Source organism: Mobula birostris, chromosome 16, assembly GCF_030028105.1.
Source record: "Mobula birostris isolate sMobBir1 chromosome 16, sMobBir1.hap1, whole genome shotgun sequence".
Classification (NCBI taxonomy): Eukaryota; Metazoa; Chordata; class Chondrichthyes; order Myliobatiformes; family Myliobatidae; genus Mobula; species Mobula birostris.
In genome coordinates this window covers 14,604,789-14,893,146 of record NC_092385.1, presented here as the reverse complement: position 1 = coordinate 14,893,146, position 288,358 = coordinate 14,604,789, and the positions used below count along the sequence as shown (strand labels likewise).

Genomic DNA, 288,358 nt, shown 5'->3' with positions numbered 1-288,358 from the left:
CACGGATGGGTTATGCTCAAACAGCCAAGGATCAGGGGTGTGAGTGGAGAGTCAATAATGTAGAAACTCATGCCTTCCACATGATCCCCTGCGACACCACAATCTGTTGCCGAATCTGCCAGAACCTGGTGGGTGCCCGTCCAAGACAGTTGCGGGCAAGGACTGACTCAACTCACGCAATGGTACGTCGAACCGACGGGTGGTTCCCCTAACCAGAAAATTACCCAATACCCCAGAGTCCACAAAAGCCTTCACCTGCCTCAGGGTCTTACCCAAGGTAAACTCAGCTTTCAGCACAAAACCAGAATCTGTGGGGTTGGGCACAGTGGCTGCTACCGTTACAGTCCTCCCGATGTTAGACATTTCCAGCAGTTCCTCAGGTGGCTGCAGCTTCGGACATTCGGCCCGCAGGTGACCTGCTTTCCCGCAGTAAAAGTAGCAACCTTGACTCCGGTGCCACAACCTCTCATCGGCAGGGAGCCTCAACACTCCAAGAGTTAGAGTGTCTAAATCTCGGAAGCTGGCGTTGATGGGTTTGTGTTTCAAGAGACCACAGGCTCAGCGGGCTAGCCTTCTACAACAGCGCAGGAAATGAGCTTAAAGTAAGTCAAATAAGTAAAATAAAGCACAATACAGGATCTGCCTGTATTCTGACCATTCGATTCTAGAAGAAATATACACACAAGCTCAGGTGTTTCTTTCAGAAAGACTGCCGTTGGCATTTTAACCTCAGGGGTGGCAAATATTTCTCACTCAGCGAAGTCGTCATGTTGTGTAGGTTTCCTTCCTCAGCATCCTCAAAAACCTCAGATCCTCCTCAAAAACCTCAGACCTCCTCACCATCAGATTCTACTGGGAACAAGAGAAAATCTGCAGGTTCTGGAAATCTGAGCAACGCACACAAAATGCTGGAAGAGCTCAGCAGGCCAGGTAGCAGCTATGGAAAAAAAATGCAGTTGACGTTTTGGGCCAAAATGCTTTGGCAGGACTGGAAGTGACTGAGGTTCACACACTCATGCCTGCTTCCAATAGGAAATCTCAGGCAGTGAGGAAACAGTAATCCGAAGAACTGTGTGGCTCAGCATGTCAGTAGCAGGTCTGTAAAATGCTCGTTGAGATTGTAGCTAGTGCCACTGTGACACCTTCCTACCAGGTCTGCAGACTCAATCTCATTAGCTCTCCACTCAGTTTTGGAGTACCTGGACAACAGCAATACTAGAATGATTCCGGGAATGAGAGGGTTAACACATGAGGAATGTTTGTCCGCTCTTGGTCTGTATTCCTTGGAGTTTAGAAGAATGAGGGGAGATCTCATAGAAACATTTTGAATGTTGAAAGGCATGGACAGAGTGGATGTGGCAAAGTTGTTTCCCATGATGGGGGAGTCTAGTACGAGAGGGCATGACTTAAGGATTGAAGGGCGCCCATTCAGAACAGAAATGCGAAGAAATTTTTTTAGTCAGAGGGTGGTGAATCTATGGAATTTGTTGCTACGGGCAGCAGTGGAGGCCAAGTCATTGAGTGTATTTAAGGCAGAGATTGATAGGTATCTGAGTAGCCAGGGCATCAAAGGTTATGGTGAGAAGGCGGGGGAGTGGGACTAAATGGGAGAATGGATCAGCTCATGATAAAATGGTGGAGCAGACTCGATGGGCCGAATGGCTGACTTCTGCTCCTTTGTCTTATGGTCTAAGTTCACACACTCATGCCTACTTCTAATAGAAAATCTCAAGCAGTGAGGAAACAGTAATCCAAAGAACTGTGTGGCTCAGCATGCCAGTAGCAGGTCTGTATAATGCTCGTTGAGATTATAGTCAGTGCCATTATGACACCTACCTACCAGGTCTGCAGACTCAATCTCAATGGCTCTCCACTCAGCTTTGGAGTACCTGGACAACAGCAATACCAACATCAGGCTGATGGTTATCTATTACAGTGTGGCATTCCATATCAGCTCCCTCAGTACTAATCAAATTGCTTCAAATCCTGAGCCTCTACACCTGGATCCTTGACTTCCTCATCAGAGACTACAGTCAGTGCGGATTGGTAATAATATCTCCTCCTCACTGACGACCAACATCAGCACATCTGAGGGATGCATTCTAAGCCCATTTCTCTGCTCCCACCACACTCATGACTGTGTGGGTTGGCACAGCTCAAACGTCACCTATAAATCTGATGATTACACCACTGTTGTTTGTGGAATTTCACATAGTGGCAAGGGGGCATAAGGAAGTGGGATGAGTATGCATTATGTTCAGAGATTAAGGGAGCTAGGGCTTTACTCTCTGGAGAGAAGGAGGATGAGGGGAGACATGATAGAGGTGTACAAGATATTAAGAGGAATAGATAGAGTAGACAGTCAGCGCCCCTTTCCCAGGGCACCACTGCTCATTACAAGAGGACATGGTTTTAAGGTAAGGGGTGGGGAGTTCAAGGGGGATATTAGAGGAAGGTTTTTTACTCAGAGAGTGGTTGGTGCGTGGAATGCACTGCCTGAGTCAGTGGTGGAGGCAGATACACTAGTGAAGTTTAAGAGACTACTAGACAGGTATATGGAGGAATTTAAGGTGGGGGGTTATATGGGAGGCAGGGTTTAAGGGTCTGCACAACATTGTGGGCCGAAGGGCCTGTACTGTGCTGTGCTGTTCTATGTTCTATGAATCAGCTGGTTGAGTGCTGTCGCAACAACAACCTTGCACTCTCAACGCCAGCAAGACCAAGGAATTGATTGTGGACTTTCTGGATGTCAACATCTCGGAGGAGCAATCCTGGGCTCATCACTATGATGTAGTTATGAAGAAGACAAGCCAGTGGCTATGCTTCATTCGGAGTTTGAGGAGATCTGGCGAGTCACCACAGACTCTAGCAAACTTCTACAGATGGACTGTGGAGGGCATTCTGAGTGGTTGCATGAGGCTTCAATCCACAGGATCGGAAGAGGCTGCAGGGGGCTGTAGTCTCAGCCAGCTCCATCATGAGCTCAACTCTCCCCACCATGGAGGGTATCTTCAAAAAGCAGCGTCTCGAGAAGGCGGCATCCTTGGTTCCGGCCTGAAACGTTGACTGATCATTTCCACGGATGCTGCCCGACCTGCTGAGTTCCTCCAGCATGTTGTGAGTGTTGCTTTGACCCCAGAATCTGCAGAGTACTTTGTGTTATCCTTTATTAAGGACTCTCATAATTTTGGACATGTCTTCTCATTGCTAATACCTGGGAGAAGGTACAAGGGCCTAAAGACACACAATCAACATCTTAGTTATGGCTTCCTCCTCTCTTCCCCTCTTGCACCCATGGAAAAACTTCACTATTTTTCTTTTGTACTAATTACTTATTTTATTTTTTATTGTAACTTATAGTCACATTTATGTCTTGTAGTAATTTTGTTATGTTTTGCATAGTACTGAACATAGAACTAACCTTCAAGACATATGACCAGGCTGTCCCTGATGTTCAAGCTCAAAGCTAATCCCTGGAGGTCTGGCCTGGTCCAGAACCTGGGATCAAGCAGACCTTGAAGTCCTGAACATGGGGTGTCTCTTGGGTACAGTACTTGATTCTAGCCTTTAGTGGGTCTCAGAAAACTGGGTCTGGCATTAGGTGGATACTGAGGACAGGAGCCCGGTCTCATGTGAGTATTTGGTACCTGGATGGGTCCTGAGGATAGAACTGTGCCCCTGAGTGGATGTCAGGGACCCAAGACTGCTGCTGGGTAGATCCTGACCACCTGAGCTTGGCATCAGTTCATCTCAAGAATATGGTCCTGACATTGGGTAGGATCAGGGTTTTCCCTTGAGTCCCGGAGCATCCTGAACTCATCCAAACTTAAAGGCTCAGGCCACTGAGCTCACAAGGCAAAGTTCATGCCCACCATTTTGTCTACTCCTGCCGTCACTGTGAGCTTCAACTGCTGACCACTGGGATGGCAAGGAACAGGCAAACCATCTTTCTGCGGTTACGTGAGGTCCCGGTGAGAGAGCTGTGGAACACAAGTCACGGAAGCCAGTCCAATTCACTGATGACAATATGAAGAAATGATTGTGTGCTCTGGTACCAGCAAAGATTCTGGGAACTAAAGGCAACACAGCTGCAGTGCTGAAGGCATCAGTTCCAGACAGTTAACACCTCTAGTGAACCTGTTCCAGAAATGTTTTACAGGGGTCTGGTGATACCACATCTGAAATATTATATTCAGGTCCAGGTCTCCCTGCTGAAGGAAGGATATCATTTGATAGAAGAGATGCACCTGAAATTGATTCTTGGGAAAAAGAATTGTCGTATGAGTAGAGGTGATGAATGGTGGTCCTAGATTATCTAAAGGTAAGAGTAATGAGGGGTGACCTCATTGAAACAAAGTTCTACAATATTTTATACCCCTTTATATTAAGAGACTGTGTGGTGGGGAGGATATACGTCTCCACAAAGGAGGTGTAAGGCACATCTCTACCAAAGGAGGTGCAGGTCACCCTTGGGCAAGGTGTAGCACCTGCTTAGACCCCCCAATCAGGGTCACGTGAAGCCATGGGAGCAGGTGGTTGATGCTCGAGTGAGCAGTTGGTGCAAATCACAGGTCCTGGTTGCGTGACCGCTGACGCCAAGCAGACAGTCTCTGAAGAGTATTGATAGTGGCTGGGGTAGAAGAAGGCAATGGCAATCTACTTCTGTAAATAAATTTTCCAAGAACAATCATGGCCAAAGACCACGATCGCCCGCGTCACATGACATGGCACATATAGAAGATAATGATATTAGGAGTCAGGGGATAAGGAGTTGGTGGAAGAAAATGATATGAGGTAATAGATCAACCAGCCTTGTTTTGCTGTTATTCTTTTGTCACTTGCAGTGTTCTGTTTTGTCATCCTCTGTGTTGTCCAGCTGAGCATCATGGGAGTGCTATATTGGCACTGGAATGTTTGGCGACACTTGTGGGCTGCCCCCAACACATCCTCGGGTGAGTTGATTGCTAACACAAATGACACATTTCGCTGTATGTTTCAATGTACGTGGTAAATAAGTCAACCTGAAGCTAGGAAAATTGGCAGCTCTTAATTATGCCATACAGGTTAGCTATCAGTTCACAGGGATCCTTACACAACCAGGGGCACTAGCACCCAATATCAATAAAAGATTTTTATAGGCCGTTGATAGCCATGGTGTGCGTTAATAAGGGTGGTGAATGAAACTCACTGGAATTCAGAAGAATGAGGGAGCAAACCCATTGAAACCTATCAAATGTTGAAAGGCATAGGTAGAGAGGATGTTTCCTATAGTTGGGGATTCTAGGGCCAGAGGTCACAGCCTCAGAAAATAGGGACGTCCATTTAGAACAGAGATGAGAAGGAGTTTCTTTAGCCAGAGGGTGGTGAGTCTTTGTGGACGCCAAGTCAGTGAGTGTACTTAAGGTGGGAGTTGATAGGTTCTTGATTAGTCAAGGTGTGAAAGGTTAGGGGGAGAAGGTAAGAGAATGGGGTTGAAAGGAAAAATAGATCAGCCATGAAGAAATGGTGGAGCAGTCTTGATGGACTGAATGGCCTAATTCTGCTCCTATCTCTTATGATCTTATGTCTGTAGCCCAGCTTCAGGTATCAAGAAAGCAGAACCAACAAGAAACAACTCGATCTGTGTAATGCAAAAGTAACATTCTTATAGTAGAATGTGTCACAAAATGGTCCCACAAGACAGTTAATGAACAATGTGTTTAACAGTTCAACGACCAGTTATGGTGAGTTTCATGAGACAGAGGGGTTTAATAGAGGGACACTGGAGCTCAGAGCTCAAAACCAGAGAAAGGGCAGAACAAAAAGAACAAAGCTGAATATGAGATTTCCAGATAGCTAAGATTTCTCACAGTTTCTGGCCTTGCAAGACATTGAACAATAGTTCTCGTTTCATGTTACAGCTCAGCTTTGAAATTCGTGGAAATGAGAAAAAGCATGTCCTTGTTAGTGCCTGCAGATGTCAGGCTGACTCCCATAACCTTTTGCCTCAATCACACATGTTGATAATTTTTGAAAGTCATTGCGTGTGAGCAATTCTGCTTGGCAGAAAGCCACTCTAAACATTCCAGATGAAACAAAGTGACTACTGATAAAATCGAAGAGCAGGCATGCAACTCCAGTGAACGACATGAAATCTTTGAAACAGATAAAAGTTAGTTTGATTTCATACTGAAGACCCGGTGTTTCTAGCTTCCTGCGATAGAGGAAAAGAAAGTATTCAAAACCTTGAAACGGGATCAAATAGAGTTGTTTCCTAATGCACAATTCATTTACCTGGGTCAGATTACATTTGCAATATTTTTGGGTGTAACTGTGTCAGTCAGGAAATTGACCTCCACCTACAAAGACCCCTTTTCCATGAAGTCTTCCAAGAAAGCACATCCTTCATGTGCAGAGTCACAGAGTCATAGAAAAGTACAGCTCTGAAACAGGCCCTTCAGCCCATCTAGTCTGTGCCAGATCATTTAAACTGCCTACTCCCATCAGCCTGCACCCGGACCATAGTCCTCCATACACCTCCCAACTATATACCTCTCCAAACTTCTCTGAAACATTGAAATCAAGCTTGCATGCTCCACTTGCGCTGGCAGCTCAGTCCACACTCTCACTACCCTCTGAGTGAAGAAGTTTCCCTTCATGTTCCCCTTCATGACCTCTAATTGTAGTCCCACCCAACCTTGCACTCACTCTATCTATACCCCTCATAATTTTGTATACCTCTATCAAATCTCCCTCAATCTTCTACATGCCAAGGTATAAATTCCTAACCTACTCCATGTTTCCTTATAACTCACATCCTGCAAGGTTTTTCTGTTAAGAAATGCATTTATAGATTCACATTCTCCAAGTCTGTTGATGCCCAATTTTAGTTTTGCCAGGATCATTCAGTTCCAAACCAAAGAGCTGAAGTCCAGTGGTGAAGCTTCCAGTGAGAGTTGAAAATGATCAACCTTAACATAAACACAGCATTTAAACAAATTCAACTCTGCTAACACTGAAATCATTTGGCGTCACAGGAGAACGAGTGAGGCCAGATACAGAGTGTTGTGTGCAGTCTACCATCATGGTAGAGTAGCAGTTAAAGCAACACTATTACAGTTGGATTTCAGAGCTTAATCCCAGCATCTTCTGTACGTCCTCCCTGTGGATTTTGTGGGTTGTCTCCGGGTGCTGCGGTTTCCTCCCACAGTCGAGATGCATACCAGTTAGTAGGTCTTCACTGGGGAAGACACTGGCAGAATGCCAGAAAGGTGAGAGCGCCTGGGGGCAGAAGTGAGTGTTGTTGCTATTACTAAGAAGAAGAATTCTGGGAATCTGAACAAGTCTGAAGGCAGATAGTCACCTAGACCAGATGGAGTTCACCCCAGGGCTCTGAAAGAGGTAGCTGAGAAGATTGTGGAGGCGTTAGTAATTACCTTTCAAGAATCACTAAATTCTGGAATGATTCCTGAGGAGTGGAAAATTGCCAATGTCACTCCACTCTTTAAGAAGGGAGAGAGGGAGATGGAAAGAAATTATAAGCCAGTTAACCTGACTTCAGTGGTTGGGAAGGTGTTGGAGTCTATCATTAAGGATGAGATTTCAGAGTACTTGGAGGCACACAATAAAATAGGCCAAATTCAGCATGGGAAATGAGAAATCTAACAAATCTGTTGGAATCCTTTGAGGAAATAACAGGCAAGATAGACAAAGGAGGTTTGGTGGATGTTGTATATTTGGATTTTCAAAAAGCCTTTGACAAGATTCCACACATGAGGTTGTTCAACAAATTAAGAGCCCATAGTATTACGAGAAAGGTTTCAGAATGGATAGAAGATTGGATAACTGCCAGGAGGCAAAGTGACTGGTAGTGTGCTGCAGGGGTTGGTGTTGGGACCAGGCCTTTTCATGTTGTTTATTAATGATTTGGATAAAGGAATTGATAGCTTTGTGGCCATATTCGCAAACAATACAAAGGTAAGTGGAAGGGCAGGTTATGTTGAGGAAGCAGGGTGACTAGGACAGATTGGGGGAATGGGCAAAGAAGTGGCAGGTGCAATATAATGTAAGGAATTACATGGTCATGCACTTTCGCAGAAATAATAGAGGTGTGTACTGTTTTGTAAATGAGGAGAAAATTAAAAAATCAGAGGTGCAGAGGGACTTAGAATTCCTTGTGCAGGATTCCCTAAAAGTTAACTTGCAGAGTTAGTGGTATGGAAGGCAAATGCAATGTTAGCATTTATTTTGAGAGCACTTGAATATAGAAAGGAAGGATGTAATACTGAGACATTATAAGGCATTAGTCAGACCCCACTTGAATGACTGTGAGCAGTTTGGGCCCCTTATCTAAGAAAGGATATGCCGGCATTGGAGAGAGTCCAGGGGAGGTTCATGAGAATTATCCCTGGAATGAAAGGGTTAACATGAGGAGTATTCAAAGGCTTCAGGCCTGTACACACTGGAGCTTAGAGGACTGAGGGGGGATCTCACTGAAACCTACTGAATATTGAAAGGCCTAGATAGTGTGGATGTGGAGAGGATGTTTCCGATAGGGCACATCCTCAGAATTGAGGGACGTCCAGTTAGAACAGAGATGAAGAACAATTTCTTTAGCCAGAGTGTGGTGAATCTGTGGAATTCTTTGCCACTGACAGCTGTGTTGGCCAAGTCATTGGGTATATTTAAAGTAGAGGCTGATATGCTCTTAATTAGTAAGAGCATCAAAAGTTATGGGGAGAAGAGTAATGTTGAGAAGGATGATGGAATGCTGGAAAAAACTTGAAGGGCCAAATGGCTTAATTTTACTCCTGGGTCTTATGGGTGAGTCTGGCCCTAACAGCTCTATGAAGCTTAGCACCACCCAGAAAACATAGTTTGTTTGATTGGTACTGCAACTATCCTCCCTAAGTTTTCATTCCCTCCACTTCCACTACATAGTGGCCACGGTGTATACCATCTACAAAATGCACTGGAGTTCTTCACTCAGGGTATACCTACAGCATTTCCCAAACCTCTGCTGTCCACCTCCAAAATGGACAAGGGCAGTAGGTGCCTGAGAACACCACCAAGTGCAGGTTCCCCTCCACGTGACTATGATTGTATAGAAGAGTGAGATAAGTGCATTGAGGACACTCACTGTATAAAATGGATAAATAGATAGATACCATTTGTAGATAAACGTACTTTATTGATCCTGAGGGAAACTGGGTTTTGTTACAGTTGCACCAACCAAGAATAGAGTATAAATATAGCAATATAAAACCATAAATAATTAAATAATAATATTTAAATTATGCCAGATGGAAATAAGTCCAGGACCAGCCTATTGGCTCAGAGTGTCTGACCCTCCAAGGGAGGAGTTGTAAAGTTTGATGGCCACAGGCAGGAATGACTTCCTATGACGCTCAGTGTTGCATCTCGGCGGAATGAGTCTCTGGCTGAATGTACTCCTGTGCCCAACCAGTACAATATGTAGTGGATGGGAGACATTGTCCAAGATGGCATGCAACTTAGACAGCATCCTCTTTTCAGCCACCACCGACAGAGAGTCCAGTTCCTTCCCTACAACATCACTGGCCTTACAAATGAGGTTGTTGATTCTGTTGGTGTCTGCTACCCTCAGCCTGCTGCCCCAGCACACAACAGCAAACATGATAGCACTGGCCACCGCAGGCTCGTAGAAGATGCTCAGCATCATCCGACAAATGTTAAAGGACCTCAGTCTCCTCAGGAAATAAAGACGGTTCTGACCCTTCTTATAGACAGCCTCAGTGTTCTTTGACCAGTCCAGTTTACTGTCAATTCGTATCTCCAGGTATTTGTAATCCTCCACCATGTCCACACCGACCCCCTGGATGGAAACAGGGGTCACCGGTGCCTGGGGTCACCGGTGCCTTAGCTCTCCTCAGGTCTACCACCAACTCCTTAGTCTTTTTCACATTAAGCTGCAGATAATTCTGCTCGCACCATGTGACAAAGTTTCCCACCGTAGCGCTGTACTCAGCCTCATCTCCCTTGCTGATGCATCCAACTATGGCAAAAATGGATAAAGGATTCCATGAGCTGTTAAATTCAGATTTTAACCTAATACATTTTGTACTTAATTATTTACTGCCCATTATGCCACTGACATTTAAGGCAAAAATGAAGGTCCTTCATCTCCTTCTGTCCTTGGACACTCAGTTGTAGAAGGATTCTTCATTGCTGTTTCCATAACAGCTTTGTTTTACCAGTAAGGATTGTTAGCCCTGAGTTGAACCCCCAAACCTTGAGGACCAGTGGACCACGCTTAGTCTGGCCTCTACCCTTGGACCTGACAGGAGCCAAAGCACAGGGTCCTGACTCCAGCCAACATAGCTCTCCAGGTCAGTGAGGCATGCAAGCCTCCAAACCATAACAAGGTCGTGGTCCTCTTGGAGGAATAAAATTTAAGGAGTGCCCAAATGGGTTGTGTTTGTTGAATTTACATGCATTAGCCAAAAAATTGGCATAGCATGGCATTGTTTTCATAGCACTACACAATTCAAAGTTGATTTTGCCCAGATAGCATCGAAGCTCAACTCTGTGTGAAATTGCTTGCTCTCGTGCCAATGCTCCTCATATTCCCTCAGCCTCAGTTGTGCAGCAAATGACATTGTTCGCTAGGCAACACAGGTCTCAACCCATTGACCTCAGTGGAGCTGAAAGCGCCAGAGAACAATAATGGTCTCAAGATCCCTTTTGCTGTTGTTGCTTTACTCAAGATATAAGGGGATACTCTGCCAGCGAGTACTTATTTCTACGGGTGTAGGGGGAATATAAATAACATTACTTTTATTTACACTGCCTCTCTGCTTGTCTGTCTCTATCCCTCTTTCATTCTCTCTCTCTCTCACATACACACGTTCTTGAAGTTCACTGACAACATCTCATGTTAATGTCACTTAACGTCATTTAATGAAGGGCAGTGTTGCATGATGGGATTGACCCTTCTATTATTAGACTCCTGTTAGCAGTGAGTGTTGTGCCATCATTAGATTAAACCCTTGCATTACTGGTACTAAACAGTGGCACTCGACATCTGTTGGCAACTTAAACGGATTCTGAATGTCTGGTTTTATTATTGGTGGAGTTTTCAGAGGCCATTTACAGCTGATTGGTCAGTATCGGAAAATGAGCCCTTTCGAATGCCTTTGCCTAGTGTGGTAAGGATGTAAGGAGGCCCTGTATTTAATGGTGACATTGAAGATTAAACAGCAAAGTCATCAGAATTGAAGTATAATGTAATACTGTATACCAATATAACATGGCTCTTGATGCAAGTGTAACTTGTTTAATGCTTATCGATTACTTACTTACTGCCCGTTATGCCACTGGTGGTTAGGGCAGCAATGAAAGTGCTCCATGTCTGGCAGTGTTCAGGGCTTCCTTCATCATGTCAGTAGCTTCCCCTCGGTTTTCACTACTGTCAGTCATGCAGGTCCCGGGTGGAGACTCAGGAATACCGTCGCACTCAGATGTAGAAGGATTCTTCGTTGCTGCTTCCGTAACAATTTTGTTTTACCAGTCTGGGTTGTTAGTCCTGAGCTAAACCCCCGAACTGGAGGCCCAGTGGAAAACTCTTAGTCTGGCATCTACTCTTTGACCTGTTTGGCATAGGTGACTGTACCAAGAGCCAAAGCATAAAGCCCTGACTGCAGCCGGCATAGCTCTCTGGGTCAGTGAGGCACGTCTTTAAACCCAACGACAAGATTGTGGTTCTCTTAGATGTTAATGCTCCTTCCAATAATAAAGGTCCATTTCCTGAAATTTTGAGTTTGAAAATATATTATTGCTGTTTTGTCCTTATTTGAGGGAAAAGATACTAAAGCATTAATAATGAGTCACAGACTCACAGCACTATACAGCATAGAAACAGGCCCTTCAGTCCAACTCATCCGTGCTGACCAATATATCAATTTAATCTAGTCACACTTGCTGAGGGAAGTATTTAGGAGGGCCTTAAAGGATCAAAGCTGCAGAAATTATAGGATTTAGATACTGAATTCCAGAGCTGGGGGCCTAAGTGCCTGCAGGTATGAATACCATACCATCATAAGATATAGGAACAGAAATGGGCCATTTTTCTCATCGAGTCTGCTCCACCATTTCACCATAGGTGATCCATTTTCCCTCTCAGCCCCAATCTTCTGCCTCCTCCCCGTATCCCTTCATGCCCTGACAAATCAAGAATCTATCAACCCCTGCCTTAAATGTACCTAATGACTCGGCCTCCACAGCTACCTACGGCAATGAATTTCACAGATTCGCCACCCTTTGGCTAAAGAAGTTCCTCTTCAGTGCTGTACCGAAAGGACACCTCTCTATTCTAAGGTGGTATCCTCTGGTCTTAGACTCCCCCCACCATAAGAAACATCCTCTCCACATCCACTCTATCAAGGCCTTTCACAATTCAACAGGTTTCAATGAAGTCAGCCCTCATTCTTCTAAATTAAAGGGAGTAGAGGCCCAGAGCCACCAAGCGCATCTCATAAGACAAGCCTTTCAATCCCAGAATCAATTTTGTGAACCTTCTTGGAACCTTCTCCAATGTCAGCACATCCTTTCTTAGATAAAGGGCCCAAAACTGCTCACAGAACTCCAAGTGAGACCTCAACAGTGCTTTTTAAAGCCTCAACATTACACCTTTGCTAATTGCTGAGTGAACAAGAAGTGAATGGCAGCGAGAATTAGAGAAGAATAGATCGCTGGGAGAGTTGTAAGACTGGAGGAGGTTACAGAGAAGTGGAGTGGTTAGGCATTGTAAGCAGAACAGAACAGAATAGGAATGGACCTTACCTAATGTCCCATGAATTAGTAAAAAAGCTAGGACAATTTTTATTCTCTTTTACATGCACCAAGAGGTTATAGCTCATCTCCTTGTGAATTTAATGCAAGTCTTCAACATGCAGAGAAAGGTTGAACAACTTAGGTCTTTATTCTTTGGAGTGTAGAAGGTTGAGGGGGGACTTGATAGAGGTATTTAAAATTATGAGGGGGATAGATAGAGTTGACGTGGATAGGCCTTTTTCATTGAGAGTGGGGGAGATTCAAACAAGAGGACATGAGTTGAGAGTTAAAGAGCAAAAGTTTAGGGGTAACATGAGGGGGAACTTCTTTACTCAGAGAGTGGTAGCTGTGTGGAATGAGCTTCCAGCAGAAGTGGTTGAGGCAGGTTCGATGTTGTCATTTAAAGTTAAATTGGATAGATATATGGACAGGAAAGGAATGGAGGGTTATGGGCTGAGTGCAGGTGAGTGGGACTAGGTGAGAGTAAGAGTTCGGCACAGACTAGAAGGGCCGAGATGGCCTGTTTTTGCTGTAATTGTTATATGGTTATATGCTTAAGTCTTCTACAAAATTAGGACCACAAATTTACATCTAGCTTAACCTGACCTGACAGTAGATAGTTTGCATTTATGTACCATGCACATTGCATCTCTCAGCATACAACAAATTAATCTGAGACAACGTCATGCTGTTGTGCAGAGAAATCCTGCTTCCATTTTGTGACCATCAAAACCCCACATTACCAACACACACAAAATGCTGGAGGAAATGGGCAGGCCAGGCCTCAGACATCGAAATGAACTAACAGTCAACGATTCAGGATAAGACCCCTCACCTCTAGTATGCAGGTTTAATAGAGGATTTAAACTAATTTGGCAGGGGGATGGGAACCAGAGTGATAGGGCTGAGGAAGGGGAAAACAGAAATAAATCAAAGATAGCATGCAACAGAGGTGATAGGAAGGACAGGCAGGAGATGAGGCATAATTACAGCCAGTGGGATGATTTACAACAGAAAGCAACAAATACTGGACTGAAAGTGTTATATCTGAATGCACGCAGCATAAGAACGATCTTGCAATTCAGCTACAGATTGGCAAGTATGACATTATGGCCATCTCTGAAACTTGGCTAAAGGATGGCTGGCATTTGGAGCTGAACGTCCAAGGATATACGGTGTATCGGAAAGATAGGTTAGTAGGCAGAGGGGGTGGTGTGGCCCTGTGTATAAGAAATAATATTAAATCATTAGAAAGGGATGACGTGGGATCGGAAGGTGTAGAGTCTCTGTGGGTTGAGTTAAAAAATGGGAAGGGTAAGAGGACCCTAATGGCAGTTGTATACAGGCCTCCAAAAAACAGCTAGGATGTGGATTACAAATTACAGCAGGAGATAGAAAAAACATGTCAGAAAGGAAATGTCATGATAATCGTTGGGGATTTTAACATGAAAGTGGATTGGAAAAACCAGGCCAGTACTGGACCTCAAGAGAGAGAATTTGTCTAAGGGATGGCTTTTTAGAACAGCTTGTTGTTGAGCCCACTAGGAGTCGGATGTGCTGAATTGGGTGTTATACAATGATCTAGAGGTGATAACAGATCTTAAGGTTAAGGAACCCTTAGGGAACAGTGATCACCAACAGTGATCGAGTTCACTTTGAAGTTTGAGAAGGAGAAACTAAATCCCAATGTGTTGGTATTTCAGTGGAATAAAGGGAATTACAATGGCATGAGAGGGGAAACTGGCCAAAGTTGACTGCAAGGGGGCACTATCAGGAAGGACAGCAGAGCAGCAATGTCTGGAGTTTCTGTGAAAAATGAGGGAAGTGCAAGACAGATATATTCCAAATAAGAAGAAATTTTTGAATGGAAGAAGGACGCTACTTTGGCTTACAAGTGAAGTCAGAGCCAAAGTAAAAGCAAAAGAGAGGGCTTACAAAGAAACCAAAGCTGGTGGGAAGATAGAGGATTGGGGAGCTTTTAAAAACTTGCAGAAGGAAACTAAGAAGGTCATTATGAAAGGAAGCTGGCGACTAATATCAAAGAAGATACTAAAAGCTTTTTTAAGTATATAAAGGGTAAAAGAGAATTGAGGATAGATATAGGACCAATAGAAAATGACGCTGGAGATATTTAAATGAGAGATGCACAGATGGCAGAGGAACTGAATGCATATTTTGCATCAGTCTTCACAGTGGAAGACATCTGCAGTATGCTGGACATTCAAGAGTGTCAGGGAAGTGAAGTATGTGCAGTGAAAATTACAACTGATAAGGTGCTCAGGAAGCTTAATGGTCTGAGGGTGGATAAATCTCCTGGACCTGATGAAATGCACCTTTGGGTTCTGAAGGAAGTAGCTGGAGAGATTGCAGAGGCATTAACAATGATCTTTCAAGAATCGATAGATTCTGGCATTGTACCAGGTGACTGGAAAATTGCAAATATTACTCTGCAATTTAAGAAGGATGGGAGGCAGCAGAAAGGAAACTATAGACCTGTTAGCCTGACATCAGTAGTTGGGAAGTTGTTGGAATTGATTGTTAGGGATAAGATTATGGAGTACCTGGAGGCACATGACAAGATAGGCCGAAGCCAGCATGGTTTCCTGAAAGGAAAATCCTGTCTGACTGCAACTTTTTGAGGAAATTACAAGCAGAATAGACAAAGGAGATGCAGTAGATATGGAGTACTTGGACCACAATTGGAGTATTGTGTGCAGTTTTGGGCTCCTTATTTTAGAAAGGATATACTGACATTGGAGAGGGCTCAGAGAAGATTCACGAGAATGATTCCAGGAATGAAAGCATTACCATTTGAGGAACATCTGGCAGCTCTTGGGCTGTATTCCCTGGAGTTCAGGAGAATGAGGGGGGATCTCATAGAAACATTCTGAATGTTAAAAGGCCTGAACAGATTAGATATGGCAAAGTTATTTCCCATGGTAGGGGAATCTAGGACAAGAAGGCATGACTTCAGGATTGAAGGACGTCTATTTAGAACAGAGATGTGGAGAAATTACTTTAGTCAGAGGGTGATAAATCTGTGGAATTTGTTGCCATGTGCGGCTGTGGAGGCCAAGTCATTGTGTGCATTTAAGGCAGAGATAGATAGGTTCTTAATTAGCCAGGGCATCAAAGGATATGGGGAGAAGGCAGGGCAGTGGGATGACTGGGAAGACGTGGATCAACCCATGATTGAATGGTGGAGCAGACTCAATGGGCTGAATGGTCTACTTATGTTCCTATATCCTATGGTCTTCTCGTCTTATCTTAGAAAGAAAGGGGGAAGAAGCCAGAATAAGAAGGTGGGAGGTGGGGAGGTGAACAAGCTTGAAGGTGATGGGTGAAGCCAGGTGGGTGGGGTAAGGGGGATGAAGTAAGAAGCTAGGAGGTGATAGGTGGAAAAGATAAAGGGCTGGAGAAGAAGGAATCTGATAGGAGCCGAGAGTGAACTATAGGAGAAAGGGAAGATGGAGGGGCATCAGGGAGAGGTAATAGGTATGTGAGGAGAAGAGAAGAGGTAAGAAGGGGCCAGAGAGGGAATTGAAGAAGGGGGAGGAGCAAGAGGGAAAAATTACTGGAAGTTGGAGAAATCAATGTTCATGCAATCAAGTAGGAGGCTTGATGTGTGAGGTTTTACTCCTCCAACCTGAGAGTGGCCTCATTGTGGCAGAAGAGGAGGCCATGGACCAACATGTTGGAATGAGAATGGGGATTGGAATTAAAATGGTTGGCCACCGGGAACTCCTGCTTTCTGTAGATGGAGCAAAGATACTCGACAAAGACCGCATGGGAGCACATGATAGATGGTTGTATAGCAGCTGGTGCATATCACGTCCTGACTAGGCAAACACTGACACTAGACAGACAATCTCTGAAGAGCATAGATAATGACTAGAGTCACCTGTCTGGTAAAGACATTGTCCAGAAGAAGGCAAAGGTAGACCACTTCTGTAGAAAAACTTGTCAAGAACAATCATGGTCAAGACCATGATCGTCCACATCATATGACACAGCAGACAATCAATGAATGAATGCTTTCTGCATACAACATTGAAATTCCAATTATTGCAGATGGAGTGTGCACAGATATTGACAGTATAATGTTGCGTACAGGAGTGTGTTGAACAGATTATGCAATCAAACAGCTTACAGTCATTTAGCTGCTTTGAAAATTCTTGTCAGTAGTATCAGTTTCAGTATCAATTTTTGTCCTGGAGACATATTGCAAACATCATGTCAGCATTGGATATTCTCTTGGGTATAACATCATTGCTCTCTCATGCAAAGAGACCTTGTGCTCAGGAGTTTATCTTTGCTAATTAATGGTTAACATTGTAGCATGACTGAATGAAAGGCATGGCTAAATTATTCTGTAGAACTCCTGTTATACTCCCTTACTTGTGCTCCACAGCCTTTGCAATTGAAACCCTCTGTTAGTCAGGGTCGACCATGGGTGTTCCATCCAGCTCTCTGTGTGATGTACATGAGCCAGGACAGTATAATACGGAAAGCAGTTGTTCCCCGTGTAGTGGGCTCTCCACACAGCAGATGCCAAATGGCAGAGACTGATACAGTTTGGCACCAACAGCGTCACAAGAGTTGCCAGTCAGCGTTGAACTCAACAAGTGACTGCCTTAGGGACTCCAGCACCAGATTTTTCCTCAAGGTTTGCTCCCAAAGTCTTCTCCGTGTGTGGGTATTGCCACATGGCAGTGGTAGTTTGAGATCAGAGTTTTCCTTCTCCTTGATGAGCTGCCAACTACAGCTGATGAGCTCCATCGTCCCACAGTGACTGGTTTTAAGGCACCAGTAACCCTTCTTTTCCCCTTCTCCTGTCAATAGAAACAGGTTCACTGGGCTTAGAAGCTAAGCCACACGTGAAGGCAAGGAGCTGGAATTGCTTGTTAGAGGTTATTTGAGACACACAACATTGGAAGCACTTAACAGATAGTGGGAGCTTATCCCCTCTACCACCCCTGGCTATATCGGCCTTAAGGAACATAATAGCCCTTTGTAAAAAAGTTCAAGATATCATTTATTTCCAATTGCTTGTCAGACCTGAACGTTTACACCAATTCCAGTCTGTACTGGAACATTTGTTCCAGTTTCTCTATTTTTCTATTGTTTCGGCTCAACTGCACCGTGTTCAATTAGGAGTGTCGACTAGATCATCTATCTCAGTTCTTCCCGAGTTCCCCATTGTCACCAAAGCCAGTCCTCAACCAGTTCAATTCCCTCCAGCTGACAGCAAGAGCACTGGGCCAGTAGACCAGAAGTCATCAATATCCTGGGGCTGCCACTGTGCCGAAACTCAAGTGACCACCCAAATGAATACTGTGGCTGAGTCGGTTAGAGTCCGAATAACCTGCAGTGAGTGATTCAACCTCTGATGCCCCAAGGCATTTTTATCGTCCGGAAGGCACAAGCCAAAGTGCAATAGAAGACTATTTGCCTTAATGAGCTCTGGTTATTCAAACAAAAAGCAGAAAAATAGGAACATAGAAAAGCCTGCTCTCCGGGACTGTCTGAGCCAATCCGTTCCCGTACAGTTGCAACACTGGCATCAATTTTCAACGTAGATCATAGTCACAAAAAGTAAGTAAAATCCACCCCACCTAATCATTGTCCAATCTCTCCCCTCTAAATCATTTGCAAAGTGATGAAAGCTGTCGTCAAGGGTGCTATCAAGTGGTGCTTACTTATTAATAACTTGCTCTTCTGTGACCAGTTTGGATTTTTCCAAAGCCACTCAACTCCAAACCTCATCACGGTCCTGATCCAAAAATACTGTGGAGCAGTTGGCTGAATTCCAAAGGAGTGGTGGGAGTGACTGCCATTGAGAGAATGGCAGTGTTTTACTGTGTGTGGCATCAGCAAGCCCTGGGCTAACTCAAGTCAATGATGGTGGCAATTGTTGAAGGTCAATCATTCCTACTCAGGATGTTACTGCAGTAGTTCCTCAGGGCAGAGTCCAAGATCAAACCATCTTTTGCTGCGTCAGTGAACTTCCTTCCTTTTGAAGATGTCCAATTCCTGTTATAACTCATCAACAAATGAAGAAGTCCATACCTGCACAGATACAACATTCGGGCTTGGTGTATGAGGTGGCAGTTACCACCGACTGATCGAGACTGCCAGTTAATGACCAACAAGAGAGAGTCTAGACACCAAACATTGAAGATCAGTGACATGACCACCTCCTTCATCGTTAACTGGGGCCACCAGTATCCAGAACCTCAAGTGAGCAGCCATATCAATATTGTGGCTGTAAGTAGGTCAGAGTCTGGGAAACCTACAATGAGTGACTCAACTGCTGATGGCCCAGAGCTTTTTTTTTAAATCTTCCAGAAGTTACAAGTCACAAGTGTGATAGAACACTATTTGATTGGGCAAGCTTTAATTAATCAAAACAAAAACAGGAAAATGAAAACAGAAAAGCAGGGCAAGGTTAGGCACTTGGTCTTTCTCCTTACCTACTCATGGCTGATAATCCTCTTCACTATCCTGCCCTTGCCTTCTCCCCAATATTGTTTGTTATGCTTTTTAAATTCAGAACATTAAACTAATTCAAAGGAAGACACTGGAGTCTGAAATGTGGGTCTGACTTTGAGTTTACTTTAAGTGAGGCGCGTTCGTATCATGTGATGGCATGATGACGTATGCAATTAAAGTATTTTTACATGCAAGCCATCATTAAATGAAAAGGAATGCTTAATCAACCAATAGATGTGCAAGATTGCTCAAGTATTACCTAAGTATTCAATACACAACGTGCTTCGCTCCCTTTAGCATAACAAGACATACTTGCATTCTTCTTGAATATATTTCATGTTGAACATGGGGTGCACAGTGCCACAGCTGTTTGGTTGGTTAATTAGCTGCTTTGGATGGCATGGTAGCATAGTACTTAGTGCAATGCTTCACAGCACCAGTGATTAGTATTCAATTCCCACCATTGTCAAAGAGAGTTTGTACGGTCTGCCCGTGACCGCATGGATTTCCCATGGGTGCTCTGGTCTCCTCCCACGTTCCAAGGGTGTACGGGTTAGGGTCAGTGAGTTGTGGGCATGCAATGTTGGTGCCGGATGTATAGTGATACTTGTGGGCTGCCTCTTACATGTCCAGACATCCCACCCTGCAAAAACTCATTTCAGGGAGGTAGCACCATCAATTTGCGGGAGACTCCCGGAACTTCCAGGAGAAGTGGGATCTCTCCAATAGAGTAGCTCCTTAGCAGCTAGCCAGCTAGTTTAAATAATGTTAGCTACGCTAATGAATGAATGAATGACACCTGTTAAACTCACCTCAACATGCCTTTTACAGTCTTAACCCACCATGGGCAATAGAAAAGTCGTTGTTTCAAACAGTGCAGTGAGCAACACTGTCATTATTTTGACCCCTATTAGGCAGGGGTACACTTTAGTGTAGTCTGGGGTGATGTACGTTTTATATTTTCTGTTTTTGGAACAAGGTCTGCCGTGGCGCGCTCTCGCTCTCTCTCTCTCACGTGGTCACTCGCGCGCTCTCTCGCTTGTTTTCTCTCTCGCTCTCTTGTTCACGCGCTCTCGCTCTCTCTCTCGTGGTCACTCGTGCTCTCTCTCATGCTCTTGCTTGCTTGCTCTTGCTCTCCCTCGCACGCATTCTCTCTCTCGTGGTCGCTCGCTCACTCACTCTCAAAAAAATTGATTTCCATGATATTGTATATAACTTGCGGGCATCAGGGAGCCACTATTAATATGCGGGAGACTCCCGAAACTTCCGGGAGAGGTGAGATGTCTGCATGTCCTCGGACTGCATTAGTCATTGATGCATAATGATGCAGTTCATTGCATGTTTCAATGCTTTGATGTACGTGTGACAATTAATTCTAAGCTTTAAATTGCCCCCTGTATGTAGCTGAGAACATGGAGAGAATAAAACACGGTTAATATTGGAATAGTGTAAATAGGTGTTTGTTGAGCAGTATCGACACAGGAGGCCAAAACGCCTGAACCCATGTGTGTGCCTCAACTGCCTTCTGTGTGACAGAATTTCACCAGTTCACCATGCTCTGGGTGAAGACATTTCTTCCAGTCTCAGTTCCAAATGGCATATCTTTATCCTTGAGGCTGTGACCCCTGGTTCTGAACCTTTCAATGCTGGCCAGTATTTAGTCTATTAGCTCCTGTTAGAAGCTTACAGATAGATGTGAGATCTCTTTTGAAATTTCCATACGTCATTGAATACAGGCCTAAACCTTCACTGTACCTCCTCCATAGCAAGATCGTCCTTCCTCAGATAAGGAGATCAAAACTACGGCGCGAAGTCCCAGCCAGCTGCAACAAGCTATCCTTGTTCCTGTACGTAAATCATTGAGTAGTGAAGGTCAACATACGATTTGTTTTCTCAACTGCTTGCAGCACCTGTACTACAAGTTCATTTTGTTCTCAGGGTATTTAGTGATTATGTGGCTTCCGCTACATTATTGAGACCCGTTGTAAATTGAGATCTCTTCATCAAGCACCTCGGCACCATCTGCCACAGGCGAGACTTCCAGGTGGCCAAGCATTTTAATTCCTGTTCCAATTCCCATTCTCCTTCTGACATGTTGATCCCTGGTCTCCTCTTGTGACAAGATGAGGACACCCTCAGGGTGGAGCAGCAACACCTTATATACCATCTGAGAAGCCTCCAACCTGATGGCATGAATATCAATTTTCACCTTCTGGTGAACAAAATTGTCCCCCCCTCGTCTATTTCCCACTCTGACCTTTTACCTCTTCTGACCTGCCAATCACTTCCCCATGGGTCCCCTGCCCCTTCCTTTTCTCCTATGGTCCACCCTTCTCTCCGCTCAAGTCCTTGACCTTCCCCACACACCTGGTTTCAAGTGTCATCTTCCAGCCAGCCTCTTTTCCTGCCCCCCCACCTTTTAATTCAGGCATATACACCCCCACCCCCATTCCCCAGTACTGAAGAAGGGCCTCGGCCTGAAATGTCAACTGTTGCCTCTTTTTCATAGATGCTGCCTAACCTGCTGAGTTCCACCAGCATGTTGTATGTGTGGTTAGGGATTATGATGCCCAGGTGCTGGAAAATTAATAAGTAAAACAAAATAAACAACATAACTTCACATTTCTATAATTACACTCTGCCTTCTTTCTGCCCAATTACTCGTGCATATCATTTTACAGTCTCCTCATAGCTCGACTACCTTTGTGTCATTTGATGTCCTGTGCAGAGCATTCTAACTATCTGCATCACCGTCCAGTATAGGGGTGGGTTACTGCACAGGATTGAAATAAGCTGCAGAAATTTGTGAACTCAGTCAGTTCAATCATGAGCACTAACCTCCCCAGTATCTAGGACATCGTCAAGCAGTGATGCCTCAAAAAGGCGGCATCCATCTATAAGGCCCTCCATCACCCAGGACATTCCTTGTTCTCATCGCTAACATCAGGAAGGAGATACAGGAGCCTGAAGACACACACTCAACAATTCCAGAACAGCTTCTTCCCTTCTGCCGTCCAATTTCTGACATTGAACCCATGAGCACTATCTCACTACTTTTTTATTTCTATTTTTAGCACTGCCTTATTTAATGTAACCATTTTATATATATATATCAGAATCAGAATCAGGTTTATTATCACCAGCATGTGTCGTAAAATTTGTTAACATAGAAGCAGCAGTTCAATGCAATACATAATATAGAAGATTAAAAATAATAACAATAAATAAATAAATTGCAGTATACATATAAGAAGCTTATGAGAGGGAAAAGACCAAGTACTCTGAACTGGCAACTGAAGCTGCCCAGAATGGTTGGAAGACCAAGATTTTCCCTGTAGAAGTGGGATGCAGGGGAATTGTTGCTCCATCTACGACCAGCCTATTGAAGAAGATGGGGGTGAGGGGTCACTCCCTCCAACAAGCAATCAAGTCCTTGTCAAATGCAGCAGAAGAAAGCAGCAACTGGATTTGGATTAAAAGGAAAGACAACAACTGGCCTGCAAGATGAAGACAGGAGGGTATGGAACTGAGGATGGTGTATCTGGGACGCCAGGTAGCACCGTTGAGCCCTCTGGAGACGTCGTAGGCTTATCACTGAAACGTTAAAGAAGGCAGGTGCCCACCTGACGACCCCAAAGGCGTACCTACCCTCCCTCCTTGTCGCCACTCCAAACCCACTGCCAACATCGAGAGTGCTAACTTACCATAGGGATTGAAACATCAAGTCCTAGTAGCTCTACTATTGAGTAGATTAAAATCATGCAAAAAACAGAAATAATATATGTTAAAAAAGTGAAGCAGTATTTAAGGGTTCAATGTCCATTTAGCAATACTGAGGATGGTGTACCTGGGACGCCAGGTAGCACCGTTGAGCCCTCTGGAGACGTCGTAGGCTTATCACTGAAATGTTAAAGAAGGAGGGTGCCCACCTGATGACCCCGATGACGTACCTACCCTCCCTCCTTGTCGCCACTCCAAACCCACTGCCAACATCGAGAGTGCCAATTTACCATAGGGATTGAAACATCAAGTCCTAGTAGCTCTACTATTGAGTAGATTAAAATCATGCAAAAAACAGAAATAATATATATTAAAAAAGTGAAGCAGTATTTAAGGGTTCAATGTCCATTTAGCAATTGGATGGCAGAGGGGAAGAAGCTGTTCCTGAATTGCTGAGTGTGTGCCTTCAGGTTTCTGTACCACCTACCTGATGTTAGCGATGAGAACAAGGAATGTTCTGGGTGCTGGAGGTCCTTAATAATGGATGCTACCTTCCTGAGACACCACTCCTTGAAGATGTCTTGGGTACTTTGTAGGCTAGTACCCAAGATGGAGCCAACTAAATTTACAACCCTCTGCAACTTATTTCAGTTTTGTGCAGTAGACCCTACCCCATACCAGAGAGTGATGCAGCCTGTCAGAATGCTCTCCATGGTACATCTACAGAAGTTTTTGTGTGTTTTTGTTGACATACCAAATCTCTTAAAACTCCTACTGAAGTATAGTCGCTGTCTTGCCTTCTTTATAACTGCATCGATATGTTGGGACCAGGTTAGACCCTCAGAGATCTTGACACTGAGAAACTTGAAACTGCTGTATTTGTACTGTAATTCACAGTTATTATTATATATTGGAAAGTACTGCTGCCACATAACAACAAATTTCACAAAATGTGGCGATGATATTAAACCTGATTCTGATTTCACTTTGCATCACCAGCAGATTTCATTCTACATTCTTACTTAATTCATGAGCAGAATGTGTGATTTGCTCTGAGTATATTACTGACCTCTATTGAAGCAGCCTGCCAACCTGAAAAAGACGTAATTCCTCTTCAGTCTACCTTAATGTTATCCCCTAGCAAGCAAGATTGCACTTTATGTAATGATTTTTTATGTGGTAGCCGTTCAAATGCCTTTGGAAATCCAGATACACCTCTTGGTCTGCCATCTTTATACTCGTGACATCCTGAAAAAAAATGCCTGCACATTTGGTCGAACACTATTCTTCATAAAACCACATCAGTTTTAAGTGGACATTGAATGCATTCATGTAGATCCCACTTGTGTCATGTTTTGAGATAACCTAATGCATGGAGATATCTTGGTATCCAGGATGCAGTGCATTTCTGGACAGCTTCCAATGGCATGCACTGCACGTTTGGACATTCAGCTGCATATGTTCGTTACCCTAGTGGCACAGGTCACTCAGGGTGGATAAAGCACTGCTTACACAATGAGCATGCCACAGCCAATAGCGCGGCCCTCTGACTGCGGCCTCCCTCAGGGCACCAATCCCTCTGCTCTACCAGGAGAACCATCACGGTACCACCAGCCCTGATGCCCCTACTCAAACCTTAAGTTCCTGAATGGTTTCCCCCAACAACCACAATGGCAAAAGCATGAACAAAAATCCTTGTAACCTATTCAGCATCCATGGTAGGTTCTGATGTGCATCGATAATTTGCCATTCTTGTAGATTCTGAAATTCCTTAGAAATCCTACATCAAGCTATTTAAATCTAACAAAGTAGTTTGATTGAATAAAGAGAGGCTGGTTTTACACCGGGGTCCTTGGAAAAAAAGTGTATCTTGTTTTCACAAAGAGAATTGGCAGACTGACAGCTCTATGAATAATGGAAAGAAGGGTCAAAATTGTTCTCTTTCTCTCCCCTGCACATAGTCCTCACATTTCACCCATTTGGTCTTTAGAGAATCAAGGTCCCACTGTGAATTAGTTGAAACAGATAGAACATAGAACAGTACAGCACAGTACAGCCAATGACATTGTGCCAACCCTTCAACTTACTCCAAGATTCATTTAACCCTTGCCTCCCACATAGCCCTTCATTTTCTTTCATGTATGTGCCTGTCTAAGAGTCTCTAAAGTTTCTTAATGTACCTGCCTCTACCACCACCCCTGACAGGGAGTTGCACTTGTTCTGCATTGAACATGCACTTCCTGCTCTCTGAGTAAGAAATTTTCCTCTGATATCCCTCCTTTCCTTTCACCTGATCAAATTAAATGTATGTCCTCTCATATTAACCATTGTTGCCTTGGGGAAAAAAGGTGCTGGCTGTCCACGTGGAAATGTTTATGTGAATCAAGATGTAACTTGCTAACAATAAATGGTGGACGAATACTTAAACACAGATTCATTTTACCTTTCACAAACATGAGAAAATCTGCAGATGCTGGAGATCCAAAGCAACACACACCAGAATGCTGAAGGATCTCAGCAGACCGGGCAGCATCTTTGGAAAAGAGTGAACAGTCGGCGTCTCAGGCCGGGACCCTTCATCGGGACTGGAAAGTAAGACGGTGGGGGGAGGGGAGGAAGAAGTGCAAGGTAGTAGGTGATAGGTGAAACTGGGAGAGGGGCAGGGGGTGAAGTAAAGAGCTGGGAAGTTGACTGGTGAAAGGGATCGTGGGCTAGAGGAGGAGGAATCTGATAGGAGAGGGTAGAAGGGAAGGAGGAGGAGCCTCCAGAGGGAGGTGATGGGCGGGTAAGGAGATCAAGTGAGAGAGAGAAACAGGAATGGGGAATGGTGAAAGGGGATGGGGTGCAATTACTAGAAGTTTGGGAAATCAGTGTTCCTGCTATCAGGTTGGAGACTACCCAGATGGAATATAAGGTATTGCTCCTCCAACTGGAGACTGGCCTCATCGCGGCAGTAGAGGAAGGCATGGACTGACATGTCAGAGTGGGAATGGGAAGCGGAATTGAAATAGGTGGCCACTGGGAGATCCCACTTTTTCTGGCAGACGGAGCATAGGTGCTCAGCGAAGCGGTCTCCCAGACTACATCAGGTCTCACGGGTATGCAGGAGGCCACACCAGAAGCAGTGGATAGAGTAGATGACCCCAACAGACTCGCAGGTGAAGTGTCACCTCACCTGGAAGGACTGTTTGAGATTCTGAACAGTAGTGAGGGAGGAGGTGTAGGGGCAAGTATCAGTTGTTCCAAGGTTCAAACCTGACCTCAGGTGCTGACTATGTGGAGTTTGCATGCTCTCTTTGTAATCAAGTTTTTGTCTGGGAGTTCCAGTTTCAAAGTTCAAAGTTCAAGTACATTTATTATCAAAGTATGAATTTATTATACAACCTTGAGATTCATCTCCTTACAGGCAGCCATGAAACAAAGAAACCCAAGAGGACCCATAAAAGAAAGAAGACCGTGGAACAGCCAATATGCAGAAAAAAAATCATGCAAACAATAAATAAAAACAAATTGTGTTCTGAATTGAAGTCCACAGACCCTTTTCCCAAAAAAAAAGTGCAGAGGTCGGTATACAGGTCACTGTAAATTGTCCGTTTTGGAGGGAATTTAGGATTAATATAGGATTTATGTAAATGAGGGGGTGGGGTCTCATGGTTGGCTCAGACTCTTAATTGAAAGGATTTTATTGCTCCATGACCCTTTGACCATAACGGTGACAGTATACGTTGGATAAGGATCTTCTAAAATTTCCCAGATTCCGTAATAGTTGACAGGAGGTTGGTAAATACTGCTTGATATAAAATAATTCAGAGAACTTCGAATTAGATGGCCTAGAATACGTTGCCGGCAAACTCCTAGAATTTGTATTCTGGGAGTTAGACAAAGGTCTTGAGAAATCATCATACGATCGGCAAGAATTGCTGCCAAGCGTGGTGTCTAGGGAGCGAGGCCACAGTGAGGGGTTCATGATTTGGTGACGGATGTGCCTTACTCATTATTGGAAGCCGCTCTGAATATCTATCTGCCTCTGTGTACTGCACCATCACTGGCCATTTCACAGCTGGAAACTACACCAACCCGTTCAGTGTGTGTTTAGAAATTCAAGAATGACTGAATCCTTAAGCGCTTTAAAAGCAGAATCCTACTTTTAACTCTCATTTCTTTACCAATAACTTCCGGTGGTCTTTGGGAGCAAAATACCCTTTCCAGTAAATCTAAAGGTCCCTAACCACCCGAGACATGCCCTTTTCTCATTACTATCATCGGGGAGCAGGTATAGGAACCTGTAAACCCACACTCTATATTTCAGGAAGAGCTTTTTTATTTATTTATTGAGGTACAGCGAGGAATAGGCCCTTCGAGCTGTGCTGCCTAGCAATCCTAATTCTTAATTCTAGCCTAATCACAGGACAATTTACTATGGCCGATTAACCCACTAACTGGTACGTCATTGGACTGTGGGAGGAAACCGGAGCATTCGGAGCAAACCCACAAGGTCACGGGGAGGACATACAAATTCCTTACAGACAATGATGGGAACTGAACCTGGGTCACTGATGCAGTAGAGCACTGTGCTACCAAACCGTCCTTCCGTCGTCAGATTTCCAAAAGGTCCGTGAACACCGCCTCATTATCCCTTGTTTTCGCGATTTATTTCGTAATTTGTCACTTTATGTCTTTGCACAGTACTGCTGGCAGAAAAAAAACAACAAATTTCACATTATATAAGATTGATTTGGGTTCTCTTGCAAATGAAAGGTAAATGAGGACTAAGATTTTTTTTTAAAGAACTGTCTCCATTCACCAGTTTCTACCTGTGTCCCTGGCTAATGGACTAGCTACAACTAACAAATCTTCATCACATTCTCCCAGAAAGACCACTAATTTGGTTTGGACACACTTGGCGTTCTGGTTGCCCCATTCCAGAAAGGATGTGGAGGCTTTGGAAAGCGTGCAGAAGAGGTTCACCAGAATGTTGCTTGGATGAAGAGGTGTTAACTACAAGGAGAGGTTTGACAAACTTAGATAGTTTTCTCTGGAGCAGTGCATTCTGAAGGGAGACCTGACAGAAGTTCATAACACTACGGGAGGCAAAGATAGGGTTGACAGAGAGAATGTTTTACCCCAGAATAGAAATTCTAGTAGTATAAGGTTCATTGAAACCCATCGAATGTTGGAAGGCCAAGATAGAGTGGATGTGGAGAGGATGTTTCCTATAGTGAAGGATTCTACAACCAGAGGACACAGCCTCAAAGTAGAGGGGCATCCATTTAGAACAGAGATGAAGAGGAATTTCTTTAGCCAGAGGGTGGTGCATCTGTGTAGTTCTTGTCATGGGCAGATGTGAAGGCCATGTCATTGGGTATGTTTAAAGTGGGGGTTGATAGGCTCTTGATTCGTCTGTGCATCAAAGGTTTTGGGGAGAAGGCAGGAGAATGAGGTTGAGAGAAATTATAAATCAGCCATGATGGAATGGCAGCGCAGACTTGATGGGCCAATTGGCCTAATTCTGCTCCTGTGTCTTATGGTCTATTATCTTACAAGATATAGCTTTAAGTTGAAAGGAGGAAATTCTAAAGGAGATGTGGGGGCAAGTTTTCTACATGGAAAGTGTTAAACACCTCAGACTGTGGCTGCCAAGGGTGATGCACTGCAGGTAGTGGTAAATACAATAGACACATTTAAGAGGCTCTTAGATTGCCACAATAATGGGCAGAGTTTGGGGGAACATGGACATTTTGTTGGCAGAAGGGATTAGTTTACTGGGATTTTTAATTACTAGTTTGATTAGTTCAAAGATTCAAAAGTACACTTATCAAAGTATGTCTGCAGTATACAACCCTGAGATTTGTCTTCCCACAGACAGCCATGAAAACAAAGAAACACCATGGAACCCATTCAAAGAAAGAGTCAAACACCCAGTGCACAAATAAAGGACCAATTGAGCAAATGGCAGAAAACAAGTAAGTAACACACAGAATAACCACAGAGCCTGTGAAATGGTCTAGGAGTGTTCAGTTTAGTTTGGTTCAGTACAATTTAGCACTGCACTGGCCAGCTGGTGGCGCAGTGAGATCAGCGCCGGACTCCGGAGCGAAGGTTCCCGAGTTCGAATCCGGGTCGGGCCACCCCCGAGCACGCTTTCCATCCATGCCGGGTTGAGTGTCGAGCTAGCCACTCGGCCTCGTGAAAAATACAAGGGTCGAGTCGGGAACGTTCATAACGTGAACCCGGTCAATCCTGACAGCACGTGCCAGACAAGAATGGTTGGATGTCTGGTACGACACGCTTAAAAAAAAAAAGCACATGAGCGTATGCTCATTGGCTGCAGGCCGCAAACCCAATCTGTATCAAGAGCACCCCAATCAAAATCATTAAAAAAAGCAGTGAGGAAAAGAGTAACCAGTCACTGCTGGTCGCATTGGTCACTGGCACAATATTGTGGGCTGAGGGGGCTGTTCCTAAGCTTGCTCATTCTCTGTTCTATGTTTTGTGGCCTACGTTCAATGTTCTGTGAGTTTGGCCTGTGCGCTTTGAAATGTTTTGGAAACTTTTGCCTGTTAATTAACCTTCAGGGAAGTCAGATTTCAGAATCATGGAAGGGAAGGGAATTAATAACAAAATCCCTTGTTAAATCATTACCTGCTACTGCACCTGGACTGCGGAAACTAGTTGAAAGAAATAAACAAAAACTTTACTCCCTACCAGTAATAACATCCATAAGTATCATTGGCACACTGGGATTTATAATGCTGGGAGTGACAAAACACTTCAGAATCTTGACCAGTATTTCCCAACCTGAAGTTCATGGCCCTTGCTTAATGGTATTGGTCCATGGCATAAAAAAGGATCTAAACCGAAACTATTCCATCTGTCAACTGTGGACCTTGTTCAATTCTTGCAGTGCTGCAAATACTGCCTACTGTAAACATTGTACTTCTCAATACACTTTGCGGTGTACAAAGTTCAAAATAATCGCATGACCTCTCCGTAAGTTGCAGAAGATCTTATTTCCTGTTGCGTAACAATGTTACCGACAATAAGCTAGAACTAAAAACAGCGTCAGATCTCACAACAGGATACGTGACCCCACCAGCAGAGAGGCAGGAAATACCATTATTCTTTAATGTTTGTAAATGTCTCTGATTTTACACAGATTAGTTTTACCAGGGTTCATGCACCGTATGGGTTGGATCTGAGAATCAGGTCTGTTAGGTTTGTTACCGTTGATATATGTTGTGAAATTTGTCCATTTTGTAGCAGCAGTCAAGAGCAAGATATAGAAAACTACTATAATAATAAAAAATAAATACTGAAGAAGTGGAATAGTGAGTTCATGGACTGTTCAGAAATCTGCTGACAGAGGGGAAGAAGTTATTTCAACAAGGTTGGCTGTGGGTCTTCAGGCTCCTCTACCCCATCTCCAATGGTAATAAGGAGGAGAGGGCGCTGTGAGGGGTCCTCAGTCATGGATGCTGCCTTCTTGAGGCACTGCCCTTTGGTGACTTTGATGTGCATTGGTTGTGCCCGTGACGGCTGAGTCTGCAGTCCTCTGTAGCTTCTTCCATTCCTGTGCATTGGAGCCCCCATACCAGCTGGTGGTGAGACCAGCCAAGATTCAAGATGGTTTAACGTTATTTCCAGCTAAGGAGAACAAAATAATTGTTACTCCGGATCCGATGCAGCTCAAAAAGAAACACAATATGATAAAGAACACAATAATAATAAAAAAAATATATAACTTCATAAGGGAGCTTATAGACATAGGTTGATTGTCTGTCCATAATGTAATGCTAGGCTCTGTCAGGCATGACTTGGTTCTACGCGGACAGAATCTCCCTATTGGAGGTGGAATCTGGGATTACATTAACAAAGGTTGGTGCACAGACTCATCTGTAGCTAGCAGTCACTGTTCTGAGGCAATTGGACATCTTACAATTAAATGCTGGCCACATTATCTGCTCATCACAACTGATCAGAATGCTCTCCACCACATATTTGAAGAAATTTGCTTGAGTCTTTGGTAACATACCAAATCTCCTTAAGCTCCTGTTGATGTCTAGCTGCTGACATGCCTACTTCATGATTACATCAATGTTTTGGGCCTAGGATAGGTCCTCTCAAACATTACCACTCAGGAGCTTGAAGCTGCTTACCTTTTCCACCTTTGGCACCAACCCACACCCCCCCCCCCCCCCGCCACCCCCAATGAGGACAGGTTTGTGTTCTTACAACTTCCCCTTCCTGAAGTCCGCAATCAGTTTTTCGGTCTTGCTGGCATTGAGTGCAAGGTTGCTATTGTGACATCACTCAACCAACTGCTCTGTCTCGATCCTGTACGCCTCCTCGTCACCGTCTGAGACTCTGACAACAACAGTGGTGCCACCTGCACATTTATAGATGGCATTTGAGCTGTGCTTAGTCATGAAAGTAGAGAGAGCAGAGTAGTCAGCTGAGTGGTCGTGACATGTATGAAATGATGTTCTGTTATTTGTCCATCTCCAAGGCATTAGGGTCCTTCAAAGGAAAATCAAAATCAGAGAAAATGGGATGGGCAATGTTTTTGAATGCTTGCTGATAATAAATCAATGTTCTGATTCTGATGTCTGATAAATATATTTACATGGATTGTTTCCTCCCCTTTATGTGACAGAATTATAAGGAAATGGCATTTTTTGAGAAACGTTTTCCTATAAGTAGACCTTTATTTATTGTGGCACAATGCAGGAAAGGATATTTCCTCAGAGAAGAAAGTTTCTTGTAACTGCTGAAATAAAAGATGTAAATATTAGTCAAGGTTCTATAAGATGTAGTAACGGCTTCCCAGTGTGTTCTGAGAAAAAGATGTGTTATCACTCAGATTGGTTTTAAATTCCCGTCCCTCTTAACTTACTTTTTACCATCAGCTGAGTTGCAGATTTGCTCCAGCTGCATCTTCTCTGAGATCCCGGCCTCTGGCAAAAGCCAGAGCTCGGAACAGAAGTGGAGCTGGGATAATAAGGGCTAGCTGCAGACACGGTGTTCTTTCCCAGGTTGTTGGTTAAAACATGTGAGAGGTCAACCCAGTGCATTCTGGAAAGAATGTTTAGCTTTCACCCAAATGAACAGACTGCCGTGTATACATTGCGTCTGCATAAGATGTCTGGAACATTTGGTATGATAACGTGCAAGCTGTACAGTAACAAACATAAACAGAATGAAAATCTAGGACATATTGTGTAAATTTTAAAAAACTACTTGGAGGAGGTTATCCAATTTACTGCTAATGAATAAAATGCCAAACATGCAACAGAAAACTGTATTTCCCCGAAGTCTAATCCTTAAGAGATGTGGGCAATAAACTGCACGCAAACACTCCTAGTGAAATCTAACATGCGGATTCTGAGAAGTTTTTGCTGGTAGGGGATTGGGTGTAACATGCCTTAATTTTATGTAAAGGCAATTGCTGTCTGAAGGGGATATCAGGTTTAATATCGCTAGCATTTGTCGTGAAATCTGTTAACTTAGCGGCAGTAGTAATACAGGATAATAAAGAAAAAAAAAATAAATCAGCCAATTACAGTATGTATATGTGTGTGTGTGTGTGTGTGTGTGTGTGTGTGTGTGTGTGTGTATCTATATGTATACACATATACATATGTATATTAAATAGTTAAATTACAAATAGTGCAAAAACAGAAAAAAAAAGTGGGTTCAATGTCCATTTAGGAATCGGATGGCAGAGGGGAAGAAGTTGTTCCTGAGTCGCTGAGTCTGTGCCTTCAGGCTTCTGTACCTCCTGCTTGATGTTAACAATGAGAAGAGGGCATCATCATCATCATCATTATGCGCTGTGCTATATGACATCATCATTATGCGCCATGCCATATGACGTGGGTGATTATGGTCTCCATGAGCATGATAGTTCTTAGCAAATTTTTCTACAGAAGTGGGCAGTGTCTTTACAAGACAGATGCCCCAGCCATTATCAATACTCTTCCAAGATTGCCTGTTTGGCATCAGTGGTCACATAACCAGGGCTTGTGGTTTGTACCAGCTGCTCATATGACCATCCACCACCTGCTCCCTTGGCTTCATGCGACCTTGATCGGGGAGGAAGGGCTAAGTATGTGCTATACCTTGCCCAATGATGACCCGCAGGCTAGTAGAAGGAAGGACTACCTTACACCTCCTTTAGTAGTGACATAACTCCACCCCATCACCAACAAAGGAAATTTAACTCCCTAAAAATAGCATTTGGTAAAGGAGCAGTGTGAAGGGAACAGCATCTTGGAAACCCAGAAATACACTTAGTGGACACTTTATTAGGTACACCTGTACACCTACCAGTCGATGCAAATATCTATCAGCCAATCATGTATGGCAGCAAATGAATGCATGAAAGCATACGGACATGGTCAAGGGAATCTATTCTTTTTCAGACCAACATCAGAATGAGGAAGAAATGTGATCTAAGTGACTTTGACTGTGGAATGATGGTTGGTGCTTTGAGTATTTCAGAAACTGCTGATCTCCTGGGATTTTCATGCACAACAGTCTAGAGTTTTCAGAGAATGGTACAAAAACACAAAACATCCAGTGAGTGGCAGTTCTGTGGATGAAAACACCTTGTTAATGAGAGAGGTCGGAGGAAAATGGCCAGACTGGTTCAAGCTGACAGGAAGGTGACCATAACTCCCGAATGCACTACACGTTGAGATTTGAAATGAATGGGCTACAGTAGTAGAAGACTATGGACATACGCTCAGTGGCCACTTTATTAGGTACAGGAGGAGTATGCCAAACATTGACATTAGTAACATCCAAGGACCAACCCTCCGAGGTAGTGACACTCTGGAGCTTGAAGCTGCTCACACCTTCCTCCGCGGACCCTTCAGTGAGGAGTGGTGTGCGTTCTCCCCATTTTCCCCTTCCTGAGGTCTACAATCAATTCCATGGTCTTCCTGACACTGAGTACAAGGTTGCTGTTGCGATACCACTCAACCTACTGTATATCATTCCTGTTCACCTCCTCGTCTCCACCTGAGATTTTATCCACAACAGTAGTGTCATCTGCAAAGTTGTACATTGATGGTTCCTGGTGATTAGTACTGCACCTTTGATAGTATTGAACCACCACTAGTATTGGTGTAAGAAGCTTGACCTATGTTTTGCTGTTGTCCAGCTGCTCCAAAGCAGAGTGGAGAGCCAGTGAGACAGCGCGTTGTGGCAGTAGGTGAATTACCACAGGTCCAGGCCCTTGCTCAGGCAGGAGTTAGTTCAAGCCTTGACCAACCTCACTGCAGATGTGAGTGCGACCCAGGTGAGAGTCATTGAGGCAGCTGACCCTGCTCTTCTTGAGTAACTGTATGATTGACGCCCTTTTGAAGCAGACGGGACCCTCCGACTGCAGCAGTGGGAGACTGAGGATGTCCTTGAACGCGCCAGCCAGTTGGACTGTGTGGGTTTTCAGTACCCTGCCAAGTGCACTGCTGGAACCTAATGTCACCCTCTTGAAGGATGGTCGGACATCCAGGAGTAAGGTCACAGGCTTGCTGGATGCTGAGGTATTTTCACAGATGTAGTTTTATTCTCCCTTTCGAAGACATTGATCTCACTGGGGAGTGAATCACACAGCTATTTATGCTGCTAAGATTTGCCTTGTAGGAAGTAATATCATGCAAACCCTGCCACAACTCTTGTACATCTGATTGTGTCCCTAATTTCACATGGAATTGTCTTTCCACTCTCACAATGGCCTTCTGTACCTGGACTTCTTAGAGGATTCTAGATCACCAGCCTTGATCACCACAGACTGCGAATCTCCTGGTTCACCCTGGGCTTCTGGTTTGGGAAAACGCAATATTTTTATTTATTGAGTGACAGCACGGAACAGGACCTGCGGCCCTTCAAGACACACCATCCAGCAACCCTCTGATTTAACCCTAGACAATGTACAAAGACCAATTGGCCTGCCAACCGATATGTCTTTGGACCAGGAGGAAACCCACACGGTCACGGGGAGAACGTACAAACTCCTTACAGGCAGCAGCGGGAATTGAACCCAGGTCACCACTACTGTAAAGTGTTGTGCTAACCACTGCACTACCGTGCCGCCTCCCGAAGACACACACTCATCCACACAGGGGTGTTGACGGAAATCGGTGACTTTAGATCTAAAGGTGAATCTCTGAATATGGTCCAGTCCACTGTTTCAAAGCAACCTGCAAAGCACTTCTTCACCTCCCTTGGTCATAACTTCATGGCTCACACTTCCTGGTCTCTGCCTATATGCCAGGAATAGAAGTACTGCCAGTTAATTGGACTTGCCAAAGTACAGGCACAGAGAATGGGGCGGGGCAAGGTGTGGAGAAACTTACTAACAAGGACAAGAACTTTTCATCATCAGGGCTTCTGCACTTCAAAACAATAATCTGTGGGTGAAACCTAGTGACTCATATCCTGCATTTCCAGTTCCCTCTGTGTCTAAGAATTACTTCTCAAAGGATGGCTTTCTTTTGAAAACGGAAGCAATAGCAATAATGAAACCCTCTTTGAATCTTCCCTATGCTGTTGTAAGGAGCTGTCTTTGATGGGACATTATGGTGTTTTTTTTTTTGAGACCTTTCAGCTTTGACTGGCGTCTTTTCTAGTCAAGAGTCCCACTTCGGTCCTGATCACTTATTACACGTGCATCAACATAAACAGTAAATTCCTAATATATGTAAATATATAGGCAAATACAGTTGATTCTGGATCCCTGATCCTTGAACAGACACACGCAATGCAGAAGGAAATCAGCATTTCAGGCAGCTTCTATGGAGGGGAGTACACTGTCGACATTTCAGGCCAAGACCCTTCACCAGGATTGGAATCATTATCCATTGATGTCTATTTCTTGCTAAAACACAACCATTTGTTAATGCCCCACACCACCTTGTCACGAACCCTCACTTAATACCCGATCGTTGTTTTCTCTGCTGCCTGGCCTGCTGCGTTCACCAGCAACTTTGATGTGTGTTGCTCGAATTTCCAGCATCTGCAGAATTCCTGTTGTTTGCGTTGTTTTCTCTGTTGGTTCTGTGCTGAGGTAGGATGTGTGGCCACCGAAGAGTGCAATAGCCATCGCAGGAATGCCCACTGGCATCATTAGAGATGAAGGAGAGACAGATTAGCCTGCGTGAGAGTAACACAGTGGTGGGCCATTGCCACACGGCCCCAGAAGCTCAGGTTAAATCCTAACCTGATCTCCAAGGCTGTGTATGTGGAGTTGGTACCATTCACCCTGTGGTTTCCTCCGGGTGCTCCTGATTTCTCTCACATCCCCAAAGGCATGCAGGTCAATAGGCCGAAAAACAAAATGTGCTGAAAATCTGAAACAAAAACAGAAAATTCCGGAAACTCTCGGGGCCCTGCACCTGAAATGCTAGCTGTTTCTCCTTCCACAGGTGCTTCCTGATCTACTGAGTATTTCAAGCAATTTTTATGTCTCCACAAGTTAGTTGGCCACTGTAACTTGCCCCTGACGTGTGTGTATGGACGAGTGGTAGAAGCTGTGTTGAGGGAAATCATCGTCATTGTGCGCAGTGTCGTATGACATAGGCCAGTGGTCCCCAACCACAGGGCTGCGGACCGGTACTGGCCCGCAAAGCATATGCTACCGGGCTGCGTGGAAACAATATGAGTCAGCTGCACCTTTCCTCATTCCCTGTCACGCCCACTGTTGAACTTGAACATAGGGTTGCCAACTGTCCGGTATTTGCCCGGACATCCCGTATATTGGACTAAATTAGTCTGTCCCATATGGGACCGCCCTTGTCTCGTATTTCCCCCACTAAGGTAGAGCGTTCCTATGAAACCTTTCGTGCCGAAATGGTGTAAAGCAAAGAAACAATTACCATTAATTTATATGGGAAAAATTTTTGAGTGTTCCCAGACCCAAAAAATAACCTACCAAATCATACCAAATAGCACATAAAACCTAAAGTAACCCTAACATATGGTAAAAGCAGGAATGATATGATAAATACACAGCCTATATAAAGTAGAAATAGTCTATGTACAGTGTATTCAGGAAGATTAAGCCAAAACTGATCTGTGGAAAAAAAATGGCACGTACACGCATGCGCACGTCCATATGCACACATCACGCATGCGCACACAGGTGCCCGCGCAAGGCTTCATGGTCATGGTAGTCTTTCTCGGAATAAACACAAGTGTCCCGGGATTTGACTGCTACTTTTGTCCCTTATTTGGGAGTGAGAAAGTTGGCAACCCTAACTGTAAAAGACATGTTGAGGTGAGTTTAACCCTACTTGAACACCCCTCCCCCACCGGTCGGCCAGTCCGCAAGAATATTGTCAATATTAAACCAGTCTGCGGTGCAAAAAAGGTTGGGGGCCCCTGACATAGGCAATCATGGTCCCATGGCCATGGTTGTTCTTGGGAAATTTTTCTGCAGAAGTGATTTGCTATTGCCTTCTTCTGAGCAGTGCCTTTACAAGACGGGTGACCCCAGCCATTATCAGAGATTGTCTGCCTGGCACGAGTGGTTGACCATGACAAAAGGAATTCAATTCAGGGAGTGTCACAAAGTCCACAGTTCGCAGATGCCTGTAGGGCTGGATATGGGGAAAGTCATCAAGTTATAGAATCGCGGAGTTGTTCAACGCAGAAATAGGATCTTTGGACCACCACATCCACGCTAACGTTATTTATCTACAAAAGTCCCATTTGCCCACTTCAGCATCTTAGTTTATCTATTTAAGTGTCTGTATAAATGTCTCTTAAGTGTAATGATTGTATCTGATTTCATCACTTAGAGGATGCAGTGCATTTCAGATATTAATCTCTCTATGATGAAAACTTTCCCCTCAGATCCCCTTCAAACCTTATTTTTCTAGTTCATGATATCCCAATGACAGGAAAGAAATTTTGGCTAAATTTTTCAGGCCACCCTTGGGCAAGGTGTAACATCTGTTTAGACTTCCCCCTGCCCCCCCCATCCCAATGATCAGGGTAACATGAAGCCAAGGGAGCAGGTGGTGGATGGTCATATGAGCTGCTGGCACGCATCACAAGTCCTGGTTGTGTGACCACTGACGCCAGGCAGGCAATCTCTGAAGAGTATTGAGAATGACTGGGGTCACCCATCTTGTAACGGCACTGCCCAGAAGAAGGCAATGGCAAACTACTGTGTAAAAAAAATTTGCCAAGAACAATCATGGTCAAGGATAGAGAAAAGGATTAACGGCAGATGGGAGATCATGCGATCATGATCACCTATGTCATACAACATGGCAGATAATGATGATGTTGATAATCCTATCCATACCTCTCGTAATCTCGTATACTTCTATCTGTTCATGCCTCTCTCTCCTTCACTACAGGGAAAATAAGCCCAGTTAATCCAGTCTCTCCCCATAGCTAAAGTGCTGCAGTTCACCCGAATGAACCTGCCCTGCACTCATTCCAGAGCAACCACTCTAGGTTACAGCAAAGAAGAAATTGAAAATGCCACAGAAGAGCTTGAATTGCAGAAATGCAGCTCAGCAAACCGACAGAGGTGAGTGAATAGGCCATGGATAATGTTAGAGCAGAGGCAATTCCAGAATGTCCCATCTTTAGCGTTTGGTCCTGCACACACCACAGTATCAGACCACACTGTTGATTATACTTCATTATCCCCATTCATCAGATTCTGTCAAACTCTTCGTTCATTGGTTATTAACATACTTATACAAATCTTAAAAATATCTGCTGATGCTGAAAACCTGAGATTAAAAGCAGAAAGTGCTGGAAACACTCAGAAGGTCAGGCAGCATCTGTGGAGAGAAAAGCAGTTTATGATGAACGATCTGGCAAGCGGTCTTCAGCCTGAAAAGTTAACTACATTCTTCATTCCAAGAGGTTGCCTGACCTGCTGAGTACTTTTCCCCAGCATTCTGTTTTCCTTTCTCAATCTTCTTAAATCTATCTAAGCCTTAGTTGTTGCCTGTGGAATTTATTCTATAATGTTGTCCCTTAGGAAAAGTTCAGTCAGGTAGGATCCCATCCTGTCTTTCCCGAAGCCCAGATTGATCCCCCACTGGCAGATACACTGCAGTGCAGAGGAGAGCAGGGCTTGAAAGAGCACAGCTAGTGTTAGCTCTAGTCATACATACAAACAGATTCGTCTCCTTGTCAGTCACTGCGGTACCTGTAGCATTTATATCGTGGACAAAGAGAACCAAAGCACAGTCATGGGGTAGTTAGCATATCACTTCACAGAGTCAGTGACCACAGATCGGAGTCCAATTCCTTCACCTGTCTGTAAGGAGTTTGTACCTTCTCCCCATGGTGGTGTGGGATTCCTCAAGGTGCTCCTTCTCCTTCTTCCAGTTAAGCTTTTTCCCCTTCCCCCACCTTTTTATTCTGGCACCTTCCCTCTGGTTTCTGAGTCCTGAAGGAGTGCCCCAGCCCGAAACGTCGGCTGTTTATTCGTTTCCATCGATGCTCTCTGATCTGCTGGGTTCCTCCACCATTTTGTGCGTGTTGCTTTGGAATTCCAGCATCTGCTGACTTCCTTGTGTTTATGATTGGCTGCTCCTGCTTCCTCCCACATTCCAAAGAAGTATGGTTAGGACGAGTGAGTTGGCACCAGAAACGCGGTGACGCTTACAGGCTGGCTGACACAACCCATGCTGATTTGATCTGATGCCAATGATGCACTTCACTGTTCACTTTGATGCTTCAATGCACAGGTGACAAATAAAGCTAATCTCTCTCTCTGGTCAAAAGCAGAACGGTAGTGCAGCCAATGACACAGCAAGAAGCTGCAGGTACAGGTAGCAACCAAACAGTAGCTGAGCAAATGAGTCTGAAATGGAACCACACCTGATAGGGTTCTGTTCAATAGGGAGCAGCCACAGCAGATATTTACAAAGAATCTGGTGACGCATTTATCTTACTAGAGAAAGCAGTGACCTGCCAGAGAGCAAGCACTTATGTGATCAGTAGAGCGCTAACAAAAGGATTGGGCGTCAGCTTTAAACAGTAAGGACGCAGTGGTGGGCAGCTGTGTGTTAAGCTGTGCAAGGCACTTGCAACTGTTCTCAAACCATCCATGACAATGTTTTAAAAGTGTATTCACCTAATGGTAAGAAAGAGAAAATCTGACATTCAGGCTTTTAATTCAAGTTCAGCAACACTCTGCCATTTTGTTTCTGGCTTTAGCTAAGGAGAAGGATAAATGGATTCTGCAGGTAACAGGCTGCCCAGTACATTTTTCTGTCCCTCCAACCAGGTGCAAGTGAGCTAGGCTCTGAGTTTGTCCTTCCTGGCTGAGATTGAGGACTTAGGTGGGAGAGAAACAGAGAAAACCTGATCTCCATTCGAATCTAGTCCAGTCAAGTCTCCAAAGCATGAGATCACAAGAGGCTGCAAAGGGCCAAAGATTCAGTTGGCTCTATCATGGGCACAAACCCTTCCATCATGGGCAGAACCCTTCCCTCCACTGAGAATGTCTTCAAGTGACGATCCCTCAAGAAGGCAGTACCGTCATTAATGATCCTCAACATCTGGGGCATGCATTTTTCACTTACTACCATTGGGGAGGAGATTTAGCAGCTTGAAGACTCACATTCACTGATTCAGAAACTGCTTCCTCACCTCTACTATCAAATTTCTGAAGGGTCCATGAACCCATGAACATGATATTGCTAAAACTCTTTTTAACTCTTCGTTTGTCTTGTAGCTTACAGGAATTTCTATGTCTTGCTCCGTACTGCTTTTGCAAGTCCACAACCATCATGGCATACGTCAGTGACAATAAACCTGATTCTGATTCTGACCACAGTTAAAGTTCAGAGGTGCCCATTGACTCTGACAGCCGACTCCTCCAAATAAGCCAAATGAGTTGCCTGGGGCTGTACTCACTGCAATTCAGAAGGGTGAGAGGAGATCTTATAGAAACATATAAAATTATGAGAGGGATAGATAAGATAGAGGCAGGAAAGTTGTTTCCATGGATAGCTGAGACTAGAACTAGGGGGCATAGCCTCAAGATTCAGGGGAATAGATTTAGGATGGAGATGAGGAGGAACTGGTTTTCCTAGAGAGTGGTGAATCTGTGGAATTCTCTACCCAATGAAGTAGTGGAGGCTACCTCAGTGAATATACTTGAGACAAGGTTGATTAGATTTTTGCATAGTAGGGGAATTAAGGGTTATGGGGAAAAGGCAAGTAGGTAGAGATGAGTCCATGGTCAGATCAGCCATGATCTTATTGAATGGTGGAGCTGGCTCATTGGGCCAGACGGCCTACTCCTGCTCCTCTTTCTTATGTTCTTATGATGGGGATCAGACAGATATCCCCGGCTTGTGCCACAGGTACAGAGGGTCATGATCCATGTCCTAATGAAAGTTGCCCATTTAGTACCCTAACCCTGTTGACATTGAAATGGGTGGGGCAAATGAGAGCAATTCATTGCCAGCACTGTTATCACCACACCCTAACAAAACATTGGTGGTGTTTTGACGCAAACAACAGGAATTCTGCAGATGCTGGAAATTCAAGCAACACTCATCAAAGTTGCTGGTGAACGCAGCAGGCCAGGCAGCATCTCTAGGAAGAGGTGCAGTCGACGTTTCAGGCCAAGACCCTTCGTCAGGACATTATGTTGTTTTGACATCAGATTATTAGTTTCATTATTTCTGAAATGTTGCCATTATATTGAACAGCAAAAAACTGCAAACTCCAGAACTACTGAGACGTCCTCCTTCTTCAAAGAAAGAGGCTTCCCTTCGTCCACCATCAATGCTTCCCTCACCCGCATCTCTTCCATTTCACACATGTCAACCCTCTCCCCATCCTCCCACCATCACACTAAGGATAAGATCCCTCTTGTCCTCACTTATCACCCACTAGCCTCCGAGTCCAGGCATAATTGTCCTTCCAGTTGAGGAGACACTTCACCTGTGAGTCTGCTCGAGTCACTGTATCCAGTGCTCCCAGTGTGGCCTTCTTTTTCAGAGAGATCCGAAACAGAGTGGGAGAATGCTTCATCAAACACCTACACTCCATCCACCAGGAAAACCAAGATCTCCTGGTAGCCACCAATTTCAATTCTACTTTCCGTTTGTTCCCATTGCAACATGTCAGTTCGTGGCCTCCTCTTCTGCTGGGGATGAGACCATACTCAGCTTGGAGGGGCAACACCTCATATTCCATCTGGGTAGCATCCAACCTGATGGCATGAACATCAGTTTCTCTAACTTCCCCCACTCTCCTTCACCATTCCGGGAGGGAGAGAGGGAGGAGAGGATGGCGGTGCGACGTAGCGTGCGCAGCCGTTCCGAATGAATATTGATATGTGTAACTGGGGTGCCGTGCACAATCTGGATTTGATGGGGGCAGCTGTGAGAAGCGCAGAGGAACATATGGAGTGACTTCTGAAATGCCTGCTTCGCTGCCGCTGCTACTGTGCAATCGAGAATCTCCGGAGACGAAGGCCCCAAATCCTTGGCTTTGCGTATCACCTGTTGCCGGGGCCGGGGTCGAAACACTCAACAGAGATGGTGCTCGGTGCTCGGAGGCTTGGAGTTTTTCGGACGGACTCGGAGTCGGACTGTGGTCGGATGCTTCCGGGATGCTGGATCGGCAAATTGGCAGCTCTAGAGGTTTACCATCTGCGTGAGATGATGGGACTTTTGAGAACCTCTGAGACTTTTACTGTGCCATGGTCTGTTCTTATCAAATTACGGTATTGCTTTGCACTGTTGTAACTATATGTTATAATTATGTGGGTTTCATTAGTTTTTAAGTCGGTTTGTCATGTGTTTTTGTGTTATCATCCTGGGAAAAAATTTATTAATCCTGCATGCATTAATAAATGACAATAAAAGGGGACTGCATGTCCTCATAATCATAATCAGTCCCCATTCCTGCTTCCCTCTCTCACCTTATCACCTTACTTGTCCATCATCCCCCTCTGGAGCTCCTCCCTTCTCCCTTTCTTCCATGGCCTTTTGTTCTCTCCTACCAGTTTCCCCCTTCTCCAGCCCTTTATCTCTTTCACCAATCAACTTCCCAGCTCTTTACTTCACCCTTCCCCCTCTCTCGGTTTCACCTTTTACCAACCACTTTGTACTTCTTCCTCTGTCCCCTTACCTCCTTACTGTGACTTCTGCTCTCTTTCCAGTCCTGATGAAGGGTCTCAGCCCAAAACATTGACTGTTTACTCTCTTCTACAGATACCGCCTGACCTGCTGAGTTCCTCCAGCATTTAAATTTGAATTTGAATTTATTTAAATCTTACATCCATCCCACAACGTGAGGGAGTAAAAATCTTAGTGTTATGACTCAGTTGCAATGTACAGACAAGTGAATTTATCAGACTAATGACTTGGAGAAAGAAGCTGTCCTGTAGCCTGTTGGTTCTGGCTTTAATGCTGCCGTAGCGTTTGCCAGACAGAAGCAGCTGAAACAGTTTGTGGTTGGGGTGACTGGTGTCCCTGATGATCTTCCTGGCCTTCTTTATGCACCTGCTGCTGTAAATGTCCTCAGTGGAGGGAAGTTCACGTCCACAGATACGCTGAGCTGTCCATACAATTCTCTGCAGTGCCTGGCGATCAAGGTTGGGGTAGTTCCCATACCAGGTGGTGATTCAGCTGTCAGTATGCTCTTAATGCTGCCCCTGTAGAAGGTCTTGAGGATTTGGGGGCTCTGGCCGAACTTCTTCATTTGCCTGAGGTGGAAGAGACGCTGTTGTGTTTTTTTTTGCCACACAGCCGGTGTGTACGGTCCAGGTGAGATCTTCGGTGATGTTGCTTTGGATTTTCAGCATCTGCAGATTATAAGACCATAAGACTTTAAGACATAGGTGCAGAATTAGGCTATTTGGCCCATCGAGTCTGCTCTGCCTATCAATCATGGCTGATCCTTTCTTCCCATTTCAGCCCCGCTCCCCAGCCTTCTCCCAGGAACTTTTGATGTCATGTCCAATCAAGAACCTGTCAAGCTCTGCCTTAAATACATCCAAAGACCTGGCCTCCACAGCTGCCTGTGGTAATAAATTCCACAAATTCACCAGCCTCTGGCTAAAGGAATTTTTCCACATCTCTGTTTTAAATTGACACCCCTCTATACTGAGGCTATGCCCTTTTGTCCTTGACTCCCCCACCATGGGAAACATCCTTTCCACAGCTACTCTGTCTAGGCTTTTCAACATTCAAAAGGTATCAAGAAGATCCCCCTTCATCCTTCTAAATTCCAGTGAGTAATGACCCAGAGACATCAAATATTCCTCAGATGATAACCCTTTCATTCCTGGAATCATCCTTATGAACCTCCTCTGAACCCTCTCCAATGCCAGCACATCTTTTCTTAGATGAGGAACCCAAATCTGTTCACAATACACAAGGTGAAGCCTCACCAGTGCCTTATAAAGCCTCAGCATCACATCCTTGCTCTTATACTCTAGACCTCTTGAAATGAATGCTAACATTGCATTTGCCTTCCTCACCATTGACTCTACCTCCAAGTTAACCTTTAGGGTGTCCTGCACGAGGGCTCCTAAGTCCCTTTGCATCTCATATTTTTGGATTTTTTCCAGTTTAGAAAATAGTCTATACATTTATTTCTACTACCAAGGTGTATGACCATGCATTTCCCAACATTGTACAAACGTTTGTGTTTCATTTGCCATTTTCTTGCCCGTTCTTCTAATCTGTCTAAGTCCTTCTGCAGCCTACCTGTTTCCTCAACACTACCTGTTCTTCCATCAATCTTTGTATCATTTGCAAACCTGGCAACAAAGCCATCTATTCCATCATATAAATCATTGATATACAGCATAAAAAGAAGTGGTCCCAACACCGACCCCTGCGGAACACCACTAGTCACTGGCAGCCAACCAGAAAAGGATCCTTTTATCCCCACTCACTGCATTCTACTGATCAGACAATGCTCTAACCATGCCAGTAACTTTCCTGTAATGTAATGTAATGTAATGGCTGTTAACTTGATAAGCAGCCTCATGTGTCGCACCTTGTCTAAGGCCTTCTGAAAGTCCAAGTATACAACATCTACTGCAACCTCTTTATCTATCCTATGTGTAATCTCCTCAAAAAATTTCTACAGGTTTGTCAGGCAAGATCTTCCCTGGAGGAAACCATGCTGACTTTGTCCTATCTTGTCCTGTGTCACCAAGTACTCCATAACCTCACCCTTAACAATTGACTCCAATATCTTCCCAACCACTGAGGTCAGGCTGGCTGGTCTAGAATTTCCTTACTGCTGCCTTCCTCCTTTCTTAAAGTGTGGAGTGACATTTTCAATTTTCCAGTCCTCTAGCACTCATGCCAGAGTCCAATGATTTTTGAACGAACATTACTAATGCTTCCACGACCTCTACCACTACCTCTTTCAGAAAGCTAGGGTGCAGTTTATCTGGCTTATGTACCCTTAGGTCTTTCAGCTTTTTGATCTCCTTCTCCCATGTAATGGTAACTGCACTCAGTTCACTTCCTTCAAACCCTTCAACATCTGGTACACTACGAGTGTCTTCCACAAGGAAGGAAGACGGATGCAAAATACTTATTTAGTTATCTGCCATCTCCTTGGCCCCCGTTATTATTTTTCTGGCCTCATTTTCTAGCGGTCCTATATCCACTGTCATCCCTCTTTCATTTTTTACATACTCGAGAAAGCTTTTACTCTCCACTTTGATATTGTTTGCTTGTTTGCTTTCATATTTCATCTTTTCTCTCCTAATGATTCTTTTAGTTGTTCTCTGTAGGGTTTTAAATGCTTCCCAATCCCCTGTCTTTTCACTAATTTCTGCTTTGTTGTATGCCCTCTCTTTTGCTTTCACGTTAGCTTTGACTTCCCTTGTCAGCCACAGTTGTACTATATTGTTATTTGAGTATTCCTTTGTTTTTGGAATACATCTATCCTGCATCTTCCTTATTTTTTCTAGACACTCACACCTTTGTTGTTCTGCTGTCATCCCTGTGAGCATCTTCTTCCAATTTACTTTGGCTAACACCTCTCTCATACCACTGTAATGTCTTTTAATCCACTGAAACACTGCGACATCAGACTTTGCTTTCTCCCTATCAAATTTCAAGTTGAACTCAATCATATCAGAAACAAGAGAAAATCTGCAGATGCTGGAAATTCAAGCAACACACACAAAATGCTGGAGGAACTCAGCAAGTTAGGCAGCATCTACGGAAAAGAGTAAACAGTCGACGTTTCAGGCCGAGACCCTTCATCAGGATTTCTTCAAAACATTTCAGGCCAATGCCTTTCATTTCATGAAATGTCATTACCCTCAGGCAAAAGGACTTGAGCATTCAGTTTCCTCTACCCCCCACAGATATTTCTTGTTGTAATGTGAGCATTATTAAAAGTAAGTTAATATTAATTAGGATAGTGGAAGGGGTGTTCTACTTCCGTTCTTTTACTTCTGGTGTGCTTTGTATATAGTGTTCCTGCCATGCCGTACAGGTTGTGAAAGCCCCTGTATATACATAACGGTTTTGACGTTCGAGATAAAGTTGTTTATGACGTTGTCGAGTGTGTTTTTTTCAAGGTAGAAGTTATCACATTTCTCACCTGTTGAGTTCCCCACATTTTTAATTTTATTTTCACTCTTCCTCCTGAAACACCTTTGTATTTTCAAAAGTCCGTTTCTCCTGTCTCTCATTAATTTACACCTTTCAGGGTAGTCTTTTAATTCCATGTAGCAGTTGTCAGAAACGTGCTCCTGCCTCATTTTATGATGATGAATCACAGGCCTTTTTTCTTCCTTGTTAAATATAATTGATTGATCTTCGGTTGACAAATCCTTGGCAGGAAGTGCACAGCCAGGGGCCAGGGGCGTTCCAAACTCATTTCTCTCCTGCTTCACCATTACATCAAAGTCTGTTTCAACCTTTTTTATGCCATGGTCCCCTCATATTAACCAAGGGGTCTATGGGCCCCAGGTTGGGAATCTTCATTCCAATTACTTATACACACCCCCTCATGTTGGCCTTTATATATACTTTATACTTTATTGCTGCCAAACAATTGCTACTAGAACATACAATCATCACAGCAACATTTGATTCTGTGCTTCACGCTCCCCGGAATACAAATCGATGGTAAATATTAAAAATTTAAATTATAAATCATAAATAGAAAAGGGAAAGTAAGGTAGTGCAAAAAAACCGAGAGGCAGGTCAGGGTATTTGGAGGGTACGGCCCAGATCCAGGTCAGGATCCGTTCAGCGGTCTTATCACAGTTGGAAAGAAGCTGTTCCCAAATCTGGCCGTACGAGTCTTCAAGCTCCTGAGCCTTCTCCCGGAGGGAAGAAGGACAAAAAGTGTGTTGGCTGGGTGGGTCGCATCCATGATTATCCTGGCAGCACTGCCCCGACAGCGTGCGGTGTAAAGTGAGTCCAAGGACGGAAGATTGATTTGTGTGATGTGCTTCACTGTGTTCACGATCTTCTGCAGCTTCTTCCGGTATTGGACAGGACAGCTTCCATACCAGGTTGTGATGCACCCTAGAAGAATGCTTTCTACGGTGCTTATCTAAGGCTTCGGAAATATTATCTTACCTATTATGACGTTTTAATTAAATAGAATTGTATTTTACTTTCTTTAAGCCGCCAAACTATTTTCATACACGGACCTATCATTAACAACAAAGGTCTTTATAAAAACAGGTGTTGGCCTCGGGTGTCTTTCCAACAGTTAAGTCAAAGTCAAAGTCCAAGTTGATTCTCATACACAGATGTACACGTATGCACAGGTCAATAAAAAATACTTACCGCAGCAGCATGACGAGCACACTGCACCAGACAAACAGCTTTCACAAGAAAAACATAAACTGTTCATAAATCAGACACAATTTACTTTTGTTCTGTGTGTCCATCATCAAATAGCCTCTAACAACCAGTTCCAGCTCCTGGCTTCATGTGTGGCTTAGCTACTAAGCCCAGCGGACCGTTTCTACTGACAGGAGACGGGGGCAAGGAAGGGCTATTAGTGCCTTAAAACCAGTTGCTTTGGGCAGGTGAGGCTCGTCAGCCATGGTTGGGAGTTCATCTAGAAGAAGGAGAACCCTGACCTCAAACCACCACTGCCTTGCGGCTACACCCTTTAATGGGAAAAGATGTGGGAGTAAACCCCGAGAGAAAGATCCGGGGTGAGGGTCCATAAAGCAGGCCTGTGTTGAGATTAACGCTGACTGACAACTCCTGCGACACTGTTGGTGCCAAACTGTATCAGTCTCTGCCTTTCCTTTGGGTTCATCAAATGCGTGGAAAGGTGGGGGGTGGCTTACTACATGGGCAAGAGCTTGCTCTCTATATCATACCGCCCAGCAAATCCACCCCACCCTGCGCAAAAAAAGAACGCCAACACGGCCATCAAACTCCAAACTCCTTCCCCTGTAGAAAACGTAACAAGAGCATTGACCAACCCAAAGCACACTCCCCACACAAAAATACTAACAACGCACAACTGGAACATTGACCCCAAAACCCCTTGATCCCTTCACAAAAAAACTCAATGAGAAAGAGCGAGCAGAAACACAGAATAAGAGAAAACAAGAATCCATAGTCCATTGTCCAAATCCATAAATGCAGAACCCCAGTAATATCCTCCAGCATCGTCAAAAGAGAGAGATGCCACTTGAACACAGAAGCCTATCCTCAGGGCACCGCGAACCACCACACAGTCAGTTCTTTCATCACGTCAGTAGCTTCCTCTTGGTTTTCATTACCTTCAATCATGCAAGTCCTGAGCAGAGACTCAGAAATATAGTCACACTAAGATAATGAAGGATTTTCAGAAGGCCTTTGACAAGGTGCCACACATGAGGCTACTTAACAAGATAAGAGCCCATGGAATTACGGGAAAGTTATATACGTGGATCGAGCGTTGGCTGATTGGCAAGAAACAGAGAGTGGAAATAAAGGGATCCTATTCTGGTTGGCTGCCGGTTACCAGTGATGTTCCACAGGGATCAGTGTTGGGGCCGCTTCTTTTTACATTGTACATCAACGATTTGGATTATGGAATAGATGGCTTTGTGGCTAAGTTTGCTGACGATACGAAGATAGGTGGAGGGGCCGGTAGTGCTGAGGAAACGGAGAGTCTGCAGAGAGACTTGGATAGATTGGAAGAATGGGCAGAGAAGTGACAAATGAAGTACAATGTTGGAAAGTGTATGGTTATGCACTTTGGCAGAAAAAATAAACGGGCAGACTATTATTTAAATGGGGAAAGAATTCAAAGTTCTGAGATGCAACAGGACTTGGGAGTCCTCGTACAGGATACCCTTAAAGTTAACCTCCAGGTTGAGTCAGTAGTGAAGAAGGCGAATGCAATGTTGGTATTCATTTCTAGAGGAATAGAGTATAGGAGCAGGGATGTGATGTTGAAGCTCTATAAGGCGCTGGTGAGACCTCACTTGGAGTACTATGGCAGTTTTTGGTCTCCTTATTTAAGAAAGGATGTGCTGACGTTGGAGAGGGTACAGAGAAGATTCACTAGAATGATTCCGGGAATGAGAGGGTTAACATATGAGGAACATTTGTCTGCTCTTGGACTGTATTCCTTGGAGTTTAGAAGAATGAGGGGAGACCTCATAGAAACATTTCGAATGTTAAAAGGCATGGACAGATTGGATGTGGCAAGGTTGTTTCCCATGATGGGGGAGTCTAGTACGAGAGGGCGTGACTTAAGGATTGAAGGGCGCCCATTCAGAACAGAAATGTGAAGAAATTTTTTTAGCCAGAGGGTAGTGAATCTATGGAATTTGTTGCCACGGGCAGCAGTGGAGGCCAAGTCATTGGGTGTATTTAAGGCAGAGATTGATAGGTATCTGAGTCGCCAGGGCATCAAAGGTTATGGTGAGAAGGCGGGGGAGTGGGACTAAATAGGAGAATGGATCAGCTCATGATAAAATGGCGGAGCAGACTCGATGGGCCGAATGGCCTACTTCTGCTCCTTTGTCTTATGGTCTTATGATTCTTCATTCTTGTTTCCATTACAATTTTGTTTTTCAGTCAGCATTGATAGCCCTGAGCTGAGCCCCCAAACCTGGAGGACCAGTGGACCACTCTTAGTCTGGCCTCTACCGTTTGACCTGCTTGGCATGGGTGACCCTACCAAGAGCCAAAGCATAAAGCCCTGACTCTACCGAACATAGCTCTCTGAGTCATTGAGGCACACAAGCCTCCGAACCCTACAACAAGATTGTGGTCCTCCAAGATCATTCAATTCAACAATTAAGGCACACTGGTTTTTATTTGCCATGCTCGGATGGGAAACATGTTATCGATGGTACATGGAAGAGCCTGCTTTGGAGCATCATACACTTGCCCTTGCTGATGTAGACTTGTTGGCTACAATCGTTGACTCTGCTTTTCTCTCTATGGCTGCTGCCTGACCTGCTGCTAACTGATGAAACTTGGTTATTTGCTCCTATTTAATTAATAGAATGGAAGCTCATGCAGGCTCCCTAGCCTGAAAAAATATCTGATTTATGTGAAGGAACAAACAGTTGATATCTTAGGCCAAGACCCTTCATCAGGACTGGAAAGGAATGGGGGAAACAGACAGAATAAGAAGTTGGGGGATTGGGAAGTGGAAAGTGGTGGGTCAAACCAGGTAAGGAGGAAGGTGTGTGGGTGGGGGAGGGGTGATGAAGTGAGAAAATGGGAACTGATAGATGGAAGAGGCAAAAGCTGAAGAAGAAGGAATCTGACAGGAGAGGCCAGTGGACCATGGAAGAAAGGGAAGGAGAATGGGCATTGGTAGGATGAATGTTGAGAAACATTTTAGGGATGATGGAAGAATGGAGGATTATGTATGAAGGAAAAGTTCAATTGATCTTAGTAGGTTAAAAGGTTGGCACAACATTATGGGCCTTAAGGGCCTGTACTGTGCTGTTCAAAGTTCTAAATCCTATGATTGATACATCCCACTCCCCCGGCCAGTTCAGACACCTACCCCCACCATCACAACTGATCCACACAATCAAGTGGCACACACTCGGTCCAAAAGATGCAGAAAAATTTCACTCATGAAAGGACCAGCAGGTTTTCATGATAGACCTTCCTATGAGTTAGCAATCTCTTTGCCATGCTCTCTTCAGGTCATCATTACTGAGAGCTCTTATTTCTGAGAATCTGAGAGATCTTCAAAGTGTTAAGTACAGATAACGAACTCTTGGAACAGTTAGTGTTGAGCCGGATGCCATTAATGCCCAGAAATAGCTGAGAAATCTCTGTTGACATCTACCTCCCATCAGCTGCAAAGTCTGGAGTGTGATGGAATTCACTTCATTTGCCTGGATAGGTGAAGCATCAATCTGGACTAGAATAATCAGGAAGTCGCCAGTCAGTCACACAAAGCTGCTCTTTCCCCATATCTGTAATTATTTTTTTGTTCCATATGTTCCCAGCACGTAAGGGCAATTATGGAGAAAGCACCACAGCACGTCTACTTCCTTAGGAGTTTGCCAAGATTCGGCATGACATCTAAAACTTAGACAAATATCTATAGATGAGTAGTGAATATATAGACTGGCTGTGTCGTAGCCTGATATGGAAACTCCAATGCCCTTGAATGGAAAATTCTACAAAATGAAGCAGGTAAGGCCCTCCCCCACCATTGAGAACATCTACACGAAATCAGCTTCAATCATCAGGGACCTCTGCCACCCAGGTCATGCTCGCTTCTCGCTGCTGCCATTGGGAAAAGATATAGGAGCCTGGGAATTTACAGCACCTGGTACAGGAACAGACATTACCCTTCAGTCATCAGGCTCTTGAAGCAAAGGTGATAACCTTACTCAACTTCACTTGCCCCATCATTGAAATGTTCCCAGAACCTATGGACTCATTTCCAAGATCTCTTCAACTCATGTTCTCAATATTTATTGTTTATTTATTTATTATTTATTATAATTTTTTTTCTTTTTGTATTTGCACTGATGTTGCCTTTTGTACACTAGTGGAATCCCCAAGTTGGTGTGGTCTTTCATTGATTCTATTATCGTTATTATTCTATTATGGATTTATTTGAGTGTGCCCGCAAGAAAATGAATCTCTTGGGGGCGGTATATGGTATCATATATGTACTTTGGGTAATAAATTTACTTTGAATTTTGAACTTTGAACATATCGAATTCCCTTTTGAGGCCTACCATTGTATCTGTTCCTATCGTTAAATAATCAGCATCAGCTGCCTGAAGCACTCAAAAACTTCCACAGATGTACTGTGGAGAGCACTCTGACAGGCTGCATCACTGTCCAGTATGGGGAGGGGAGGACTACTGCAAAAGATTGAAAGAAGCTTCAGGAAGTTGTAAAATGTGTCAGCTCCATCGTGGGTACTAACCTTAGTAGTACCCAAGACATCTTCAAGGAGCAGTGCCTCAGAAAGGCAGCATAAGGACCCCATCGCCTGGGACATGCCCTCTTCTCATTGTTACCATCAGGAAGGACATAAAGGAGCCTGAAGCCACACTCAGTGATTCAGGAACAGCTTCTCCCCCTCTGTCATCCGATTTCTGAACGGGCATTGAACTCATGCACACTACCTCACTACTTTTTCATTATTTCTTTTTCTGCACAATTAGTTTTAATTTAACTGCTTAGTATACGTATAAGTACTTACTGTAGTTTATTTATTTACTTTTCTCTATATTTATCATGTTTTGCACTGTCCTAGGGTCGCAAAGTTAACAAATTTCACGCCATATGCCGGTGGTATTAAACCTGATTCTGGGTCTGATAAATTGACTCCAACTGCTCTCTGGAAACATTATACCATCAAGGGCAAATAAATTTGCCTGAGTGGCTCCCATTCATCACCAAGTATGTTTATTTGCTCCACCACTGTCCGCCCTGTATTTCATCTATAAAATGCTTCCTGGTTAACCTTCCAGATACCAGACGTTCAATAAACTTCAATCAATACTTGATAGCAATGTAGACCTAGGTTTAATGAATAAATAGACAGCCTCGAACATCTTGCCATGGAGAAACAAGTTGTGCTCCCCAGCTGACAGGATTTAGGAGCCTAAACTCCTCTCAGTTCCCCTCAACCAGGGCAGGGAAATCATCCAGTCATCCGCGTAGATGTAAGGGCATATCAGGATCGGGATTGCTTGTGATATATTTGCTGTTAAGTCGTTTTCCAAGGACTGAAACTCACTCAGGAAGTGAACCAGGTACAACTGGTACAGTAGATCTATGAGACTTCAAACCCATAACTTCAGGTGAAGTGCGTAACAACAGATAGGGAAAATCTATTGCTTAGTCATTTGGTTCATTCTTGCAAAAGAGTCTTAGAGTAGAACTATAGTTGACATAACCATCATTTTGTCCTTTCTTGCATCATTCACTGTCACTTTATGAAAACATGAACACACGTGATTTTCTCTTTGTGCCAATACATCATTACAGTTACATTACAGAGGTGTGAAGCAATATCTTCTGAAGCAATATTTCTTTCAGTAATATTTCCTTATGGGGAATTACAATTGTGTGTACATCTGGATCTTGTGTTGTCTTGGTCAAAGTTCAGGGTAACAATTCTTTCTCAGCAACGCCATTGCAGACAGATCAATGAATCATCAATCTCAGCTGTTGCTCATGCAACCTTGCTGCCTACCAGTTGACTGCCATCTCCATCTAAGTAACCTTGGTCATATTTCAAAAACACAAGAGATTCTGCAGTTGCTGGAAATCCAGAGCAACACACACAAAATGATGGAGTAACTCAGCAGGTCAGACAGCAACCATGGAGAGGAATAATGAAAGGTTGTGATGATGGGTCTTGGCTCAGAACACCGACTATTGATTCCCTTCCATAGATGCTGCCTGACCTGCTGAGTTCCTCCAGTGCTTTGTGTGTGTTGGTCCTATTTCAAAACCAGCTCATTGTCTGTAAACTTGTGAAAGGCTCTTGGATATCCTAAGTAAGTGATAAAATGAAGGATGTAATATTCACTAGCTAACTAGATCTTGTGAATAACTGCAGGCTGATTGTGTATGATTTTTGCAGTGGCTGATAAGCTTCAGTAAGCTTCCTCGGTGGAATTAACTAAATGATATGATTAACCTTTGCTTCTTTGGATTATATTGGATACAGCTACTTGCTGCATTCCTGCCCGAGTTAATGGGTGCAGCCTTCAGAACCTTTAATTGTTTCTCCTGCTTCCATGGCTGCCCAGAAAAATGCAAGAAATTCTCTCTCTCTCTCTCTCCTCTCACACACACACGCACACGCACGCACGCACACACACACACACACACACACACACACACACACACACTTTTCTTCTCTCTGTGCTTTTTGGGAGACCTCGGGTTATAGAGTCACCAGAGCAGGTTTCTTCCATGGGATGCAGTCCCCTTCCCAATAACAGCTAGTCCCACTTGATGCTTGATGCTCACTCCTCTCTTCTCTTACTCCTGTCTCTGCACTCTGTTTTACCAAAGCCTGCTCACTCCTTCACAGGGAGGGGAAGTCATGTGCCAAACCTGGGGGATACCTCTCTCAAGTGTTATTTGATCCACTTCTGGTGGTGTTTCAGAGCTCAGCTGATTCAGAGATTGTTATTTATTTATTGAGATACAGCACGGAATAGGCCCTCCCGGCCCTTTGAGCCACGCCACCCAGCAACCCCTGATTTAATCCCGGCCTAATCTCAGGACAATTTACAATGAGCGATTAACCTACCAACGGGTACGTCTTTGGACTGTGGGAGGAAACTGGAGCACCCGGAGGAAACCTATGCTGTCACACGAACCCCTTATGAGTAGTAGCAGGAACTGAACCCAGGCTGCTTGTACTGCAAAGCGTTGTGCTAACCATTACGCTACCGTGGAGAGGATCTACTGTTGAAGAACATGACTGAAATGCATTCTCCTCCACTTCCCTTCTTTTCCCACTCAGCAATTCAGGAGAAAAATTCCTCCCAAGTGATGCAAGGGGGTTTTGATTACGAATGCATCTGATCTTTCCTATCTATTGCCCTCCTTCACCTTTGCTCTCCAACCACCCTCAAGTTACCTTCTTATTTAATAATGCACAATTAGCTCCTACTGAGCAACAATAATTGCACAGGACACAATTAACTGGAGTAATAAACATGAGTAAACTACTCAAGCAGCCACATGAGGAAAAATTGATGTAGTATGTAGTCATTTCATTTGCAAAACAAGCCATTATTCAACTCTCTAAATGCGGCTTCATGATTACTTTGTTAAGCCATCTATGAATTGTGTTGTAAACTAGATATCTGCATACATACTCACTGGATTATCACTGAGTAATGCCTCTGCTCTATCTCGTCACACGCATTGAAATCGGATCTTAACCAAAACCAGGTGCAAGTTCAACATGAGCCTGTGCACTGGCGCTGGCCAAGGTTCCACAAGCAGCAAGGAGCAATCTAAACAGAAAATAAAACCATAAGACCATGAGATATAGGAGCAGGAGTAGGCCATTCAGCCCATCGAATCTGCTCCGCCATTCAATCATGGGCTGATCCAATTCTTCCAGTCATCCCCACTCCCCTGCCTTCACTCCATAACCTTTGATGCCCTGGCTAATCAAGAACCTATCTGTGTGTGTGTGTGTGTGTGTGTGTGTGGGGGGGGCCTCCGTCGGTCGTGGTCGACCATGGGTACTGTGCCTCTGGTAGTCACTGGAGTGACCTTTCCAGGGTGCAAGCCAGGGCAGAGTTGATCTGGAGATCTGTCTGTTGCCCATGCGGTGGGACCCCCCCCCCCATGCTGAGACAGGTCCAAAGGAACGGCGAAAGTTGATACGGTTTGGTGCCAGCAGCATCGCAGGAGCTGACGTGCTGGTGCTGGGTACGGCCGTCAGCCGCCTTCGGGACTTCGACTCTGGATTTTTCCTCGGGGTTTACTCCCAAAGCCTTTCCCGTGAGCAGGTATAGCCGCAAGGCAGCGGAGGTTTGAAATCGGAGTATTCCCTCTCCTAGATGAGCTACCAGCCATGGTTAATGAGCCCCATCCGCCCGGAGCAACTGGTTTTAAGGTGCCAGTGCCCGCCTTGCCCCTTCTCCTGTCAGTGAGAACAGCTCCACCAGGCATACGTATGCCATACGTGAAGGCCAGGAGTTGGACCTGGTTGTCAGAGGCTGTTTGAGACGCACGCCATGAAGAACATTTGTTTAGCAGTGGGAGCTCGTCCCCACTACCACCCTTCGGCTATAACTATCTTTGAAGCCAGAATCTATCTACCTCTGCCTTAAATACACCCAATGATTTGGCCTCCACAGCCACTCACGGCAACAAATTCCACAGATTTATCACCCTCTGACTAAAGTAATTTCTCCGTATCTCAGTTCTAACTGGACATCCTCCAATCCTGAAGTCATGCCCTCTTGTCCTAGAATCACCTACCGTGGGAAATAACTTTGCCATATTTATTCTGTTCAGGCCTTTTAACATTCGGAATATTTCTACGAGATCCCCCCTCATTCTCCTGAACTCCAGGGAATTCAGCCCAAGAGCTGCCAGACATTCCTCATACACTAACGCTTTCATTCCTGGAATCATTCTTGTTAATCTTCTCTGAATCCTCTCCAGTCTCAGTTTCTCCTTTCTAAAATAAGGAGACCAAAACTGCACACAATATTCTAAGTGTGGTCTCACAAGCGCCCGATAACTTCACTGCCGAGTTAAGGGCTATTCTCCTTCTTCTTTATCTTGCTAAGCAGCCTCATGTGCGGCACCTTGTCAAAGGCCTTCTGAAAATGCAAGTACATGTGTCTACTGCATCTCCTTTGTCTACCCTGCTTGTAATTTCCTCAAAGGATTACAGTAGGTTTGTCAGGCAGGGTTTTCCTTTCAGGAAACCATGCTGGCTTTGGCCTATTTTGTCATGTACCTCCAAGTACTCTGTAATCTCATCCCTAACCATCAATTCCAACAACTTCCCAACCACTGATGTCAGGCTAACAGGTCTATAGTTTCCTTTCTGTTGACTCCTACCTTTCTTAAGTAGCAGAGTAACATTTGCAATTTTCCAGTCATGAAATTATGCTTTGTGAAGAAAATGCTGAAGTTATTATCAGTGGATATTACTTACTGTCCAATATGCTGCTGGCATTTAGGGCAGCGATGAAGGTCCTCCAACTCTGATGGTGTTAGACCATAAGACCATAAGGCATAGGGGCAAGATTAGGCCATTCAGCCCATCGACTCTGCTTCACCATTTCATCATCCCATTCAACCCCACACAATATATCACGCCCTCTCATATTCCTGATATACCAATCAGTAGTCTACCAACTTCCACTTTAAATATACCCAGGGACTTGGCCTCCACTACAGTCTGTGGCAGAACATTCTACAGATTCACCTCTCTTTGGTTAAGATAGTTTTGAGGCTGTGCCCTCAAGTTCTGGATACCCCCACCAGAGGAAATATCCTCTCCACATCCACCTTATCCAGTCCTTTCAACATTCAGTAGGTTTCAATGAGATCCCCACACATTCTTCTAAATTCCAGTGAGTACAGACCCAAAGCTGCCAAACACTCCTCATTTGTTCAGAGCTTTTTTCATCACATCAGTAGCTTCCTCTTGGTTTTTGCTGCTGTCAGACATGCAAGTCCCAAGTGGAGACTCAGGAATACTGTCGAACTCAGATGTTGGAGTTTCCATTGTTGTTTCCATAACAGTTTTGTTTTGCCAGTCAGGGTTGTTTGCCCTGAGTTGAACCCCTGCTCCAGGAGGACCGGTGGACCACTCTTAGTCTGGTCTCTACCCTTTGACCTGTTTGGCATGGGTGACCCTACCAAGAGCCAAAGCATAAAGCACTGACTCCAGCCAACATAGCTCTCCGGGTCATTGAGGCATGCAAGCCTTCAAAATCTATGAAAAGGTTGTGGTCTTCTTGAAATTGGACACCTCGCATAAATCCCACTCCAAAATAAATATGTGGATAAAGCAGTTGTGATGTATTTGATGGACAAAGCTAATGATGGTTCCACCACAATTAGGAAACACAATCAGGTATGGCCCTATGTTTGGCATGGGTGACCCTACCAAGAGCAAAAACATAAAGCCCAGACACCATACAACATAGCTGTCTTGGTCACTGAGGCACGCAAGCCTCCAAAACCTACGACTTGGTTGTGGTCCACTTGGGAGGATCAGCCAATATGTTGGAGGTGTAATGGCTAAGTTGCTAGACTACTGGCCTAGACAAGCAAACTAGAGACCTGAAGTCAGATCCCACCATTCCAGCACTGAAAATTAAATGTTGTTAATGATCTAGAATATGGGTTTTAAAAAAATCATTTTTTGTATAATGATGACTGTAAAGACTTCAGTTTTGTTGGAAAACCTCATTTGGTTCACTGACATCCTTCAGAGAGGAAATCTGCTGGCTTTGCCTGGTCTGGCCTACATGTGATTCAAGAATCAAGATTATTTATCACATGTAAGTCAAAACAGACAGCGGAAAAATCATTTGCATTAACAACCAACACACCCTAGGATGTGCTGGGTGCAGCCCTCAAGTGATGTCACACATCATAGCACGCCCACAATGCTTGACAGAACATAACAAGCAACAAAGTGACAACAGCAAAACAAGTACTGTTTCCCCCCGCCATCCACGCATCTACACCGTCCTTTAACCCCAGGGCTGAACTGCAGCCTCCAGCAGACCGGACTTGCAGACATAGAGCTTTGACCTCCCCAGTGGACTTGCAGAGAGATTGCAGACTTGGCTTTGTAGTTGAGTTTGGAAAGCCATCAGTTCAAGGATGGTCAATAAATGCTGGCGTTACTAGCAAAACCCAGATCTGAGGAAAAAAAAATACTTTATAAATGCAGCACGAAGTATAGACAGCACCCATAGAGGGGAGGCTGGTTTCCATGATGTGCTGAGCTGTGTCTCAACTCTGCAGTTTCTTGTGGTCACAGGCAGAGCAGTTTCCATACCAAGCCGCGATGCATCCAGATAGGAGAAATATGCAGATGCTGGAAATCCAAAGCAACACACACAAAATGTTGGAGGGTCTCGGCTGGGCAGGCAGCATCTATGAAAAAGAGTAAACAGTCGATGTTTTAGGCCAAGTGCCTATGTCAGGACTCATGACTAAGGGTCTTGTCCCGAAGCATCAACTGTTCATTCTTTTCCATAGATGCTGCCTGGCCTGCTGACTCCAGCTTTTTGTATATGTTTCTGTGCATTCAGACAGAATGTTTTCTGTGGTGTATCGACAAAATTAGAAATATGTTGGGTGGATTTTTAAGATAATTTATTTCCTTCTTGACAAAGCCTTACCCAGCAACTGCTGCATGCAAAGCTACTAGGGAGGATGAAAACAACACCTGAAATATGAGTTTTTTAAATTTGAAGTCTTTTCTGGCCTCACTCCAATTGAGTCCCAAAAACTATTCTTTTCTGGGATACAAAACTATACCCTGAATTGGAGGTGAATCCTAGTTAGACTACAGTTCAACAGAAGTCTGATTATAATTACAGAAGTCTGATTGTCTTCTCCCCCTTGGATGGAGATGGAGGAAATAATCAAGACATTTGTTGTCATCATGCTTCTTATCAACATACCATCATACGTATGAAGCACTTCCATCAAAGTATCTCCAGATGACTAGAGAATCAGGTTTTTATTGCAATTAGATACCTCACGTAAATCCCACTCCAAAATACATATGTGGACAAAACAGCTGTGATGCACTTGATAGACAAAGCTAATGATGGTTCCACCACAGCTAAGAAACACAATCAGGTGCGGCCTTCTCTTTCAACACTAACCCAATCCCTGACAGTTGTCTCAGCTGACGGAATCCTTATACTATTGGCTCCCTCCATTGCTGCTTTCCTAGTAATTCATTTGTTATAAAGCACTGTCAGAGAATGCAACCTCACAGAAGAAACCAGGTAAAGCAGATCTTCTATCTAAATAGGAACAAATTCAGGCTCCAACAAACCTGAATATTCAATTCCAAAGTAGTGGAAATACGTCTCCAGTAATCTCTATATCATTGTAATGTGAAACATCAGTATAATAGTTAAGAATTTCTTTGGTGTTACACAAAAGTTCTAATGTTTCACTGAAACACAGTTGGGCACAATACCCTTAAAGATCATTATCTGGTAGTCTTTCTTTCTCTTCCAATTCAGAGATGCTTGAAAATTGGACACAGTCACGATGGCCAATGTTGCACTTACTGTAAATAGGGGTAACATAGACAGGAATGTGGAGACAACTGATTTGACTTTGAAAAAAAATCACATCTTTTCCTTGCAACTGAAGACTGATTTCAGTAAACTTTGAGAATAATTCTGACAAATAAGCAATGATATGCCTAATGTTCTTGAATTAATCACTGAATGAAGCACTTGAGTCTTCAAAGAAGTTTATCACAGTTACAGGAAGCACATAAAAGCGTCTCAGGTAGTTTGATTTTGAGAGCCATCTGACTTCTGTGTGCAAGACCAAACACTCAATACAAAGCACTTGAAATAGTCAAGAATTGAGAGCATGGGGCTTGATTTTATTTACTGCTGTGATAATGGTGTTTGATGGTTTGTGCAGCATTTAGCTTGGAGGTTTTTGTGTGAAAAGATGCTGCCTGTGTATTACGCAGTGAATGGTAAATGTGTTAGGTGCAGCTTTTTTCAAGGAAATAGTAACCCCACGATGGTGTCCTGTCATTGATGCTGTCCCATCTATTTCACAAACAAGAATATTGGTGAGCAGATTGTCTTCCTCTTTGAAAAACTATGAAACAACCCAAAATATTCACTCCCCCTTTGTATCTGTTTATAGTCACCTTGCAAATAACAACACTCGAACCCAGCTTTCATTTTTTATGAAGCAAGTGTAACCAAGAAGACAAGATTTGTTCCCTGGCAAAGTTAGCTCATTCAACTGCGGAGCAAATTCTGTTGTCCTATGTACATTGTACAATGTGTCACCCGCGTTCTCAGACATTTCACCTGTTTGTCTGTTTAGAGTTGTTGCTGAGCAGAATCACTTTAATTATTTGGTCTGGTGACTTATGCAAAGCTGTACTCAGCACCTTCCTTACTACTGGCAGAACCAGTTCTTCTCCAAATGTGGATAAATGTGAAGTTATCCACTTTGGTGGCAAAAATAGGAAAACAGATTATTATCTGAATGGTGGCTGATTAGGAAAAGGGGAGGTGCAATGAGACCTGGGTGTCATTATACACCAGTCATTGAAAGTGGGCATGCAGGTACAGCAGGCGGTGAGAAAGGCGAATGGTATGCTGGCATTTATAGCGAGAGGATTCGAGTACAGGAGCAGGGAGGTACTACTGCAGTTGTACAAGACCTTGGTGAGACCACATCTGGAGTATTGTGTGCAGTTTTGGTCCCCTAATCTGAGGAAAGACATCCTTGCCATAGAGGGAGTACAAAGAAGGTTCACCAGATTGATTCCTGGGATGGCAGGACTTTCATAGGAAGAAAGACTGGATGAACTGGGCTTGTACTCGTTGGAATTTAGAAGATTGAGGGGGGATCTCATTGAAACGTATAAAATCCTAAAGGGATTGGACAGGCTAGATGCAGGAAGATTGTTCCCAATGTTGGGGAAATCCAGAACGAGGGGCCACAGTTTGAGGATAGAGGGGAAGCCTTTTAGGACCGAGATTAGGAAAAACTTCTTCACACAGAGAGTGGTGAATCTGTGGAATTCTCTGCCGCAGGAAACAGTTGAGGCCAGTTCATTGGCTATATTTAAGAGGGAGTTAGATATGGCCCTTGTGGCTACAGGGGTCAGGGGGTTTGGAGGGAAGGCTGGGGCGGGGTTCGGAGTTGGATGATCAGCCATGATCATAATAAATGGCGGTGCAGGCTCGAAGGGCCGAATGGCCTACTCCTGCACCTATTTTCTATGTTTCTATGTATGGGGCTTTCCAGTTTTAGCAATGAGAAATAAAGTGATGCATGAACAACATAAACAATCACTGTTTTGTTGTGATGTGCTGGCAAACATATTTTGAAGCGTTCTGAAAGTTCAGTGAAGTTTCTGGAAGTTTTTAGGAAGTGACTGAAAATAAGCCGTTCCTGTTTGCTTTGTCTGATCTCTATCACTTCAAACGTTGACGGAGCCTGGACAGTTTCATTGCCTCATTTGAAAAATGTTTTTCACACAGCAGACACATTGGCTGCTCTTGGTTGACTGGTGCAGGTATAAATCCATATTTCTATATTGTCTTCACTTTTTTTTTGTTTGATCTGCTTCTGCCATTTTCGTTTATGGATTAATGACCACAATCAATCACCTATTATTTAAGTACAATTTCAAGCACTGCAATCAATAAAGAGTAAAATTATGACATCATCGTAGCTCAGACAAAATGTGACTTTGCCTGAAGGTACATAAAGTAGGACAGAGATATCTTAGTTCGGCTGTGGGCTAGAGAAATCTGGTCAAGACCATTTGAAAGGGCAGATTCTGAATTTTACCCCATCGAGTGCCATATGCTAATTCACAAGAATTGTCTCACTGCATGATCAGGGTATGAGAATCGTACTAGCTAACACTGTACTGCAGTAGTGAACAGCAATAATGCATGGGCTGGGCCCAGAAATAACATGACTTCTTCAGTCCAGATTTCTCATGAAATGCCAAATGCAGAAGTGTCACATTGTTTTTCAACAACTATAATACACTTCAAGCAAATTCTAAGAGAACAGTGGGTTAGCAAGTGATGAAAGGATTATGTGATCATTGTAATCAATTATGAGACACTAAGTAACGCAGATCTTAAATTAAACCTGCAATCCCTCAGTTGCCCTCCCTGTTATTGAACAACCCTTACCCAATGACACTTTTATCTTTATTGCCCCCTTAGAAACTCCCACTGCCCCAGGGTCAATATTACCCACTTTGGGAACCACTGATTTAGACCTATATGGATGACACCTTACACTGATTAAACTCCTAAGTCTAGGTTCTCCAGACTCTCTAAAATGAAGAAAGTAACGTGTTGTAGCAATGTGCAACACACAGAGCTAGAAATAATGACACGCAGTCTGTAAGTTGCACTCGAGACCAGTTTATTCCAACTTCGCGGCACTGGCATTTACGCAGTTCCGTTCCCGCCCTCTCCGGGTGGAAATGACATCAGAGGTGCATTACAAAAGTCTCCTCCTGCCCGCGGGCTTTCTCCCCTTGCTGGTGAAGAAGGCGGCCCAGCGCCATTTTGGGGCTGGCCTCTCTGTTGACGCGTGCACCATTTTGTGAGCCGGTTCGCCTGCGTAGAAAGTGGGTTGCCACATAACCCCACCCCCCAGAACCGGCGATACACCCCCCAATGTCCACAGTCTGGATCATTCTCTGTTTGGGCATCTGCCTCTGCGCCGCGGTGCCTAAACCTCGACCAGCTGCGCCAAGTCCACATGGGTCAGTTTGAGTCAGTCCACCGTGAAAACCTCCTCTTTCCCCCCAATGTCCAGAATGTACGTGGACTCGTTGTTCCTGATCACCTTGAACGGCCCCTCATACGGCCGCTGTAGCCCTGCCCGGTGTGCACCCCTTTGTACAAATACAAACTTACAGTTCTGCTGGTCTTTAGGTATGCAGGTTGGGATCTGTCCATGCTGTGAAGTTGGTACGGGGCCAGATTGCCAAACTTTTCACCTAGTCTGTCCAGGACTGCTGCAGGTTCTTCGTCGTGCCCCCTTGAGGCTGGTATGAACTCTCCTGGGACGACCAGGGGTGCGCCGTACACCAGCTCGGCCGACGAGGTGTGCAGATCCTCTTTGGGTGCTGTGCAGATTCCAAGCAGGACCCAGGGAAGCTCATCCACCCAGTTAGGCCCTTTCAGTCGGGCCATGAGAGCGGACTTTAAGTGATGGTGGAAGCGTTCCACTAGTCCGTTCGACTGTGGGTGGTAGGCAGTTGTGTGGTGTAGCTGTGCTCCCAACAGGCTGGCCACAGCCGACCACAGGCTGGAGGTGAACTGGGCGCCTCTGTCGGAGGTAATGTGGGCCGGTACCCCGAAGCGGGCTACCCAGGTTGCAATCAGCGCTCAGGCATAGGATTCGGAGGCGGTGTCGGTGAACGGGACTGCCTCTGGCCGTCTCGTGAACTGGTCTACCATAGTTAGGAGGTACCACGCTCCTCGCGACACTGGCAGGGGCCTCATGATATCCACATGAATGTGGTCGAACCTCCGGCGGGTGGGTTCGAACTGCTGCGGCGGGGCTTTGGTGTGCCGCTGCACCTTGGCTGTTTGGCACTGCATGCACGTTTTGGCCCATTCGCTGACCTGTTTGCGAAGTCCGTGCCACATGAACTTGCTGGAGACCATCCGGACGGTTGTCCTGATAGATGAGTGCGCCAAGCCGTGTATGGAATTGAAAACTCGCCGCCGCCAGGCTGCCGGGACGATGCGGCGAGGTTGGCTGGTAGCCACGTCACACAGGGGGGTCCTCTCACCTGGGACTACAAGGAAGTCTTGCAGCTGCAAACCCGAGACTGTGGTCCTGTAGCTGGGCATCTCGTCATCTGCCTGCTGCACCTCCACTAGTGCAGCGTAGTCCACCCCCTGGGACAGGGCCTGGATAGCTGGTCTGGAGAGTGTCCTTTCCCGAGACATGCCGGATGTCCGTTGTGTACCCGGAGATGTAGGACAGATGTCGCTACTGGCAGACCGACCAGGGATCGGACACCTTCGTGAACGTGAAGGTCAATGGTTTGTGGTCCGTGAACGCGGTGAACAGCCTGCCTTCTAAGCAGTACCTGAAATGCCGGATTGCCAGATATAGTGCCAACAGCTCCCGGTCGAAGGCACTGTACTTGAGTTCGGGTGGCTGTAGGTGCCTGCTGAAGAATGCCAGGGGTTGCCAGCGTCCCTCAATGAGTTGCTCCAGCACCCCACCGACTGCTGTGTTGGATGCGTCCACTGTGAGGGCGGTTGGAACGTCCATTCTGGGGTGCACCAGCATCGCGGTGTCTGCCAAGACTTCCTTGGCTTTAACCAAAGTGGCCGCAGCCTCTTCGTCCCAGGTAATGTCCTCGCCTTTACCCGACATCAGGGTGAACAAAGGGCGCATGATACGGGCTGCTGAGGGGAGGAAGCGGTGGTAGAAGTTCACCATACCAACGAACTCCTGCAGGCCTTTGACTATGTTGGGCCGGGTGAAGTGGCGGATCGCGTCTACCTTGGCGGGCAGAGGTGTTGCCCCATCTTTGGTAATCCTGTGGCCCAGGAAGTCAATGGTGTCGAGTCCGAACTGGCATTTGGCTGGGTTGATCGTGAGGCCGAAATTGCTCAGGCGGGAGTAGAGCTGGCGGAGGTGGGACAGATGCTCCTGACAACTACTGCTGGCTATGAGGATGTCGTCCAGATAGATGGATGCAAAGTCCAGGTCATGTCCCACCACATCCATTAGTCGCTGGGACGTCTGTGTGGTATTCTTCAGGCCAAATGGCATTTGGAGGAATTCGAACAGGCCGAACGGGGTGATGAGTGCTGTTCTGGGGATGTCTTCAGGGTGTACCGGGATTTGATATTATCCCCGGACGAGATCTACTTTGGAAAAGATGCTTGCCCCGTGCAGGTTTGCTGCAAGGTCCTGTAGGTGCGGCACAGGAGTTGTGGCCTCGTTCAGTCTGCGGTAGTCGCCGCATGGTCTCCAGCCCCCGGCTGCTTTGGGCACCATGTGCAGGGGGGAGGCCCATGGGCTGTCGGACCGCCGTATGATCCCCAATTCCTCCATCCTCTTGAACTCCTCCTTCGCCAGGCGGAGCTTGTCTGCGGGGGCCTTCGTACACGGGCATGGAGGGGTGGCCCCTGGGTCGGAATGTGGTGCTGTACTCTGTGTCTGGAAGGTCTGCCAGGATTCTGGTGAATTCGTTGTCAGACAGCGTGATGGAGTCCAGGTGTGGGGCCGGCAACTTGGCTTCACCCAGGGAGAACGTCTGGAAAGTCTTGGCATGGATCAATCTTTTCCCTTGCAAGTCGACCAGCAGGCTGTGAGCTCGCAAGAAGTCCGTCCTCAGGAGTGGTTGGGCCACGGCGGCCAGTGTGAAGTCCCACGTGAACCGGCTGGCGCCGCACTGTAGCTGCACTGTGCAGGTGCCGTAGGTCCGTATCGTGCTGCCGTTTGCGGCCCTCAGGATGGGTCCCGGCTCCCTGTTGCCGGTGTCGTACCCTGTCGGGGGTAAGACACTGATTTCTGATCCGGTGTCGACCAAGAAGCGGCGTCCCGACTGTTCGTCCCAGATGTACAGGAGGCTGTCCTAGTGCCCAGCCGCCATAGCCATTAGTGGGGGCTGGCCCTGGCGTTTCCCGGGAACTTGCAGGGCGGGTGACAACGGCGGGCTTCTGTGCCCCACCGCTGGTGGTAGAAACACACTGTTCATTGGCCTCCTCACTCCTGCCTGTGGGTTGTGTGCGCTCCGTTGCCGGGCCTGGTCTGGCCTGCTGTTGGGCGCGTGGCTTGGTAATCTGTCCAACGGACGCCCCGCTCTCCCTCTTGGCTTTCCACAGCATGCCTGCCCGGGCCGCCACCTTCCAGGGGTCACTGAAATCTGCGCCGATCAGCAGCAGATGTATGCCCTCGGGCAGTTGCTCTAGGAATGCCTGCTCAAACATGAGGCAGGGCTTGTGTCCTTCAGCCAGGGCCAGCATCTCGTTCATTAATGCTGATGGCAGCCTGTCTCCCAAACCGTCCAGGCGCAGCAAGCGGGCACCTCGCTCACGCTGTGAGAGGCCAAAGGTCCCTATGAGCAGCGCTTTGAATACTGCATATTTACCTTCTTCAGGGGGTGACGGTATGAAATCCCCAACCCGTGCGGCTGTCTCCTGGTCAGGGGAGCTCACCACGTAATAGTGATGCATGGAATCAGAAGATATCTGCCGAATCTGGGACCGGGCTTCTGCTTGGTCAAACCACACACATGGTCGCAGCATCCAGAAAGTTGGCAGTTTTAGCGAAACTGCATGAACAGATGAAGAGTCGATTATCTTTGGTCCAAATCTCATTTGGACCATCAGGGTCACCAATGTAGTGATGTGCTACACACAGAGCTAGAAATAACGACACGCAGTCTGTAAGCTGCACTTGAGACTCGTTTATTCCAACTTCGCGGCACTGGCTTTTACGCAGTTCCGTTCCCGCCCTCTCCGGGCGGAAATGACGTCAGAGGTGCATTACAAAAATCTCTTCCCGCACATGGGCTTTCCCCCTTGCTGGTGAAGAAGGCCCAGTGCCATTTTGGGGCTGGCCTCTCTGCCGACGCGCGCACCATTTTGTGAGCCGGTTCACCTGCGTAGAAAGTGGGTCACCACAGTGTCATAAACAAAGACATCACATCAGTCTTTTACTAGTAATTGGCTAGACCTCAGCTGGACCGTGCTCTATTCTGAATGTGCCACATTAGGAGGGATACTTGCTGGACGCAGGGGGAAATTTGCCAAGTAACAGGCACAGTGCTGTACTGTTCTGTGGCCATACTGAAGAAGATGGAATTGCACTCAAAAATTCCAAGAGGTTTCCACGGAACAAATCGAGCCAATGGGTTTCTTCTAGACCGTGCATTAGTAAGCAGAAACATAAAAATAGAACTAGAGTGGACATTGTGACTTTAAACAAGCCACATAGAGTGGATGTATGGATATAAAATGTGCTATGAAGCCACACTGGAGGAATTATGTGCAAGAATCTCATAGGAAAATCTCTTGAGGAGCTCAAAGCAATTCCTATGAACACAAAGTACGTGGAGGTTTTATACTCTTCAAGCGCAAAGGTAAAAGCAGATGATTAAATACAACTGCAACTAAAGCATTTTACATGTGCACAAATGGCTCTGAAGGATTGCATACAGGATAGTGAGAGCACTTCAGAAATGACAAGAACACTTCTGCATTCTCAACCTCCTTTGTTGGGAGTTGAGACACCCAAAGCAACTTTCTTTTACCAGTGTAGGAGAGATGGCTCTCTCTGCAGACAATGGTACATATCAATGCTACACTGCAGAATCAGAAATCTGTTAACTTTGTGGCAACAGTACAATACAACACATGATGAATATAAGAAAAAGACGGTGAATTCTAGTAAGTAAGTATATGTATCTCACATAGATAAATTAAATAAGTAGTGCAAGAGCAGAAATAAAAAAGGTAGTGAGGTAGTATTCATGGTTTCAATGTCCATTCAGAAATTGGATGGCAGGGGGAACAAAGCTGTTCCTGAGTCACTGAGTGTGTGACTTTAGGATTCTGTACCTCCTACCTGATGGTAACACTGTAAAGAGAGCACGTCCTGGGTGATGGTTGTCCTTAATGATGGACACTACCTTTTTCAGGTACTACTCCTTGAAGATGTCTTGGATACTACTGAGGCTAGTACATGCGATGGAGCTGACTAATTTTACAACACTCTGCAGCTTAGTTTGATCCTGTTCAGTAGCCGCCTCCCCCCCACCCCCAATACCGGACAGTGATGCAGCCAGTTAGAATGGTCCCCACGATACATCTGTAGAAACTTGCAAAAGTTTTAGGTGACATTCCAAATCTCCTCAACCTCCTAATGAAATATAGCCGCTGTCTTGCCTGCTTTACAGCTGCATCAATATGCTGGGACCAGGTTAGATCCTCAGAGCTATTACTTGACCCAGGTTGAAAACTATTTTTTATTCATATCAGTGATTGTTATCGAAATTCCTCCTGAAGGATGTCCCAGGCCTAACAATTTCCAACAATGGTGAAAAAGAGAAAACCTTTGATGCAATAGGTTGCTGTGTCAGGAATATACAACTTGAAAAGATGAGAGAAGAGATTGCACAAGAGTTTTTGAAAAGCAAATAGAGGTGAGTGAAATAATTTTGCAGGGAAATGGGGAAGAAACTAGAACCTGTTCCCTCTTTCTTAGAAAGGAAATAGGTAAAAAAAAAGGGTGAAATAGCTGTTCTCTGTACTGTATTGTGAAACTAACGTGTCTAGAAAGTGGAACTCTCTTTCACTGTGTGGCCATGGGCTGGATAGCCTTGTTATGTACTTACTTTGATTGAACGTGTTACTTTGCTGGAAAACAACCTTGACTGATAAGAGATAACATATTTGCTCACCCTTTGCCTACAAAATCACAGCCTGTGAATGTCCTCATCTTTCAGTCATGTACTATGAAGCAAAACATTGGGTTCTAGATTATAATTGCCAGACGTTGCATCAACGGGATGGTTATTTGCGCTGGGGTTATTGGTTAGAAAGGGGGGAGGGAGAGAGAAAGAAAGAAAGAGAGAGAGAGAGATGGGGAGAGAAAGAGATGGGGAGAGAAAGAGAGAGAGATGTGGGAGAGAGAGAGATGGGGAGAGAGGGAGGGAGAGAGAGGGAGAAAGAGAGAGAGATGGGGGGAAGAGAGAGAGAGAGAGAGAGAGAGGATTAAACATCCAAGTATTTCAGGCATTGCAGTGTAACCATTCAAATCAGCCAGTGATCAAAGATGCCAGGTTGCATGGTGTATACACCTCACCAACATGCATTTCAGTCCGTGATAATATATCATATCAGCTTTCTCAACTCAGCTATCAGCACTTAGTTCATTGTTATAATCGCTTATATCTTGGTGCTGTTTTCCCTTTCTTGTCTAACTCATTTCCAATGATTAAATTCTGTAATTCCTTATCTTTTGTTGGGATTTTTAGAGTTCTTTCATGGATTTCAAAAGCTCCTTCTTCTCTCTCTCTCTTTTGGCTCCTCTTCTTTTCCATTTGTTTAGAGACAGTTAAAACTTTTCATGGTCATTATTCTATGTCATTTCTCAATTTTATTCTTGTATTTCTTTGTCCTCCTCCTTATCACTATTATATGATCTGTAATTAACTCTTACCCCCTTCCACCTTTAGTAGGGTAGCAAGGTGGAGATATGTCTCTACCGAAGGAGGTATAAGGCACCTCTTCTGTCTGCTAGTCTGCAGGTCACCCTTGGGCAAAGTGTAGCACCTGCTTATCTCCCGATCAGGGTCACATGAAGCCATGGGAGCAGCTGGTGGATGGTCGTATGAGCTGCTGGCTCATATCATAAGCCCCGGTTATGCGACCACTGACACCAGGCAGACAATCAAAAGTATTGATAATGGCTGGGGTCTCCCATCTTGTAAAAACACTGTCCAGAAGAAGGCAATGGCAAACCACTGCTGTAGAAAAATTTGCCAAGAACAATCATGGTTGTGGAAAGACCATGATTACCCAAGTCATACGACACGGCACATAACAAATGAACCCCTTTCATAAATGTGGCCATTTACTCTTTAGTCCAATCTATTTGAATTCTGTTTCTAAGCTTCTGATATATAACATTGAGCCTCTTCTGTAGTTAATATAACATAATTAATCCATAAAGCTACATCCAATTCCACTAACTCCACTTCTTTTCTTTGTACACCTACTGTATACACAACCCTTTTGGTACATTAGCCAGACCCTATCTAGAGTATACTTTTCAGTTATCAGTTATCAAGACACAAGGAAAATATTCAAGCAGTAGAAAAGTGCTATCAGGCTCATCACTGAGGTTAGAGGGTAGACTGATATGGAAAAAGTTGACTGAAACTCAAACAATTTATCCTTCGCATGAGACACAAAAAAATGTTGTTAAGGTCAAACACAGCCAACTCCTCAAGGTAACGCTTGAAAATAGGATTGGTGGGGGCAAGTGCTTGGAGGAACTAAAGCACTGTTTGCAGGAAATTCTCTCTTGCCTAAGAAAGGAGCAACAGAGGACAATTCTATGTGTAATTTCGATGAAGCACTGTACCCGAGGTTGGGATGATTTAAGCACTGGGCCAGATTAAAAAGATCAAGGTGTCGGGGCGGGAGGCAGGGGACAGCCCAGTGTTCAGCTCAATTGCTCCATGAGGCTTACTCGTCTTTGCGCTGAACTGAGGCTACGGCCTGCACCTAACGGGCTACTAGATCGGCTGCAGTAATGACTGGCTTCATGGCTGTGGACTCACTTTCGTGAACTTCAGCTGTGTGCTTGCTTTTGTTGTTTACACAATTTTTTCTGCACACTGGGTGTTAGATGGTCTTTTTTTTAATGGATTCTATTGGACTTCTTTGTTTTGTGGCTGCCTGTAAGGAGGCGAATCTCAAGTTCATATATTGTATACATACTTTGACAATAAATGCACTTTGAACTTCGATGTTTGAAACAAATTTGATATTTTAAGTAAAACTGCCCTACATTTGAAGAAACTTTGAGTAGTTTAAGCCTAAGGTCACTGGTGCTTATAAAAATGAGAGGTGATCTCATTGAAGTATACCAGATTCTGAAGGAGTCTGACAGAGTCATTGTTGAAAGGAGACTCCCACCATCTGGGGTATCTGGAACCTCCCCCTTCCCTTTCTCCTATGGTCCACCCTCCTCTCCTATCAGATATCTTCTTCTTCAGCCCTTAACTTTTCACATCCGCTTGGCCTCATCCTTTACCTTCCATCTAGCCTCCTGTCCCTCCCCCTCAGCGCTTTATTCAGGCACCTTACCCCTTCCTTTTCAGTCCCGAAGAAGGATCTTAGCCCGAAATGTCGACTGTTTCTTCTTTTCCTTAGATGCTGCCACACCTGCTGGGTCCCTTCAGCACTTTGTGTCTGTTACAAGCGGGCTTAGTTTCAAATGAGGAGTTTTACATTTAAGCTATGAGGAGGAAGTTCTTCGTCAAAGTGGTAGCGAACCTTTGAAATTCTCCAGTCTAGAAAGGAGGTGGATTGATTGAATATACTCAAAATGGAGTCTGGCAGGCACTTGAACGACAAGGGAGTCAAGAAACAGAGTGATGCTGAGGCCAATATTAGACTTGCTGTGATCTTGCGAAAAAACAAGCCGGTTTGAGGAGTTGATTGGCTCCCTCCTGCTCCTGTTTTGTATGAACTTATGGTAGCAACTGCTAGTTGTGTTTATCCCGTCTATTAATTACTAAAATAATCTGTTCCAATTTCAGATCAATGCATTTAATAACATACCTTGAGCAAGAAAAGCTGGTAGTCATGACATTATCAAAAGACACATTCACAACAATGCCTCGCCCATCTGCCAAATTAAACCCTCTTGTTGAAATGTTGAGTCAATATTCGAAGAATGTTATATCCTGTCAAGCAGTTCAAGTGGCCTTTCTAACTGAAGCAACAATTAATATTTTAATTCAGTACAGCATGCTTACTGATTATTATGTGGACTCCTTTACATCAGGGATCTTAAATGCTGATAGAGTTGACCACATTATTAAACCTGTAACCAAGACCCCAAGCTTCCTCCTTGTGTTCCCAACCTGGACTCTGCCTCCAGTGCTACAGGTTATTTGCTGATGGTAATTGGGCAAGGTTTTATTTAAACAAATTGTTGAAGTCCCTGCTGATATGAAATGCATTGGGATGGACTGTTTCTTGAATGGAGATGACACCATGCAGTATCTCAAGCTTTTGATTATAGTCAGCTGCTGTTACTGTATAAACTGCAGTCATGATTACAGAAGAAAAGTCCCTAGATAAATAGACATTTGATATTTAGGTTTTCAAGGATGGAGGAACTTGAATTCAACAAAACTGCCACATCTGAGCACAGCGAGAATTTATCATGAAATACACACATCCACCTTTTGCCTTATCCAAATCAGCAGTTCAGTCCATCCTATGAATCAAGAAGTCTTTGGATGTGATTGTGCTAGAATTAAGCCATGTTTCATTCAAACATATAGCACAACAGTCTCTCATTTCCCTCTGATACAGCAATATTGCCCACAGGTCCTCAATTTTGTTCTCCAGCGAATGGACATTTGATAATAATAATAATCAAGAAAGCTCACCTCTGTCCCAGGATACTGATGAACTTTTACCGCTGTACCATTGAGACCATACTCACCAACTGCATCTCAGTGTGGTATGGCAATTGTCCCATATCGGACCGCAAAGCACTCCAGTGTGTGGTGAAAACTGCCCAGCGGATTATCGGCACCCATTTGCCCACCATTGAGAACATCTACCATAAACGCTTCCTGGGCAGGGCGAAAAGCATTATCAAGGATGCATCTCACCCTAACCATGAACTTTTTACTCTCCTCCCATCCGGTAGGCGCTACAGGAGCCTCCACTCCCGCACCAGCAGGCACAGGAAGAGCTTCTTCCCTGAGGCTGTGACCCTGCTGAACCTCACAACACAGTGCTAAGCAGTATTACACCCATATTGGACTATCTCAGTGCTTTTATATTTGTGTGCTGTGACACTTACTTTTTATCCGCAGTTATTTTGTAAATAACACTATTCTTTGCATTTCTGATCAGATGCTAACTGCATTTCTTTGGCTTTGTATCTGTACTCGGCACAATGACAATAAAGTTGAATCTAATCTAATCTAATCTTAGTAGAGGGGGTATCCTTCCTGTGTTTCAAATTCACTTGGAGTCCACCTTCCTACCTCACTTCCAGTCATGGTGATGAATCATATCTGCTTAAAGGTCCCTCCCTGCTTGCTTGAGAGTTAAGCTGCCGAGTCCTTCATAAGATTGTGAAATCTTTAGATCATTAAGTTGATTTAAAAGGACATTGCTTAAAGGGAAAATAAATGCTGCAGAGTGCAATTAGAGTAATTCAGAAGAGGTATATTTAGAAGTTTTGTACGTAGCCTGCAGAACGTCACCATGGTTCACTGGTGGTGGTCTAATTTGTAGATTTTGACATTTAGTTTGATAAATAATCCTTTTATAGGTTCATATACTGCCATTTCATCATGGATGATCCATTTTCCCTCTCAGCCCCAATCTCCTGCCTTCTCCCCGTATCCCTTCATGCTCTGACTAATCAAGAACCTATCAACCTCTGCTTTATGTATACCCAATGGCTTGGCCTCCATACTGCCTGTGGCAATGAAGTCCACACATTCCCCACTCTCTGGCTAAAGAAATTCCTCCTCATCTCCATTCTAGATGGACATCCCTCTATTCTGAGGCTGTGCCCTCTGGTTCTAGACTCCCACACCATAAGGAACATTCTCTCAACATTCACTCCATAAAAGCCTTTCAATATTCAACAGGTTTCAATGAGATTCTCCCTCATTCTCTGAATTCCAGTGTGTACAGGCCCAGAGCCATCAAACATTTCTCATATGATAAACCTTTCAATCCCGGATTCTTTTTCGTGAGCCTCCTTTGAACCTTTTCCAATGTCAGCAGATCCTTTCTTGGATAAGGGGCCCAAAACTGCTCACAGTACTCCAAGTGAGGCTTCACCAGTGCCTTATAAAGCTTCAATATTGCATCCTTAGTCCTTAAGGAAGAAATTACCATTAAAAAAAAATAGGGCCACGTCCTTGTGGTTGTTAGGGAAATAGGAGCTAAGTCCTAAGAGAATTTTAAAGTGGAAAAGAAAAATGTGGTTATTAGCAGAAGGATGATAAATGCAAAAAGTCTGTGCTGGTTTATTAGGATGGAATATGTTACAGAAGGCAGCTCATTTTGTAAAGGATGAAGATAAAATGCTACAGAAAAAATATATTATCTACTAAAAAGTGGAAAATCTTCAGGATAAAATCATCAGGAAATGATCTTATAATAGCACAATTGATGTAAGAAGCTTCAGAGATCTATGGGTGAAGGATATAGCAACAGAGAGATTCATGAAAGAATTATTATTGATTGAACAGAAGAATGATACAGTAAAAACAATGAGAAAATGAAAATCATTACTCTTTCAATCTTTTTTTTTGAAGTTTTAGATTTGATCAGAAAGTCTTTCTTTTTTTGTGGATCGTATCCTCAAAATGGATTGCCCAGTCCTTTTGTTTTTTTGTTTGTTTTTTTTCTATAGTGTAGTTTTTTTTTTCTTTTCATTTAAAACCCCAATGTTTTTTCTTTTCTATTCATAAACTGATAAGAGGAGAATTGTTATTTTCATTCTTTTTATTATATATTTTATACTAGTTTAACAATATCTATGATTTTGACAATGTCTATCTTAATTTTGGTTTATATTGTTACCGATATATATATATTTGAAATTATTTTCTTCTTGTTTGTATTTATGCTCCTTTTAAATCAATAAAAAGATTGATAAAGAAAGAGAAAATGAAAATCAGAACTGAAAACGCAGGAAATCCAAAATAACAATGAAAGGTATGGGAACCACCCAGCAGATCAAGCAACATCCATGGAAAGAATAACAAAGTTAACATTTTGGATCAAATCTATCTGCCTATTTGGGAATGAGTTACATTCAGAATTGGAATTGAAGGCATGGTTAATTAATAAGGTTTTGCAAAGTCATCAGAATACAAAGAATAAGAAAACAAACATGCCTTAATTTGTGCATTCTCATTCTCATTAATGAGGAAGGAACAGAATTTCCTCCAAACACAATCAAGAGTACATCTGTAGATGCTGGAAATCCAAGCAACACACAAAAAATACTGGAGGAATGCAGCAGGCCAGGACCCTTCAGTAGGACTGGAGAAAAAATGCTGTGGAAAAGAATTACTTTTGGTAATGCACCCCCCCTCCTTCATTATTCCCCATCCCCTTTCCCTCTCTCACCTTATCTCCTTGCCACCCATCGCCTCCCTCTGGTGCTTCTTCCTCCCTTTTTTCCTTCCACAGCCTTCTGTCCTCTCCTATCAGACTCCCCCTTCTCCAGCCCTGTATCTCTTTCACCAATCAACTTCCCAGCTCTTTACTTCATCCCTCCCCCTTCAGGTTTCACCTCTCACCTTGTGTTACCCTCTCCCCTCCCTCCACCTTTTAAATCTGCTCCTCAGCCTTTTCTTTTCCAGTCCTGCCGAAGGGTCTCGGTCTGAAACGTTGACTGTACTCTTTTCCATAGATGTTGCCTGGCCTGCTCTGTTCCTCCAGCATTTTGTGTGTGTTGCTAGAATTTCCTCCATGGTCAATGGCCAAACTCTTATATTCCGTCTGGGTAGCCCCAACCTGATGGCATGAATATTGATTACTGGTTAAAAAAAATTTCCATCCCCCTCCTATTTCTCACACTATCACCTCCCCTGGTGACCGTCTTCTTTCCCTTTCTCCTATTGTCCACCCTCCTTCCCAATCAGATTCCTTCTTCTCCAACACTTTACCTTTCCCACGCAACTGGCTTCACCCGTCACCTCCTAGCTGCCCCCACTTTTTTTTCTGTCTTCTTACCCTTTCCTTTCCACTCCTGAAGAAGGACCTCAGCCCGAAACGTCAACTGTTTATTCATTTCTAAAGATGCTGACTGACCTGCAGAATCCCTCCAACATTTGTGTGTGTGTAGCTTTGGATTTCCAGCATCTGCAGAGTATGATTCCTCCAGTGCCCATTCTCAGCTGGGTAGACTGGAGCATTGTGTGGTTAAGTGCCTTGCTCAAGGACACACACGCTGCCCCGGCTGAGGCGCGAACCCACGACCTTCAGATCGCTAGTCTGACGCCCTAACCACTTGGCCACGCGCCACACACAGAGGTTAGCAGGTTAGCAGATTAATTGAAGGCTGTAAAGTGTCTCTGATGGGTAGATAAGCACTAGAAACTGGGGCAGGTGATGGGAATATGCACATTATAACATGGGATTAGTGCAATGGCGCCTGATGGTTGTAAATGGCCTGTTTCTGTGCTGTACAACATGAGGAATGTAATCACCCCAGAAGCAAAGATGAGGTACCATTCTGTGAGCTTCTGTTGGGTATTGTTGAAGCAACATAGAAGACTAAAGACTGAAAGCTCTGTATGGTAATGACAAGAGACTTGTGAGCACCAAATGCAATACTTACTGTAGAAGTACAGGTGAACTGTTCTTTCACCTGAGGACCATTTAGGTCTTTGGATAGTGGGAAAGGAAGAGAGAAAAGGAAGAAGGTTTTACTTGTTAATATCTGCTCTCAAGTGAAAGGTAGAAGAGGTAACTTGGGACAGATGTGTCAGGAAAATTGAAGGACAATTGGAAGAGTTCTACGTACAAACTACAGAGGACATTGGCAGAAAACATCAAGCTAATATAATGGATCTAGAACCATATTTACCGTCGAGCTACAGTGCAGAATAGGCCCTGCCAGCCCTTTGAGCCACGTTGCCCAGCAACCCCCGATTTAACCCAAGCCTAATCACAGGAGAATTTACAATTAACCTACTATCCAGTACGTCCATGGGAGGTGGGAGGAAACAAGAGCACCTGGAGGAAAGCCACATGGTTACGAAGAGAACATACAAGCTCCTTACAGGCAGTGGCGGGAATTGAACCCGGGTCGCTGGAACTCTAAAGCGTTGTGCTAACCACTACACTACCGAGCAGCTCAAATACACTCATCTCACTCATCTCTGTTTTACATGAATTACAGAAGAGTTGAATGATTTTATTGTTGATTTTTGATAAAGGATTAAACTTACTTTTTGACTTGGAATTCAGTTAGGTGGAAATGCGTCAGACAGCAAAATACTCCCTCACGTAGCCTCTCAACGACTTTTAGTTTGTTTTCAAGTAGTCGCTACACTTAAGGACACTATTTATTTTATCAGCTTTCTCCACAGTTTGCCTACAGAATGTCTGTGGAGAAGGAACAACTTCCCCTGTTGCCAAAAAAACTCAGAACTTTTTCCCCACCATAACAAATCTTATATCAAAATTGAGGACACAGGCTAATTTCACTAATTAGATTAAGATGCATGGCATTCTAGGGAATGAACAAGAAGATATGATCACAAAGTGAGGAGTTACCATAAATAAGTTGCCGCCATGATATTTTCTCTTATAAAATGGAGGATTTAGGGGCAGTTGATGGCATTTTTTGTAAAGTAACCAGGATTAAGACAGTCGATCTGTAAAGAAATAGCTGACACTGGGATGAGTTGTGTTCAGAATCAGAGATCAAGCTAATTACACAGGAGCTGAAATTAATGAAAATCAATTAATTTGATTGGCTATTTTGAAGGGGTGACCAAGAAAGTTGATGAGGGCCGGGCAGTAGCCATTGTTTTTAGCAAGGCCTTGACAAGATTTCACATCAAAAGTGTGGAGATAACAATGAAGAACAGGAAGATATCTTTATAACATCCAGAAAGAAGTGGGATGCTGGAGGAACACAGGAAAGAGCAGGAGGGAGGAGATGATAACATTGAGATTGAGCTTTGGGCACGCAAGGGTTAAGTAGAACATTGCTCTAATAAAGAAACACAATAACGGGAGATGTGAGTATTGTAATCAACTAGGAACAGTGGAATATGTACTGTTGACGTACTGATAATATGTACTGATAATTAAGAGAGAGGATGGTTGATTTTAAAGTTATCACAGAATAAAATACTGTAAGATAAGACACAGGAGCAGAATTAGGCCATTTGGCCCATCGAGTCTGCTCTGCAATTTCATCATGGTTGATCCATTTCCCTCTCAGCCCCAAACTCCTAACTCCTTCCTGAAAAGACTTTAACATATAGGCATCATGGTAGCGTAGTGTCTGGCACAATGCCTTACGGTACCAGTGACCCAGGTTCAATTCCTGCTGCAGTCTTCAAGGAGTTTGTACATTTTCCCCGTGAACGCGTGGGTTTCCTCCAGATGTTCTGGTTTCCTCCCACAGTCCAAAGGCATACCAGTTGGTAGGTGAACTGTTCATTGTAAAGTGTCCCATAATTAGGCTCAAATTACATCAAGGGTTGCTAGGTGACGCAGGTCAAAGGGCTGAAAGACTGTATCTCAATAAATAAATTACACAATTTAAAACAATATTTTGCAGAGAGGATCACAGGATTATTGCTTTAAATATTTAGTACAGTTCCTTAAGAATACAGGTCTTCTTTATAGAACTTGAGACAGATATAAATATACAGGATTTAGGTATCCTGACCCACACTCCAGTTCAGAATGTGGCGGTAATTCACCTTAAAGCTGTTTGCCAACCGTCATGAAACCTCAGACGAAGAAGAAGAAGATCTCACATGGAAGGCTGGTCTGGAGTGTTAGCTCACAAAGGATTCAGGGTAAGGTAGCCAGCTGGATACAAGATTGGCTTGGTGGAAGGTGTCAGAACGTGATGGTGGAGGGTTGTCTTTTTTTCCCAGATCTGAAGCCTGGGAACAGTGGTGTGCCACATGGACCTGTGCTCATCCACTGTTGTTTGGTATATTTATAAAACAATTAGGAACCCGATGGCATGAACATTGATTTCTCGAATTTCTGGTATTTCTCCCCCTTCACAGTACCTCATCACCCTTTCCCCTCTCTCACCTTATCTACTTGCCTACTCATCACCTCCGTCCAGTGCTCCTCCCCTTTCTTCCACGGTCTTCCATCCTCTCCTATTAGACTGCCCCTTCTCCAGCCTGTATCTCTTTCACCAATCAACTTCCCAGCTCTTTACTTCACCCCTCCCCCTCCCGGTTTCATCTGTCACTTTGTATTTCTCCCCTCCCCCCCCCACCCACCACCTTTTAAATCTACTCCTCTCCTTTTTTGCTCCAGTCCTGCTGAAGGGTCTCGGCCCGACTCGTCGCCTGTATTCTTTTCCATAGATGCTGCCTGGCCTGCTGAGATCATCCAGCATTTTGTGTGTGTTGCTCGGGTTTCTAGCATCTGCAGATTTTCTCTTGTCTGGGAACCACTGATCTAGATCAACTGGAAAAGTGGGCCAAGGAACGGCAGACGGAGGACAGGATATACACAGTGAATGACAGGGCCCTGTAGAGGGTTTTAGAACAGAGACCTAAGGGTACAAGTAGATAGTTTCCTGAAAGTGGTGATAAGCGTAGACAAGGATTATTGGTTTATTAATGTCATGTGTTGTCGTCGCTGTGGCTACCCCTCGAGGTCGAGGATAATGGTCTTCGTTCTGTTGATCTACTTACGGGCTCTCAAGTGGCTTATGAGCCTAATCTTGGCTTTGAAAGTTCTTCCGCATTCAGGACAGGTAGTCCCAGATGGCAGATCAGGCTTTGGTTGTTGCTGCCTCTCTTTCCATTTTCTTCTCTTTTCTCCTAATTCTGCACATCTGTTGGCTTTGAAAGTTGCTGTTCCTTCTTGGATGATGGCTTGCCAGAGTTTCCTGTCCTTGGCATTGGTTTCCCAATTGCTGATGTCGATGTTACATTTCTTCATGTTGGCTTTTAAGGCGTTTTTGAATCTCTTCTGTTGTCCGCCTCTTCTACCTTTGCCTTCTTTAAGCCGGGACCAACTCCTTACAGGCAGCGGTGAGAATTGAACCTGGGGCGGCGGTACTGTAAAGCGTTGTGTTAACCACTACACTACCGTGCCGCCCCATTCTGCACGTTTCCATCAACCATGCTGTAGTGCACCAACATGTCATTGATGCTCCTCAGAAAGCATCCTGTTGGGACGCACAAACTTGTCACGTGTACCAAGATACAGTGAAAAGCTTGGCTTACACGGGCTTTATGCAGGTCGAATTGTTACACTGTGCATTGAGCTAACAGGAGGTAAGACAATAACAATGCAGAATAAGGTGCAGTGCAGGTGAGCAATAAGGTGCAAGGTCATAATGAGGTCAATTGTGAGGCCGAGAGTCCATCTTATTGTACAAGACGTCCATTTAAGGGTCTGATAACAGTGGGATTGAAGCTCTCCCTGATCCTGGTGGTATATGCTTTCCGGCTTTTGTATCTTCTACCCAATTTTGCAGGGTTGGTGGGGGGGGGGGAAGAAAGAGAATGTCTGGGGGGTGGGGTCTTTGATAATGCTGGCTGCTTTACTAAGACAGAGAGAAGTAAAGACAGAGTCCGTAGAGGAGAGGATGGTTCCTGTGATGTGCTGAGTTGCATCCACAACTCTTTGCCGTTCCCCGTGGACTCACGCAGAGGAGTTGCCATGCCCAGCGCTTGTGCATCCCAACAGGATGCTTTCTGTGGAGCATTAATTACGTGTTGGTGCACAACAGCTCAGTCGACGGGAACGCCTGGAATGGGGCGGCACGGTAAGTGTAGTGGTCAGCACAACGCTTTACTGTACCACTGTCCCAGGTTCAATTCTCACCACTGCCTGCAGGGAGCTTGCACTTTCCCTCCGTGGCCGCGTGGGTTTCCTCCAGGTGCTCCGGTTTCCTCCCACAGTCCAAAGATGTACCAGTTGGTAGGTTAAGCGGTCATTGTAAATTGTCCCATGATTAGGCTCGAGTTAATTCAGGGGTTTCTGGGTGGCATGTGTCAAAGGGCTGAAAGGGCCTGTTTTGTGCTGTATCTCAATAAATAAATAAATATCTGAAGTTTTCGGATGACTCGGAGTTGGATTGTGGTTGGCATGGCAGGGAGAGTTTTTTTACCTTCTCCCATCTGCGTGAGATGTGGGACATTTGAGAAACTTTGAACTTTACTGTGCTCATGGACTTCTTTATCAAGTTATGGTATTGTACTGAATACTTACAGTTCCAACGATATCCTTGTGGGGTATATGGGGTGTCAGGGAGGGGTAGCACCTCTGGTGGGGGAACATGTCGCGTCCTTTTCAGGGCGGTTAGTCCACCTTTGGTCCCCACCTGGCACTCAGCTCTCACCTGTGGCTCCCCGTAGCTGTTTGCATGCGACAGCGGCCACACCCCGGGCAACAGCTTCGGCAAGCCGGCTAAACCAGGTGAGGGTAGCCGACGGGTCTCAAACCCTCGGTAAGATAGGGAGCTGTCTATCCCAGCATGTGAAGACAGACTCCGGCAGATTGAGCAGACGAGACCAATGGAAGGTCCAACGGTCAAGAAGGCGTTCTCTGCAAGCGTCGTGGAACGTGTAGAGCAGGACAAAACACAGAAGACATCCTGGTCATCCACTGCGCCTAGTCCCATCTCCAGCCATCTAGACTCTGTCTTGCCACTGGATCCAGATGGGAATTGGGAAGAGAGAGTGAGGCTGACGCTGCGCAACTCTCCCTCACTTAAATCCAAATCACGCGCTAGTCTCGACACCATCATTATGGTGTCAAGGTCCTCATCGACGTCAACGATGGACGAAGAACATGGTATTGTTACACTGTTTGTAACTATATGTTATAATTATGTGGTTTTGTCAGTATTTTCAGTCTTGCTTTGTCCTGTGTTTTGTGATATCACACCGGAGGAAATAGTGTATCATTTCTTAATTCATGCATTACTAAATGACAATAAAAGAGGACTAGATGTCTTCATAATCACAAATATCTTTAGCCACCTGAGGAAGTAGGGGTGGTGAAAAAGGTGTATGGCATTCTTGACTTCATTGGTAAGAGAGTAGAAGAGTTAGGCATCGCGTTACAGCTCTACGGACATTGGTGAGAAATGGACCTGGAATATTGCGTGCAGTTCTGGTCACCGTGCCGTCAGAAGGATGAGATTAAGGCCGAGAGGATGAAGAGTAGATCCACAAGGATATCATTGGAACTGTAAGTATTCAGTTGTAAGGAAAGATTGAATAGGTTAGGACCTTTTTTACTGGAGTGAAGGAAGCTGAGGGCCGACCTTAAAGTTTGTAATATCATATGGGGCAAAGATAATATCAACTGTCAGTCTTTTTTCCAAGGTCTGGGTCCAAAATTAGAATGAATGTATTTACGATGAGACAAGAAGGATTTCAAGGGGACCTAAGGGCAACTGTTTCCACAGAGATGGAGGTAAATGCATGGAACAGGCTGCCAGAGAAGTGGGAGGGTTGGGTACAATTACAACACCTAAAATACATTGGAACAGGTACAAGGATACAAATAATTCAGATGGAAATGGGCCAAGTGAAGGCAAAGGACGTTTAGGTCAGCATGGACAAATTAGGCTAAAGGGTTTGCTTCTGTGCCGTCTAACTCTATGATGTGAAATAAAGCTGCAGATGCTAAAAATTTGACGTAACAGCAGAACATTTATTTTATTAATTATTATTATTTCTTTGTATTTGCACAGTGTTGAACACCAGGGTTGTATAATGGAACCACAGCTGTACTTTGATAATAAATTTACTTTGAAATTTGGACATTCAGTAAAAAGCTGGAAATCACTATGACCCGAGAGAGGAGGAGAAAAACTGATGGAGGCATTCAGCAACTCAAAAAAGCAAAGTTAATGTTTCATGTTGAAGACTCCTCAACAAATCTGGAAAAGTGAGGAAACAAGTTTCTTTCAAGTTGCAGAGAGAGTGGGAGGGATGAATTATCTCTTGAGTTCAAGTGTCAGGAGGTTGTGTTGCAACTTTATAAAGCTCTGGCTAGGCCACATCTGGAGTATTGCATACAGCTCTGGTCGCCCCACTATAGGAAGGATGTTGAGGCCTTGGAGAGGGTGCAGAAGAGGTTCACCAGGAAGTTGCCCGTTTTATCACTAGAGGCTGGATAAACTTGGGCTGTTTTCTCTGGACCACTGGAGGCTGGGGGAAAATCTGATAGAGGTTTACAAGATTATGAGAGGCATAGATAGAGTGGACAGATGGTATCTGTTTCCCAGGTTGAAATGTCTAATACCAGAGGGCATACATTGAAGGTGACAGGGGGTAGGTTCAAAGGGGAAGTGAGGGGTAAGTTTTTCCACTCAGAGAGCTGTGGATGCCTAGAATGTGCTGCCTGGTATGGTTATAGAAGCAAATACAATGGAGGCTTTTAAGAGGCATTTGGACAGACACCTGGATGTAAGGAAGATGGAGGGATATAGACATGGTGTAGGTAGGAGGGATAAGTGTTTGGGTGTTTTTGATTTGCTTTTTGGCTTGTTCAGCTGTGGGCCAAAGAGCCTGTTCTTGTGGTGTACTGTTCTGCGTTCTATGATAGGATATATATGGTTTACCAAGGTGTCTTATTAATGAGGGAAATTAGGGAGAGAGAGAGCAAACAAGGGGACACACAAAAGCTGTCAAATGCAGATTATAACACTGGCAGAAAACAAACCACAATCAGGATGTTGGAAATGCACTAAAAGTACAGCAACAGCAGTGGAGAAAGAAAAGCTAAGTTAATATTATAGATGGATTACCTTCCCAGCAGAACTAACCAATTGTAAAATGGTGAAATCAAGTTAAATCATGATCCTATAGTAGGGGAGTTGAGGACCAGAGAGCACAGCCTCAGAATAGAAGGACGTCCCTTTAGAACAGAGATGAGGAGGGATTTCTTTAACCAGAGGGTGGTGTATTAGATGCCTGTGGAGGTTAAGTCATTGGGTATATTTAAAATGGAGGTTGAAATGTTCTTGATTAGTTGGGGTGTCAAAGGTTATGGGGAGAAGGCAGGTGAATGGGGTCCAGAGGGATAATAAATCAGCCGTTATGGGATGGTGGAACAGACTCGATAGGCTGAATGGCCTGATTATGCACCTATGTCTTACAGTTAACTGAAATTGTGTCCTGAAAGCTGTAATATGCCCTGATGGAAGATGAGGTGCTCACACAAAATGCTGGAGGAACTCAGCAGGTCAGGCAGCATCTATGGAGGGAAATAAACCATCGACATTTCAGGCTGAGACCCTTCAATTAGGATGGATCAAGGGTCTTGGCTTGAAACGTCGGCTGTTTATTCCTCTCAATAAGATGCTACCTGGCCTGCTGAGTTCTGTCAGAATGTTGCTTGTGCTGCTCTGGGTTTCTGGCATCTGTAGAATCTCTTGTTTGTGAAGATAAAATGCTGTTCCTTCAGTTTACATTGTCCTCATTAGCATTCTGCAGGAGATCACAGGCTGATAGGTCAAACTGGGTGTGGTGATGAGAATTAAAGTGGAAGGCACTTGGAAATTCAGAGTAACTGAGCTCAGTGGCACAATCTGTGTTTGTTGTCTCCAGTTTAGAGGAGACTATATTGTTAACACTGAATACCTTACCCAAGATAATAGGAAACACACACATACATTTAGAGGCCACTTTATTACATAGAACTGTACTTTGGCTGGTTAATACAAATATCTAATCAGCCAATCATGTGGCAGCAACTCAATGCATAAAAGCATGCAGACATGGTCAAGAGGTTCAGTTGTTGTTCAGACCAAACATCAGACTGGGGAAGAAATGTGTCCAAGTGACTTTGACTGTGGTGCCAGATAGGGTGGTTTGAGTATCTCATAAACTATTGATGTCACAATGTGGGCGTTGGGAATGGACCCAAATACAGGGCACAGACACTGAACTACTAGGAACAGGACTTGACTAGAGTAGGGATGTGACAGGATACAAACAAGGAGCAGGGACAAGAACACAGACTTGGGCTAGGACATGGACTAGACAGGGAATCCAGACAAGGAGCCATGAACTAGGAGCCTGTGCTTGGACTCCGAGCCAGAGACTGGACAAGGACCCAGAACCTGGGTCTTGCCTCGGGCTCGGACCCCAGAACTAGGCAAGGACATGACAAGGCTACAGGACAGGACGTGGCTGGGGTCTTGAGGCTTGACGCTGGAGGTTGATAACTCAGAGGCTGGAGCTCGGAGACAGACTGGGAATTGTACATCAACATAGAGCCGGGACTTATCCTTCGAAAAGCTGGGACTCATCTTTAACACAACACTAACATGTGACTGGACAGTACATAGACAGAGCCGGGACTTATCCTTAGACAAGCCGGGACTCAACTTTATCTCCACACCAAGGTGGGACATGTCCATCTGTCAGGTAACGGCAGAACGGCTGGACTTACCGAACAGAGGCAAAGTCAAGACAAGACAGTTCCCCCAACAGGGCAACGGAAGAACAGCCTGACTTACCCCACGGAGGCGAGGACAAGAGGGGACAGATCCAACCGTAGGGTAATGACAGAATGGCCTGACTTACCCCACGGAGGCGAGGACAAGAAGAGACAAACACCGAAGAACGACAGACAGTTCCATCTCTGCATCGGGGTTGCTCCGAGTTGCAGTTATGGCCAGCAACCTTGGCTGGCTATGGAAACAGCTGGATCTCTAGCTCAAAGTGGCTGACGGCCACTCAGCTGGCTCGGGAAACAGCCGAATCCATACCACAAAGACAGTTCTGACTACTGACAGCAAGGCTCCATGAAGCGATGGATCTCCAACACAGTCTAAAGATGGCAAGTGGCCGCCCTAGCCTTCCACCGGCAGGTTGCTCCCAGGGAATCTTGACAAGATGAACCAACAGCCCACACTCGACCCCAAGGCTACTTATATTCCAAGCCCCAAGATGGGAATCAGGTGCCTAGGATTAACTCAACCAAAACAAGGGACAGCTGGAAGACCCGGAGTCTGAGTCCACGGACCGGACTGTGAACCGGAATGCAGATTTCACAGACCGGACCATGACAACTGATCGCTTGAGATTTTCATGCAAAACAGTCTCTAAATTTTATAGAGAATGGTGCGAAAAACATCCAGTGAGTTGCAGATCTGTGGGTGAAAATATCTTGTTAAATGAGAGAAGTCAGAGGGAAATGGCCAGACTGGTTCAAGCTGACAAGAAGGCAACAGTAACTCAAAAAATACAAACAGTGGTGTGCAGAAGAGCATCTCTGAATGCACATGTCGAATCTTGAAGTGGATGGGGCTACAGCAGCAGAAGACTACAAATATATCCTTAGTGGCTGCTTTATTAGGAACAGAAGGTACCTAATAGTGTGGCCACTGAATGTGTATCTTGCTGATACACCAGGAAGGACTGTTTAAGGCAGACGGGAATGAAGGGATGAAGTTATGGTTAATGAAGAGTTAAAAGTTGTATTAGATAGATAGAGTACAAAGGCTACAAAAGTGCGTGGTACTTTATTATGCCTTGCCATTTTTCTTATCAAGTTATCTTCTATCATGTAATTCTCATTTTTAGTTTCATGTATCATTTATTGTTACATTATTTGTAGCATTTTACATTATATTAACAGCAGCTTTCCTTATTTTCCATGAAGTTTTACGTGGTCTGAGTTCTGCTTCTATGAGAGCCTTGGCCGGCTCAACCTCACTTGGGTGAGTTCAGAGACGAACACTGATAAGGGTTACCAGGAAGGACAGCGCTGGAAACTCGAACTATTACAACACAACGAATTTCATGCCATATGGCAGTGTTAATAAACCTGATTCAGATTCTGAATCTGATTCTGCAGAGTGTCTCTCCCAACACTTGGATTAAAGGATTGCATCAGCGTCTGGTATGGCGGGGCAGGGATCGAAAGAAGCTGCAGAAGCTTGTGAGCTCAGTCAGCTCCATCATGGGCACTAGGGCTCCTCAGTATCCAGGACATCTTCAAGGAGCGATGCCTCAAAAAGGCAGCATCCATCATTAAGGACCCCCATCACCCAGGTCATGCCTTGTTCTCATTGCTATCATCAGGAAGGAGGTACAGAAGCCTGAAGGCACACACTCAATGATTTTGGAACAGCTTCTTCTCCTCTGCCATCCGATTTCTGAATGAACATTGAACCCATGAACACCACCTCACTACTTTTTTTTCTGTATTTGCGCTATTTATTTAATTGATCTAATTAATACATATACAATTACTGTAATTCACGTTTTCTCCATTATTATGTATTGCATTGAACTGCCTCTGCAAAAATAGCAAATTTCACTACATGTGCCAGTGATATTAAATCTGGTTCTACTTAGGAAAGTAAATAGACTGAAGAGCGTGATCAGACAGTGAATGGCGGTGCTAGCTCAAAGGGCTGAATGGCCTACTCCTGCACCTATTGTCTATTGTCTATTGAATTAGAGTGTGCGAATTCAATGCCAACTGGAAAGGGAATGTGTAACCATGTTTCTGGTTATTTATGACTAATGCACAATAGCTGGGCAATGTACTCAGTTTGGATCTGACTTTCAAAAACAAATATTATTTTGCATGGAGCATGAAAGCAAAATAAAGTAATTCTATTTTGTGACATATTAGACAGTAAGACATAGGAGCAGAATTAGGGTATTCAGACATCGAGTCTGCTCTGCCATTACATCTTGACTGATTAACCCTTCTTCCCAAGCCCGTTCTCCTGCTGTCACCCCATAATCTTTGATGCACTTTCTAAACAAGAACCTATCAACCTCCACTTTAAATATACTCTATGACCTGGCCTCCTCAGCCATATGGTAATGAATTCCATAGGTTCAACGCCCTCTGGCAAAATACATTCCTCCCTATCTCTATTCTAAAGGGACGTCCTTTTATGCTCATTAGATTAAGCAAAGCCTAGAATTGTTCAAATAACTCAGATTAATAGAATGCTAATTAAAGGACGTTAATATCAGCAATTCTAGAAGGCAGCCCACACTACCACCGCAGGGCAGTTCAGGGAGGGCAAGAAGTGCTGGTTTTGCTAGCAACACGCTGACTCTGAAAATGAACGGTAAAAACAGTGTTTTGTCTAAGACTGAACTATAAGAGTGGAAGCGCTTACACTGACAAGTTCTCCTCCATGCCTGATAATATTTTCCTTCGTTAAGTCAGAGATCATGTCCTTTACTTGTGAAAAGCACGCAAAAACAGCAAGACGGCCATTAAAATTGGTTTTCCTCTTGTCCATGGAGACCCAGATCATGGGAGCAGCTCAGATTGTCCTACTCATTATTGCCATCTCTCAGTCTGCTCACTGCGAATAGGCTTTGAATCCAAAGGCTCAAAGCTGAATTCATGGCACAAGAGGGCTCAGCAGGTAAGAGGAAATAAAATGAGTTGAGACAAAAATCATAACTTTAGTAAGACCTGTAATAACATAATATTTTGTGAGGAAATGGTTTTTTAAAAAAAGTCCCCAGCTATAAAAAGAAACCACCACATACCTTCCCATTTTGAGAATAGGTACAGAATGTTTAAGAAAAGCAAAACCGCCTCCTTCAAACACATAGAAAGCTTGTAGTTTGCTAAATAAATACAAAAGAAATTTGCAAGAGATCCAAGAAACTAATTCTTCTTAGGTTTTGAAATGACTGGCTTCCAATGCAGTTTGGTGTGTTCTGAAATGTTGTTTTGAAGCTAATGTGAAAACCCTGAAAAGTCCCGTACAGGTGAAAAGTTCAAAGTAAATTTATTATCACAGTACATGTACGTCACCATATACAACCCTGAGATTTATATTCTTGTGGGCATATTCAATAAATCTATAGAATAATAACCATAACAGAATAAATAAAAGACTGCCCAATCAGCGTGTTCAACCAGAGTGCAGAAGACAACAAACCGTGTAAATAGAAAAAGAAGAAATAATAATAATAAATAAGCAATAACTATCGAGAATATGAGATGAAGAGTCCTTGAAAGTGAGTCCATTAGTTGTGGGAATATTTGAATGATGGGCAAGTGAAGTTGAGTGAAGTTATCCCCTTTGATGGTTGAGGGGTAGTAGCTGTTCCTGAACCTGGTGGTGTGAGTCCTGAGGCTCCTGTACCATCTCCTTGATGGCAGCAGTGAGAAAAGGGCATGTGCTGGGTGGGGGTCTCTGATGATGGATGCTGCTTCCCTGCGACAGTATTTTATGTAGATGTGCTCTGTGGTAGGGAGTACTTTACCCATGATGGACTGGGCCAAACTCATTACACTTTGTTGGATTTTCCATTCGAGGGCATTGGTGTTTCCACACCAGGCTGTGATGCAGCCAGTCAATATACTCTCCACCGTACATATACAGAAGTTTGTCAAAGTTTTAGATATCATGCAGAATCTCCATAACCTCCTAAGGATGTAGAGGCACTGCTATGCTTTCTTCATAATTACACTTATGTGCAGGCCCAGGACAGGTCCTGTGAAATAATAACACCGAGGAAATTAAATTTGCTAACCTTCTCTGATCCTCCGATGAGGACTGATTCATGGACTTCTGGTTTTCTTCTCCTGAAGTCAATAATCGGCTCCTTAGTATTGCTTACTCTGAGGTTGTTGTAACCAAATTTTCAATCTCCCTTCTCTATGCTGATTCATCACCACTTTGATTTGGCCTCTGGCAGTGGTACCATTAGTAAACTTGAATATGGCATTGGAGCTGTGTCAGCCACACAGTTATAATGAAAAGCAGGGGACTAAGCACACAGCCTTATGGTGCACCTGTGCTGATGGAGATTGTGGAGATGTTGGTGCCAATCCGAATTGAATGAGCTATGCAAGTGAGGGGACCCAGGATCCAATTGCACAAGGAGGTATTGAGGCCACGATCTTGGATCTTATTGATTAGTTTTGAGGGGCTGATGGGAAGAATGCTGAGCTGTAGTCGATAAAGAGCATCCTGGTGTATGCATTTTTGCTGTACAGATGTTTCAAGGCTGAGTGAAGAGCCAATGAGGTGAAATATGCTGTGGACCTGTTGTGCTGGTAGGAAAATTGGAGCGGTTCTCAGGCCAATCTCTCTAAATATTTAATCACTGTGGAAGCAAGTGCTACAGGATGATAGTCATTGAGCAGGTCACCATGCTCTTCTTGGGCACCAGTATGACTGAAGCCTGCTTGAAGCAGATGGGTATCACACACTGCTGAAATGAAAGGTTAAGGGTCTCAGTGAACACTCCAGCCAGTTGATCAGCACAGGTCTTTAGTACTTGGCCAGGTACCCCGTCTGGGTTGAATGCTTTTTGTGGGTTCATCCTCCTGAAGGCTGCTTGCATGTTGGCCTCAGAGACTGAAATCACAGGATCACTGGGGGATGTGGGAGTTCCTGATGGCTCTTCCATGTTTTGATGATCAAAGCGAGCATAGAAGGCATTGAGCTCATCTGGACGGGAGGCCCTGCTGTCACACAAGTTGCTTAATTTAACTTTATGAGGTGATAATATTCAGGCCCTTCCACAACAGTCGAGCATCCTTCATTGCTTGAACAAACATGAGGAAATTTGCGAAGCTGGAAATCCAAAGCAACATGCACAGAATGCTGGAGGAGCTTAGCAGGTCAGGCAGCTTCTATGGAAATGAATAACCAGCCATTGTTTCAGGTCAAGACCCCGCAGCAGTCCTGATGAAGGGTCTTGGCCTGAAATGTCAACTGTTTGCTCTTTTCCATAGATGCTGCCTGGCCTGCTGAGTTCCTCTAGTATTTTCGGTGTGTTGCTTCATTGATTCAAGTTTAGTCAGGAATTGTCCAGAACTGCCACTTCGTTCGTGAGTTGGCTTTCCAGAGATTGTACCAGGACCTCTTGCAACTTTCTTGGTCACCAGACGTGAATGCCTCTGATCTGGCTCTCAGCAGACTGCAGATATCATGGTTCATCCAGGGCTTCTGACTGGGGAAAACTCTAACTGATTTTCTGGGGACACACTTGTCTACAGCTATTTTAATAAAACAGAAGATGTGGAGAATTGTCCACCTTTCCTCTTTCCTATTCTCTCAAGTACTCTGGTTTCCTCCAATAGCAAAAAGAAATGGTAGTATGTTAACTTGTGGCTTATTTTAAATTGTTCCTAGTGAAGGTAGGCAACAAGAGAACTGGGAGAGTTGATGGGGAATGTGAGAAAGAGAGTAAGATACAGGGAGACAAGGTCAATTCTGAGAACTGACATTGGGCTGAATGCCTTTCTTCTATGTCATAAGGATACGTAAAAGATATGATTAATGAAGAAATAAAAACTCTTGAAAGTATTGTTCAAAAAAATCTGTAAAACTGGATTTGGCAACCTATCAACCTTTCTCAAAAACTAATATCCTAAACCTATTTGGCAAGCTGATCATGAAGAAACATGATACAGATTGTACATCCACTAATGGATATATCAAGACAGCATAACTTGAGTAGTCAAAAATGAAACGGTCTCATACTTAGTGCAGTGGACTATTGAGGATAACCAATGGAGGGGGGCGGGATATGAGGAGATGAGGGATGCGAGGGCCATCAACAGATGGAACTACAGTTGAGTAGAGGTTAATATAATCATAAACACAAGAGATACTGGAAATGTTGAGCAACGCAAGTAAAATGCTGGAGGAACTCAGCAAGTCAGACAGCATCTATGGAGGGCCTCCACAGATGATGATGCCTGAATTGTTGAGTTCCTCCATGTAATTCAGATTGAGTTCCAATCTAGTCAACTGACTTGAAGAAGCGTGTTGGATCCAGACTGACGAAAGGACACACACAGAGGATTTCAGCTATGTTGGGTATTTGTGAGAGTATGTATAAATTGACCTAAAGGTACTTTCAGTGATCTGTAAGAATTACAGGAACATTTGCCTTATAAATCAGAATTGAACCTTAGAAATTTGAAAACAGTTAGAAAGACTCAATTCCTACATATCCTAAGGGGACTTTGCATTTTAAGACAGATAATGGTCAATAGAGGTGCTTATATTTCTGAACTAATGATGGAAAACTATGCTGGGAAGATGAAAGAGGGATGGGTACAGGATACTGGTAAGATATGGAGTCCACACAAAAGGCATTGAAATGGTTTAAAGCGGGGTCCCTAACCTTTTTTGCACTGCGGACCGGTTTAATATTGACAATACTCTTGCAGACCGGCTGACCCGGGGGGGGGGGGGGGGGTAGGGTTGCCTACGGACAAGAGTAGCAGTGAAATACGTTGGGTTTACCCCGAGAAAGACTACAATGATCATGAAGCCTTGTGCGGGCACCGGTGCGCATGTGTGTACGTGCCGATTTTTTTCTACAAATCATTTTTGGCGATTCTGTTCGCGCGGGGTGGGGCGTTAATCACGACCAGAATATAGGTGGTAAGTGGCTAATACACTCAATTTCGTTTCTAAAAGGGTTTATCTAATGAATTTAATATTAAACACACAGCGCATATTTTCCTCGCATGAATATAGTGATAAGTCAATTAGCAGGGGAGGACGGGGGAGCTTGAAGTAAGTGTTGAACAAACTTACAGTAGAAGTGGTAGAGGCAGGTTCGATATTATCATTTAAAGAAAAATTGGATAGGTATATGGACAGGAAAGGAATGGAGGGTTATGGGCTGAGTGCAGGTCAGTGGGACTAGGTGAGAGCAGCGTTCGGCACGGACTAGCAGGGCAGAGGTGGCCTGTTTCTGTGCTGTAATTGTTATATGGTTATATAAGTCACTTAAAAGTCAATAGTATCATGACATTTTAAGTTACATTTGGATATTAAACACACAGCACATATTTTCCCCGTATGAACATATAAAATCATTGCAACACACCAATATTGCTGAATCAGTGGGAGCCCTGGGCTTGTTTCCCTGCAACAAGACGGTGCCATTGAGGGGTAATGGGAGACAGCGATACTCGAAGGGGGTTCCTTATGTCCAGTCTATTCTGCAATTTAGTTTTCATTGCATTCATTGCAGAGATATGTTGGAAACGGAAGCAATGTTTTCAGTGCTTTCGTGGCTATCTCAGGATTTTTAGCCTTGACTCTGACCCAGAATGCTGGCAGAGATGTTATGTCAAACATACTTTTCAGCCCGCTGTTATTTGCAAGCTGGAGGAGTTGATCTCTTTCCCGCGCTGACATGGATGACGCGTGGGTAATGACCTCGCGTGCATAATGACCTTGCATGCTTAATGACCTCACGTGCGTAATGGCTCAACGGCAGGCGTGACAGGGAATGAGGAAAGGTTTTCTCGCGGCCTGGTAGCACATGCTTTGCGGTCCGGTGGTTGGGGACCGCTGGCTTAAAGGTTCTATAAAATGTTGGAAACAGAAGGCACTACAGATGTTGGAATTAGATCAACAGGAAGGAAAGGTTGTAAGATTAGAGGAAGGGGTTGAAGAGAAGTATTTATGTTGCCAAACCACTGAAGGAATTACATGGAGAGATATGAGAGGACAGATTTAAAGAAGGGTATTTTTCTGCATTTACAATGTGAACCGATGGCAAATGTCCAAGGAGCCAGGCATGGCACAGGGAGTTTGAATGATATAATGCCGAAGTTGAAAGTGCAGAGGAAGAAGTGAGTAATGCAAAGGCTGCTTTTGGGATTCTAAAGATTCAAAAAGATAAAGAGGGAGTTTGTGCAAGTAATCAGAATCAAAGAGCAGAACGGAAAGCACAAGTCCAGCAGCAATAAAAAAAAAATCCAGTCCTGATCAATGGTCTTGGCTCAAAACATCAACTGTTCATTTCTCGCCATGGATGCTGCCTGACCTGCTGAGATCCTCCAGCATTTTGTGTGTTGCTCAAGATTTGCAGTTTCTTGTGTCTGCCTATCTACGATGGAACCCTATGGGACAGAAAGGTGAATGTTGACTGGGGACCACCAGTTATGTACCTGCAAGACAACATAGATACACAGATTGATGATGGAATAGAGCATGAGAATGTCCACTGACCACTGCTCTGCGGGTCAATGCTAGGCAAAGATGGAATATGATTGTGGTAACATTTAGTAAGTTACGTTGTGGTAACGTTCTGAAAATGTCTGCAGAGAATTATCTTGTGACCCAAGCTGACATTCCCGACAATAAGTTACTGTTGTTCTTGGGTGCAATTCATTCTTCATATTGTTGGTGAACTTAGAGGTATTAATCAGCTCCCCCACGCAAATTATGTTTGATATATTGTGAATCTGGAACCAACCACTAACCCTATTGATACTGGACTTGTTATCAGCTGCCATCCCAAGACCCATTCACTTTCACTGAGATTTCTGTTGATCACCCAATTTTTCATCTGTGAAATACATAATACATCCAATCCCGTATGTTTTGGAGGGCAATTATTTGTAGCTCATTATTTGAGATACAGCCTACTACAGTAATATCATCTGTAAATTAGTAGATGGCGTCAGAGTGGAATCTGGCCATGAATGATATGGAGAGTAGAGTAAGAGACTAAGGAAGCAGCCATGTGGAGCACCAGTGTTGAGAATAATCAGGGCAGAGGTGTTGCTGTCTAACCTTACTGATTGCAATGTGTTGGTCAGGAAGACAAGGACTCAATTACAAAGGGAGTGTTGAGTTCCAAGCATAGGAGTTTGCTTGAAACTATAATATTGGAGTTGGAGCTATAGTCAATAAGTGGTAGTTTAATATAAAAGTCTTTACTTTCAGTGCTCCAGAGATGAGTGTAGATCTGCTTTGGCAGTAGGCAAATTGCAGTGGATAAAGATTGTCTGGGAGACTGGAGTTAATGCATGCCAAAACCAGTTTGCAAAGCACTTAATAATGGTGGATGTCATCAGCACCGGGCAATAGTTATTAATGAACATAACCCTGTTTTTCTTGGGTATCAGAATAATCGTCTTCTTAAAGTTGATCTCTACTAGATCTAAGGACATGGCTAGGGCCACCATCCAGGGTAAATGATTTCCATGGGTTCTATCTCCAGCAGATTGACCTTGTGTCTGCAACAAAAAGCCGTGCATTGAGGCCAAGTGGGTGGCTGCATTACAATACCCTTCCGTTCAAAACATGACATCAATTTAATCAGGAAGCAATCAAGTTTTGTTGGCGACACTCTCCGACTTAGATTTGTAGCCCATTATAGTACATACGCACATCTTCATTATCATTAACCTGAAAGCACTAACCTGTTGTATATCTTGCATGGTTTAACCAGTGAAAACCACTTAAGCACTGTTTGGCGTTACCACTAAAACCATTAAGAGGAGACAGCTAATGGCTGCAACCACTTGCAGAACTCATTCCAAAGGTTTGGGTGTATACTTGGAAACCACAATCCAGCAATATTGCTGGATGACTCTGGCTACATTGAGTGAATGAGGTGGTGGGAATCTCTTCATGCAGGCACCCAGGAAACTCCTCCATTTCTATACTGAAGCAGAAGTGCAAGGTCATCCTCTAGGCTAGACGATACAGGAGCAAAGCAGCTGGACCACACATTTAATGATGAAAAACCATGCTGATTGGAGCTAGACTGGTTCCAAAGGGAAATACCAGTCCTGACATGGCTTGCAGGCAAGTTAACCCTCACTGCACCTGGTGCAAGTCCAAGACTCATGGAATCTAACAACATGACCTGGGTGAACTTGAAGTCCTCCCGGTAAAGTGCTAGGGAATCTACCTCTCCAATTCTACACCAGCCACACCCAGTCTAAGGTCCCTATCAAATTGGAGCCTCTCTGAAGACACAAGGAAAATAATTTTATTTTAAAACTCAATTTTAATTGAACTACTTTTAATTAATTTTAAACATTGAAATACTAAAACCTTGGAGTAATTTATTTTTTTTATGGTAGTTAAAAGCTAAGCCACTGTACTTGGATAGCTGAGGCTTCATTTCTAAAATTGCCTCCTTTCAAAAGTTGTTAGGTATGAGGCAGCTTTCTATAGAGAAGATTAAGGAGAATAAAAAGGGCTGTTATGTGTATATTAAGGGGGGGGGGGAATAACCAAAGCATAGAGCCTCTTAAAAAATAAAGTGGATATTGTTGTGCAAAACCACAGAAGATGGGTAGGGCTCTCCTCTTTTTAGCATGAAGGATATGAAAACTTCAACATTCAAGGTTTTGGAGATAGTCTGCAATACAGCAGACATACTGGATGTCTTAAAGCCTATGAAAATAGTTAAATCTCCAGAGCCTGATTAGGTTTATCCAAGAACAATGTGGGAAGCTACGGAAGAAATTGTAGGAGGGCTAGTTGAAATCTATTCATCACTGTTTACAGCAGCTGAAGTGCTGGAATTTGTGTGTATATTTAAGGCAGAAGTTAATCATCTTCTGATCAGTCAGGGAATCAAAGAACTTGGTGAGAAGGCAGGGGTATGGGGTTGTGTGGGATCTGGGATCAGCCATGATGGAATGGACTTGATGGGCTGAATGGCCCAATTCTGCTCCCTACATCTTATGGACTGAAAGGGAGCTAATGTTGTGCCTTTAAGGGTTGGAAAGAAAAACGTGGGAGCTGTATTCCAGTAAATCAAACATCTGTGGTAAGCAAGTTACTATAGGAGATTCTGAGGGATAAGACAAGATGTAGAATTACTGTAGTTATTAGGGACAATCAGCACAGCATTATATGGGAGATCATATAATGATCAAGGGAAGGCACAAACAATCTCCCACATGTAATAGTGGCCAGAGGACCTAGGGTAACAGAGGAACTGAAGGAAATTCGCATCAGGCACAAAATGGTAAACTGATGGGACTGAAGGTTGATAAATCCCCAGGGCCTGATGGTCTGCATCCTAGGGTACTTAAGAAGGTGACTCTAGAAATCGTGGAGGCATTGGTAACCATTTTCCAATGTTCTATAGATTCAGGATCGGTTCCTGTGGATTGGAAGGTAGCTAATGTTATCCCACTTTTTAAGAAAGAAGGGAGAGAAAAAACAGGCAATTATAGACCAGTTAGTCTGAGATCAGTGGAGGGGAAGATGCTGGAATCAATTACAAAAGATGTAATAGCAGCATATTTGGATAGCAGTGGCAGGATAGGTCAGAGTCAGCATGGATTTACGAAGGGGAAATCACGCTTAACTAATCTTCTGGAATTTTTTGAGAATGTAACTATGAAAATGGACATGGGAAAGCCAGTGGATGTAGTGTACCTGGACTTTCAGAGAGCCTTTGATAAGGTCCCACATAGGAGGTTAGTGTGCAAAATTAGAGCAAATGGTATTGGGGGTAGGGTACTGACATGGATAGAAAATTGGTTGGCAGACAGGAAACAAAGAGTAGGGATTAATGGGTCCTTTTCAGAATGGCAGGCAGTGACTAGTGGGGTACCATAAGGCTCGGTGCTGGGACCACAGCTATTTACAATATATATTAATGATTTAGATGAAGGGATTAAAAGTAACATTAGCCAATTTGCAGATGACACAAAGCAAGGTGGCAGTGTGAAATGTGAGGAGGATGTTATGAGAATGCAGGGTGACTTGGGCAGGTTGGGTGAGTGGGCAGATGCAGTTTAATGTGGATAAATGTGAGGTTATCCACTTTGGTGGCAAGAACAGGAAGGCAGATTACTATCTGAATGGTGTCAAGTTAGGAAAAGGGGAAGTACAATGAGATCTAGGTGTCCTTGTTAATCAGTCACTGAAAGTAAGCATGCAGTGAAGAAAGCTAATGGCATGCTGGCCTTCATAACAAATGGAATTGAGTATAGGAGCAAAGAGGTCCTTCTGTAGTTGTACAGGGCCCTGGTGAGACCACACCTGGAATATTGTGTACGGTTTTGGTCTCCAAATTTGAGGAAGATACTCTAGCTATTGAGGGAGTGCAGCGTAGGTTCACGAGGTTAATTCCCAGGATGGCGGGACTATCATATTTTGAAAGAATGGAGCGACTGGGGCTGTATACACTGGGATTTAGGATGAGAGGGGATCTGATTGAAACATATAAGATTATTAAGGGATTGGACACGCTAGAGGCAGGAAACATGTTCCCGAAGTTTGGGGGGGGGGGGGGGGGGGGGGAAGAGAGAAGAGGAGTCCAGAACCAGAGGCCACAGTTTAAGAATAAGGGGTAGACAATTTATAACGGAGTTGAGGAAAAACTTTTTCCCCCACAGAGGGTTGTGGTTCTGTGGAATGCTCTGCCTCAGAAGACAGTGGAGGCCAATTCTCTGGATTCTTTCAAGAAAGAGTTAGATCGAGCTCTTAAAGTTAGCAGAGTGAAGGGATATGGGGAGAAGGCAGGGAAAGGGTACTGATTGTGGATGATCAGCCATGATCACAGTGAATGGTGGTGCTGGCTCAAAGAGCTGAATGGCCTACTCCTGGGCCTATTGTCTATCATGTCTCAAATTATTATTGTTTTTAAACATGGTATCCATTGTGTTTTGAGAGCAAGGTAGCTGACAAAGTCTAAACAGCCTTTGATAAGGTCCCATGTGGTAGGCCTTTTGGAAATTTAAGTAATCTAGGTCCAGGGAGCACGAGCAAATTGGACCATAGTTGGCTTGATGGTAGGAAACAGAGGCTAAGACTTAATAGGAATTTGAGAGGTAACTTTTTTCACCCACAGGGTGCTCATTATATGCAATGACCTGCCAGAGAAAGTAGATTATCACTAAAAAGGTGGTTACTGGAGATGTACATAGATAAAAAAAAGTTCAAAAAAGATATGGGCCAAATGCAAACAAACAGGATAAGCTTAGATAGAATTCTTGGGCACAGACCAGTTGGGTCTAAGGGCCCATTTCTGTGTTGTATGATATTTGGGGACAAAATCCCCCTCACTTTTCTAAAGCGAGAACAAAAACCTACTTCTTCTACAATTACTTCAAATCCATTCCATGATTTCTCACCCTCCTTGCTATTGTATCTTAAACCTTAAATTTATACAAATGTTATATTTCTGCTTAACTACCACTGCTCCAAAAAAAAAACACCGTAGCCCTTTCTAGCCATCATCGCAAAAATCTTGCAGTCCTGCCAACACTTTCATAAACCTCTTCTGCAGTCAGTAGTGCAAGGCCAATGTGAACTTCCTCTGTCAATCCTAGTTCTTCCTTATGCACTTAAAATGTAACTAAAATTACCACACTAGTCACCTTAATGACTCTTAAAATTACTACACGTTAGTAGATTTCACATTAAGGCAGTTTTCTCTTCAAGGATTTTTCCTTCACACTTAAATGTATTAGTCCTTTACATACTGGTCCATTAGACTGGAAGGCCCTCAGTTTCTTATCTTGATTCATTTAAAGACCTCCATCAACACTACTTCCCACTCCCCCACCCCATCTCCTTTCACAACACTATAAAATAAAGAGACTGAAACATTGGTTTTCTGTTTTTTAAATTTAGATTTTTATGTACTACAGAAATAATCTTATTAAATATGTAGTTAGTTTCTATAAAAACATACAATATTGTTTGACATTAAATTCCAATACACAGACAGTCCAAACTGACACAGGTCCATGTTAGGCATTCACAGATATCAGATTACTCATTCCACTGAAGTAGGATCTTTCCCTTTCACTCATCACCTCAAAGTGTAGAGGTCTTCGGCAGAAGTTACATTCAGCCGAGGAATGGGACTTCAACTCCAATCCAACCTCCTTCCACGTAAGCAAAAGTTTTTCTGTTAATTAAAATGAAAGATGTACTCAGTTGTACAAAATTCAGCAAGTTAAAATTCTAATCACAATTATTCAAAAACAAAATGAAGCTCAGCTATTTGATATGTATTCTGATTCCAAAGTAACCCAAAAATTAGACCATATTTAGGAAAACCAAAAATAATCCACTTTGAAGTATTCAAAACCAGTAGCTTTTTTTAAAAAAAACAATTGCAAGTATCTCAGTAGCAAAGCAATATACAACCTTCAGTATACCCATGTGTTAAACCTATACAAATTGAATATTTAGTTCATGGAGTTGTTAGTATAGAGAGTGGTATGGATAAAGGGACAGGCAAAAGAGACAAAATGTAGACAAAGAAATCAAATAGTACAGAAAATTAACAGCATCAAGAAATCCTGCTGCTATGTACCACTTTAATGATCCTATTTTCAAATTTGTCATTCATTTGCACCTTGGACTATGCCATTTGAGCGAACTCCCAGCAAGAAACAAGCAGCTGGAGGAACTCAGCAGATCAGGCTGTATCTACGAGTTGTTGGGGGGGGGGGGGGGGTCAATTGTTGGGGAAAATGGCCAGATATGTTTTGGCTCAACACCATCGTAGTCCCAGCACACCAGCTAGTACAGGATGATGTAGCACAAAAGGTCAGCTATAGTGACAATGCTGTCTCAAGTTGTCTAAACTGTTTAAATTGAACTTTTAATATTCACACATTTAAATGTTCACATTCAGGGTCCAGTACAATATTTCTAACATTTTAGGTGCTTAAAGAAAAAAAACTTGAGCAGGTAATTTTGTTGAAACAAATTTTTACAGGGCTCAGACGTGGGTGAAATAAAAGGATTGTTTCCCCGTGGCTGACACTCTGTTCAAAGGGATCTGCTAAATTTCCATTTTATGGGGATACCAGTCAGCAAATCCAAAGACTGTAAACATAAGCCATATTACAATTTGTTTAATACGAAGAAATTAGGTATTATCCTCACTGTTGGAGGTCAAATCATATTTGGTAATCGTAGCCCATCAGTATTTCACCCATATACATACAATTGCATATCCAATATGGAAATGTTCAATTTATCATTTAACCAACCTGGCAAGTCAATGATCTCACTTTAAAGACTACCTTAACTCATTCTCATTAGTTATTGCTGCTTATGTTTGCATTTGCACAGTTACTATTCTAAAAAATTTGTTGAGTACATCCAAAAGAAAGTAAATCTCAGCATTGTATATGGTGACCTATAGGTAGTACTCTGACAACAACTTACTCTGAAACTTTGGAATTTCTTGCAAGCCCATCACTTATTGGTTATGTTAGATGTCACAAGTGGGTGATGGTTGCCTGACGATGATTTTTCATGGCTATTTCAGAAGGTAGTTGAGTGTCAGCTACATTGCTGTCACATACACTTACTATTGCTAAGTATCACTTCTACCAATCTTTCAAAAAAATAAAATACAAAACTGCTCTATTGTAAACTTCAATAATTTTCTTTTACTCTAGGCTTTTGACATCACTAGGGGCAGAACACCAGTTCAAAGTTCAATGCATTTCACCCGTTTTGTCAATAACCATTTAAGCTTGCTTTGAAACTTTCTTCACTGAACTAGGCTCCTATCTTAGTATGGTGTTCAAATTTCACTGGCATTGATACAAGGTCTACTTACCAACAAAATAATTCATCATTTGAGGAGTATGATGAGGAGTTGGGGCAATACGCAAGAGCTCTTCACCACGCGCTACAGTGGGGTAGTTGATAGCTTGTACGTAAATGTTGTATTTACTTAGCAGTTCATCGCAGATCTGAGTGTTTTTAGCAGCATCTGCAACCTAAAGTTGGCATACACAGAACACAAAAATCAATGAATGTTTGATTAAAACCTTCATTTCTTAAACCTAGACCCTGTAGACAATTTCTTTTTAAGTATTCAATCAATTAGTTGGCTAGCTAAGAGGGATCAGAAGTGGCGAGAGTGAGCAATTTCAGGTTTATGTTCCTCAAATATATCTAAGGACCTAACCTGGACGCAACATATTGTTGTAGCTATAAAGGCGGCAGGACAGTGGCTATATTTCATTAGGAGTTTGAGGAGATTTGGTTTGTCAACTAGAACACTCAAACTTCTAAAATTGTACTGTAGAGAGCATTCTGACTGGTTGCATCACGGTCTGGTATTGGGAGAGACTACTGCACAGGACTAAAACAAGTTGCAGATACTTGTAAAATTAGTCAGCTCTATCATGGGTACCAGCATCCATAGTATCCAAGACAACTTCAAGGAGCAGTGCCTTAGGAAGATGGCATCCATTATTAAGGATACCCATCACCCAGGACATGCCCTCTTCACACTGTTACCATCAGGAAGGAGGTACAGAAGCCTGAAGGAACACACTCAAGAGATTCAGGAACAGCTTCTTCCCATCTGCCATCCAATTTCTAAATTGAAATCGAGCCCATGAATACTACTATTATTTCTGTAATCTTGCACTGTTTTATTGTAACTATTTAATAGACATATATACACACACTTATTGTAACTCAGCTTTTTTCTGAGTATTGTTTTTGTTTGTTTTTTTTCTGTATTTCATTGTACTGCTGCCATAAACTTAACACATTTCACACCATATGCCTGTGATATTAAATCTGATTCTGATGGCTCTCATTTTGGCAACTTTAAACTCTCAACAATTTCACTAGAATTCACCCCCCCCCCATGCTATAAATAATTTACCAATTAATTAGATGTGAAGTAACTTAAGACTTTGGCAATGCCCCAGCTTAGCGTACAAAAAAGAGATTACAATTTCAAAACAGGAAACTGCAGGAAAAACTGGCGAATTTTGCATAATTTACTCAGAAATCGGGCATGTAGTACACAATACATTCAATCCACATGCAGGCTACTAAACAGCTACACAGATGAATGTGCCTCTTCTGGTCCAAAATCTTGTATTTATAACAAGTCAAGGCTCACCCAAATCTTTCTGAAATGTCACATAGTTCTGGCCCCACCACTCTTTCGGGGAATGAGGTCCAGATCACCACCATCCTTTGGGTGTGCAGTTTGCCCCCAATTCTTTTCCAATTTTTACTTTCATAAGTGTGGCACAGAAAAGGTTTAGGGGGTTAGGGGGAAGGGGGAAGAGGGAAGAAGAGCCAGACAAGGTGTGGTAGGTGTCCAAGTTGGAGGAAGCAAATTGATGAAACTTCCTAAAGGAATACTGAGAAAACAGTTATTAATCAATACCTACTCTGACTGGGATGATGTGACTTGGACAGTGAACCACAGGTAAACCAGCATCCATAAGTAACTGGCGCATGTGTTTTACATTGCGTTGATGCCGACGGCGTAGTGCTCTTCCTTCCTGGCTTTTCAAGATTTGAACAGACTGCAAAGCACCAGACAGTAACATTGGCGGAAGTGAGGTAGTGAAGATGAAGCCAGCAGCATACGACCGGACAGTGTCTACAAGGGATGCAGTACTGGCAATGTAGCCTCCCACACAACCAAACGCTTTTCCTGCAATAAAACAAAACATACAACCATTTGCTATCTTATTTAACTAGCAGTGTCTGGAAAGGTAACTAATCAACCCAAATGCAACAGATCCAATTAAAATTGGCAGAACAAGAAAACTTAGATGCTTACTGCGTAGCACAAGGTTTTAATCTGTTTTTAAAATGGAAGTTTAAAAATCAGATTTTATCTGTAATAACAATGGACACATTTTTAATTCATTTAACAATAGCATATTTATGTTTCATTTTATATTTCAACTTTAGAGGCCTTATATTTTGTATGTTCAAATTTAAAATTGACTTGCTGTTTAAGCCAGAAGTGAACATCGATCCCCGACTTGGTGGGACTACAACTAGAGGTTATGGGTTAAGGGTGAAGGGTGAAAAGTTTAAGGGTAACATGAGAAGAAACTTCTTCACTTTAGAGGGTGGTGAGAGTGTGGAACGGGCTGTCAGCACAAGTGGCGCATGCGAGCTCAATGTTTAAGAGAAGTTTGGATAGGCACGGATGGTAGGGGAATGAAGGGCTGCGGTTCCCATGCAGGTCAATGGGAGTCAACAGTCCAAACGGTTTGGCATGGATTAAATGGGCTGAAGAGCCTTTTCCTGTGCTTTTTAAATGACTGACTCATATGATACCCCCATCACTGCATAACAATAACCAATGTTAACTAACCTCATCTTCTCGCTGCTCACTTGGGACACAATGCTACTGAAAAGTTAAGATAGCAATACCCAGTTCCACAAAAAAAAAAGCACATTTTCCCAATTTCAAAGTATAAATCCTATAAAAGTCATCGCCATTCTGCACAAAAGCAGATTACAGTACTTTAATTAAAAGTTTTAGACGAAGACTAAAAACATGCTGTAATTCACATCGAAATTGCCTGCTTAACAGAACAACTCAGTAAATAGTAGATCAACTACATATGACTACTTTGTTGCAACCATTCATTTACACATTCTACATTGTCAGCTGTATGTCAGTTGAGATTTTGATGAATGGTACTATAGTTTGAAATTGTGAAGGCTCAGGCACACTTGGTAACAAGAACTTTAGTTAGACTTTTGAAGTAAACAACCATCTAGGTCATTGCCAGATTTTATGCAAGACATTTGAAGCAAAAGAAAAAGAACAATTCACTTTGCAAATCTCAAATAAGAACTCCCGCTGTCAAAAACTGAATAATGCTAAAATAATTTTTAAAAAATTAAGCCACAGCACCTTTCATTAGATGCCATGTTTATTTGTGCATTGTTGGGGGAATAAGGATAAATAGTAGCACACAATAGTTTGAAAGTTTAGAACTGCAAGATAAGCCACAGTTTACAAAAATATAACCCCTTAGTCCTCAACAGGTTGAAAAGCAAACTCAAAAGGCTCTAGCTAGATCAGTAATTCTCCAGATTACCCCACACAAGTTTAAATTCTGGATTTAGCTTCTCAGACTCCAGAAGAGCTAATTTGTATTCCAATCAGTTGCCCATCACAAGAGGATTACAGGTAAGTGGTGTAAACAAACTACAAAATAAACTTTTAAACATATACATTTGAATTTATCCAAGATGATTAGATGCTTAAGAGAATAGCCTAGCCCAAGTGTTAAATATTTACAAAGAAATTCTTGATGAGATTATTTCCAGTTAGAAGGCTCTTGTGCTGCAATCAAATTGAAAGAGCTGTGCAAGATCAGTATGAACTTAGAAATACAAGTCTTCAAATCAATATGTTCTTTGCCAATGACCCACTTTTGGAAAAAATCATAAATAATGTCCTCCACTTTAGAGGCAAATATTCCTGTTGGACAGCAAGTTCATTGAAGGTTACTGGAGACTGGAGTCACATGGAATCTCTTGCCATTAGAAATGATTAGCAGACTTACAACATCATTCACTGTATGAATCTCAAAACGAAACCCCACTTTGTGGAACAAAATCCACAGCTGGCATGTTGAAATCTAAACACCAATTTTACTTTCAATTGCAAAAAAACAGATACAGAGAAAATCCTTTTTTTCTCTCCATATTCATCCATTTTCACTCGATGCACTCAACTCTCCACCTTAACTTCCCATCTCCTACATAACAACATTTCCTTAAAGTTTATAAAGCATGGTTTAAACTTTTCCCCCTGTCATTTATCTAGTGAAGTCTACACTTGTGATTCGGCTGCAATACTCAAAATGATTTCGAAGTTAGTGACATGAGCTTTTTTGGCAAGGTTTATTAAGGAGCAATTAATGAGGTACACCAAATATCTTGGGCAACTGATTATAATAGGATACATTGTTTAAAAGAGCAATGTACAAAACTGCAATTTTATCCCATAGATCAGATTTTCAATTTAACCTCGTGTTTAATGAATATTTTTCTTGACAAAAGAACAGACACCAGATTTGCAATAATATTTCTGTTTGTGGCCAGCTTACCCAGTGTTCCAGATATTATATCCATTTTATGCATGATCCCATCCCGATCTCCAATCCCTCCACCATGTGGACCATATAGACCAACTGCATGGACTTCATCAACAAAAGTTATTGCACCATATTCATGTGCTACATCACACATCTCCTCCAATGGACAGACTGCACCTGAGGTAATGAATTTGAACAATTGAGAAATGTTACTAATAATTTATAAATTAAAAAAATATCAATAGTGCAATAATCGCATTTTTTTTTGTTCAAGAAACAGTTCTTTAAAACCAACTTAACAAACAAATTTTAGTCCAAAGCAGTAAAATAGTTTGCACAGATGTGGTAAACCACAATAGCTGGTTACCTAGCATTTTCAGTAACATTTAAAGTCTACAGGAACACACACAAAATGCTGGAGGAACTGTGGTTACCTAGCATTTTCAGTAACATTTAAAGTCTACAGGAACACACACAAAATGCTGGAGGAACTCAGCAGGTCAGGCTGCATCTATGGAAATGATTTCAGGCTGAGATCCTTCTTCAGGACTGGAAAGGAAGGTGGGGGGTGGGGGTGGGAAAAGGACACCACAATTTAAAAAAAAAAAAAAAAATGGTAGGCAGAAGGTGAGGACAGCTAGAAGGTGTTAGGTGAAGCCAGGTGAGTAGAAAAGGTAACAGGCTTGAGAGGAAGCAATCTGATAGGAGCGAAGAGTGGACTATAGGAGAAATGGAAGGAGGAGGATAGTGGGGGAGAAGATAGGCAGGTGAGAAGGGGACAGAGTGGGGAATAGAGGAGAGGAAAAAATTACCAGAAGGAGAAAGAGATATTCATGCCACAAAGTCAGCAGCTACCCAGATGGAATACAAGGTACTGCTTCTTCAGAGAGGGTGAACTCATCTTGGCACAAGAGGAGACCATGCACTGACACAGTCAGTATGTGAATCAGTATTAAAATGTTCCGCGAGAAGTTCCGCTTTTGGCAGATGAAGCAGAGATGCTTAACAACAGTTTACAATTTATGACGGGTCTCACCAATGTAGAGGCGGTCACCTCAGGAGCACCAGACAGAATGGACAACCTCAGCAGGTTCACAGGTGAGGTGTTGTCTCACCTGGAAGGGACTCTGAATGGGCAGGTGTAATACTTAAGCTACTTGCAGGGAGGGAGATTAATGGAAAGGGATGAATGGACAAGGGATTCCTACATCAAGGGTGGTGCATGTGTATGTAAGAGAAAAGATGCAAAGATATGTTTGGTGGTAGGATACTTTGGAGATGGAAGATGTGGAGAATACTGCGTTGGATGTGAAGGCTCATGGGCAAGGACAAGAGGAACTTTTAACACTGTTAAGGCGGCATGAAGATAGGGCGAGCGCAGATGTTCGAGAAATGGAGATGCAGGTGAGGGCATCATTAATGGTGGAAGGGAAATACTGTATTTTGAAGGAGGACATGTCTGATGCTCTGGTAAGGAAAGTTGCATCCTAGGAACAGATGCAGTAGAGACAAAAGGACTGAGAAAAGAGAATAGCATTTTTACATGAGACAGAGTGGGAAGAGGTATAGTCAAGATAACCATGGGAATCAGTGTAAAAGATGTTGGTTGACAGTTTCTCTCCAGAAATGGAAACTGAGAAATTGACAAAGAGGAAGGTGGTGTCAGAAATGGACCAAGTGTATTTAAGTGCATCCTGGAAGCTGGGAGGCAAAGTTGATGAAATTGATGAGCTCAGCACGGGTGCATGAAGTAGCACCAATACAGTCGTCAATGTAGCGTTGAAAGAGTTGGGGAACATTACTAGGGAAGGTTTGAAACATGGTCTGTTCTACGTAGCCAAGAAACAGGCATAGCTGGGTCACATATGGGTGCCTCTGGCTACTCCTTGAGCCTGGAGAAAGTAAGAGGAGTCAAAGGGAAAATAGCTGGGAGCAAGGACTAGTTCGGCCAGACAGAGGAGGGTTATGGTGGAGGGGAATTGGCTGGTTCTTTTCGTGAGAAAGAAACAGAGCTTGATGGAGATGGTGATGGATGGTCCCTGTACAAAGTCTACAGTGTTTGAAAGAAAATGCATTTCTTTCTTGATTGATCTCAAGGGAATTTTAGGGTTGTCTCCCCCAAAACATTTCTTTCAAGTTTGATCACCCAGTTCACAACGGCAGAATGGGTTTCTTAGTAGCTGTCCTGGGCTCTGTGGTCAAAATAGCTCAGTCTTGAGAGAAGTATGAAAAATATGATACAAATAACATTCATTCTACAGTTACTTTATATTCAAATTTGAATGCCTTGCATACCATCCATTGAATGGACAGTTTCAAAAGCTACAATCTTTGGGGTGGCTGGGTTTGACTTCTTCAGTAGTTCCCGCAGATGATTAACGTCATTGTGACGAAATATGAACTTTGGAGCTCTACTGTTCCGGATTCCTTGAATCATGGAGGCATGGTTTCCAGCATCAGAGTAGATTTCACATCCTGGCCATATTAAAAGATAACAAGAGCTCAGTACCAGAACTTGAATTATTTGGACCATTCCAACAAAGAATATACAGTATAAATCTAGAAAAATCATCCTGTGCATTTGTATTGGTGGAAATAATGGGACCTTCATAAAATCCCCAAATAGGAAATCACTCTCTTCCTAAAGAGAATGAGATTTCCGCTTCACTTAAAAATACAGTCAACATCCATGGGGTCAGCTTTTAATACATAATAAATGGCTTCAGGATGGCAGCAACTGGATATTAAAACAGGAAGAATAGAAGCAGCTTTTGTTCTCATCAGTAATATGTACATCCAACAAAGTTACACTGAATAGCAGAGATTCTGGTCTATTTTATCCAGCCAAATCGGACACTAACTACTATAGACAAAAAATACTGAATATTTCTGTGCAGTTACAAAAAAAGGAAACAAAAACTGACAACTTTGAGATGGGAACACATCTGGGAACAGCGTGATCGATGATGAAAAATTGGTTCGGACAGATAGGCAAACGTTTCCAAGTATCCTAAAATATTCCAGTTTTGACATCTGCAACAAATGACATATGATATCGTTGATTCGTACCTGGAAGCATTTTGGCCAATGTAAATAAGGTAGAATCATTTGCTACAAAGCACGATGAAAACAGCAGTGCTGCATCTTTGCCATGGAGATCAGCCAATTCAGTCTCCAAATCAACGTGGAACTTGCTTGTTCCTGAAATGTTTCGAGTTCCACCAGCTCCAGCACCGTGGCACCGAAGGGTATCCCTAAAAACACAAAATGAGAAGTTTATAAAGCAGGGATCAAGAAAGACCATGTTATTGGCATTTTAAATGGTATTTTGTGAATGTGACATAAAATTTTGCTTATGCATTTGAAAATGGCAAGGATCCATGCAAAATTACGTCATATTCAGAACATTAACTCCTCCTGACTTGTAGGTACATCAACTTGGTTCACATTTTTTGGGTTTTAAAAAGCTTGTATTGAATTCCTAATTATTAATTTATAAAGTTAGGAAGTACAACAGGCATGAAGTCTCTCAAAAGAGATTTTAAATAAAATCAATCCAAGAGCAATACATTAATTTATAAAATGTAGATGTTGCACCATAAATTATTTTAGGGACAAGTAAAATTCAGAAACTCACATTATGGACCCTACAACACGGTGGTGGCGGCTCATTCCAAGGTAATCATTGCTGCACCAAACAAAAACCTCTTTCTTGACGCTCACTGAATCAGAGTAGTCATCTGCCATTGGAAATACATCAGCACGACGATTCACCGTTTTGAAAACACGGTAAGTGTGATCAGTTTTCTTCTCATCAATCTTCTTTTCAAAAAATCCATCATATTTGAAAGCTGGAACTGCTGCAGAAGTACATAAGGAAGTTTCTACAGGTTAGAAACAAATACAAGGAGGAATTTTGAGAGCAAGCTGAAAAAGGCTGGCAGTGCTTACTGCCCATTTCCATCCTTTGCTTACACTCACATTTTGGTATATTGTCCTGAAGGAGATGAGAAACTGCAGGCTTCTGCTTCACCGCCCCATGCAGAGTTTTCAACAGGCCATCTTTATCATGTCCACCGGCTGTTTTAATGTTGTCTGCAGTTGGATTAACAGACAATTCTGCAGAGAAGAAAAGTTAACTTAAAGACTTTAGGTGAAAAATACAACTTTAACTATAAAAATAGCCATTTCAGTAGCATTAAACAAGCAGTACAGATGACCCCTATACTACAGAGGATTTAATTTCCTGGAAAAATGTCCATAATCACCATTTTTTTTGGAAATGTGAACCCCTTCTTCATCAAATACTGCCTAGAAGGCAGAAATGCCTTTCTACAGGATTTCTTTCATATCAAGTTATTTTATTCAGTGATGACAATGTAATCCACCAGTGTTACTTAACAGATTCAGGGAATGGACATAGCTCATGAAAAAGACAAATTGTCAGTTTTGAAGACACTTAGTACTGCAAGACAGTAAGATATGAATATGACATCACCATATGGAATGGGTCAGCAGTCGCAGACAAGTCCTCCTTTGTCATGCCCTCTCCAGTTTGAGAACACGTGAACAGACATTACTGAGTACAGCACTGTTCTGCTCCTCATATGCAATGCAGTTTCTCAGAAGAGCAAGGCTCCTGAATTAGGAAAGGGCTTAGGTAGTGCTGATAATAGGCAACAGGATGGGATTTAAGAACTGGCATAAATTGTAGAACGGATCTCAGGGAGTAATGGGCGAGTTAATGGAAATGAAATAAATGGCCAAGGAATTACTGTAAGGTGATGGCTATTGTAAGTGCAGCTCCCCATAATGCTGCACCTTTCAGTCCTATAAATCAAGAATGGAGCTTTGCTGCACATAAAACATCCATTTAAGCGTTACTACTGAAGTGGTAGGAAACACTCTGGAAAATCATCTTGTGTCTATAGGACAATGCTTCTTCTAGCAAGCTTTGATAAATAAAAATCAAAAGAACACTGTTAAAAACAAACAGAAAATTTACCTTTTCTCATTGTGTGCATTTGTTGCACATCCTCTGAAAGTTCCTCACTGGCTTTGCGAACAACACTGCTTTTGCCATGGCTCATCTCAGCAGCAAGAAATGGACACTTTGAAGCAGCAGCCTGTCCAGCACTAGGGACTGGGTGCCCTGGTGGAAGCTGGGGTCCTGGGGCACTTGAAGCTGGAGTCAAACTATTAGGTTCTGTAATAAATTAAGGAATTCTTGAAATGAAGGCTCAGAAACAACAAAGAAAATGGTTTTAAACATTCCTTACAAGTCCAAGAACTTCAATAAATTATTTGACAAAATACTTTTGAGTTGAATTTACTGGCCTCCAACCTGATAGCATGAATATCAATTTCTCCTTCCAGTTTTAAAAAATTCCCTCCCCCTCCCATTTTCCACTCTGGCTTCTACCTCTTCTCACCTGCCCAACACCTATCCCTTGGTACCCTCCTCCTATGGTTCAGTCTCCTTTCCCATCCACCTGGCTTCACCTATCACCTTCCAGCTATCCTGCTTCCCCAACCCCACCTTTTTATTCTGGCACCATCTCCCTTCTTTTCCAGTCCCAAAGAAGGGTCTCACCCCAAAACAGCGACTCTATTCATTTCTACAGATGCTGCCTGACCTGCTGAGTTCCTCCAGCATTGTGTGTGTGTGTGTGTGTTGCTTCTGCTTGAAGTTGTTATAATTAATTCGCAGTCAAACTAATTATGCAAACCCATGAAACACTGAGTTGTGTCAATGGTGGAATACAAAATAACCCTTAAAAAAAATTGCATCAATAAAACATTTTCCATATGTGCTGCCCAAAAGTTTAATGAGCTTCCCATCAAATCTGAAGTCTAATGTTGATGCTGCTTTCTCTCTCACTGGACTCATACTTCTGCTCAATGTTAATACATCGAAGTTGTTTTAGCTTGGGATTAAACGTCAAGTAAACTTTGGCATTAAAGCGTTTAAAATCAACAGACGCCAGAATATCATTTTTCCATGTTATTTTCAGTTTATCCATTTCACTCCCCTGAAGCTTACTTCACTTGGGTGTTTGATAAATCACTCAACAACAAAAAAAAATAAATAAATAAAATTCAATTTTACATATCAGTAGGAACAATTTTCATTCCATTCTGCTGTCTTATTCAATACACACAATGTGCTGGAGGAACTCACTGGTTCAGGCAGCATCTATGGATGGGAATAAACAGCTGACCCTTCAGAATCAACCTGAAGGATCAGGATTAAGGGTCTTGAGCCGAAGCGTTGCCTGTTAATTCCCATCCACGGATGCTGCCCAACCTGCTGAGCTTCTTCAGCACATTGTGAGTATCGCTCTAAGTTTTCAGCATCCGCAGCACGTCATGCATCTGTGCTGTCTTATTATAAATACAGAAGTCAGAAATAGATATTTCTATAATTAAAATAGGGAACTCTTCCTTAAACAACACTTACTTTCATTCACTGGTGTTGTTTCTTTGGTCTGTTGACAGTGAGCAGCTGAGGTTGCTATGGTGCGCATTTCAGGCTTGGCTCCCGCCCTCATCATCATCACAGGGCAATGACGTGCATAATAGATCAGTGACTTGCCAGCATTTTGAAGAAAAGTCTGAGACACTCGTGAAAGGAATGGGCAACGACGAACAACAGCCTCCATTGTAGTCCTTAACCTACAGGGGGAAGAAAATGGCTTACATTCAAATAAAATGACAATGAACAGGTCAGAAAGGATGGAAAAAGTTCCACAGTTACAACCCTTCCCTACCTTGCTTACACTTCCAACAATTTGTGTCATTAAACATTTTTAAACTTAAACATGAAAGGGCAGATAAATGTCATTATCCACTTTTCCCCGTGTGTGATCCAACAGAAACTTGAATCGACTCATTTCCATCAACTCCAGTAGAGAAGCACAAAATTTCATACATAAAGATTAGAGCACAAATGTTTCTTGTATACAAAATGAGAACAAGATGGGCAGAAAGTAAATGACAGGAGTAGCATCTGTGAAGTATACCCTTGGACTTCAATTCTTATGTAGAAAAAGCTAGCATTACAAGGCTATCAGAATAGACTAGGAAGCTTTAGACTTCATTGAAAAGGTTATTAAATGCAAGATAATTAATAATGAAATTGGCATAATCTTAAAAGCATCATTTCAACTGCAAGGAAAGAGTGGAAAAAAAAACACTTGAATGACAAGCCTGGGATGAATATCAATGAGCTAAAATTCAGTTTAGTAATAACCAGAGTGGTGTAAAATTGTGCCTGCTCAAAATCCTCATGCCCACTCTCCAAGCCAAAGACTCCAGAAGCCCTGTTGCTCCAAGTAAGTTGCACAAACCAGCAAAAATTCCGAGACTCCCTCCCCACTATATTTAGTTAACACAGATTTTTATCTCTTAACATTCAACATTAATGTTTACTAATAAGTGTTCCACAACATTAATTTGACAAATTGCTTTTTTCTAAAGTATAATTTCACTGCACAATTCTGAAATACCATTTGAAATTTAACTATCTTTCCTGAAAGAAATGGAAACTTAATTTCTATACAAAGAAAGAAATGTCCTGTATATCTACTAACCTGTTTAAAAACAATATATCAACTTGATGCCTTAAAGTTCCGTACATATCCAGCAATCATCCATTTAAAATATAGTATCAAATTCAAGCTACAGCATACAATAATCTACTGTAACTGTTTAGATCTTAGCAGAAATAAAATATTTCTAGCAATATGTCTTCATGAGAACAAAGATACTGGAAAAGTACATCTTAAAGTCAATTAAAAATCAACATGCAAGAAAATTCGGTTTTTAATATTTATTATCTGCGCACTTAACACTATTTACAAGTTTGAAAAACAACTAATTGCACTGAGATTTGAAAAGTTAACTCACCTGAACAAAGTATTCCACTGGTATTTCAAATACCAAACACCAAACCCACGTTTGAAAAGGCTCATGTTTATTCTACTCTGAAACACCAGCCCACAAAAACAAAAAGAAACACCAAAGCTTTAACCTCGGCTAAGCTAACTCACATCTCAAATGGCTGTGATCCAGTGTTTCCAAACAAGGGTTCAGAATTAGACAGCTGGCTCTGACATCTTTGTCATCTCTTCGTAGCATTTAACAATGGTGCATAGAGGTTTTGCCAAGGCTTATATAATGGAAGAAAATTAGAACTGCTTAAAAATTTTTTGCTCCAGGTACTGATGGGAAAATATTAACTAAATTTTACAAATAAATTTCCCCAAACTATTTCTCCAGGCGTTTAAATTTTCTTTCTACAGGGTTTCCTAATAGCTGTTACTATAGGGAATGTAAAAAACCTGAAGGGAGATTGATGTCTGGCTCCTTTTGTGCACCTTGCCACTGAATCAGCTTTCAACTAGTTGCTATGAGGATCAAATAATCCCCTGCTACACAGCAGAGGTAAAAAAAATTATGATTGAGTAATGTGACCTTACTTACAGAGAAAAAAAAATTGTTTAACAGATCACCTCATTTAGAAAGTATAAAATACACCTTCAGTAGAACTTGACTACATATAACTTCAAAAGAATGGCAAACTTTTAGCGGTATGGCTATAGGAACAGATATTGGTTAATTACTTCACCCACTGATCCAACAACTATGGCACAAGGCTTGAAGAATAAATTAAATCAAGAATACACGAGGTGACACTTCACTTGTGAGTCTGTTGGGGTCATGGACAATATGCAGTGCAGCCTCCTGTATATTGGTGAGACCTAACATAGATCAGGAGACCGCTTCGCCAAGCACCTATGCTCTGCCCACAAGAAAAAGTGGCATCTCCCAGTGGCCACACGTTTTAATTCCACTTCCCATTCCTACATGTCAGTCCATGGCCTCCTCTACTGTCGCAATGAGGTCACACTCATCCTGGAGGAACACCTTATATTCCGTCTGAGTAGCCTCCAACCTGATGGCGTGAACATCAATTTCTCCAACTTCCATTAATGCCCACCCTCCCTTCACCAGTCCCCACCCACTTTTCCTTCTCTCACCTTATCTCATCATCACCTCCTTCTGGTGCTCCTTCCCCTTTTCTTTCCTCCACAGCCTTCTGTTTTCTCCCATCAGTCTCCCTTCTCTAGTCCTGCATCTCTTTTACCAATCAACTTTCCAACTCTTTACCCCTCGTCCCCAGTTTCACCTATCACCTTATGTTTTTCCCCTCTCCTCCTAACTCTCTTTTTCCCCTCCAGTCCTAAAACATCAACTGTACTCTTTTCTATAGATACTGCCTGGCCTGCTGAGTACCTCTGGGCGGAGGTGTGTCTCTCTTTCTGTCTCTTCCAGCATCTGAAGATTTTCTCTTGTAGGTGAACATAATAAAATGGTCACCGAATCCAGGTCAAGGTAGCACAAAAGGAAAAGAAAGACAATGTCGAATATAACGTTATGATTATATTGAAAACGTAATGCAGGTACACAAGAGCAAGGATGACAAGTATATTTGCAGATCAAGAGTTCATAGTTATTGCACAAGACATTCATTCAAGTGGGACAGCAGCTGTCCCTGAGCTTTGTGCTACGTGTTTTCAAGCTTTTGCTTCTTCTACCCCATGGGAGGGAGAGAACAAAAAAAAAACCTTCGCACGTCAGTCCTTGATTGCAATGGCTACTTTCCCAACGCAGCAGGAAGTGCAGACAGTCAATAAAGGGAAGATCAGTAAAGGTTTTCCCCATAGACTGGGCTGCATTCACAACTCTCTGCAAATTTTCACAATCTTGGGCCAAGCAGTTGCAATGCATTGAGACATAATGTTTGTATATATACAGATACACACATGCCAAATTTCCTTGGCCTTCTGAGCAATCAGTGATGGCAATGTGCTATCTTGGCCATCATGTTCACATAGCCGATCCAGGACAAAGTGTCAGTGATACAACTCGGAGTAAGAGGATCTCAGCCATCTCCACCCCAAGCATTGTTGATACAGATAAGAGCATGTTCTCCACTCTGCTTCCTGACAGCTGTTTCGCTGACATTGACATAAACTAAATCAATTGAATGCTGGAGTTAAAAGGAAAGATAAATGGATTAAAGTAAAAATTCTAAAATTTGAATTTGTTGTGATTGATTTGGCAACCACTTCAGGCTATACAATTTATAAAGAGTTCACTGAACTTGTATCAGACACTGGCATTGTTATGCTTAGTTAGACAAAGTATTCACAGAAATATTCATTAGTTCAATCCAATGATATTAAATCATACTGATCAAAAGTGGATTTGATCAGGCTCAAGAGATAGGCTGTATTCGTCAATCCAATAATATAGAGCGCTCAGGACTACCTTTGTTTCACAGTTTTTAGTATTATTTTGTACTAAACCGATACAAACCAGAAACAATATTCAATACTTCAAAAGATACAAAAGTTTTCAAGCTGCTGACAAAATTCAAGGTTCCTTAAGGCCCAGTTTAAAGTCATGTAAAACATCAAAATACTTTAAGGATCACCATCACCTTTTACACAATTCACTAAATAGTGAATTGGCGGGCACTGCGGTAGTTTAGCGGCTAGCACGATGCTATTACAGCTCAGGACGTTCCAGACTTCAATTCCAGTGCCGACTATGAAGTGTCTGTATGTCCCGTCACCGCCCCCCCGTGGAATTCCAGGGTTTTCCCCAGGTGCTCCAGCTTCCTTCCACAGTCCATGGACATAGAGTAGATTAATTGGCCATTTTAAATTGTCGTGTTATAGGATAGGGATACTCAGGTTTGTTGTGGGGTTGCTGGGGCAGTGTGGCTCAAAAGGCCAGAAGCACATACTTCGCATTGTATTGCTAAATAGCAAATAATGTAGCTGAAAGCAGCTTCTTCAATCATCACAATTGGCAACAAAATTTCTAAGACTGATTGCCAATTTAAACTGGAAACTACTCAAACTGCAAGATTTCCTCCAAGCTCCTTAAGAACAGCTGCAAACCTAATTATCTACATGAACATTACTTTCTCCACAACACAAGAATAATTTTTCTCCCAAATCCTCAGATTTGGAAAACGAGAAAATGCACGCAAACTAGGAACGTCAAATCTGAAGGATACAGTTTGTGCAAGAGTATATGTATACACGTACACACACAATGATGGCTAAAACCTCTGCACAGTACTGTAGTCAAAATACTGAAGTTGGTTTTGAATATTTTGGGGTTTCTTTTGTTTATCTGACATTCTTTGTCATTGCCCATTCATAGATTTACAAAAGTCAGAATACTTACAAAAATGCAAGCAGGGCGTGCAGAACTATGAAAAATACTCTTAAAAACTGCTGAAATGTATACTCCCAAAAGTTGTCAAACATCTGGGAAACGTGTGTCATGTAACTGAAGGAAACAAAAATGATTAGCCTCCAAGGAGCAAATTACAGGAAGTTGGCATATGAAAAATTTGAACTGCCTCCCAGAGATTTTTCAGAAATGTTTCAACAAAAAATTATAATAAATATTAATACTGACACAGGAAAGCAAAAACATAGAGGCAAGTGAAATTGTTGAAAATCAGTATAACCAATGTATACCCATTTCATAACTGAAACTGTTACAGTCCCAGGAACAGAAAAAATGATGAAAACAATTTTGACAAGTAACGATTATCAGAGGCTAGAGCTGATGCTTTTTGAATGCAACTATATCCCAATAAAACCTTTCACTGTTAATGCATTGAAGACAGTAGTCAGTTTTCTCCAAACATCTCATTTTAAAAGTACATTGTAACAGCACAGATAGAAAGTTCATCTCAATCCAATATACACAACCAGGTTACTACAAATACAATAAACACGAGAAAGTCAGCAGATGCTGGAAATCCAAAGCAACGCACAAAATGCTGGAAGTAGTTAGCAAGTCAGGTAACATCTACGGAAATTAATAGATATTGAGTAGGGGGAAGGTGCCAGAATAAAAAGCTGAGGGGAGGAGAAGGAGGCTAGCTGGAAGGTGATAGGTGAATCCAGGTGGGTGGGGAAAGGTAAAGAGTTGAAGAAAGAATCTGATAAGAGGAGAGTGGACCACAGGAGACAGGGTGGGGGGGGGGTGCAACCCACGGAGAAGTGACAGGCAGGTGAGAAATCAAACTGCAGAATACAATCATCCGTCAGATCTACTGCTGCATTGAATAGTTCTGAGCAGAAAAACAGTGATTAAATCAAGTGTTGTAGAGACTATTATTCATCCCAATAACAAATACAACTGCTGCAATAGCAGTTAAAAAAACAAAGTTTAAAAATATTTATTTTTGCTGTTGAACTAACAGAAAACATTTTGTAAACCAGCCACTTAATACATTTAATAATCCACGTCAAGAAATGTTCTCCCAAATGTTTCCTGGCTGAATACTTTTTCCTCCCTAGGCTAGCTATTCTGCTGAGGATTTCCAACCTTGCCAAATCATTGGTCATATCAAAACATCTTACGAATGTGAAAGCGCTGTTGCAATACGCCAAGCATTCATATCAGGTCACTTAAGGTAGGAAGTTGCCAATTACCCAGATACCGTTTAATGAATTTGACTGAGGATATAAAGATTGTACTTTGAACCAATGTTTGTTACTACAGCCTACAAGATACATAATTTTCTGTTGAAGAGAAAGGAATGGTGTGAGAGGGCTTATGACTTTCTAGCTCAGGAATGCTCCTCTAAACTTTGTAGAGAGAAACATAAACAATACAGCTTTAGAACCCTCCTTTCTGCGACCAAGTCCTGGTCTGGACACCTCAGTCAAATGTAATCCCAATGCTCCCCGTCAGCCACTTGTTGCTGGACGACCACATCAACGACCTCAGTCCTTGGTCAACCAGCCGGTGCCACCGAGTAACCGAGGCCGATGGCAGAGCGGCCCAAGGAACCGATGTCCAATTGAGTTTTTAAAATAAAAGCATTGGGCTCTCTTACCCGGTGTTAATGCTGGTGGCGGGGTTGGCAGCTCAGCAGGCACTCTTTTCTCGGACCGTGAGCGGTGCTGGAGTCGGTAGACCACGACCGGCGACACACGACCTCCTCGTTGCCCTGCACTGAGGACGAACTGGCGCCGCGCACCGCGTCTGCGCCGCTTATCACCGTACCGCCGGCTGCCAATCATCGCGAGAGCTTGCCAGCGCCCCGCTCCCCCATGACATCACCAGCCCCGCCCATCAGTCGCAACCTTCACCCCGCATCGTTCGTGTCTGTCACATGCCCCGCTGCAGCTCGACCCCGTTCGCCTGTTGGCCGGCTCCTGCGAAGCTGCCCTCTGGTGAAGGCATTCCTGCAACTGCAACAACTCACTCCACAAATCCTACAATCTTTTACTTTTTTTAAAAAAAACAAGTGGGTTACAATAAAAACACAACCTAAAGAAGCTTAAAACTTTTAATGTTCAAAATAAATTTATTATCAAAAGTACATGTCACCATGTACAACCCCGAGATCCATTTTCCTGTGGGCATACTCTGAGTAAATTCCAATAACCATGATAGAATCAATGAAATCATACCCAGTGTGCGGATACCCAGTGTGCAAAAGACAACAAACTCTGCTAATACAAAAATAAGGGAAAAAAATATCAATGTTAAGAAATAAATGAGCAATAAATATCAAGAATATGAGATGAAGAGTCTTTAAAAAATGAGTCCATGGGCTGTGGGAACAGTTCAGCAATGGGGTAAGTGAAGTTATCCCGTCTAGTTCAGGAGCCTGATGTGTTGAGGGGTAATAACTGCTCCTGATACTGGTGGCGTGTGTCCTGAGGCTCCTGTACTTTCCTCCTCATGGCAGTAGCAAGAAGTGAGTATGACCTGGGTGGTATGAGTGTGTCACTAATGATGGATGCTACTTTCCATTCGGGGGGAGGGCCTTACCCGTGATGGACTGGGCTACATCACGACTTATTGTAGGATTTTAGACCATAGGAGCAGAATTAGGCCATCTGGCCCATCAATACTGCTCCATCATTCAATCATGGCTGATCCTCTCTTTTTCCTCCTCCTCAACCCCAGTTCCTGGCCTTCTCCCCGTAACCTTTGATGCCATGTCCAATCAAGAACCTTTTAATCTCTGCCTTAAATACACCCAATGACCTGGCCTCCAGAGCTGCATGTGGCAACAAATTCCACAAATTCACCATGAAACTGTACATGTGTAGGTTAGTAAGTTTGCAGATGATAGGAAGGTTGGTGCTGTTTTGCATAAAGACTGGCAAAGAATACAATAGGATATAGATCAGTTGCAGATACGTGCAGACAAATGGCAGATGGAGTTTAACCCGGCCAAATGTGAAGTGTTATACTTCGTAGGTCCAATGTAAAGAGTCAGTCGGGCCCTTAAAATGGTCAACGGAGAAACCAGGAAACCTAACAATGCGGAGGGACCCATCGCCATTGCCCGTTTTCCTTATATTTCCACGGATTCTGGAAGCATCATAAGGATCCAAAAGAAATACCAGATTAATACCACCCACAAACCTGTCAGGAAGTTCAAACCACAGCAAATCACAGATGACCCTGGATTCAGAATGGCTGGTGTTTACAGAATTTCTGTTCGTATTCATTTGGGTTACCTGGAGAAATCGGCAGTAGCAGGACTTAGCATTCGCAATGGGCATAAGATTGACTTCGACAGCACAAAACTACCATGCCCGCACCAGTGGCTTTTGGGACTGCCTGGTGAAGAAAACCATTGAAATAAAACTGGAGAAAAAGAATTTTAACAAAGATGAAGGTCTCACTCTAAGTTATAATCAAGGTGGGGCAGCAGAAACCTTATTGGTTAGTCCTCGACCAATCAGGAGGCACAGATGATGGAGGTATATGTACCACTGGACGAGACATGCCTATGCATCATCCTTGATGAAGATGACAGAGTGTCATCGAAATGTCAGTTAAAATCGACACTTGGACCCTAGAGATCTTACCCTAGGTGGCATTTCTGGACACAATGGTCATGTGCTTAAATGGATAAGTGGGTAGGATATTGATGATTGAGATGAGAAGCAGTTTCCTCATCCTGTAGACAGGCAGCTTTATAAGATTCCAGCTTGTTAATTAGTGCCATAATATGTGTGCCCCTGGTAGAGGGAATAAACATTGAGTGATCTGGATGGGATCAAACTTTTCCTTTACACTCATTATTTTTACCCTGTGGATGGTGGAAAGGCTTTGGGATATCAGGAGGCACATTACTCATGACAGGATACTCAAACTCTACCTATTCCTCTACCAACAGTTGTATGTCATCATCACCGTTATGAGCCATGTCATATGACATAAGCAATCGTGATCTTAGACCAGGATCATTCTTGGCAAATTTCTCTACAGAAGTGGTCTGCCATTGCCTTCTTCTGGGCAGTGTCTTTACAAGGTGGGTGACCCCAGCCATCATCCACACTCTTCAGAGATTGTCTGCCTGGTGCCAGTGGTCACACAACCGGGAATTGTGATATCCAGCACCTGCTCCCATGGCTTCACATGATCCTGATCGGTCGGGGGGGGGGGGGGGTTAAGCAGGTGCCACACCTTGCCCAAGGGTGACCTGCAGGCTGGCGGCGGGAAGGAGCACCTTACACCTCCTTTGGTAGAGATGCATTTCCTCTCCACCATCCAAGTATTATATGGCTGGTCTAGTTCTGTATTGTGGCTGGTGACCATGCAGAATGCTGGTGATGGGGAGTTATTAACAGTAATGTAATTTAACATCAGGCTCACTCTTTTATTGCGGTGGTCATTTCCTGGCCCATCTAAGGCACAGTGGTTACTTACTAATTATGCCATACTTGAACGTTGCCCCGGTCTCACTGTATACAGATGCAAACCTCTCCTTTTACTGAAGAGCTGCAAATAGTTGTAAAATGTTCATGCCAACATCCACACTGCTAACTCAATAATGGAAGGACTGCGATCAATGAATTAAGACGGTTGGACCTAGGTCTGTATTGACTGCCAATCACCATGATGATCTTCCAACAATTTCAGACTTTTCCAGTAAGGTGGCAGTGCACTCAGATGCAGCAGCTTCTACGGGGGTCAACCACAGTTGCTATTGCCTTTTTGTTTAAACGTTCTTTTTTACAATCACAAGACCCAGCTGGACATTAAGGTGTTAAAATACCGCAGGTCTATTCCATTAGCGAGTTGCTCGTTGGCGGTATAACTGAAGGAGCTGGACTTGGTCTGGATCACGATGCTGCTTGTGACAAGAGAGGCTTTGGTGCGCATCGGGAGGTGTGCAGTCTAACAGCGAGTGATCGGCTTAGTCACTTTTCCTGTGATCGCAAGACCCTGCTGGACATAGGTGGTGCCGAATGCTGCCAGTCCAATTCATTGGCAAATTGCAGGGGAGCTGCGTGGCCTTGGTCATAGCGAGGACCAGGCCTCAAGCCGTGGTGTCGCCTGTTTGGGGCCACCCAGGGGGAGGTGTTGGAATCAGGCACTCCACCTGAGTGCTGGAGGCAGTTTGGCCTGGCGCCCATGCTGCTCCCCAGTGATCCCTTGGCAGAAAAGATGTATTGTGTTTGACTGCACACAGCTACAACATTCATGCACCTGGGGACTCAAGAATATATTCTTTTATGCGACGGTTATTCACCGCTATCTTACATTTTCTACAGGTGCCTTCTGCTGTGTACGACTGTGTTTTGCACCTTGGGCCTGGAGTAACACTGTTAGGTTTGTTTGTATTCATATACGGTGAATGAAAATTAAACGAACTCAAACTTCAGACTTCAAAAAGCATCCCTTGACTTACTGAGGACCCTCAATGTCACCAAAAGTAAAACACAACCATCACAGCTTTAGATGTTTGAAAAATTGCTGTGTGAGGAAAGATAACGAGAAGGTCAGAAGTCAAGCGGCCCTGGCAAAACCCAGATTGAGCGATACTCAGGTTAGTTGTGAGTGAGCACCACTCGACTACACTCTTTCTGAGAGTTCCCATTATATTTCGAATGATTGAAAGTAGATTCACTGGGCTGCATTTAACATAAATAAAAAGCACACATAAGCACTTTAATCCTTGTGCCTGTTCAATCATTTGAAAAGGTTGTGACTGGTATTTTTAAGAAAATTACCACCTCTTTCCTGAACTTGTGTAGAGGTTGAGAGGGTTGAAAGTTTCAAGTTCCTAGAAGTAAGCGTCACTAATAGATTGTCCTGGTCCAATCATATAAACACCACGGCCAAGATTGCTCACCAGTGCCCCTACTTCCTCAAAGTTTTTCACTTTAGACTTACGATGGATTTTTAACCTTGATTAATTACGCTCAGTGACTGTGCCTCCGCAGGCCTCGTGGTAGAGAATTCCAGAAATTCTGGGTGAAGGCATTTCTTCGTAGGAAAGGCTTGTGCCATAGTTTGACTCTTCTCTGATACATCTGCAAAGGTGACCATTCCTGCATCTACTAATAGGTCTGCTTAATGTCTGATATGTTGAAATCAAGGTGGCACAGTGGTTAGTGTAATGCTTTTACAATGCCAGTGACCCAGTTTAAGCTGTAAAAGCCTTTGAAAGTGTGTAGGTGGTAGAGCCAGTTCAGAGTAGAGGTGACTGATGGTATCATAGAACATAGAATAGTACAGCACAGTACAGGCCCTTCGGCCCACAATGTTGTGCCGACCCTCAAACCCTGCCTCCCATATAAGCCCCCACCTTAGATTCCTCCATATACCTGTCTAGTAGTCTCTTAAACTTCACTAGTGTATCTGCCTCCACCACTGACTCAGGCAGCGCATTCCACGCACCAACCACTCTCTGAGTAAAAAACCTTCCTCTAATATCCCCCTTGAACTTCCCACCCCTTACCTTAAAGCCATGTCCTCTTGTATTGAGCAGTGGTGCCCTGGGAAAGAGGCGCTGGCTATCCACTCTATCTATTCCTCTTATTATCTTGTACACCTCTATCATGTCTCCTCTCATCCTCCTTCTCTCCAAAGAGTAAAGCCCTAGCTTTCTTAATCTCTGATCATAATGCATACTTTCTAAACCAGGCAGCATCCTGGTAAATCTCCTCTGTACCCTTTCCAATGCTTCCACATCCTCCCTATAGTGAGGCGACCAGAACTGGCCACACTACTCCAAATGTGGCCTCACCAGAGTTTTATAGGTGAGAGTCCAGGAGCCTGATGATTGCAAGGTAACAACTGCTCCTGAAGCTGGTGGTGTGACTTCTGTACCCCTTTTCTGATGGTAATATCGAGAAGTTGGCATGGCATGGATGGTGGGATCTTTAATGATGGACGTTGCCTTCTTGTGGCATTGCTCCTTGCTGGGAAGGAGCTGGGTTCATTTTCGTATTGGTGGGAGTTAACACTGTACAGTCAATGCTAGCACGGACAGATGCACCCTTCACCGGTACTGCACCCTCCTCCTCTCCATAACATGATAATACAGCTAAATGGCTTGCCAGGTCCTTTCCGGGGATTGGAGTCACTGAGAGACGGCTTTCTTACAGGTCTTCAGATTGACAATACAAGGCTTTACGTTATCAGTTTGGAAATACAACCACTCTGCTACGTTAACAGCTTAATCCCTTATTTACAACCGCAACATTAAATGAACTGTGGTGAGCAGAAAATGTTTAGGATAGCAAACTCGAATCTGAGAAGATGTCAGGTTCCTATTTACTCAAAAATAACGGAAGGGTGTGGCAACTCCAGATTTTATTTCTATATTCAGTCATTGGATGTGAACAGAAGTTGCAGAGTAGTCAAGGGATTTTTACAGTTGCAGTATGAATGAAATTACAACAGTTTGAAATTGCATTATTCTTTGAAAAGCACTTCAGACATCCCAAGTTTGCAAAAGACGGAATTTGACTAACTTCCTGTCTTTAACGTCACTGAATCCTAGCCAGCTTGCACGTACGTACATTCAGTCCAGGAATCTCTCAAGATCTCTCAAAATGTTCAATGTGCTCCATTTCTCAGGAGGAGGAGAACATTCGGTTGGGAGACTGAAATCAAGCTTGAAAAGCCTTTGCAACGTATAAAAGTACAAGCTCTGAAAGTCTGAGAATGCTTCACATCAGGAGTGTCATTTAAATTGTATTCAAGATCCTCATTACTCACAGCATCGAAATGGAAATATAGTCAGCTAAAGTTTCCCTGCCTGGCAGTACCTTCCACCTTGATGCACCTATACCAGGAGACTTACCTACTGCAGGGAGATGCAGAACTGCTGCGTATTCTGTTTCACCGAGACCTGGCTCTCCCCTGCCAGCCCCGACTGTGCCATCCGACCGGAGAGATTTTCGATCCATCGGATGGACCGCACGGCATCTTCGGGCAAGACAAGGGGAGGTGGTGTCTGCCTACTGATCAACACTGTGTGGTGCTCGGACACAGTGGCACTGAGAAACTCCCGCAGCCCGGACCTGGAACGCCTGTCGGTAAAGTGTCATCCCTATTATCTGCCACAGGAATTCACCTCAGTCATACTGACAGCAGTCTACATTCCCCCCCCCCCACCCCAGGCAGACGTGGAGTGTGCTCTGAACATATTGTATGCCAACATCAATGAACTTGAGACCAGGTATCCGGAGGCTTTGCTCATTACAGCCGGGGACGTTAACCAGGCCAACCTCAGAAAGGCGCTACTAAAGTTATACCAACATGTCTCCTGCCCCACTAGAAGCCCGAATATACTTGACCACTGCTACACAGCAGTCAAGGATGCCTACCGTTCCATCCCACGACCTCACTTCGGAAAATTGGACCATCAGGCCGTACTCCTCTGTGGTAAACCATGTATATATGTTGTAACTCGGTTACCTGTCTGGACACACCCCTCTGCTGACTGCCCCTGTGGCTCCTCCCACAGAGTCCTGTATAAAGGTGTTCGCCTTGCCCCTCCCCCTCAGTCCGGGGGCAGACACTCACTGTGGAGGTCATATTGTACAGCGAATAAAAGCCTTTCAGTATTTTACCAAACCTCAGTCTTTTGGAGTAATTGAAGGTGCTTCAATTTTATTCGCTGTACGTTTTAAAACATGGAACAGTCCCTGAGACCAGAAAAATTAGACCTCAATCCGCAAACACCTGAAGCTGGAAACGCTTTCGAACTCTGGCTGGCCTGCTTCGAAGCGTATCTAGAGGAGATTAAAGCAACCGACCCCGTAGCGAAACGCAGAGTTCTACTCTCCAGGGTCAGTCCACGGGTCTATTCGCTGATCAGTGACCAGCCGAACTACGACGGCGCGATGAACGCACTCAAAAGACAATACCTGCGGCCGATAAACAGCGTCTATGCTCGGCACCGTTTAGCGACACGGCAACAATGGTCCGGGGAATCGAGTGCTGAGTTTGTCCGGGCCCTACAGACGCTCGTGCGGGTCTGCAATTGCCAGGAGCTGACGGCAGCGCAGCATGCAGAACTCCTAGTGAGAGACGCCTTCGTTACGGGGACCAGGTCAGTGTAGTGCGCCAGCGGCTGCTGGAACAAGCCGATCTTACCCTAGGTTCGGCGATGGAGCTGGCTGATACGTTGGAGGCCGCTCTGCATAACTCCGAGGCTCTCCAGACACACGATCCCCCGATGGCCTCGTGGGTGCCGCAGACCCCGCAACCCACCAGCGAATCGACCTCGGCTGCCGCCAGTCGTGAGTCCGCAAAGTGCTACTTCTGCGGACTGGAGAAGCACCCCCGGAAACGCTGCCCGGCCCGACAAGCTACCTGCTCCAGCTGCGGAAAGAAGGGCCACTTCGCCAAGGTCTGTAAGTCAAAACCGCGAGCAGGATCGAGCAGCACCGCGTGTGAGACGTAGGGGTCGCCATCTTCCCTGCACATTGCCACCACGTGCGAGACATGGGGGCCGCCATCTTCCCTGCCGCCATCTTCCCTGTACACTGCCACCACGTGCGAGACGTGGGGGTCGCCATCTTGCCTGCCGCCATCTTCCCTGCACGCCACCACCACGTGTGAGACCTGGGGGCTGCCATCTTCCCTGCCGCCATCTTCTCTGCACACTGCCACCACTTGCGAGATGTGGGGGTCGCCATCTTGCCTGCCGCCATCTTCCCTGCCTGCCACCACCACGTGCGAGACGTGGGGATTGCCATCTTCCCTGCACGCCGCCACCACGTGCGAGACATGGGGGCGGCCATCTTGGTCGGCGCCACCTCCCACCGCCTACGACCAACGGGTGCTCACGGGGCACCCCACCACGCCGGACCAAGACAGCGACCCCACCCTGGCTTCCGTTTCCCTCGACCAAAGCGCTCCCCACCAGCTCGCAAGGTCAATGATGGACATCCTGGTGGAGGGGCACAGGACAAGCTGCCTGTTTGACACAGGCAGCACGGAGAGTTTTATCCACCCGGCCACGGTGCAGCATTGTGGACTCATGATACGGCCGGTAAGTCGGAGGGTCACCATGGCCTCTGGGTCGCATACAACAGACATCCGGGAGGGTTGTGTAGTGACACTAGTGGTGCAGGGCACAGAATATCGGGACTTTACATTACTGGTCTTGCCTCAACTGTGTGCCCCTGTGCTGTTGGGGTTGGACTTCCGGAGCCACCTGAAAAGCGTGACAATGAAGTATAATGGGCCCCTCCCACCAATTACTGTCATAAGTCCCCTGTTTTGTAGAGATATATCACATACCCCGCTACTGACCACACACACACACCGACCCGCGCATCCCACCCAACATCATGCCAACTGCCACACTACCGACACCACTTACGGCCTCTCCACCCTCAGGATCCCTCCCCCACCGCTGTTCGCCAACCTGACCCCCGACTGTAAACCTGTGACAACTAAAAGCAGGAGGCACAGCGCGGGGGACAGAGCTTTCATTAAGTCGGAGGTGCAGCGGCTGCTCAGGGAGGAGGTCATTGAGGCAAGCACAAGTCCTTGGAGGGCGCAGGTGGTGGTTGTTTGGAACGGGGAGAAGAATAGGATGGTCGTGGACTACAGCCAGACCATCAATAGGTTCACGCAGCTCGACGCGTACCCTCTACCCCGCATCGTGGATATGGTCAATCAGATAGCACAGTACAAGGTGTACTCGACCATAGACCTAAAATCCGCTTACCATCAGCTCCCCATCCGCCGGGAGGACCGCCCTTACACTGCCTTCGAGGCGGACGGCAGGCTTTATCAATTCCTGCGCGTCCCCTTTGGTGTCACGAATGGTGTATCTGTCTTCCAGCGGGCAATGGACCGGATGGTGGACCAGTGCCAACTGAAGGCCACGTTCCCATATCTGGATAACATCACCATCTGCGGTCACGACCAGCAGGATCACGACAACAACCTCCAAAAATTTCTCCAAGCGGCCAAATCTTTCAACCTCACCTATAACAAGGACAAGTGTGTATTTGGGACCACCCGACTTGCTATCCTTGGGTGTGTCGTGGAGAATGGAGTCATTGGCCCTGACCCCGACCGTATGCGCCCCTTGTTGGAACTCCCTCTTCCCAATACCCTCAGAGCCCTCAAAAGGTGCCTGGGCTTCTTTTCATATTATGCCCAATGGGTCTCTAACTATGCAGACAAGGCCCGCCCCCTGGTCAAGTCCACCACATTCCCCCTCTCTACCGAGGCCCACGTGGCCTTCAACCGCATAAAAGGGGACATTGCCAAAGCAGCAATGCATGCGGTGGATGAGGCCAATCCCTTCCAAGTAGAGAGTGACGCCTCCGACTTTGCGCTGGCTGTTACCCTCAACCAGGCGGGAAGACCAGTGGCGTTCTTCTCCCGTACCCTTCAAGGCCCTGAAATTCGGCACTCTGCGGTGGAGAAAGAGGCCCAGGCCATAGTGGAAGCTATAAGGCACTGGAGGCACTATCTTGCCGGCAAAAGGTTCACCCTGCTAACTGACCAGCGCTCAGTCGCATTCATGTTTAATAATCAGCAGCGGAGCAAAATCAAAAATGATAAAATTCTGAGGTCGAGAATCGAACTCTCCACCTACAACTATGACATCATGTACAGGCCTGGGAAGCTCAACGAGCCCTCTGATGCCCTATCCCGGGGAACATGCGCCAGCGCGCAGATCGACCGGCTATACGCCCTACATGTAGACCTTTGCCACCCGGGGGTCACCCGGCTTTTCCACTTCGTGAAAGCCCGGAACCTGCCTTACTTCCTTGAGGAGATCAGGACGATGACCAGGGACTGCCAAGTCTGTGCAGAGTGCAAACCGCACTTCTACCGACCCAAAAAGGCACCACTCATCAAGGCCACCCGCCCCTTTGAGCGACTGAGTGTTGACTTTAAGGGCCCCCTTCCCTCCACCGACCGCAATGTGTACTTTCTTAACGTAATTGACGAGTACTCGCGGTTCCCCTTCGCCATCCCTTGCCCTGACACCACTACCACGCCAGTTATAAAAGCCCTGCGCAAGCTCTTCACTCTGTTCGGATACCCATGCTATATCCACAGTGACAGAGGGTCCTCATTTATGAGTGACGAGCTGCGCCAATATCTACTGTCTAGGGGAATTGCAACCAGTAGGACCACGAGCTATAATCCCCGGGGGAATGGACAGGTAGAGAAGGAGAATGGCACAGTGTGGAAAGCCACACTCTTAGCCCTCAGGTCAAAGGGACTGCCGGTCTCCCGCTGGCAGGAGGTCCTTCCTGAGGCACTCCACTCCATCCGCTCCCTGTTATGCACGGCCACCAATGCCACCCCTCATGAGCGGCTCTTTTCTTTTCCCAGAAAGTCAACCACTGGAACCACCCTACCATCTTGGCTGACATCCCCGGGGCCAGTGCTGCTCCGGAAACATGCGAGGAGCAATAAATACTCCCCGATAGTCGAGAGGGTTCACTTACTTCATGCGAACCCCCAGTATGCCTACGTGGTTTTACCTGATGGGCGGGAGGATACAGTCTCCATCCGCGACCTGGCACCCGCAGGAGCTCCGGGCCCCTACCCTGAACACTCTGTGGTGACTATTGACCCCGTACCCACCAATGTATGTACCTACGAGACACCGTGCACCCCAAACCCTATACAGACACCACACGACACTCCCATACCGGGCGCGACGCACACGCACAAGGGATTACCGACGCCTAACGTGCTGGCACCTGAAGTCAGGCCAGAGCCAGCACAACCGCCATCGCCGGAGCAATCACCGCTGGTGCTACGTAGATCACAGCGACGGACTCGACCGCCTGATAGACTTAACCTGTAAATATACTTCTTGTAAATATTGTCAGTCACTTCACCCCGCAGGACTCTTTTTACAAAAAGGAGGGGTGAATGTGGTAAACCATGTATATATGTTATAACTCGGTTACCTGTCTGGACACGCCCCTCTGCTGACTGTCCCTGTGGCTCCTCCCAGAGTCCTGTATAAAGGTGTTCGCCTTGCCCTTCCCCCTCAGTCCGGGGGCAGACACTCACTGTGGAGGTCGTATTGTACAGCGAATAAAAGCCTTTCAGTATTTTACCAAACCTCAGTCTTTTGGAGCTATTGATGGTGTTTCATCCTCCTCCCGGCTTACAAACAGAAACTGAAGCAGGAGGTCACGGTGTCAAAAGTGGTGTCGCGTTGTACAGAGGAAACGGATGAGGTCCTCCGTGACTGCTTTGAAGTGGTGGACTGGTTAATATTCAAGGACTCAGCAGCTAACCTCGATGAGTATGCCTCAGCTGTCACGGACTTTATCTGGAAATGCACAGAGGACTGTGTGTCTCGCAAGACGATCCGAGTATTCCCTAACCGGAAACCTTGGATGAATTATGAGGTCAAGTCCCTTTTGAAGGCTAGAGCTGCAGCTTTTAGGTCCAGGGTTACCAGTCGCTACACAGAATCCAGGCGTGAACTCCAGAAAGCCATTAAGGGCGCCAAGAGGCAATATGGAGCCAAGTTGGAAGCCCAGGGTAACCAGAGGAATGCTGGTTGACTATGGCAGGGTCTAAATGAGATCACTGGGTGCAAAGAAAAGGCTGGGAATACCAATAACTGTGGCGCTTCTCTTCCTGACGAACTTAACGTATTCTACACAAGATTTGAACAGAAGAGGAGCATTCCGCTCCCTCCGGATGAACCGGACCTGGTGGCATCGAGATTCATCATCACCGAGGACGACGTTAGAAGGGCCTTCCTGAAGATAAATCCAAGGAAGGCGACGGGCCCAGCTGGCATCCCGGGATGGGTTCTCCGGGCCTGTGCAAGCGAGCTAGCTGGAGTGTTTGCTGATATCTTCAACTGCTCCTTGCTTCAGTCTAAGATCCCCCTCGTGTTTTAAGAAGGCAACAATAATCCCGGTGCCGAAGAAGAGCAAGGTGGCATGCCTGAATGACTATCGACCTGTGGCTCTGACATCAATTGCTATGAAGTGCTTCGAGCGATTGGTTATGGCACACATCAACCACAGCCTACCAGTCAACGTCGACACTTTGCAATTTGCCTACCGGAGCAACAGGTCAACGGTAGGTGCCATCTCTCTGGCCCTACATTCCTCCTTAGAACACCTGGAGAATAAAGACACATATGTGAGGCTCCTTTTCATTGACTACAGCTCTGCCTTTAATACCATCATTCCAAATAAACTGATTCCTTTCTTTTTCTTTTCTTTTTAAATCTTTTTATTGAACAAGTACACAGAAGGTAAGCCATATAGGCACTAATACACTGTTAGAATATAATATATTACAGGAAATATTAATACAGAAAAAAATTAATACAGTGCAATTTAAACATAAAATAATAAGGTTATATAATAGTATACTAATTTTTATATATATCAATAGAAAAAGAAAAAAAACCCCAAAAAACCCACCGTGTAACTAAACTAAAAAGCAAAGCAAAGCAATGGGCTAACTAGGAAACAAGTAGAGTTAAAGTACTTAAAATCACGTCCTCAAACCCGACTTCCATTAAAAACAGTTAAAAAAAAAACAAGAAGGGAATATAAATATGGACCGAGAGAAAAAAAATTACATTAAATGAAAATGTTGAATAAAAGATCTGAATAAAAGCCTGATTGAATTTAACTGAAGAATTATAAAGATTACTCTAATTTTCTCCGAATTTAAACATAATATCGTCTGGGAAAACCAAAAAAACGTAGTTGGAGCATTAGTCTCTTTCCAATGTTGTAAAATACATCTTTTCGCCATTAAAGTAAGAAATGCAATCATTCTACGGGCTGAAGGAGAAAGATTACTGGAAATTTTAGGTAATCCAAAGATAGCAGTAATAGGATGAGGAGAGATATCTATATTCAATACCTTTGAGATAATATTAAAAATGGCTCTCCAAAAAGTTTCCAGAGTAGGACAGACCAAAACATATGAGTTAAAGAGGCTATCTTCCCCTGACATCTATCACAAAAAGGATTAATTTATTTTTAGATGGTTTCCTTATGTCTTTTGAACAATTATCTAATAAATATAGTTTACCAAGAATACATTTTTTTAGATATCTCCAAGTTAGAAATTTCCTAAGTACTATACTTTCTTCCTTTCCAATGCTCCCTCCTACATATATTTTAGATACTGTAATTAACCTTAATCCATGTCAGAAAGGTGCAACGGCTATTATTTATAATATTATTATGAAACTTAGGAAAGCTCCATTTGATAAGATTAGGTCAGATTGGGAACAGGAATTGGGCTTTATTATTTCGGCGGATGACTGGGTGCAGATTTTACTAGTCAATACTTCCTCTATCTGTGCTAAACATTCCCTAATTCAATTTAAAGTTGTCCATAGAGCACATATGTCCAAAGATAAATTAGCTCATTTCTATTCTCATATTAATCCTTTTTGTGATAGATGTCAAATAAACTGATTCCTAAGCTCCAGAACCTGGGCCTTAGCACTCAGATCTGCAGCTGGATCTTCAACTTCCTCACAGACAGGACCCAGGCTGTAAAAATAGGGAACAGGCTCTCCTCTACAATCACTCTGAGCACAGGTGCCCCGCAAGGCTGTGTACTCAGCCCCCTGCTGTACTCACTGTACACCCATGATTGTGTAGCAAAGTTTCGATCGAACTGAATATATAAGTTTGCTGATGACACCACAAGTGTAGGCCGTATGTCAGGTAATGATGAGTTTGAGTACAGAGAGGAAATTAAGAACCTGGTGGCATGGTGCGAAGACAATAACCTATCCCTCAACGTCAGCAAGACGAAGGAATTGGTTGTTGACTTCAGAAGGAGTAGCGGACCACATGACCCCATTTACATCAGTGGTGCGCAAGTGGAACAGGTCAAAAGCTTTAAGTTCCTCGGGGTCAATATCACAAATGACCTGACTTGGTCCAACCAAGCAGAGTTCACTGCCAAGAAGGCCCAACAGCACCCTTACTTCCTGAGGAAGCTGAAGAAATTTGGCCTGTCCCCTAAAACCCTCACTAATTTTTATAGATGCATTGTAGAAAGCATTCTTCTAGGGTGCATCACAACCTGGTATGGAAGTTGTCCTGTCCAAGACCGGAAGAAGCTGCAGAAGATCGTGAACATGGCCCAGCACATCACACAAACTAATCTTCCGTCCTCGGACTCACTTTACACCGCACGCTGTCGGAGCAGCGCTGCCAGTTTAATCAAGGACACGACCCACCCAGCCAACACACTTTTCGTCCCTCTTCCCTCCGGGAGAAGGCTCAGGAGCTTGAAGACTCGTACGGCCAGATTTGGGAACAGCTTGTTTCCAACTGTGATAGGACTGCTGAACGGATCCTGACCCGGATCTGGGCCGTACCCGCCAAATATCTGGACCTGCCTCTCGTTTTTTTTGCACTACCTTACTTTCCCTTTTCTATTTATGATTTATAATTTAAATTTTTAATATTTACTATCGATTTGTACTCCAGGGAGCACGAAGCACAGAATCAAATATCACTGTGATGATTATATGCTCTAGTATCAATTTTTTGGCGACAATAAAGGATAAAGTATAAAAGAGTTCCCAACCTTTTTTATGCCATGGACCTTAACAATTTACTAAAGGGTCCATGGCTCTCAGGTTGGGAACCCCTGATCTACACAATCAAAGACATTACGTCATACCATCGTCTCTTCCTGTCCCTCTTACTTTCTTCATTTGAGCCTTTCACTTTGTCACATTCAAATTTCTCACTTCAATAATTTTCTCATGGCATCCTGTGCAGTTTCGACTTAATAATTGTCTGTGTACCCTACCTTGATCCTTCTCTCCAAACTCCCCAACAAATTTTCAAAGTCACTCATGTCATGTGATTATCTTACTCCTAGTATCTCTGATTACCTCCTTGAATAGTATACAATTCTTTTCTGGGTGCAATCCAATGTTCCCTCTAATTTTGTCTTAAACAGTTGCATGGACCTATCATTGCTCTAGGCAGGAAATTTTGACACGGCCTGAAAGCGGCACAGGATTTTAATAGAACATATAAAAGAAGATTCCAGCTGTGCGGCAGCAAGGGCTACGTGCGTGGGACCATTGCAGTTGCTGTGCAGCCGCGCACTTGTGCAGCTGCGCACTTGTGCAGCTTAGAGGGAACAGTGTTTCAATCATATTTCTGAGTCTTCCTGGAAGCTTTGCCCAATTCAGATACTTGCACTTCAAAGCTAGTTCTCAAACTATGTATTTGCAATATTTTTCATTTAGCCAAATGCTCTGTTCAGAATTTCTGATGACTAGACCCTAGTAAATTCATTCCACACCCGAGCTGTCATTTACAATTATGACATAAATTTTAGGGCCTTCATCAAGTAATGCTGCAGATTTAATGAATTAAAGATGACAATAGTTAAACTTAGATCATTCCAACAAAACCACCATGCCTATAGCACCGCAGACATGAGGAAATCTGCAGATGCTGGAACTTCAAGCAACACACATAAAAGTTGCTGGTGGAACGCAGCAGGCCAGGCAGCATCTCTAGGAAGAGGTACAGTCGACGTTTCGGGCCGAGACCCTTCGTCAGGACTAACTGAAAGAAGAGCTCATATCCCTTTTGCCAATCACCTGTCCAGCTCTTGGCTCCATCCCTCCCCCTCCTGTCTTCTCCTATCATTTTGGATCTCCCCCTCCCCCTCTCAAATCTCTTACTAGCTCTTCTTTCAGTTAGTCCTGACGAAGGGTCTCGGCCTGAAAAGTCGACTGTACCTCTTCCTAGAGATGCTGCCTGGCCTGCTGCGTTCACCAGCAACTTTTATGTGTGTTGCCTGTAGCACGCTCAAGTTCTCTTCCATCAAAATTTCTAACAATTCCAAAGAAATCAGGTGACATTATGAGTACCAAGTACATCCAGCCTCATTTTTTCTCCATACTCTGCTGGTATTCTTCTAATGCAGATTGTCCCTTGCCTTATCAATGAATTTGTATTTTTTGCCCCCCTCTATGACTATTTTCCACTCCCGCATCTTTATGCTGAGTTAGCTGTTGACCACCTGACCTGCTTTCCAGACTCCCGTGTGAGTCAATGTTGTGTGGTGTTCTAAAAAAAAATCGCCCTTTATCCAAAAAAAAAAATTCCTTCATCCCTTTTAATGATTCTCTAAATCATCAACAATTAAACAATCTCACTCAAAAGATTATTGACAGGTCAGCTTTTAGAACTATGCTCCTAAACTGTGGAATTCAAGTAAGGGATTCATACAAGGGATGTAGATGCAGTTGACACTTAAATTCCAACGCAAAAACTATTTATTTAACCTTGTTTCTAACTAATATCTTTTGTCCTTAATGTTCCGCAGTCATAGTGTATTCCTTGCCACTGGACCTTGACGCTGATCGGTCAAGGACATGCGGTGGCTGCCTAGGCCTCGGCCTCCCCGAGCTAAATAAAATCACATACAAGCGTTCTCTATTAAGGAGATAATACCTTGGGGGAACATCATACTCGACTCAAGTGATCAAACTACTAATAGGATTAGGCAAATTCAATGCCACCAAGCTTTGGGTGAAGTTTTGAACAACATTGATAGCTGAAAATAAGGTGAAGAATAAGCGAGACTGAACTATCTTTGTCTTTTATAGGCTGGTGAGCCTGATGCCAGTCATGGGTAAATTATTGGTTATACAAGTATTTGGATAGTCAGGGCCTGATTAGGGATAGTCAACATGGCTTTGTGTGTGGCAGGTCCCATCTAACTAATTTCAAGTATTTTTCAAAGAGGCTGCCTTTAAAAGTTGGATGAAGAGGGGAGGGAGGGAACGTTGACTCAGTCCATGAGAGGCCTGCGTCGGGCATTTTCATGCCTTACAAGGCGCAGATTGGAAGTGTGTGTGGGGCGCCACTCCTCGCACAGACACTAGAGCAATGTGTGGTGAAGTGCCTTGCTCAAGGACACAAACACGCTGCCACAGCTGAGGCTCGAACTAGCGACCTTCAGATCACTAGACAAACACCTTAACCACTTGGATGAAGAGGAGGCATTGATTTTAGCAAGGCCTTGACAAGGTCCCACATGAGAGACTGGTCCAGAAGGTAAAGTCAGTCGGCATTTAGGAGGAAGTAGTCAATTGGATTCAATGTTACCTCAGCAGGAGAAGCTAGAGAGTGGTAGTAGATGGATCCCTCTCTGACTGGAGGCCTTGACTAGTGGTATGCCGCAGGGATCGGTGCTGGATCTGTTGTTGTTTGTGATCTGTATCAATGATAATGTGCTAAACTAAATCAGCAAATTTGCAGATGACACCAAGACTGGAGGCATAGCAGACAGCAAGGAAGGCTATCAAAGCTTGCAGACTGTTCTGGACCAACTGGGAAAAGTATCAGATGTAATTTAATGCAGACACTTTTGAGATGTCGCACTTTGGGAGGACAAACCAGGGTAAGACTTGCACAGTGAATGGTAAAACAAAGGGATCTGGGAATACAGATCAATAATTCCTTTAAAGTGGCACCACAGATAGGATTGTAAAGAGAGCTTTGGCACATAGGCCTTTATAAATCAGGACACTGACTACAGGAGTTGAAATATTATGTTGAAGTTGTATAAGACATCGGTGAGGCTGAATTTGGAATACTGTATGCTTCTCTGGTCACCTACATACAGGAAGGATATCAATAAACTGAAAGAGTTCAGAGAAAATTTACACGGATGTTGCTGGTATTTGAGAATCTGAGTTATAGGAATAGGTTAAATGGGTTCAGACTTTATTCCCTGGAGCGCAGGAGAGTGAGGGGAGAACTTAAAGAGCTACACAAAATTATGAGGGATATTGATTGGGTGAATGCATGCAGACTTTTCACCCCATCAGGTTGTGTGAGACTAGAATTAGAAATCACAGGCTTATAGGGAGAGGTGAAACATTTAAGAGGAATCTGAGGGAGAACTCCTTCATCCAGGAGGTGGTGCAATTGTAGAAGGAGCTGCCGGCAGAGCTGGTAGATGCTAATTCAACTGTAGCATTAAGTAAAGTTTGGAGAGGGAGGTGGGTGAGAGTAGTATGGTCTGTGTGGAGCTGAATGGGGCTAGGTAGAAAACCAGGCTGGTATAGACTAGATGGGCCAAAGAACCCATTTCTGTACTGTCATGCCCTATGACCATCACTGTCTTCCTGGCTTCCGCAGCCAAAGCCTTAACCTTAAGTTTTCTAATCCAATCTCTAAATATCTTTCCTTGCTTTAGACACTGCTTTAAGCCTGCCACTTTGAACAAATGGTCCTCATTTGTCCTGGATGTTAAAATTATGTTTGTCAGTACTGAAAACAGCTTATAAGATATGGAACCCATTCAATCGTACTGACTAAGTAATCTACCTGAGTTAATACCACTTTCTGTGTGTTTGGACCATATCCTTCTAAGCTTTTTTTTAATTCATGTTCCTGTCCACCCCTATTTCCTTTGGCAGCTCATTCCATATTTAAATACAACACAAGTAAACTGTTCAGTAACTGCTCAAAAAGTACATTTATTATCAAAGTATGTATACATGAAACATCCTTGAGATTTGTCTCCTTACAGGCAGCCACAAAACAAAGAAACCCAAAAGAACACAGAACAAAGACCTTCAAACACCCAATGTGCAGAGTGAAAAATAAATTTAGTCAGCAGTTAAATCCTTCCCCCAATTGATCACAATGTGGGATTACTGTATCCAAAAGATTTTCATTCTCAAAGTTTCAACATTTAAACCACTTCCATTGTCAAGTTTTGTCCTTTGAGGCCCAAGGAAAGCCCTTACCAGTATTGACATCTATGTAAAGAAAATTCAGTCCACTGGACTTTCAATCTTGTGGAAATCTGTGTCCTATAAAATACACAGTTTACTCCAAGATTGAAGTAGCACATCCGATCACCATCCACATCTAAACAACCAAAAGATACCTTACATCAGAATGAACCATATATAACCATATAACAATTACAGCACGGAAACAGGCCACCTCGGCCCTTCTAGTCCATGCTGAATGCTTACTCTCACCTAGTCCCATCTACCTGCACTCAGCCCATAACCCTCCATTCCTTTCCTGTCCATATACCTATCCAATTTTCTTTTTAAATGACAAAATTGAACCTGCTTCTACCACTTCTGCTGGAAGCTTGCTCCATACAGCTACAACCCTCTGAGTAAAGAAGTTGCCCCTCCTGTTACCCCTAAACTTTTGCCCCTTAACTCTCAACTCGTGTCCTCTTGTTTGAATCTCCCCTACTCTCAATGGAAAAAGCCTATCCACGTCAACTCTATCTATCCCCCTCATAATTTTAAATACATCTATCAAGTCCCCCCTCAACCTTCTACGCTCCAAAGAATAAAGACCTAACTTGTTCAACCTTTCTCTGTAACTTAGGTGCTGAAACCCAGGTAACATTCTAGTAAATCTTCTCTGTACCCTCTCTATTTTGTTGACATCTTTCCTATAATTCGGTGACCAGAACTGTACACAATACTCCAAATTTGGCCTCACCAATGCCTTGTAAAATTTTAACATTACATCCCAACTCCTATACTCAATGCTCTGGTTTATAAAGGCCAGCGTACCAAAAGCTTTCTTCACCACCCTATCCACATGAGATTCCACCTTCAGGGAACTATGCACCATTATTCTTAGAACCTTCTGTTCTACTGCATTCCTCAATGCCCTATCATTTACCATTTATGTCCTATTTTGATTAGTCCTACCAAAATGAACTTAAGTAGAAGGCCATAACTTCTCCATTTCAAATAAAGGCTCTCTCTTCCACCTCACTTCCTCTTTCTGGCCTTATGAGCTGCAGATGGGAAATACTAACCACTGCTCTATGAAATCTCTTTTTCTGTTGAATAACAAAAGCCTATTCAATATGCTCCAATTATAGTTCATAGGATATTCTCTGTTCTGACTGGTATACTCATTTAGTAATCGGACTCTCATTAGGTCATGAGTACAAAACTGCACAGTCATCGTTTGGACTACTTCAAGTTACCAATTTATAAAAGGTAAATGGCATTTGCAACAATACAGGCTTGAAGCTGTGCATGTGGCTTTTTAAAAAACATTTTTGTTGTTCTGAATTTAAATACTTAGCTACCAGGCCAAATAGAATAGAATCACATCTGCAGAAGAGCAAAGTACCTCAGAGTTCTGCCAACACGGAATCAAACCACTTAAGCATGTGCAATTCTTCAATAAAGATAGAATTAAATGTCAATTGGAAGCAAAACTGATTGATTTCTGGAGTTTTCCTACTCATTCTGAAAGGCCCCGATAGAGTGTACGTGGACAGGATGTTTCCCATGATGGGGGAGTCTAATACCAGAGGACACAGCCTCAGAATGGAGGGACTTACTTTTAGAATGGAGATGAGAAGGAATTTTTTTTTTAAGCCAGAGAGTGGGGAAGCCATGGAATTCGATGTCACAGGTGGCTGTGGAAGCCAAGTCATTGGGTATATTTAAGGCAGAGGTTGATAGATTCTTGATTAGTCGGGGCAAGAAGAGAAACAGTGCAAAGGCAGGAGATTGGGGCTGAGAGGAGAAAATGCATCAGCCATGAGGAAATAGTGAGCAGACTCAATGGGCCAAATGCCTAATTTTGCTCCTATATCTTATGGTCATTCTCATGAAATCAGTTGTATGGATGTGATATACATCCTGGGGCTGCGGGAGGCAAAGGGGGAGATTGCTGTGGCTCGTGCTGAGATTACTCAGACTTCCCTTGACACAAGTGAGGTACAAGGTGACTGGCGGACAGCAAACATTTCCCTCCTTCAAGGCAGGCAGCAAGGAAAACCTTGGCAACTATAGACGTGTGAGCCCAACAGCAACAGGGAAGATACTGGAAAGATAACGGGAGAGGATCAATGATCATTTGTAAAGATAGGGACCAATCAGAGACAGCCGACAGGGTTTTGCCAGAGGCAGGTCCTGTCTGATCGATTAGATTGAATTCTTTGAAGAGGTAATAGTATATTGATGAGGACAGGGCAGTAAATCATAGTGCCATGCAGGGTCGGATTTAGTGGGGTCGGGGCCCCTGGGCTGGAGGCCCTGATGGGCCCCTGCCGACACCGTAAAATGCTGCTGTACCAAGCAAAAAACAGGCAAGAACAAGAGCAAAGGTTGTACTGGTCTAAATATTGAAGCTGTGGACCAAGACATTGGTTTAGTACAATACGTAGGCTATAAACTTACAGGCCTTAAGAGGGAGGACAGGAAGTATTGCAGATTCTTAGTTTGAAGGACAGCATCTAAAGCACTCAAAAATTGACCTAGGCTTAGTTGGCTTAGTAACGTTATGAGGGAGATGAAATATGATGTACCCAATCTTAAATCTTTATTTAGCTATTGCTGCACATACCATAGGCCTTATTTCTCAAACAGTGCCAAAGCATTTTTATCTGGGTATTTTTCTCAACCGTGTGTTCTGAAAAAGTAAAATGGAAATGAGACACCAAAAGGCCAAGGGAGATGGCACCATGGCAAACTAGGAAACCTGACAATACTCCAACAATCTTTTTGAAAAATAAGATCTAGCACATACTAACCTATTGCTGTGCTGTATGGCTTGCAGAGTAAAGACCACTTCTTACTTACTAGGTATGTAAACAGTCAACTATTAGCCTATTGCCACAAAAACAGGAACAGCACTGACATACAAGCTTAGATATTTACAAAGTCAGCTGCTTGTTTTTCAAAATTAAAGCCCAGTTCTTCTGGATTTCTTCAAGCAGCAAAGTCCTTGATCAGATCACTAGAATCCAGTTTCCGAACAAGATCACTTTCAAGTGACATCAGATTAAGATGATTCAGCCTGTCCTGTCCCATTGTGGACCTGAGCCTATTCTTCACTAGCCTGAGCTTGGAGAAGGATCACTCACCACTTGCACTTGTGACAGCAAGAGTCAGGTAAAGCCTCAAAGCAATGCTTACATTTGGGAAGATGACCTGCAAGTTCTTTTTTTCTCTGAGGAAGCATAAAAGCTCTGTTGCGGATGAAATATCTTTGTCACTTACAAATTCCCTGAAATGGACAATCTTCTCCACCAAGTCTAACTCCAGGTCAGCTGAGTAGCTGCTTTGAAGATCAGATGCTCTCTTGAGCAGATCTTGTACAGAGAGAGAAGGGATATTGTTTAGGATGCCAAATGTGTTGTTAAGGTCATTATATGATGCAAATCTGCCATCAATTTCTGCAAGTAATCTATCCATCACGACCAAAAAAACAGTAGCTGAAAAATTTTCTCTGGCTGACAAGCCAACATCGGGTGTTATGGATTCACCCAGAAAGGCTTTATGTTTTCTTTGTCATTGGGTGTCTTCTTTGCACACTTGCGAGACTGTTGGAGACATAGTTTTAGCCTGGGTCTCAAAAGTATCAAATTGATCACGCAAGCCTGCTATGTATCCCTGTGGTGATCTCACCAAATCCACAGCATTATACAGGTCTAGATTTACAGCTTGCAATGCAACACTTGCACTTTCAAAGTGCTGAAGAATGCAATGCCGGTAGAAGGGGAATATAAGAGTCATTTCCTAGATATGTACTCACCATTTACGAGCTTGCGTTTGAAGTGAAATTTGGAGGAAAAAAACGTCTCTGCTGTTTGTATACTTGTTCCGAAGCTTTGATATCCACATCCTTATTCGGGCAGGACTCCGGCCTTTTATTAGCCCAGTATGCTCGAACTGAATCATCTAACGTTTCCTTTCCCCAACGAGCAGGATCAGTGCTGTTAGGATCCTCAGTAGCAGTAACGTTAACATTAATGGCGGCCCGATTTGGTTGTTCGAAGGCCTCTGTGGTCAGGAATCCCAAAGTCATGCTCTCTGCCTCTTCAACGTTAGCTGCTGACTGTGGCAAGGACAGTGATCCTGTGCTAATGCTGGTGCTGTTGAACAAGTCTCCATTTGTCCACCGGTCTCAGACTGTGACAAGAGCCATGGTACTGCTGCATCATCGAGAACAGGTTTAAAAAAATTTGTCAGTTTCAATGTCTTTTTTAATGGTTCTTTCTCACAGTCCTCTTTTTCTTGTTTCTTTTTTCTTTTCTGTGCTCCACTCCCGTATTTTTTTTGTCTACCATGATGATAGCTACCTATTTTGGGCCCCTCTGCAGCTCTAGCCCCTGGGCTGCAGCCCAGCCTAGCCCTGCCGCCATGGTTAGAGTGATGCTATTACAGCTTGGGGCAATCCGGACTTTGGAGTTCAAATCTGGTGCCATTCTTTGGCAAAACCTTTTGTTAATGTTTCATAACTTCAAAACATTAAACTAATTCAAAGGAAGACATGGGAATCCAGGAATGTGGATCTAACTTCGTGTTTACTTTAAGACAGATGCGCTTAAATAACATGGTAGCATGACAACATATGTAATTCATGTATTTTTTACATATAACCTGTAATTATTTAAACGAACAAGAATGCTTCAAACATATATACAAGGCTACTCAAATATTGTGTGGGCACGTGGCCAAGTGGTTAAGGCATTGGACTAGTGACCTGAAGGTTGTGAGTTCGAGCCCCAGCCAAGGCAACACGTGTTGTGTCCTTAAGCAAGGCACTTAATCACACATTGCTCTGCGACGACGCTGGGTCCTAATGCCCTTCCCTTGGACAACATTGGTGTTGTCGAGAGGGGAGACTTGCAGCATGGGCAACTGCTGGTCTTCCATACAACCTTGCCCAGGCTCTGCGCCCTGGAGAGTGAAGACTTTCCACGCACAGATCCATGGTCTTGCAAGACTAACAGATGCCTTCATTATTACTCAAATATTACTGAAATATTAAATACACTACACCTTTGATAAGGTCTTACAAGGAAGGCTAGCTCAGAGGGTTAGAGCCCATGGGATCCAGGGCAAGTGGGCAAACTTGAATCACAATTGGCCTGGCAGTAAGGAGAAAGAGGGTGATGGTAGAGATCCACTTTTGTCATTAGCATACAGTTTGCAGTTTGTGATATGTGAGCAACAGATGAGGAGACACAATCAGCAAATTAATAGATGACTTAAACATTGGTGTAGTTTATGGTAATGTGGGAATCTTAAGCTGCTGATGATTATTACGGTTTTAGAGAGATGGGCTGAAAAATGGCAGATGGCATTTAATTCAGACAATGCAAGGTAGTGCATTGTGGGAGTTTTAATGAGGCTTCAATAAGCACAATGGATGGCAAAGACTTGGGGAATACTGTGGCAACTCGGAGTACAAGCCCATAGAACTTTGAAGGTGACAACACAAATAGATAGCATGGTTAGGAAAGCACAAGGGAAATTGGTATTCATTAGTTGGGGCACTAAATAGAGAAGTAGGGAGGTTATGTTCCAACACAATAAACCCTGGTCAGACCTCAGCTGGAGTTCTCTGTGGTCATCAAAGAGTGGGAGACACACATACTAGGAACTCAATTGGTCTGGCAGCATCAATGGGGGGAAAATGTACAGCTAATGTTCCGGGCAGAGACCCTTCATCAGAAAGGATAGGATGGTCACAAGATAGTACAGTGCAGATTCACCAGGATGGAGCAGTTGCATTATGGGGAGAGACTGGAGAATCCAGGTCTTCCCCTCCTGAAGCACAGGAGGGACATCACTGAGGTATAAAGTTGTGCTTGGGCAGGGATAGGCCCCGTAGGAAAACTTCCCTGCATACCAGAGGTAGAAAACAACTAAAGATCACAAGTTTAGGGTAAGGGGAAGAGATTTAGAGGGCATGTGAGGGTGATTTACTTCACTCTGAGAGTGGCAAGTACCTGAAATGCATTGCTTGAGGGAGTAATTGAAGCTGGGTCACTGACAGCATTTAAGTAGTGTCTAGATGACTTTGGTTCTGTGGATAATGTGCTGAGCAACAGGGTTAATACCAAAAGTGCCCACTGATTGGCATGGATGAGTTTAACTTGGTTCTTTTCCACACCACACTTATGGTTCTACAATCAGAGTCGTGCTACTCTGTCAGTCATCTGAGTAATAATTAACAATGGAGTTCTTACCCAAGTTGCTTCAACGGCACCTCCTGAGTCCCCTATGCCACCACTGGACATGACAAAAGCAGAAGACACATGGGATCATCATCAAGACATTCATACACCATTCTGACCTGGAAATATCTTGCCATTCATCATCGTGTCTAATGCCTGGAATTCCTTCTCCAACAACATTGTGGGTGAAATCTTACCATCACTTTAAGGCCAATCAAGGAAATACTGGATTTGCCAGCAATGTCCGGTTGTTGAAAAATGCTTAAATAAAGTGAAGATGAGATTCTATTAGCTATCAATAGACAAGGACATATTTCCATCATGTCTCGCTCCACACAGCTTCTTTGGATTATGACTGATCTTTCTTTTAACTTACAAAGAGGACTTGATATAGGTCTCTTGTTCAAGAAAGAGACTGACTTCTTTTTCCTCTCTAATCCAAAACTTTTGTTGCTTTTCACACCATTCTCTGCTTCCTTTATTAATTCCCCAATTTATTTATTGAGATCCAGCGCAGAATAGGTCCTTCTGACCCTTTGAGCCAGCAATCCCCGATTTAATCCTAGCCTAATCACAGGACAATTTACAATGACCAATTAACCTAGCAACCTGTAAATCCTTGGACTGTGGTAGGAAACTGGAGCACCCAGAGGAAACCTATACAGTAATGGGGAAAATGTACAAACTCCTTGCGGACAGTTGAGTCACTGGCACTATAAAGCATTGTGCTAACCATTACACTACCACTTGTAAATGTTCACAATATTCAAGGATTTGTCAGTGGACTTAAATGGATTTGCCACAGTCACCACCAACTTCATAAGGATTCGCATGGACCAGTGTGTACCGACATAAACATTTAGGGTCTTGCCCAACCAGAAGCCCTGGATGAACCAGGAGATTTGTAATCCGCTGAGGGCTATTTAGGGCTGGGGACACCAAGCTGGAGTTCATTGTCACAAGTACGTCTATGCACAGGTGGAACAAAAAAAAGTTACCTGTAGCATCATCTGAGCAGCATTCACAAGATAAACATAAATTAATTAAAAGATTCAAAGTACATTTATTATCAAAGTATGTATGCAGTATACAACCCTGAGATTTGTCTTCCCCACAGACAGCCACAAAACAAAGAACCATGTTACCAAACTGTCCAAAGAAAAACATCAAACCCCCTTCCCTCCTCCCAGGTGCAAAAACAAAATCACGCAAATGATAACAAAAACAAGGAAAACCCAGCACGTGAAACACAAAAATCACCAGACATATTTCAGTACAGTTCAGCTCAGTGTTCATTATCTGCAGGCCTTCTTGAGGATGTCTCTTCTGGTGGAATTGTTTGCTGGTACCATCTTCAATTATATATATATTTTAAAATTACAATTGAACAAAAAAAAGTTCATTTTAGTGCAAAGTTTAGTGCTCATCGTGCTGTTAAACTGTGGTGATTGGGGTTTTCTTGGTTGGTTCAAGAACCAGATGGTAGAAGGGAAGTAACTGTTTTTGAACTTGGGTGTCAGGCTTCTGTACCTCCTGCACGATGGTAGCTTCAAAAAGATGGCATGGCCCAGATGGTGGGGATTTCTGATGAGGGACATTGTCTCCTTGAGGCAGCACCCCCAGTAGACACTACCGATAGATGGGGAAGGACGAGTCCACGAATCTGCAGCTTCTTACAGTTGTGCAGATGCAAATTGCCATATCAGACCATAAATCAACCAATCAGGTTATCTCTTGTAGAAGTTTGTTACCACATTAGATCATCAATATTTAGAGATAATAAACAAGATTTAGGACTGTATATCTAAATATAATAAAGTCATAAGCCTTGGTAGGGTACTTAGATAAATACACACATTATAAAATAATTGGATGGTAGTAAACTGTGCTTATTGGGCAGTATATTCAATGTGTGCTACCAATGATGCTGAGGCCTCAGTCAGTCAGGGTCCACCACGGATGTTGCATCTTAGCTGCCTGGATATGCAAGTCAGGGCAGTACAATATGGAGAACAAGCTGCTTCCCCGGTAGCAAGCAACCCCTCTCCAAGCATCTGATGAACCCAAAGGAACAACAGAAACCAATACAGTTTGGCATCAGCGGCATCACAGGTTGGTGTTGAACTCAAGGTAGGACCACCTTAGGGACTCTGGCTCTGGATTTTTCCATCAGGGTTTACTCCCAAAGCCATCCCCACGAGTGGGTATAGCCGCAAGGCAGCAGAGGTTTGAGATCAGAGTTTCCTTTCTCCTAGATGAGCTGCCAGCCACAGCTGACGAGCCCCATCTGCTCAAAGTGACTGGTTTTAAGGCACCAGTCGCCCACCTTTGCCCTTTCTCTTGTCTGTAGTAACAGTTGTGCTGGGCTTAGGAGCTAAGCCACACGTGAAGGCCAGGAGCTGGACTTGGTTGTCAGAGGCTACTTGAGTCACGCAACATTGGGAGCATTCAATAGGTAGTGGGAGCTTGTCCTCACTACCACTCCCAGCTATAAAAACCTCCAGAAGAATTATTATTAACGCCTATAAAATTACTTCATTATTTCTTAAACATAAACTTTGGCAGAAAATGTTTGCCTATAAATGGCATGTGTTACACCAATGGGTTACTTTGAAGAGCTTTACAAGCAAATAATATAACAGCAGCCTCTGGCCAGGTGGAATGAACATCAATTTCTCTAACCTAGTAAATTACGCCCCACCCCCTCTTTTTTCATTCCCATCTCTGGATCTCCTTCACCCCTTCTCTTCTCCTCACCAACCCATCACTTCTCTGGTTCCCTTTCTTCAATGGTTCACTGTCCTCTCCTGTTAGATTCCTTCTTATTCAGCCCATTAACACTTCCATCTATCACCTCCTAGCTTCTTACTTCATCTCCCCTCACCACCTTCCCCCATACCCAGTTTCACCTGTCACTTTCTGGCATCTCCAGCCCTGGTGAAGGGTCCCTGTCCAAAACAATGACTGTTTATTCTCCTCCATAGATGCTGCCTGACTTGCTGAATTCCTCCTGCATTTTGTATGTGTTGTTAACACTGAATTTTATTATTTTGAATATTGGTAGAGATTTCCTTAATCCCCATCAGGAGACCAAATATCCAATTTTACCTACCAAAGAATGAAATGAGAAATTGTCAAACTTATGAATTTTCATAATTTGGTACTAAATGCAAGAAAATAAGACTTTGCAGAAAGAAAGCAACAGCACTTTTTTTTTAAATTTTGCATCTGTAGGAATTTGGACCAAAGTTATGATGCAATTCATTTCTCTATTAATCTATTTATTCCTGCCAGGGGAAGGAGGAATTTTCGGATTGAACTTGAGATATTGATCTAAACATTCTTTTTCTGTGCAACTCCTTTTGAAGCACTGCGGATGTGCTAACAGTGATTACATTCCATTGCAAGCAATTTCACCCAAACTATTAACAACAATATATATAATTTAATCACCATTCAGATCAGTACCAATCACACTCAATGGTAATTCCTTACCCATGTCATTATTAACTGCTTTGTCTCATTCCTGCCTTGCCTAGGGCACCATAAATAATAAATAGTAATAGAACCATAAATAGTTAAATAGTAATATGTAAATTATGCCAGTAAATTATGAAATAAATCCAGGACCAGCCTATTGGCTCAGGGTGTCTGACCCTCCAAGGGAGGAGTTGTCAAGTTTGATGGCCACAGGCAGGAATGACTTCCATGACGCTCTGTGCTGCATCTCGGTGGAATGAGTCTCTGGCTGAATGTACTCCTGCGCCCACCCAGTACATTAAGTAGTGGATGGGAGACATTGGCCAAGATGGCATGCAACTTAGACAGCATCCTCTTTTCAGACACCACCGTGACAGAGTCCAGTTCATAATTAAAGGAAAGTTTTGCAACATTTGCATTCACTTAAACAGAGAAATGATTGTCTGTAATAGTTCCAAAAGATTGTGGACTGTCGACTATAGACTGCTACAACCATCCATGGACTCAGGGACTTGAACTATATTTTTTGTGTGTAATATATTTTACTGCTGTCTGATATGTGCTGTATGTGGCTGTTGCTTCTGTGTTTTGCACCTTGGCCCCTGGTTAACTCTGTTTCATTTGGCTGTTGCATGACAAATAAACTTTAGCTTGAAAACATTTGTGCTGGTCACTTAAAGAAGGCAGGTAGCTGGCGACCAAGTACACAGCAGTGGGTTATTGCTTGCAAATATTGCCTATTGGTAGTCATCATTTCCACCTGAGATCTTGCCATAAAATTGTGAGAACTATGGCTGTCTGGACTAATTTCATTTATTTTTTTTTGCTCTGCTCACTGTAAGCTCTTAAGGGAATTAAGATGAGTGGGGTGTGAGAGGATGGGGGTCGGTTGGGAGAGGGAGACAGGGATAGAGAGAGGGACAGGTAGGGATAGATAGGTATATAGATGTACATACGCATGCGGGAAATAGTAGAGTAACGTGAACCATCTTATAGAATTTATACATTTTAAAAATGTCCATTTCTCATCAAACGGTGTCATTTTCATGTTTCATCTCTGGGAGGCACTGTCCAGATTGCTGTGATGATTGAGAACTTCTCTTCATCGAGGATGGGTCACAGCGACACGCTTTCCCCTTCTGGGTGCAGGGCAGGTTGGCTTTTAGACGCTTCTGGTTTCTGGAGACCCGGAGTTCCTGAGAGTTCCAAGTGGGTAGCGTTTGCCGGCAGACAGTAGTGGGATTCGTGCATCCGTCCGGCAGTGACACTCCGCGCGTGTGTGTTTGTGTACAGGTCCCGTGAAAATAAACTGAAAAAGTTACATTATCGTTGTAACTCAATGGCGTCAATACGCTCGCCGATTACCAGCGTTTTGTGGTGCTTCGTGATCTTTGTACCCCTTGGTGAGTTTTTAAAAACATTATAATTAATGTTTCACGTTGACTTAAACAGTTCTCGAGACCCCTTTGTTATATTTCAGTTCAATATTTGAAATGAGTACTCAATTGTTTTCCAACCGCATCACTTCTCCGTAGTTTAGTGAATACAGGCTGCATTTTAAAGAAAATGTAGATTATTCAATAATTCAGCAACTCTCATTCCCACCCCCCCCCCTCCCCAAAGGGTCAGGGCCGACCCTTCTGGTTGATAGTTTGGTTGATCGGACCGGGGTTGTGAGTGGTGGCTGGGCTTTTAGGGCGAAGGGGAGTACTTGCCCCCGAATCTTCTGCGTGAGGGTTATTGGATTAATTGTGATGGCGCATGCAGTCAAACAGTTTATAATGTTATGCTTCCTTCCTGGTGGCGGGGGAAAAAGGTGGGGGATGAGCACGAGAATGAGAGTCTAGTGACCATTGACTTCAACCCCGACGGGAGGGAGTTATTTTGCTGGAAACATAAACAGCTTGTGGTTTATGTTTGCAGTGCATTAAAATAGATAGAAGCACTTTGCAGTGACTCTATGTAATGTGTTGACCTGGATAATGAACGTGGTATACCTTTTTACTGTGTGTGTGTGTTGAGTAACATTTTAAACAGCTGCATAAGTTCTTTAAATGACAGGTGTGATTAACAAAGGTGAACCACATTCTGGTACGACCACGGTTGACTCACCAGCGGAATCCGCACGCACTTTGTCCCTGTGTCCTAGGCCATAAGACAGGAGCAGAATTAGGTCGTTTGGCCCGTTGAGTCTGCTCCACCAGTCTAACATGGCTGATCTGTTATCCTTGATGCCCTCACTAAGCAAGAGCCAATCCATCTCCTCTCTAGATATACCCAATAACCTGGCTCCACAGCCGTCTATAGCAATGAATTCCACCCATTTAGCCTCTGGCTAAAGAAACTCTTTCTCATCTGTTCTTAAGGGACGATCTTCTATTCTGTGGCTGTGCCCTGTGGTCTTAGGCTCCCCCACTATAGGAAACATCCTCTCTACGTCCACCCTATCTAAGTCTACAATAGGTTTCAACACAATCCCCCATTCTTCTAGACACCAATGAGCCATTAAGTGCTGCTCACACGATTAACTCTTACATTCCTAGATCATTTGCATGAACCTCTTCTGGATTGTCTCAAATGCCAGTGCATCCTTTCTTAGATAAGGGGTCTTTTCTTTATCCCAAATGTCTTTCCTTGTAATACATGAAATGTTTGATTATCCTGTGTGGTTGTAGTGGATGAGTATGTTCACCCATGAATCTTTGACCTTTCACCTTGTCTGTTCGGCCTTTGACCTGATAATTTTGTTTGTTTCTTTGTGCTCAGTATCACATTTCATTCTGTGCTGTTCAGTCTAAAAGGAATTGCAAGTATACAACTAATCTTGCAGTGTAGGAGATCCTCTGTGTTCAGCTTTCTAAAAGGGGATTGAGTTAACATTTTGGGTGATGCATGTCGCCTCAGGGATTTGTCTGTATTCAGAAAATTATACTTCTCTGGTTGCGAGTTTCTACATGTCATGAACTTTACTATCTGCTCCTCAGTGGATCTGAGTGTGTGGCTTGAAGCTCATCAAAATTTGGCATATTGAATAGGAATTGCAGTGAGAAAACTCAGAAAAGCGTAATGTTATGGAGATCCTTTTTGTTTTTACAAGCAGAAGAGATGAGGTGAAGCTGTAAACAGAACACGTTTTATTGAGTACAGCAACTCAACTAGACAACAGGGTCTGGGACAACAACATACCAAATGTGTATCACATAATACTCAGTTCTTAAAAATAATTTTTATTTAAACTACTACTCTGCTTCTGTTTAAACGTAGGGAAAACATGCAGACTGTTATGTTCTGCAACTCCAAAACATAAGAGCTAATTGAAAGGAAAACAAGGGAGCCGAGAGATGCGAGTCTTGTTTACTTTAAGCAAGGCACACATGTATCATGTGGTGACGTGGTGATGTATGCCATTTACATACTTTTACATATAACCTGCAATGCATTATGTAAACTATATTTACAATATTATTCAAATATTACTGAAATATTAAATGCACAATAATCCTGTCTGCTTAGCTATAAATTCAAACCCAATATGGAATGCATCTCAACTTGTATACATACTATATATACAGTATACTGCAACTAATATATAGACATCGGCAGCATGGTAAATGTTTAAATTGCCCATTCATATTTTAAAAGATTGATTTGCTGTGGAGACTTTTTACTCTCGTGGGAAAATATCTTTCTTCACAAGGGGACCAGTCTGCTTGGTAGGTGAGACTTGCGGCTGTGAATCAATCTCAGCTTCTGGGGGTTCCTCTACAGTGGTGCAGGAGTTGACGTTGAAACTACAGGAAGTGGTTTTGACAGCTCTGGACACCTTCTCCTTTTCTCGTCCTCTTTCTCTGGATCGATTTCGATCCTTGCTTCTCTTCCAGTCCCAGCTTCTTTCTCTCTCTTTATCCTGCTCTCAATCCCATTCTCATGTTCGTTCTATCTTTTATACCTTTCTATTTTCTCACTCAGGTTTTTTCTCTTTGCTTCTTCTCTCCTTTTCAACTTCTTGTCCTTCTTTTCCTCCCTTTTTCTTTTGAGTATCTCTGAAGTTGCTAATTTCTCAATAAATTAGGTCTCATTTATCCTCTACCATTTTCATGGCATTTATGTCATCTTCCTCTTTCTTTTCCATTTTCTTCTTTCTAGGATGTACGTCTTGATCTTAGGAAGGTGCATTTAGTTCACTGGTGTATCTCTTATTAATCCTTCTATTGCTCCTTTTACAATCTGATCTTTCCTCTTGGTTTCCTCATCACAACATCATCTGAGGAATCCTTTGTTTTCAAATCTTCTTTGTCTATTTTTTTTTAAACTTCCATTCATCTAGCTGGGCTTTGGTCTTTGCATCTACTTTTACAAGCAGCTGTTTATCTCCCATTTGAAGTTCATGCAATAACCTTAATGCATGCAGAGTAGATTCTGGTTCTTTATACCAATTCATTTTATGCTTGCAACTTTCCTGAAGCTCCTTGAATTCTCTTCCAACTTAACACCAAAGCGCATTTCACAAGTAAATGTCTGATTAACGTTTCAGAAGCTTTCTCAGATAAGTTGCCTACAAAAATTATTGTAGTCAGACCACTTTCTTGATACCTCTGAGCAGCATGGTCCTTCCTTGGTTCAGAGGCACAGAGGTTTGTCCTCTTTTGAGCAATGCTTCATTGCGTAGAGCGTGGAGACGGTTGCGGCATCATCCAGTACCTTTCTTAATTCACTTTCAGTTGACTCTGTTGTAGGGGATGTGGCATGCAAATGGTGGATGGATCTCCCATCATGTTGTAGTTGTCTCAGCCAATCACGGCCTCACAATGCAGGCCCTCCTGTTTTCTTTCTTTTTCAATCTTTTTATTAATTTCAAAATATAGAGACAAAACTTAGCAATAATACAGATAGTAGAAGATATATTGTTACACTTAAAAAAAGTAATTGTAAAATCAAATAGTGTAAATTAACAAAGCTCCCAATCATGTAGAACTAACAACGGATAATACAAAGCAAAAAAAAAACTGGAAAAAAAAATCATGAAAAAGAAAAAAAAACAAAACAAAAAAGAAACAAACCTCATCCCCAAAGAAAAACAAAATTAATCAACTAAACTAAAAGACTTGGGCAAAACTAACAACTTAAAAATGGAAAAGAAGAAAACCTTAGTGTCGACGACTCCATTCCCCTCCAACAACAGTACAGAGAGATAAAACAAGTTTGGAAATGATCAAATTACATCAAATGAAAATGCTGAATGAATGGCCTTGAAGTTTTTTCAAACTTAATGGAAGGGTCATAAACTGCACTTCTAACTGCACTTTTTACCACATACAAACCCAGTATGGGTTGCTGGTTGTTGTATTTCACTGTTACAAATGTCATTCCCAGTGAAGTTATCTTTTCTCCAGTATAAGGTCTTAGTTGGATATCTGCAGTCAGTATTTTAGAAATGCCATTCAAACTCATTTTGTGGATTGACTGAAACAGCCGAGCCAGTGTCCAATTCCATTTTAATTAATTTGCCATCCACCTCTGGTATAAGACATATTGCTTGTCTATTGTAACTTTTCACATTGTAAATCTCAAACCTACTCAGTCCTGTGTTACTCAGTCTCACTTGCTCAAACATTACTATCTCTAATTCACTTTTCTGTGATAGGGTTTTTTCATACAAGTGGGCATCTCCTTCCCACAATAACTGATGAGGGGGGCACAGTATTTTGTTCAAACTTGGTAAAATCTTTTAAGTTGTACTCGAATATCCTAAGGAAGCCAGATGGCATTGGATGAGAATCTCACATCCTGAGAAAACACCAACTTATCAGCACCTATCAATTCCCATTGACCGTAAATCCTGTTTGGACAACTTTGGGCTCATAAGTGTAAACATGATCTATTTCATATGGGCTTTCTTACTGTGTAATCTGATAACAATTTTCCTCAGAAATTTTTAAGTGTTCTGGTTTGATCTTTAGAGTGATGCCCTTGATTTCAGACACTCCTTGGGATCCTTTACATTTTGTTCATCCTTGACACAAAGTTTTGAGGCTGACTTGTCCCCATGTGGTAGTTTGGTGTGGCTATATAACCTTATGTGTATTAAATGTCAGTGGCACCAATTCCTCCCATTCACAGTCCCGGTCAAGTCCGGCCGGCTCCTTGCACGCTCCGTGCTGGGTTAAGCATCGACTAGCAACTCAGCACTGTAAAATTAAAAAACCGGACAAAAATACTAAAGCCATGGCAAGGTTACTGCCCAACGCGCCACAAGGCAACTATGTGTAGAAGTGGGACCGGGCCAAACTGTTTAAAGTATTAAGTGTCTGGAAACCCTGTAATAAATCTGGAGGTGGGCAGGGCATGGTACTGCCCTCTTACGCAGGGGTTCTATGTAGGGTTACATGGTTTAGTTTGCAATGGGGGCCAACACCAGCGAAATTTGACACACTTTGTTCTGGTTCTTCAACAGTACCCCCACCCCTCTATTAGCAGCTTCAGGGTGTTAGGAACTATCCATGACTGTCAATACCTGGCTTGTCTCCCAGAGGAAAGCAAATGCGAGACTTGTATCTAAGAATCCTCCTGTACTGTTTTATTTAGAGATGTTCACACCGGGTTTATGAACAGAGTACCAAGCCAATGCTAGGTAAAACCAGAAATTGCCAGTCCTTACTGAATTGGCCAAGGTCACTAGCAGTTTTCTCTCCGTGTCCTTGTATCGACTGTACATAATATTTCCCCAAATTTTTGTAGTAAATCCCTTGCACACACCCACAGACTGACATGGGAGGCTACCATTGCAATCCTCCTGCAAAACTACTAGTGTGGTGATCTATGTAATTGGTACTTGTGTCAATTGCCCTTTTCAGTAGACAGACATTAACTGTAACCTGCAGTTTGCTGAAGTCCTGTTGCCCTATGTCCATGGTGCAGAACTGTTCAGTTAATTCTGGAGTCTACGGATTGCCCTTCATCCCAACCCAGTTTTTCCTCCTCCCGCCATTCAGGCTCTTGTGTCCCCAGAATTTCCCATTGAAATTGCTATGTCCACCTGATCTAGTCTGCATTCAAGAAAGTGGATGGTGATATTACTGTCATTCATTGCTTGAATGATGTTTATTCCAGAGCTGCACTCCAAGCAAATCATCCTTCTGTTCCGCAATGTCATTCCCACGCTGGGACCATTCAATAGACTCTCATAAATGTTAGATCATATTAAGTCATTCTGTCTGAATTCCCTCTCCAGTCAGTCTGCACACAAAGCAATCCTGTATTGCTTGATCTGTAAAGGTTTAGAAATGAGGGTCTTTACTTTGCCCATGTGTTCATCACTTGCCCTGATGTCTCGTTGCACATCAAGCCTGTAGAACTGCTTGTTAATGGGTGATAGATTGAACATGTAGTTTCTCAGCCTGAAGCCATAATGAATGGAAATCCCCAGCATTGGAGAAAAATGCCCCTTCAAGGTTTTCAATAAGTCCTGATATAATCTGTTGTCCAGAGTATGGGTTGACACTAGACTACCAATAATATCTGGCATGACTCTGACTGTACCAACATCAACAGTATCCTCTTCTTCCTTCCTGACTATTATTCCATGGTCAAAGTAACTTAGATTCAATTTTTTCTCCATTCTGATGTTTGGTCTGAACAACAACTGTACCTCTTGACCATGTCTGCATGCTGTTATGCACTGAGTTGCGGCTGCATGATTGTCTGATTAGGTATTCACGTTAACAAGTACAATATCTGATAAGATGGCCACTGAGTGCATGGAGTATTGTACTAGATACTCCTGTTCAGTAAGCATTACTCCCTCAAATATAGCTTATCTAATTTATTGCTCTTTGTCTCTGCCCAACAACATGAAGAACTACAAACACTTGTGACTGCTGTTCAGATGTTGCTGCATGAGAAGGAAGCAGTACAATGACTGTATGTGTGAAAAATAGAGTGTGTGGCTTACAGAGAAGAGCAGTATAACAGAATATTAAGGAAATAATGAGGTGTGAGCACTCTGTATAAGGAATGTATGGATATGCTCCAAAGAACAATGTCACCATCAAAGTTTCAGGGTCATTCCACCAGGTTCAAGAACAGTTAGTACTCCACTACCATCAGGCTCCTGAACAAAAGGAGATAACTACACTCACTTGCCCCATCACTGAAATACTCCCACAACCAATGATCTCACTTTAAAGACTCGTTATCTCATTATCTCATGCTCTCATTATTTATTGCTATTTATTTATGTTTGCATTTGCACAGTTTGTTTTCTGCACTCTGGTTGATCTTCCATTGGTCCTGTTACAGTTACTATTCTATAGATTTGCTGAGTATGCCCACAGGAAATTGAAACTCCGTTGTATGTGGTGACTTATCTACTTTGGTAATATAACAGACTTGGCTTTGAAATATTGGTTGTGGCAAATGGGGAAAAATAGTTTCATTTATTGATTCCTTTGGAAATAATTTAAGAACTTTGTTAATTGGATGCCATTAGCTTAGGTTGTTCGGCACAACATCTTGGGTCTAAGGAACTGTTCTTGCGCTACGTATGTTCTCTTGCTTGATTGACATGGAGAATAAATCTGAAAGGACCTGTGTTGGAGCTTATTGGGGTGAGGGTCTACAATTATAATTTTCCAAGGATTTTAGTACTCAAGTACGCAGAGTTAAACTTTCAAAAAGGCTAGACCTTTCCGTCAAACTGCCGCAACATGTTCAGAATATGTGGTTTTGTCATTGTACAACATAAATTCTGTAAAAAACCAATCCACATATTGTCAAGTACCATCACAATGTTAAGCAATTATGTGAGTTCGGAGCAAGCCTCAACACATGGCATTCCCAGGATAAAAGGACCTTGTTTTGAAAGTCTGGTTGGAATGATTTTGCTTACATGAGGATTTGGGGACTAATCCTTTCCCGAACCATTGCTGTTTAGAATGTAAACCTGTCGTGGTTCATTGGCCCACAATTACTGTGCTAACGATGATGTTAAATTAAACTCAGTGCCATCTGCCTGCGGACGATCCATGCTCAAAGTCAAAGTCGAGGTTATTGTCAAATGCACAAGTCCCTGGGTCCACACTTCCTTGAGGCAGCATCACAGGCATGTGGCATCAGAAAAAACAGCATTCAGCAGAGAAAATCAAAGTAATCGTAAAATACACACATTTTTAAAGAAAACAAACTTAGAACAAAAAAAAAATCAGAAGTCCATTTTCGTGCAAGGTTGTCACAGTGTTCCTAAACTGTAGTGATCAGAGTTTTGCTTATTGGTTAGTGGTTGGAAGGGAAGTAGCTTTTGAACTTGGTGGTGTGAGACTTTAGACTTTTGTACTTCCTTCTGTAGATACGATAGTGTAGGATTTTGTGAATAAGCCACGTGAGAGTCGGAGGAGAAGATGGCAGCGCACCGCGCGTGCGCAGCTCTCTGGTGAAAAATGATATCGTATCCGTTAAATAGGGGCCGTGGACAATTCTGATTTGATGGACAATGGATGTGAAAGCACAGAGGAACATCTGGAGATATTTCTGAAACACCCGTTCGCTGCTGTTGTTACTGTGTGGTCGTGAATCTTTCGGAGGGTAGGCCTCAAAATTCCTGGCCTTGCCTGCTTTTGGCGACTGAGGAGGAGGTTGAATCGTTCGGACAGAGATGGCGCTCAGTACTCGGTGTCGGAGAGCTGATCAGAGCTCGAAGTTTTCAGATGACTCAGTCGGATTGTGGTCGGCATGGCAGGGAAAGTTTTTCTTCCTTCTCCCGTCTGTGTGAGATGTGGGACATTTGAGAAACTTTGAACTTTACTGTGCTCACGGACTTCTTCATCAAGTTATGATATTGTTACACCAGTTAGTCCTGATGAAGGGTCTCGGCCTGAAACGTCGACTGTACCTCTTCCAAGAGATGCTGTCTGGCCTGCTGCATTCACCAGCAACTTTGATGTATGTTGCTTGTTATAATTATGCGGTTTTGTCAGTTTCTTCAGTCTTGGTTTGTCCTGTATTTTGTGATATCACACTGGAGGAAATAATGTATCATTTCTTAATGCATGCATTACTAAATGACAATAAAAGAAGACTGCATGTCTTCATAATCACATTTGCATTATGAGCAAACCAAAAGCAGTCACTTTACACTGATGTTGTTACGTCAGACACCCTGTCTTAAAGCGAACACAACTCATTGACGGTGTTTGTGAATTCTGTAGAAGTTTCTATTATGAACAATTTGTGTCATCTGTCACCCTTTACATTAATCTACACAACAATGTTGTTTGCCTAAGTGCCCCTTAATCAAGTCTGCTTCCAACACCACTCCTATCAGCGTGCTCCAGGCATCAATGTCTCTAGGTGTAAAAGGAAATGATCGTCTCTTTTAAACTTTGCCTGCATTCATTTGCTACTTGCTTGGGTAGTTTGATGGTCTGTTGGAACCATAAGTAATTTGTGGCTATTTTGCAATACCCTTAGCACTGAAATAAATAAAACCTTTCTTCTAGTGCAATACATCACTTTAATCTAATTATCTGTACCCAGCCCATCTGACTCTTCCAACACTAGGACATAGGATATTTGATCAACATTTTAAAAACAAGCTTTTGCATTGCATGTTGGACTGCACCAACTGAGATTTACATCAGTTTGAGTGCAAATGTTCGTGGAGCTAAGAGTAGTTATGCAAACCTCATTGCAGCACCATTTTGCTCCAATTGGAGTTGACAAAATTTCCACTAAATTGGATTAATGCTTAAATCGCCTTTGAAGTGTAAGGACTTTCCTATGTTGTGAGAGTCTGAGACCAGAGGACACAGCCTCAGAGATTAGGAGGAATTTCTTTAGCCAGAGAGTGGTAAGTCTGTGGAATTCTTTGCCACACACAGCTGTGGAGGCCAAGCATTTATGTATATTTAAGGCAGAGGCTGATAGATTCTTAATTGGTCAGGGCATGAAAGGATACAGGGAGAAGGCAGGAGATTGGGGCTGAGAGGAAAATTGAATCAGCCGTCATGAAATGGCGGAGCAGACTTGATGGGCCAAATGGCCTAATTCTGCTCCTGTATCTTATGGTCTTATGTAGAAACAACTTGTGCGGTACCAGGGCAGCAAAAAGTGTTGAACTAAAAACGGGAAGTACTTTTCTTCTATGCCTTATTTTTTGGAACTTCTCCCCAAATGTACTTCTAATTTTTATCAACAGGTTGCCAAGTCTGTGAAAATTGCCTGTTTTGACTTCCCAGTTGCAATCGTACTGGATGTTTCCTAACTCCTGATCTTGAAGAGTGCACCTAATTCCAGAGCGATGCCAAACCACATTCTAAAACACAAGTTCAAGCATGTCCATGTGTATGTGAGAGAGCATTTTACAATTCCACTGCAAGCTGTTTCTGTGCATTAGGTATTTTCCCATTCCACAGCGAATTGGCTTGCATTAAACCAGTCATCCGAACAACAGTGCGGTCAGGGTGCAATCTTTTCCTTAGGGATCTCACAAAGGTCTGGAGGCATGGAAACAAAAGCAGGCGATGCTTGACACATTCAGCAAGTCTGTGACTAGTGGTGTGCCACAGGGATCAGTACTGGGTCCATTGTTATTTGTCATCTATATCAATGATCTGGATGATAATGTGGTAAATTGGATCAGCAAATTTGCTGATGATACAAAGATTGGAGGTGTAGTGGACAGTGAGGAAGGTTTTCAAAGCTTGCAGAGGGATTTGGACCAGATGGAAAAATGGGCTGAAAAATGGCAGATGGAGTTTAATACAGACAAGTGTGAGGTATTGCACGTTGAAAGGACAAACCAAGGTAGAACATACAGGGTTAATGGTAAGGCACTGAGGAGTGCAGTAGAACAGAGGGATCTGGGAATACAGATACAAAATTCCCTAAAAGTGGCGTCACAGGTAGATAGGGTCGTAAAGAGAGCTTTTGGTACATTGGCCTTTATTAATCAAAGTATTGAGTATAAGAGCTGGAATGTTATGATGAGGTTGTATAAGGCATTGGTGAGGCCGAATCAGGAGTATTGTGTTCAGTTTTGGTCACCAAATTACAAGAAGGATATTAATAAGGTTGAAAGAATGCGGAGAAGGTTTACAAGGATATTGCCGGGACTTGAGAAACTCAGTTACAGAGAAAGGTTGAATAGGTTAGGACTTTATTCCCTGGAGCGTAGAATAATGAGGGGAGATTTGATAGAGGTATATAAAATTATGATGGGTATAGATAGAGTGAATGCAAGCAGGCTTTTTCCACTGAGGCAAGGGGAGAAAAAAACCAGAGGACATGGGTTTAGGGTGAGGGGGGAAAAGTTTAAAGGGAACATTAGGGGGGGCTTTTTCACACAGAGAGTAGTGGGAGTGTGGAATGAGCTGCCAGATGAGGTGGTAAATGCGGGTTCTTTTTTAACATTTAAGAATAAATTGGACAGATACATGGATGGGAGGTGTATGGAGGGATATGGTCCGTGTGCAGGTCAGTGGGACTAGGCAGAAAATGGTTTGGCATAGCCAAGAAGGGCCAAAAGGCCTGTTTCTGTGCTGTAGTTTTTCTATGGTTTCTAAGTCAGGCAGCACCCTCAAAAAGGGAAGCAAAATTCATGTTTCTAGTCATTCCTGTTCTGATACATTTGAAATAATAGTCAGTTTGAAATAATCGCTTTCCAAAGATGCAGCCTGAACTGCTGACTGTTTAGGGGCATTTTCTGTGCAGGCAGGCTACTTAACTATTGCACTTTCAGAGCTTATTGAGTTCTGTTTTCCTCCTATTGCTTGCAGGTAGTTTGTACAATTCTATAAAGGCTTTCAAACTGAGGTGGCATGGTACCCTAGTGCTTAGCAGAACACTGTACCGCGCTGGCAGCCCAAGTTCAATCCCGTCGGTAATTGTAAACTGTCCGGTGACTAGGCTAGAGCTAAATAAGGGGTTGCTGGCTCGAAAGGCCGGGAAGGTCTATTCCATGTTGAATTTCAGTAAATAATGAATAAAAATCTACCCTCAGCCAGTAGCTTCTAAACGTAGTTAAGCATGGTGTCATGGTGGTCAGAGTATGTGTCTTGTACTCTATTACTTAAAAAGAGTGTTCTACATGGAAATCACACCTTATGCCTCTTTTAGTATTACACATGCTCATTAAGACATCTATTCCGTACAATGGAACACAGCCCACTTACAGCAAAGCCAGTCAGAATCTCATTTGAAATTCCTTGATCTTATTCTCACAGCAGTTCAATACATGATGACCCAAAAGCAAAATATTACAAATGCTGCAAATGGAAAATAAAAAAAACAAAATGTTGGATATATAAAATAGGGTCAGGCAGCATCCATGAAGAGGTGATGTCCAGTATCTCCTGGTCTCTCCCTCTCTCCCTCTCTCCCTCTCTCCCTCTCTCCCTCCCTCCCTCTCTCCCTCCCTCCCTCCCTCCCTTTCTCCCTCTCTCCCTCTCTCCCTCCCTCCCTCCCTCCCTCTCTCCCTCCCTCCCTCCCTCCCTCTCTCCCTCTCTCCCTCCCTCCCTCTCTCCCTCCCCCCCGCAATGAGAGCAATCCGCCCAGTTTTTTTTTAGGCAACAGGGCATACCATCTTTAATTATCCACAAAGTTAATTTAAGGCTACACATGAATTACAATATGATGCACCCCACAATGTAATTACAATCATATTACAAAATAAACAGAAGTATTGACATTAAATACAGTATACAAACAATATACCTGTATACATATTTACAGATCCCCATTACTAAAGATATAGAATATTCCATTGTTCATGGTGGGAAAGGCACCATAAAGCCAACCCATTATAAGAATATACTGGGGAAGATATTGAAGTATGCATACTTAGCGCCAAGATAGTAGAATTACAAGGGTGTGTGTGTGCGTGTGCGTGTGTGTGTGTGTGTGTAAGTGCACATGTGTGCGCAGTGTGTTTACCAAGCGCTGTCTGTCAGATTCAAGAAAGGTCAGATTTATCTGACAAAATTAAGGACACTGCAATATGCTTTGCAACCAACAAAGGACTGATGGCATGAACATTGACTTCTCTAACTTCCGTTAATGCCCCTCCTCCCGTTCTTACCCCATACCTTATTTATTTATTATTTTTCATTTTTTCATTTTTTTTCCCTCTCTTTTCTCTCTCTGTCCCTCTCACAATAACTCCTTGCCTGCTCTCCATCTTCCTCGCATTAGGCCTCCCATCCCATGATCCTTTTCCTTCTCCCGCCTTGTATCCCTTTTGCCAATCAACTCTCCAGCTCCTAGCTCCATCCCTCTCCCTCCTGTCTTCTCCTGTCATTTCGGATCTCCCCCTCCCCCTCCCACTTTCAAATCTCTTACTATCTCTTCTTGACGAAGGGTCTCAGCCCGAAATGTCGACTGTACTTCTTCCTATAGATGTTGTCTGGCCTGCTGCGTTCCACCCTCATTTTGTGTGTGTTGCTTGAATTTCCAGCATCTGCAGATTTCCTCGTGTTTGATGCAATGTGCTCACTTTTGTTACCCAGGAAGCTGGGCAGCAAGTTTTGTGCAGAGTAAAGACCTCACAAGCAATAAACTGCTTCCGGTTCCCAGTGTACTTGACTTTTATAAGATCCACAGCCCCAGGCTTGGCAAAAGAGAATGAAAATAAAATAGTTTGAAAGTCAGCTTTGTAAGCCCCTTAATTAGAACGAGTTAAAAGTGATTGTAAATACTAATCCATTGGTTACATTGTTCCACTAACGAGGGAACTGAGAACAACCAAGTTATTAGTGGAGGATAACACTTACATACAGACAGCTGGAAAGGAGCGCACCCTATATTCTGACTGGTGAAAGTGGGGTTGCCAAATTTCTCACTCCCAAATAAGGGACAAAAGTAGCAGTCAAATACGGGACACTTGTGTTTACCCCGAGGAAGACTACCATGACCATGAGGCCTTGCGTGGGCACCTGTGAGCGCATGCGTGTACGTGCCGATTTTTTTCTACAAATCGGTTTTGGCTTCATCTTCCCAACTACACTGTACGTACATTAACATGAGGAATTCTGCAGATGCTGGAAATTCAAGCAACGCACATCAAAGTTGCTGGTGAACGCAGCAGGCCAGGCAGCATCTATAGGAAGAGGTACAGTCGACGTTTCAGGCCGAGACCCTTCGTAACCCTTCGAGACCCTTCGAAGGGTCTCGTCCTGAAACGTTGACTGTACCTCTTCCTAGAGATGCTGCCTGGCCTGCTGCGTTCACCAGCAACTTTGATGTGTGTACATTATTTATACTTTATATAGGCTGTGTATTTATCATATCGTTCCAGCTTTTACTATATGTTAGTGTTATTTTAGGTTTTATGTGTTATTTGGTATGATTTGGTAGGTTATTTTTTGGGTCTGGGAACGCTCAAAAATTTTTCCCATATAAATTAATAATAATTGCTTCTTCGCTTTACACCATTTCGCCACGAAAGGTTTCATAGGAACGCTCTACCTCAGTGGGGGAAATATGGGACAAGGGCAGTCCCATATAGGACAAACCAATGTAGCCCAATATAAGGGATGTCCCGGCTAATACGGGACAGTTGGCAACCCTAGGTGAGAATGAGATTTAGGCAGTTCTGACTGCAATAAAGATTACTTAGTATTACAAATGGTAATGGATAAATTTAACAAATCCACTCAAAATTAAGTTGAAATATGAACTCTCTGAGGATCAAAGTCGAAGTACATTTATTATCAAAGTATGTATGCAGTGTACAACCCTGATATGCTTCTTCCCACAGACATCCATGAAACAAAGAGACACCCTTTCAAAGAAAACATCAAACACGCAACGCACAAAAAAAGAACAAATCATGCAATTGGGGAAAAATGAGCAAAAAAAAAAGACAGAGCATAAAATATTAAACTACAGAATCCTTGAAACAGTCTAGGAATGTTCAGTTTAGTTCTCTTACTTCTTACTGTCCGTTACACCATTTAGGGCAGTAATAAAGGTCCTCCCTCTCTGTCTGTCTTTACAGTTGCCTACAGATATAGAAGGATTCTTCATTGCTGCTTCTGTAACGGTTTTGTTTTGCCAGTCAGGGTTGTTAGCCCTGAGCTGAACCCCCAATCCTGGAGGACTGGTGAACCACTCTTAGTCTGGCCTCTACCCTTTGAACTGTTTGGCATGGGTGACCCTATCAGGGGCCAAAACACAAGGCCCTGACACCAGCCAAATAGCTCACTGGGTCATTGAGGCACACAAGCCTCCAAAAAGTTGTGATCCTCGTGGAGGCCAGTTTAGTTGAGTTCAATTTAGCACTATGTTGTTCGTTGACTGCAGGCATTAACTTAAAAAAATCTCCTGTAAACTAATGAAATTATACAATAGATGGTCATTGCCTTAATTTTTATTAGTATAATGAGATATTCTTGTGCCTGAGAGAACATGTGATAGCAGCATATTTACTCAGGAACGTCAGCCCTAACGTACATTTTGTCTTTTCAGTGCATGCTTTTTGTGAAGATCCTGATGACGATGACCTTGTGTGTACTCAAAGAAGGTAAGTACTTGAATTTAGTTTCAACTGGCATCAAGGGGACTTTGAACCCTTTTGCAGGTTGGTATTTTCCTAGAGTGAGCTGCTGTTATTTGAAGCAGGTAACTTTAGGTTTATCCAATGCAGGGGATTCTCTAATAACAAAAGTGCCTTGAACATGTGTGCAAGTGAAGAAATAACTTGTCAAAGGAATTTTATTCCTTAAGCATTTTCAGAACAGGAGAAGCACGCAAGAATTTAATTAGGAGGCCACTTGAGTCTGATGTGTCGTGGAATAGAATTGAATGTAATGTAGCTCTTAGTCCAGAGTTGTGTTTTGTGTCTCTCTACATCCACCTCTGTAGCAGTCCCTAATTGAGTTTGTGCTGCTAGAGCTGTTCTCTATATCTTTGTTATCTTAAGACTGGATTATTCCAAAACATTTCAGGCCGACATAACTTGGAATACTCTCCATGAACAAATGAGTATGTAAAATTCTCGTCAAGTTGTGCTCCAGGTTTCCGTTATGCCTCAGTTTTGGTCCTTTTTGACTTACACTCGCTTGCATTCAGATCTCTCCATGGTCTTAAATGTGGAACATAGAACACAGTACAAGCCTTTCAGCCCCACAATGTTGTGCCAACTTTATGACTTCCTCTAAATGATCTAATCTAAACCTTTCCTCCCCCATAACCCTCCATTTTTCTACTATCCATTTGCCTATCTAAGAGTTTTTTAAACACCCCGAATGCACTTGCCTCTATCACTACCCCGGCAGTGTGTTTCGTGTGCACACCGCTTTCTGTGTAAATAGTAAACAATTTGCCTCTGGCAACTCCCCTCCTATACTTCCCTCAAACCACCTTAAAATTGTGCTGCGTCATATCAGCCATTTGCGCCCTGGGTAAAAGTCTCTGGCTGTTCACTCAGTCTATACCTCTTACCATCTTATGCACCTTTAACAAGTTGCCTCTCATCCTCCTTCACTCCAAAGAGAAAAGCCCTTGCTTTTCATTCCCTTCCTTTGCAATGTCCTCCAACTCCACAATCCTCAAGCATCTTCCCCACCCCTACCAGTCCTGGCTTTTGGAGAAGCTAGACTTTAATCATTCATTATTCTGCAGCTCTTTTTTTTGGCTGGTGGATGCTAAATACTCTCCCTAATCCCCTGAACCCATCTTGAGGTCCCTTGTAATATCTATCTCCCTCTTTGGCCATCTTTTTGGTGACTGGTTTTAAAAATTACATTAGAAGTTTCAGTGTTGTGTTTCATTGATCTTGCTCTATGAAGCTTCTTGAAATGTTAAACTGCATTGGAAATACTACTTCAGGGGTTCCCAACCTCGGGTCAATGGACCCCTTGCTTGATGGTATTGGTTCATGGGATAAAAAAGACATTGTGAGCCCCTGAGCTACATTAACACAAGCTGTAATTACTCTCCTGTCATATTCTGTTCTGAAGAATGTGCTGTCATTGGAGAGGGTTCAAAAGAGGTTCATGAAAATGAGGCAGGGATTGAAAGGCTTATCATATGAGCAGCAGTTGATGGCTCTAGGCCTGTACTCACTGGAATTCAGAAGGATGGAGGGGGATCTCATTGAAACCTATCGAATGTTGAAAGGCCTCGATAGTGCGGATGCGGGGCAAATATTTCCTCTGGTGGGCCAAGTCTAAGCCCATAGGACACAGCCTCAGAATAGAGGGATATCCTTTTAGAATGGAGATGAGGAGGAGCTTCTTTAGCCACAGAGTGGTGAATCTATGGAATTTGTCGCCACAGGCAGCTGCAGAGGCCAAATTATTGGGTATGTTTAAAGAAGAGGTTGATAAGTTCTTGATTAGTCAGGGCATGAAAGGATATGGGAAGAAGGCAGGAGACTGGGGCTGAGAGGGAAAATGAATCAGCCATGATGAAATGGTGGAGCAGACAAAATGGGCAAAATGGCCTAATTCTGTTCCTATATCTTACAGTCTTATTATTTTTACTCTGTAATATATACACCATAAATTCAAGCTGTTGAGATTTATTGATTTATCTTCCTTGCTTCTTGTGTGAATGAAGAATATGACTCCTCTCCAGAAATGTGTTTTAATAGTAGCACCATTCAACATTGATAGTAACAAATAGCCCCAAGAACAGGGGTTCCCAACCTGGAGTTCACAGACCCCTCAGTTAATAGTAGGGGTCCATGACATAAAAAAGGTTGGTAACTCCTGTCCTAGGGGGAAAAGGAAACAGAATTTTTCTCATCACCAGCCTTAACCATGGATGTGAAATTGGCTTTGGTATCGAAGGTAAAGATTATAAAGTTTGGCTTTGTTTGACACATGTACATCGAAATGCGTTGTTTTGCATCAATTGAAATTACTGAGGGCAGTCCACAAGTGTCACCATGCTTCCAATGCCAACACTAACCCTAACTGTACATCTTTGGAAGGTGGGAGGAAGTCGGGATACCCTGAGGGAAAACCCACAGTCACAGGCAGAACGTTCAGTCTCCTTACAGGCAGTGGAGGAAAGAGAATCCCGATCGGGGATCGCTGGTTCTGTAATGGAGTTTCACTGACCACTGTACTATCAAGTTGAGTTTCATTACATTTCTTTACTCCGTTTTGTTTGTCTTTTGACCTGGAGTTCAGGTAGCAACAATTCTACTTACTACGGTTAGAAACTCAAGAAGTTGTTGCTGAGTTAATTGGAGGAGAGGGTAAAAAGGTACTTGTGCCGAACTTCCTTCCCTTCGAGTGCAAAGCCATGTTCTAGAACCTAGATGCATTTAATTGGAGGTTTCCTTCCTTTGGCTGTTCTGCGGATTGGGGATGGGGGGGTGGTGGTCTTCACAATCCCCTCACACAGCGGAGCAGGCTGGCACTGCACCATTCTGACCTGGAACTTAATTCCGGTGTGAGTGGTCAAAAGACAGCTGGAATCCTACTCTGCGGTGTTGTCTAATGCTTGCCGTGATCATTAAGTGAGCAGATAAGATTGGCCGTTAGCAATTTAAAATCTGCTCCAAAACTGTTGATGTAAGCTGTGAGTTGGAAGTGAACAGCTGTGCAAGCTGCCCTAAAATGAATCCGGGGAAGAGTTGCGTGCGAGTGTTTATCTCTTGATGCTGGGGAATTACTGTTGTCATTGTAATTTGATATACGGACTAGCGTTAAGCTGCCTGGCACAATATTAACAGACCCACAAATCTCTCTTGCGCATTCAACAACTGCTCTGAGTTTATTTAGATATTTAAGAATGATTATGTAAAAGAGACCACGGAGAGAGCACTGTTTTTTTTAACAGATTATCTGGGAACAGAGTGCACACTGATACAGCAGGTAGTGCTGTTGTCTCACAGTCCTGGCGACCCTGGTTCTGTCCTAATCTCCAGTGATCTTTGCGTAGATTTTGCACATTCTCCACAGACTGCCTGGATTTCCACCAGGTCTTCATATCTTCTGGGTTGGTAGGGTAATTTTGCCACTGTCAATTGCCCTTAATGTGTAGGTAACATGCCGTGGCTGTGGTAGAACCTGAGGGCAGGTTGATACAAGTGTTGAAGATAACAAAATGGGATTTGCATAACTAGGAGCTAGAGAGTTGACAAGGATTTAGGTGTGCTGTTGTTTGCCTCTCTGTCTTTGTCCAAACTTGCTCTCTTAAATCTAATTTATAAAATGAAGTTTCCAAATTAGACCTCCAAGACAGGAAGCAACGTAATGCTCTATTGGCTGTAAATTATCCTGTGGGTTTATTTTCCAGTACATTTTTTGTACTTGGATTTTTGGAAGGCCTTTGACAAGGTGACATACATGAGGTTGCTTAACAAGTTAAGAGCCCATGGTATTACAGGAAGGATACTAGCATGGATAGAGCATTGGCTGATTGGCAGGAGGCAAAAGGTGGGAATAAAGGGAGCCTTTTCTGGTTGTCTGCCAGTGACTAATGGTGTTCCGCAGTGGTCTGTGTTGGGACAGCTGATTTGGATGACTGCATTGATCGTTTTATGGTCAAGCTTGTGGATGATTTGAAGATAGATGGAGGGGCAGGTAGTTTTGAGGAAGTAGAGGGGCTACAAAAGGACTGAGATAGATTAGGAGAATGGGCGAAGAAGTAGCTGATAAAATACAGCGTCGGAGAGTGTATGGTCATGCAGTTTGGTAGAACTAAAAGCGTAGACTATTTTCTAAACGGAGAGAAAATTTAAAAATCTGAGTTGCAGGATTCCTTGCTTGTTAAACACTGCTGAAGTCTCACTTGGAGTATTGTGAGCAGTTTGGGGTCCATTATTTAAAAAAAAAGGATGTGCTGACTTTCGAGAGGGTTCAAAGGAGGTTCATGAAAATGATTTCAGGGTTGTAAGGCTTGTCATATGAGGAGTGTGTGATGGCTCTGGGCCTGTAGTCACTAGAATTCAGAAGAATGAGGGTGACCCAATTGAAACCTATTCAATGTTGAAAGGTCTCAGTGGAGTGGATGTGGACAGGATGTTTCCTACAGTGGGAGAGTCTAAGACCAGAGGACAGGGCCTCAGAATAAAGGGGCATCCTTTTAGAATGGAGAAGAGAAGGAATTTTTTTAGCCAGGGAATGGTGAATCTGTGGTGCTTGTTGCCACAGGGGGATGTGGAGGCCAAGTCATTGGGTATATTTAGGGCAGAGGTTGATAGATTTTTACTGAGATACAGCGTGGAATAGGCCCTTCCGGCACTTCAGCCACGCTGACAGCAATCCCCCTATTTAATCCGAGCCCAATCACGGGACAATTTACAGTGATTTACCAATTGGTACGCCTTTGGACAGTGCGAAGAAACCGGAGCACCTGGAGGAAGCCCACGGGGTCATGGGGAGAACATTCAAACTCCTTGCAGGCAGAGGCAGGAAATGAACCCGGGTCGCCTGCACTGTAACCACTACGCCACCAAGATTCCCGATTAATTGTGGTATGAAGGGGTAGGAGGAGAAGGCAGCAAATTGTGTCTGAGGGGGAAAGTGGATCAGCCAAGATGAAATGGCAGAGCAGACTTGATGGGCCAGACGGCCTTATTCTGCTCCTATATCTTATGGTCTTTTCAGAATCTTTTTGCAAGAACATCAAAACAAAGGCGCAGAATACTTCATCTCCTCAAAGTTGCATTCAATCTGGATTTGCAGTTCACCTCAGGCATTAGTTTTATAAACTGAGACTTCAGTCTGCCCAAAGTTTATAGGAAGCAATGAACAACTAGCGTTTGGATTTGTGCTGCAACTACCACATTGCCTCTTTGACCAAGAAGAGTGAAACAGACAGGGTTTAAATCAGCAAATATAATCTGGAATAATTAAATTGATGTAAACTAAAAAGTAAAAGAGAAGGAAATTGGGGCAAAGAAGATGTAATAAAAGCTTTTAAAATTGTTTCTTTCTTTATAAAGTATCCAAAAACTTGTCAGAATGATTAAGACCCTCTATTTTTCTGTGCCAGAAAGTCTGTAATTAAAACTTCTTTTGAAGAAGTACAAGATTCCCCCTGACTGCTCGGAACCTTTAGCCTAAAGGTGCATAATGTGATGGATCATTTGGCATGGCTTTGATGTCCTTGGCCATTCACTGAGAACTCACAGAAGCCTTGCATAAGAAGTGTCTCATCACACAGAACAAATCCAACATGGCCGTACAGCTATTTCATGCCCAACTATGGAAGAGTCTGTGGTTCATAAGGTGGGCCTTCTCGGCCGCCTCAAAACCAGAATCAAAGCACATCATCCTCAGTCCCAAGGAGCTGCCAAAAAAGAGCTTGATTTGAGAAAACTTCACTTGCATGTGAGTAGACGTGCCACAACTACCTCTAGCATCATGTATTATGTAAGTAGATTCTTGCTGTTTACGTGCAGGGGGAGTTTTCTTGGCTAGGAAGAATTATAATAGACAACTATGGGCACAGACTGTACAGGGGCCTCTTATTTTCTTCATGTATGGAAATTGCTTTGTGATCATCTCCTCATCAACAGCACCGATTCTGAGGCCTGTGTTGGTCAGAGTCAACCATGGATATTGTGTCCTAGCTGTCCAGACACGCAAATCCAGGGGATTGCAATATGGAGAGTAATGTGTTGCTAGGAGTTACCAGTCAGCGTTGAACTCAAGGTAGGACCGCCTCAGGGATTCCAGCTCTGGATTTTTCCCTCGGGGGTTTACTCCCCGAGCCTTCCCTCCTTAGTGGGTGTAACTGCAAGACCGCAGAGGTTTGAGACCAGAGGTTCCCTCTTCCTAGACGAGCTGCCAGCTATGGCTGACGAGCCCCATCTGCCTGAAGCGACTGGTTTTAAAGCGCCAGTAACCCACCTTTGTCCCTTCTCCTGTCAGTAGGAATGGTTCCACTAGGCTTAGCAGCTACGCCACACGTAAAAGCCAGGAATTGGACCTGGTCGTCAGAGACTATTTGACGTTCGTGCCATTGGGAGCATTTAATAGGTAGTGGGAGCTCATCCCCATTACCACCCACGACTATACCAGCCTGAGGAACCAACAGCACCAATTATCTCACTGTTATTCCCATGTCATAAACTTGGGCGAGCATGTGTTTGACATATGCTTTTCATTCTCAGAAGGCACATTAAAGTGTTAGTTACAGAGGCAACCAGTTGAAACATTTTGTTGCACTTCTGGAGCTTTATTTAACTTTTGAAGAGTGCAGTGATCTGATAATCCTGTGTTGAAATCAGGTTATGGTGCCATAATTTACAGCCCCTTAACACAATTAACACCCCATTTCCCTCTTTCTGTAGAGGAGGTTGTGCCAAAACAAAACAGTAGAACTTACTATTCACTTTAGTGCGTGTGTATGTGTAATGCCTCATGATTTAATTTTAAATGTTCCAGAGTAGATGCCTAAAGATAGAATTTTTGATTTAAATTGGTGGAGGATTACAAATACCTGGGGATACGAATTGACAATAAACTGGACTGGTCAAAGAACACTGAGGCTGTCTACAAGAAGGGTCAGAGCCGTCTCTATTTCCTGAGGAGACTGAGGTCCTTCAACATCTGCCGGACGATGCTGAGGATGTTCTACGAGTCTGTGGTGGCCAGTGCGATCATGTTTGCTGTTGTGTGCTGGGGCAGCAGGCTGAGGGTAGCAGACACCAACAGAATAAACAAACTCATTCGTAAGGCCAGTGATGTTGTGGGGATGGAACTGGACTCTCTGACGGTGGTGTCTGAAAAGAAGATGCTGTCCAAGTTGCATGCCATCTTGGTCAATGTCTCCCATCCACTACATACTGTACTGGGTAGGCACAGGAGTACATTCAGCCAGAGACTCATTCCACCGAGATGCAGCACAGAGCGTCATAGGAAATCATTCCTGCCTGTGGCCATCAAACTTTACAACTCCTCCCTTGGAGGGTCAGACACCCTGAGCCAATAGGCTGGTCCTGGACTTATTTCCTGGCATAATTTACATATTACTATTTATCTATTTATGGTTTTATTACTATTTAATTATTTATGGTGGAACTGTAGCGAAAACCAATTTCCCCCGGGATCAATAAAGTACGACTATGACTATGACTATTTACATAGGGTGTAATGAGTGCAGGAAAGGAGAGTTGAGCCACAGGGTGGGCTGCAGCTTTATTGGATGGATGGAAGAGGCTGGGAGGACACATGATCTGACAAGGACACTGTTTCTGTTTCCCATGAGAACCTTCGATCAGATTGGTGCAGCTGTACCACATCTTGGCTGGACTGAAAACATGGGCTGATTATCAGACAGTGACAGTGCCACGTGGCAACCACGAAGTGAAGCGCTCTTTTTCAGGGACTAAGAGTGGCAGGTTTTGAAGAAACACCTATAAAGCTGAGGAACTCAGCAGGTCAGGCAGCATCTGTGGAAGGAAGTAAACAGTCGACACTTCGGGCCGAGACCCTTCACCAGTTCCGGAAAGCAAGGGGGCAGAAGCCAGAAGAGGAAGATGTGGGGAGGGGAAGAAGCACACACTGGCAAGTTGATAGGTGAGGGGGTGAGTGGGGGGGGGAGGAATGAAGTACGCAGCTGGGAGGTGATAGATGGAAGAGGTAAAAGCCTGAAGAAGAAAGAATCTGATAGGAGAGGACAGTGGAGCATGGAAGAGGGGGAAGGAGGACGGGCACCAGAGAGAGGTGATGGACAGCTGAGAAGAAAAAAGAAGGGATGAGAGGGAAGCTAGAATGGGGAATAGAAAAAGAAAGAGAAGGGGGAAAGGGGGAGAAATTACTAGAAATTTGAGAAATTGATGTTTAAATATATGAAGAAAATACTGTGTCCGGTGCTCCCGGTGCGGCCTTCTATATATTGGCGAGACTCAATGCAGGCTGGGAGACCGTTTCACTGAACGCCTACGCACTGTCCGCCAGAGAAAGCAGGATCTCCCAGTGGCCACACATTTTAATTCCACGTCACATTCCCATTCTGATATGTCTATCCATGGCCTCCTCTACTGTCAAGATGAAGCCACACTCAGGTTGGAGGAACAACACCTTATATTCCGTCTGGGTAACCTCCAACCTGATGGCATAAACATTGACTTCTATAACCTCCGTTAATGCCCCCCCCCTCCCCTTCATACCCCATCATTTATTTAATTATTTCCTCCTTTTTTTTCCTCTCTCTTTTTTCTCCCTCTGTCCCTCTCACTATAACTCCTTGCCTGCTCTCCATCCTCTGGGCTCCCCTCTCCCTTTCTTTCTCCCTAAGCTTCCCATCCCATGATCCCCTCCCTCCTCCAGCCTTGTATCCCTTTTGCCAATCAACTTTCCAGCTCTTGGCTCCATCCCTCCCCCTCCTGTCTTCTCCTATCATTTCGGATCTCCCCCTCCCCCTCCCATTTTCAAATCTCTTACTATCTCTTCTTTCAGTTAGTTCTGACGAAGGTTCTCAGCCCGAAACGTCGACTGTACCTCTTCCTATAGATGCTGCCTGGCCTGCTGCGTTCACCAGCATTTTTTGTGTGTGTTGCTTGAATTTCCAGCATCTGCAGATTTTCTCGTGTTTGCGTTAAGAAAAAACTATTTTGTTCTGGAAGTGACACCTTTTGTTGTATAATACAATATTATTTTGACCATAAATTTTGCTTTGTACACAGTGTGGAATCCATGTTGACTAAAGAATGGTATACATCTTCCCTGCGACTTCTTTGCTACTATGCTGACTTCTGTAAACTCTTTGACATTTGTATCTTCTTTCTTAGTATCAGTTCACTGCACGGTAGGGGGATAGAGTAGCTGTCTCTGCAATCTGGGGGAAAAGGGAGGCAGAACCACTTTCAAATCTCAAGAGCCTTAAGAAATCTTCTAATGAGAATGTCAATCAATAGCGAATTGTGAAGAAAGTTCCAGACACAAAGTGCTTTTTATTCAATACTTAAAATTAAATGCTCATGATGTACAAGTCTTGTAATATTGATACTGATAACAATCCAGTGCCCTTCATCGAGAATGTTTACAGACTGCTGTCTGGAGTGTATTTATAAATATCGGGACCTTTGTTACCAAAGCAAATGCTGAACAGGTCAGGCAGCTCCTGTGAAGGTAGAAAAAAAGGCTTATCTACTGACTGTTTCCAGCATTTTTCATTTGTATTTAGATCTGTTTGTCCAGGACCTTAGCTCTAAATTTGCTCATATTTAACCTCAGAGGTTGCTCCTTTGAAGGACCACATGAAGCTCTAAAGTCAATTTTCCTGCAGTTATTCACCAAAGTTCCTTTGTACCTTGTTGTCCCTTCCAATTAAAAAGACTGGGGCTCATGGCATTTCCTCCATTGCAGGTTTCCCTCCTTATCACACACTATCTTGATGAGGAAATTGATCACAGACAATTGATAAACACAAGAAATTCTGCAGATGTTGGAAATCCAGGGTAGCGCAGAAAATAGTGGAGGAACTGAGCGGGTCAGCATGGCTTTGTCGAACACCCTCACTCCATGCACAACAAGCAGGATTTCCCAGTGGCCAATCTCCTTAATTTCAATCCCCATTGCCATTCCGCCATGTTGTTCCATGGCCTCCTCTACAGGCCACTGTCAGTTTGGAGGAGCAATACCTCATATTCCATCTGCCTAACCTCCAACCTGATGTCATGAACATCAATTCCTCTAACTTCTGGTTCCTGCATCCTCTCTTTTTCCATTTCCCATTCTGGCTCCCCTCTTATCTCGTCGCTTCTCACCTGCCTATAACCTCTGTATGGTGTCCCTCCTCCTTCACTTTCTCCCATGATCTACACTCCTCTCTTATCTGATTGCTTCTTCACATCTTTACCTTTCCCACCTACCCCTGTCAGCTTCTCACTTCATTCCCCCCCACCCACTTACCTTCCCTCTTCACTTGGTTTCACTTATCACTTCTAGCTTGTATTCTTTCCTCTCCCAATCGCCTTTGTATTCTGGCTTCCTCAGCCTTCCTATCCAGTCCTGATGAAGAGTCTCGGCCCGAAACATGGCTCTTTATTCCCCTGCATCCTTGCCTGTCTGCATTTTGTGTGCAGACAATTAATCTTTTCTTAATCTGGATCTTGGAGTAAAGCAATTATTCACAAGCAATTAATTGGTAGTATTTGAAACCAAGCCATAGAGACATAAAATAGGGTAGATGACCAAAGGTTTGTAGAAATGTTCAAGCCTTAGGCAGAACAAACCACAACCATCATACTGCAACGCTCCACCTTCCACTTTCTGAAACCCAGCCTCTAGAGGGATAATCAGCTACTTTCAGATTAGGGAGGGAATAGTTTTGCTGACTTTTGCCTGCATTTTTTGAGGGTGTGGTGTGATTGGTGCTGCAGGACGTTAAGGTCGGCTGGGCAGTACTGCATAGGATCGAAGTAAGCTCAGAGAGTTGTAAACTTAATCAGCTCCACCATGAGCACTGGACTCTGTAGTATCCAGGACAACGTCAAGGAGGGATGTCTCAAAAAGGTAGCATCCATTAAGTACCCCCATCACCTAGGTTATGTCTTGTTCTCATTGCTGCCATCAGGAAGGAGTACAGGAATGTGAAAGCCCACAATCAATGGTACAGAGCAGCTTCTTCCCCTCTGCCATCCAATTTCTCAATGGACATTGAACCCATGAACCCTACATCACTACTTTTTTATTTCTATTGGATTTGTGGATACTGTAAAGAGAGTGCAGATGAGATTTACAAGGACATTGCCTGGATTGGAGGGCGTACCTTTTGAGAAGAGGTTGAGTGAATTTGGCCTTTCCTCCTTGGAGCGACAGAGGATGAGAGGTGACCTGATAGAGGTTTATAAGGTGATGAGGGGCATTGACCATGTGGATAGCGAGAGGCTTTTCCCCAGGGCTGGATTGGCTAGCACGAGGGGGCATAGTTTTAAGCTGCTTGGAAATGGGTACCGAGGGGATGTCAGGGGTAAGTTTTTCACACAGAGAGTGGCGGGTGTGTGGAATACACTGCCGGTGGAAGTGGATACGATAGGGTCTTTAAGAGCCTCTTAGATAGGTACATGGATCTAAGAATAGAGGGCTATGTGCTAGGGAAAATTTGGGTAGTTTCTAGAGTAGGTTGCACGGTTGGTACAATATTATGGGCCGAGGAACCCGTGATGTGCTCTAGTTTTCTATGTTATATTATTGTACTAGTTATTTAACTTAACTGTGTGTATGTGTATACAGACACACAAACATATATTAAATATATAAGAACAGTAAATATATATACTTACTGTAATACAGTTTTTCCCCCTCTTTTATTATGTATTGTAATGTACGCTGCTGCAAAGGCAACAAATTTCACAATATGTGCCGGTGATACTGATATTGATTCTGATTCTGATTCACCTGCCCTTGATATCTCCGCCGACACCTGTTGCTTCGAGGCACGGTGCACGAACAGAATTTAGTTTGCTAGACAGCATTTACTGGCAGAGTAAACACGGCAAACTGGTGGGTGAGGAGGCTGAGCAAACTAAGGTTGCTTTCTCTGCATCCGCCAAGGCCCCGCGGAGACTTGACAGAAGGTTACGAAATTCTGAGAGGCATGGATAGGCGCGCGCTACCTTTCTCCCAGGGTCAAAATGTCTAATCCAGAGGCCCTGCATTCAAGGTGAGATGGGAGACGATCAGTTAAGATGTGCAGGGGAAGTTTTTATGTCGCGATTGATTGGTACCTAGAAAGAACTGCTGAGCGTGGTGGTGGTCGATACAATGGATGTATCTATTAGGCTCTTAGATAAACACGCAAATGTGCAGAGAATGGAGGGATTTTGACCACGTGCAGGCAGATAGGATTAAGTGCCACTTGTTTAGTGAGTTTAGCGCATTATGGATGGAAGGACCCTGCTTCTGTCCTGTAAGAGGAAGAAAAACTCTTGACAGGATCAACGTACAGCCAGGGTGTTCAGGAAGCAACTTGACCTCAGGGACATCACTGGAGATCCACACATCGGAGGTGACATCATTAAATTGCAATACAGGTGGCCGCCAAGGTGATCGCAGCAGTGACCTTCTACGTGTTTGGCTGTTTGCCGGCTGGAAATTTTGTTAATCTCTCTCAATTTCTCACTGAAGGTACCCAAGTGCACTGTCCGAGAGAGTCAATTGCATCTCAGTACTTCCTACCAATGAGAGAGCATTGTGAGGGGTGCAGATGTGGCTGGGTTGAGTTCTCCGATCTTGGTGATTTACTTGCTAACGCTTTGTCGGCATGCGAGGAGTCAGTGCACTGTTGATTGTAGTGTGCACTCTGAATGCGTGGACTTTATATACCTTTCACTCAGCTGATCGGTCGCCATTTTGGAAAGTGGATTGTGACGCGGGGAGGAAATCTGGTTGCGTGGCGGACTTTGTGCTTTGTGGTGCCTGCATCAGTTCATAACTAGGATCAAGGCCTGTGTGTTTGTTTACAGGATTGTTCACGGAAAACCACCCTCCTAGGAGCTGTCTGCGCACCGCATGTTTGCATGCGCCATGACTTCCACTGCTGCCCCGTTAATTTTGTGCCCCTCTCCATCTTCATGAGCAGAGCCCGGGGAGAGTTGGTCGTGCTGCTTTACAGCCAGTTGCTGGTCACGGATCCTTGTGGGTATTTTATTCTCAGTTTGGTCAACGTGATCTTTGCTGCAGTCCCCGCATTAGATTGGTTTTGCCCAATAACTTGGTTTGTTCTTTTGGTCTGCAAAGTACTTCTTGTTTTACTAAATTTTAAAATAACATCCACCAAAACTAAGTTAATTTAAGATGTTTACCACATTACTCAGCCCTTGCAATGCTCCCCAGTCCCAGCAACCCTTCAACAGTTGACATTGCCTGCTCCGGGACACCCAGACGTGAATGTAACCTCGGACAAAAGGAGAGAGGTTGTCTCTGAAGGACCTTTAGTGGCTGCCGTCAGGACCTTTGGATGGCCAGATGCAGGAGCAGAGTGACTGCTGTTACGTACCCCGTAACTGGGTTGCCAAACCAGCAGAAATGGATCACTCAGTTGGAGTCTGGATCACGAGAACCAAGAAAGTTTTATCAAAGAAACAAGCAACACAGTACTCTAATCAAAAGGATAATGAATGCAACAGTTCAGCAATGATAAACACACATGTACACAGAATTAAGATAACAGGATCAATCAAGCTCTATCATTGTCTAGGGGTAAATGACCAGTTTCAAAGTGACGCAAAGTTCAGTTCAATTTAGTTCAGTTCAGTTCGCAGTAATCGCTGCCGTGGGAGATGGACAGTGTGGGGGAAGGAGAGAGAGAGCAAAACGAATGAATATTCAAACGGCTTCCACACAGACCTTCGCAGTCAGCTTTCGGGCGAGCCCTTTGTGATGTCATCTGAGGTCACTGACCGTGACCCCCTCCGTTTCCAGATACGATCGTTTCTCTGCGGTGAACCTGGCACCCAGGCAAGGGTGGACACACACCAGATTCCCGCCGATCGTGCCTTTCCACCCTGTGCGTCTATGGCTTGGTCCCGCAACCAACCTTCCAAAACTTCCCACCGACTTGTGGGAGATGCACCGCTTCCAGGGTCTCGTTACCTCGGGGTGTCGTGTGTGTGTCGCCTTAGCGAACCTGTCCCTTTTTATCCCCCTGCTGGGGTATCGCCTGTCCATCACTTCAAACAGTTCAGGGTTCAAAGGGGGAGCCGATCTTGACAGCTCTCCTTCTGTTACTCTCTCCCGTCCCTTCATTAACATCTCCAGATGCTGCTCCATTGTTTTCCTTATCTCTCTTTCCCCTGAAGACAGGTGGCAGACCAACTGTTGATCCCACTGGTGCCAGCCCAGGCCAGCTAACATCTTAATTTATGTATATTCTCGTCACACTGGGAGGACCTCAGTTTGACTTGATCCTCTCTGGGTCCGGATGGCGACAAGTATGCTGTGTTAACACTGAACCGAAAAGAATTAAATTCTCTTGATACCGAGATGATGCCTGATCCTGATCTGCATCCTAACGTGATGGCTTTGTGGCCAAGTTTACAGATGACGCAAAGATAGACGAAGGTCTAGGTAGTGTTGAGGAAACAGGGAGAAGGACTTCAAATGAATGTTCACCAAACTCAGAAATCAGATGTGCAAAGGGACTTGGGCTAGTGCAGGGTTCCCTAAAGGTTAACTTGCAGGATGAGTTGGTGGAAAGGAATGTTGTGTATTTAATATTTCAGTAATATTTGAGTAATATTGTAAATTTATTGGTTGATTAATCATTGTTTAAATGATTCATTATGGGCTATACGTAAACATACGTAAACGGCGTACGTCATTACACCACCACATCATATGGAGGTGCCTCACTTAAAGTAAAAACAGTTAGATTCATTTTCTAGACTCCCTTGTTTTCCTTCCAATTGGTTTTATGTTTTAGAGTTACAAACCATAAGGAAGATAAGTACAATGTTAACATTCATTTTGACAGTACTTGGATATAGGCAAGGATGTAATGCTGAGAGTTTGAGGGATTTGTCAGAATACTAGGAATATTGTGAGCATTTTCAGGCCCCTAATCTTAGAAAGGATGTGTTGGCATTGGAGAGGGCCCAGAGGAGGTTCATGAGAATGATACTGGACTGAAACGTGCATTTCATGGCTGTGGGCCTGTACTCGCGGGAGTTCTGAAGAATATTGGGGGATCTCATTGAAACCCATCAAATATTGAAAGGCTGAGATAGCGTGGATGTGGAAAGGCTGTTTCCTATGGTGGGGGAGTCTAGGACCAGAGGGCCCAGCCTCAGAATGGAAAGACATCCTTTTAGAACAGGGGTGAAGAGGATTTTTTTCTTTTTAGCCAGAGGGTGGTGATTCTGTGAAATTCTTTCCCACAGATTGCTAAGGAAGCTAAGCCATTGGGTGCATTTAAAGCAGATGTTGAATCAGAATCAGGTTTATAGGTTGATTAGTAAGGACATCAAAGGCTATGGGGAGAAGGCAGCAGAGTGGTGTTGAGAGGGATCAGCCATGATGGAATGGCGGAGCAGACTCGATGGGCCGAATAGCCTAATTCTGCCCCGATATCTTATTCTCTTCTAACTTCCAAATTCTGTCATACTGCATCAGTCCTCTGTGCCAACTGGACTTGATTGAGTCTGATAAGCACAAGGTTTACAACTGGATAGGGTTGCCAACAAGGAAGGGCAGATGATGAGCAGGGTTTTTGGTGGTCTGGTTGTAAGTGGAGACCATGTTTGTTCCTCTACCTCCAAATCTGACCAGCTGTGTAATTGTAGACCCTGGGAGTTCAACAGGCCAAACTGTCCTGTTTAACTGTGGGCATTAGTGAGAAGACGTTAAATTAATAGATAAAGAAAACACAGAAACTGCCATGATCCATTTCCGTAATCTGAGCATCCACAGTCAACTATAAGCTGGCCGGTGGTGTAGTGGCATCAGTGCTGGACTTCGAGGCAAATGGTCCCGAGTTCGAATCTGGCTGGCCCCTTGCACACCTTTCATCTCTACTGGGTTTAGCATCGAGCTAGCAACTGGGCTTTGTAAAAAAGAGTTAAATGTTATGGAAACCATAATGATGCCACCTGATACACCACAAGGTGTGGAAAGGAACAATAGCAGCAATATGACCATTAAAGCCTAACGGAACTTGCTAGGCCATTCAAGAAAAGAGATGCATAAAAGAGGTACTTATGGACCCGGTGAAGGGTTTTGGGCCGGAACATCGACTGTTTACTCTTTTTCCATCAATGCTGCCAGGCCTGCTGAGCTCCTCCTGCATTTCGTGTGTGTTACATACTTCGGAAGGACTACTTTCCACAATGTTTGAAAAGAAAACACTCCCTTAATTCAGGAGGATGAATATGCATCTTCCTTGTTCACTCTCAGACACAGATGTCGTTAGCTGTAAATCATAAACACGAGAGATTCTGCTGATGCTGGAAATCCAGAGCAACACACACGAAATGCTGGAGAAACTCGGCAGGTCAGGCGGCATCTATAGACAGGAATAAACCGTGGGCATTTTGGGATGAGACCCTTTGACTCTTTAATCCCCCCTATGTATGCTGCCTGATTTACTGAGTTTCTCGGCCATTTTGTGTGTGTATTTTACAGTGTCACCTTTATCTGGGGAGTCGAGATCTATACACAGGCCTGCCTCTATCGAGAGTGAAATCTGGGAGGGAGGCTGGTGCAAGAGCAATAGTTCCAATAATCTCCATAGCGCCTGTAACAGCCCTTTAAAGGATCTCTTGACTGAAGCAAGAGACAGACTTCAGAGTATTTATGTACAGAGGGTCCACAGCTCAGCAAAGTTCAAGACCCCCACCACTAGGCTTAGGAACAGTTATTCCCCCCTCAACCATCAGGTTTTTGAACCAGAGGGGATAACTTCACTTGCTCTATCTCTGAACTGTTTCCAGAAACCGTAGACTCACTTTCAAGAATTCTTCATCTCATGTTCTCAATATTTATTGCTTGTTTATTTATTTATTTATCATTTTCTCTTCCTTTTTGTACTTGCACAGTTTATTTACTTTATTTTGCAGAATGGTCATTGTCCATCCTGTTGGGCGCGGTCTTTCATTGATTCTATTGTGTTTATTGTACTTACTGTGATTGTCCAGAAAAAAATGAATCTCATGGCTGTATATGATATAATATATATACTTTGATAATAAATTTCAAATGATTCAAAATACATTTATTATCAAAGCTTATAGAAATTATACAACCTTGAGATTTGTCTGCTTACAGGCAGCCGCAAAGCAAGAAACCAGCAAGAACCCAATTTAAAAAAAAGAAAGGCCAACACCCAATGCAAAGAGAAAGAGAAAAAAAAGCACAAATCATGCAAACAATAAAAGCAAGCAACAGCACTCCGAACCAAATTAAGTCCGTAGACCCGTATCTCTGGAACAGACAGAGTAGGCCCAAAGCCTTGGTCTCAGTTCATTACATATAATCATCATTTGCCATGAACCTTGAACTTTGAACAGCTTCCTCGATGTTGCAGCACAGGTGACAATCTCAAAGTAAGATGTCAGCTATTTAGAAATGAGGGAAAAAAATGTTTTGCACTTTTGGAATTTTCTGCCACTTAAACCTGTCACTGAGTATATTCAGCTCAGTTTTTTTAATTTTCAAAGAATTGACGAATGTGAAGATAGTGACTGAGGGTGAAGTTGGGTTCTGAATCTTGGTGAACAGACGACCAAGTTAGAATTGCACAGTTATGAAATCAAAAATTAAAGCTGGAAATCTAAAACGAAAACAGAAAATGCTGAGAATACTCAGCAGGTCTTGCTGTGTCTGTGAGAAGAGAAAGGGAGTTGGTGTTTCAGAAGGAAGGCATTTTGTCAGAACTGAAACGGAAAGAGATTCAGCTTGTCGAGCTGCAGGGAGAGTGTCCCTGAGAGGATCAAACCAGGGGTTAAACTGTTAATGAGGTTATCTGGCTAATCAGTGAATGGCACCTGGCGGGGGGTGAGAATCGAGACAAAAGAATGTAACAAAAATCTGTCCTTCATCTGTGATGTTGACTCAGGGTGTTATTTTTTCCTTCCAGTTTTTTCCCTATCCAGTTGCCAAGAATACACCCAGAGTGATCTGCTAACTTCAGGCTAACACTATAGTGTGTTTGACAGCAGCCAGGCACTGGCTACCTCCTTGGACCATGAGGCCCTCCCAGACATCCCACCCTGCAAAAACTCATTTCAGGGAAGTAGCACCATCAAGTGGCGGGAGACTCCCGGAACTTCCTGGAGAGGTGGGATGCCTGCAATAGAGTAGCTCCTGAGAGGCAGTAGTTTAAATAACGTTAGCTATGCTAATGAACGAATGACACCTGTTAAACTCACCTCAACATGTCTTTTACAGTCTTAACCCACCATGGGCAATAGAAAAGTCACTGTTGCAAACAGTGCAGCGAGCAACACCGTCATTATTTTGACCCCTATTAGGCAGGGGTTCACTTTAGGGTAGTCTGGGGTGATGTACGTTTTATATTTTCTCTTTTTGGAACACTCTGCCATGGCGCACTCTCGCTTTCTCTCTCTCTCGCGTGTACTCTTTTTCTCTCTCATGGTTGCTCGCGCGCTCTCTCTTGCTTTCTTTCTCTCGCTCTCCCGCGCGCTCTCAAAAAACTGATTTCCGTGATATTGTATATGATTTGCGGGCATCAGGGAGCCACTGTTAATATGCAGGAGACTCCCGGAACTTCCGGGAGAGGTGGGATGTCTGCCCTCCTGTCTCAGGATGGTTCCCTTTCAACTCTAATATATTCTCTGGGACTGCTGATGTTTGCCTATTTGTTTTGGTCATCTCTGCACACTTAATCCAGACTTGCTGAGATTAATTTTTCTTTCTGAGAGACAGAGAGTTCCACATGTACATTTCCCCTTGCAGTGTAATTGTACTGATGTGTACTGCGCTCCTTTGCTCAATTATGCTTGCAGGTGTCATGAACAATATTTTTGCCAGTAGCACACATTTCTACTGTTGTCCCTGTCCGGCTCGTCTTGTTTTCCTCGGAGTGGGATACCATCTAATCATCAGAGGGCAGCTCTTCCTACTGCTGCCTGCACCAGTGCAGCTCTTTTAAGTACTGAGTGGCGCCCAAAAGCTTGGCTGTGGTTTTATTGATAAAGGAGTAGAATTAGGCAGAGGAGTCATTGGATAGCTGATTCAGGGTGATTCACAATTAAAAATAAAACTTTCTTGGCTTAAGAGAGCAGAATTGTCACTGCAGGACTGCGCACTTCATTGCACGTCAAGGAACTCTGGATGACAAGCTGGCAAAGGAAGTGCTTAACGAATCTCCAGAAGGAATTTCCCATTCCCCCTTCTGACTCAAACATAGCTGTCTAAAATGGTGATCTGGAGCGGGTGATAAAGAAACGAAGTGGTCTTAGCAGGCTGTCGGCAGTGGTTGCATCTCAGAGCCAATCGCAAATGAATGTGAGGAAAGGCTGCCTGTCTTTAACTGGCTGGTACCCAAGTGTGCTGTAGCAGGCGTGGCTAACCCTTGTCATTTGAGTGCTGTTGAACAGGGAGTGAACCTTGTGTCTGTGCAGCGGCCAGTCCTACTAATGCTTAAAGATTCTGGGAACGCTGACTTATCTTGAGGGCAAATAGCCCGGTTGCATTTTTCATCAACGGGAGAAAACCGTATTGATTTGATATACTGATGCTTCCTCATTTTAACGAGCTTTGCGTGACCTCGGAGACTGCTGAACATCTGCTGTGAACACAAAGGGATTCCAGATCCTGAGTCAGCCTGGATTCAAGATGAGTTTTAGGTAAGTTTGAACTGGCCTTTTGCATCTTGTGTGTAAATTGAAACAGCACGCCTTTAGCTGACAAAGGACTGACTGTGTTTGAGAGTGACGCTAAGGGAGCCGGCAGGCAATTCTGTCTGTGACTTCCTGCGATAGGGGATCACTACTCTTGAAGCTGCAACCTTTAACCAGGAAACACAGAGTTAAGCTGCTGTGTTAATATTTTCCTTGCCTTTCTTTTGCCAGAAAACTCCATCAGCGTACTTTACTGAATTTGTGTTCTGAGATAGATGGCAGAACTGAGAACCTGAATAGTTTCATATCTTTTGCTATCTGACTCTCGTATAACTCCACACTCGGCCGGGGAATAAGATTGTCTGCACGTGGGAATGTAGTCTTTACTTCAGAATTTCCATTGTTTCACAGTTCACGTCCAGGTTTCTTTTCCTGCCTATTTTGAGCATCTGAGAACATTGGTGATTTGATTGTTCAACATACACAAAGGAAATCAGCCCCCTCACCCAAAGGGGTACAGTGGCATGCCGGTTGACATTCTGGGCTAGTTTCCAAGTGCTAGAGTTAAAAACTGGGGGTGCAATTTCAAATGCCTCCATGGCAGCTGCAGAAAATAAATTCAAATATTTAAATAAATCTGCAATTTAGAAGTTAGTGTCAGCAGTAGTGACCATGAAACTATAAGGATGTTGTTTTAAAAAAACATCTGCTATGTCTATCCTACATATAACTCCATTCTTGCCATTATGGTTGAAGAGTAACCATTCACTGAAATGTTCACTGGGTTCGTAGGGATGGGAATTAAATGCAGGTTGTTAGTAACGTCAACATTTTGTGCACAAGTAGAATAATTGTGCAGAACAAGGTTTTGAGCGGCTGCTAAGACTCTGGTTTTGCTTAATTTTCAGGAAGTTCTGAGTTTCAGCTCTGCTGTGGGATCTGGGCATTTAATGTAAATTGACACACCCATGTTGTACTGAGGAGGTGCCTTATGTTGAAGGTAGCATCCTACAGATGGGAAATTAAACTGCGTCGGTAAGTGTTTGTTCCACCGGGTCAGCGCATGGTGAGAGCCAGTGACTTTGTTCGTGTTCTGAAGCTGAGTGGTGCCACAGCAACAACCTCGTACTCAATGTCAGCAGGACCATGGAGCTGATGATTCGCTTCAGGAGGAGGTCCTCGTCAGAGGACGAGTCAGCAACTTTAAATTCCTTGATCTTATAATTTCAGAGGATCTATCCTGGGCCCAGCACTTAAGTGCAATTACAGCAGACATCCCACCTCTTCCGGGAGTTCCGGTAGGCTCCTGCACATCGATAGCGGCCCCCTGATGCCTGCAAATTATATACGATATCCTGGAAATCGATTTTTTTAGAGAGGGTGAGGGAAAAAAAAGAAAGAAGGAAAATGAATGAATCCTGCTTGATCTCTCTTTGTGCTAAGTAGACCTATCAGTTTTCTCTGTGGGCGGGCTTTGCAGTCAACCTCTCCCTCTCTTTTCCATAGTCCATCAGTTCAGTTACTGCCGTCTGTAATGATGCTGAAATCATCCGGACGACTGTTGGTGATGAAGTACAAAAGCCTGGCGAAGAAATTCCCAAGGCTGCTGGTGACAACCTGACTACGCGAGGCTGTCTTGTACGGGCAGGGCGCGTTGGCGTCTTGAAGGGGATTAGAGCTGGGTTTAAATTGGAGTGAAATTCCAAAATCATCCGCTAAGACATCTTTAAAAATGCGCTCACAGCAAGCAAATTATTCGGGGTTTTTTTCCTGAAACACTTTCACTTACAGGTACATCGAAGCCCAGGATGGGCTGGGTTTAAGCACAGCCGTTTTCAGCGGAAAAAACAATTTTAATAAATACCCAGCCCTCACCGAGGTCTCATCATTAGGACAGCAAACTGTTTACCTGTGCTGCGCACTTTATATGCATTTTGAATTACACTTTATTAAATAATGTGGTAATATATTGCTTTATGTGGTGTGCGTGATGTATGTATTGTGGCTACACCGTGGTCCGGACAGAGGTGGTTTCGTTTGTGGACAATCAGCCAGATGACAATCAACTTGAACTTGAAGATACAGAACTTCTAAATCACTCATTTAAAACCCCCCATTTCGATGTAAGAAATTAAGTTCTGATCCCGACTATTGCCGGGGGGTGGGGTGGTGGGGATGTGTGTGTGAGAGACTATGGACGTATATGCGATCGGACGTTAAGCGGCGCACACCTGTGATAAGGATACACCTTGTGCTTTTATTTCTTTTAGGGACCACAACATATTAGGGAGGCTAAGCGCAGGGAAGGCTGCTCAAGTATTTCACAGTTTTTTTCAGCAGAAAACTGAAGTCTTACAGAGAAGGTCACTAGAGCTGAGGTGTACTTTACATCTTTCAGCGTTGAGCATAACCTGCCATTCCAGGCGTGTAAGCACACAGGCAAGCTATTCAGGAAAATGTTTCCTGGTTCAGAAATAGCAAAAACTATGCCTGCTCATCAACCAAGACAGCAGCTATTGTGAACATGGCACATTAAGACAGAATTCAGAAGTCAGCTGTCTCACAAAACACTTGTGAATCTGATGTCTTGCAAAATTAACAAATTCATTGACACAGACTGCTATGAGGCTGAGACTTCCGGTTGAGACCTCCCTGAAATGAGCTCTTGCAGGGTGGGATGTCTGTTACAGAGAAGGCACGGGAACGCCTCGACTTCCTTAGGAATTCACGAAGATGCTGCGTGACATCTAAAACTTTGACAAATTTCTTTAGATGTGTGGTGGAGTGTACGTTGACTGGCTGCATCGCAGCCTGGTCTGGAAACACCAAAACCCTTCAATGAAAAATCCTACACAAAGTAGTAGATATAGCCGAGTCCATCAAGGGGATAACTTTCCCCACCATTGAGCACGTGTGCATGAGGCATTGTTGCAGGAAAGCAGCATCCATCATCAGGGACCCCCACCACCCAGGCCACGCTCTCTTCTCGCCGCTGCCATCAGGAAGAAGATCCAGGAGCCTCAGGACTCACACCACCAGGTTCAGGCAAAATTATCACCCCGCAACCATCAAAAGGAGTAACTTCACTCAACTTCACTTGCCTCATTATTGAAATGTTCCCACAACCTATAGACTCATTTTCAAGGACTCTTCATCTCATGTTCCTGATATTTATTTTTTTTTATTATTTATTTCTTTTTGTATTTGCACAGTTGGTTGTCTTTTGTGCACTGGTTGAACACCCAACTCGGTGCCGTCTTTCATTGATTCTATAGTTATTATTTCACTGTGGATTTATTGAGCATGCCCATAAGAAAATGAATCACAGGATTGGATACGGTGACAACAAATTTACTTTGAACTTATAAGCTTTGGCCAGTATGTCTCTGCTCTCAAAAATAGTTTCTTTTCGAAGTTCTTGGGATTAAGAAAATTGATTGTAAAGTTTGACTGCATAAAAAAACCTCCTCCTTTGAGTATTTTTGAGAGACATTTCCAAAATTCTTTTGCCTTTACAAGATGAACCTAATAAACTCAGGAGTCCTGAGAATAATAATCAAGTCAGATGTTGGTTCCCCAGGATGATGAGGAATGGGTTAGTGTGGTGTCCTGAAACTTTGCTTAATTGTTTATGGTGGTAAATAATTTAGCTGAATTTCTTTTTGTGAATAAGTTTTAACTGTTTTTACACATCACCTAGGAGATCATTTTGGTCAGGAGGATGAAAGTTACTTTTGACAATGTGCTGTTATATTGATGGGCCTGACTTTTGGTCATTTCTGGGAACTAATTGTGGGAACGTGGCCAAGTGGTTAAGGCATTGGACTAGTGACCTGAAGGTCGTGAGTTCAAGCCCCAGCCGAGGCAACGTGTTGTGTCCTTGAGCAAGGCACTTAATCACACATTGCTCTGTGACCACACTGGTGCCAAACTGTATGGGTCCTAATGCCCTTCCCTTGGGCAACATTGGTGTCATGGAGAGGGGAGACTTGCAGCATGGGCAACTGCTGGTCTTCCATACCACCTTGCCCAGGCCTGCGCCCTGGAGAGTGAAGACTTTCCAGGCGCAGATCCATGGTCTTGCAAGACTAACAGATGCCTTTATTATGGGAACTAATTATCAATGCCAACTGTCTGTCTGCGGGGAAGCATTTTATTAGGGATCCTGTCACCCACCCTTACAACCAAAAATAATGATCTTATTTTATTTATCACAATTACTTTGAAACATAAGACAGGTGACCCCAGCCGTTATCAGTACTCTTCAGAGATTGTCTGCCTGGTGTCAGTGGTCGCATAACCAGGACTTGTGATATGCACCAGCTGCTCATATGACCATCCACCACCTGCTCCCATGAGTTCACGTGACCCTGATCGAGGGGCTAAGCAGGTGCTACACCTTGCCCAAGGGTGACCTGCAGGTTAGTGGAGGGAAGGAGCACCTTACACCTCCTTTAGTTGAGACGTAGGTCCACTCCGCCACCCAAAACACAACAGCAAAATAAAATAACGTAACAAGCACCTTTACAACAAAACAAGCTGCTTTACTCCCTTGTACCCCATATCCACTCAATAGTCAGGCCTCCAGAACCAGGACAGGCTACCTGTTCAAAAGAGGTCCAAGTCTGAGAGATCATTGATGTGGGTGGTGTTCCTATCTGATTCAGCGAATGACTTCTCATTCCACATAGTGAACTCTCTTGACAATAGACAATAGACAATAGGTGCAGAAGTAGACCATTCGGCCCTTCGAGCCTGCACCGCCATTCTGAGATCATGGCTGATCATCTACTATCAATACCCGGTTCCTGCCTTGTCCCCATAACCCTTGATTCCCCTATCCATAAGATACCTGTCTAGCTCCTTCTTGAAAGCATGCAGAGAATTGGCCTCCACTGCCTTCTGAGGCAGCGTGTTCCACACTGCCACAACTCTCTGGGAGAAGAAGTTCCTCCTCAACTCTGTCTTAAATGACCTACCCCTTATTCTTAAACCATGCCCTCTGGTACTGGACTCTCCCAGCATCCTGTCACATGTTCTGTCGCAATATTATCCCACGAGGCCGGTTGTCCTTGGTTGGGTCAAGAGAGAGATACAGTCTGAGGTGATATCAATAATGAAGCAAAAACAGCATAAAGAATCTATTTTTTAAATGTGCTTTTCATATTTTCCCTTGGTTATAAGCCTCCAGAAGAGACTAAACAGACTTTGGTAATCCAGAGGTTCTGCTACACTGAGAAAGGTTATGCTGGATGGACCAATGCCTGTGGGTCCTTAGCTGCACCCAGTGGTTGGATCTGAAGTGCTTGATTGGTAGGCAGATGTGGGTCTGATCAGAGTGAAGAAGAGGAATCTCAGCCTAGTCCTTGGGTTGGAGATTGGGAGACACAAAGGGCTTTATCATGATAATAGGCCTTATTCTTGGAGCAGAATCTACACCTGCGCTCTGGCAGAAGGCTATGGACCAGATGCTTGCAAGGCTGTCCAGCCACTCACTATTACCTGAAGGACATCATTGTTACTAGTAAGGAGACAGGGATCATCTCCAAAATCTCATGACTGTGTGAAAAAGATTGGAAGATTATGGAGTTAGAGCACGATGCAACAAGTGTGAATTCTTTAAACTAAGCATCAATTACTGTGGTCACACCATCAATTCACAAAGATTACGCATGTGGGCTGAGAAAATTCAAACTGTGGTGGATGCCTCAAGGCCAAAGGGCGTATCACAGTTGTGATCCATTTTAGGATTTGTGGATTACTGTAACAGGTTCCTGTCAAACCTGGCTACTGTGCTCCACCCTTTGAACTTGTTACTACAGATCAGGAAGAAATAGCAATGGGCAAAGTATTGTGAGGTGGCTTTCCAAAAAGGTAAAGGAAGTGGTGATGTCAGACACACTGTACTCACACATTATGATCCACATCGTCCAATAAAGTTTGCCATACACTGTTCGGGATGCCTACACTTCCGGAAGAAAGTATCCAGAGCTGTCAGAACCCCTTCCTGCAGTCTCAGAGTCAACTCCTACAACCACCACGGAGGAGGTCATAGAACCTGAGATTGTTTTATAGTCACAAGTCTCACCTGCCAAGCAGAGTGACCTTCCCTTGACAGGAGAGGTATTATCCCAAAAGAGTAAGAAGTCCTCCACAACAATTAAATCTTTAGGCCTGAATGGGAAAATTTAAAATTTACTATGCTTGTGGATGTCTTGATAGTAGTTGCATTATATAGTAACAGTGTATATAGTTGAGATGCATTCTATTTTGAATTTGAATTTATAGCTAAACAGGGAGGAGTGTTGTGTATTCAATATTTCAGTAATAATTGAGTAATGTAACTATATTGTTTTATTAAGCATTCTTTGTTGTTTACATAGAGCACTACAGGTATATATAAAAGTACGTAAATGGCACACATTATCACACCACCACGTGATATGTGTGTGCCTCACTAAATGTAAAAACAAAATTAGATTCACATCTCCTGGCTTGCCTGTTTGCCTTTCAATTAGCTTTATGTTACAAAACATTGCAAATTGTTTAAGAAGGTAATCCTGGAAAATAGAAAGCATCAGAGGGAAAAGTCAGGAGTTTGGGAGATGAGAAAGAATGTGTCTTTCTCATACCACACACAGTTACTGTTCTAGATTATTGCTGTAATGGTAAACAATGACACCATTTTTAAATACATTTTTGTAGTGATACACTTTGGAAGGTGGAACTTGAAAACACGGGGTTAATTGCAGGATTCTTAGCAGTGTGGAGGAACTGAAGGATCTTGGGTTCATGTCTGTAGATCCCTCGTTGTTACTGTGCAAGAAGATAAGGTTGTTAAGAAGATGCATGGTGTGTTGGCCTTCATTAATCAGAGGATTGAGTTTAAGAATTTGAGAAATTCTGGGCCCAGCTGGCTTCACCTATCACCTTCCAGCTATCCCCCTTCCTCTGCCCCCGTAATTTTATTCTGGCATCTTCCCCCTTCCTTTCCAGTCCTGAAGAAGGGTCTCAGCCTGAAAAATCGACTGTTTATTCATTTCCGTAGATGCTGCCTGACCTGCTGAGTTCCTCCGGCATCTTGACGGAGCTTAAGGCCCGAGAGGTACTGTTGGAGCTCTATAAAACTCTGGTTAGGCCACACTCAGACTGTCATGTTCACTTCATTGTAGGAAGTGTATGGAAGCTTCGGAGAGGGTACAGCGGAGATTTACCAGGATACTGCCTGGATCAGAGCGCAAGTCTAATGGGGGAATGTTTGAGTAAACAGTCCTTTACTCTTTGGAGCGAAGGAGGATGATCGGTGACATGATTGAGCGCTACAAGATACAGGAGGCATAAAAAAAGCGCCATGGTGGTTAGCGCGATGCTATTACAGCTCGGGCTGATGGAGTTCAATCTTGCTGTTCTCTGTATGGAGCTTGTACGTCCTTCCCGTGGAACGCATGGGTCTTCCCTGGGGACTCCGGTCTCCTTCCACAGTCCCAAAGATGTTCTGGATAGGTTAATTGGTCATTGTAAATTGTCCCATGATAAGATTAGGGTTACATCTGGGTTCTTGGGCAGGTTGACTAGAAGGACCCACTCCGTGCTGTACCTCCAGATAGATAGAAACTGACTGACGGACTTCTTGTCTCAGGGCAGAAATGGCTAATGGCAGATATGAGGTAGTGAGCATAATTTTAAGATGAATGCAGGATAGTATAGGGCAAAGGCAAGTTTTTTACACTGAGAGAGGTAAATGCCTGGAATGCCCTGCCAAGGATTGCGGTAGAACCATATATGTTAGGGACATTTAAGTGACTCCTAGATAGGCACGTGGATGAAAGTAAAATAGGGGGTAATGTAGGAGGGAAGGGTTAGGTAGATTTTGGAGTGGGTTTAAAATTCTACATGACATTGTGGGCTGAAGGGCCTGTACTGTGCTGTGGTACTGTTGTATTTTCGAAGATTCAAAGTACGTAAGTGGTATACAGCCCTGAGGTTTGTCTTCCCACAGGACAGCCACAAAACTAAATATTTCAACTTTAATAGTGAAAACTTTCCTGAAACACTTCACAGAGGTGTTAACAAACAAAATTCAACATTGGATCAATCAGAAGATGTTAGGGGCAGGCTGGATTTAAGAGGTGGCGTTTAAGGAATGTATCAAGGGAAGAAAAACAGTGAAAGAAATGTCTGAGTTTAGGATCTTGCAGCCCATGGAGCAATAAAATCAAGGATGCCCAATAGGGAAAGTGAATCAGTGGGTGTCTTGGAAGGTTCCAGAACTGAAGGAGATCAGAGAGATAAGGAAAGAGGAGGGGATGGATAGCTTAGCAAACGTTACTCACTTGCAAGCCAATGATAAGCCACCAACATGGGTGAACGGTGAGCAGTACTTGTACCTAAGGTGGAGTGATATTGATTAAAACCTTCAAGTATCTGTCACAAAATAATTTCATCATTGTTGTTGCCAAGTTGCTGCCTATTCCTAATGCCCTCCTTCCTTAATCTGACTAGTCCTGCTGAAGGGTCTCGGCCTGAAACGTTGACTGTACACCTTTATATAGATGCCTGGCCTGCTGAGTTCCTCCAGCATTTTGTGCATCTTGCAAGTCCTCTTCAGAGGGCAGCTGCATTAGGCGGTCAAGAGTTGCGTGTAGGCCAGAGCGGGTAAAAGTGCTGAGTTTCCTTCCCTGAGGGATATTGGAGAACTTTGTATTTCTTTGATAACCATCTGGCAGTGTTGTTTTTGCAGAGCTTGTGGTCTGACTTCCTTACCACAATCAGAACCGGCATTGCACCCATCTCATTTGCGTCCAGAATGTAATTTTCAATGGGCCTCAATGGTCTGGTCAGCAGAGGGTCCTCTGGTGACATGGCAAAGAGGTGCTGCTCCAAAGTATCCCTGGCAGCCTTTAGTAGCCCTTGGACCTGGGGCTGGAGCTTTGCTGTGAAAGTTTTAATTCGCTGTGTGATGTCTGATATTCAGAGACATTTTAACAGCAATAAAATAATATTAAGTCATTAGCTTTCTTTAAAAAAAAGCATTAACTAAATAATGAGAAAAATGTCAAAATAAAGATAACAACAGCAGCACTTGTATAAATGCAGACATGGGGCGAAATCCACTTTTAGCTGATGGCAGTAGAACAGTGGGCATTGCAAGAAAAGTTTATAGTGGGGAGATGGGATTGCCACATGAGAGCTGGCAAAGCTTCAATGGGCCGAACAGCCTCCTCTTTCCATGGAAAGAAGGATGAAATCCACATCAGTGTAATCAAAATTATTTTACACAGTAATGTACTGCCTGCTAAATCTTTACCCTACACTGCCCTTTTGAAGGAATGTGGTCTCAGAATTCCAGCAAGTCCAAAAATTCTGCACAAAGATTACTTCATTATCAAAGGCTAAAAATCAGCAAAATCTGGCCCTCGATTACCATTTCTGATTTTAGCTTTCCATTCTAGATTTAATTAATTATTTAATTTTAGTATTTCAGCCGTCATGGTGAAATTTGAGCGTGTTTTTGGAGCTTTTGTTGAAGCCCTTTATCCTAGTAATTGTAATTGCTTTTGGATGTTTCCCTGAAGCTACAACACATTTTAAGAAATAGAAGGGGAAGAAAAATGCATTTCTCAGTTTTATATATCGATTGAAATAGTATGTGAGGGAAGGTTTGCAATGTTGTGCATTAATAGCTATTTCTGCAACCCGTCTACATGACTTTTCTCTTACTAACTGTAGTGGTAAAGCCACAAGACCATAAGAATTAGCCCCCAATCTCGTGCCTTCTCACCGTATCCCTTCATACCCCGACCAATCAATAATCTATCAACCTCTGCTTTAAATATACCCAAAGACTTGGCCTTCACTGCTGCCTGTGGCAATAAGTTCCACAGATTCACCACTCTGGCTGCAGAAATTCCTCCTCATCTCTGTTCTAAAAGGACACCCGTCTATTCTGCGGCTGCATCCTCCGGTCCTAGACTCTCTCACTGTCAGAAACATCTTCTCCACATCCACTCTATCGAAGCCTTTCAACATTTGAAAGGTTTCAATGAGGTCATCCTCATTGTGATACAGATGAGCTTTCTAAATAAGAATGTTTTAAGACATTGATCGTACCCCAAAATCTCCTTCCCTCTTGATTTTGTTTGGATTCTGTAATGTTGTTAATTATAAGGAACAAACCAATGTGTCTTTTGAAGTAGGTTGCTGTTGTATCGCAGGGTTTAGATTTGACTACAGATGAGTTGAATAGAAATACCAGGATAACCAAAGCTTTTCTCAGTTACTCAATAATAGAAACTATCTTTATGATGTGAGAGTTAAACGAACTGGAGCAGGACGTGAACCTTTCCAGGTTCTCTTGCCCTGACATTAGTAACCTCTTGCCCCAGACTGTGCACTTCTTCCAATCAAGTGTACTCCATTCATTGTTCAGTGTGCTCTCTTCTACATTGGAGAAAGCAAAAGACTGGCTGATCACAGGGGCAACACTGGGCCCCTTGTAACCTGCCACTTTAATTCCCCAACCCACTGCTGTTCTAACCTATTGACGTCTGGCATCCTAGACTGCCACAGTGATGCTCCATTTAAGCTTAAATTGCACCTCATTTTTCTGTCTGGGCATGTTGCAGCCTTGTGAATTTGATTTTGAGTTCTGCAGTTTAAGGGAACTTGATTTCTTGGTCTATAATGAATCATTCATCAGCTTACTTTTCAGTTTTCCTTTTTTACCTCTCTGGATGCGGAGGACGTGCCCAGTCTGATTTGCATGAATTCCCACATTCTTATGTCTACATTCTCACCCTCACTGGTTCTTATTCTCTCACTGACTAGATAACCTATTTACAGCTCATCACCATGGTCACCCCCTCATCAGAAACATTCCCCTCCCTCATGCCCCAGCTTCTTTTCAGTTCTGACGAAAACATTGAAAGCCATTGCCTCTTGTTTCTCTTCCCGTATCTGCAGCCGGACTTGCTGAGTATTCTCAACACTTCAAGTTTTTTCTTTAAAATTCGCAGCATCTAGAGTGTTGATTTTCATGATACAGGATTCAGTGTTTTTTGAGCTTTTAAAGAGATAAGGTCGGCATGATAGCACGGTGGTTAGCACAACACTTTACAGTACCAGGGAAGCAGGTTCAATTCCTGCCGCTGCTTGCAATCAGTTTGTACGTTCTCCCTGTGACCATATGGGTTTCCTCCGGGTGCTCCAGTTTCCACAGTCCAAAGACGTACCGGTTGGTAGGTTAATTGCTCATTGTAAATCGTCCGGTGATTAGACCGGGATTAAATTGGGGGATCGCTGGGAGGTGCAGCTCGAAGGACTGGAAGGGCCTATTCTGTGATGTATCTCATTATAAAGAAAAGGTACAAATGTATAGTTAATGGTGAAGATATGGGCAGCAGTTGGTTGGTCCACTGTTGGATCAAAAACACTGCACAAAAGACTTTCATTTTAACTTTCCAAATAGTGAACTAATCTGAACTTTATGCATCCAAAAGCTTGACAAAAGATGTCCCAGTCAATATTGTGGCTGAGCTTCTTTACATCAGTGCTGTGACTGTATTCTGAATCAGTACCACTATTTGGGAGCTAAATTATTAACTATTTGTGAACCAGTGATTCCTGACCATTGATGCACAGGAGGTTTAAAAAAAACAAGACTGACTCACTTAAATAGGTACCAGAATGAACAAGGCATAGTTATACAGCCTCATCCGCTTCCACGTAAAATGCTGGAGGAACTCAGCAGGTCAGGCAGCATCTAGGGAAATGAATAAACAGTCGACGTTTCGGGCCGAGACCCTTCATCGGGACCGAGAAGGAAGTGGGAAGATGCCAGCTTTTTGTGCACGCTGCTTTGGATTTCCAGCATCTACAGATTTTCTCCTGTTTAGGATTTGTACCCATCTGGTTCCAGTTTCTCTTGTAGTGAAGTAACATAATGATGGGCGATCATGGTCTTCCATCTGTCTTTAATCCCAGATGTGACAAAGGATCGTTGCCTGGGGGCAAGACCACACACCCCCCACCCCCCACGCCGCTGCCCTCACTTTCCTCTCCGTCCGTGACCATCATTGGGGCCCGATAATATACCATGCCGGGTTCTGAAAGACTGCACAGTCCAGCTGATGGAGGTGCTGACAGATATATTTAACATCTCTCTGGAATAATCCATTGTCCCCTTGGTTTTCAAGGCAGCAACCATTTTTCCAGAGCCAAAGAAGGCGACGGTAACCTGCCTAAATGACTATTGTCTGGTGGCATTAGCATCGACCATTATGAAATGCTTCGAGCGGCTGGTCATAGAGCACATTAAAGGCCTTCTCCTGGCTACACTGGACTCTTCCCAGTTCGCTTGCCGCTCATACCAATCCACTGATGATGCAATAGTCTCTGCTGTTCCACCTGGAAAATGGGGTCTCATATGCCAGACTGCTGCTTGTAGACTTCAGTTCAGCATTCAACACCATCAAACCGCAGAAACTGGTAGGGAAACTGCTTTCGCCTCCCTCTGCAACTGGATACTGGACTTCTTAACAGTAAGGCCACAGCCAGTCCGTGAGGGCAGCAACGTCTCTCGTCCCATTACGCTGAGCACTGGTGCTCCCCAAGGCTGTGTGCTCAGTCCGCTGCTGTTCACACTGCTGACGCGTGGCTGTATCACAGGATCCAGCTCAAACCATGTCATCAAGTTTGCAGACGACAAAACAGTGGTTGACCTTATTGGGAACAATGATAAGACAGAGTACAGAGAGGAATTGGAACGGCTGGTGGATTGGTGTGAGAACAACAACCTAATCCTTAACGTGGAGAAGACAAAGGAAATCGTTGTGGACTTCAGGAAGCTGCAGACAAGCCATCCCCCTCTGCGAATACATGGCTCCTTTGTAGAGGGAGTTAAGTGAACCAAGTTCCTGGGAGTTCCCATCATTGCTGTCCTCTCCTGGTCCTTTAACATCACCTCCCTGAACAAGAAGGCACAGCAGTGCCTCCACTTCCTAAGAAGATTGAGACAAGCAAGGCTCCCATTCCCCCACCTTAACTCCGTTTTACAGGAGCACCATTCAGAGCATCCTGACAAGTTGCATCTCCATCTGGTAAGGGAGCAGTCAAGCATCAGACCAGAAGTCCCTATGAAGGACTGTGAGAACAGCTGAGAGGATCATAGGGGTCTCCCTGTCAGCCAGTGGGGTTATCTATCAGGAGCGCTACACATGCAGGGCCCTTAGTATTATTAAGGATCTCACCCATGCATCCAGCATCCCCTTTGACTTTCTACCATCAGGTAAGAGACTGTGATGCATAATAACAACAATGGTCAGGATGAGAAACACTTTCTTCCCCCAGGCCAGTAGACTTCTGGACTCCCAGTTGCATCGTATTCAAAGGGTCGCTGATTAATCTGTTCTGTACCTTACAATATTTAATATTAATTCACTTCAGTTTGTTTCTTATGTGTGATTTATCCTTACCTTCATAAGTTGTTTTGTGTTTTACACCCTGGTTTGGAGAAACATGTCTTGTTTCTATATACATTATATAATTATATATGTTATATGCATATATATGTAGTTGAATAACAATAAACTTGACTTGATTGTCTTTGGCAAATTTTTCTACAGAAGTGGTTTGCCATTGCCTTCTTCTGGGCAGTGTCTTTACAAGATGGGTGACCCCAGCCATTATCAATACTCTTCAGACATTGTCTGCCTGGTGTCAGTGGTCGCATAACCAGGACTTGTGATCTGCACCAGCTGCTCACACGACCATCCACCATCTGCTCCCTTGGCTTCACGTGACCCTGATTCGGGGGGGGAGGGTGCAGGTGCTAAGGAGGGGCTACACCTTACCCAAGGGTGACCTGGAGGCAAGAGGAGAGAAGGAGCACCTTACACGTCCTTTGCTAGAGATGTACCTCCATCCCACCACCCTCTAGTTGTGCAGAAATATCAAAAATTTATATCACAGAAGTTTGCAATCACTGGACAATAAAGGTTTTGCTTCCTGAGTACTTTTGGGTGTAGCTTATGGATTTTAGGCTGCTGATCATGAAAATCGCCATGAAATTTCCCTATTGTGCACCATTTTAAAAAAATCCCTATATTTGATATTTCAATTTATAATTCAAGCCAAAAAACTGTTACCCACAATGGAGGCTGAAAAGTTTTCAATCTGGTGCAGGCGTGACTGGACGTGCTTAGGCAGGGCAGACGCTGTGTGGCAGGACAAGTTTTAGAAAAACAGGAGATGGAGTCTAGAGGAGGCAGACAAAGATGTCATGAAGCATGAGTCAGGTATGGAAAACGGCACTGATATTGATACAGATTTTGAACCCTATTTGTTGAGTGATCATGTCAGTGCGTTGATAAAAAGCTACCCAAATTTGTATTTATACTCCTGTGGTCACAGCTCTCCAAGCACTCTTAAAAAGTATTTTTAAAATGTGGTGAGAGTCTCTTCCTGTAACAGGCAGTAAGTTCCAGTCTTTACCAGTGCCTGAGGGAAGATAGTTTTTCATCGTCCTTTTAAGTTATTGTAATTGTATGCTTCTCTGCTCAGTGGAATAGTTCCTTGCTACTTATGCCATCTTGTAATTCATATTTTATACCCCTCAGTTATATATCCCCTCAACTGCGTGTTCCATAGAATTAAATTATATCCACATAGCTATAATTTCCCATTCTCTATAAAACTCTTCCTCATCCACTCCAGTACAGTCACATCTAAGATTGTAGGATTTAACCCCTCATTCAGGAATCTACAGATGCATTTAAAATATATTTTCATTGACTGCTAAATTCCCTGCAGCGTTGCACATCTAAAAAAAGTATATAGACTAAAACATATGAGGAAGTAGAAATAAACAGCAGATATGTTTAAGAATGTGCATAATTAAAGCACCAACCATTTATTTAACTCTGATAAAAATGCTTCAGACAGCTGTGATAATTCTGCAAACATATGCTCATTTGTATAATTCATACTGTGAAAAATTATATAGTTACAACAGTCCATAGATTCTGCGAAATTGCCCCACAAGTTGACAGGGTGGTTAAGAAGGTGTATGGTGTGTTTGTTGGCTTTCCCTATGCAGGGAATTGAGTTCAAGGGTCGCAAGGTAATGATGCATCTCTATAAAACTCTGGTAAGACCACACTTGTGTTTAGTTCTGATTGCCTCTTTTTAGGAAGGATATGGAAGCTTTAGAGAGGGTACAGAAGAACTTTAGCAGGATGCTGCCTGGATTAGAGAGCAGGTCTTATGAAGATCAGTTGAGCAAGCTAAGACTTTTTGGAGTGAAGGTTGAGAGGCAACTTGATAAAGGTTACGAGAAACTTGGAGTGGACATTTTGTTCCCTTTTCCCAGGGCTGCAACGGCCAATACCAGAGGGCATCAATTTAAGGTGAGTGGAGGTAGTTTTTTTTTACAGAGAGTGCTAAGTGCATGAAAAAGGCTGCTGGGGTAGCGGTAGTGGCTTTTACAGTAAGGATATTTAAGACACTCTTAGGCACATAGATGAAAGAAAAAAAGGACTATGGCCTGTGTAGGAGAGAAAGATTAGATTGATCTTGGATCATGGAGTAGGTTGGCACGATATCATAGTCCAAAGGACAAGTACTATGCTGTAGTTTTCTATGTCTAAATTCAGAAAGACATGAAGTCTCTGTACATCAAAGTGTTTGCAATTTGATAATGTAGTTGTCTTTATTTAAAAGGAAAATTGTTGGACCCAGAGTCAAGGAGAAACTTCAGTTTTATTGAAAGAAGAAGTTAAACTTGCAACCAATTTCACTAAAAAGTCTTTTAAATGATGGCCATTGAAAAGAGCAGCTTTAAGTTCCCCGTACACATCACCAAGGATCTCACGTGCTCTGTACGTACTGGCTGTGTGGTGCAAAAAGCACAACAGCGCCCCTTTCACCTCAGACGGTTGAGGAAGTTTGGTATGGGCCCCCAAATCCTAAACTTTCTACAGGGGCACGATTGAGAGCATCCTGACTGGCTGCATCACTGCCTGGTATGGGAACTGTACCTCCCTCAAACGCAGGACTCTGCAGAGAGTGGTGCGGACAGCCCAGCGCATCTGTAGATGTGAACTTCCCACTATTCAGGCCACTTACAAAGACAGGTGTGTAAAAAGGGCCCGGAGGATCATTGGGGACCTGAGTCACCCCAACCACAAACTGTTCCAGCTGCTACCATCTGGGGAAAAGTACCACAGCATAAAAGCCAGGATCAACAGGCTCCGGGACAGCTACTTACATTTTCATTTTTAAATCCTTTTTAGTTATTATTGAAGATCAACAAAAAAAATACATGTCAACATGTCAATATGTACAATGAGGAATTCAATTACCAAATAACTGATTAACAAAGCTAAACAATATATCAATAAGAAGAAGAAAAAATAAAGTGTTAAGAATATTTTTTTTGGAAAAGACAAAGAAGGAAAAAACGAACCCCTACTAAGTAAAACAAAATAAAACTCTGCTAACAAAAAAAAAAAGAAAATTAAAAAAAAGCCCATTGGGAGCACGACCCCGGAGCTATACACCGTACAAGCTTCCATAAAAGAAATACATCAATGCGCCAACTCAAATCCATTTAAACAAGAATCAGAAGGAAACCATCTTAGTTAACTCAAATCAGATGATAGTAGTGGGTAAAAGAACCCCACATTTTCTCAAAGTCAAATCGAGGATCAAAAATTCAACTTCTGATTTTCTCCAAATTGAGACATAGCATCACCTGAGAGAACCATTGTATCAAAGTGGGAGCAGAGGCATCTTTCCATTTCAATAAAATAGCCCTTCTGGCCAATAATGTAACAAATCCCTCCCCCTCCTGTCTTCTCCTATCATTTTGGATATCACCCTCCCCCTCCCCCTCCCACTTTCAAATCTCTTACTATCTCTTCTTTCAGTTAGTCCTGACGAAGGGTCTCGGCCCGAAACGTCGACTGTACCTCTTCCTAGAGATGCTGCCTGGCCTGCTGCGTTCACCAGCAACTTTGATGTGTGTTGTACCAAATTCATAACGACTGCTTAATCATGGGATATAAATTTAGATTAGAAATTTTGGCCAGTTGTACAGGTAAAGAAGCTCCTAATAAGGAGGTTGAGTAAAATTGTTTCACAGCTTTCAATTCCAAATCAGCCCAAGGTGGTCGTTCATTTTTACCAACCCAATATAACCAGGAATGCATATAACATATATTAACAGCCCAATAGTGCATTCTTAAATTAGGCAGAGCAAGACCTCAATCCTTTTTTATTTTTTGTAAATGATATTTTCCAATTATTGGTATTTTATTATTCCAGCTTCTTCCACCAGGCTATCAGACTGATTAATTCATGCTGATACAATTGTATTTCTATGTTATATTGACTGTCCTGTTGTACATACTATTTATTGTAAATTACTATAAATTGCACATTGCAAATTTAGACAGACATAACATAAAGATTTTTACTCATGTATATGAAGGATGTAATTAATAAAGTCAATTCAATTCATTCTGTTGGCCTTTTTTGAGCTTTCTGTGGTAATGATGTAATTCAGTTGTAAAACAGGGAACATTGAATTCCTTGGCCATTAAACAGTATGTCTTTTACTGTTGAAAGACCAACCAGCCAGATGGTCGTACAGTGTCGATTATTGTACCTTTCGTAAGAAGTGCCGTGTCTTGGCTTGTCGTGACATTCTATACAGTCTGTTGCATCATCTGTAACAGAATCTTTTAGCTTCTGTGGTTAGCAGTGATGCAGTCTGAGTAAGTGAGACATTTGATTTTGGAATATTCAGAATTCTGATCCATCTTTCTTAGTGGTAGTTTTTGGTCTTTTCCTTTCAAGTTCTCCAATAGCTATTAAAAATCATGCTACTTTATACATCTGTAATTGCCCACATCAGAAATACATGTCACAGCTAAGACTGAGAAATGTCTATTCTTACATCTTTTGAAAAGGTACACAGTGCTTCAAAGTTAATTTTCCCCAAACAAGGCAGCTGTCATATCGTATTAAGTCCTTCGAGGAGCAGTTTGATTAATATTCTCCATTAAAACTTTACATTTGAAGGTATAGTTTATTGCCCATTGTGCTGATTTTCTTTATGTGACCATTATAATTATAACTTAATTAAGGTTTGCTTATCTTGCATCTTGGAAGAACTGTTTCTCCAAGATGCATGGCAATTCAAAGTTCTCCAATGTGCAACTTTCCACAGTGACTGAACTTGTTCTCGTCAATATTTCGCAGTGGTAGGATTAGCTCCAAAGGTTCCAGTACCCTAATACAATTCAAAGTAAGGCCAGAATGTACAGGAAATATACAGCGAATCGGGCAGCACCCACGGAGAGTGGAGCAATGTTAAACTTTTGTGTCAATAATCGTTAATTGGAGTTGATGTAATTGTTCCGGCAAGCCGAAGCAACCAACGCCTATTGGTCAGCTGACAGCCAATCCGGGCTGACTCTCACTGTTCATTGTTCCCATTAATATCTTGAATGTTCTTCAGGTTAGCCATTGAAGTAATTGTGCTTTGGGATGTACAGTTGAATTTTGAATTTGAGATTCGTAGTTGTGTGGTTTTAATGAATAAAGGAATATTTTGAGCATCGGCTTTGTCCTTATCTACTGGCTTCCGGTCTCACCAGTAGTTATAGGTGAAAGAAAGTTCAAAAGTTGGAAGTAGATTTTATTATTTGTCACCGCGTACAACAGTGAGATTCTTTTTCCTGTGGATTTAATCAGCAAATCTATAGAATAGTAACTTTAACAAGATTCAATGAAAGATGAAATAGAGTTGGGTATTATATCGACATGGCAATTTCAGCAGATGACTTATGCGCAATTCTATAATAGTAACGAGCTCAATTTGAGGTGGCTGAGTTGAAGTTAATTCAAATCTTGACCAGCAGGTTATCAGTAAGTCCAGCAACGTTGGTGTTAAAACACTGAACAGAACTCATGTGAGTCAGTTGTTGCATCCATTAGCAATTTCAAGTTTGATGCTGCTTTGGGAGTTACATTTGAATCATGGTTTAAACTTCACAAAGGTACATTCCAGGTTGAGTTTGGCAGTAAAGATGACTTGTGGAAGACGTGGACTTTGTTCAAAAACTGGGTACAGCTGAACATGAGTGTTATATCAACTTCATCCTCCCTAAGAACCAGTGTGAGCAACTTATCGGTTCACAAAATTGTCCGACAGCTAACAAGCACTTCTGGAGAGCAGTCATGTCTCTTCAGTGCTCCCTATCCTTGTATGAAGGTCATTCAACATGACTCCAGTGACTTCATCGCATATGTCAGTCGCAAATGTGGAAAGGTCAAGCTGAACAACAGGACTGAATCACAGCTCAAATATTTGATTTTTATTTGCAACTTCAGGCACCTGGTGATGCAGACGTTTGTAGACAGCCCTCGGCCAAACAGGAGCAAAACCCTGATACGACTTTACAAGCTGTCACTCAAGAATGTCAGTGCTTGTTCGGCCTGAAACACGATTCCAAACTGGTCAAACAGAATCACTCAGCAGGTTTCCAAGTGGCCAGGCACAGCTTGTTTTAGAACTGTGGTTCTGGCATTACGCAAGAAACTGCCTTTACAAGAAACATTGACAGCAAACGTCAATGCTGTGTTCTTAAAGGATTTTGCCATCCTTTGCTGTCTTCTAGGCCAATGAAACACAAGGACGCAAAGTTTCAAAATCTACAAGGAGTTTAATGGTAACATTCAAAGTTGACTTCGCTCCCAGAAGGTATGTCAACATATTTATCAACAATCAGTTGGTCAAGCTACAGCCTGATATGGCGTCGGAGATCGCCAGTATCTCCAAATGTGCGTGGCGGGCACTTAGGTGCCCACTGTTATCTCATCGCTCTACCTACAATGCATCAGGTGGGATCCTCCACTGATTAGCGAACTGCACTGCATGGTAGAGCTGAACGGTAACCAAGGCAACGCTGTGGGTTACCTAAAAGACCAGTCAGATCTGAACATCCTTGGCACTGACTCGATGGACAAGCCTGATCTCTGCACCATCCCTTCGATGAGGTCAGTACAAAGATGTTGGCCATTCAGATCATGTCAGTTGAAGCCATCCACCATCAGTACGTGAGAACATATAACTGCAATAGCACCCTGCAGCGGTGTATCAAGAAGTAAATCTGAAAGTCTAAATGGTGCTTCAAATCGACTGAACCCGGTGTTTGGACCAGGTTGAGAAGGCCAGGCTGTTGGGGCCCAAAGCGAGGGCCAGACTGGTTCAGCTCACTGCTCTGAGGTGTTTACCTGGCTCTGCACTGAACTACGGGTCTATAGATGGACTCTCTTTGTGGACTTCAGTTCAGACACTATTTGCTTGCTTTTATTGTTTGCATGATTTGTTTTTTTTTGCCACTGTACATTGGCTGTTTGATTCGGATATGTCCATCTTCCTCTACTGCCATGATGAGGCTAAACTCAGTTTGGAGGAGCAACACCTCATATACCGTCTGGGTAGTCTCCAGCCCCTTGGTATGAACATAGAATTCTCCAACTTCCAGTAATTCCCTCCTCCTCCCTTCCCCTATCCCTATTTCACTCTGCCCCCTCCCCCAGCTGCCTATCACCTCCATCATGGTTCTGCCTCCTTCTACTACCCATTGTGATTTCCCCTATTCCTTCTTCACCTTTCCTGCCTATCACCTCCCTGCCTCCCCTCCCCCACCCCTTTATCTTCCTCCTTACTGGTTTTTCACCTGGAACCTTCCAGCCTTCTCCTTCCCATCCTCCCCCCCCCACCTTCTTCATAGGGCCTCTGCCCCTTCCCCCTACAGCGCTGACGAAGGGTTCCGGCCCGAAGCGTCGACTCATTGTTTTCACGGATGCTGCCCGACCTACTGAGTTCCTCCAGCGTGTTGTGAGGGCTGTTTGACAGTCTTCTTTTTAATGGGTCCTTTTGGGTTTCTTTGTTTTGTGGCTGCCTGCAAGGAGGCGAATCTCAAGGTTGTATAATGTATACGTACTTTGATAATAAGTGTACTGTGAACTTGAATTTCCAAACTCTTGCCATGCTTATGTGGATCAGCATTTTCCTACTATGAATTTGGAGTACTATGCTACTGAGACATGGTGTAATGTAACTCTATTTTTACTGCACCAAGTAAATAAATATTAATTGCAAAGCTAGGAGCTGCCCTGCACAAATATCGGCCATCGTTACTTTGCCTTTCTTGTTGAGTATTCACTGATTGGATCAATCATAGAAGAACACACTTTCCTTCAGCGTAGACATCAACTTCACAGATCAGTCATTATCAGGATAATGTTCCTGACCTTTTACTTGAAGAATGGAATCACATTCACCAACTGACCTTGAAGCCAGTATGTTTCATAAACTTACCACTTACTTCTTACCACTGTCTAGTGCTTACTTTTTCCCTGATTTCTGTTGGTGCTTTCGACCAGTGGACGTTAAATCTATGACCATGGAGAGGAGATTTGGCGAAAGTGACTGATGGAGGTTTAGCAGAAGTTAAGTTTTAAGAAACCAGAGAGGCATTATAATGGTGGAAGAATGGCTGGTACACTTTTGACTGGTGATTTTGAGGCAGACATTTTGATGTCTTTTGCTCAGGCCAATCTGCTGGATGAACTGAGTGGGTCAGGTAGGAGGATCTGTAGGAGGAAAGGAACCGTCAACATTTCAGCTTGAGAGCCTGAACCAAGACTTGAAATCCTGAGGTGTATTGCTTCAGAATCCAGCATTGCAGTCTCTTATGTCTCTTTTTATACAGCTTGACATCAACCAAAAGTATTGTTCCTCTTCCTCCTCCCTTCCCCCACATCCCCAGCACCCCCCAGCAAAGAATCCTGAATATTGACAAAAGTAAGAATATTGACACTTTAGACAAGTGATTCAGAAGAGAATCACTGCAGATACGTTTTTTTTCATGGGTCAGTCCTTTCCTGACTTCTGCACCTGCACATTGCAACGTAGAAATAGGGAATGAGCTGAGGCTGGATGCTAGTGAATCTGACCAGGCTTTGGGCCTACTCCGGCTGCTCTGGGATCCGGGTCTATGGACTCAATCAAAAGCATTCCAAACCAAATTGCTTTATTGTTTGCATGATTTACGCTTTTCTCCCCCTCTTCTCTGCGCGTTAGCTGTTGGTCTTTTTAAAATTGGTTTCTTTCAGGTTTCTTGCTTTGTGGCTGCCTGTAAGCAGACAAATCTTAAGGTTGTATAGTTTGCACATACTCTGATAATAAATGTACTTTGAATCCTTTAATTCCTTGCTGGACTAGAACGTGATGGTTCAATTTAATATCAGAGAATACAACCTGAAATTTTAACTCTTCACAAACATCCATGAAACAGGAAAAAACCCCAAAGAATGAACGACAGAAACATTAGAACCTCAAAGCTGTCCCAGCACAAGCAGAGCAAAAACATTAACCCTCCTTGCTCAAAGTTCAAAGTGCATTTGTTATCAAAGAATGTATAAATTATACCACCCTGAGACTTGTTTGCTTACAGGCAGTGGCAAAGCAAAGAACCCAATTAAAAAAAAATAAGGCCAAACATCCAGTGACCACAGAAAGAGGAAAAAACACAAATCAAATCATGTAAACAATAGATGCGAGCAATAACAACAGCACTCCAAACCAAATTGAGCCTGTAGATTCGAATCCCTAGAGCAGCCTGGAGTGGGCCGAAAGCCTTGGTATTTTGTTCATCATATTAGTGGGGTAAATTGCTGCAAAGTTCACAGATACGAACCACAGCAGCTGGGGGCAGTCTTACAGCCTTAGCATCACAGAGAGAAGAGCCCCCAGACTATCTGGGTCAGCGTTTAAATTGTCCGAAACACGCACAGGGACCAGGCCTCGTGAGTCGCTCTGGACCTAGATTTCACTGCTGAAGGAGCTGCTCTCGACCTCTCCAAATCAGCCTGGCAAAAGTACCCACTTTTCCCTCCAACATGCAAGCAATAACAAAACCCCAAAGAGACCATGATCTGGAGTCCATCAAGAAACTGCTGTCCATCCCAACACTTAATCATCTCTGACAGGTTCTCCCTGAGGGAGAGAGAGAGATTGCTCCTGCAACAAGCTTGCTCTCTAAGACCCTCGATTTTATACTCACCATGCAGCAAAGCTGGTCAGAATGTCATTGTCAATTTGAAAGAAAAAGATATTCTTTTTTTAAACTTTGAGGCATAGAGAGAGTGAGTGGGGGGTATGGAAAGAGCTCCTTCGATTTGCTGAGACCACACTGACAGTTAGTCACCTATTTGCTAGGGCTAATATACAAAGGCCAAGTAACCCACATCAACATGTGTGTGGGGTTGTGGAAGGGAACCCCCTCCGGCAAAGAATCCTGATCCTTCATCCAGATTACCCTGTAGGAAACCCACACAGTCACAGAAAGAATGTTCCCTAAAGGTTAATTTGCAGTTTGAGTCTGTGGTGAGGAAGGCAAATGCAATGCTAGCACTCATTTCAAAGGGATTAGAGTAAAAAAGCAAGTATGTAATGTTCAGACTTTATAAAGCACTGGTAAGGCCTCACTTGGAGTACTGTGAGTAGTTTCGGTCCCCTTATCTTTGAAAGGATGTGCTGAAAGTGGAAAGAGTTCAGAGGGGGTTCACAAAAATGATTCCAAGATTGAATGGCTTGTCGTACGAGGAGCGTTTGGTGGCTCTGGGCCTTTATTCACTGGAATTCAGAAGAATGAGGGGTGACCTCATTGAAACCTGTTGAATGGGAAAGGCCTTGATAGAGTGGATGTTAGAGGATGTTTCCTATGGTGGGAGAACCTAAGACCAGAGGACACAGCCTCAGAATAGAGGGGCATCATTTTAGAATGGAGACGAGGAGGAATTTCTTTAGTCAGAAAGAGGTGAATCTGTAGAATTCTTTACCACGGGCAGCTGTGAAGGCCAGGTTTTTATGTATGTTTAAAGCAGAGGTTGATAGGTTCTTGATTGGTCAAGGCGTGTAGGGATATCGGGGGAAAGCAGGAGATTGGGGTTGAGAGGAAAATTGGATCAGCCATGATGAAATTGCAGAGCAGACTCGATCGGCCAAATGGCTTAATTGTGCTCCTAAGTCTTATGATCTTAATCAGCCCTGGCTTTAAAGATACCCAATGGCATGGTGTCCACAGACGTATGGGGTAATGAATCACACAGATTCACACCTTCTGGCTGAAGAAATTCCTCCTCATCTCGGTTCTCTAAGGACGTCCTTGTATTCTCAGACTGTGCTCTCTGGTCTTTCCTCACAGAACAGTCTGCACATTCCAGGAATCAGGTGGCATTTAACCAGTATTCAATATTTATAGAAACTCGATTGTATTTTGTTTGCCAAAATGGTTGCCGCACCTTTGCAGAGAACCTTTGGTACCAAAGTGAAAGAAATATTTCTCAAGACCTAAAGGCCAGCGTGAGTGACAACCTGATGGGATTAGACACTGGGTGGAAAGGGAGCAGTTGTTGTTTGACAGGGTTTTTTTTAAAAGCTTGGTGGCTGAGTGGGCAGGTGAAATCATGTGTCCCTAATGGCACTTACACAATGCCTCAGCTTGTTTTTGAAGCATCCTTTCCTGCTTTTCCTGTTCTGATGAGTCATACAATTGTGACATGTGGAAATAGGCCATTCTATGCGAATCATCCACAGTGACTGGTGGTGTATCTGTATGGACCAGTGGTCCATAGCCTTCAATGCCCAGGCAGTTCTAGTGCACATCTCGGAACTTTTGCTGTCAGTAACCTAGCTTCAACCACTCTCTCAAATCTCCTTGAGCTTAAAAGATCTCTGGTTCTCTCCTCATTGATGCTGCCTTGCCTGTAGAACCTTTTTATCTTTGTCATCACATTTCTTTGCTAATCAAAATTGAGTGTACAGGGAGCACTTGCTGTTTCTGTAACAATTGTTTTTTAACCAGTCCCTGTTGTTGTTGATCTTGATCCTATTTGTGAATCGATGTGGGCAAAATTCCAAACCACAATGCACGAAGCTCACCACACAGCCAATCAGTGACGAGATTTCCTCACCACACACAACTGACTTTTGGAAATGATGTCCAATCAGCTGATTGAGAAGTGTATAAAGGCCAACATTCGGAGGACAATTAACAACGCACTGACAATGTCTCCTCATAGGGTGACGAAACGTTTGCAAGTAAATTGTCAAGATCGGAGAACAACTCAACCCAACTAATGCTTGCTATTTTCAAATGAAAGAGAAGATTGGTAGCTCGGGTTGGCTGCTTGTTTGTAGGGTTGTTCGCCGAGCTTGGAGGTTGGGTCACAAATGTCTTGTCACCAGTCGACGTGATGTCATCAGTGCGCAATTGAGTGTTATTTCTGCCAAGTGCTCGCTATTTTATTGGTTTGACTCGTTGCTTGGATGAGTTGGCTGTCACACTGGCCACTACTCTGCGCTGGGTCCCGGCCAACCAAATAGCTGAGTGATCTTCGCTGGCCAGTATCCTTGGATACCGGTTGCTGTGAGCATTGGTTCCTTGCATGTCCGTGGCTTTCAGCAGAGTCTGAAGGGAGATCTGATGGAGGTTGAGAAGATTATGAGAGGCATAGATAAAGTAGACAGTATCATTTTCCCAGGGTTGAAATATCTAGTACCAGAGGGCATGCATTTAAAATGAGAGCTCATAATTTGAAAGGAGATGTGATGGGCAAGTTTTTTTACACTGTGTGGTGGGTGCTTGGAATGCATTGCCTGGGGAGATGGTAGGGGTAGAAATATTAGGGACTTTTAAGAGACGTTTAGATAGGCACATGAATGTGAGGGAAATGGGAAGATATGGACATTGTGTTGGCAGGAGGTTGGCCATTTGATTGCTAGTTTATTTGGTTCAGCATCACACTGAAGGCTGAAGGGCCTGTTCCTGTGCTGTGTTGTTCTATGTTCTACCTAGCTGTATTTGCAGTCTGTTCCCACCCACCATTTTGTGGCCTGGGGCACAAGCAAACAGTTTGTTCTTCATCCTCTGGTTAGGCTCTCGCTCAGGGAGCAGATTCAGGGCTGCCAATCACAAGCAGGAGAAAGTCTGCGGATGCTGGAAATCCAAAGCAATGCACACAAAATGCTGGAGGAACTGGGGCAGCATCGACGGAAAAGCGTAAAGAGTCGACGTTTCGGGCTGAGATCCTTCATCAGGACCGAGAAGGAAGGGGGGAGGTGCCAGAACTAAAAGGTGGAGGGAGGGGAAGGAGGCGAGCTGGAACATGATAGGTGGGTGGGAAAGTTAAGGGCTGGAGAAGAAAGTACCTGATAGGAGAGGAGAGCGGACCATAGGAGAAAGGGAAGGAGGAAGGTACCCAGGGGTAAGTAATAGGCAGCTGAGAAGAAGTAAAAGGTCAGTGTGGAGAATAGAGGAGGGGGCAGGTGGAATTTGTTCACCAGAGGGAAAAATCGATACCCGGGTGGAATATAAAGTATTGCTCCTCTACCCTGAGAGCGGCAACTTCATGAACACTCTATAAAGCCAAGCTCTAGAAACAGTTTTAACTATCTGGGTGGCGTAACTTCTGGACCCTCGCACACAGCTTCATCTCCACTTAAGTGTTTCTTCTTAAAGTGCTGTGAATGTTAAGTGTTTCCATTTATAGCCAGCGCATCAAGTCTGTTGTTTCCTTGTGTCCCACGTTACCGTTAAGACTTGGCTCCGCCAAACAATACAGTTTAGTGGAAAAGTGGTGAGGAGGGGCATGAGTCATTTTCTACATCAGATATCATCTGGTTCCTGAAATCTGTGCTATTGTTCTGTTCTTCTAAAATTGGCTTTTTTTAAAGAAAAAGAGGAAGGAAGCCATTTTTTTTTGTAGAAGAAAAATACCAATAATTAACATCACTTTATTTCAAAGTCTAGTCTGCTAAAAGGTCAAGGACAAAAAAAAAGGATAATTTAACATTCTTAGTTCAGTTTATCTAAGCAACCTCCAAGAGGACCACAACCCTGTCATGGCTTAGAGGCTTACGTGCCTCGATGGCCCAGAGTACTGCTGTATGTTGGCTGGAGTCAGGGCCTTGTGCTTTGGCTCTCGGTAGGATCACCCATGCCAAACAGGTCAAAGGGTAGAGACCAGACTAGGAGTGGTCCACCAGTCCTCCGGGTTTGGGAGTTCAGCTCAGGGCTAACAACCCTGACTGGTCAAAGACATTTGTAATGGAAACAGTAATTAAGGATCCTTCTATACGGCAGAGATGGAGGACATTCATTGCTGCACTGAACACCAGTGGTGTAATGGGCAGTATGTTACATGAGCAACTGGCATGCAAACTTTCTACCTACACTCGGTGACCACTGAATTAGGTAGCTCCTGTACCTGATAAATTGGCCTCTGAATGTACGTCTGTAGCTTTCTGCTGCTCTGGTCCATCCATTTCAAAGTTGGACATTCAGAGATGCTCTTCTGCACACCACTGTTGTAACACACGGTTATCTGAATTACTGTCAGCTTGAACTAGGCTGGCCACTCTCCTCTGATCTCTCTCATAAACAAGCCGTGTTTGACCACCAAGCTGCCAGTCACTGGATTTTTCTTTTTGGTTTTCACACCATTCTCTGTAAACTCCAGTGACCTTCTCAAAGTGCTAGAGGAACTCAGCAAGTCAGGCCATAGCTATAGAACTGAATAAATAGTCGACGACTTTTCAGGCCAAGACCCTTCTTGCTGTCCAACTTGCTGAGCTCTTCCTGCATTTTGTGTGCGTTGCTTTGGATTTCCAGCATCTGCAGACTTTCTTGTGTTTGTGATTTGCAACTCTAGAGACTGTTGTGTGTGGAAAATCCGAGAAGATCAGTGGTTTCTGCGATACTCAAATGGCCTTGATTCAGTTGTAAAGAACACCTTGATGTCTGTAGAGAGCTAAGGTGGATTATACCAAGTAGAAGCCGGTGATGGTCTAAGTGGCTTTTATTGTGATTGCAAGACCCTGTTGGACATTGCTGGGGCGGAATGCTGGAAGTCTAATTCATTGGTTTATTGGTGAATGGCGGGGAAGCTGTGCAGTCTTGCTGATAGCACAGACTTGGCCACAAGCCGCACTGTTGACTGCCTCCCAGGGGTGTTGGAGTTGGGCACTCCACCAGAGTGCTGGAGGCAGTGCGGTGGGGTGTCCATACTGGAGTAGAGGCTGCCCTCAGTGTTTGCTCGGCAAAAGACAAGCTATATTATGTTTGACTGCAGACTGCTGCAACATTCACGGACTCAAGGACTTGGACTAGATTTTTTTTGTGTGACTGTTTCTTACTGCTATCTGTTTGTCCTTGCTGTCTTATATGTGTTATATGTGCCTTATGCTGTGTCTGACTATTGGTTCTGTGCTTTGCACCTTGGCCCTGGAGGAAAGCGGCTTTGTTTGGCTGTAGCCAGGGGTATTCGTGTATGGTTGAATGGCAGTTGAACTTGAACTTAAAGCTGACACCTAGTGGACTTGAAGAGACGGCACTTTAAGTTTTAACAGTCCTTCCAGGTGAGGCAACACTTCACCTGCGAATCTGCTGGGGCCATCCATTGCGTCTGGCGCTCCTGACGCGGCTTCCTCTACATTGGTGAGACCCATCATAAATTGGGAGACCACCTCATTGAGCACCTCCACTCCATCCGCCAAAAGTAGAACTTCCTGGTGGCCAAACATTTTAATTCCCATTCCCGTTCTGACATGTGGATCCAAGACCTCCTCTTGTGCCAAGGTCAGGCCACCCACAGGGTGGAGGAGTGACACCTTATGTTCCATCTGAGTGGCCTGCAACCAGACGGTATGAATATTGATTTCTCCTTCTTCTACTCCCTCTTCTTCTACTCCCCACTCAGGCCTCTTACCTCTTCTCCCCTGCCTCTCTCCTCTGCCTGGGTTTCCTCCTCGTTCCCTTTCTCTTGAGGTCCATTCTCCTCATTCTCCTCTCCTATCAGATCCCTTCTTCTCCAGCCATTTATTTTTCCCACCCACCTGGCTTTACCTATCATCTTCCAGTTAGCTTCCTTCCCCTGCCCCGCTGCCCCAACCTTTTCAATTTGGCGTCTTCCTGCTTCCTTTCCGGTCCTGAAGAAGGGTCTAGGCCCAAGACGTTGGCTGTTTATTCTTTTCCATAGATGCAGCCTGGCCTGCTGAGTTCCTCCAGCATTTTGTGTGTGTTGCTTTAGATTTCTAGCAACTGTAGAATTTCCCATGTTTAAGTTTAAAACATTGTTTTTCTGTGCTGATGCAACAGGAAAAGGGATTAACAAGGCAACAGATGTGCTGTAAAAAAAATGTCGACATAATCTAGCCAATTATGTAATTTCTATTAACTTCACATTAATTAGATTTAAATAAAGTTTTAGAAAGAAAATGCAGTTATCCACCATGCAAAATATGTATAATAAGTAGCAAAAGCATTGTGCAGAAAATACTTTTTTTAAGTCTCTCAAAAAATGTCTCTGTTATTCCACATTGAATATTTGCGGACCTTCCATAAATGAAGCAAGTTTGATGAATGATAGGAAATTAGTGTTTGTTTGGGAGTCCGCAACATACAATCGTCCAAAATTTCTTCAAGCTGCATTAATTGTTCATACTGCTTCAGTAAATTATAACGATAATTGCTAAGGGAAATTCAGGGGGTGGTGGAATGATTTGTCAGGAGACTGCTGCGTCATAAGTGAAATTTAATTTGAGCTTATGGTAAAGCACATGATTATGCGTGATAGCTATCCATTTCCCCATTGCTGGCCGACTTTAAACTGCTGGACACAAAAATCACCTAAGTATTAGAGAAGAAGACAGCTCTTCATATAGTTTAAAGATTGGGATTTTATAGTTGCAGAGTTTTATTTTACTACTTGCTTTCAATATTCTCACACCACCAGGTTCAGGAGCAAAATGCTGGAGGAACTCAGCAGGTCAGGCATAGTCATAGTAGTCATAGTCATACTTTATTGATCCCGGGGGAGATTGGTTTTCGTTACAGTTGCACCATAAATAATTAAATAGTAATAAAACCATAAATAATTAAATAGTGTTACGTACCCCGTAACTGGGTTGCCAAACCAGCAGAAATGGATCACTCAGTTGGAGTCTGGATTACTAGAACTAAGAAAGTTTTATTAAAGAAACAAGCAACACAGTACTCTAATCAAAAGGATAATAAATGCAACAGTTCAGCAATGATAGACACACCTGTACACAGAATTAGGATAACAGGATCAATCAAGCTCTATCGTCGTCTAGGAGTAAATGACCAGTTTCAAAGTGACGCAAAGTTCAGTTCAATTGAATTCAGTTCAGTTCGCAGTAATCACTGCCGTGGGAGATGGGCAGTGGGGGGAAGGAGAGAGAGAGCAAAACGAATATTCAAACAGCTTCCACACAGACCTTCAATATTCTTCGCAGTCAGCTTTCGGGCGAGCCCTTTGTGATGTCTTCTGAGGTCACCGACCGTGACCCCTCCGTTTCCAGATACGATCGTTTCTCTGCGGTGAACCTGACATCCAGGCAAGGGAGGACACACACACCAGGTTCCCGCCGATCATGCCTTTCCACCCTGCGCGTCTATGGCTTAGTCCCGCGACCAGCCCTCCAAAACTTCCCACCGACTTATGGGAGGCGCACCGCTTCCAGGGTCTCGTTACCTTGGGGTGTCGTGTGTGTCCTGCCTTAGCGAACCTGTCCCTTTTTATCCCCCTGCTGGGATATCGCCTGTCCATCACTTCAAATAGTTCAGGGTTCAAAGGGGGAGCCAATCTTGACAGCCCTCCTTCCGTTAAACTCTCCCGTCCCTTCATTAACATCTCCGAATGCTGCTCCATTGTTTTCCTTATCTCTCTCTCTTCTGAAGACAGGTGGCAGACCAACTGCTGATCCCACTGGTGCCAGCACAGGACAGCTAACATCTTAATCTATGTGTATTCTTGTCACACCTCCCACCTTTAAGGATTTTTACCGGGGTAAAAATTACAAACATGAATACATTATTTGATACACACTAATATACATCTTTATCAGCTATTTGGCTAATACAGCGAATTTGAAGTTGTCAACACCTGACAGTCAGCCAGCCATCACATTTTCTGTTCCTTTTGTATGTGTTATTAATAATCCCTTAGACCAGGCTGCAACTTAGCAAACTTCATAGTGGCCAAAAACACTGATGAATTGCGATCAATGTAACCTCTCATTGGGTTTCGTCCCGGACCACAACAACAAGGGTCGTCCCATTCCGACTTAGTTTTCTCTCGCAAGGAGGGGGAGGGGTAGTAACCGTAGAGTTATTGCAAAACTTCCTACAGTACCCCACCATCTCCAAGAGCCTTCTGAGGGCCCTCTTGTCTGTTGGGGTTGGGATGTCTGAGATAGTCTGCACTTTAGCTTGCATCTCTGCCAGCTGCCCCTGTGTCACCACAATTCCCAGATAATGACCCTCGTGTGGCCGAACTCATTTTTTTCAAGGTTCACTATCAAGCTGGCTTCAGACAGCCGTATTACATTGCCAATACACACCTCTGTGTTCGTCAGCCCTTTCGTCACCGAATTACTCATTCTATAGGGCTGTTGCTCGCTAGGCTGCCCTAGCGTGACAAACACCACCCAGCGTAACAAACACCACCCAGCGTCCCTGTTCTTTGCATGGCCTGGGGACAATCAAACACACGTGTGCGAGTCGTTTAATTACTTCTCCTAAAGAGTCGCTTTGTTCGGGGATTAAGGGAGAGACCTTATCAGCAGAGCTGGCCAAAACAATAGCCTTCTCCCATCTGGTCAGTACCATACTCATCTTTTCAAAATGGTTTTCTTCTCTTATTAGGGGGACCCTAGCTTCATTGATTTCTGCGCTAACACCGACTAGGTTTGTTAGCATATCAAAAGCCTGTGACCGTCTCAGTTCGCGTCTGCCATAATCAATAACATCCTTCCTCCTGTGCAGCCGGTAAACCTCTTTCATGATTCCACCAACTGTTTCCTCCAGTACCGCAAAATGTCCACCGGGGGGTACCTTGTGGGCCAGGTTAAAAATCTTATCCCCATAACTCTTTTGCACCACCCCTCATTCCTCATCTGCGGGTATGGTACTTGGTCTCCCTTTCTTCCTTAGCACTTCCTCCTTCACACAATAGCCTACTGGTTCCCTTGTTAATTCTGCGTCAGAGAGAGCTGTCTCCGCCAAAACCATCAGCCCCTCGTCTCGCTCCTGCGCCTGCACAAATTCTTTCCTGGCTAATGCTAAGTCTGTCTCAGCTCCCTCACTACCTCTTGTTTCACTACACTCCTTCTTTTCACTTTCTACCCCCTTCTCGTACAAGGCTGGCAGAAACATCTCAGCTAAATTTACTTCGGCAGTCCCGTGATGAACCTGTGAGTCCATGGGCGGGGCCTCAATGCTGGAAGGCTGACCTGTCAATCTCACGGCTGGGAACACGATTCCCCCGGCGAGGTTATTACCGAGCAAGACTTCCACGCCTTTTATCGGTAATTTGGGCCTCACCCCGATCGTGACTAGTCCAGAGACCAAGTTGCTTTGTAGGTGTATCTGGTGCAAAGGGACTGCCTCTGTCCCTTCCCCAATACCTTTGACCTTGACCTCCCCAGTCTGGGTCTCTGAGCTAAACTCTAATACACTCTTCAATATCAATGACTGACACGCACCCGTGTCTCTCCAGATCCGCACTGGAACTGGTTTTAACCCCTCCTTCACTGACACCAATCTGGCCGAGATAAACCTCTCGCGCCCTTCCTGAACTTTGGCAGACCTTCCTCTCCTAGCGGTTCGTTTACCAGCTCGATACAGCCAGTCAAAATCGCCATTTTTCCTTTCCCCGTCTCCTCCTTTGGGGCAAAGCACCTGGACGCAAAGTGTCCGACTTTCCCACAATTATAACAGACGACCCCAGGAGACTTCCTACCAGACTGCTCCCGGTCTACCTTATCCTTCTCACTAGTCCCCGGCTTACTTTCTGACTTTTCTGGCGGACTCTCCCCGCCGTCCTGACTACCCTTCTGGTAGCCTTTACTCGGGGCAAACTTCATTTTATGCGTCAACACATACTCATCTGCTAGCTTAGCAGTTGCGGCTAACGTGCCTGCCTCTTTCTCATCTAGGTAGGGTCTCATACCCTCAGGGACACAACCTTTAAACTGCTCAATCAGGATCAGCTGTAGCAGCCTGTCATAATCCCCCTCTACCCCCTTCGAGGCGCACCAACGCTCACAATATGTCTGCATCTCACGGGCAAACTCTAAATACGTGCGGTCCCACTGCTTCCTCGCATTCCGGAACCTCTGCCGGTATGCCTCCGGGACCAACTCATAAATCCTGAGGATGGCCTCTTTCACCACCTCATACCTCTGGGCATCTTCCGCGGACAAAGCTGAGTGAGCTTGTTGGGCTTTCCCTTTCAGTACACTCTGAAGCAAAACAGCCCACTTATCCCTCGGCCAGTCCTGACTGGTAGCAACTTTTTCGAAATGGAGAAAGTACCGATCCACGTCGGTATCATCAAATGGGGGAACCAGCCTAACCTCCTGGGTCGCCTGGAACCCTCTACCTTGGTTCGGCACGGGCCCCTGCTCTGCCCTTATCGTTAACTTCTCCAGCTCAAATTCCCTTTCCCTCTGTTTCTTCTCTTGCTCCAACTGTCTCTCTCTCTCTCTCTCCTGCCTTTCTAACTCTTTCTCTTTCTCCTGCCTTTCTAACTGTTTCTCTTTCTCCCGCCTTTCTAACTCTTTCTCTTTCTCCTGCCTTTCTAACTGTTTCTCTTTCTCCTGCCTTTCTAACTCTCTCTCCTGCCTTTCTAACTCTCTCTCCTGCCTTTCTAACTGCTTCTCTTCGTGTCCTAACTGCCGTACCCGGAACTCGTGCTCGAGTCTCAGTTTTTCAAGCTGCACCTGTACCGCGTCTCCAGCAGGTTTTTCAATAGACACCACCTCCAGCTCCCCTTGGGGAAACACACCTTTAGATACATAGTGCTCTATGATAGCTCTGTGTATCTCCTCTCTCCTCATTGTCGACTTCCCCTTAGCAAGATTCAACCGTTTGGCCACAGCTGCCAATTCCGCTTTCCTGGCATCCTCTAATGCCTCCAAGGTCGGCGCCTTTATAAATTCTTCAGCCTCCATTTCTGCTGTTTGTCTTTTCTTTCTTTCGGGAATCTTAACCCAATCAATTTACTCCGTCCCAAATTTAGCGTTCAAAATCCCGGACGAGATCCCCACTTATGTTACGTACCCCGTAACTGGGTTGCCAAACCAGCAGAAATGGATCACTCAGTTGGAGTCTGGATTACTAGAACTAAGAAAGTTTTATTAAAGAAACAAGTAACACAGTACTCTAATCAAAAGGATAATAAATGCAACAGCTCAGCAATGATAGACACACCTGTACACAAAATTAGGATAACAGGATCAATCAAGCTCTATCGTCGCCTAGGGGTAAATGACCAGTTTCAAAGTGACGCAAAGTTCAGTTCAATTGAATTCAGTTCAGTTCGCAGTAATCACTGCCGTGGGAGATGGGCAGTGGGGGGAAGGAGAGAGAGAGCAAAACGAATGAGTATTCAAACGGCTTCCACACAGATGTTAAATATTCTTCGCAGTCAGCTTTCGGGCGAGCCCTTTGTGATGTCTTCCGAGGCCACCGACCGTGACCCCTCCGTTTCCAGATACGATCGTTTCTCTGCGGTGAACCTGGCACCCAGGCAAGGGCGGACACACACCAGATTCCCGCTGATCGTGCCTTTAGACCCTGTGCGTCTATGGCTTGGTCCCACGACCAGCCCTCCAAAACTTCCCACCAACTTATGGGATGCGCACCGCTTCCAGGGTCTCGTTACCTCGGGGTGTCGTGTGTGTCTTGCCTTAGCGAACCTGTCCCTTTTTATCCCCCTGCTGGGGTATCACCTGTCCATCACTTCAAACAATTCAGGGTTCAAAGGGGGAGCCGATCTTGACAGCTCTCCTTCCGTTACTCTCTCCCGTCCCTTCATTAACATCTCCGAATGCTGCTCCATTGTTTCCCTTATCTCTCTTTCTCCTGAAGACAGATGGCAGACCAACCGCTGATCCCAGTGGTGCCAGCACAGGACAGCTAACATCTTAATGTATGTGTATTCTCATCACAATAGTAATATGTAAATTATGCCAGGAACTAAGTCCAGGGCCAGCCTATTGCCTCAGGGTGTCTGACCCTCCAAGGGAGGAGTTGTAAAGTTTGATGGCCACAGGCAGGAATGACTTTCTATGACACTCTGTGCTGCATCTCGGTGGAATGAGTCTCTGGCTGAATGTACTCCTGTGCCCACCCGGTACATTATGTAGTGGATGGGAGACATTGTCCAAGATGGCATGCAACTTGGACAGCATCCTCTTTTCAGACACCACCGTGAGAGAGTCCAGTTCCATCCCCACAACATCACTGGCCTTACAAATGAGTTTGTTGATTCTGTTGGTGTCTACTACCCTCAGCCTGCTGCCCTCGCAGCATGTATGGAAATGAATAAACAGTTGATATTTTGGGCTAAGGCCCTTTGTCAGGGCTGAGAAGGAAGGGGGATGACGTCAGAATAAAAAGGTGGGGGGAGGGAAAGGACCATAGTTAGAAGGTGATAGATGAAGCCAGGCGAGTGGGAAAAGTCAAGGGCTGGAGAAGAAAGAATCTGAAAGAAGAGGAGAGTGGACCATTGGGGAAAAGGAAGGTTGAGGGGACCCGGGGGAAGTAATAGCCAGGTGAGAATAAGCGAAAGGTCAGAGTGGGGAATAGAAGAAGACGGGAGGGGGAGGGAAGCATTTTTTAACTGGAAGGAGAAATCGATATTCTTGCCATCAGATTGGAGGCTGCCCAGATGGAATGTAAGGTGTTGCTCCTCCACCCTGAGGGTGGCTTCACCTTAGCACATGGTGACTCCACAGGGTGAGGGAACAGTCCATCGATGGGCTGAATGAAGTTGAGTGAACTTACTCCGTCTGGTTCAAGGGCCTGATGATTGAGGGGTAATAACTGTTCCTGAACACAGTGGTGAGAGACAAAGGGCCTTAGCCCAAAATATCAACTGTTTATTCATTTTCATACACGCTGCGAGGGCAGCAGGCTGAGGGTAGCAGACACCAACAGAATCAACAAACTCATTCGTAAGGCCAGTGATGTTGTGGGGATGGAACTGGACTCTCTGACGGTGGTGTCTGAAAAGAGGATGCTGTCCAAATTGCATGCCACCTTGGACAATGTCTCCCATCCACTACATAATGTACTGGGTGGGCACAGGAGTACATTCAGCCAGAGACTCATTCCACCGAGATGCAACACAGAGCATCATAGGAAGTCATTCCTGCCTGTGGCTATCAAACTTTACAACTCCTCCCTTGGAGGGTCAGACACCCTGAGCCAATAGGCTGGTCCTGGACTTATTTCCTGGCATAATTCACATATTACTACCCACGATGGACCAACCTCAGCAAGGGTTTACTATGGAAGTTAATAGTTACTGGTCACCACCACCCCCACCCCTCCCCTGATCCTTCGGTGACAGGAAAACCCCATAATTGAGCAAACAAGCTCAATCATGGCAAATATGTCAGAGAGAACTAACTTTTGTGAGATTTCACAATGCGTAAAGCAGTGCACACACAACCCTCTGTCTTCCTCTTTGGTCACAAGAAGAGGAAATTATTCAGAACCCAATCATTTAAGGTTCTTGAATTTACAGACTAATGCAGATTTAGAGCCAAGCTGTCTGGGTCTTAGAGCGTGTTTCTTTTATCAATCATTTTGCGGTTAAGAAAGCACTGCTGCCTTACCAGATGGGGGACATCAGGACCTTCTCATACCAGTACACGGGTGGGAAAATGGTTTCAAGTGACATTGTAAATTGGGGGTTCCCAGTCTGGGTTCGACGTACCCCTCTGTTAGGGGTCCATGGCACAAAAAAGGTTGGGAGCCCCTGTTTTAAATCTAGTGCTCCTGATAATTCGCTTATCTCAATGCAAAATATTTTAAGTAGCCCCATGCGACTTGGCAAGCAGCCTCGCTGGGTCTCAATGAGCTATCAATATAAATTGGTTTATTGCTATCACATGTACCAAAGGAACAATGAAGTGCTGTACATCTCTTGTGTACCATCCATACAGATCAAATTACCGTGGTGCGTTGAGATGGGACATGGGCGAAGCCGGTGCACTCCACTGGGCACGATATGTCATGGTGCCCAGGCTGGAGTTGGAGCTCCCTGCACCCCCCCGTATTTTGCCCTGCAGAAGAATAGCTGTATTGTGGTTGACTGCAGATTTCTGTGGACTCAGGGTCTTGTTGTGTACAGCTCAACTAGGTCTTCTAATGTAAAAAAACAAACTACAACCGAATTCAGAGTGGGTCACTTTAATAATGCATTTATTATTTTACTTGCAAGGGGAGTTAAATTTTCTAGCCAAATATCATCTGGAAAAAATAGCTTTGATCTTATGTTTCAAACAGAGCACTTCTATACTTTTACAGAGAACAGTACCGTCGGCCCTCCTTATCCGCGGGTTCCGCATGCGCAGATTCAACCAACCGCGGATCGGGAAAACCTGGAAGTTCTCTCTCCAGCACTCATTGTTTGAGCATTGTTTGCCTCGCGTCTGGTTCGGTTGCTACCTTGTTTCTGTGAAAAAATGGCTCCTTAAAAGCAATTAAGTGGTCAAAGCAATTCCTCAAAGGCTAAGAGGGAGCGTAAAGTGCTGTCTCTCGCCGAGAAAGTAGAAATCTTAGATTTTTTGAAAAGTGGCATGTCGCTTGCCAAAGTGGTCCTCAGCCCTCAACCTCCACAGATCCTGACTTTAGTATTATTGAGCCTGCTCCAAAGCATACTTAATCCCTAAACAATACAGTATAACAACTATTTACATAGCATTTATATTGTATTAGGTATTATAAGTAATCTGGAGATGATTTAAAGTATATGGGAGGATGTGCGTGGATTGTATGCAAATACTACGCCACTTTATAGAAGTTTTTTGGTATCCACGGGGTGTCCCGGAACCAATGCCCCGTGGATAAGGAGGGCCGACTGTAATTGAATTGTTCCATTCCATAACATTCCTCTGTTATCTCATTTTGACATTTGTTCTTTAGAAGCTTTATCCTGTTTACGCCTGTTGTCAAAACATTCCCCCCCCCCACCAATAAAACAAATCTCCTGTCTGTAAAAAACAGCTTTCTATCATAAAACACACACAAACTTGTGAGCTTCCCATCCAAACCTGCAAAGCACTTCGGGATTTCATAAGTTCTGTCTTGTTCACGTTACATTTTACAAAAGCTACAAATTCACAAAGACTCTAGGGTTACAGATATGCTTCCACAGTATGGACTATTATTTTTTCCGTGACTGTATTTTACCAATACCTTACATGTGTTTATGATCTTGTATGTGCTGTGTGTGCTTTGTGCTGTGTATGACTGTTGGTACTGTGTTTTGCTCCTTGATCCCGGAGTAACGGTGTTTCTTTTGGTTGTATTCATGGGTAATCGTGAATGGCTGATTGACAATTGAACTTGAATTGAATTGAATAAAACAGTAACAGAGCCACTTTTTATTTTTGACACACCATGAATGTAGCAAAAAGTTTTGAGATAAATCCATAGTCATAGTCATACTTTATTGATCCCAGGGCAAATCCCACGTGTTATATGAAATAAATAATGGACAAAGTGTCGCCAAAGGAGAAATTGGGCGTAGAACCCAAAAGCGTAGTCGAAGAGATTATGAATGGCGGATAGGCAGGGACGCTTCAGGAGGCTCTTCTAAATTTAGATCCTTGGCAAGTGAAAGAGGTGCTGCCAGTGGTGGAGCTATTAAATTCTGGAATGGGCAGGAGACCAGATTTGGAATGCTGATATTTGAGAGGGTTGCAAGATTGGAGTATTAAGAGGTGTGAGACCATGAAGGATTCTCTCTGCAGGTTGTGAGTCATGGAACATATCTCCTCAAAAGTCAGCGGAAACAGAGACTTGGAATATTTTCAGATTAGAGAAGGGATGAAAAGGAATTGAAATCAGAGCGGAATCAAAACAACGATCAGATTTATTGTCACGAACATGAATTGTGATATTTGTGGCAGCAGCACAGTGCAGGCCTAATAAACTAATGTGTATTAACTAGTGCAAAAGAGGAATAGTGTAGTAGTGTTCATGGACCATTCAAAATCTGATGGTAGGGGGAAAGAAACTGAGTGATGGATGCCACCTTCTTCAGGAACCTCCATTTGAAGATGTCCTGGATGGTCAGAAAGGTTCTTACACTTGATGGAGCTAGCTGAATCTACAACCTTATTTAAGGTTATAAGATATAGGAGCAGAAGTAGGCCATTCGGCCCATTGAGTCTGCTCCGCCATTCAGTCATGGGCTGATCCAATTCTTCCAGTCATCCCCACTCCCTGCTTTCACCCCATACCCTTTGATGCCCCGGCTAATCAAGAAGCTATCTATCTCTGCCTTAAATCCACTAATGACTTGGCCTCCACAGCCGCTCATGGCAACAAATTCCACAGATTTACCATCCTCTGACTAAAGTAATTTCTCTGCATCTCTGTTCTAAATGGACGCCCTTTAATCCTGAAGTCATGCCCTCTTGTCCTAGATTACCCTACCAGGGGAAATAACTTTGCCATATCTAATCTGTTCAGGTCTTTTAACATTTGGAATATTTCAATGAGATCTCACCATCATTCTCCTGAACTCCAGGGAATACAGCCCAAGAGCTGCCAGATGTGCTTCATACAGTAACCCATTCATTCCTGGAATCATTCCCGTGAATCTTTGAATCATTTCTTCAAAGAATTCCAACAGATTTGTTAGGCAATATTTTCCTTTGAGGAAACCGTGCTGTGGCCTACAATTACCCCCAAACCACATCCTTAACAATTGACTCCAACATCTTCCCAAAAGTCAGACTAACTGGCCTATAATTTCATTTCTTCTGCCTCTCTCCCTCTTGAAAGGATGAAGTGACATTTGCAATTTTCCAGTCTTGCCAAACCTTTCCAGAACATAGTGATTCTTGAAAGATTATTACTAATGCCTCCACAATTTCTTCAGCCACCTCTTTCAAAGCCCTGAGGTGTACACCATCTGGTCCAGGTGACTTACCTACCTTCTGGTCTTTCAGTTTTCCAAAAACCTTTTCCATAGTAAGGGCAATCACATATTTGTGACCCCTGACACTCTCGAACTTACACGATACTGCTAGTGTCTTTCACAGTGGAGAAATAATGCAAAATACTTATTCAGTTCATCTGTCATTTCCTTGTCCCCCATTTCTACCTCTCCAGCATCATTTTCCTGCGGTCCAATATCCATTCTCACCTCTCCTTTACACTTTATGCATCTGAAGAAACTTTTGGTATTCTTTTTAGTATTGGCTAGCTCACTTTCTGAAGCCTCTTATGATCGAGTGCATTGGAGCTTCCACACCAGACAGTGAAGCAACCAGTCAGAATCAGAATCAAAATCGTTTAATATCACCGGCATATGTTGTTAAACTTGTTGTCTTTGTGGCAACAGTACAATACAATGCAATAATTATAATAGAATAGAGAGAAAAAACAGAGAATTGCAGTGTGTGTGAATATATATATTAGTTAAATTAAATAAATACTGCAAAAATTTAAAAAGGTAGGTAAAGTTTGTGGTTTCATTGTCCATTTAGAAATCAGATGGCAGAGGGAAGAAGCTGTTCCTGAATCATTGAATGAGTGCCTTCAGGCTTCTGTACCTCCTACCTGATGGTAGCAATGAGAAGAGGTATGTCCTGTGTGATGGGGGTCCTTAATGATGGATGCTGCCAATTTGTGGTATTGCTCTCTGTGGCACACCTGTAGAAATTTTCTAGAGTCTTTGGTGACGTACAAAAGTTCCTCAAAGTGGGCAGAGTTGAGGTGAGAGTCAGATAAACTATGAATTTGTTGAATGGCTGAGCAGGCTTAAACAGTTTAATGATATACGCGTTAATTGTGATCCAGTGAATGTTAGCTGAAATGGACTTGGTGACAAATAGGACGGGAGTAGCAGAGGTTGTATGTTGGGGTTATGGTCATTGTAATGAAAGAAGCCAGATAGGTGTTTGTAGCCAATTCATGATATTCGAATGGTCCTGTCATCACACATGCTGTTAGATGTTCATATTGTTTAAGTTCTGTTTACTATATTCCTGGCTTAATATTTTCCAGTATTGATAATAGTTGGTTTTATAACCAAGGGATATAAAATAACTTTACCAAATTAGAAATCAGTTGCTACGGCAGTCCTGAACTGCTGACTTAAGCAAAAATAATCTTAGCTCTAGCAATGAAATTATTAAGTGTAATACATGAATATCCATGCAAAGACAAAAATCATAACTTTTTTTAACCAGGTTAGACTTGAGAATGGGGGGGGGGGGGGCGCGGTTACAGAATAGCAATTACCCAATCAGAGGCCAAAAGTGTTGCCTTGGTGGTGCTGTTGTGTTTTCGTCTCAAGGTCTGATGGTCAGCTGTGCTCTTAGTTAACCCAAGAAAGGTTGTATTTCAACTTGCTGTGACCCCACTGCAAATTTCTTGACCTGTAACAATCATTGTGTTCAACAAGTCTTCAGGAGAATTTGAATCAAAATAAAGATTGCCTTCATAGCATTGCTACTATAGGCATTATGATATTAGTAGCTGGAACATTTACTGTCCAGACGTATTTGGACGTGGGTGGGTGTTGCTAGCTGGAAGACTATTTCTTGGTAAAGGTATTGGTGAGTGGCTGCGTGAACAGCTCCAGTTATTGTAAGGAGGGAGCTCCCTTGGTGATGATGAATAGAGAGCTCCACACTTACACTCACTATTGAGGAAGGAGTGTCAGTCATATTTCGGTATATGAATGGTATCTGCAAGGACTTTGGGACCTGGCAGGTAAGAGGTTGCATTTTTGGAGATGCTGTTGGAGAAACCTTATTAATTTGCCCCAGTGGCCATAGTGATGAAGAGTTGGGATGTTTAGGATGGTGGATAGGATGCTAGTTGAGTGACTGCTATGTAATGGATTCACACTGAAAATGGGGAGGTGGAGATGAATCCAGGTCAAACCTTAATAGTGCAATCCCGTGGCCTGATTGTAAAGCCAAGTCAAATAAGGTCACTTATAATCATTGTAATTCAATATAACCCTCCATTTCATCAGGTCTGAAGATTTTCTTAGAGATTGCTGTGGCCTGTCTGCAGGATCAGAGAACAATGAGGTGGCATTGTACGGAGCTGGAGAAGGCACATCAATCTGAGTTACATTTGAGTAGTATTCTATGGACTTGCTGCAATAAATTGCAATTTTAACCCTATTTGTATAATTCTTTTTAATGGAGTAAAGTATCCCAGCATTAATTGGTACCAATGACTATTCTGTAAAGTCATGAACAGGACACAGTTGTTCGCCCTCACCTCAGGTTTCTCTCGAAGGCACATTCCGTCCTGACTTGCTGGATCCAAGTCTCGGAGACCCTCACCTGGAGTTCTGAAGAACCACTCTCAGCCTACTGTAGCAATTCCTAAGGCATCACTACCACTAGTGATGACATGGTTTGTAACAATGTCTCCCATCCACTACATAATGGACTGGTTGGACACAGGAGTACATTTAGCCAGAGACTCATTCCACCGAGATGTAACACAGAGCGTCATAGAAAGTCATTCCTGCCTGTGGCCATCAAACTTTACAACTCCTCCCTTGGAGGGTCAGACACCCTGAGCCAATAGGCTGGTCCTGGACTTATTTCCTGGCATAATTTACATATTACTGTTTGATTATTTATGGTTTTATTACTATTTAATTATTTATGGTGCCACAGTAACGAAAACAAATTTCCCTCGGGATCAATAAAGTATGACTATGACTATGACTATGACTAAGGAATTCTTGCCTGCCCTAACACATGCATGCCACAGGAATATTCTTAAATAAAATTTTACCTCTTGAAAAGGTAACCGGAAAGATGGCCAAAGGCTCAGTGGAAGAGGTAGATTGCAGGGAACATGTTAACAAAGGAAGTGAATGTGTTTTGAAGAAGATAAGGAAGGGAACGGTGGTGGGGTGGAGATACATCTCTGCTATAGGAGGTGTAAAGTGCTTCTTCCTTCTGCTAGCCTGCAGGTCACCCCTTGAGCAAGGTGTGGCACCTGCTTAGCTCCCCCGCCCAGACACAGTCACTTGAAGCCATGGAAGCAGAAGGTGGATGGTCGTACGAGCGGCGGGTGCACGCCACAAGTCCTGCGACCACTGATGCCAGGCAGACAATCTTGGAAAAGTATTGATAATGGCTGGGGTCATCCATCTTGTAAAGACACTGTCCAGAAGAAGGCAATGGCCAACCAGAAAAATTTGCCGAGAACAATCATAGTCATGGCAAGACCATTACAAACAAGAGAAAATCTGCAGATGCTGGAAATCCAAGCAACACACTCAGGAACTCAGAAGGCCAGGCAGCATCTATGGAGAAGAGTACAGTCGACGTTTTGGGCCGAGACCCTTCAGCAGAACCATGATCGCTTACATCATACAACACAGCACGTAACGAAGGAAGGGAATTTGAGGGTTTTATTCTCAGCACAGAAACCTAGCTATTGGAAAACTGAGATTTCCTGCTCCAAATGGTGGCTAGTGCATCATAAAATGTTATGATGTTCCAAATAAATAAAGAGTGTTGCAATAGCTTGACTGTAAGCTTTAATTGCATTTGATTACATGATAGAATGAGCTCATCTGGGTTTGTCTATGATTTTGATGTTAACATTCTGTACGGAATCATTTATATCGAGGAGGAAGAATTGCCTAATAGGAGCTTCTCCTTGCCTTAATGAGGAATCCTCCTCCCCCTCCCTTGCTAGCTCAGCTACAGGTCTGATGTAGCTGCCAAGAAATTGAATGTGTTTTGAGTTTGAGTCTCTGCAGTGTTAATGGTGCCACTTTCTAAACTGCAGTAATCTTATGCCAACTCTGCTATTTCTCCCTATTTGATTGATTCCACGAGTGATAGTGATTATATAAGATGGTCATGGGATCCACGTTTCTTGCGAGTTAGATCATCAGTACTTACAACTGTGGTACTATGTGGGCTAATGGTTGGAGCATCACTGTAGTCATTGCCCCTGAACAGAAGCCACTGGATTGCATGGGCCCTGGGCTATACCCTGGGAGAGCAGCATCCACAGCAGCATTCCCAATAAGGCAGCTTAGTACCTACACAACAGACTTTGGAGCTTAGCAGTGTCTATGGAACGAAATGGACCATCGATATTTTGGGTCAAAGCTTCTCATCTGGTCTGGTCTCACTCTCAAGGACTCTAGGCTCATGTTCTCTCAGTATTATGATTTTTTTAATTTGCTGGTTTGTCTTCAACGAAGGCACTACTTACAAAGAAGGCACGACAGCACCTCTACATTCTTAGAAGTTTGCGCAGATTTGGTATTGGTATGTTATCTAAGAACTTTGACAAACGTCTATAGATGCGTTGTGGCCTGGTATGGGAACACCGATACCCTTGAATGGAAAATCCTACAATATTGAATACAGCCTAGTCCATCACAGATAAAGCTGCTCCCCCACTCCCCCCCCCCACAACTATTGAGCACATTTACAAAGAGTGCTATCGCAGGAAAAGCAGCATCCACCAACAAGGACCCCTAATATCCAGGCCATGCTCTCTTCTCTCTGCTGTCATCAAGCTGGAGGTACAGGAGCTGCAAGTCCCACACCACCAAGTTCAGGAAAAGGTAGTTCCCCTCAACCATCAGGCTCTCGAACCAGAGGAGATAGCTTCACTCACCCCAACACTGAACTGATTCCACAATCTCTGGACTCGCATTTAAGGACTCTACAATTCGTGTTCTAAGTATTTATTGCTTATTTATTATTTTTTTTACTTGCACAGTCTGTTGCTTTTAGCAATTGTTTTTTTTGTTTGACTTTATTGTGTGCGCTTTTTCATTGATTCTCGTGTGTTTCTTTGTTTCATCGTGAATGTCTGCAAGAAAATGGGTCTCAGGATAGTATATGGTGATATATATGTACTTTGATAATAAATTTACTTTGAAAGATAGCCAGTATAAAAAGATGGAGGAAAGGGGGTGGAGCAAGAGCTGGCAGGTGATGGGTAGATCCAGGTGAGGGGAGGGGAGAGCGGGAAGTTGTTTATGCTGTTTTTTGAAATGATGGTAATTCCTGAGGAAATTATGCAGAACAGTATTCTGTGGAAGTTTCTAGAGCAGAAACAATTGACCAGGGCTTTCTGTTCTGTCTGTGCTCACCACTAGAGTCCCAGGGAGGGGCAGAACTGATGTTTTGCAGATACTTCAAGTCCTAAATGAGAAGGTCCTGCCGAGAGATAGTTCCGGAGGCAGAATTCCTGCGTAAGTTCTGGAGAAGTGCTGCACCCTCTCTGTTGGAGGACAGTTGGGCAATTGCTGGGTAGCTGTATCCAGCTAGATCAGGCCTTGATCAGGATTGCAGTTGCCTGCAGAACTGCACGTGTTTTCCAAATGTTTCCAACCCAGTGAGTAATGTGATGTTGTTTGCAGGTTCATTGCTTCTGGATATGTCTCTTGGACTGCTTTACACTGCTTTTATGTTTCAAAAATAAATCTTTTTTATAATAAAATATATACAAAAAGAAAAAGTGAAAGAAACTTAAATTCTTAGTGGTGATTTGGTGAACATAATTTTTATTAAAACATAGCGACACTGCCAAACACATGTGGCCTTGTGGGGTGATGAGTGACAGACTTCCCCACCCAACTCAGCTCCTTCATGTGTGGTAGCTGAAGGAGCCTAGACTGTTGTCCTTTACCACAGAGTACTTGTGTTATCTTCACCGAGCCTCGGCACGTTCTCCTGTCTGCAGCCTCAAGTGTGCGGGTTGGCAACATGCCCCTTGTGGGTGCCTTGCTGTGCTGGAAGACCAAGTCTGAAGCAGACCAAAGAGTGACCTCCATCAATGCTGACAACTAAACAAGGCAGGCAAGAGTTTGGAATATGGGGCATAGCAACCTAGAGTATTAAACAGCCGATGGGAAATTCAACATGTTATCACTGTTGTACTGAAAATGCAACAGCTAACTTGCCCACCATGTGATAACGATCAGATGATCCCCTTTGACATTCATTGAACAATAACCTAGGCTCCTTTTTGGTTATCTTTGAAATAGTTCACTGGATTATTTGCAGCCACCTGAGGGAGCGGTGGGGGAGGGGCGGGGTTTCTGGTTTAAACCATCTCTAAGAGTTTTTACCTCTGCTAATGTAACACTCTGGACTGTCGGTCTATGTTCCAATACTTTCATTTTCAGAGTGGGGTTTGATCCCATTGTTTCCAGATATAGAAGCAAGAATGTTGGCAGCTGTACCACAGTTGACTCACAGCTAGAATACACAAAGGGTTTCACATAGTTCCCACTTGAATTTTCTGTCTACACTCTGCCACTTACCTAATTAGTGCCCATTACGTCTGCTGGCACAGAGCAATGAAGCTCCTCCATCTCTATCATACCACAACAGCATAAGATATAGAAACAGAATTTGGCCACTTGGCCCATCGAGTCTGCTTTGCAATTTCATCACGGTTGATCCAATCTTCCTCTCAGTCTCGAACTCTTGCCTTCTCCCTGTATCCCTTCATGCCCTGACAAATCAAGAATCAATCTCTGCCTTAAATACACATAAAGACTTGGCCTCCATAGCTGCCTGTGGCAAAGAATTCTGCAGATACACCACTCTCTGGCTGAAGAAATTCCTCCTCATCTCCGTTCTACAAGGACGCCTCTCTGTTCTGAGGCTGTGTCTTCTGGTCTTAGACTCTCCCGCCATAGGAAACATCCTCTCTACATCCACTCTGTCAAGGCCTTTCACCATTTTTATAGGTTTCAATGAGGTCACCCATCATTCTTCTGAATTTCAGCGAATACAGGCCCACAACCTTCAGACGCTCTTCATATGACAGTCCATTCAATCTTGGATATATTTCGTGAGCCTCCTTTGAACCCTCAGCAGTTTCAGCACATCCTTTCACAGTACTCCAAGTGAGGCCTCACCAGTGTTCTATAAGGTCTCAACAATACATCCTTGCTTTTATATTTTAGTCCTCTTGAAATGAATGCCTTCCTCACCCAGACTCAGCCTTTAGGGAATTCTGCACAAGGAGTCCCAAGTCCCTCTGCACCTCAGCTTTTTTGTATTTTCTCTCCATTTAGAAAATAGTCGTCCCTTTAATTTCTTTTACCAAAGTGCATGACCATACACTTCCTGACATTGTATTCCATCTGCCACTTCTTTGCCCATTCTCCTAATCCATTTAAATCCTTCTGTAGCCTCTCTATTTCTTCAAAACTACCTGCTCCCTCACCTTTTTTCCTATCGTCTGCAAACTGCAACAAAGCCACCACTTCCATTATCCAGATCATTGACATATAGCATAAAAAGAATTGGTCCCAACACAGACCCCCGTGGAACACCACTATCACGGGCAGCCAGCCAGAAAACGCTCCCTTTTTTTCCCACTCTTTGCTCTCTGCCAACCAGCCGCTGACTTAACCATGTTAGAATCTTTCCTGTAATACCATGGGCTCATAGCTTGTTAAGTAGCCTCATGTGTGGCACCTCGTCAAAGGCCTTCTGAAAATCCAAGTACACAATAACAACCGATTCTCTTTTATCAATCCTGCTTGATATTTCTTAAAAGAATTCCAATGGATTTGTCAGGCAAGATTTTCCCTTGATGACTACGGCCTATTTTATCATGTGCCTCCAAGTACCCTGAGACCTCATCCTTAATAATTGACTCCCAACCACTGATGTCAGACTAACTGGCCAATAGTTTCCTTTCTTCTGCCTCCCTGCCTTCTTGAAGAGCAGAGTGACAATTTTTCCAGTCTTCCTGAACCATTCCAGAATCTAGTGATTCTTGAAAGATCATTAATAATGCCCCCATGATCTCTTCAATCACCTCTTTCAGAACTCTAGGGTGTACGCCATCTGGTCCAGGTGACTTAACTACCTTCAGACCTTACTGTTTCCCAAGAACTTTCTCTCTAGTTATGGTAACTTCATGACCCCTGACACCTGGAACTTCCACCATGCTGTTACTGTCTTCCACCATGAAGACTGTTGCAAAATACTACTCAGTTCATCCGCCATTTCGTTGTCCACCATTACCACCCACCTGGCTTCACCTCTCACCTTCTAGCTTGTACTCCTTCCCCTTCCCCCACCTTATTCTGGCATCTTCCCCCTTCCTTTCCAGTCCTGATGAAGGGTCTCGTCCCGAAACATCGACTGTTTATCCCTCTCCATAGATGCTGCCTGAACTGCTGAGGTACCTCAGGCATTTTGTGCGTGTTACTTCAGCAAAACAAATGTTGCCGAGCTGCATTGGGACAAATGTCAGTAGAACTGTGGGTAGGGTTTAAGGAGCAGCTAAAAGGAGGAAAGAGCAGTGGAGAATGAGGGAGGTTTGGGGAGATGGGCCTCAAGAACGTAGTTGTGGATGAACAAGGGATGGAATAAAAAGAGCACTGATACTTCGGAGAATTTTGGCTGCTTACAAAAATGAGGAGCTTTCAAGAAAGCTCATGGATTTATAAACATGGCAGTAGATTGTGTGTTAGTGCTGTGTTGTTCAAGAGCCATGCTCCACCTCAGACGTTCCCGTCTGCCTGCCCTTGCACCTTATCAGCAGAGTCCACAAGGTTGAGATCATCTGTCTGTTTGAATAGACTAGCACTGTTTTGCTGAGTTTACAGACCAGCCAAGTAACACGTGGACTTAACTCTAAATGCATACAGTAATTATGTAGAGGTGGATGTACATGTGACTTCCTTTCAATATTGGGTTGGTCGACCCTGAAAATTACCTCAGTAAACGTGTTGAAATAAAGATAAAACAAGTACAGAGTTGCTGGCAATGGTTGACTCTGACTAAAGTCTGCAGGGAAAGCATTGCTTTGGCCAAGCCGGAGCCGTTTGGCATTCTGAAGCGCATTCCTTTGATGTTTGTGGATGAAAGAAATCTAAGCCTGTTCAGTGTGTGCATTAGAGTGTTCAGTACTTTTTAATGTCGTGCTTTAGGATAATTTACAATTCTAAATGTCTTGTATGTTTCCCATGTCAATTAATAGCACCTAATTGTGTTGGCCCAATGGCTTATGATATCTATTGATGGTGAATTGCATGGCGTGCTACCACCGGGTATGTGCACGGGAGTAAATGGTGTAAGCCACACAAACATGAAAATATTAAAATGATGCAAAACCTCTCAAATTGTGTTCACCATTCAAAGAAACATTCACTAACTTAGTCCCACACCGCTAGGTTCAAGGACAGTTGATACCCTTCAACCGTCAGGCTCCTGGACCAGCGTGGATAACTTCACTCACCTCAACATTGAACTGATTCCGCAACTTAAGCACAAGACAAGAGAAAGTCTGCAGGTGCTGGAAATCCGAGCAACACACACAAAATGCTGGAGGAGCTCAGCCAGGCCAGGCAGCATCAATGGAAAAAAGCACAGTTGACATGTCGGGTGCTTTGGCAGGCCCGAAACATTAACTGTACTCTTTTCCCTAGTCGCTGCCTGGCCTGCTGAGTTCCTCCAGCATTTTGTGTGTGTTGCTCGGATTTCCAGCACCTGCAGACTTTCTCTTGTCTTGTGCTTAAGTTGCGGAATCAGTTCAATGTTGAGGTGAGTGAAGTTATCCACGCTGGTCCAGGAGCCACAACTGTGTTCACAACTTAAGCACCCACTTTAAACCTGTTATTCTTAGTATTATTTATTTGATCTTTTTTTTTGGTATTTGCATAGTTTGTCTCCTTTTGCAGATTGGTTATCCATCAGTCTTTGAGGGTGGTTTTTCATTGATTCTATTGTATTTTGTTTTTCTGTGAATGCCTGCAAAAATTAATCTTAGGGTAGTATATGGTGACATATATGTATTTTGATAATAAATTTACTTTGAACCTTGAACTTAAGTTGGATTTAGGAAGATCCAAGCACTATCATTATCAACCAGTGATGAGAGGCCTGAACTGCAACCCACTCATTAAGGCCTGTGGTCTGTAAAAGATCAGTTTTCTCAGAAGATCCTCCAATGTATTTGTCCTACATGCTAGCTTAGAAGAAAAATAGATGTGAAGATGTGAAATTGTAGATATTTCACTAATCAACAAATACTTTAACTGGTCTGTCCCATAAGCTGGAACTTGCTCATAACATGACCTTGCAAAGTCTTTAGTCCAAGTATATTGAATGCAATCTTGGGTTCCTTAACTTTCTACCAAAAAAGTTAAGGAGCTTAACTTTGGATCGTAGAGTCACACACTGGATGTTGTTTGCAAGGGGATTGTATGGAAGGTAAATTAGGGGTGGCGCACTAGTACAGCGACAACAATCCGGGTTGAATTCCACAGCTGCCTGTAAGGAGATTATATGTTCACCCCGTGACCGCGTGAGTTTCCTTGGGGGTGGGGGGAGGTGGTCTGCTTTCCTCCCACAGTCCAAAGACGTACAGTTTAATAGGTTAATTGTTCACCTCTGTGCAATTGGGCAGCACAGCCTCTCTGGGCCAGAAGGGCCTGTAATCGTGCTGTTTCGTGAAATTAAGATAAGTGAACCAATCAAAAGGAGCTTAGAAAAGAGAACTTCGTTCAGCCTGACTGCTCCGCTGCCAAGTATGCAAGTAACTTCTGTCAAGTCAAGCAGTTAGCTTTAAAAAAGAGCTACTAAACAAACCAAAAAATCATATGGGCTAATATCTTGTGCTTTTTAAGGGTCCCGTTACAAAACTGCATATTAGAATGTGCTCACTTGGAATTAAATAACACTACTTTAGACAAATCAGAAATGTCACAAAGCTCTCTCAGTGGTAGGTTTGCCTTTCCGGAGAGGCCCTAGTGAGCCAGTGACAGTGCAGATTGTGTGTGTGTGTGTGTGTGTGTGTGTGTGGTTTGCTGGAAACTATATCAGTACCTTGCTCACAACATGCCATTCTGAATATTTTGCTCTCTTATTGGGGCGGCAGGATAGTGTAGTGGTTAGCACAACCCTCTATAGTTGCGCTATACTCACCAACTGCATCTCAGTGTGGTATGGCAATTGTCCCGTATCGGACCGCAAAGCACTCCAGTGTGTGGTGAAAACTGCCCAGCGGATTATCGGCACCCAATTGCCCACCATTGAGAACATCTACGATAAACACTGCCTGGGCAGGGTGAAAAGCATTATCAGGGATGCATCTCACCCTAACCATGGACTTTTTACTCTCCTCCCATCCGGTAGGCGCTACAGGACCCTCCGCTCCCGCACTAGCAGGCACAGGAAGAGCTTCTTCCCTGAGGCTGTGACCCTGCTGAACCTCACATCACAGTGCTAAGCAGTATTGCATCCGTATTGTACTGTCTCAGTACTTTTATATTTGTGTGCTGTAGCACTTACTTTTTATTCGCAGTTATTTTGTAAATAACACTATTCTTTGCATTTCTGGTTAAATGCTAACTGCATTTCACTGGCTTTGTATTTGAACTTGGCACAATGACAATAAAGTCAAAACTAATGTAATCTAATCTAGTTCAAGCGACCTGGGTTCAATTCCCACCCCTACCTGCAAGGAGCTTGTCAGTCTCCCTGTGACCGCGTGTGTTTCCTCCAGGTGCCCTGGTTTCCTCCCCCTCATTGTAAATTGTCCTGTGATTAAGCTAGGGTTAATTGAGGGTTGCTAGGCGACACAGCTCGAAGGGCTCAAAGGGTCTATTCTGCCCTGTATCTCAATAAATAAATAACTATTCAAGGCTGGTTAGAGATGTGCACATTCTGCTGTTTATACGTTAATGTTTTTTTTTGAGGGAAATGATCTACACTTCTTTTGCTAACTGGTCTTGGTTTTCCTTTTGTTTCAGTTTTAGTTCGTTTGTTGCCATTGGAGTGAGCTTCTGTGGGATCTTCCTGTTCTCGCTCGTGCTCTGTTTGTGTTGCCCTTGCTGCCTTCTCTACAAACTCGCACGAAGAGGACGTCAGCGTAAGTCACCCTGCTTTGTGATTAAAGGAATTTCTCGAACTGTTGAATTGTGGCCTTGGCTGGTTGGATAGAACAGAATGTTTTATACCTGTATTTGTATGTACCCTAACTGGGAATGGCAGTAATGAGAGCTTCGTCCAGCCACTCCAGAGTCATGAAATTGCTATGTGCCTGTATACAAATGTCTATGGAATGACATATTTCTGTCTGGAGTGGTGCTTGATATGAAGAAGTGTCTCGGCCTGAAGCGTCGACTGTTTATTCATTTCCATATATGCTGTCTGACCTGCTGAGCTCTTTGTGTGGGTTGCTTTGGTTTTCCAGCATCTGCAGACTTTCTTGTGTTTATAATAGTTCAAGAATACTATTCTTTAAGCAAATGAGACATTGCCCACCTTCAGTATAAGGTTTTTGTACCTGGAAACTGCTTTTACATGCTGATCAAGTTTACTGTAGTTAGCAAGAATTCCCTATGTCCATCCTGAAAGAACCTTTGATTAGCTTAATGGTGTCACCTAATTCTTCCCTGACAGACAAATATAAGGAGTTATTCCAGCTTTTTTCTGAACCCAGAAGACTGGAATGCTTCTGTTCTAAGTTGCAAAGTGCAACTCACTCTGCAGTTTTCCCGAAACCCGTATTACTGCCTCAACTGGTTATGCTTGGGCTCCCCTACACTGCTTCCAACACTTGTCCTTTGGCAGATATTGCTATCTAGGAGTTCGAAAAGCAAGTTGGTTGGCATAACATAAAAATAGATCATTACATAATCTGGAGCTTCTGATGTTCTGAGAGACAGCAACACAAGCTCTCGGGCTGCTGCTCTCCACTGGCTGGTCATAGTTAGGGCTGAATGCTCGAAGCTCCTGGGTCTCATTCATCTTCATCCATTCACAGTACGTCGTCCGTGCTGCTCCCTTAGTTACGGCCTGCCTTCCCGTACACCTTGTCCACAATCCACCGACTCACTTTCAAAGGCTCTACAAGTCACGTTCTCAGTATTATTCATTTGCACAATTTATCTTCTATCAAGGCTTTTCAGCATTTGATAGGGTTCAGTGAAAACCCCCCCTCATTCTTCTAAATTTCAGAGAGTACAGGCCCAGAGCCGTCAAACGCTCCTCGCGGGATAGTCTTTCCCTCTCAAATAATTTTTGTGAATCTCCTTTGAACTCTCTCCAATGTCAGCACATCCTTTCTAAGATAAGGGGCCCAAAACTGCTCACAATACTCCAAGTGAGGCCTCACCAGTGCCTTATAAAGCTTCAGCATTACATCCTTGCTTTTATATTCTAATCCTTTCGAAATTAATGCTAACGTTGCATTTGCCTTTCTCACCACCTACTCAACCTACTAGTTAACCTTTAGGGAATCCTGCACAAGGACTCCCAAGCCCCTTTGCACCTCAGATTTTTGAATTTTCTCCCCTCTTAGAAAATAGGCTCTGCTTTTGTTCCTTTTACCAGGGTGTGTGACCATACACTTCCCGACACTGTATTCCATCTGCCACTTCTTTGCCCATTCTCCTAATCTGTCTAAGTCCTTCTGCAGACTCCCTGCTTCCTCAACACTACCTGACCCTCCACCTATCTTCATATCATTTGTAAAGTTGGCCACAAAGCCATCAATTCCATCATACAGCGTAAAAAGAAGTGGTCCCAACGTTGACTCTGTGAAACACTACTTGTGACTGGCAGCCAACTAGAAAAGGCTCCCTTTATTTCCACTCTTCACCTCCTGCCAATCAGCCACTGCCTTATCCATGCTACTGTCTTTCCTGTAATACCTCGTGCCTCATGTGTGGCACCTCGTCAAAGGCCTTCAGCACGTTTATTTTTTGTCAGTCTTTATTTATATATAGCTTTTCATAATTTCGTGTATTTCTTTATTTTCCTGTAAATGCTGCAGGAAAATGAATCTCCAAGTAGTATATGGTGACATCTCTCTCTGGCTATCCATCCCATAGGATGATGTTGGTTCCTTTCAGTCAGTTAGTGGGTTTGATATGTGCGTCCCGGAGTGGCTGTACAGGCTGCTCCTTGACGGGCACTGCCTGCCACATACTTGGCAGGTGAGGCCTGGAGGGGCAGCAGGGCCAGAAGCTCTGTTGTGGCGCTTCCTGTGCCTTCCCTCTGTTGCCTCGTTGAGCTTGTTCTCAGCAGCGTCCACACCTTTTCTGATGGCGTCCCTCCGCTGTGAGCGACCTTGAGCCAGATCCTCCCATGTTGGTGGGGCCAATGTCAGCTTTCTGGAGGCTCCTGTGCGGAACATCCTTGTGCCGTAGTCGCTGGCCTCCTCGTGTTCGGGTACCACTGGACAGCTGGCCGTACGGGATGTCCTTGGGCAGTCCGACAACATGTCCTGCCCAGCGCAATTGGGCTGACATCACCAAGGTTGAAACTGCTGGCATTCCGGCTCGAGAGAGGATCTCAGTATTGCAACTTGATAATAAATTTACTTTGACTTTGAGAGACAGCCAGTATGAAAAGATGGACGGTATAACCAGCCTGATTATTCTCGGTGTGTTTACAGTTTACACATTTACTGCTCCCCCCACCCACCCAGCAGCTGCTGTGCATTCGTGTTATGTATCAGGTTTCTGGCCCTTTTGGTGAACCAGCTGTAACCTGTCGTGTTGTTTTGATGGCTGGATATGGTAGCTCCCCGGCCTGCCATAATTTGAAATTGCGCGTTTTTCTGTGCTGCCTTGTGGATTTCTCAGAATTTGGAACTTAGCTGTTGTCGATGCCCTTACTGGAAACCATATGCATAGCAATAAGAAATTCAGGCACAAGTTGTGGGAGAACTGAGCCCAACTGTTCATGATTGTAAATATGTCTGAGTTTATGTTTTTAAAAAATGTGTTTCTTGGACTGTTCTTTGCCTCTTAGCTGCAGAATTCCATCAATCTTGGCAGTATTCCTGCAAATCAGGAATATTCGCTTGCTGCAAATCAGTCCCTGGACTAGCTATCCTCTTCTCAAGATGATATATTTTAATAAATTTGAATTTCGTGTGTGCTTTTTATACATTTCTCCCATGGGTCATTCTCCTCTCCTATCAGATTCCTTCTTCAGTCTTCACCTCTTCCACCTTATCACCTCCCAGCTTCTCTCTTAAATGTCCAAAGAACATTTATTATCAAAGTGTGTATACTTTATTATACAACCGTGAGATTCATCTCCTTACAGGCAGCCACAAAACAAAGAACCCCAGTAGAATCCATTAAAAACAAAAGAAAGACAGTCAAACACCCAGTGTGCAGAGAGAGAGAGAGAAAACAAATTGTGCAAACAATAAAAGTAAGCCAACAACATTCAGAACTGACGACCACACCACCAGACATCAGTGCAGCTCATCCAGGTGTCCACAAGTCGCAGGCCAGAGACTCAGTCCTGCACAGACGAGCAGACCCCATGGAGCAATGAGCTGAACTGGCCCGTCTCCGACCACTTCAATCTGGCTCAGTGCTTAAATCATCCAAACCAAGGGTCAGTCCTCGCCCAGGGGCTCGGGCTCCGTAGCCTCGAGACGACCGGTCCCCGACCTTTGTAATTCGGCTCGGCTCTTAAATCCTTGAAACCTCGGAATTTCCCTCACCTCGGCTCTGCCGACCTTTCCAATTTGGCTCGGTTGTGAAATCAATCAAACCTCGGACCGTTTCATGCCTCGCCTCAGCTCCACTGCATGGAATTGCCTCCAGTCTGCTCCAGCAACTCCAGTCCCCCTCCCCTCTGGATCACGTCGTTCACTTGCCAGCTTGTGCTCCCCCCCCCCCACTTCCTTTAATTTTTACTCCTTCCCCTTCCTTTCCAGTCCTGATGAAGCTGTGTGGGCGCAAAATGTCAACCACGCCATTGAAACTCCCTGACCTGCTGATTTCCTCCAGCATTTTGTGTTTGTTCTGCTTTGCACCGCAGTAATGTGCATGTATAGATGACGTTGCTCAGTGTAACCTCATCCTTGCCTTTTCTTCTCCTTTTTCCTCTTGTTCACCTCCTCCCTAACTTTTTCCTCATTCCCGTCGTCTTTCCTGTTCCCTTTCTCCACGCTCCCTTCCTTCCTCCCATCCTCCCCCACTCAGTTTTGACCTCATTGCTGTCATGACTTGATCATCAGCAAAGTATTTGGGAGTGATCTGGAAACTTGGTGGGGATTTCACATTACAAGAGTGTCCTGGCGTCAGCTGGAACTTCAGAACAAGGGTGTCTACTTTACTACAACTGAACGGCAGCAAATCTACTCCGTGTGCTAATCTCTGCACATACGATGACGTCACTTCTGCTGGGCAGCGGCCTGTGAAAGAATGTGATGATGTGGTATGTAAACAGAATTTCGCCTTCGTAATCAAGTGAACGGGGTTCTCTTCAACAAATGTGTAGCTCCCTCTGGTGTACCATTTGAAGGTAACAAATATTTGATTAGATTTATATAGCATAAAACATTCATAAAGAGGCAAAAAGGGTAATCGTCCTATACTGGACATGAACTGCTTGGATATTTCTTGAATCTAACCTCTTCTCACCCACCTATCACCACCCCCTCCCCCCTGGTCCCCTCCTCCTTCCCTTTCTCCTATGGTCCACTCTCCTCTCCTATCAGATTCCTTCCTCTCCAGCCCCTTACTTTTCCTACCCATCTGGCCTTACCTATCATGTTCTAGCTAGCCTCCTTCCCCTCCCCCACCTTTTTACTCTGGTGTCTTCCTCATTTCTCTCCAGTTCTGAGAAAAGGTCTTGGACCCGCGGGAGGGTGGGGGGGGGGGCGGTGAGAAGAGGAAAGAGGCCAGAGCAAGGAATAGGAGGGGGGGTATTTATTTATTGGAAGGAGAAATCAGTGTTCATGCCATCAGGTTGGAGATTACCCAGACAGAGTCCGAGGTGTTGCTCCTCCACCCTGAGGGTGGCCTCATCTCAACACAAGAGGAGGCCGAGGACCGACATGTTGAAACAGGAATGGGAATTGGAATTAAGACGTTTGTCCGTCGGGAACTTCCGCTTTTGGCAGATGGAGCGGAGGTGCTCGACGATGCGGTCCCTCAATTTATGACGGGTCTCACAAATGTAGGGGAGGCCCCTTCAGGAGCACCAGACACAGTAGAAGACCCCAGCAAATTCACAGCTGGACGTGCATCAATCATTGCGTCGTCTTTGACAAAAGCTGACATTAGCTCTTTTGAACGATCTATGGTTGAAGTGGTGTCTTGGGTAGCCATTGTTGTATTTTGCTAACATACTCTATATGTTGTCACGACTTGTATCTTACCACCAATACACAAAACTCATAGCATTTGCTTTAATATTAATAATATTTGAGGTCAAAGGTGGTGATGGATCAGCATGCAGGAGGGAGAATGAAAATTTGGCTAGTGATGTCATAACAACAACCTCTCACGCATTGTCAGCAAGACCAGGGAACTGAGATATAGACTTCAGGAGAGGGAAACCAGTGGTTCATGAGCCAGTCCTCATGCGAAGATCAGAGGTGGAGAGGGTCTACAATGTTAAATTCCTGGGTTTTACTATTTCTGACAGCATGTCACTGACTCAGTACGCAAGTGAAATTACAAAGAAAGCATGGCAGCATCTATACTTACGAGCCTGCAGAGATCTAACATGACATCTAAAACTCTGACAAACTTCTATAGATGTGTAATGGAGAGTGTATTGACTGCCTGTGTCACGGCCTGGTACGGAAACACCAACGCCTTTGAGCTGAAAACCCAACAAAAGCCTGTGGATTTGGCCCAGTCCATCACAGGTCAAACCCTCCCCAACCTTTGAGCACACCTACATGAGGCACTGTCATAGGAAAGCAGCATCCATTATCAGACATCCCTGCCGCCCAGGTCATGCTCTCTTCTTGCTGCTGCTACCAGGTAGAAGGTACAAGAGCCTCAGGATTCATACCACCAGGTTCAAGAACAGTTACTACCCCTCAACCATCAAGCTCTTGAGCAAAAGAGGATAACTGCACTCACTTGCCCCATCACTGAAAATGTTCCCGCAAAACAATGATCCCACTTTAAGGATTCTTCATCTCATTATTCCAGGGATGGCGGGAATGTCATATGTTGAAAGATTGGAGCGACTGGGCTTGTATACACTGGAATTTAGAAGGATGAGAGGGGGTCTGATTGAAACATATAAGGTTATTAAGGGATTGGACACGCTAGAGGCAGGAAACATGTTCCCAATGTTGGGGGAGTCCAGAACCGGAGGCCACAGTTTAAGAATAAGGGGTAGGCCATTTAGAATGGAGCTGAGGAAAAACTTTTTCACACAGAGGGTTGTGGTTCTGTGGAATGGTCTGCCTCAGAAAGCAGTAGAGGCCAATTCTCTGGATTCTTTCAAGAAAGAGTTAGATAGAGCTCTTAAAGATAGCGGAGTCAAGGGAAATGGGGAGAAGGCAGGAATGGGGTACTGATTGTGGATGATCAGCCATGATCACAGTGAATGGCGGTGCTGGCTCGAAGGGCCAAATGGCCTACTCCTGCACCTATTGTCTATTATGAACAGAGCCTCATAGAGCGGGCAGCGTAGTTTGCGGGCGGCGGAGTGAACCGGGAGCAGAGTGAAGGCTTAAGGGCTTCGGCTCAACGGGCTTAGGCGGAAACGGGCGAGGCGAGGAAGGTTTGGCATTCATTTTCTGTTGTTATTTGAGGAGAGGGGCAGTATGAGTGTGAGGGCAGTTTGCTGTTCTCGGTGTCGGATGTGGGAGGCCCTGGAGTCTCCAAGCTTCCTGGACGTCTACATCTGCGCCAAGTGCATCGAGATGCAGCTCCTAAGGGACCGCGTTACGGAACTGGAGCTGCAGCTCGATGACCTTCGTCTGGTCAGGGAGAGTGAGGAGTTGCAGGCAGGTGGTCACACCGGGGCCACGGGAGGCAGACAAGTGGGTCACGGTTAGGAGGGGGAAGGGGAAGAGTCAGGTAATAGAGAGTACCCCGGTGGCTGTGCCCCTTAACAATAGGTACTCCTGTTTGAGTACTGTTGGGGGGGGAAGCTTACCCAGGGGAAGCGACAGTGGCCATGCCTCCGGCACAGAGTCCGGCCCTGTAGCTCAGAAGGGTAGGGAAAAGAAGAGGGCAGTTGTAATAGGGGACTCGATAGTAAGGGGGTCAGATAAGCGATTCTGTGGACGCAGTCCAGAGACCCGGATGGTAGTTTGCCTCCCTGGTGCCAGGGTCCGGGATATTTCTGATCGTGTTCAAGATATCCTGAAGTGGGAGGGTGAGGAGCCAGAGGTCGTGGTACATATAGGTACCAATGACATAGGTAGGAAAAGGGATGAGGTCCTGAAAGGAGAATATAGGGAACTAGGAAGGGAGTTGAGAAAAAGGACAGCAAAGGTAGTAATCTCAGGATTACTGCCTGTGCCACGCAACAGTGAGAGTAGGAATGCGATGAGGTGGAGGATAAATGCGTGGCTGAGGGATTGGAGCAGGGGGCAGGGATTCAAGTTTTTGGATCATTGGGACCTCTTTTGGCGCAGGTGTGACCTGTACAAAAAGGACGGGTTACACTTGAATCCTAGGGGGACCAATATCCTGGTGGGGAGATTTGCGAGGGCTACTGAGGTGACTTTAAACTAGAATGGTTGGGGGGTGGGAATCAAATTAAAGAGGCTAGGCGAGAGGAGGTTAGTTCACAATAGGGGGATGGGAAGGAATGCAGAGAGACAGAGGGGTGTAAAGTGAGGGTAGAAGCAAAAAGTACTAAGGAGAAAAGTAAAAGTGGCAGGCCGACAAATCCAGGGCAAGCATTAAAAAGGGCCACTTTTCAACATAATTGTATAAGGGCTAAGAGAGTTGTAAAAGAGCGCCTGAAGGCTTTGTGTGTCAATGCAAGGAGCATTCGTAATAAGGTGGATGAATTGAAAGTGCAGATTGTTATTAATGATTATGATATAGTTGGGATCACAGAGACATGGCTCCAGGGTGACCAAGGATGGGAGCTCAACGTTCAGGGATATTCAATATTCAGGAGGGATAGACATGAAGGAAGGGGAGGTGGGGTGGCGTTGCTGGTTAAAGAAGAGATTAACGCAATAGAAAGGAAGGACATAAACCGGGAAGATGTGGAATCGATATGGGTAGAGCTGCGTAACACTAAGGGGCAGAAAACGCTGGTGGAAGTTGTGTACAGGCCACCTAACAGTAGTAGTGAGGTCGGAGATGGTATTAAACAGGAAATTAGAAATGTGTTCAATAAAGGAACAGCAGCTATAATGGGTGACTTCAATCTACATGTAGATTGGGTGAACCAAATTGGTAAAGGTGCTGAGGAAGAGGATTTCTTGGGATGTATGCGGGATGGTTTCTTGAACCAACATGTCGAGGAACCGACTAGAGAGCAGGCTATTCTGGACTGGGTTTTGAGCAATGAGGAAGGGTTAATTAGCAATCTTGTCGTGAGAGGCCCTTTAGGTAAGAGTGACCATAATATGGTGGAATTCTTCATTAAGATGGAGAGTGACATAGTTAATTCAGAAACAAAGGTTCTGAACTTAAAGAGGGGTAACTTTGAAGGTATGAGACGTGAATTAGCTAAGATAGACTGGCAAATGACACTTAAAGGATTGACGGTGGATATGCAATGGCAAGCATTTAAAGGTTGCATGGATGAACTACAACAATTGTTCATCCCAGTTTGGCAAAAGAATAAATCAAGGAAGGTAGTGCACCCGTGGCTGACAAGAGAAATTAGGGATAGTATCAATTCCAAAGAAGAAGCATACAAATTAGCCAGAAAAAGTGGCTCACCTGAGGACTGGGAGAAATTCAGAGTTCAGCAGAGGAGGACAAAGGGCTTAATTAGGAAGGGGAATAAAGATTATGAGAGAAAACTGGCAGGGAACATAAAAACTGACTGTAAAAGCTTTTATAGATATGTAAAAAGGAAAAGACTGGTAAAGACAAATGTAGGTCCCCTACAGACAGAAACAGGTGAATTGATTATGGGGAGCAAGGACATGGCAGACCAATTGAATAATTACTTTGGTTCTGTCTTCACTAAGGAGGACATAAATAATCTTCCAGAAATAGTAGGGGACAGAGGGTCCAGTGAGATGGAGGAACTGAGCGAAATACATGTTAGTAGGGAAGTGGTGTTAGGTAAATTGAAGGGATTGAAGGCAGATAAATCCCCAGGGCCAGATGGTCTGCATCCCAGAGTGCTTAAGGAAGTAGCCCAAGAAATAGTGGATGCATTAGTGATAATTTTTCAAAACTCGTTAGATTCTGGACTAGTTCCTGAGGATTGGAGGGTGGCTAATGTAACCCCACTTTTTAAAAAAGGAGGGAGAGAGAAACCAGGGAATTATAGACCGGTTAGCCTAACGTCAGTGGTGGGGAAACTGCTGGAGTCAGTTATCAAAGGTGATAACAGCACATTTGGAAAGCGGTGAAATCATCGGTCAAAGTCAGCATCGATTTGTGAAAGGAAAATCATGTCTGACGAATCTCATAGAATTTTTTGAGGATGTAACTAGTAGAGTGGATAGGGGAGAACGAGTGGATGTGGTATATTTGGATTTTCAAAGGGCTTTTGACAAGGTCCCACACAGGAGATTAATGTGCAAACTTAAAGCACACGGTATTGGGGGTAAGGTATTGATGTGGATAGAGAATTGGTTAGCAGACAGGAAGCAAAGAGTGGGAATAAACGGGACCTTTTCAGAATGGCAGGCGGTGACTAGTGGGGTACCGCAAGGCTCAGTGCTGGGACCCCAGTTGTTTACAATTTATATTAATGACTTGGATGAGGGAATTAAATGCAGCATCTCCAAGTTTACGGATGACATGAAGCTGGGTGGCAGTGTTAGCTGTGAGGAGGATGCTAAGAGGATGCAGAGTGACTTGGATAGGTTGGGTGAGTGGGCAAATTCATGGCAGATGCAATTTAATGTGAAGTTATCCACTTTGGTGGCAAAAATAGGAAAACCGATTATTATCTGAATGGTGGCCGATTAGGAAAAGGGGAGGTGCAACGAGACCTGGGTGTCATTATACACCAGTCATTGAAAGTGGGCATGCAGGTACAGCAGGCGGTGAAAAAGGCGAATGGTATGCTGGCATTTATAGCGAGAGGATTCGAGTACAGGAGCAGGGAGGTACTACTGCAGTTGTACAAGGCCTTGGTGAGACCACACCTGGAGTATTGTGTGCAGTTTTGGTCCCCTAATCTGAGGAAAGACATCCTTGCCATAGAGGGAGTACAAAGAAGGTTCACCAGATTGATTCCTGGGATGGCAGGACTTTCATATGAAGAAAGACTGGATGAACTGGGCTTGTACTCGTTGGAATTTAGAAGATTGAGGGGGGATCTGATTGAAACGTATAAAATCCTAAAGGGATTGGACAGGCTAGATGCAGGAAGATTGTTCCCGATGTTGGGGAAGTCCAGAACGAGGGGTCACAGTTTGAGGATAAAGGGGAAGCCTTTTAGGACCGAGATTAGGAACAACTTCTTCACACAGAGAGTGGTGAATCTGTGGAATTCTCTGCCACAGGAAACAGTTGAGGCCAGTTCATTGGCTATATTTAAGAGGGAGTTATATATGGCCCTTGTGGCTACGGGGATCACGGGGTACGGAGGGATGGCTGGGGCAGGGTTCTGAGTTGGATGATCAGCCATGATCATAATAAATGGCGGTGCAGGCTCGAAGGGCCGAATGGCCTACTCCTGCACCTATTTTATATGTTTCTATGTTTCTATGTCATGTTCTTGTCATTTATCTTTTTTTTCATGTTCTCATTACTTCTTGCTATTTATTTATATTTGCATTTGCACAGTTTGTTGTCTTCTGCACTCTGGTTGATCTTTCATTGCTCCTGTTATAGTCATTGTCCATAGATTTGCTGAATATGCACACAGGAAAATGAATCTCAGGGTTGTATTTGGTGACATATATGCACTTTGATAATAAAGTTTACTTTGCACTTTGGAAATAACTCGGAAAATGTGTCGCTCGGGTGGTTGATGGCTGGGTTGAGTTGGTCGTCGATCTTGGCGACCCTTTTACAAACGTTTCGTCACCACACAAGGGGGCGCCATCAGTGCACTGTTCACTTGTGGTGTGTCCTCCGAACGCTTGGCCTTTATATACTTACCAGTCAGTTGATTGTTCGTCATTAGAGAAACTCAGTTTTGACACAGGGAGGGGGTCCTGTCACTGATTGTCTCTGTGGTGAACTTTGTGTGTTGTCTGGAACTTTGCCTGCATTGGTTTCTAAATGGTATTGAGATCTACGTGTCTGCTTTTAGAATTGCTGCGGAAAGCCATGCTGCGTGTTTGCCTGCACTATGAGTTTCACTGATGCCCAGTCGAATGTGTACCCCTCTTGATCTTCATGGGCAGAGCCGAGGGAGAGTTGGTCGCACTGCTTTTCAGCCGGCTGATGTACACAGATCCTTGAGGATCACTTTCTCCCAGTTGGCTGATGTAATATCTGCTGCACTTCCCACATTGAGTTTTGTAGACCACATTGGTCTTGTCTAGTAGCTTAGTTTGACCAACACACATAAGAATTGCCGGTGAACGCAGCAGGCCAGGCAGCATCTATAGGAAGAGGTACTGTCAACGTTTCGGGCCAAGACCCTTCGTCAGGACTAACTGAAAGAAGAGTCCTGACGAAGGGTCTCGGCCTGAAACGTGGACTGTACCTCTTCCTATAGATGCTGCCTGGCCTGCTGCATTCACCAGCAATTTTTATGTGTGTTGCTTGAAATTCCAGCATCTGCAGATTTCCTCGTGTTTGCGAGCTTAGTTTGATCTTTAGGCCTGCAAAGTACTGTCCTCGATGTTGCTGTTGGTTTAAGTGCGACCAATATTCTGCATTCTTGGTGTATTTGGGCCGTCATTTCTGAGATGCTTCCAATGTATGGGAGGACAATTCACTTGGTCACTTCTTGATTGTTACGTTGTTGATCTTGAGGGCATCTTCGTATGAAGTTCCGCCGGTATCCATTTTGCGCGCATACTTTAAAGAGATGTTTCTCCTCTTTTTATCCTTCAGCTCCTCCATGCTGCAGTGTGTCTCCGCTTTTCGGAACAAAGTTTTGATACATCTCTTCTTGTGTGCATTAGTACTTTGAACTTTGTTCTCATAAAGCTCACGCAAGCTCAATCTTCAAAGAATATTTGGGGCAATGGTTTAATTACTCCAAACAACTCTGCCTTTGTTGGAATTTCAAAGCTGTTGTTGTCGTAGTCTGCACCTGGACACATCTCCTCACTGACCTGTCCTCTGTGCGTGTTTGCAGCACATTTTGTTGAGTTGCCTGAGTTTTCTGGATAGTTCTTATTAATAAATTGTTCTATGAAAATTATCCTTTCATGGTCTACTTCTGAGGCTTCTTAAGTTTGCATAGTTGAAATTGTAATTGAGAGATTCTGAGCACATACAAACCTACCTCTCCAAAGTTATTGTGCTTTGATAGGTCTTTCAGTGAATCACTCACTGTTTATCCTAATTTCCAGTTGCCAAATCTGTAGCTCTCCATTACCATAAATTACTGTTGGTTAAATTACTGTTCCAGCTTCTGTACTGTGTCCAAAAATAGGATCTCTGGTTTTTCTGTGGAGCCTCTAGGTTTGTGACTTACAAGATGTACTTCAGAGTCAATTTTGGTAAATAAAATTCGTTTCTTTGGCACGCTCCCTGCAGTAATCAGTGTCAGTGCTTTCTTGTCACAGTTTTCCAACTCAGAAGTTCTTGGACGAGGAAACTCTTTCCATTCTTTCTATATCTGAACTGGTTCCAAGGTGTTTCTTTGCTTTGTGGCTGTCTGCAGGAAGACAAATCTCAGGGCTGAACGTTGCATATGTACTTCGATAGTAAATGTACTTTGGCTTTGATCATTTGTGAACGGCTCACAAACATTGATTTACACTCCGTGCTTGCCTGTGAAACTTATCTGTCAATTTTGTCCCATTGTTCTTCTGGGTAATGCACTGTGTGCATTTATTCTTCACTCCCAGCACTGAGTCTTTTTTGCCGATTAAACCTGTCTGCCGCATGCCTTTGCCTTTTCTTTCTCCCTGATGCACACTCCCATCTAACTTACCAGTACTTGCACAATCCATCGGCGTGCTTCACCTGGGACCTTAAGTTTGAAGCTGGGGCTGTTTCCATCTCAAAAGGTGGATTTTGAGGAACTTGTGATGAGGACTCCTGATAAATGATGCCCCAGAACTGCTGTGGAAATCATTTTTTTAAAGATTGAATCCAAATCAGGTTTCCTATCACTGGACTATCTTGTGAAATTGGTTGTTATGTGGCAGCAATACATTGCAATACATAATAAAAACTAGATTACAGTAAGTATATATGTATTTTTTTAAAGTTAAATTAATTAAGAGTGCAAAAAGAGAGAAAAAAAAGTAGTGAGGTATTGTTAACACAAGGAAATCTGCAGATGCTGGAATTTGAAGCAACACACATAAAAGTTGCTGGTGAACGCAGCAGGCCAGGCAGCATCTCTAGGAAGAGGTACGGTCAACGTTTCAGGCTGAGACCCTTCGTCTAGTCCTGACGAAGGGTCTCGGCCCGAAACGTCGACCGTACCTCTTCCTAGAGATGCTGCCTGGCCTGCTGCGTTCACCAGCAACTCTTATGTGTGTAGAGTGAGGTATTGTTCATGGGTTCAATGTCCATTCAGGAATTTGATGGCAGAGGGGAAGAAGCTGCTCCTGAATCATTGAGTGTGTTCCTTCAGGCTCCTGTACCTCCTCCTTGATGGTAGCAATGAGAATAGGCCATGTCCTGAATGATGGGGGTCCTTAATGATGGATGCCGCCTTTTTGAGGCAAAGCTCCTTGAAGATGTCCTGGGTGCTGGGGAGGCTAGTGCCCATGATGGAGCTGACTGAGTTCACAACTTGCTACAGCTTATTTTGATCCTGTGCAGTGCCCCCCTCCCCGCCATACCAGATAGTGAGGCAGCCAGTTGGAATTCTCGCTCCAGTACATCTGTAGAAATTTGCGAGTGTCTTTGGTGACATACAAAATCTCAAACTCCTGATGAAATACGGCTGCTGATGTGCCAGCTTTGTAACTGTATCAATGTGGATATTGCGTGGTGAGATCCTATGAGATGTCACTAGCTGTGTTTAATTTGACCCCGAACTGCCAAGAGGACTGTTGTTTTAGGATAACCTTTGCTATAGGCTTTGGAGTCTGTCTGCTTTTCTTGTCATCATTCACAAGAACACCAACACTGCTCTACCTGTGCTACTGAAATAACACAAGCACACACATTTAGTCGGTGCTGCTTGTCTGTAATTAAGTTTACACCTTTGTGTGACTTTAGGCTTGCTAGCTGTCTTGAGTGTGCTGTGTGCGCCTTGAGCTGTGTACGTTTTGCGCCTTGGACCCGTGGGCGCGCTGTTTCGTTCAGCTGTATTCGTGTATGGTTGAATGATAATTAAACCTGAACTTGAATGAGTCCAGATCACGTTACGGTATCTAATATCCAGCCGGGGATAATTGCAGTTCTGAAGGGATTGGTTCACTTTTTGACAATGGCAGCTGTCACCGTTCTTGTCCATTGCGGACACTGAAGTCAACGACCTATAGTGCTATGCAAGATTATTTGTCTGAAGGGTAGAGTCCCTCAAGTACTTGTCTTCTGTTTACGGTGCTCATTATGCCCAGCTTCAGTGCGTACACAGAGGAAGTAAATGTGGGAAAATTCAATAACAGGCTTGCATCATCACTTCCCCAACACACTGGGTGGAGCTTCTGATATAATGTGGGCGTTCTGATGAGTAAACATGGGATGTCAAATATGGATTATTAAAAGGAATACTGCAGATATCATCTGTTTGCATTGAGGTGATACAGGAAACCAGTTTTCCACATTGGCATTTCGAGTGCCTCATTCAGCTTTGAAGCCGCTGAGCTGTGGTTTTCTGAAGCAGTTTTCTGCATCTATAAATGTTCCCGTCAGTGTTCATGGGAGCTTGCTTATTTTCCCACCTCTGGGCACAAAGGCTGGAAGGCTTCGTTCTTCCTGTTGGTTGCCTTCGTCACGAGTGACTCATTCAGCTGAATGCGCATGTGCTGCATCACCTGGACAAACAAAACCCAGTTCACTTCCTTACTGAAAGCAAGAGCCTGTGAGACCACCTCTGACCACTGCTTACAGGAATAAAATTACCTTCAGTATCCCGTGATTATTACAACATCAACTTTCCTCTAAGTACCATCATGGGCACTAGCCTCCGTAGTATCAGGCCATCTTCAAGGACTGGTGCCCCAGAGAGGTGGCGTCCATCATTGAGGGCCTCCACCACCCAGGGCATGCCCTCTTCTCATTGCTGCCATCAGGGAGGAGATACAGGAGCCTGAAGGCACACACTCAATGATTCAGGAAAAGCCTCTACCCCCTCTGCCATCCTATTTCTGAATGGACAGTGAACATGCCTCACTACTTTTTTATTTCTTATTTTTATGCACTGCTTATTTAATGTAATTATTTTTATATATATATTTGCTGTAATTCAGTTTCCTTTGTTCTCTTTATTGTCATGTATTGCAATGTACTGCTGCTGCAAAGTTAGCAAATTTCACGGAATATGCCAGTGATTTTGATTCTGATTTAATCCAGGAAAGTGTGAAGTGATTCTCTCTGAAAGTCGAGCTCAAAGGCAGAGTGCAAGGTTTATAGCAAAATAGGAGGACTCTTAGCAGTGAGGAGGGACAGCGGGATCTTGGGGTCCACAGCTATAGTTGCTGTGAAAATTGCTAACTTGGTTATATAACAAGGTTGAGCAGGTATATGGTGTGTTGCTCTTCATTAGTCAAGGGGACTGAGTTCAAGAGCCGTGAGGTAACGTTGCAGCTGTACAAACCTCTGATCGGACAACAGTTGGAGCATTGCGATCTGTTTTGGCCACCTCTTTAGAGGAAGGATGTGGAAGCTTTAGAGAAGGTGCAGAGGACATTTACCAAGGTGCTTGAACAACACACACAAGCTACTGGAAGAAATCAGCAGGTCGGGCAGCACCTATGGAGGGAAATGAGTAGTTGTCGATTCAGGCGAGACCCTTCATCAGGACTGGAAAGGAAGGAGGCAAGGAAAATGAGAGGTGACTTGATAGAGGCGTAAAAGATGATCAGAGGCACAGATATAGTGGATAGCCAGTGCCCTTTTCCCAGACCTGAAATGGCTACTATGGGAGGGTATAATTTTAAGGTGATTGGAGGGAAGTATTTGGGGGAGATCAGAGGTACGCCTTTTTACACAGAAAGTGGTAAATGTGTGGATGGGATGGTGACAGAAGCATATATATAAAAGGAGGCTTAGTCATAGTTATAGTCATACTTTATTGATCCCGGGGGAAACTGGTTTTCGTTACAGTTGCACCATAAATAATAAATAGTAATAGAAATAGTAATAGTAATATTACTATTAGTAAATAGTAAATAGTAATAGTCATAGAAATAATAAATAGTAATAGAATAGTAGTAGAAAATAGTAATAAATAGTTAAATAGTAATATGTAAGTTATGCCAGTAAATTATGAAATGTCCAGGACCAGCCTATTGGTGTCTGACCCTCCAAGGGAGGAGTTGTAAAGTTTGACAGCTACAGGCAGGAATGACTTCCTATGACGCTCTGTGCTGCATCTCGGTGGAATGAGTCTCTGGCTAAATGTACCCCTGTGCCCACCCAGTACATTATGTAGTGGATGGGAGACATTGACCAAGATGGCATGCAACTTGGACAGCATCCTCTTTTCAGACACCACCGTGAGAGAGTCCAGTTCCATCCCCACAACATCACTGGCCTTACGAATGAGTTTGTTGATTCTGTTGGTGTCTGCTACCCTCAGCCTGCTTCCCCAGCACACAACAGCAAACATGATAGTACTGGCCACCACAGACTCGTAGAACATCCTCAGCATCGTCCGGCAGATGTTAAAGGACCTCAGTCTCCTCAGGAAATAGAGACGGCTCTGACCCTTCTTGTAGACAGCCTCAGTGTTCTTTGACCAGTCCAGTTTATTGTCAATTCGTATCCCCAGGTATTTGTAATCCTCCACCATGTCCACACTGACCCCCTGGATGGAAACAGGAGTCACCGGTACCTTAGCTCTCCTCAGGTCTACCACCAGTTCCTTAGTCTTTTTCACATTAAGCTGCAGATAATTCTGCTCACACCATGTGACAAAGTTTCCTACCTACCAAAGTTTCCTAGGCACATGAAAGAAAGAAAAATGGAGGCCTACAAGGGTGGAAAGCTTTAGATTGATTTTAGAGTTGGTTAGAAGTCCAGAACAACATCGTGTGCTGAAGGATCTATATTGTGCTGGCTGTACTGTTCTATGTTTTATGGAAAAGTAACAAAATTCTCATTAGCTATCACAAGATCATTATCAAGGAGAAGAAATGGTTGTGTGCTCCAATAGGAGACAATACGCTTGTGACTAAAAGGTGGGTGTAAGGAGAAGTGGAGAGAGTAAGGGAGAAGATTTGTTTGGATCGTTGGCAGCCAAAGGCCGTACTGGTGGAGACGGTGGTTTGGCATTGCTCAGAGGCCAGAGTTGAAGGGCTGTACAATATTGTCAAGGTTCATTGAAGGGGAGGAGACCACAGAGAGAGGGAAGGGCAAGTCAATGGAAGGATTGAGAAGAGGAATTTTAAAATCAAGGCACTAGTTAACCGTGAGTCAGTGTAGGTCAGCACACAAAAGTGTGGGATGTGCACAGGACAAAGGGCATAGGCCTATTGAGCTCAAGATTATAGTGTGAGAAATAACTTTATCCAATGGAAAACAATATGAAAGAAAGATATATAATTACTGAAAGCATGCCAAACATCTTCCTACCTGCTCTTTTTTTTTGGTAAAAATGGTTAGAATTTGTGGCACATGTTTTAAGATGCAATTATTTTCAATCATAACTTTGTTATGATGTAGAAGGAGTCCATTTGGCCCATTAAGTCTGTGCTGGTTCTTACAGCAATCTCATTGCCCCACTTATTTCCCTGTGACCCACTTCCTCATGTGTGCCGATTATCAGCCCCAGTTCTCCAGCCAGAAACCTGGAGGTATGTTCACCTCACAGGTTCACCTAACAATCAGCATGGTCTCTGGGACCATGGGACACAAAAAAAAAGCACCTGAGAGATTAGAGTTCACACAATTTACTTCCGCTAAGATGGTGGCGTGTTCAATTGCTCCAGCTTCTACCAGGTCAACCAAAAGTGATATTGTCTTTTTTAAACACTTTTTTACAATCGCAAGACCCTGCTGGACATTAAGAACTTCCAGCACTGCAGTTCCACCCCCATTAAGCAAGTTGCTCATTGACGGAGAAAGTGAAGGAGCTGGACTTAGTGCAGATCGTGCTGCTGCCTACGTCAGAGAGCCGGTGGAGGGGATAGTGAACGAAGGCGGTACACAGTCTGACAGCAAGTGATCATCTTAGTCGCTTTTCTTGTGATCGCAAGACTCTGTTGGGCATTGTTAATGTGGGGTGCTGCAAGTCCGATGTCTGCGTGGCCTCGGTCGTAGTGAGGACAAGGTGTCATGCCTTGGTGTCAGCTTTTCACAGCCGTCCAGGACTGAGACGTCAAGGTCGGTGCAGCGTGGCATCCAAGCTGGAGTCAGTGCTGCCCCCCTCTGGTCACTCAGCAGGAGGCAAGCTGTATTGTGTTTGACTGTAGACTTCTGCAACATTCACAGACCCAGGGTCTTGGAGTATATTTTTTGTGTGACTATATCTTATAAGTGTTTGCTATCTTATACAGTATCTGTTATATGTGCCTTGTGCTGTGTATACTTTGCACCTTGGCCCTGGAGTAATTTTGGGTATTCATGAATGATTGAATGATAATTACACTTAAATGTGAACTTGAACTCAAACTTGAGAGTAGATCCCGGGTCACTGGAGCGTGAAACTCCTGCACTGCCCTCAGCGCCATTCAGCAGGCCAGAAAACATCTGACAGAGAGAAAAACAGAGGTAATATTCTGGGTTAATTATTTGAACTTGGCAAAGTTAGACCAATTTTCTTAAGCTTTCTTTGGTAGAATTAGGAAAGGAAAAAAAACTTTGATAACTTTACATGAGACCAATGCACTTCAGCAATGGCTTGTGCAAGGTATTGCAATCCAGTGGGCAATTTGAATGCAGCCAGCTCCCAGGGGCAGCAATTAAATGAATATTTTTTATATTTGGTGTATAAACAGCCGATTCCACTGAAACTGTCTCATGCAATTTATCACCTTTTGGATCTGGGGGCTTCGTTGTGAGACTTCCTAATCTCCAGTGGTCCAATTACCCTCCAATTCCAGTTCCAGTTCCAGCTTTCCATTAGCCATGTCCAGATCCACACCAACTCCCACACAAGCATCTGTTCTCTACTGACAGACTCGTATGTGCTTCCTGGTCTTATTGAGACCAGCTCAAAATCTCTGCCTCCAGCTATGTAACCGTGCATTGTACCACTCCCACACTGCAACCTCCTCAAAGCAGAGACTTGTGTGTTTGTGTTCTCTTTCTGTTTCCTCTCCCTCTCTCCCTCCCTCTCTCTTCACTCTCTCTCTTTTTCTTTCTCTCTTTCTGTCTCTTTCCTTTTCTGTCTTTTTTTTCTCTTTTTCTTCAATCCTGCAGCATTGTTTAAGCATCCGGTCACATGTTCAAAAGTTTCTTCGAATCTTGGTCTTTAAGCAGAACTTTCTGCTGCCTAACCTGACCTCTCTCCACAAGCAAAATATTGCAGATGTTGAAAATCGTGCATTTCAACAGAGATTTTCAGCAGTCCAGACAACATCTGTACAGAGAGAAAAACAGAGGTAATATTCTGGGTTAATTCACTGAACTTGGCAAAGTTAGAAACAAAATAAGTTAGAAATTCTGAAGGAAGTGGGAAGGAGTGTAAAGAATCAGAGGCAAGTTCTGTGATTGAAATTTAAGGACAGGCTGTGCTGTTGCAGAGTTGGAAGAGGGTAGAAGGCACGTCTGGATCTAAGTGGGAGGAGATGAATAAGATCTGGAACAGAAGAGGAGTAATAAGCAGAATGGTGGAAATGTAAGAAACGAGATCAAAGTGTCCGTTCTGACTCTTGAAGGCCCTGATCTGTTTAGTCAGAAGATGATACTGTTTTTCGAGATTATATTTGCCTTCCACACTGTGGGAATGAAACTCAAAGATGGAGCGGTAAGGTAGGCAGTAGGCTAGAGATTATTTGGATCCTTGAATGATGAAGTGGGAAGAGGCTAATAAAGGGAGGTATTGGATTTCCTGTGGCGGCCTAGGAGGGTGCTATGAAAGAGGAGTAGAATTCTGGACCAGAGAACTGCAGAAGGTATGGTCTCTGCCGAGGGAGCCTGATGACGGTGTCGTGTTGCACGTGTCAGAAGCTACAGAAGGTATCCTTTACACAAAATAATCTGCAGATGCCGGGGTCAAAGCAACACTCACAACATGCTGGAGGAACTCAGCAGGTCGGGCAGCATCTGTGAAAAAGATCGGTCGATGTTTCGGGCCGGAACCCACAGTCCTGACGAAGGGTTCCAGCCCGAAACGTCGACCGATCTTTTTCACAGATGCTGCCCGACCTGCTGAGTTCCTCCAGCGTGTTGTGAAAAGGTATCCTTTAAATGTGAAGTGTGTGGGGTGGAACTGAAGACATGAAATCCTGACCTTCACCCTGGTGGTGGGGGGGGGGGTCTGGGGATGATGAGGGCAGATGGCTGATAGCACGGTCAGCAATGGTGGAGAGGAAAGGGCAGTTAAGGAAGAGAAAAGAATCTTGGAAGCACTGATGTGGAAGGTGAATTCAGGAAAAATGGGAGAATGCAAATGGGGGCATTTATTGCACTCTGTCTATGGTGTGTAGATCCTTTCATAGCTGGAAGAACAAAGCTGGACATAGCAATCCAAGGTTAAAATGTCTGTTCCACTGATAAGGGAAGATGTGCAGAGTTTGTTTTGAGTACTTTTTATAATGTAACCAAATAACCTCATGACATACTGTTCTATAGGTCTAACCAGTTGGTAAGCTAACCAAGTACTGGGAAGGTAATTGCCTGCACTGCGCTATCTAATGGTTATTGTGACAATAGGAACTCAGAAAATGAATCTTGGAACCAGGCTATTAAGTTATTAATCTCATAATGCATACCACTATGCTTTTAAGAAAACAAGGTGCTGGGTCGGCTGGTGGCGCAACGACATCGGTGCTGGACCCGGGAGTGGAGGTTCCCGGGTTCGAATCCAATCGGGTCCGCTCCCGAGTACGCTTTCCATCCGTGCCGGTTTGAGTGTCGACCTCGTAAAATAAAGGGAAAAATACTGCGAAAATGTCTGTGTGAGGAGTGGCGCGCCACACAGTCTCTCTCTCTCTCTCGCTCTCGCTCCGCGCCTTGTAAAAAAGCCATGAAAAAGACATCACGGACACGCAGACGCACACGCACAGACACGCACGCAGGCACACGCCAAAAAAAAAGAAAACAAGGTGCCCTGGTAAGGATGACGTCAACTAAAATAAAGACCTTAATCTCAGTGTTGCAGTAAATGTGATGCATTGTGTTCTAATGGCTGATCTGAAATCCAGTCTGTATCGAATTTAACCCAAGATAAAAGATTAGGATGCTTAGGTCTTGGCTGCCATTCACTCTGATCCACAGCAGATAGCTTACTTTGTCATAAGCTGAAGTCACATAATTAGCCTGGATTTCGGTAGTCGTCGCTCGTAAGGGTCCCAACGTTTTTTGTGCTATGGGCTCTACCATTAACTGAGGGGCCCAGGCACCCCGATTGGGAACCCCTGCTCCAGACAGCTTGAATGGTTGTTAAGAGAACTGAGAAATATTTATGGTTATTGCAAGAATATAGCACGGAGATTAAAGATCTCATTCAGTAGCGCAGCATGTGTAAGGAGCCAGATGGCTTTCTCTTCTCTTATTTATTTTCAAATCAAGTTATAATTTCCTGTTATTAATGTTTGTCTGTGACTGAACTCGGACCAGAGAATACACTCGCCCCATCACTGAACAGTTCCTGCAACCAGTGGGCTCATTTTCAAGGACTAGTCTCGATATTTATTACTTTTTGTTTTCTCTTTCATTTGCACAGTTTGTTGCCTTTTGTACGCTGGTTGAATGCCCAAGTTGTTGCCGTCTTTCACTGATTCTATTAAGATTATTATTCTATTATGGATATATTGTGTATGCCCGCAAGAAAATGAATCTTAGGATTGTATATGGAGACGTGTATGTTTTTTAAAATTAATTTACGGGATGTGGGTCTCGCCAGCTAAGCCAGCATTTACTGTCCATCCCTTGTTGCCCTTGAGAATTCACTTTGAACTTTGAACTTTTCAGCTTTAACAACACCCTGTGCCACTGTGTCTGAAAGGAGTTTAACATTTAAATTTAACTACTTTCATCATGCATGATTGATGTGTTCGTTTAACAAATAGGACGAATGAAATATCTATTCTTGTCACTAACTGTTAATTTTTCTCTTCAGCTGTTGTCACAAGTTCAACCACGACCACGGTGGTCCAGTCTGCATATCCATCGCACCAACCAGTGCCTGCTCAAGGGTTTGTCCCATACCAAGGTTACACGCCTATGCCAGCGCAGCCAGGACCCGCTGTCGGAGTGCCCTATCATGCAAGTAGTCCCTATCCACCACCATATCCAACTCCATATTCCGGGCAGCCTCCTTCATATCAAGATACCGTGGCAAGTAAGTAAGCTTTATCTGTTTGTTTGTTTATCAGCGTGGAGTGTACTGGACAGCAACCCTCTGACTTAACCCCAGTCTAATCACAGGACAATTCACAATAACCAGTTAACCAATCAACTGTTACGTCTTTGGACTGTGGGAGGAAACCGGAGCACCCGGAGGAAACCCACCCAGTCACAGGGAGAACGTATGAACTCCTTACAGACACAGCCGGAATTGAACCCCGATCGCCTGTGCTCTAAAGCGTTGTACTAACCACTACGCTACCGTGCCATCCGCAGTGTGGCATGGGGCAGTACTACGCACAGTACACTGAAACCTGCTCATCAAAGAGCCAGGTCAGCACTGGGCTAAAGTAATGTTCTCTAGTGAGGAAATGAAGGCATCTGACATATGAGAGTGTTTCCCTTCTACCGTCTGCATGAGATGATGAGGCTATCGGGACTTTGAGACTTTTTTTTACCGTGCCCATGGCCTGCTCTTTATCAAATTACGGTATTGTTTTGCACTGTTGTAACTATATGTTATAATTATGTGATTTTGTCAGTTTTTCAGTCTTGGTTTGTCCTGTGTTTCTTGTGATATCATTCTGGAGGAACATCGTATCATTTTTTAATGCATGCATTTCTAAATGATAATAAACGAGGACTGAGTGTCCTCATAATCTAATCTAATCTAATATGTGTTGGATTAGAGCTTCTAGGCATTTCAGAAGAAAATCTTGAATAACTGCCCGCTGAAGGCAGGGAAGGTGTGGTAGGCCAGTGATATAATTCAACACAGCACTGCATCGACGGAAATGAACAGATGGTCGAGGATTCTCGCCAAGACCCTCCTTCAGAACTGAGGAGGAGGGGAGTAGATGTCAGAATGGGAAGGAGGCTAGCTGGAAGGTGATGGGCCAAGCCAGGAGGATGGGAGAGGTAGAGGGCTGGAGAAGAAGAAATCTAATAGGAGAGCAGAATGGATCACAGGAGAAAGGGAAGGAGGAGGGGACCCAAGGGGGAGGTGATAGACTGATGAGAAGAGATAAAAGGCCAGAGTGGGGAATAGGGGGAGGAGGAGGGGGAACAACATTACCAGGATGAGAAATCGATATTCGTGCCATCAGGTTGGAGGCTACCAAGACGGAGTATAAGGTGTCTCTGGGGAGGGGCCTTGGATTGGTAATCACGTTTAGATTGCAGTGTGCTCAACAAGCAAGAACAAAGCAAGTTTGACTGTAGAGCCGCACGTGTCTCAGTGTGACAAGCAGATACGAACAGTACTTGATGATTCTTTTATCCTTTGATCTTCTGTAATGAAAGCAGAGCACCCTCCTTCTGTTTTGATTGTCATTATCGTTTGGCCTTGGAGGGGTGCTTTCTGCTGAAGATCAGTACTCTTGGCGGGCAGTGTAAAGACTACATGCACGTCCAAACCTGGACAAGACCTGAACGGAAAGGGTAAGAAAGGCAGATAAGTACCCTCCCGAGGTCGTAGGTTTACTGTTGTCCCAGTCAGGCTAGGCATAAAGGTTCCCGTGATCAGTGAAGATGCCCCACCCATGCACAAGGCTGGATCACAAAGGGGTGATCAGGGACGGTGCTAGCCACACCTCCTTGGCCGAAACAAAGGGTTTTTCCCCTGGTCTGTTGGTGAGTGGCCTGGCCAGCTGCTCAGCCTTGGGGTTCGTACTACTTGCCCTCCTCCTCCGTTGCTCTTGGTTTATGAGTTGCCCCACTCAGCGTAAAGCCCAACCACACTCAAGTGCAGGGACAAGGACACGGGTTCTGGTTGCAGTCATAAATTCATTGCACGTTCCTTGATGACCTGAGGAGATGCTGGTGGATTACCTTTGTCAATTACTCCAGCCTGTTGTGTATATTTCATAATAATTAAATGCCAGAGCATTTAAGACCATATGATATAGGGGCAGAATTAGGCCATTTGTCCCATCGAACCTTCTCCTCCATCTCATCCATTTTTCCTCTCAGCCCCAATCTCCTGCCTTCCCCCTACCCCTCGTATCCCTTCATGCCCTGACCAGTCAAGAACCTATCATGCTGTGCCTTAAATATACATAAAGACTTTGTCTCCATAGCTGCCTGTGGCAACGAATTCCACTCTGTGGCTAAAGAAATTCCTCCTCATCTCCTTTCTTAAAGGACACCCCTCTATTCTGAGGCTGTGTCCTCCAGTGTTAGACTCCCCCACCATAGGATACATCCTCTCCACATCCACTCTATCCAGGCCTTTCACCATTCAATAGATTTTAATTAGGTCATCTCTCATTCTTCTAAATTCCAGTGAATACAGGCCCAGAGCCATCAAAGGCTCTTCATATGACAAGCCCATGCATCCTGGAATCATTTTCGTGAAGCTCATTTGAACCCCCTCCAGTTTCAGTACACCCTTTCTAAGGGGCCAAAACTGCACACAATACTCTAAGTGTCGCCTCACCCGTACTTAATAAAGTCTCAACATATTACATCCTTGCTTTTATATTCTAGTCCTCTTGCAATGAATGCTAACATCGCATTTGCTTTCCTCATCACAGTCTCAACCTGCAAATTAACCTTTAGGGAATCCTGCGCAAGGACTCGCAAATCCCTTCGCACCTCTGATTTTTATATTTTCTCTCCATTTAGAAAATAGTCAGCCATTTCATTTCTTCTATCAGGGTGCATGACCATACACTTCCTAACACTGTATTCCATCTGCCACTTTGTCCACTTTCTTAATCTGCCTAAATCCTTCTGTTGCCTCCCTGCTTTCTCAAACCTACCTGCCGCTCCACCTACCTTCATATCGTGTGTAAACTTTGCAACAAAGCCATCAATTCCATCATCCAAATCGTTGACATATAATGTAAAAAAAATCTGTCCCAACACAAGCCCCAGTGGTCAGTTGAGTTAATCACTCTGAATTGGGAAAGGGACTGAGGAACATCTTTGAGTTCATTTCCCTGAGGGAAATTGGTTCAGGCCATTTTGACAGCTTCACTTTTATTCTTCTGGCATTGTTGTTCATCTGATTTTTTTTTTAAAGGTGTGTCCAATTTCCAGATTTCCTTGATGGACACGGTGGAACTTGACTTTACACATGTGCATTGTTAGCCAGGCCTTTGACCTGAAGCCTATAAGACCACAAAACGTAGGAGCAAAATTGGGCCTTTTGGTCCATCGATCCTACTCTGCCGTTTGATCGTGGCTGACTTATTTCGCCTCGCAGCCCCATTCTCCTGCCTTCTCCCCGTAAGCCTTGATGCCTGGACCATCGCTTTCTTCCACACCAAACCTGCTGTCTAATCGGTTCTGCTCACTGATCCTCCGTGCCTCCTTCCCCTTGAGCTGCAATTGTAGCAAAATATTTGGAAGCAACTAAAAACCAAATTGTCCTTAATGTATAAAATGACAATGATTCAGTGCGGAACTGCCGATACCTTCCAGGATTCACTAGCAAGTCCACAACATGATTACCCTGTTAGATATCTGATATTTGGTGAAAAGACATCGATGGTAAGGAAGAGGATGTACAAACGGAGACAGGCAGGGATGAACTTACCTTGGCCGTTGAAAATGGCAACAACCAACCAATCTGCCGTGGAAATAATGATGCTGCCTTCAAAAGTGAAGGAGTATATTCATTAAGAGAGTAGAGGGATGCATCTAACACACACTGTGTTGTGAGTGTTTGGAGTGCATTTCCAGAGCATGTGATTCAAGCAGTGACCAACTTGACCTTAAGACTGACCTGGATAGCCAGTTGATGGAAGAGGGATCATGTTAACAAGATGGGTCAAGAGATTGGGTAAATTTAAACACCAACACAGACTCGTTGTACAGAGTGACAGAATGTTAAAAATAACCTTATAAGTATTTTGCTGGATGCATCTTTACACCTAATCACATTTTTTTCTCTAATATTGTCTTCTGCTTTAATTTCAGCTGGTGCCAGTGCACCTTACCCTGTCGCACAGCCGCCCTACAATCTGTCTGCACAGCCGCCCTACAATCCGTCTGCACAGCCGCCCTACAATCCGTCTGCACAGCCGCCCTACAATCCGTCTGCACAGCCGCCCTACAATCCGTCTGCACAGCCGCCCTACAATCCGTCTGCACAGCCGCCCTACAATCCGTCTGCACAGCCGCCCTACAATCCTGCCTATGGATCTCCAGAGAAGGCACATTAATAGACACATGACTAACTCGGTTATCAAGTGCATTTACTGATTTATTTTAGTCTGTTACTATTTTGTACGAGTTTAATGCTGGAGATGAGTTACCTTGTAAACATTTTAAACTGTTCAGCAGTTACTTAAGTTTAAAAGAGTGCTCTTCCCATCCCCAACCCGCACACCCAGCTTCACGTCGACATTCTTAATTCCTGAGAAGATGTGACGTCATTGTTAAGTGCAGACCTTGCTTTTTGATTAACTTGTCTTTCCAACCATTTTGGCCAATCTGAAAGTTGGTTTTAAACGTCTCTTTTTCCTGCATTAACAAAATAGGCCTTTTGATATCTCCTAAGTTCCCCTTCTGTGAAGGCTACATGTCACCACTTGCCACTAATTAAAAAGTAGCACATTTTTGTAAGTGCCCTCTGTGCAAACGTTATCACGTCCATTTTCTTTCCGGCTTTTTTTTTCGCTGCTTGGTATAGGTTGTGTTCGGTAAGTTGAATGGGTATGGCAGCAGATTCTGTAAACCGTTTCCATAATGCCAACACCATTTGGGGAATTCTGCCTTAAAACACAATGAAAGAGAAGCTGAATCCATGTAGATTTCTGATTTTGCACTCATCATCTTTGACCTCCCCAGTCTTCTGGCTGGCAGCACGTTATTGGCTAGTAACTGGATATATCTGGGGGTGGGATGTCTAATTTTCCCTCCGCTGGTTCTGCTCTTTCCATGTGGCAGAATTATTCCAAGCATCTACTGCAGAATGTTCTTGGGTGGAACAGTGGCGCAGCAAGAAGAGCTGCTTCCGCTTGGCGCCAGAGGCTGTGGGTTCAATCCCGACCTTGAATACTGCTGGTGTAGAGTTTGTATGTTCTGTAGGTGGGTAGGCCACATCCCAGGACATGGATTGGCAGATCAAATGAGCAGTGTAAATGTCGGGTGGAGGTGACTCATACAATTGGAGAATGTAGACGGATAAAAATGCAAGCAATATAGAATTAGTGTAAACGAATATTGAAGGTTGGGCAGATTAATTGGGCCAAAAGACGTGTTTCCATGGTGTCTCTCTCTATGACTCATTGAAGGCACGCCAACATATACTGTAGCCCCATTGGCAAGATGTTATTAAAGTAAGAATCTCATTGCGGTTCAGATCTGTTGCTCAACTGGCCCATTCTGCCACACGGTGCCAGGTCTCACCCATTGAGTGGGGCACAATGAAAAGCACAGACACAGCTGGCATGGTATGGCAGCAAAGCTTGACAAGATTGTTTCCAGGGATGGTAGGTTTGAGTAATGAGAGGAGATTAAGCAAACAGGGACAGTATTCTCTAGCACTTAGAAAAAATGAGAGGAAATCTCATTAAAGCACATGAAGTTCTTAAAGTGTTGTATCTTTCTCCATGATTCGAAGACTTGACAGGTTAGATGTACCACTTCAGAAGGAGGAGTTGGCTACTGAGGACTGAGATACAGAGAATTTCTTTGAGATGCTGAACATGTGGAATTCTCTACCCCAAAGGGCTGTGGAGGTTCATTTGTTAGGTTCTTGAAAGTATAGTAATGGATATTAAGGGAATCCAGGGATAAGGGGATAGTTTAGGGTGGTGGTGAATATTGATAGCTCAGGTTGAGGTGTGCCGATAGTGTTGGAAAATCGCACCGAGGTAGATAATCAGCCCTGATCTTACAGAACGGCGGAACAGCCCGGAAGAGTTCCTGTTTCCTTTGTTCCTCCATTCTCAGGAGAGTTTGATGAGATGCCCAGGGAAACCAAAGAAAAATGGCAGAAACGGAATCATTCCAAATCAATGGGATCAGCAGTATTGACTGTCGGCTTCGTGTCTTTTATTTTATTTGTGACGTAAAACTGCAATATTTGAAGTTTTTTTGCTGCTGTTTTTATTCACCTACAGAAGTAAGTGGAGATGCTTCTGTCAAGCCAACCAGTCAGGAAGTTGATTAGCAGCATCAGGAAAGGGCCAGATGAATTCTAAAATAAGTTGTGTGCAGTATGTATGCAGATAGAAATCACGCTATCTCATTTGCTCTGTCACCCGGACTGACCTCTCCCCTAACCAAAGACTAACTCTGAGTTCATTCATATCTTTGTGCTTTGTAATTATTTAGTCTCTATCACCCAATGACTTTTTGGTTCAATTCAATGAATCGCGATTTGTATATCATCGGGATTAAGCAAAATCATTCAGATGCAGTATTGTTGGAAAAACATTCATGACATAAAATGTTCAAATACTAGTATCTGTACAATAAAATAAAAAGCATGCTGTGTCAAAAATATTGTTAGTTTTATCTGTTTTTAAAGTTGATTCCATTGCATGAGCAAAAGCTGAACTGATTTTGTGTGCACGTGTGAAAGTCTATGCAGCAGGCCTGGTCTCCAAGCAACCCACACAAAATGCTGGTGGAGCTCAGCAGGCCAGGCAGCATCTACGGAAAAGAGTACAGACAACGTTGTGGGAGGGAATGTCGACTACTTTTTCCATTGATGCTGCCTGGCCTGCTGAGTTCCAACAGCATTTTGTGTGTGTTGCTCAGATTTCCAGCATCTGCAGGCTTTCTCTTGTTTGAGGCCCGGTCTCCAGTTGTCCTTACCATTGGAAACAAATGATTGCAAGAGACTACCAAAGGATATTAGTCACTAACTGGGAAGAACTTGGACATCAGGTAGGAGGTGCTCTCAGGCTGCAGTACGTGGCCTGTACCCCTGCTCCTCAAGTTTGGAGATCACCTGGATCCAAGATGGAGCAGATCAGACAGGTCACATGCCCCTGGACAACGTGAGCGAAAACAAACGTTGCCCTCACCCAGATGGCCGCCTTCATCAAGCTGCAAGTACGTGGACACCAAGTACCACGATGTAACAGGGTTCTGTTTGAGAAAGAGGATGTGTCTGGCCCCATCAGCTGGATGTTGCCACACTACCTGCCCCTTCATGGAAAACTTCTTCCAGACCAACACCTTTGACCACCAGGCGGTGATCGGCACGGAGTGTCCTGCAGACGCTGGACGCAGTGGGGTGGTCCCCTGAGCAGACCTCACCAACAGGCGCCAAGACGTTGCCCAGCTGACAGTCAGAGGAGTTCTCCCAGTCAGACCCTGCTTGCGTGCCAGCCCGTCTCCGTAATGGGGATGAGACAACTGCTCGCCTCTTGGCAGACTGCTGCTTTGTGAACCGGGTGTGGCGGAAGACGTGAGGGCCTGCGTCACAGTCGACCCCAAGCAGCTGCTGACAGACCTACGGACCGTTCCCAGGGACAGGCACATGGGTGGAAATCGAGTGCTGCTGGCAGATCATCAGTTTGGTGAAAGCCGCCCTTTAGTTCTCCCCCATGCCGTTGGTCCGCCAGCACATCGAGATGTCCGCGGAGGAATGCTGCTGACTGGCGCGTTCCAGGCTGCAGGAGGACGTGCTGAGGGGTGCACTGAAGCTTGGTGCGGCCACTGCAAGGGCTCGGTGGGGAAGGACCACAGTGTGGGGCTCTTCCACTAGGGAGGGGCCAGGTTGGGTGAGGAGACCCCTCAATTACTGTCGTCGTGTATTACCCCTGAGGGCCTCATGAATAACAACAGTCCCACTGGTTTTAGGGAATGAACTGGAACAGTACTTACAGCAGTGATTGTGAGGGTGTAAAAGCATCGCACGGATTGGTTTTTGTAAATAATGTTTTTATAATGAATAAAGTTTACTTTGATATAAATTAAAAATACACTCCAAGGGACGTGGGAATCTGCTAAAGCATGTGCCTTGTTATTTCAAAGGTACAGTACATTTAATGTCAGAGATATATGTATACAATATACATCCTGAAATTCTTCTTCTTCACAAATGTCCCCGAAAACAGAGGAGTGCCCCAAAGAATGAATGACAGTTAAATGTTAGAACCCCAAAGTACCTTCCCAGCTCCCCTCCCCTCCCTCCTGCGTGTAAGTGGCAGCAAGCAACGCCCCCCCCTTTCCCCCCACCAGCAAAAAAAAAAGCATCAGCACCCGCCACCGAGCGCTCAAGCGTGCAGTAAAATCCACTGCAAAGACACAGACTTGCAGTGCTCCAAAGACTACGCATTCACCCGGTATTTGGCATACAGGTTCTCTCTCTCTCCCTAATAAGTCTGTTGCGTTACTTTTTCTGAGCTCTGTGCGCAAAGATCTCAGGTCTCTGGAAACACAGCTAAAGATCCTCCAGCTCCCACTACACACCGGTCTGGGACACCAACCACCGATCTGCCCGTCTCCCGAGCCCTGAAGCCCTAGGCCTCCAAAGGTGAGCCGAACTCATAGGCTGCGCCCTTGGAATGTTGGATAACAGCCAGTCGTGACACCCCGAGAGCAGGTCTCGTTCCCACAAAGAACTGAAGTCAGCATGTAATTCCAGGTCAGGGTCTTCAGAAGAACCCTGAAAGGGAAAATAGAGGTATTAACGACGGAAATAGAGCAGTTTCCAAAGATGCAAGCAAAAGAGTCGGCATTAGGCACTGTTCTTTGATTGAGATATAGCGCAGAATGGGCCTTTCGAGCCACGCCACCCAGCAGCCCCTGACTTAACCCCAGCCTAATCTCAGGACAATTTACAATGACCAATTAACTTACCAACTGGTACGCCTTTGGACTGTGGGAAGAAACCAGGGCACACAGAGTAAACCCACGCAGTCACGGGAAGAACATACAAACTCCTTACAGATATTCTGCTAGCAATCTAGTTGTGCAAACATCATTCTATACTTAGAACAGACTTGCCATCCAGCCCCCTCTTCCTTTTTTTGAAAAGACTATCTTGTGCATTCAATTTGTTTTTGGATATTTACGGCTTTCCCGCGACTCAGCCCATGCCCAAAAGCATAGCGAAGTGGCTGGGCCCTGCTCTGAGAGTAAGGTTTGGATGATGCAAGGTTGAGAAGGTCAGGGTGTCGGGGCTGGAGGAGAGGGACGGGCCGGTTCAGCCTGTTGCTCTGCGAGATTTACTCATCTCTGCGCTGAACTGAGGCTGTGGCCTGCAACTAACGGGCTACTGGATCAGCTGCAATAACTGGCTTTGTGGCTGTAGACACACTTTTGTCAACTTCAGCTGTTTGCTTGCTTTAGTTTGCAAAATTTGTTTTATTTTCTGTATATTGGGTGTCTGACGGTCTTGTTTTTTAATGGGGTCTATTGAGTTTCTTTGTTTTGTGGCTGCCTGTAAGGAGACAAATCTCAAAGTTGTGTATTGTGTACTTACTTCAATAATAAATGTACTTTGAACTTCGAAATATACTTCAATCTTTGAGTGATTGTGTCATCCGAGGAAGCTACCATTTCCTGACTCAGTTTGAAAGAATCTTGTCTCTTGACTCCTCAGACTACGTCAGATCAACTTCTGGGGAGCAGAGGGTTTTTATAATCAAAATTGTACAATGGACTACAGAAATTGATGCTGGAAAATTTAGTGTTTGTTATTTATTTAAATCATTTAATGATTTAATCATTTATTTTAATGATGCGATTGATTGAGATACAATGCAGAATAGACACTTCCAGCAATCCCCTGATTTAATCCTGGTCTAATCACAGGACAATTTACAATGACCAATTAACCTACCGACCTGTACGTCTTTGGACTGTGGGAGGAACCCGGAGGCAGCAGTGGGAAGTTGAACCCAGGTTGCTGGTATTGCAAAGCGTTGTGCTGCCCCGATAATCTGAATGAAAATGCAGGAGGTATGAGCAGTAAATTTGCAGTTGCCATGAAAATTGGTAGGGGTGTTAAATGTGAGGAGGGTTGTTTTGGGCTACAGGGTGATGTCGATGAGTTGGTAAAATGAGCAGAGTAATAGCAGAAGGAATTTGATCCCGACAAGAATGAAGGGATGCACTCTCGGAAGAGTAATAAGGCAGAGCTATTCACAGAAACAGCCCTGGAGGAGGAGAAGGAAAACTCTGATTTTAAACCTCCGCGGCCTTGCGGCCATACCCACCCGTGGGAAAGGCTTCGGGAGTAAACCCTGAGGAAGAAAGCTGGAGCCGGGGTTCCCAAGGCAGCTTGATGTTGTTTACAACTTCACTCTCGCAACCTCTGACGACACTGGTGCCAAGCTGAATTGGTGCTTGCCCTTCCCTTTGGACTACATCAGTGACATGGAGAGGGGGAACCCGCTGCACGGGCAACAGCCGGTTCTTCAAATCTTCCCGGCCTGGAGAGGACACAGTCCACCAGAGGCGCGAACCCATGATCCCCTCGGATCGACGGCTGCCCACCACTACTACTATTCACAGAAAGTACAGAGGAGCAGAGCGACCTCGATGTGCAAGTTCAAGGGTTCCTCAAGGCAGCAGTGTCAGGTCGTGAAGGTGACATATGTGTTGTCGGAATCAGATTCGGGTTTAACATCACCGGCATATGCGGAGAAATCCGTTGTCTTTGCGGCAGCAGCACAATGGAATACCTGATGATAGGGAAAGAACTGAATTACAGTAAATATGTGTATATATATGTGTGTGTATATATATAAAAAAATAAAATAGTCAAAATAAATTAGTGCAAAAATAGAAATAAAAAAGTGAGGTAGAGTTCATGGGTTCGATGTTCATTCACAAATTGGCCGAGGGGAAGAAGCTGTTCCTGAATGGTTGAGTGTGTCCCTTCACACTTCTGTACCGCCTTCCTGATGATGGCCATGAGAACAAGGTATGACCTGCGTGATGGGGGTCCTTATTGATAGATGTCACTTTTTTAAGGCCTCGCTCCTTGAAGATGTCTTGGATTCTACAGAGACTAGTGCCCATGACGGAGCTGACTAAGTTTGCAACTCTCCACAAGTTACTTCGACCCTGAGCAGTAGCACCCCCGCCCCCACACCAGACGGTAATGCAGCCAGTTAGATTGCTCTCTATGGTACGTCTGTAGAACTTTGCGAGTTTGCCATTTTTAGCCTGTTAGCACGAGGAAGTTACAGTACAACCATATAAAACGTTACTCCATGACTGGGGTACTGTGTGCAGTTTTATACCTGGCTTTCTGTAGAGGTTTGTAGACTCAGCCAGTTCGTCATGAAGTGAACCCTTCCCACCATCGAAGATATGTGGACGAGGCAGTGCTTTAAGAGATCGGCACCCATCATTAAGGATCCTCGCCATCAGAGCCCTGCCCCTTTCTCATTACTTCCACCGGCGAGAAGGTGCAAGAACCTGAAGATCTACACACAATGTATTAGAAAGAGCTTCTTCCCCTCGGCCAACAGATCACTGAACAGCTCATAACCCCACAAACACTTCCTCGTTATACCTCTTTTGCATTGTTCATTGTTTTTTGTAACTTACAATAGTTTTCTGTGTCTTACATTGTACCATGACATAAAACAACACATTTCTTGACTTACCTTATTCTGTTTCTGGAAGTAGCCTGAACATTTCTGCATACTTTCCCAATAGTGACACAAGTTGTGTTTTTGAAACACCCAAGCTGAACACTTCCCTCCACTTTCTGTGCCAATCTTTGTCAGTCATCTATAACAGGGGTCTCCAACGTTTTTTGCACTGCGAACCGGTTTAATATTGACAATACTCTTGCGGACTGGCCGACCGGGGGGGGGTGGTGGCGGGTGTGGTAGGGTTGCCAATGGACAAGAGTAGCAGTCAAATACAGTGTGTTTACCCCAGGAAGACTACAATGACCATGAAGCCTTGCGCGGGCACCAGTGCACATGCGTGTACGTGCTGATTTTTTTCTACAAATCGTTTTCGGCGATTCTGTTCGGGGGGGGGTGTTAATCACGACCGGAATATAGGTGGTAAGTGGCTAATACACTCAATTTCATTTCTAAAAGGGTTTATCTGACGAATTTAATATTGAACACAGCACATATTTTCCTGGCATGAATATAGCGATAAGTCAATTATAAGTCACTTATAAGTCAATAGCATCATGACATTTTAAGTTACATTTGGATATTAAACACACAGCACATATTTTCCCCGTATGAACATATAAAATCATTGCAACACACCAATATCGCTGAATCAGTGGGAGCCCTGGGCTTGTTTCCCTGCAACAAGACGGTGCCATCGAGGGGTAATGGGAGACAGCGATACTCGAAGGGGGTTCCTTATGTCCAGTCTATTCTGCAATTTAGTTTCCATTGCATTCATTGCAGAGATATGCTGGAAATGGAAGCAACATTTTCAGTGCTTTCGTGGCTATCTCAGGATATTTAGCCTTGATTTTGACCCAGAATGCCGGCCGAGATGTTATGTCAACAAGCTCGAGGAGTTGCTCTTCTTCCCGCGCTGACATGGATGACATGTGGGTAGTGACCTCGCGTGTGTTCAAGCTCAACAGTGGGCGTGACAGGGAATGAGGAAAGGTGCAGCTGACTCATATCACCAAATCATATCGTTTCCTCGCGGCTCGGTAGCGCATGCTTTGTGGCCTGGTACCGGTCCGCAGCCTGGTGGTTGGGGACCGCTGATCTATGACCATTCGTCATTACTTTGGTGACTGTAGTAGGGGATAGTAAGTTAATAGTAGGGAATAATATTTATAACAATATCGTATAGAGCACAAACGATGTAATTCAAAGTGCTCTGCAAAGGGATGAAGACCCTTCACTCAGAGATGAGACAGTGGAATGAGCTGCCAGCACAAGTGGTGCATGTGAGCTCAATGTCAACATTTAAGAGAAGTTTGGATAGGGACGTGGATGGTAGGGGTATGGAGGGCTATGGTTCCGGTGCAGGTCGATGGGAGTGGGCAGTTTAGATGGTTTCAGCATGGACTAGATGGGCAGAAGGGCCTGTTTCTGTACTGTACTTCTCCATGAATCTGTAAAGTGTGAACATGAAAATGATAAACAAAAAGGTGTTAGTTAAAATCAAGGTTAAATAAATAGGGTTCGAGTTGGCGTTTAAAAGTGTTAACTGAGTCTGCATCCCTTATAGTTTTAGGTGTTGAGTTCCACAGTTTAGGGGAATAGTTGAAAAGGACCAGTTCTGTGACATAAATATTTCACAATTCTACAAGGAGGCTCACCGGAACCTTCTGATTCCTGGCTCCAAGTGTTTGGCTGTTTATATTTTCCAAGGTTTTTGAAACAGAGAAACACAGGAGCAGGTCACTCCGCCAGTGCTGTTGTTATGATCGTGGCTGGTCTGCAGTCTCGATACTTTTTTTCCCATGGTCTCCCCACTATTTCGAGAAATCTATCCTCCCCTTCAATATATTCAGCAACTTTTCCTCTGTAGCTTTCTGAGGTAAAGATTTCTACAGGTTCACCAGCTTCTGAGTGAGGAAATCCCTGTCAATCTCAGTCTTAAATGTATCGTCGAATATAAAGTAATGAGATCATGATCTTAGTTATAAATCTGCCAGCCAAAGAAGCAGAGTTTTGTGTATTTCAACATGATCTCTTATTCACAAGATCCCCCAAGACCTTGTGAACACAGGTCTGATCAACACTACCCTGCCTCATAAAATGGTCCTGCAGAAAGCATTCTGTCTGGAAAACATCGTGGCTTGTTATGGCAACTGCTCGGCATGTGACCGCAAGAAACTGCAGAGAGTTGTGGACACAGCTCAGCAGCAACCAGCCTTCCCTCGGTGGATTCTGTCTGTATTTCTCACTGCCTCAGTAACGCAGCTGGCATTATCATAGACCAACTCACTCCGGACATTCACTCTTCCCCCCTCTCTCATCCAGCAGAAGATACAAAGGCCAGAAAGCACATTCCACTAGACTCAAGGTTGGCTTCTATCCCACTGTTTCAAACTCTCGAATGGACCTCTTGTATGATAGGATGGACTTTGTGTTCTCACAGTCTACCTCGTTGTGACCTCGCACTTCAGCATGTAGCTGCACTGCACTTTGTCAGCAGCATTTACGTGTTATTCTGCATTGTTATTGCTTTCCCTTATTCGACCTCAATGCACTGAGTAATGATTTGATCTGGATGAACAGTATGCGAAAAGATGCGGCCCACAATTGAGCACATCGACATGAAATGTCGCAGGAAAGCAGCATCGACCATCAGGGACCCCCACCACCCAGGTCAAGCTCTCTTCTCACTGCTGCCATCAGGAAGAAGGTACAGGAGCCTCAGGACTCGCACCACCAGGTTCAGGAACAGTTGTTACCCCTCAAGCATCAGGCTCTTGAACTAAAAGGGATAACTTCCCTTAACTTCATCTACCCCATCACTGAACTGTTCCCACAACCTATGGAATCACTTTCAACGACTCCATCTCATGGTCTCGATTTTTATTGCTTATTTATTCATTATTATTATTTCTTTCTTTTTGTATTTGCACAGTTTGTTGCCTGGTTGAACTCCCAAGTTAGTCCGGTCTTTCATTGATTCTATAATGGTTATTATTCTGTATTTACTGAGTATGCCTGCAAGAAAATTGAGTATGTATATGGGACATATATGCACTTTGAAAATAAATTTACTTTGAACTTTGCAGGGCAAGCTTTTCACTGTACCTTGGTACATGTGACCATAAAAAACCAATACCAATACCCTTTTTCACCAGGGCTGCCAATGGGATCAGGCCATTCTGCCCTTCTCTTGATGAACCTCCCCTCCCAGCCATGGAAGGGTCTGTGTTTACCATATTGACTTCATAAGGTCCCACGAAACTAGAGTGCAAGCAAATCATCCTCAGTTCCAAGCGGCCACCTCAGAAAAAGATAGAATTACAGGAGAGGTGCTACACAATAGTTCTTCATGATCAGGGATGGATAAAACACAAGAATGGGCTATTTTAACCATGCCAGCCCTTTTAAAGATCGATCTAAATTGACACACACCCTCGCTGCTCCCTCCTGGAATGATTTTCAGCTTACTTCATTTTCAAAAGTTGTTATTGAACCTGTTTTTGTCACCTTTTCAATTAGTGCTTTCCACATTACCACAGTTCATTGTGTAAATAAAACCTACTCATTTACCCCTGGGGTATTGGTCAATTAAATCCGAATTCTCTGCCCAGCAACCCTCCAGTAAACAGAGACAATTCACTCTTTATTCTTCATCAAAGCCTCAGTTTTGAGGTTTCTCCCTGAACCACCTGAATATTAAAGTTCATCAGAACAGAATACCATATTATTATACATAAACACATAAATACTGTGCTGATAATCTTCAGCAAGCACGCACAAAATGGCGGAGGAACTCATCAGGTCAGGCAGCATCGACGGAGGGGAATAAGCAGTCAATATTTCGGGCCAAGGCCGAAATCTGGGTCTCACCTACCCTGAGGAAAAGACTGACCATCCACCTATACCTTCCTAATTTTCTATATTGATATAAATTCATCCGTCATTCTCCTTTATTTGAAGGAATAAAGACCCAGCCTGACCAATCTCTCACTATAACTCACACCCTCTAGTACTGGCAACACCCACTAAATCTTTTCTGCACTCTTTCCTACAACAGGGTGATGAAAAGTGTGGCCTCACCAGCGACTTACAGAACTGCAACATAACATCCCAACTCTTATATTAAGTACCCTTGGGTTTTTCCTTAACCTTACCAGCCAAATCCACCCCATGCCCTTGCTTTGTCCTCCCGATTTTCCTCTTCATCTTTTTATCATCGCCAAGGAATTTGTGTGATCCCGACCCCCTAAAACCTTCGTTGATTGCCTTCGCTGTAGGACCTTAATTAGAAAATAGTTAGCAGTCCCGCCAGATTTCAGGTCTATTGTAAACACAGAACCACTCAGCATGGATAATATTTGACCTGTAGTGAATTGCTGTAAATGAACTGTAATGTGTGGAAAAATACGAATACAGTACGAGCAGTGAGCGGTTTACTGCTCCCTCTGTTGGCCTGTTGCATCCTGATTTTCTAAAACAGGGAACTCCTACAGAATAACATTACCAAACAAGCAGATGGTATTTAAGGCAGGGGGAGCTTGTGTAGAAGCAGTTATATGTCAGATACGAATCCTACAGGTTTAGAAGTGTCTCATTTCTTGGATCTCACATTAATAAAAGCAAAATGAACATAACTAGCTTGGATGATGAAGGCAAAATTTAAATTTCAAAGTACATTTATTACCAAAGTGTACAACCTGGAGATTTGTCTCCTTACAGGCAGCCACGAAGCACAGAAACCCAATAGAACCCATTAAAAAAAGAGGACTGCCAGGTACCCAACGTCCGGGGAAAAAACAAGTTGTGCAGACGATTGTTCTGTTCGTCCATCGTCGACGTCGATGAGGACCTCGACACCATTATGATGGTGTCGAGACTAGCGCGTGATTTGGATTTAAGTGAGGGAGAGTTAGAACATAGAACATAGAATAGTACAGCACAGTACAGGCCCTTCAGCCCACAATGTTGTGCCGACCCTCAAACCCTGCCTCCCATATAAGCCCCCACCTTAGATTCCTCCATATATTTGTCTAGTAGTCTCTTAAACTTCACTAGTGTATCTGCCTCCACCACTGACTCAGGCAGTGCATTCCACGCACCAACCACTCTCTGGGTAAAAAACCTTCCTCTAATATCCCCCTTGAACTTCCCACCCCTTACCTTAAAGCCATGTCCTCTTGTATTGAGCAGTGGTGCCCTGGGGAAAAGGTGCTGGCTATCCACTCTATCTATTCCTCTTATTATCTTGTACACCTCTATCATGTCTCCCCTCATCCTCCTTCTCTCCAAAGAGTAAAGCCCTAGCTCCCTTAATCCCTAATCATAATGCATACTCTCTAAACCTGGCAGCATCCTGGTAAATCTCCTCTGTACCCTTTCCAATGATTCCACATCCTTCCTATAGTGAGGTGACCAGAACTGGACACAGTACTCCAAGTGTGGCCTAACCAGAGTTTTACAGAGCTGCATCATTACATCGCGACTCTTAAACTCTATCCCTCGACTTATGAAAGCTAACACCCCATAAGCTTTCTTAACTACCCTATCCACCTGTGAGGCAACTTTCAGGGATCTGTGGACATGTACCCCGAGATCCCTCTGCTCCTCCACACTACCAAGTATCCTGCCATTTACTTTGTACTCTGCCTTGGAGTTTGTCCTTCCAAAGTGTACCACCTCACACTTCTCCGGGTTGAACTCCATCTGCCACTTCTCAGCCCACTTCTGCATCCTATCAATGTCTCTCTGCAATCTTTGACAAGAGTTGCGCAGTGTCAGCCTCGCTCTCTCTTCCCAATTCCCATCTGGATCCAATGGCAAGACAAGAGTCGAGATGGCTGGAGATGGGACTAGGCGCAGTGGATGACCAGGACGTCTTCTGTGTCTTGTCCTGCTCGACACGTTCCACGACGCTTGCAGAGACTGCCTTCTTGACCGTTGGACCTTCCATTGGTCTCGTCCACTCAATCCGCCGGAGTCTGTCTTCACATGCTGGGATAGACATCTCCCTATCTCACTGAGGGCTTGAGACCCGTCGACTACCCTCACCTGGTTTAGCCGGCTTGTCGAAGCCGTTGCCCGGGGTGTGGCCGCTGTCGCATGCAAACAGCTACGGGGAGCCACAGGTGAGAGCTGAGTGCCAGGTGGGGACCAAAGGTGGACAAACCGCCTGAAGAGGATGCGACATGTTCCCCCACCAGAGGTGCTACCCCTCCCGGACACCCCATACAGACAATAAAAAGTAAACAAATAACACTCAGAACTTGAGTCCACAAAAACCTCACAGCACAAAACCAGTTCATCACTTCAGCTGGTCCATTAGTTGCAGGCCACAGCCTCTGTTCAGAATAGAGACGAGTAAATCTCACAGAGCAGCAAGCTGAATACTGGCCGGTCCCGACACCCCAACCTTTTCAATTTGGCCCTGCGCTTAAATTGGCCCAATGTCAGCTTGTTCCTCACTCTCGGGCCTAGGCCCTGCTGCTTCGATTTGGCCCCGAGCCTGTTCCATTTTAATTGACAGTATAATTGATGTTCCTCTTTATCCTGCATAGTTTTCACAAAGTAAAGAAATCTGTTCTGTTTGAAATATTTTATAGGTCAATAGGTGCATTTAATGCCAGAGAAAGGTATACAATATGCATCCAGAAACTCTTTATCTTAATGAGAAATTAAAGTTAACAGTTTAAAAATGCCTCACATTTGAACCATGTCCATTGTGTAGGCTTTCTGCATGTTTGTGAACATTTTAAGATTTCTTTGATAATGGACATGCCTGGTGTGGGAAACACATGGCCATCAAAGCTTTCCTATGTGGGAGATGAGATGATGCTATACTGTTGCAGGAAGACATATTTTATCAGGAAAACGGGAGTATCAAGTGGAGTTAAGAAACAGCAAGGGAACAGGTTGACTAAATTATTACATGGTCAAAGTAGCTCTGAGTTTGAAGAAAACTTAGGAGAGGTTCAAAGGGTGAACCTCTTTGAGTCACTGAGAGATGGAACGTGTAACCAACAGAAAGAAGAATCTAAAAAATGATAATAATTGATTTATTATTGTCATGTACAGAGAAAAGCTTATGATTTCATGGCCTCTGGGTCCACCAGTTCTCATGTTATTCAACACTCTATCACATTCAAGAATTCTCCCATTTTGCAGAGTGCTAAATAAAAATGAGAATATTTACATAACCATAGATATTGAGATATCATAAAGCAGCCATTCTAAAACTCATATCTCATTTATCATTAACTTTTCAGCTCAAATTAGGATTACTAAACAGTAAGTACATTCTCATCAGACCATTAGAAATATGCAGCCCTCATGCAAAAATATAGGTATTTTAGAGTATCTCAAATCAAATTGTCTAACTGTCATTTGAGCTGTACATAGCTACAGCTGAATGAGACAGTGTTCCCCTGGGGACAAGGTGCAAAACATTCCAAAATAGCGAGCAAACATTCAAAAACGGCAGTCTAACCGGTCCTAGTTGGTAAATGCAATAAAAACATGTCACTGCAAGTGGCTTGCCTTGACTGTGGAGCAGAAGTCCACCAAAGCATGAGAAAGTACCTAAGTCACTAGCAACAATTTCATTTGACACAAAAGCAGGGATCTGAAAGTTGCTGTTAATGTCAAAAAAGTGATTGTAATGAATTCTAGTGATTCCACCTCCAACCAAATAAGTTGAAATAAAAGGAACGCAAACACGAGGAAATCTGCAGATGCTGGAAATTCAAGCAACACACATAAAAGTTGCTGGTGAACGCAGCAGGCCAGGCAGCATCTCTAGGAAGAGGTACAGTCGACGTTTTGGGCCGAGACCCTTCGTCAGGACTATCTGAAAGAAGAGTTAGTAAGAGATTTGAAAGTGGGAGGGGGAGGGAGAATATCCAAAATGATAGGAGAAGACAGGAGGGGGAGGGATGGAGCCAAGAGCTGGACAGGTGATCAGCAAAAGGGAAATGAGAGGATCCTCTACTGTAAAGATGAAGCCACACTCAGGTTGGAGGAACAACACCTTATATTCCGTCTGGGTAGCCTCCAACCTGATGGCATGAACATTGACTTCTCTAACTTCCACTAATGCCCCACCTCCCCCTTGTACCCCATCCATTATTTATATATACACATTCTTTCTCTCACTCTCCTTTTTCTCCCCCTGTCCCTCTCACTATACCCCTTACCCATCCTCTGGGTTTCCCCCCCTCCCCCTTTTCCTTCTCCCTGAGCCTCCTGTCCCATGATCCTCTCATATCCCTTTTGCCAATCAACTGTCCAGCTCTTGACTCCATCCCTCCCCCTCCTGTCTTCTCCTATCATTTCAGATCTCCCCCTCCCACTTTCAAGTCTCTTACTAGCTCTTCCTTCAGTTAATCCTGACCAAGGGTCTCGGCCCGAAATGTCGACTGTACCTCTTCCTAGAGATGCTGCCTGGCCTACTGCGTTCACCAGCAACTTTGATGTATGTTGCTTGAAATAAAAGGAAGTATGGGTGACGGGGTGGAGGTAGGTCTCTACCAAAGGAGGTGCAAGGCGCTCCTTCCCTAGGCTACCTGCAGGTCACCTTTGGGTAAGGTGTAGCACCTGCTTAGCCCCTCCCCCTGATCCAGGTCATATGAAGCCACGGGAGCAGGTGGTGGATATCACAAGTCCTGGTTATGCGACCACTGATGCCAGGCAGACAATCTCTGAAGAGTATTGATAATGACCGGGGTCATCCATCTTGTAAAGACACTGCCCAGAAGAAGGCAATGGCAAACCACTTCTGTAGAAAAACTTGCCAAGAACAATCATGGTCATGGGAAGACCATGATCACCAACGTCATACGACTCAGCATGTAATGAACGAACTAAAGGGAAGTAGAATAACCCCCTTGAATCAATAAATCAAACCTGCCTGTGGAATTAGGCATGAATCAGCTTCTGGGCTGCAATGAATCACAAATTAACACTTTTATCACACACGACTTTCTTCAAAACGATTGGAAATCACGCGTCGCAGTGCTGCAGCAGGTAGTGCTGCTGCCACACAGATTCCCAGCCCTGTGCGTGACACTGAAAGCGGGTCCAATTTAATTGGAGTTTGTGCCTTTTCCTTGTGACTGTGGTTTCCTCGTGGTGCCCCCGATCCAGATTCTTCTCACAGCCCAAAGTCATGAGGTTAAATTACCCACTAGTGTCGTGAAGTGACACAGGAATCAAAAGGGAGTTGATGGGTATCTGAGAAAAAAGGAGTTGCAAGGCTAATGAAGGAAATAAGATAAAGGGAATGGGATTGAGGAGATTGCTCATACTGCGATCTATCATGGACCCAAGGGGCTAAATAGTCTGGCATAATAAGTAAGCAAGCTATTACAAACCTCTGGACAAGTTATTTTCTGTGGGGCATCAGACGAAGTTTTCTGGAGGAACTCAGCAGGTCAGGCAGCATCTATGGAGAGGGAAAACCATCGATGCTGAGTCCTCCAGCACTTTGTGTGCTGCTCTGTCTGGATTTCCAGTACGTAGCTGAGAATCTCTCTGTGTCTTGAGAGATGTTGTTAAGCCAAAGTCAACCACAGGAGGGCGCTCTTGTCAACCATTTTTAAAATTTTGCCGGCGATATTTACACAAAATGCTGAAGGAACTCAGCAGGCCAGGCAGTATCTATGGAAAAAAGTACAGTCAGTGTTTCGGGCTGAGATCTTTCATCAGGACTGGAGGACTTAAAAGGTGCGGGGAGGGGAGGGAGAAACACCAGGTGATGGGTGAAATCTGAAGGGTGAGGGATGAAGTAAAGAGCTGGGAAGTTGATGGTGAAAGAGATACAGGGCTGGAGAAGGGGAGGTCTGATAAGAGAGGACAGAAAGCCATGGAAGAAAGAAAAGGGGGGAGGAGCACCAGTGGGAGGCGATGGGCCGGCAAAGAGACACAGTGAGAGACGGAAAAGTGGATGGGGAATGGTGAAGGAGGTGTGGGGAGCATTACTGGAAGTTTGAGAAATCAATGTTCATGCCATCAGGTTGGAGGCCACCCAAGTGGAACATAAGGTGTTGTTCCTCCAACCTAAGTGTAGCCTCATCATGACAATGGAGGAGGCTATGGATGGACATATCAGAATGGGAATGGGAAGTGGAATTAAAGTGGGTGGCCACTGGGAGATCCTGCTTTTACAAAAGGTGTTTGGCAAGGCGGTCTCCCAATCTGCATTGGGTCACACCGACATACGGGAGGCCACACCGGGAGCACCGGACGCAGTATGTGACCCTAACAAACTCACAGGTGAGGTTGCACATTGGGTGTTCGAAGGTCTTGTTTTGTTTCAATAGGTTCTACTGGTTTCTTTGTTTTGTGGCTGCCTGTAAGGAGACAAATCTCAAGGTTTTATAAAATATCCACACTTTGATAATTGTAGTTTGAACTTTGAACTTAAGTGGCATCAAAATCACGTCAGGTAGTTTTGAAATAAGCTCTGCTCACTTTATACTAATGAGTCTGTGGCTACTTACTCCAGCGAGTATTTAAGTTTGCTGACGACATCACTGCTGCTGACGAATCAAAGGTGATGATGAATTGCCATACATGAGGGAGATTGGAAATCTAATTGATTGTTGCCACAACAACAGCCTCTCACTCAATATCAGCAAGAACAAAGAGCTGATTATTAACCACAGGAGGGAGACACTGGAGGTCCAAGAGCCAGTCCTCATTGAGGTGGAGAGGGTCAGCAGTTTAACTATGTTGTTGTTAATATATCGTTGGGTCTGTCCTGGGATCAGCACACAGGTGTCATCACAAAGACGGCATGGCAACACCTCTACTTTCCTAGAAGTTTGTGTAGATTCGGTGTGACGCCAAAAACTTCTACAGATGCACAGTGGAGACTACTCTAACTGGTCGCATCTCAGCCTGGTGTGAAAGAGGCAATGTCCAGGAACGGAAAAGGCTGCAGAAAGTGATGGACACAGCCCAGCCCATCTTAAGCAAAGCCCTCCCCACTATTGAATACAAGAAAGCAGCATCTATCATCAAGTATCCCACTTTCCAGGTCGTGCCTCTTCACACTTAGGCCGGAGGGAGAGAAATTTTAGGCCCCATACCACCAGGTTCAGGAACAATTATTATCCTACAACCATGAAAGCTCCTTAACCAGTGTGGATAACGTGATCACCACTACTCTGTATCGCTTCTACGACCTGCAGATTCACTTTCATAGACTCCTTACAATTCATGTTCTCAGTTTTATTTTGCAGTTTATCTTCTTTTGCCTTTGGTGTTTGTCAGTCTTGGACTGTTTATGCAGACTTTTTCAAACATGCTATTGTATTTTGCTGCAAATGCAGACAAGAAAATGAATGTAACATATATATACACGTGCTTTAATAAATTTTATTTATTTATTTTGTTTGTCAATATCACAAATGACCTGACTTGGTCCAACCAAGCAGAGTTCACTGCCAAGAAGGCCCACCAGCGCCTTTACTTCCTGAGAAAACTAAAGAAATTTGGCCTGTCCCCTAAAACCCTCACTAATTTTTATAGATGCACCGTAGAAAGCATTCTTCTAGGGTGCATCACAACCTGGTATGGAAGTTGTCCTGTCCAAAACCGGAAGAAGCTGCAGAAAATCGTGAACACGGCGCAGCACATCACACAAACCAATCTTCCGTCCGTGGACTCACTTTACACCGCACGCTGTCGGGGCAGTGCTGCCAGGATAATCAAGGACACGACCCACCCAGCCAACACACTTTTCATCCCTCTTCCCTCCGGGAGAAGGCTCAGGAGCTTGAAGACTCATACGGCCAGATTTGGGAACAGCTTCTTTCCAACTGTGATAAGACTGCTGAACAGATCCTGACCCGGATCTGGGCCGTACCCTCCAAATATCCGGACCTGCCTCTCGTTATTTTGCAGTACCCTTACTTCCCATTTTTCTATTTTCTATTTATGATTTATAATTTAAATTTTTAATATTTACTAATTTTAACTATTTTTAATATTTATAATATTTAATATTTGTAATTCAGGGAGTGGGAAGTGCAGAATCAAATATCGCTGTGATGATTGTACGTTCTAGTACCAATTGTTTGGCGACAATAAAGTATAAAGTATAAATTTTACTTTGAACTTTGAAGTAGTAAAAGTGGGGAAAGAAAGAGAGAGAGAGTTAGAGGGGGGAGAGAGAGGGGGAGAGAGAGGGGGAGAGGAGAGGGGGAGGGGAGAGGGGGAGGGGGGAGAGAGGGGGGGAGAGAGAGGGGGGAGAGGGAGGGGGAGAGAGAGGGGGGAGAGGGAGGGGGAGAGAGGGGGAGAGAGGGGGAGAGAGGGGGAGAGAAAGAAAAGAAAGAGGGTAGGGTGGAGGGGGAGAGGGGAGAGAGGAGAGAGAGGGAGAGTTAGAGAGAAAAGGGGGAGGAGAGGAGAGAGAGGGGAAATTAGTTAAGTACATACATTGAACTCTTGAATTTAATAACATTATGGGAATTTGTTTGTATCTACAGGTGTCCATAAGTCAGGCAATTGTAACCTGGGGACCATGTCTGGCTGTCCGTCCATGGCCAGCTGCACCAGCTCCCAATAGCTCTCATCCCGGTTCATTGGTCTCTTTAAGATTACCCATCACATCAACCGAGTCACTTAATGGCTCCAGCTGCTACCATCCCTCAGGATAACACCTACCTTCCATGTGTCCTGCCTTAAGCCCGTTGACCATGGGCCACTCAACATTCCTGATCCTGCTCCTCCGGGACCAGGAGTGCTGGAAGGTGGTCCAGTACACGCAGTTGGTCAGTTGATGGATTCACGTCATTGTGGATGGGTGGGGGTGGGTTCAGTACCTGGTCAACTGGGAAGAGTATGGCCTGGAGGAAAAGTTGTAGGTGCCTTCTAGTTTCATCTAGGATCCATTGCTCATTGAAGAGTTCCATCAGACCCACCTGGATTGTCCCAGGCCCTAGGAGGAGATTGCTGTCAGGCCTGGATTGTCCCAGGCCCTAGGCGGAGATTCCTGTCAGGCCTGGATTGTCCCAGGCCCTAGGAGGAGATTCCTGTCAGGCCTGGATTGTCCCAGACCCTAGGAGGAGATTCCTGTCAGGCCTGGATTGTCCCAGGCCCTAGGAGGAGATTCCTGTCAGGCCTGGATTGTCCCAGGCCCTAGGCGGAGATTCCTGTCAGGCCTGGATTGTCCCAGGCCCTAGGAGGAGATTCCTGTCAGGCCTGGATTGTCCCAGGCCCTAGGAGGAGATTCCTGTCAGGCCTGGATTGTCCCAGGCCCTAGGAGGAGATTCCTGTCAGGCCTGGATTGTCCCAGGCCCTAGGAGGAGATTCCTGTCAGGCCTGGATTGTCCCAGGCCCTAGGAGGAGATTCCTGTCAGGCCTGGATTGTCCCAGGCCCTAGGAGGAGATTCCTGTCAGGCCTGGATTGTCCCAGGCCCTAGGAGGAGATTCCTGTCAGGCCTGGATTGTCCCAGGCCCTAGGAGGAGATTGCAAGACTCACAACACGCTGGAGGAATTTAGCAGGTCGGGCAGCATCTGTGGAGGAGATTCCTGTCAGGCCTGCAGAGGCAGGCCCCTTCCAGTCTCCACCCAGCTAACAGGAGTCACCGGCCACTCGTTTCCAAGTCGTCACCTGCAGCCTATTTAAACTCAGCTCTAACCACAATCCTCGTTCATTCATACAAACCAGCCGGCCTCAACCACTTGCTCCTAGCTTTCAGTTACCTTGTTGCCTGAGGTGTTCAGTACCTATTCTCTCCTGTTTTGTGGCCCCTCATGGCTTGTTATATTACAGCTTATTAGTAAAATACCGTTTCCTACTAAATCGCCTTCACTGTGGCTCTTGGGCCAAGCTCCCTCTGTATTTCCTGACACAAGTATAAGGTGGACTCCCACACGCTCCCGTTCTAACTCATTATTCTGCACTCTGTTTATGATTTTGCCTTGGACTACTCCAATGTATTGATGTGATTAAACAATTTGCTTGGATGGCATGCAAAACAAAGTTTTTCCACTGTCCTTTGGCACATATGACAATAATAAACCAATTTCCGGTTTCAGTGATCTGTTCTGGTCAGTGGGAGTGGTCCCGAGGGGTTTATGTGTCATCATTCAGATGTCTGCTGGTGAGGGAAGGGCTGAAAGGTAGAATGATCAGTTGGTCTTGGGTGGAAACACTAATTTAGTGGGGGGGGGGAGGTGGAGATACATCTCTACCAAAGGAGGGGTAAAGACACTGCCCAGAAGGCGGCAATGGCAAACCACTTTTGTAGAAATACTTGCCAAGAACAAACATGGTCATGGAAAGACCATGATCACACACATCATATGACATGGCACATAACAATGATACCATACAACACAGAATGATGATGTCATATGATACAGCACATAATGATGATGCCATATGACTTGACAGAATGATGATGTCATATGACACAGCACATAACAATGATGCCATAGACACAACACAATGATGATGTCATATGACACGACACAACAGTGATGCCATATGACAGCACATAATGATGATGATGATTGGCCATTAGGAGAGCTTGGGCAAACTGGAGAGAAGTTTATAAAATTCTGAGAGATGTCAGAATCTTGTTCCCATGGCAAAAATTTCAAATACTAGAGGATATGCATTTAGGATGGAAGAAGGTTTAAGGAAGATATGCAGGGCAAGTTCTTTACATAAAAATCTGTGGGTGCCTGGAATGGACTGAATCAGATTTGTTATCGTTGACTTCTATGTTGTGAAATTTGTTGTTCTGTGACACCAGTGCAATGCAGACATCAAATCACTACAAATTACTCAATAAACACTGCAAAATTAAAAATAAATAAATAATGAAGTTTACGGAGAAGTTAGAACCAGATGAGAAGGGAAGAAGCTGTTCTTAAATTGCTAAGAGTGTGTCTTCAGTCACCTGTAAGCCATCTATCGGGAAGTTGTCACTTCCTGTGCTGTTAGTGCTTTCCTCCTGAGGTCTGCTGTGGGGGTGAGGCTGGGCCTTTTTTCCCCTCTTTCTCCTCTTGTTCTTTCTGTTCCCGCTGTTCTTCATCCATGGGCTCCCTCAGGCATTGGGTCCAGGTCCTGCTCATCATCTGGAGCAGGCCACTGCCTGCTGTTGGCTGGGCTGTGCGTTGGTACAGCTCTTAGTGATGGAAGTTTCTGTTCCATCTGGGGACACACCACAGGGTCCTTATGCTCATTTCCTGGCACGGAACCCGAGTTTCAGAGGAACAAGGACGTTCACCATAGTGTTTCGGGTTCTCACACACTTCACAGAGCCTATGATAAGGCAGTGAATTAGCTGGGAGCCAGGGAAGAGTGTGGATTGCTGTCCATGGAAAGTGCCTGAAGGTTTATCCTCACTGAGGGGGATAGCTTGCCAGAAGCACAGTCGTCACTGTCAAGCTGATCTTTGACAGCCTGAATTTTAAGGGAGTAGAAGGCTTTTTTGTTGAATAACTGATCCATGGGAAGCCACGTTGGCAGAGGGCTTCAGTTAATATAAGTGCTGCTTGTGATGCTGCTTATCTGAAGTTAGGTGTCTGTGAAGCTGCTGCAAGTTAGTTTTTCATTGCACTGTGCTTACATTGACGGCTGATTTATACTTCTGTGTCAAATCGACGCCGTAGGTATGGTGTAGCTGTGGACCCTACGCAGAGCCGACGTGGATCCCTATGCCGTAGCCTGACGCGCACCTCTTCCAAAATGTAACTACGCATCGCGGCAACGCAGACCGCAACAACCGTGATTGGTCCGATAGGTAGCATTGCATTTCCTCCTACGCTGCAATAGCTTCCCACTGGGCGACTGAAGGGCAGGGAAGGAACTCTGGCTGCAATGCTTTCCACAAAGCTTTACAGACCTCTGAAATTATGGAGGACACATTTTGCTTTTACGATAAAAAGACGCTTGCTTTAAACTTGTTTACCCCGAGAAAGTCTACCATGACCATGAAGCCTTGCATGGGCAGGCATGACGTGTGTGAATTGCAGAGCCACGCAGACACACCAACGCACACGTGTAAATGTTCACAATGGCGTTGCCCACTTGCGTGGGCTACGGCGCAAGCTTGACGCACAAGTATAAGTCAGCCTTTACTTGTGCACATGACTATAAATGTCCAAACTTCAAAGTGCATTTATTATCGAAGTATGTATAAATCATACAACTTGAGATTGGCCTGCTTACAGGCAGCCACAAAACAGGGAACCCAAAAGAGCCCAATTTAAAAAAAAGACAAGCACCCAATAAGCTGAGAGAGAAACAACTGAAATCATGGAAGCAATAAAGGCAAGCAACAGCATTCAGAATGAAAGTGAGTCCGTAGACACGAAGCCCAGAGCAGTCCCACAGCCTCAGTTCATCCCACAGCGGGGCAAATTGTCGGACTCAGAGGCGCGGAGAGTGGAGCAGCAAGCAGAACATAGAATAGTACAGCACAGTACAGGCCCTTCGGCCCACAATGTTGTGCTGACCCTCAAACCCTGCCTCCCATATAACCCCCCACCTTAAATTCCTCCACATACCTGTCTAGTAGTCTCTTAAACTTCACTAGTGTATCTGCATCCACCACTGACTCAGGCAGTGCATTCCACACACCAACCACTCTGAGTAAAAAACCTTCCTCTAATATCCCCCTTGAACTTCCCACCCCTTACCTTAAAGCCATGTCCTCTTGTTTTGAGCAGTGGTGCCCTGGGGAAGAGGTGCTGGCTATCCACTCTATCTATTCCTCTTATTATCTTGTACACCTCTATCATGTCTCCTCTCATCCTCCTTCTCTCCAAAGAGTAAAGCCCTAGCTCCCTTAATCTCTGATCATAATGCATACTTTCTAAACCAGGCAGCATCCTGGTAAGTCTCCTCTGTACCCTTTCCAATGCTTCCACATCCTTCCTATAGTGAGGTGACCAAGAACTTGAGTTTGTTTAAATCTTACGTTCATCCCACAACGTGAGGGAGTAAAAATCTTCATGTCGTGACTCCGCTGCAATGTGCAGATGTGTGAATTTAGAAGTCTAATGGCTTTGAAAGGCGCCTGCTCTTGTAGGAAGCAGAGCCCCCAGCAAATGCCAGTGACAGAAAGAAGAGCTTCAGCTCAAAACCGTTGGTGGCTTTTTCCCTCCACAGATGCTGCCTGATTGTCTGAACCCCTCCAGCAGTTTGTCTGTCTTGCTCAGCATATCCAGCATCCACAGTCTCTCTTGGGTCAGAAGAAATGATTTCTGAGTGAATTGTGGGGCTCCTCTGAGACGCTGGTAAGCAGCAGTCTATAAAACAATGGTCTGCTGTGGCTGCAGAGAGGAAGTGATATTCAAGGTGACCTTTTACTCAGCGAGAACAGCGTAGTCTCGAGAAGGTGGCTGCATCTCTCACCACTGAGGTCACACATCTCTTTAATGGCACACTCAGAATCAGTTTTGTTATCACTGGCATGTCATGGAACTTATTGCTTTGTGGCAGGGGTACAGTGCAAGACATTACAAAGATCCTATAGGTTACAATAAACAAATAAGATACATATATAGAGCGAAAGAGGAATAGTGTTCATGGGTCATGGACCATTCAGAAATCTAATGTCAAAGACGGAGAAGCTATTCCTAAAATATTGACAATGTGTCTTCAGACTCCTGTACCTCCTCCCTTATAGTAATGATGAGAAGAGGACATGTCCTTGATGTTGAGAGTCCTTAATAAGACCATTAGACGTAAGAACAGAATTAGGCCATTGAGGCTGCTAATTCGATCATGGCTAATTCAGTTTCGCTCTTAACCCTGCCTTCTCCCATAACATTTGATGTTTTAATTATGAACCTATCAACCTCTGCTTTACATAGACCCAATGACTTAGCTTCTACAGTTGTCAGAGGCAATGAATTCCACAGATTACCCACCCTTTGGCTCAATAAATTCCTCCTCAGCTCTATTCTACCTTGGATGCTGCCTTCTTGAAGCACCGCCTTTTGACGATGTCCTCAGTGGTGGGGAGGCTTGTGGCCACGATGGAGCTGGCTGAGTGTGCAACTTTCTGCAGCTTTTCCTGATCCTCTGCAGCAGCCTTTCCATACCAGATGGTGTTGCAACCAGTCAGGATGCTCCCCATGGTATATCCGTGAAAATTTGCTCAAGTCTTTGGTGATATATCAATTCTCCTCAAATTCTTAAAGAAATATAGCTGCTGTTGAGCCTTCTTTGTAATTGCATCAATATGTTGGGCCCAGGACAGATTCTCAGAGATGCTGACATGCAGGAACCTGCTCATATTTTCCACTGCTGATGATTGTGATGATGTTACCTCCAAGGGGCACGTGTGCTGTTAATCATAGTTAGATTGAGCTGGAGGATCATAGGGAATTCCTTAATCCCACAGGGAGGCGTTACCAAC

General features: G+C 44.0%; 2 protein-coding genes across 3 annotated transcripts; one reads left to right on the top strand and one right to left on the bottom strand.

The window, feature by feature from the left end:
* Positions 1-99,452: 99,452 nt before the first annotated feature.
* alas1 (aminolevulinate, delta-, synthase 1) lies at positions 99,453-118,778 on the bottom strand. The gene is made up of 11 exons (XM_072280325.1): positions 118,635-118,778; positions 112,158-112,372; positions 110,703-110,903; positions 109,679-109,816; positions 109,335-109,557; positions 108,767-108,951; positions 107,993-108,172; positions 105,710-105,874; positions 103,013-103,281; positions 101,428-101,590; positions 99,453-99,753 (listed from the first exon to the last, which is right to left on the bottom strand). The coding sequence occupies exons 2-11, from the start codon at positions 112,357-112,359 to the stop codon at positions 99,593-99,595; spliced, it is 1,887 nt and encodes a 628-aa protein (XP_072136426.1). The 5' UTR covers positions 112,360-112,372; positions 118,635-118,778; the 3' UTR covers positions 99,453-99,592.
* A 29,816-nt stretch (positions 118,779-148,594) lies between these two features.
* Positions 148,595-264,912, top strand: LOC140210992 (protein shisa-5-like). Of its 2 annotated transcripts, XM_072280322.1 has the most exons (5): positions 148,595-148,899; positions 163,955-164,009; positions 235,623-235,741; positions 258,229-258,450; positions 262,380-264,912. In XM_072280322.1, the coding sequence occupies exons 1-5, from the start codon at positions 148,836-148,838 to the stop codon at positions 262,622-262,624; spliced, it is 705 nt and encodes a 234-aa protein (XP_072136423.1). In that variant the 5' UTR covers positions 148,595-148,835; the 3' UTR covers positions 262,625-264,912. The 2 variants fall into 2 exon arrangements, with proteins under 2 accessions (XP_072136423.1, XP_072136424.1); XM_072280323.1 differs by lacking the exons at positions 148,595-148,899; positions 163,955-164,009 and adding an exon at positions 183,401-183,704.
* Positions 264,913-288,358: the final 23,446 nt, after the last annotated feature.

What these genes read in the sequence shown, in the direction of transcription:
- alas1 (XM_072280325.1), bottom strand. Translation starts at nt 112,359, where the DNA reads ATGGAGGCTGTTGTTCGTCGTTGCCCATTCCTTTCACGAGTGTCTCAG. An exon ending in TCAGGACAATATACCAAAAT is followed by an intron (nt 109,558 to 109,678) that starts GTGAGTGTAAGC and finishes GTACTTCTGCAG; the next exon opens with CAGTTCCAGCTTTCAAATAT. An exon ending in AACTGTCCATTCAATGGATG is followed by an intron (nt 105,875 to 107,992) that starts GTATGCAAGGCA and finishes TCATTACCTCAG; the next exon opens with GTGCAGTCTGTCCATTGGAG.
- LOC140210992 (XM_072280322.1), top strand. Translation starts at nt 148,836, where the DNA reads ATGGCGTCAATACGCTCGCCGATTACCAGCGTTTTGTGGTGCTTCGTG. An exon ending in CGTGATCTTTGTACCCCTTG is followed by an intron (nt 148,900 to 163,954) that starts GTGAGTTTTTAA and finishes TTGTCTTTTCAG; the next exon opens with TGCATGCTTTTTGTGAAGAT. An exon ending in CTTGTGTGTACTCAAAGAAG is followed by an intron (nt 164,010 to 235,622) that starts GTAAGTACTTGA and finishes CTTTTGTTTCAG; the next exon opens with TTTTAGTTCGTTTGTTGCCA.